The sequence below is a fragment of the Xiphophorus maculatus genome, chromosome 12 (assembly GCF_002775205.1).
Source record: "Xiphophorus maculatus strain JP 163 A chromosome 12, X_maculatus-5.0-male, whole genome shotgun sequence".
Taxonomy (NCBI): domain Eukaryota; kingdom Metazoa; phylum Chordata; class Actinopteri; order Cyprinodontiformes; family Poeciliidae; genus Xiphophorus; species Xiphophorus maculatus.
This window is the reverse complement of record NC_036454.1, coordinates 11,626,853-11,876,255: the sequence shown is the minus strand read 5'-3', so window position 1 is coordinate 11,876,255 and position 249,403 is coordinate 11,626,853. Positions and strand designations below refer to the sequence as shown.

General features: G+C 37.5%; 4 protein-coding genes across 10 annotated transcripts; all 4 read right to left on the bottom strand.

The window, feature by feature from the left end:
* Nucleotides 1–34,782: 34,782 nt before the first annotated feature.
* Nucleotides 34,783–172,191, bottom strand: ccser1 (coiled-coil serine rich protein 1). 2 transcript variants are annotated; one of them, XM_023343815.1, is made up of 12 exons: nucleotides 171,987–172,191; nucleotides 165,191–166,208; nucleotides 163,207–163,624; nucleotides 160,500–160,684; nucleotides 152,364–152,454; nucleotides 147,971–148,076; nucleotides 127,443–127,617; nucleotides 118,646–118,723; nucleotides 103,203–103,280; nucleotides 96,119–96,199; nucleotides 82,898–82,946; nucleotides 35,361–35,567 (listed from the first exon to the last, which is right to left on the bottom strand). In XM_023343815.1, exons 2-12 carry the CDS (start codon nucleotides 166,181–166,183, stop codon nucleotides 35,455–35,457), a joined length of 2,367 nt encoding a protein of 788 aa, XP_023199583.1. In that variant the 5' UTR covers nucleotides 166,184–166,208; nucleotides 171,987–172,191; the 3' UTR covers nucleotides 35,361–35,454. The 2 variants fall into 2 exon arrangements, with proteins under 2 accessions (XP_014324350.1, XP_023199583.1); XM_014468864.2 differs by lacking the exon at nucleotides 82,898–82,946 and having other exon boundaries at nucleotides 34,783–35,567.
* A 2,410-nt stretch (nucleotides 172,192–174,601) lies between these two features.
* Nucleotides 174,602–203,296, bottom strand: trim36 (tripartite motif containing 36). 5 transcript variants are annotated; one of them, XM_023342994.1, is made up of 15 exons: nucleotides 202,616–203,296; nucleotides 197,959–197,985; nucleotides 195,984–196,218; nucleotides 190,558–190,638; nucleotides 188,956–189,302; nucleotides 188,089–188,235; nucleotides 186,894–186,989; nucleotides 186,182–186,319; nucleotides 185,898–186,013; nucleotides 184,026–184,147; nucleotides 181,112–181,229; nucleotides 180,828–181,033; nucleotides 178,298–178,481; nucleotides 178,040–178,153; nucleotides 174,602–177,306 (listed from the first exon to the last, which is right to left on the bottom strand). In XM_023342994.1, exons 1-15 carry the CDS (start codon nucleotides 202,676–202,678, stop codon nucleotides 176,937–176,939), a joined length of 2,364 nt encoding a protein of 787 aa, XP_023198762.1. In that variant the 5' UTR covers nucleotides 202,679–203,296; the 3' UTR covers nucleotides 174,602–176,936. The 5 variants fall into 5 exon arrangements, with proteins under 5 accessions (XP_023198762.1, XP_023198763.1, XP_023198764.1 ...); XM_023342995.1 differs by lacking the exon at nucleotides 197,959–197,985 and having other exon boundaries at nucleotides 202,616–203,293; XM_023342996.1 differs by lacking the exon at nucleotides 190,558–190,638 and having other exon boundaries at nucleotides 202,616–203,110.
* Nucleotides 203,297–208,814: 5,518 nt separating this feature from the next.
* On the bottom strand, nucleotides 208,815–224,963 carry pggt1b (protein geranylgeranyltransferase type I subunit beta). Its single transcript, XM_005794880.3, has 9 exons — nucleotides 224,692–224,963; nucleotides 224,212–224,330; nucleotides 221,753–221,817; nucleotides 221,188–221,339; nucleotides 219,508–219,640; nucleotides 217,751–217,796; nucleotides 215,392–215,576; nucleotides 214,914–215,022; nucleotides 208,815–212,648 (listed from the first exon to the last, which is right to left on the bottom strand). Exons 1-9 carry the CDS (start codon nucleotides 224,817–224,819, stop codon nucleotides 212,482–212,484), a joined length of 1,104 nt encoding a protein of 367 aa, XP_005794937.1. The 5' UTR covers nucleotides 224,820–224,963; the 3' UTR covers nucleotides 208,815–212,481.
* Nucleotides 224,964–225,363: 400 nt separating this feature from the next.
* Nucleotides 225,364–230,305, bottom strand: ccdc112 (coiled-coil domain containing 112). 2 transcript variants are annotated; one of them, XM_005795025.3, is made up of 14 exons: nucleotides 230,241–230,305; nucleotides 229,855–229,973; nucleotides 229,349–229,470; nucleotides 228,502–228,591; nucleotides 228,167–228,242; nucleotides 227,726–227,852; nucleotides 227,510–227,626; nucleotides 227,284–227,421; nucleotides 226,641–226,762; nucleotides 226,424–226,550; nucleotides 226,115–226,282; nucleotides 225,811–225,909; nucleotides 225,604–225,722; nucleotides 225,364–225,525 (listed from the first exon to the last, which is right to left on the bottom strand). In XM_005795025.3, exons 1-14 carry the CDS (start codon nucleotides 230,283–230,285, stop codon nucleotides 225,495–225,497), a joined length of 1,500 nt encoding a protein of 499 aa, XP_005795082.1. In that variant the 5' UTR covers nucleotides 230,286–230,305; the 3' UTR covers nucleotides 225,364–225,494. The 2 variants fall into 2 exon arrangements, with proteins under 2 accessions (XP_005795082.1, XP_023198767.1); XM_023342999.1 differs by lacking the exons at nucleotides 225,364–225,525; nucleotides 225,604–225,722 and having other exon boundaries at nucleotides 225,818–225,909; nucleotides 226,067–226,282.
* Nucleotides 230,306–249,403: the final 19,098 nt, after the last annotated feature.

Here is a 249,403-nt window from a genome sequence, read left to right as displayed (position 1 = left end):
GTATGAAGTTAGAATTTTAATTCAACATTCACAGAAATATGTTGAATGTTCAAAAACAAAATAAAAATCATTCCTTCATCATGGATCTCACTCTTTAGATATATCACCAGCAGCTAGGGCTTGCAATATGCAAAAATGTGTTCACAATGACCAGCACAGACACTCGCACACGCCGAGACACAAAAGCGCTATTCCAGTCACCCACAGACACGCGTCAGATTAGTGGAGCCGCATGCTTAAAAGCCACAAACAGCAGGAACTTAATTGAAGCACACGGGAACCAAAAGGATGTCCTGAGCATATCAAATGGTTTCCCCTTGCCACTAAGATTGTGGCGCACACTTCTGAACCAATGGGTCATCATTATCAAATAGAGGCATGACTCACCCTCTCGCACTCTGCCTCCACAATTCCATCTCTCTCAGCGCCTCCCCCTTTTCCTCCCCATTATCAATGAGACACATGACTGCTCACAGCTGCAATGCATCGAGGGAGCCATAAAACAGGTCAAAATAAATATTCTCCAAATGCATGCATCAGACTCTCAATACTACAGGAAAATAGCCTCTGAAAGACTGGGAGGAAGTAAGGTGAACCTGGACTGAAAACGTGGGATCTACTCCGTGCATTTATGAGGCCAGGCTCGTTACGAATGCAGTAAATGAGTTTGGTTGCACGTTCCCCGTTTGTATCTGGGATTGGATATTTAAAGATGAAGCCAAATTATTGAGATCAGCAGAAAATGCATTCGTGTGCTTTCCTGGTATCCAAGGTGAAAACAAGTTTAGAGTTGGATGGAGGTTGATTTACTTATTTTAGTCATGATTTTTGGTTCTCATTTTTATTTCATGCAAAGTACTTTATTAGCCTGTCCTCTGGTTATTTATACAGCCCCTTGTCATAAGTACTACCCATTTGCCAATCATCACACCTGCCCTGTGCTGTAATTTAGTCCTCAGCATATAAACCCATAATGTTCACTTCTTTTTCCTATATAGCTCTGATAAAATCTGTTTGATTATTATAGAGTAAGTTATGGCAGCAAAATCTCTATTACACCAATCTGATATTATTCAAATTCAAGCCTCAAGACTTTGCAGTTGAGCTTTAAAAACTACAACTATCTGCATTTCGACTTAAACTGGCAGAGGTATATAAAGAGTACAGTTACTATAACAAATCTACTCAATTAAAATTAATACGTTTTTATAAGAGCTTTCAATTCAGCCTAAAGTTAAACACATATCATACTGACCAGCTTCTTGCATGTTTCCACTGGTATTTTAAAGGCTTGTCTTTAAATAGGTGAGCTCCAAGTCTTTGAGGTTGGAAAGTTTCCTTAACACATAAGCACAATTCTGTGCTTCAGTAAAGTAAATCTTCAGTAAAGATTTCATTACTGAAAAATGACAAAGCTGCTGTCACTGGCATATTTCTGTAAACAAAAAAAAATGTATAGTAAGTATTTCTAAGTAATAATACAAGTCAGGTGAGCTGATGAGTATGCATGAGTTTGTAATATCTCACAGTGTTAGGCATCCAACAATGGTACTTATAAAGATGAAACAAATTAAAAGATGCATCAATGCTGCACCCAATTACAAAATCGTGACTTATGATTAAAATATTGTCATTTTTAAAATGTCTCACCAACAATCTCAGCAGTTTTGATTTCTTTTTGCATAAAATAGTTCATAAAGATAAAAAAAATCGTTAAGACTACCGAGTGAAGATCTAGATTTCCAGGTTAAACATCTTATGGTTTTTATTGTTTTATTGCTTGTAGATATCTACAAGCAATAAAACAATAAAAACATACATACCCTTACAAAATATCCTATGAAATTCACATATGATCACATGAGGTTCCCACGTTCCACATGTGATAAAGTATTTTGTTCTTGTGATCCATGGTTTATTCAACCACAAAACGTTCCAAAATCACACTTATACATGTGCTTTCACATGTGATTCACATCTTTCACACATCATTCACATGTAAAAAGTTGTGTGAACCACGTGTGGTTTTCATGTCGTCACATGTGATGATATGTGAAAGTCGCATGTCATCACATGTGACTTTCACATGGGATTTTCATGGGATGTTTTTGTAAGGGGAACTATAAGAACAAAGTTTGAAGGCTCTGTTTTAAGAGAACAAGGATCAGTTCGTCAGATCCGATATCCTTCTCCAGGGTCTTTTGCTTGACTTAACAGACCAAATGCCTCATTTTCTTTGAACTCCTGAGACGCTGATACACTTTGGATAAGAGGCGACTGAGGAGAAATAAAAAATAGCTGAGATGTCTCGATCAGAAAGCAGTCTGTCAACTTCGAATGGTTACAAACTCTTCCTCCAATATCATCACACAAAGCTCTTTCTTCCATCACATGTCTCCCATTTTACAACTGCTACACTGGCTCCCCATCAGCTCCAGGGTCCGATTTAAACTGCTCCTCATCACTTTCGAGGTCATTCGCCACATCGCCCCACCTTACCTGTCGCAGCTCCTCCGCATTCACAAGCCCTCCTGCTCTCTGAGGTCCTCTGCCTCCATTCACCTCTCTGTCTTCTCCATCCTGCTCAGCACCATGGGAGCCAGAGCCTCCTCTTTTCTAGCTCTTAAATCAGGTGCCACCTGATATCTGTACCATTAACTCGCTTCCTCAGTTTAAAAACTTCCTCAAAACACATCCTTTCAAATCTGCATATCCTCCGGATGGAACAGTGTGACCACATGTAGAGGCTGCAGCCCTCAACATGTCTAGGGTTCAATTCCTGGTGTCAGACCATTTGCTGCACGTCTTCCTTTGCTCGCACCTACATCCTTCCTGTCCATTTACCTTTCAATGAAGAGCGCTAGAGCCGAAAAACGTATTACTTAAGCATAACACTACAGTTCAGTGAAAAGGTCGAACCAACCCATTCCTGTTAACCATCACACAGCTCTCTTGTAGGGACTCTTCTCTGCCAAGAGCAAACCTGAATCCTTCAAACACAGAGAGCGTCTTCAGTTCACTCTTCACGAGGACACTGATGACAGGAAGCAGCATGTAGACACACACATGGGAGCAAAATTGAGACCTTGTGAACATTTTCACTTTGGATTATTTTTGAAATTCAACATCAAGACAAGAGGGACAATCGCACACTAAATGACTGCACTGCATTTAGCCAGCAATCAGGCTTCACAACTGCAGTCATGCTTAAAATAAATCCGTTTTAAAGAATAAAGTAAAAAAAAACTCACCACCTTCCCTTGCAAACATTTGACTTCATATAGTCATGAAATATAACGGCATGTGTGGTACATGTTTTATGTAGATCATCGGGGTGTACTCGCATGTGGGGGGGAAACTACTTGCATGATTTATTTTTTTCTTGAACACAAACATTACAAGGACCATAAAATGGAAAGGTGTTCAGTTAGCCACTCTAACGAGCCACAAGCTTTGTCTTGCTCCAAATTTAGCACAGTGGACATTAAATTCAGACAAGTGTGCACCTTTTCATTATCCTTAGATAATTTGTCATCTTATTTAAAATTATTTACCCACAACATTTTGTGCCTATTCTACAAATCCCATTTTTTGATCTCCTGTTGTAAAACAAAATAGAGGCACAAAGAATAAGCAGCAGACGTTTCCATTTTCACTGTAAGAAGGAGAGATGGCAGCTCTTCTGTAGATGAAATACTATAATTGAGATAATTAAATTACAAAGAAGTAAAATACTTTCATGAGCAACAAACCAAGAACTTTATCAATAATTCACTGAGTTTTGTTCAGGAATCATTTGCTTCTGTTACACAGCAACAGCAGAGTTGGATTTTAACATCAGACACTAAATATAGATCATATGTACTCATGAGGAGGTTATGCATCAATGCTAAATATGTTGGAAGTGTACAGCAACCATCTGTAATTGAAAACGTTTTAAGGTTATTCATAGAGCTCAATGATTCACTTGCCCTTTGGATACTTTAAAACTAAAGTTGTAATTTGTCTAAATTTAAAGCAAATCAGCCTGAAACATTGTTTTAAAAAGTGGCAGTTGTCTACACCACATGACGATTTAAACAAAGGTGTATGTGTAACATTACTTTCTGAAAAAGTTATTCATATCATCTAGCTTACCTGTGTTCAACTTACTCCTGATGCTCTCTGTTTCTTCCAGGTTGAAGATGCTGCTGTATTCTCTCCCTCACCAAGCTCTGAAACTATTCACCAGAGCCCTCTGAGTCAGACGTCCTCTGATGTTCGCTTGCTCAACTTCCTCCACAACTGTTCCATTGTCTCCAGTTGTCATGTGCCTGCCTGCTCTTCAGCAGCCTCCGTTCCATGCCGTGTAGGTCTCACCATTTCTTCTTCAAAAGCAAACGAGGGATCTCTTAAGGAACTAAAGTTCTCGCCAAACTCCATCCATTTCCTAAATCACCAACCCTCTTCAATGTCAGCCTCCAATCCTGGAACAATAAGCACAGTTTCCTTCATAAGTGTTTCGTTTATTCATTGTAACATTTTTTCCCTGTTCTTATATCTCCTCTCCTAGGCATCACAACTCCTATTTTATACACAGTTTTTGTAAATGCTCATTAAATATTCATGCAATTCTGCCTGAGACTCAAAACTTACCCAGAAACGTGACAGTTTACGCCAAAACACACTTTGCAACATGTACAGTCTAATAGTGAATTTAAATTCTACGTTTCTAAGTTAATTTAAACATTTACCACATTTGGCAATAGACTAATCTATAAAAAAATATCCACATCAGTGACATTATCAATATAGTTAAAATTGATTAAATTCCACCTAAAACAGCTACGATGATGATTTCTTGCTGAGAACACATCGATATATTTAATGGGAAGGGTTGAGAAATCTGATTACAACTGACCATCAAGTCACATAAATAAAGTAAAAACAGACATTTCAAAGTTATCTTTACTAGCAATGTATTTAAAGGACATGTGACTGCATGGTCACATACAACTGTAGATGGAGATCAAAGTAGAGGCTCCAGAGCCTGCAGGGTTTCTCTTCTTAAGTTGGGACCATATAGATGTGTATGTCGGGGAGTGTATGTTTTGTGCCGGTGCAGGACTCGAGGTCTGGACAGATCAGTTTCATTTTCTCATCTCTCGGTAAGGTTTTAGATCCTGGAGGCCATTTTGTTTTTTTCCCCTTTTTTGACAGTTGTGAAGAGAAGTCACTCAGTATCAAAGGTAGATCATTTTTAAAATGATTGGCTGAAAAAAAAATCTGCCGATCTTTTGGCAGATTTTAAATCAGATCATTGTTAAGCAGCCCAGATTAAGATTTTTTAAGTTCATATTTGGAGATATTTCAAATCCAGAGTTCAAGCCCTTTTCATTTAAAAAAAAAACAAACAGAACAAAAAGACATTGATAAACTATGTGGCTTTCTTGGGTTGACCAATTACTTAAGCAGCCACATTTCAATAATTTCTGGCAAACAATTGAGCATGTTAGCTCAGCAGAGTTGCACTGACTTTGCAGCAAACTAAAAATTATTTTCCAACCCATTAGTCCTAGAACAGATTGCTGGTGCATGCAGGTTTCTATTCAGGCTGCAGTGAATGTGTGTGTATTTTGACAATTGTTTTATTATCCATTCAACTAATGAAGACATTGAATAATTCTCCAACTATCCCCCCAAACAGTGCTGGTAACTTACGTTACTGCGTTTTTCTTCAGAATTTCATATTTTCTCCAAACAGCTGAGAGAATCTTGGAATTAAGAGGACATAAGTTCATCTACCTACTAGCCCCTCACACTGCATCACTTTGTTAATATACACACAATCTGCACAGATCGGAAATTATGAGCAAGTGGAAGCCATATGGTAGGACACCAGCCTGGTATAATTATAATAAACAAGAAACACTATGTGTCTGCATCAAAGTCATATGGTTGGACTGTAAATGTAGGGGGCCCCGTCGATAATCATGCAGCAAATGAGCCTGCTGTTGTTAAGGTGGTCCCCTGACAGCTGCTGCAGCCAAGAACCACATTATGCACACAAACACACTTACAATAAAAACTAAATTTACCTGCTCAATAAATAGTGTACATGCACATCTTCTTAGAGAGGTTAATTGTTGCACAAAACTCAAGCAGTTACAAATTTCTCACATTAGACTGCTCAGCATTTCTCTAAAAATCATTAAAATCTCACCACTTTCTTAAAGTTAGGTCATAAAGGCAAATGCTATTCTTTTTCTACCCTGAATTCCTTCTTTATAAAAGACCTACATCTCCTACCTCAAAAAGAAATTAAAATGTTTAGAGGACATTTAAAATGAATATCAAAGGGCTTCATAACAAAACCACACCACGATCAAACAAAAGTCATCAAAAGACAGTTCAATAACAGGTTTTAACCTGCATAAGGAAAATAGCAACCACTGACTCAAGTTTCTAGGTCTGAGATTTTCTGAATCTGGGGGCCACTGGGCCACATATTCTGCTGCCTTTAGTTTCTAGCCCCGAGTGTTACATGACCAGCCGCCCCTTCAACACAAACAAACTGGAGGATCTCCAGAGAACATATGGAAAGTAATGTTTCTGTGTGTTTGATTATTGCTCCATGTAAAGTAAAGCAAAGTCTTTTAAAGTGAGGTCCAAGTTGATGGGAACACATTGCAACCATGAAATAGGTAAAGTGCTGCATGTGACAAAAACTGATAAAGTTTGATGTAATAGTATTAAAATCAGCAATATGTCTTAAGCATCCAAAAAGCAGAGATAAAACTTACACCAAACATTTGAACAGATTATCTAGCAAATGTGACAAAGAGGGCAAGACTCTCCAGTTCCTCAGGCTGAAATCTGACAGGAAAAACATACAAGGTCCTCAGTTTTTTATATACATTTTTAAGTTGGACAAAGTTTTTAGCTAGCCGATCCTTAAATCAGCCTAAGCACCAATCCAACATGTGTAAGATTGAAACTTCATCATGCTTAAAATACAAGTCGATATCTTCTGCACAGAGTAATGGTTGGAAATGTCCTTCAGTGTCATCAAAATGCCCTTAAATGTCAGCATCACCCAAACCACACATTTCCATCAACTATTATGTCAACATATATTTCTTACAAAACACAAATGTATTGGTCACTTAAAAAGTAGAGAATCTGATCAAATTTTCCTTTGGCCATTCTACACTGGTCATAAATTGTAGACAGTTTACAGAACGACCCAAAGCCTTTCAGCTGGTGTCATAATCAGGATGACGCCTGCTCCTGCTGTTCCCACTCAGACACACTTATTTACAGTTCAATTTCCATTTTTAAAGTCAATTCTAAGATTGTTTACAGTTCACATTTTCAATTCCAACTAAAATATTTATTCTCATTAGCCTGACTCCCTCCTTAGTGAACTATGTAGAGTGGACACATCAGCTAACTATGTGAAATGTCTGCTTTTTTTGATGGAATTGATTTCCTTTTGTTTAGAGTTACCAGTTACCTTGGAGCTGCTGCTTCAGTGCCAAAACAAAAAGAGTCCCAGCTGCCTCAGTTCTCCTTAAATGGCAGACGCTCCTGAGTGGGTCGTACCACTTGATTGTAAGTGGAGGGGACATTTGATGTTTACTATCTGTTTGGTTTTTCTCCTGTTTTAGTTCTGTCCCAATAGTAAAGAAACATAATATGTTTATGTTGACTGTTGTTTTGAGCCCAATTGCAATATTGTTTTAAAAGCTGAAAGCTTTTGGGTTAATCATTTTTCCACAGTTTACACTAAAATCAATGAAGATGAAAACAGAAATACAAATTTTATCCTTACATGAGCAGAAATTGTAATCAGCAATCAGCTTTTGAAGCACAAAAAGTAACCAGACTCAAAGATTTTAACATTCCTATTTTTTAAGTAACTATCCAATGTATGTACTTGAAACACCAACTTATTAGTATTAAGTATAATTAATTATAGTTGAATAACACTGCAGTGATGACATCTGTTAATGTGCTAAACAAGCATCACATATACCCACATTACCTTTTGCATTTTCTTTATTATCAAAACATATTCTAAAAACACAAAACTCACCTTAATAGTGACACATCTGATGAAATTTGGAACTGGTCTGATTTTCTGCCTGTTAAATTTTTCAACAACTGTTTAAAGTTCATGGCAGATGGACCCAAAAGCAGAATAAAACCCGAGCGGAATGAAATCAACTAAATTCCTTTTGTAATACAAACTGAGGCATGAAAACCAGGAAACACATAAATCCAAGGTTAACAAACAGCAAGCCAAAGGATCTGAAACCAAAAGCTACAGTCAAAACACTGTGATCCAGCAACAGTCAAAGGAAAACAGGGAACCTCTACAAAAGCACACTACATCAAAAACATGAAACCAAGATGTGAGCAGTGTGTCAATGCTATGATGGACACCAAAACAGATAGATTGGCTCTACAGAATAAATATTGTTTTAGTGAAAAGCTGAAATGAGCAAGTGAATACAAAGCTGGAAATAACAATTAAAAAAAAACATTCCTGAACAACACAAACTCCACACATCAAGGCCATAACTTTAATTTTGTACCTTATGAATTATTGACAAGACCTCTGCTCCCTCTCTCTTTTTAATTAAGTAAAAATATTTCTTGCAACATGTTATTAGACAGCAAGCTTTTCTACAAACTTGATAACGGGCAGCTCTGTCCTATTTCAGCCCTGATCCGTGATGCAATTTTTATTTTCCTTGTGTAGCCCTGCTCCATGGTGGATTTACCAACTCCGCATTACATCAAACTCTGCAGTGGCTTGTTAACGACCCATTGATTTAAATCTGGTGTGTGAAGCTTTAAAGTGGTGTTGAGGAACACCACTGCCTCAAAGGTAGCAGTTGGCTGTTGTTGATGAACTTTGCAAATATCATCTGTGTTCCCAGAGCAGCTGCTCAAAGACACACAGTTACTTATTTAATAAATTTGTACTTATGAGTTATTGTTTCAGAATGCGCAAGTATGAATAGCTGAGAACAGCTGCATCACACTTTATGCTCTGAGAAACGGAGCTCTGTTGTGCTACTCAAACAATACACACCTAAAGCAGAATAAGCTCATTTTTATTCCCTGAGTTGTGATTGTATGTGATAGATTAATGCAGAGTACTGCATAGTTGTAGAACAGGTCCATAAGAAGTGAATTAGCTGCAGACATCCACAGCTCACATGGAATAACTTGTTGACATTTAAAGCAAATCACCACAAAACTGATGTGTTGAATGACAAGAGGAATCCCACTGACAAAGGAAAGCCATTAGCAGTCCTATTTTCATTTGGCCACTTGCCATTTAGAAAACACAGCAAACATGTGAAAGATAAAGCTCAGGTCAGATGAAAACAGAACTAAAAGCTTGAATGCCCACCTAGATGTAACTCTACATCAACCTGAAAAGCACAGCATGATGTCATGTGATCCTGGTGGCAGTAACATGTTTGGGGGACGTTGTTTCTAAGGAAAACTCTCCCTTATGGACTGCAGTTTGACACCCTTTGTTCAGATCAAAGTACATTCGAGTGCTAGAATTTCCCAGTCAACTCCACACATAAATCAAAATGGTGAATAATTCAACAAAACTTGAAAATTGCTGATAAACTATTTTTGCAAATAAGAAATGGCAGAAATGCCCATCAGGCATAATCAAAAAGACTTCCAGACAACAGTAGAAAATGTGCTATTACAAAGTATTGGCAAGTGGGCTCAACACAAAAGCACACCACACTTTTCAGATTTCCCAGTTCATAATTTGTCAGACCAATAATCTTTTTTTCTGTTGTGCTGGTCATTCACATAAAATTAAAATAAAATACATTAAAGTTTGTGGTTCTTATAAAATGTGAATGTGCTTTAGGGGTAAAAACACTTCTGCAACACTGCAGACAGGGGGAGTAATTTATATGATGGGAAACAGCAGTGAATGCAGCAGAAAGCTGACACAAGAAGAAAAACCAACAGAAACCAAAATAACACTCTAATGAAACAATGGCCAGAGAACAACTCAACAGTATATAAACAGGACATAAAGCAACACAAGAAAGGGCTCAAAATATGAGAAACAAAACTGAGAGTTTGTTTTTAGCAACTTTTTTTACTTTTAAAGGAAACACAGGAAAAAAATAAGCCCTTCTTTTAGCAAACTGATGTGGATTTTGGAAACATGCATCTCTAACTATCTAATATACCTAGCCCTGGAACAAGCTAGAATATGCTCCTGGTTTTTCAAACAACATATAATTCAGTTTCATAATTTAAGTTTGAAAGTCTGCAGACAGCAAAGGTGCACTGACTCATTTCTGAGACTTTACAAAACAGTCATTTATCATAATTTCCCCACTTTCTTTCCTGCTTTCATATTCTGGCTATGATATTTGGCAGATGCAGAATCATCAATGAAAGTGAGTGATCTAAAGCGTGGCTTACCTAAAATAGGTTGATGTCTAACTGCTGGTCTCGCTCAGCTCACCATATCTATCTGCAATTCTGCATGAACATCAGAAAACCAGTTGATGTCGTGTGTTTAGCTTGATTGGTCTCACTTTGTTATAGTAAGTGATAGAATCAATTGGTCTAATCATCAGAATATAATAGATTCACCACACCTTCAGAGTGGAGAATTTCTACACAGACTAATGCTGAAATAATTGAAAATTATTTTGAATTTAACAGGAAACCAGTTTGTTAGTTTTTTTTATTGGACAAGACTCACTCAGAATTTTCTTTTTTAAATATTCTTGGCTGCTTTAAGGAAGGGGAAAGTGTTGGAAATGGCAGGAGGTTCTTAAAGAGACAGAAGCTGATTTCAATGTATGGGATAAGGCTATGGGGCAAAGTCAAATGTCTGAGTTGTTTTTGATAAATACAGCATTTTTCACAACATATGAAGGTAAAGTTTTGTGATTGTGATATAAAATGGAACTATGTGCCCAGAAAATACATAGTTCCTCCTATAAATCTTACTTGATGAGAAATAGCTGAGTAGTTCATGGTTTCTTTTTTTTTGAAGTCGTAAAAAACAATCATATAAAATGTTATTTCCACATTCAAAACCTTCCAGAAATGTTTCAACCTGCCTTTGGACTTAGTCATTTACAGAAACATTTTGAATGATCTGAGGTGCAGCATGGATCATATCAAGGTTATATTACCTGTATTAATACACCTTAGTGCAGACTTTGGATCTGCTGACCACACCATTCTACTAAAGGTACTCAGGCAGATTAAAATTTTTGTATCCTCGGGTTTGTGTTCAACTCTCATTTCACAGATGATAAATCCTTTACCAATTCATAAGACGTTTATGACAGAGATAAATTGTTTGTCCCTCATTTGTCAACCTATACATGCTGCCATTGGGGGTTGTCTTCTTCTGGAAGTATGGCATTAATACTCACACCTATGCTGATGATGCACAGGTGTATACTGCTATATTCCTGATGACCTAATAATACTAGTCAGAGCCCTTTTTAGATGTATTTTAGACATTAAGACATCTCTGAATTTTCATTCGTTCGGCTAAGGCAAAATCAAGATTTATTTATTAGTGCAATACCTTAGAGATGACTTTTTGTTCATCTTCTATAATTTGGATATATTTACAAATAAGTTCTCCTTTATAAAAATGTTCTCAGTTTGGGGATTTCTTGTTTCTTTTTGCGTCTGCCAATTTCAATCTTTTTAAATCACTTTGTGTTTAACCCCTTTTCATGAAAGGGTAGCTAAATCAATCATTTCACCAAGTGAAATGATAAACTTAATGTCCCTCCATTGAAATGTAACCAGGAGTGATTAATCTATTTAATTGGATTGTATGGAAGTGGTTAGGTTTTTATTTTTCATTTATCTTTTTAAATCCGGATATAAACTGAATCTGTTTTTCTGGCAAAGTGGTGTGATATGACAAACTGATTAATCAAATGATTGATTGATTGATTGATGGGGTGGTTGATTAATTGATTGATGTAACTTCTATATTTCAAGCATTAGATGTCAAGGAGACAAATAAGAGATGACAGTTCGCTGAGACACCACAGATTATTCACTATAAATCTTCAGTCTCCTGTTGTGTGTGAAACATTGTAATATGAAGTCTCTGCAGATGGGATTCACACGTTACCAACAATAAAAGGAAGAGCTGTTGGAGTGTTCATTGTCAAATTTATTTCATGCTAACTGAAGGAGCAAATGATCTTTGAATGGTTAAAGATGGTGAGGGCATGAGGAGGAAGAAATAAAAATATACTGCCAGCAGGATTAGGCTCTTCAGTGCACCAGATTCTCTTTATAAGACAAAGAAGTCCCATTATGGTTCATATTTTGGCTCAGTGGAGGTGGAAAAGAGCAGGAAGGTAGAGTGGGTAGGCTGGAAGAGTCATCAGTGGGTAACAGTATCCTCAACATAATACCATACCATCTGCTTCCAGGAAAAGGCCAGGCTAAATTTTACTTGTGTTCTACTCACAGAAATCTGGTTTCGCAGAGCAGAGAGAGTCTCTGAGTGGGCAATAGGAGGGCAGTTGAATACACTCATGTAAACTTTAGTAAATGGTTAGGTCAGCTGCTCATTTTAAACGTAGCACATGTATTACAGATATGTTAGCCAAAATCTACCAGTGAGACGACAGAGGCGAAGCTGAGAGTGAAGCTGCAGATCTGTGCAAACAAGTCGAGTCATTTCAGAATCGCCTCTGTTTTCTAGCACTGGATCAGAGGGGGATTGTAGAAGAACACACTGAGAGGCTGACAGGACCCACAAATGTGATGAGCAACAAAGAGGATGATGCAAACCAACAAAACTTGAAATGAAAGCTGATAAATGGCAGAGAGGCTGCAAAACATGCTTAGCCATGTCAGTTATTTGACTATGCCAAATCTTTTCATTGTTGTTGTCTAAGAGAACTTCTAAGTGACGTATGCACGGCACCAGCATAACATTAGGATCCATTTATGCATTTATGGTTAAGTGAACACTGTCTTCATCATAGGACATATTTGTAAGCAAAAAAAATATCAGGGAGCAATTGAACATTATGTCCTCAAAGATGAGATGGTGGAAACAGGAAAAACAAAAGGATGAAGAGTGAGTTTGACATTGTGGGACTGAGAGAAGACTACGCAACATTATGCTGCTGTTGTTAATATCCCTTTTCTCCTGCCATTCATGCTGATGTTTAGCCTTGTAAAAACCAGTCCCTTATTACACTTTGGTTTGTAGAGGGTCTGAACCCTTGGCTATTGAGAAATGATTCCTTCCTAGAGGGGTAGACTGTGTTGAATTGGTTAAATTTAACCAATCGCTAATGTTTGGCCGTGACATATGTAATGTGCCTGTTCGATGCTTACTAGAAATTGTCTGTGTTGCAAACAGCCATCCTCCACTGCAATGTGTGATGTGCCAAATCAAATGAGATGCATGTTAATGTTAGCTCATTATTTGGAAGTGTGGCCATCACACACTGAACGGTTTTCTTCACTTTCTCTGCTACCATTGGGGAACTAGAGACAGACTACAATTCTAAAACGCAGAAAATTGACGTCAATGTTTACAACTTCTTCTTCCTCTGTTTGTTTGTTGGACCGGTAGAAATTTTACTGCAGAAATCCAGCTTAATGGGAGAAAGCCAGGGCAGAACAATGAAGGGAGATGAGAATCGATGGCAATGGCCAGGCTAGTAAATTTTTATTTGACACGTACAGTTCACAATTGTGGAACCAGAAAAATTTCATTGAGTTGTTCAGGCTGGGAGCATTGTTCACTCAAAGATGGCCAACAACTAATTGGACACTGAGCCACTTTGGAGCAAAACATCTCTATTTTTCAAATAATTCACTAAAGACAGAAATGTTTTTTAATCGAATAAATATAGGCCTATATTCATAAATATATGCTGTTTAGGTATATTTCACTACTGCTACCAACTGTTTCAGAAGGGAACTGCTTGTTCTGGAGCTGTGCTGGTGAGTTAAGTTCCCATGGCAACCAGTCACTTGCCACGGTTAGCTGTAGAGGTGGTCATGCTCCTCCTGGCTTCACCAGACAGTTCAGTTCCATTTTTGTACATAATCACACCTGATTTAGGTTTGAAATTACTTTCATTCATACAAGTAGTTTTTTTGTTTGTTTATTTCTGAAAGGAAATTAATCAAAGGTGAAGACATCCCCATAGTATAATGAGGCCACCGCCTTGCTTCACTGTGGGTGTAGTGCAGTTTTCTTCAAACATGATGCTTGTCATTCACATAAAAAAGTTTGTCAGAACAGAGAATGTTGTTTCTCTTGGCCTGAGTTTCTTCAGGTGCCTTTTGAGAAACACCAGACTGGCTGCCCTGTGCCTTTTATGAAGGATTGCTGCAGAGATGGTTGTCATTCTGGACGGTTATCCTCTTCACAGAGGAACACTGGAGCTCTGACAGCATGACCATCGAATTCTTGGTCACCTCCCTGACTAATGTCCTTCTATCCCGATTGCTCAATTTAGGCAAGGTCCAGGAGAAGTACTGCTGGTTCTAAGCTTCTTCTGTTTATGAATGATGGAGGTCACTGAGCTCATTGGAACCTTCAGAGTATCAGAAAGTTTTTTGCATCATTCCCCAGATCTGTGCCTCAATACAATTGTGTCTTACAGGTCTACAGACAATACATTTGATTCCATCATTTATTTCTATTTTGCTTCCAATGAGCTTTGAAGTCTTGTAAACTTTGAAGTAGTTTGCAGAAATATTTTTCAAGGCTAAGTTTCATCCTCTGAGCTCTTGAAACTATTGATGAAACTAATCTGACTGTCATCTACATGGAAAGACAAAAGGTTTTGATTAATTTGACCAACTCCCTAACATCCATATTACAATTTATATTAACTTATAACAAGAGGCCAGAAGGAAAAGGGTCTCTTAAATTTACAGCAGGACTTGGAGATCTTCTCATGGCAATACAATTAATCATATTTGATGAGAGCAGGGATATTTAATGAAAACCTTGAGGTGAAAATCAGCTGCACAATTAAGAAGTTGGTGAAATCTAACTGGTAAGGTGAAGTAAGCAATCCTTCTACCTCAGGCTGGCTTTAAAGAAGATATGTTATTACCAAAATCAGGTCAGGAGAGACTGAATAACCAGACTCAGTCAGAGACTGATAAGAATCCTGTCACTAAACCTCTAGAGTCAGTAACTAAAACTCTGAAGCACTAGTATACTGCCTACTCCACATGTTTGAAATGTTGCTATCAAAGGAAGGCCAGAGATACTGCGCCCTGCAGTGGACCAGAATTTGTTGATTTTTCACTTTTCTTTTTTAGAGAGACTTTGTTAGCCGTAGATAAGCTGCACCAATTATACTGCAGGGAACTACACACTGTTCAGCAGCTTCAAAGATGTGTGTGTCCCTTCACCCAATGTTACAGTAGGAATGGGAAACTGCATCACATAATGGGAACCAGAAGTTTTAGCAAGCTTCCTAATTAATGACAGTAATATTTGCTTTCCTGAAAGAAAGTAAAATATTCACAATTTTAATTATTATGAGTACAAGCAAAAATGATGAATGTGAAAGTTTAATAGAAACTTTTCTGCTTGTGCTGCAGTTTGTGCTGTTGAATGTTTAAAGACCACGCCTTTCATCTCAGATGTTTGATTTTTTGTAAAAATCAACACGATAAATCAAAGCATTATTTTGTAACATGTCCTCCTACTTCTATGAATGAAGAACTATAAGGTTTACATGCACTTATCGTTCTCGTGGATGTTATGTAAAGTTGGAATGTTATTTCAACTCTTCCTTTTTAGGATGGAATAATTAAGTAATATGTAACATCAGTATATTTTGAAAATAAGAACTGGGTGTTTAAGTTTGAAAATATAGATGAACTTCTTTAAACCAGAAATGTTTTTAAAAATGGTTCTAATTATATGTTAGTGTTCAAAACACATCCACACAAATATTTGATCATGTATCCCTTAGCAAGTTCAAATAAATGACACTGCTTTTTTTTACAGTGACAGGTTTTGTCGTATCTCTGACTAGTTGGCTGACCACTTTTTATGACATTTTTAGTGGAGCTTGAGGAAGAGCTATTCCAGAAGCTGCTAATGTTAGCAATTTATTTGATTTATCCATTCAAAAACTACATTTAATGACCATGTCGGTGATTGTTGTCCTGTTTGAACAACTGATATTTAAATCTCCAGGCTTCTTTCTTGGTCACCACAAATGTAATGTAGTCTTTGGTTTATTGTGCAAAGGGTCACTGCTTTCCAATGTATGGGTCAAGACATGAGACTTGGTGGTAATTAGGGTTTTCCTGAAAAACAAAAATCATTAATCTTTCATTTAATGGTGTTGTCAGCCATTTAAAACTTGGACGTCACAATGTTAGAAAAATTAGTTTTAGGAACCATTGAAGATAGAATACAGAGACATATACTCACAAATGTTTGTTTCAAGTATTTTTTTTTTTTGATCCAATAGGGAATGGGATGTGTTCACAAATTCTGTCAGATCACCTCGCTCTCTGATCACAAAAGAAATGACCTCACTGTGTCTTTGCGGCGGTGAATGTGGGAACTCTGCAAACCTGCAAAAAGTACCTGACGTAACGGCTCTCTGCTATTCAACACAGGAAAAAAATGTTTTCTGCAATGTTGATGTGTCAGAACAAAGTCACAGCTAGCAAAAGTCATCAAAAGTTCGCAGTAAGCTTTCCACAGGCAGAAGTTTTTAGACTGTCTGGAAACTGAAAGGTTAAATGAAGGCAAACAATATAAGAGTAAATGATAAACCAAAAGCAATGTAATTATTAAATACAAGATGATTCTTAATATAATGAGTAAAAAATTAATGTATGAGTAAATAAGTAAAACAAAATTGTAAAATCCTGCAACAAGTACATTTAACCAGTAACAAATACAAGCTGTGGGTGCAAAAACGCTGACAAGTAGGAGTGTGTGTGTGGGGCGGGGGTAACCAGGTCAACTGTACCGGGACCAATATGGACTTCAGATTTATTGTGGAAAAATGGTAGCCATATTTATAATTATTTTCTTCCAATTTTTTTCTTTGAAGTGAGGTTTAGAAGATCCCCATAATGAACACAAAAATAATTTAACCAACTTTCCTGGCGCTTGGTTTGAAGGAGCGTCGGGCGCTTTAATAAGTCTCACCTACAGCCAAGCAAGGCAACATTCAGGTCTTGATGCTCAATTCTTTTTCTTTGCTGAAATCTTTTTTTTTTTCAGGTGGTCATTCATACTGCTGATTGAATGCTACCAAACTGTAGCTCTTAGGGCTAATATCCCGCCGTAGTGCTTAATTTTAACATTTTTAATTTTTACAAATTATTTGATCATAATTTAATTTCATGGTCACATGCTGCAGCACATCTTGTGTTTGTTTTATCTCTAAGCCATACAAATCAAAGTCACTCACCAGGTTAAAAAACTGGTAAAGAAATTGTGATTGGTCAGCAACTGATTTACTGTGCAGGTTAACCAATCAGATGTCAGAGTTTAATTAGTGAGATATAAATGCAGCTGAAAATATTACATGATGTACTTTAACACAAGGAAGCAAAATAGCTATTAAAAAATTCTTTAAAAAATTCCTAAAGACCAATAAGTGCATGTGCATGTACAGTATATATTGTATTGTATTTTCTATCTAAGATCATCTTATATCCTGGGCCTGGACAAAGCTTTCAGCTGAGCTGGGTTGAATGGATGGATGAATTTTTAGTCTGCGTGTGTTTTGACCCTTTGTGGGTTCCAGTTTAAGCTCTTGATCTGTAAAAGATAAATATTGCAAATACTTAAAGGCCCAACATTAACATGACATCCCTGCAGCTGATGAGCGTACATAAATGTAGACATTTTTAAAATGGTCATTTTGTTGTGATGGCTAAGGCAAAGAAACATGCTTTATAACTAAACACCAACAGTTGCAAAAAAAAATTGGTGGTCAGAGGAAAAGAAGGAATCTAAAATACCAATAATCTGAACTGTTTGAAATGAGGAGATCTAAATTTAACAATAAATTTATGTTTTTTAATTGCTTTTGTTAATTGCTTACATTTTCCTAAGCGAGAAGGAATATTGTAAATATAATTGTTATTTTTACTGCACTTATACAAATAATGAATGGGTTAATGAATTAAATGCTTGACTAAAAGTTACACTTTGTGATATCTGAGGCTAAGTACAGAAGAACTTTATCTTAGAGCGTGCATGTTATTTGCCTCTGGGTTACAGTAACCTCTGTTCAACCTTGTTGAGCTCATGTAGACCAATAAATCACATTAAAAGTGCTAGCAGTGGAGGAGAGTAACATTGATAATTTCCTTACAATGCAATTTTCTTCAGGGGCACAAATGATGGCAGCGATACACTCAAAGACCAAGCATTAAATGCAGCTTAAGGAACATAAAAGCCCAAAGTGTTAAGCTGGCTTCCAGTCACAAAATAAAAGATGTGTCCCTACAAATGCATGGAGGAATAGTGGTATCGCTGTTTCTGTAGTGTTGGCCTGGGGGGGTTGTTACTTGGGTTGGCTCTATAGTTGCTGCTTGGTTGGCCTGGATGTTGGTGGTTCCGGGTTTGGGAGTGGGTGCTGCCTCTTTCACGGTGTGTGCTGTGACTTTTCTGTGGTGCTCTTCGGTTTGCTGCGCTGGCGTTCTTCCCTTCGGTGGTCTGGTGTGGCATGTCCGCCTGGGTGGTGCTGGCAGTTTCAGATTTGTTCATGGTGCACGTGCATGCGTTGGCTGGGTGCTTGCACTTTGGTTGGCCCACTTTTTTTGGTCTGGTGAGACTTGCTGGCCGACTCAATGTTGGTATGGGGTGTGTTTTGTTGTTTAAAATAAAGAAATAAATAAAAGATGGGTGAGTTCACCCTGTTTTATTTTTAATATGTATGTCTTAATGTGTAATAGGTTGCATTCTAGAATCATGATGTTTATATGCTTGATTTTTTTTTCCTTTAAAAGATTAAACATGTCATTAGAATCTCATGTTTGTTGGCATTGTATTGTCACTGATGCCCTACACAAGGAGAGTAAGCCCCCGGAGGTCATTGCTATAGAGGCTGGTTGTTCCATTAATATGCTATATCCAAGCACATAAATGGAAAATTAAGTGAAATGAAAACCTGTGGTAAGTTGCACAAGCCAAAGGAATTACTCCAACTCTGAGAGGATTTCATGACATAGCTCATTCAAAAACCTGGGGAGATTCAATAGGCATTAGATGCAGCAAGTATCTGTCCTTCAAGAGCCACCACACACAGACATGTTAAGGACATGGTCTATAAACATTGCACCTCTTATTTAAACCACTTCTGAATCAACGACAATGCCACAAGTGTCCATCATGGACCAAGAAGAAAAAGTACTGCACTGTTGTTCAATGATTCAAAGTCTTCTGCTCAGATGAAAGTAAAGTTTACATTTTGTTTGGAAGTCACAGTTTCTCTGCTGGAGGAAGAGTGGAGAGAAACAGAACCCATGTTGCTTCCAGTTTGAAGTGTTCATAGTCAGTGATAATTTGGAGATCAATGCTGGTGTCAGTCCAATGTCTACTGCCAAGTACAAGAACACTGTAAAGTATTTCATCACATACCATTTAGCAGTCCAACATTTCTGCATTTTTTTTCTATTGGTCTTATGTGCTAATCTAATTTTGGGAGAAACTATATTTTGGGTTTTTATTCACTGTAAGCCCTTAACATAACAGATGTAAATGCCTGAAATACACCACTCTGTGTGAAATGAATATTGTATACGTTTCTATTTTTTTAACTGAAATGGCCAAAATATGCAGTACAGTCTTTAAAAATAACACTGGTTTAGCCCCTCTGGTGTCTGTGTTTATTTTACCCACTCCAATTTACTGGCAAATGCCAAGAATCTACAAAAATGCCTGATTTTACAGTAAGTGGGCATTTGTGAGTGAGTCTGAATGTGTGCAAGCAAGAGAGTGAGAGATCTGTAACTTCAGGCCAAAGAGAAGGAAGGCTGTGTACCAGAAGGGACCGGCTGCAAGCTGTGCTGGGTGCTGGTGCATCTGCCTTTGCTGCAAAGTGAGCAATCCAATAGCCTTTTGGCCATCCAATGCAATAATAAAGTTTGCCTTGGACAGTTAGAAGAGACAACAAGAGTGATTTACTCAGACAGGCAAAGAGAGACAATGACAGTGAGAAATGTAGGGAGGAAAGGCAGAGGAGTGAGCAAGTGACAGATGGCAAATGGATCCAGTACATCCTCACCGATACTGGCCTGCTTGGAAATTAAAGCTTAAGGGGAGAGAGTGAAATAACTTGTAAATGTCACAAAATGTGTACTGTACAGAGTTTAAACACTGAACATGAGATGAGAGTCGGAGTATTAAACTAATATTGAACATTTTAGGGTAAGCAATTCTGCTTTCTCATCCCTCTACTTAAAGAAGTTTTATTAGGAGGGAAATATAACAACCAGATATCTTTATAATCCATATACAGAGAGAGATAGTGGAGAGTATTTTTGAAAACAGACAACGCTTGATTCATTTTTTTCCTTATAAGGAAAAACAGATGTTAATGAGTTTTATATGTTTTTGGTTTTAGGCATGTTGCCAGAATGAAATTTTGTAACCGAGTCATCGCTGGCATATTAATTAAACACCCACGCATTTTCATCTATGACTGATCAAGATGGTTGAGAAAACGGTGCAACACGACACGAACAGTCAGCCAACCTGAGGGGTCCAGCCAAAACATTCCAATAAACACACACTTTAAACGGTTGCCAATTATATCAACAAGCAAACATTGAGAAAATGACAGTTAAAATAAATACATTTTTCATCTCACCTACGTAACACCTCAATGAGAGACAGCACAAAGTGAAGAAAACCTAAATCTGACACGAAAATCTGTGAAAAAGGTAAAGATTAGGATAATGGGAAGGAATCCCTCAATGTCGAAGACAAATTATTAAAACTGCCAATGGAGAAAGGCAAACAAATGAAAATATAAGAATGGTTTGTTTGTTTTAATGCCAATAAAACTTTTCTTGATTATTATTTTTGTCTAAAATAATAACTTGTACGTTCTTGTTTTTTGAAAAATATCAGTGTCATTTCCAATCAGAAACAAACTTTTTGTTGACCAATTTATCTAGCATGGTAATTAATCATTTTGTGCTTAACTGCAGATATGTGATGTATCAGGCAGGATAAGGAGCAAATATGTTGCTTACAGATGTTTTTAAACAAAACTGATGTAAATGAGGAGATCAGCTGGAGGCAGCATTAAATGCCAAGTGCAACATAAATATGAGAAAGATCTCACAAGAAATTTAATACATTAGGGGATATACAGTGAGTCACCACCTATTCGAGATTCAGTATTTGCAGATTTACCTACTCACATATTTGTGCTGTGGAACATATCTCCAAATTATAAAATTTTCTGCTGAAAATGCAGCTTTGAAAGCTGAAATACCAAGGTGCAATGCTACTTCACATGCTATTGACTATACTGGCAAAGTACTTTCCTTGGCATTGATTGGCTGTGCCCCCAACAGTTTAAATAAGGTTGGCTGTAGATATTTGCTTCTGCGGTAGAGCTAAGATGGTTTTCAGTGTGTATGCATTTTAAGGTGTTTCAACTTTTAAAATAGGCACTTATACTGCTGTACTGGTTGACTGATGGAGATTAGCTATGAAGGGAGCAGAAGGCTAAGAGACAGAAACAAAAACATAATGAAACAGCTAAACAAATGAACATTATGAAGGAACACACAAACCATAAACAGTAGTCTCATGACAGACAACACACCATCAAACAATACAAAAATGAGTCAAAAAACAAAACCAACACAAAAATCAGCCCCTGAGACAACACATTATAAATACATTAGAATTTTTTTTTTTTGAAAGACAACTGCCATCTGGTTAAGTATGTTGTGTACTTGAGAGAAATATTACCATCAGCAACTTATGCATTCAGATTACAGGTCAGTCTGTGTCATTTGCATTCAGTCGGCAGTCTCTGATTAAGTCCCTCCAGAATGCTTGCTGCGTTTGTCCAGCTCATCTTGGTGTGTGTTTTATTTCCTCTGTGTTTTTATGCAAAGATAGATAAAGAAACACTGAAACATCTTTGACTCATCTTTATATTCACTAACCATTAAAGCATTTAGCGGCATCTTTTAATATGTTATGTCAAGAAAATCCGAGCTCATCCCACTTCCCCATGCTGGAGATTTTAGTTTAACAGTAATAATAAATAAAGTTATCTTTAAAATGAATCACTCAAGTGACATCAAGGCCCAACAGTAGACTTAAGTGTCAATAAAGTTAGTTTAACAGTAATAATAAATAAAGTTATCTTTAAAATGAATCACTCAAGTGATATCTAGGCCCAACAGTAGACTTAAGTGTCAATAAAATAAATCTGGTTGTGTGTGTTGTTTTTGTCTCATGCAAACTTTGCTTTAATTTTACTTTTTTCTATCTAATCATAAGAAATCATAGTCAGTCAGAGAGAGTCATTAAACAGGAAAAGCAGGTTTCCTGGAAAAAGAGGAAGTAAGTTCCAGCCTGCAGATTTATAAAAATAGCTGAGACTATTCTTTATTTCAAAGGTAAAGTTTTAAAGAATGAAATCTAAACATTTTTGAGTAATTTGATAAGATTCAAAGTAAAATACTTATATTAATATTGGTTTACTTGTAATAATACTTACAGTTACATTTGTGGGAACACTTACAAGAAAAACAAGTAACTGTAACTTTGGCATCAAATAATTAGAATCATGGATTATTCTTGGTTTCTTTTCAGAAAAACATCTGTAATAACTCACATTAAGATTATAATAAGTATAATTAATAAGTTATGGTTATAAAATCATAAATGAATGATAAATCAGAGAAGCTAAAGAAAATAAATGTGATATAAATGTGATTTTGACATTGAACTTGAAATGGTGTAAAAGGTGTAACTGCAATTAAACATCACTGATATGTTGGAGGTAGAGAGTAGGTGAAAGGTGAAAGGCAAGGAACTAACAGGAGAGCAGAGATGATCAACGCCTTATTTAGAGAGTAGGTGAAAGGTTGTGCAGGCAATGGACATAGGAGGTTGAGCAACCCTGAGACATTAGCACAGACATCAGGAAATGTCTGTAAGACAGTGATGGATATGAGATCATCTGTCTAAGCAGTCAGAAACCCTATAAAAGGTGAGTGCAAAAGAGGAACCGTTCGTTGGATCCTCCGGGCAGCTTCGAGCCAAGATCGAGATGGACAAAGAACTCTGCAGCTGAAGAAGAGCCGGGGCCACGGAGCCGAAGACTGTCCGGCCATGGGGACCAACCCGTCAGCCCCACAACCTGTGGCTTCAAATCGCACTTCTCTCATCGGCTGGGTTCAGACCCCAAAGACAAAGATGAAGACAAAGGCAAAGACAAAGAAGAAGAACTGGTGCCTTCCTTCCTGCCAGCACCAAGTCCTGTGTGACCTCACCATCCATGCGGAGAGGAGGCTCATCAGACCTACAGAGATCCCTGCCTTCATCGATCGGCGTCTTCCTCCTGCTGCAACACCTTCTTCATCATCAGACCTGCGGAGATCCTGGCCTTCATCGATCGGCGTCTTCCTCCTGCTGCAACATCTTCATCATCATCAAGCCAGGTCTGGGGTTCGAAACACCAAACTCCGTCCGTCTCTCTCAAAGGTTCCTTTTTTTTTTTAGTTCTCAGTATCAGCAGTAGGGAAAGACAGACTAGATGATTGATTTTACTTATTTGATTATTTCTGCTACTGAATTAAGCTGTACTGACCCTTGCAAAAATGCCTTACTAATAAAATATTTAGCATAAAGAAAATCTAAAAGATGTTGTGGACATTCAGTTAATGAGTCACCTTAAAGTTCTTTGATGGTTGTAAAATAGCTGTGATGTTTGATTCTGGAGAGGAAAAAGTTTAAAATGTTTTTAAGTTGCTGGTAGCCCAAATTTAAAACGTCATCCTTGGGACTCGCCCGAGTCACTAAAACCTACCTGGTTCAATAACAAATGCAAGTTGTAAAATAAGAGAACGAGCGACCGTTAACAGGTGTGCTCTGTGAAACTAGTTGGCTGTAGGCTGCTCAGTCTGGCTAATTCACAGAGGGAAGAAGGGTGAGACACCTGGATGTAGGCCGTTAAAAATCAGGTGAATCGTTTCTCGAAACCAGCTTAAACAGAGTTTACTTCAGTTCTGGACAGGGTAAATCCCGGCAGATTTAGGAAACTCAATTAACCCGTTAGATGGAGAGCTGGTAGCACATCTCCCCTCTCAGAAGAGGAAGTACGAGAGTGAGAGAGTAGAGACAGAAAGGAGGGGGGGGGGTGTTGCGCAACAACAAGTGGCGCCCAACGTGGGGCACGACTAACGAAGTAGGAGGGCCCTATGCCAAGTCAGTGAAAACAGATGTGAGACTCTGAATAGCTCACTTGGGTTACTAACTCTTAGGGAAAAGAGTTAGTGGTGACTGATAAGGCCATCAGTCACAACCCTCGCAGTAACTGTATAGCGTACAGGTGAGGGAAAGCTTCTACTGAGGATAGAATGACCGGATCCAGACAGTGAAGCTAGTAGCCAACATAGTCTAGACCCATCCCTGCTCAAGAGCGCAAAGAGAGGCTTTGGGGGATAGACAACTCGAACCGACAGAGAGACGGAGTGATGGATGATCACTTCGAGGAGGAAAATCTGGGGAAGAAACCGGAGGAAGCCGGCCATCCAGATCGTTTGGAAAAGGAGGAGACCTCAACAGAACTGCATCAACTTTCTGCACAGCTACCCAGGGCACCCAGGACAGCGGATGGAAGGTTTGTTCATCAAGAGCACAGTCCCATGGGGTTCAGTCTGCATGGATGTAGCAGAGCCAATGGGGACAACAGGAAAGAGAGGTGAGAAGTACCTCTTGTGCTGATGGACACAGTGACAACTGCTAGAAGAGCAGGTCTTCCCCTGCAGAGGAACTCCGTTCACGTCACAGAAAGCAGGGAGGCGAAGACACTTCTCCTTTTTGCTCAGAGAAGAAAAAGGGAAGTTGCAGCTCGAAGTGTCACTGAAAGCAGGGCAGAGAGTTTGGATTAAAGCTCAAGATCGGCCTGCAACTACGGTGATCAAGCTGAGATTCAACGCCCGAGTTTTTGTAAAGCAAGTACTGAACTTCAACACAGTACTACTGATGAAGAAAGGGGTCCATGAGGAAGCAGTGCTCAAGCCAGTTCTTAGCTACAGCGAACCAGAACATTACGAGAAGATGGCCAGAGAATCAAGCACCATGCCATCCTACAGTAGACTGGCCACTATTACAGGAAGGTTGCCGTTCAAAGAACAACTTCAAGGCTTTGGACTGGGAGGGCCGTGAAGAAATTGGACTATGCTAAAGAAGAACTCCTGTCACCACCTGATGGATTAAAATGGAAAAGGATCATGATTACGGATAAAGCGTCATGATGCTTATGCTTTTTGCTTTGCTCTGCTGAACAGCCAGAATTTTTTTTTTGTTTGAGGCCTTCTGTCTCAGCCCATCTTCCCTAAAGAACCATCCCACATCCTGAAGAACTGACAGTTCATCCAGCGAAGGTTCTTGTAGAAGAATCAGAGCGATCCAAGTTTTCTTCGACATTCATCACCTCATGGGGGAAATCAAAACTCCAAGGAGGGGGTGTCAAGAGAAGTGGAGTTTTGATGACTACACTGAGCCCTCTGTGACAACTGAGGATGAAGAATCTGCATCTTCACATCCCAGACGAACATCTTCTCTTTCCAGGGGATGAGGACGGCGAACTGCAGGAGGGTGATGGACTCCCAGCATGTGAAAGGTCTGACCTCGTGGAGGGGGTGTCAAGAAAATCCGAGCTCATCCCACTTCCCCATGCTGGAGATTTTAGTTTAACAGTAATAATAAATAAAGTTATCTTTAAAATGAATCACTCAAGTGACATCAAGGCCCAACAGTAGACTTAAGTGTCAATAAAGTTAGTTTAACAGTAATAATAAATAAAGTTATCTTTAAAATGAATCACTCAAGTGATATCTAGGCCCAACAGTAGACTTAAGTGTCAATAAAATAAATCTGGTTGTGTGTGTTGTTTTTGTCTCATGCAAACTTTGCTTTAATTTTACTTTTTTCTATCTAATCATAAGAAATCATAGTCAGTCAGAGAGAGTCATTAAACAGGAAAAGCAGGTTTCCTGGAAAAAGAGGAAGTAAGTTCCAGCCTGCAGATTTATAAAAATAGCTGAGACTATTCTTTATTTCAAAGGTAAAGTTTTAAAGAATGAAATCTAAACATTTTTGAGTAATTTGATAAGATTCAAAGTAAAATACTTATATTAATATTGGTTTACTTGTAATAATACTTACAGTTACATTTGTGGGAACACTTACAAGAAAAACAAGTAACTGTAACTTTGGCATCAAATAATTAGAATCATGGATTATTCTTGGTTTCTTTTCAGAAAAACATCTGTAATAACTCACATTAAGATTATAATAAGTATAATTAATAAGTTATGGTTATAAAATCATAAATGAATGATAAATCAGAGAAGCTAAAGAAAATAAATGTGATATAAATGTGATTTTGACATTGAACTTGAAATGGTGTAAAAGGTGTAACTGCAATTAAACATCACTGATATGTTGGAGGTAGAGAGTAGGTGAAAGGTGAAAGGCAAGGAACTAACAGGAGAGCAGAGATGATCAACGCCTTATTTAGAGAGTAGGTGAAAGGTTGTGCAGGCAATGGACATAGGAGGTTGAGCAACCCTGAGACATTAGCACAGACATCAGGAAATGTCTGTAAGACAGTGATGGATATGAGATCATCTGTCTAAGCAGTCAGAAACCCTATAAAAGGTGAGTGCAAAAGAGGAACCGTTCGTTGGATCCTCCGGGCAGCTTCGAGCCAAGATCGAGATGGACAAAGAACTCTGCAGCTGAAGAAGAGCCGGGGCCACGGAGCCGAAGACTGTCCGGCCATGGGGACCAACCCGTCAGCCCCACAACCTGTGGCTTCAAATCGCACTTCTCTCATCGGCTGGGTTCAGACCCCAAAGACAAAGATGAAGACAAAGGCAAAGACAAAGAAGAAGAACTGGTGCCTTCCTTCCTGCCAGCACCAAGTCCTGTGTGACCTCACCATCCATGCGGAGAGGAGGCTCATCAGACCTACAGAGATCCCTGCCTTCATCGATCGGCGTCTTCCTCCTGCTGCAACACCTTCTTCATCATCAGACCTGCGGAGATCCTGGCCTTCATCGATCGGCGTCTTCCTCCTGCTGCAACATCTTCATCATCATCAAGCCAGGTCTGGGGTTCGAAACACCAAACTCCGTCCGTCTCTCTCAAAGGTTCCTTTTTTTTTTAGTTCTCAGTATCAGCAGTAGGGAAAGACAGACTAGATGATTGATTTTACTTATTTGATTATTTCTGCTACTGAATTAAGCTGTACTGACCCTTGCAAAAATGCCTTACTAATAAAATATTTAGCATAAAGAAAATCTAAAAGATGTTGTGGACATTCAGTTAATGAGTCACCTTAAAGTTCTTTGATGGTTGTAAAATAGCTGTGATGTTTGATTCTGGAGAGGAAAAAGTTTAAAATGTTTTTAAGTTGCTGGTAGCCCAAATTTAAAACGTCATCCTTGGGACTCGCCCGAGTCACTAAAACCTACCTGGTTCAATAACAAATGCAAGTTGTAAAATAAGAGAACGAGCGACCGTTAACAGGTGTGCTCTGTGAAACTAGTTGGCTGTAGGCTGCTCAGTCTGGCTAATTCACAGAGGGAAGAAGGGTGAGACACCTGGATGTAGGCCGTTAAAAATCAGGTGAATCGTTTCTCGAAACCAGCTTAAACAGAGTTTACTTCAGTTCTGGACAGGGTAAATCCCGGCAGATTTAGGAAACTCAATTAACCCGTTAGATGGAGAGCTGGTAGCACATCTCCCCTCTCAGAAGAGGAAGTACGAGAGTGAGAGAGTAGAGACAGAAAGGAGGGGGGGGGTGTTGCGCAACAACAGTTAGTCACGAAGAATTATCCTTTTTTCCAGAAAAACAATCTGTCCTTAGATTCATATGTTTTCATTGTGTTATCTAATGATTCATTTTCTGCCAGCAAATAAACCGGTGAGTTACTTTTAATAGAATTACAAACAGCATGATACCAGAAATGCAAATCTTCCATCAGGCAAAGGATTTACGATCAGCTAAACAAACATTTATCCTGACTAGGTGATCTATTTGTGTTTTTAAAGCTCTGTTAATCAGAGGTGTGTTTGCTGATGTGCTGACCTCCTGTCATATCAATTACAGCAACTTAGAAGCAGACCTGCTGTATTCTAATCCTGTGTGCGCGCTACTCAGCCAGTCAGAACATCACCAACACTAATTGAGTGAGTCCAGAAATGAGAAGCATGCACAGGTCCTCCCTGAGGGGTAAACAGAGTCTACATCCCACACACAAGCAAACACACACACATGCGCACCCACAAACTCATGCTAATGTAATTGATTTTCTAAATACTTCCATACTTTACGGTCACTGCCAAATGGAAATATATTTAAATAGTTTAGAAGATTATTTTAAATGTGGTAGAAATAACTTATGTGTGCACCCACTGTGATATGAAATCTTTCTTTAAGTCCTCTCATATCTTACAGCTAAAAAAAAAAGCTCCTCTAAGACGGCCTGTTAGAGCGATGGCCATTGAGATTTCCTTTTCATTGATTTGAGTCTTTCTTCATTCTCTCCTTTAGAGATTTGTACAGTAAAGTCTACGCTGCCTGATACATTCAAGCAGGTCCCTTACATTTGCTATTTTATTGAAGTGCGCCTTTTAATAGGAATGTACTGTGCAAACCTATTGTTTCAGGACATCTAAGCCATTCTGCACATACAGCTGATATTGCAGTAAAAAGTAGATACAAAAAGTAACTTTTTGGGGGGGCTTTTATTTATTTTATTTGTATTAAATATTACCAATAAGGACACAGTGAACAAAAAATGTTTTGACAAAACACTTGTCATGTGTACAAACGCCTGTGATATAAAGTGAGTTGGACAAAAAAAACTGAGCTGAATACATACAAAGCAAAGTATCTTTGCCACAGATGAATCCATTAAACAATTTCTTATTGAAGAAGTACAGTTTAAAAACTGTTTCAAATGACCACATAATGTTAGAATCAACTTCATCCACATGGATGTATTGCTGTTCGTCAAAGGTATCGACAGTCTAACTAGTCAGAGGCTCACAGTATGAATCTATTCATTTATTTCGACAGTGGGGAAAAGAAGTATTGAACACAAAGTTTTCTTCAGTAGAAACATTTCTAGCAAAGCTGTGAAATGAAATTACACACTGGATGTTGGTAGCAACCCAAGAAAATCAAAATGCATAAGTTCATACATCACGTTATATGTGATAAAGAGGAATGACAGAGATATTAGATGAACAGGTGAAGAACAGAATGTGCAAACAGGGAGAGAGAACAGAAAAACACTGAGATATGACAGTATTTACTGTACAATGTAATGTGGCTCCCTATAAGTGCAATTTAATATCAGATTGTTTGGTTCAAAATGTTGGTCTATAAAAGGTTTGAACAAACTAGGTAAAAGCAAAGAGCCCTTCCAAATTGTTTGCAAACATATTGATGGCATTTGTTAGAGACAGATTCCAAAACGTTTGGATTTTTCAATGAGCACCATTATTATTCCAGAACAGCAAAATGAAATATTATTTCATCATAAACCAGATCGTCCTTCCAAGATTTCTGACATTGAAGCCAAAAATAACCATTGACATTCAGTAAGACCTGGAACTTTTAGATGCAGTTTGCTTATAGAAAGAATAGGTAACACACTCTACACAATGACCTGAAAAGCTATGACTGTTTGAATTGAACAAGCCAGTCAAACACTGGGAGGTTTGAGTCTGCTTAGGTGAGTTCTCTTTGAATGTTTGGCAGAGAAATGGTATGCCACAGCATTATAGAACTAAATCTCACTAAAAGTGGAGCTTGGATGCAGGGACATGATGGTGTAGGGAAATTTCTTTTTACCTTGTGGTAGAGACAAACTTTATATAACAAAATGGAACAGGTAATGGAAAAACATACAAGGAATTTTTTTTAAGAATATAAAGACAACATAAGGGCAGATTCCTTGATCAAGACCATGATCCCACAAACAAAGCCTTCATTGGTTTGAAATAAAAAAGATAAAGCTGAAATTTTTTTCATCTGACTGGCCCAGTCAATCATCTGGTACCAATTGAAAATCTGGGAAAAGTAAAGAGTACTTACAATTCTGCAAAGATGAGTGTGCCAAAATTTCTTCTCTAAAAGACTCATGGCAAGTTATTGCAAACGCTTGGCTGCAGTTGTTGCAGGTTTAGGGAGCAATCCACATGGATTTAGATTGCTCCTAATCACATTTTCACAAAGGGCTATTAAGGTCTGATTTTTAAAAAATTCCTTAATAATAAATATCTTCATTTAAAAGCAAAGTATTTTGTGGTTACTTGTGTTGTATTTGACTAATAAATTGGTTTGATTTTCCTTTTAACACCACTGTAGAAGAAGTCCCAAGAAACTTCAAGATTTGATTGCAGTTGAGTAAATCACAGTAAGCGATACATGGGTCGACTTTGTGAGTCGCTACAGACATATGGTGTGTTTCCACATCAACACTCATATCAGAAATATATTTAAGGATTAAACCTTTTAGCATGTTTAATACTAATTTCCCCAACTGTCCTTAAAAAAAAGCAGCTTTAATAGATACCTACCTGTATTTTAGACGGAATACAGCAGCAAAGTTATCTATTTAAAATAAAACTTAAGCAAAGATAATGTAAACAACAACAACAAAAACAACATGGAGTTTCTTTGTTTTCTGTTTAATCACTAAGGCCTGAAACACTTTGGTTATCGGTCAGACCTTTGACTGCATTTGAAACTTAAAATGTGAAAAATATATTTCCTTTCATGTTTTAATTTCCCTAATCCCAACTAACAGACACAGACTAAAGAATCATAATATATTCTTTTAAACACAAAACAAATCAAAGTAATGTCAACATATCAATAATTTATGCGCAAATATACATTTCAAGCTAATTATTACAGGAATTAAAAAAAATAATTACAGTGAAAACTAAAAGTTTATAACAGCATAAAACATTTACATGATTACCATCATTTTCTTTTTAATCTTTACTATAGTCATGCCTGCTACCTTACCTGTAAGTCCCATCCCACTTTCAGAAAACTGTTCCTATGGCAATTCATTTAAATAAGGCAAAAGCATAAACAAAAAAACAACAAAATAATCTCCCGAGACACGTAGTGTTTTAAATGTACAACATCTTGATAAAAAATAAATAATGTACTGAGGTCCAAAAAGTTTGTCCACTCCCAGCAGTAAGAGCTCACCATCAGTTCATGATTTCAATTTAGAAACAAATAAAAAAATATGACTTTGTAAAAGACCTCAAGGCCAGATTTGAACTCGAATGTCAGACGTGGCCTCTTTCTCTTGTGAAACAACCAGCTGCCTCCCTCTGCGCTGTGTTCTTCGGTGGCGCTGAAACGAGTACAGCCAATTCAAACGAAGAGCAAAAATAAAACCTGTGTGGGCAGTTAAATACTCTTACAATATTTCACATGGTGTCAACAGCTTTATAACATGCAGCAGTGAGGGATGTAAAAAAAGCATTACTAAAGAGGTCAGCCAGTGACACAGAAGGATTGCCTGCAAACTAATGAAGCATCTAACGTTTGGCTCATGTTTTACTTGCGTTTGTCGTTATTTCACTCTCAGTTAGAAAAACTGTGTTAAAATCAACACAGCTGTGTGTACCAGCACCCAGATAATGCTGCATTATACAACAATATAAGGTTTGTATCAGTGGACTTAGCAGGGGAGAGAGGAGAGAAAAAGAGATGAGGATAGAAGAAGATCCAACAGAAAGAGGGGTGATGAAAGGAAGGAGACTGTTGGCAAAATGCTGGAGTCCAGAGGTAACACAATACACATTAAAAAATGGCAGGAGAGAGGAACTGGAGGGAACAACGGCATTTCAATCAAAAGATGCCAGAGAGTTGTTTTAGCGAAACAGACCACAAGCAGAACTGCGGCCTCCACCACTAGGATCAGAGCCGCTGGGCTTCAGGCGTTTCTTCGCTACTACCAGGACCTTTTCCCTCGTGATGTGTGCATTACAGCACACACACAACATTTACACAGGTTCCCCCAAGCCAGGTGCTATTTAGAGACAGACAAGGTCAACAACCGCTCCAACATCTCACCAGTCTGTAGATGCCAGCGGCGGTGAACTACTCGCTCGCACCAAGAACAAGTGCAAATTCCCACCTCCTGCTTGACTTTGTAGGATCCATTTACCTCAAAGCCAAGGGGGAAAGACCAGTTCCAGGATTTGGTCAGTTCACAGAAAACATACAACAGTTGTAGTAAACCAAGGAGATTGTTATATAGTTCAGTTAACAAAAAAATAAGTCGTTCTGAAACACACCTTGTCCCAAAAGATGAGTCAGCAAATGTTGGCAGTAATGTTCATGTCGCTTAAATGACCTTATAGACAAAAGAAACGTAGATGGTAGTCTTGTTACAATGAGATATCATCATTAAACTGAAACAGGAAGAACTCAAGAGAACTGGGTAAAGGCTTTGTAAAGTCTTTGAGTAAATATACAACTTTTTTACGCTTAGTTCCTTCTTTATACAGAACCCAATTAAGTGACTCCCTTACGCAAGTAGTTATAAAAAAACATTTCTCTTTCAGCTATAAGGGGATAGTTTGGATTTATGAAGTGATATTCTGTGAAGTTATCAGTGATAGTTCCCTCAGCTGTTGTGGAAAGATGTCATATCACAGCAAGTTTGTAGAAAAGAAAACAACTTCCCAAATAGGTGAATAACTGACATTTACTCAGAGGCACTCCTTGTTTTTGCTGAGTTTTAACTATTTAAAATGCTCACACTGAAATTGTTTTTATCAGTGAAATACAATGCAGAACACTCGGGATCAGAATCTAAATTATTCACATTTTGTGCTGATCTTTACAAGGCTCTAAGTTCAAAAAGAAGAGCAAAAGAGTAAAAAAAGTCAGAGTAAACTAATTATTAGAAACAGGCTGTTCGTCAGTTGATCAAAATTTAAAAAGGCTGCCATTAAATATTCACAATATGGCCATAGATCTGGGTTTTAGCTCAATTTATGTCAGGAATTCACATTGTCACGACCTGCTGATGGCAAAGGCGGGGGCACTTTGTCTTTGAACTTGGCAGGAATGCTGAGTTGTGAGGTTTCTCTTAAATTAAAAGCTGATCCTCTACCCAAATGAGGGCATTTAAGGGCTCTGCATGGTTAAGCCAAACTGTTCTCACCGTCGCAGCTGTGTGATAAAAACAGCATCATTTTGTTCTCGGCCTCATGTCGTCTGTAGGAGGTATCCTTCTACTGCATTGTTTACTTTTCTACAAACTAACTGTGATATGGTGTCTCTGTACAGCAAGTTAAGAAAATAACTTTAAGAGAAAAAAAATCCAAGCTATCCCTTTAATGTGATTATCCAGTACAATTCAGTTTGCTGTCATTCAACGAATCGCCCATAGACATCAGCTGCCAATAACCTGCGCAGGTTTTTATTACAAGCACTGAAGAATTTCTGTGAAAAATCTGTCAGACAAAACAATTTGTTTTATTCAAACTGGAGTATAACAATAGCTTATATAGGTTGTGGTTTGTTTAAGTTTAAAATGTAATTTTATTCCAGCTTCATTATTTTTGTGAGACCCATTATTCCGTCCAGTATAATGTATGTTACAGCTTAACCTTGTATTCCTGCAATTAAAAAATGTTGAGCAAAGAACAAAAGTCATTGTATGGAAAGAAAAATTCTTCTCTCAAAAAAAGACTATACAAACAGGTTAATTAATGTCATGGAAGTTTTGACTGGATTGATTCCCTTTTAAAAACACTGACATGAAAGTTCATACTGAGACTTTATGTTGTAATGAGAATTAAGTTGCTGCCATATTAAACGCTCGGCTGTATTTTTTCTTCTTTTAAAATTTTTTAAAAAGCATGCTGTATTACAAGGACTGAAGTCTCTTAACCTGGACCACTGAGGAATGAGGATTTAATTCAATGTGGGATTTGGCAGGTTGAGAAAAACATGGTCACGAGCAAAAATCACAGTCGGCTCCAAAAGTTCTTCAGCAGCAAATGGCTTCACTGTTACAGGCAGTCAAATAAAGAACTGAGCTTTAACAATGCAGACACCTCGTCTTTTCATTCAGTTTTACCGCCGTGCTGGTGCAGATGGCCAAGCAGAGATATCACAGGCGATGTCTTTGTGTCAAAGTGTGAGTTTTAGTGTGGGTGACTGTATTTGTGTGGAGTTTGTGTGTCTGTGGGCGTAAGCTCATCTGAACTGTCAGCATGACACAACGTGGGAGCGCTGATAGACGGGTGAGTGCCTTTTTTCAATCTCACTGCCTGATGTATGTGTGTGTGCCCATGTGTAAAATCAAGCAAATTTCTAAACAAGTGACTCAAGGGCTGGTCTGGATTGCAAAGTGATTGTAAGCGCAATGGGAGGGGGAATTTTTATTTATTTATTTTTTTAAGGGTGAGTTTGGCGCGACTATAACAGAAGCAGCAGCAATGTTTTCTCCTAATTATTAACCCTTATGATAACTTAAGCTGATGATATGGCTGCTTATGGCTGGTTGTTTTTTTTTTGGCATCCTCAACTGTCTCTCTGTGTGAGGGCTTGCAGTTCGGCCGTGTGCAGGGAATGCTGGAGGAAGACGTTTTTCCGGCTATAGCTATGCAGAGACAGAGGGCCGCGAGGTGGTTGTCCTAAACGGCCGGTGAACGCGGAGGAGGAGGAAGAGGAGGAAGCTGACGAAGGTGTGGGAGGTGTTGGCGAGGCCCGGTCTGATGACGAGATGTTTTGTGTGGAGCTCCCTCTGCTTGCGAGGCTGTGGAGACTCGAAGAAGCGCTGGCCCCGACTGCACGAGGGATTAGGCTTGGCGGATGGTGATCCCCGCCTCCTCTCTTCACCCCGCCGGACTGACTTGCTCCACTTCCTCCTCCTCCTGGTGTTAAGGACTCAGAGGAGGAGGACACCCCCTCAGGCTGCTTGGAGCAAGGAGGTGAAGCTGTGGTGGAACATGGGGGCTGATATGTACTGGTCTGGGCTGGTGTGGTGGGTGAGGTCTGGACGGAGGACGGGTCAGAGGAGCCAGAAGCCAGATTACCAGCAGTGTTCCCAGCTCCCTGCTGGTGGCGCTCCTCCCTGGCAGCATGGCGCTCTGCAGCAGCAGTGGGCCGACAGTGGTAAGGGTGGTGTTGGTTATAGTGGTCCCCTCCTTGTGCCGCTGACGCTCCCCGCACCAGCCTTCGCTCCCTTGGAGCCAAGCTGATGTTGCTGTTGCCGAGTCCTGACCACCGGCCTGGAAAGCTGATCTGAGGGAGAAACACAGAAAAACAGACAGATATCAGAGAGACTTCACTGAGAACAACTCACTCTGCTCTTTTTGGCAGCGAGTGTGTGACACAACCTGCCATTTTTCAAATGTTAGTCACCGAACATGTCTGTCTCAGGAGAGTAGGGATTATTTGAGAACAAAACACAGTCAGACAGAAAAAAATGAAGAGACAGGCAACACGAGCAAGTTCTGTCCTGTGTTCACGATAGGTTGTTAATTGGATGACATTTGGAGAATCATCTCTTTGGACCTCTGTTTTCTCATCTAATTGTCTCTAAACCAACCATTGCTCTGTAACGAGTAAACATACACCTTCAAAGAGAAGCAGAACAAGGCAGTACATTTATGGAGATATGTTATTAAGGTACGCTTAAATCCTAACTCACAAGGCAATGGGCTCTCACTGTTTATCACACACATACACGCACACACACAGAGACACAATAGGGAAGATGGCACATAAAGCTAGATGGCAGAAAAAGGAGCCACCTGTTCTCTTTCACACTCCACTGCACCCCCTTATGCAACATATCTCATCACTGCCCCTCTTCTCTGTAGCTCTCAATCTCACACACTTGCAGCTGAAATCACGCCGGGACCAACTGTGCAGTGTTCAGCAAAGAAACAAAATCTCATCTGACACTGAACCTCGAGGGAAAGTGAGCGGATTTGACATTTTCTAACACAATGGTTCTCTGTTTGTGTGTGTGTGTCTTTTCCCTCTGTGCTCCGTGCATATGCATAAGCATGTGTCTGTGTAATGTATATAGGCTCCTGGTGTGCATGGGGCAGCATGATGCCTATGTGCTTTCATTGTGCTTCCACGTACCACAGCTTACAAATTAATGTAAAAAGAAAAATCATGTTGAACCTGTCAGCAGAAATGTGATTAGCCAGCACAGAGCTAACCGAAAGCATGAAGTGCTTAGACTGCCAGCTGCACATGTGCTATTATTAACCTGCAAACAGAGGAGAGCTGCTTGGAAACCAGTGACCACAACAATCATAAAGTAATCATACTTTCATTTTAGGCAGAAGAAAATGTTACTTCTTCTATTTAACAGGCCAAATTATCTAAAGAAGTTCCATTTCTAGTGTTATGCTGATGCTTTGGTTCCATATTTTCCAAAATTTGGTAAAAGTACCACTAATACTGGTAGAGATTTTGATATAAATTACATTTTGCGGTAAAAGTGTTGGATCTACAAAATGACATGTTCGGGTGACCAGCCAAAGACCATTAGAAATGCAAGCTAATAGTTTCTCTAAGTTCACCACCAAACTTATCTTTACCAAATCTGATTGCATAACACTGTGTGTAGTTTTTGTTTGTTTTGTTTTCTGTTTACTGGGAAGCTGTGTTTCATTTTAAGTTCAGGTTAAAGAAACCTTCTGACCTTTTCCATTTTTCCTAAGTTAAAAATAAGATCTAAACAGAAAATAATATAACTAGGTTAGTATGTTCAGAGGGAGTGATGTGGCTCTTCATTCTGGCTTTGGAAGAGGAGACCAAATCTTGCTAAGAAGTTGCTGAGGGGATCATGAGAGCTTGATTTTCCATCCACATGTATAGACAACTCTTACAATTATGTCCCCCAAGGTATTTTGTGGGGTGTGTGCTGTGGGAGTATAGTGTGCCAGAGATGCATTTAAAAACTACACAGTCTTTGTGAAACAAACACAAGAACTGGTTTGTTGTTGTTGGCACAAAGTCTAGCTTATTTCCAGTAGGACAGGAGTCTAAATCAAATGAATGGTTAATGACCAGGTCTCTGCAAAACTTTGTAACATACCAAGGAGGTAATTCAGCTATTTCAGTCAGATGTTTTGGAGCAGAAATCAATCCAAAAGTTGCAGGACAGTGGGACTCGAGGACTGGAGTTGCAGACCCCGGCACTAGGTGCTGCACTTTGCACCAATTCTATAGGAAATGTTCACAGATGGGACTCCACTGTTTGGTCACAGAGAGGAAAGACTCCATGACTAAAAGAATAGTATTCTAAGTGTACAAGTGATTTAATTCATCTTCTTCTGCAGATTGGATGGATTAATATACCTAAAAAATGTTTTTATGTATGGAATATATGTATATATACATCCATCCATCCATTCATTTTCCTACACCCTTATCCCATTGGGGTTGGGAGGGGTGCTGGTGCCCATCTCCAGCTATCAACACGTGAGAGACAGGGTACACCTTGACTGACAGGCTGTCAGTCCATTGCAGGGCAATGTATGTATATATATATTTATTACTTAAATATATATATATACATACATTGCCCTGCAATGGACTGACTTTCGTCTGTCTATATTAAGACAGACGAAATATTAGAAAATACTTAACGCAACAAAGATAACGTAACGTTAATTACAGAAATGTAGATAGTAGGCAAATTTTCTCTCAACACCAGACTAGAAATCTTGGTCTGTTGTACGATTTCTATCTTCCAACATATGAAAGGATTCTGCATAGGTTAAGCTCTTATTCAAGCTGCTGTATGAAGAACAAGATCAGGTAAACACATTCAAGGATGGTCTTCAAGATGAAAGAAATGGGAACAAGGACAACCTCTTTCAGAACCACTTTGTTCATGATATGGATCCTCAGTTTGTGGGGTTTAACAAAGTAAACTGTGAAGCGATTGTCTGATTGTGTTTTTCATAACACCTTTAATGCTTGGATTAAAATGAGAAGAAAAAGAGAAAAGAACTGCATATTTCCGTCTAAAAACACCTAGTGTTATTGGAATAAATACTCTTTACTGTAGGTTGTTTTAAAAAGGAGTTCAAAAAGGGCTCTCCTTGGTAAGTCCTTTGAACCTGTTCTGCATGTCCGTCACATACATTATACCACACCTTCAGGATAAAGGAATGCTAATTGACGTACTCATTAGCTTCAAATAAATAAAAACGTGAACTGAAGCTTAGAAATCTGCACTCCAGCAGCTGAGCTGCAATACGCTTTCATGCAACACTCTGCCAAAACATCAAACAGTGTCGTTGTCCATACAGCTTACTTAAAGAGCTTGGGGAATGCATCCCTACTTTCTAATGGACTCTAATGGGTGGATAAACACTACAACACATCTCACACATTCCTCGATCTAATGAAGGGGAGTGAGAATTAACACACCAGACAAATTTTCAACATGGGGCGTTGTGAAGAAAACATGGGGGAATTGTTACAGCGTTGAATATCTGCTGTGCACAATGTATGCGGGGCGGCTTAATTAGGGCTAAATCACTAATCTTATGAAAAAAAAAGTAGTTGTTTTTCCACCCATAGACATCTGAGAAAACAACAGAAGGTAAGGCTCAAATAGTGAGATACAAGTTGGCAGGCGCCTTGGAAGTAAACAATTACCAGAGACTGCATTAAGTGCTGATTGAGGAAACATATGTTGTGTATCAAAGAGAGATTTCTAGTCCATCTGAAAATGACACCATGAATCATCTTCGATGGATCAAATAAAACCTCGGTGATTAAATTTGAGTGCATGTGGGTGTAATGTACACAGGTACAACAAGTTAAGGTTGAACAAAACGACAAATACAAAAAGCACAGACAACCAAGGAAGACAAGATAAAAAATACAGGAGGTGAAAAAGGTGAGAATTGATGAGAAAGCGATTAAACACAGAGATAAAGAAAAATGACTTTAAAACTGGAGCGAACAGCAAACTGTGGAGAAAAAAAGAGAACAAGACTGATTTACAAACTCAGGTGTCCTTTCTCAAGTACACGCTCTGCGGCAACCAGGCTGCCAGTGTGTGTTTGTGTGCAAACACTCTGGAGAGTACCTCGGTCTTACACATGGTCCTAGGAATACACACACACCCACACACACAAACACACCCTGACACAATTACACCATCATACACACACCCAGACCAAGGTAAATCAGATGGGGCTCCTCTAGAGTTCGTTTTTATAGTCATGAAGAATAAAGCAATGGGGCCATGGACAAGTTGGCATTAGCAGATCCTTAAAGATGTCACTTGTATAATAATTGCCATAATTTGTCTTAGATAAGAGACAAATTAATGATCTGTGTTTACATTGAGCTGCAACTCCTAGAAATCTCAGCTCAACATAACTTGAAAAAATAAAGCAACTAAAAGCTGAGTCAAGTCTAGTTAAACCCCTCTACAAAACAAATGAAGCTTAATAAGTAAATCTATCCCACTGAGTTTAGAGAAGTTACACTTTTTCAGTATTAATTATTTATCTTCTTTGATGCCACACACATTATAAGATCTAAAAACTAATGTGGATCTTTGGAAGAGGGAAACACCAAAAAGCTGCTTTGTGAAAGTAGTCACATCGCTTGAACTTTTTTACATTTTGTTGCATTACAACCACAAACATGGATGTATTTTGGGGGGAATAGAACAATGCAAAGTTGCGTAAAACTTCGAACAAGAATTAAAAAACCAGGATTTTTAGAAAGAAAAAAACAGCTGGAAAGTGTGGCATGCATTTCTATCAAGTCCTCTTGAGGGAGTCACTACTTTAGATCCCACAAGATTTTTACTCCGTGCGCGGTCTGGTTGGGCCACACTGACCCTGCGTGTGATTTTACAAGGTTTTTGTAAAAGCTTCCGAAATTGATGGTCTGACAGGACAACCCCTCCGCTTCCAGGCCCTCCGACCTTGACATTTTTGACACTCCTGTTGAGCGTCGCACTAAGATCACAGGAGGGTTAAAAAACAATTTTTTGCTGCTAGTCAGAGCTTTCTTTTGGTCTTAATTCTTGACCAGCTATGTACTTATAGAAACTTTAATTTCTGCCCATTAATTCTCAGAAAAAGTGTCTGCACAGCATGAAGCTGCCACCACTTTGCTGGCTTGAAAACTAGAGGGCATTTCTACACTGTTGGACAGTGCAGAAATGATATTTTATTGCATTGGATGGAACAGTGTTATTTGTGATGGTAAAAGCTTGGGATATTTTTCCATAACTAGCTAGAGAAGGCGTATGAATGATTTTGCAAGGTACTATACTGCTAAATTCTCATTTGGCAATAATTAAATATATTATTTACTGAAGCATAAAAAAGTTTAAATTGTTCTTTCTTACTCCACAAACCCTCATATTAGAAAAGTATCTCACTAATCCCTGTGTGAATATTCAGCATTTATGGGAAAAATTAACTATGTAGCCTCTGAATGATCACCGTGGTCCTCAAAGGACATAAACAAATAAATAAACACACAACTTGGGGTAAATTGATAAAAATTATCAAACTTTTATCAAATATTCTACTCCACCACTTCCTGCTGCATAAAACCTTACAGCAAATTTACAATGTAGGTGAAAAAATAAATGAAGTGATACATAAAGCTGAGAAACAAGATTTCAGTTCCAATCGAATACAAGAATGCTTTAACTAGCATTTTCCACGATTTATTCTGAGTTGAAAAATTGACTTTTCACAGACATGCTGTGCTCCGAAGAGTCTCTGAGGGCAGTTAACAGGATAAATCATCCAAATACAATCAAACAAAAGGTGAAACTAAGCCTGGGTTTGCCGTCTCAAGGCACTGGAATGCCTTCACTTTGAACTTGCTGGTCTTTATCGATACATGAACTGCTTAGGAAGTGAATCTCTGCTTTACAGCCTGTAGCAGAATCCTTGCCTCACTTCACTCATTTAATTTTGACTTTGTTATATTTTTTAACCATTGTTAGCATGTAATACTCTGAGTTAGTAAATAAGTAGAATGACTGTACACAACATTTTTACATTTTTATGTTTCCGATACTCACAGATCAGTTTTTTTAAATAATGGAAGAACTAGACTTTAAATACAGAGCAGCAAATCATTTAAAAAAAAAAACAAAAAAACATTCTTTTCTCCTTTTACCAGTTCGCTTGAGAATAAAAGACAATGACTTGAGTTAAAATATTTTTGGCAGAAGCTTTTAAAAATATGTTTTTAACAGAATCTGCAAGTGCACACGTCAGATCATCTAGCAGAAGCAGATATGATACAATTCTGAGAGTTGTCAGGGATACAAATACATCCCAAAGCTATAATCCAGAATAGACTAGCTAAACATCAGGCTGGCTGCACTGGAAGTAAGGATGTAATATGTGCTCTTTGAAATTCCTGCCCTCTTTCCCTACAGTCAGCAATGCAGCAGGTTGTGTTTCTTTTGTTTGTTTTTTTTCCTCCTGCATCTGAATTATCACCTGCTTTCAGCAGACTAAATATTTAACCTACTTGCTTGTCAAGAACAGCTTTAGTCTTCCAGAATCTGACACTTTCTGGCCCACCTTTGAATGACATTAATAAACATAAATATGGCAGGATTATCCTCTAAATCCAGGAATAAAAGGCTTCTGTTAAATGTGGCCAACTGCCTCAGAGAAAAGAGGTGCCATTAGTTTGGAAGTAAACACAAAGTAATATATAATCATTCATTTGCATTTTTTATTCAACACTAAAATCTCCTTAAACTTTTGCATCAACATTAACACCATCTTTCAACAAACAGTGAATATTTTAACATAATTGTTTGTCACAATCACCTCTAGTCATTTTTCTCCTCTCCTTTTTTTTTTCAATAGACATATGAGCAGATTTTCCACAAAATGCATCCAAAATGTCCCAATTACGTTCGGCCAAACTTTGTGCTATTTCCATGCCAATGTAAACACAGTCCAATAAAACCATAGAATACCATCTTTATTTCACTTTATAGTGAACATGAACTCCTGTTTTTATTCAGCAGTGCATAAGTTAACCATGATAGCTACACTGACTCTCATATAGAAAAGCCAGAGCACATGTTACTGTAAACTAAAGATTAAAAACAGAAGGCAGGGGAAGCGCGGAGATAGGTGAAGCAATGGATAGGCCCCTCACCAACATTTGCTGATGACAGTTTGGGTGGGGCTGAGTCCAAAATAATGAAGAAAGATTGAAAACATGAGAGGAACAGTCAATCCAGCCCACACAGCAGCAAACTGTCACTCAGAAGGCTGGATGTCATTTCCTGTACATTGTTGACAGATGAGCTGGTATGCCAAACATGTTATACTTCGAACTGCACAATCTAGTACATCATAATAACCATGTGCTTCTATTTGGTGCACTCAAATGCCATATACATTTTTCATTTGTGTCATAACATTTCTTTTTGCTATGGAACAAAATCCTCCGCCAGGAGCTTGGTGACAGCACAACTAATTTTGTATATTTATTATGCAAATGATTGCAGAATGTCTACAAGAAAATTTTGAGGAGCCAACAACAATTAGTGCAACTTAATTTTACAAACTCGACATGATATTAACACTAAGAAGGAGTGAAAATACATTAAAAATATTAGATAAGTTAAGTCTCAGATTTGTATTTATATCCAATTTCATGAACTTTCTGTTAACAGTAACTATATCCAACTTGGTGTTCCATCCAGTTTATAAAGTATTACATGTTGCCTGGCAACTACAGTAGATCATATTTTTCACTGATAAAATGCATGAGTAACATCAGAATCTCTGCTAGCATCAGAGCCATCCAAATACAGCTTTGTGTAAAAGCTTCAAATGTGATCGTAGCCAACATTTAGGTTTGTTGAATAAGGGTCTGACGAGCAGCTCTTAGTCACTTCTTATGATTGGAGGAGTTGAGTAGTGCGCTGCCCCAGGGTTTTAAACTTCCACCCACAATGAAAAACGCAGACTGGCCAGTATCAAAGTCTGTGCCATGCTGTGGTCACGAGGCCCAATGAGGTTTCTTGAGCAGCTCTGTTGGGCAGGGATGTTGAGAGTTTGGCAAAGCTCATCAACCACCATCTCCAAAAAGCCTTGTGACTCATTGTGTAAGAGCCTAATCGTTGGGAAAAAAAACGCCCTTGTCAACCAGAGGCTAAAGAAATAACATTCAAAATCTTAAGCAGGTGGGGTAGAAAAGGTAAAATATGTGAACAGGTGACAGATCAGAAATGAACAGAAAGAAGGAAGTAAGGATAGGAGGTAAGGAACACAAAAAAGGACATAAGTAGATGGAGAAAATGATAGGAAGAGGAATATGAGATCAAGACAAAAGCAAATAACATAATAAGGAGAGAAGAGCAGGTCAAAGAATAAAGGTGAGGGGATGACATGGAGGTAAAACAACAAAGAAGAAGCGGATAGCTCGACAGATGATGGGAACTGCAGAGCGAAGTGAGAGTAAAAGGTGACAGCGGAGAACCAAAGTTACACAAGATGAAAGAAAGAGATAATTAGAAAGCTGGAGACCGGGATGAAGAGAAAAAAGTAGGGAGACAGAAAATGTGAACGTTAGCATCAGTATAAGCCATGACAGCTACAAGGTGGACAGAGAAGAATCTGACATCAATTTCTGTCCACAAGGAATCCAACACAGAAAAAGAAGCTACAGTCCAGACATTATTCAAACCTTTGGCTGATTTAGGGTTAAAGTACATTTTAATTTTAACAACACGTTTCTTCTGACTGGACATAATAACATTTTGGAGCGGCCCAGCAAGTGTACTGACTCGAATCTGATTGAGAATTTGTGGAAGGAGCCAAATGATGGCAAATGAGTGATGGCAAAGAGGCCTTCTAACTTTAAGGACATGGAGCTCATCATCAGGATAAATTATCAAATTAACAGCTCAAACATTCAAAAATCTAGTCAGCAAATGTAAAGAAGAGTTTGACTGCTATAATGACAGCTATTTGGTTAATGAATATAAAGTTGTTTTAACTGGACTGCATCCATTTTAGCTCCATATCTACTGAAACAAACCCCTTTTCTGTGTACTTCAGTCACTCAGTTTCTGGATTGATTGTTGCCCCTGGCTGCCCTTTATGTTTCAACATGGCACTTACTGTAGTTGTTTAATAATCACAAAGCTGTGATCTAGCCGCACCTTGTTTTTAAAGCCTAATCCATTCCTGTCATTGATGGTCAATGTAAATCTCCACAATACTGTACTGCATCATTTAATTATATTTTTCTATAAGTTCGGATTGAACTATTGATAAATAATATTCGCTTACATAAAACTAGAGAGCCATGTTCTTGAGTTGTGCAGTGTAAAAAAATATTATTTTCAGCAGATAAGAAAAGCCACACAGTGTGCTGGACTCTTTCCATTTCCATGGTTTGACATTTCTTTGATCTACTTGAGACCTGGCAGGACGCCTGAGGTTATTTCACCTTAATAAGGGTAAAACTGTAGGAGCTGTTTTCTACCAGCCCCACCTAAGGCAACAAGCCTGTAACTGTGGTATTGTTCTTCTTTAAAACCCAAAGCTTCACAAAGAATCTTAAATTTCTTAAATTCTTTGGTAGTAACTACCAATTATTTGACTATGCTTCCTAAGAAGGTCTCTAAATTCTTCAACTTTGACAACTGGATGCCGCTCATTCTATTCCCCTGGTATGGTCATAGACGTGCTTTGAATTGGCACCTTGTCAAACAACAGAGAGGGGAAAAAATGTAAACATGCTATTTTATTCAGAGAGTAGAGTGTCACTCTGCAAACCATCCTATTAAATAAGTGAGTGTCTTCCAGCTAAGTATGTTCAGTATATCTGCAATAGACTTATAGCAAAAATAATTTGAATGTCTCCAAAACTCTGCAAACATTTTATAAAGTGGTTGCAATGCTGAGTACATTGCATAATGTTAGAATACTGGCTCTGCAACATATATTTCAATTTATATTCCTAATCACATCAATCAATGGCTTTAGGTTGGACGTATTTAGGAGACGGGTTCACTACGTAGAGGTCTGAACAGTTAGCTGTATGACATTGAGGATTTTGTTTCTGCTTACTCTTAGGTATAACTTAATAATAAAGTTTCTTTAAAAATCAGTGTCATTGTATACAACATTTTGCATCTGATGAATGCATACAAAAATATGAGATCAAAGACAGCAATAAAGTATAAAGGCTTGACAGTTTGACAAGATAGATTCATGGACTGACAGCAGGGAAAACAATGAAGAATGAAGTTATGACAGTGCGGTACAGGCTGTCAGGCTGATACATCATGTGGGAAAACTCAGAAACTGTAGATTCTCTGATGCTTATGTGTGAGCGCAAACCTTTTTTACATGGATGTGTACATTCACCACCAGTCTGTTGAGTTATGTGCTACATGCAGTGTGTGCAACATGACTCTAGGAAGAGTCAAAACTGAAATCAGTTTCAAATTACAACTAGGAAAAAAACAACAACAAAAGCACCAGTCACAGTGATACCAGGAATATTTAAAACATATTGGGTCTTGACTGGTACAAATTAATCTGTCATAAAATCTAAAACTGTCAGCGAACAAGTTTTAAAAGCTTTAATACAAAATATGGCTGTACCTGTACTGTTCCTGGTTTTATAGTGTTTTTAAACAATTACAAACAAGCTGCTAACCTCCAGGTTTTTGGAAAGAAAAAGCTGAACACACCAAAATTCTCACCCAATGCTACATCAGGTACATCCACATAAACTCAACAGCAATTGTATTAGCCTTGCTATTTATGGATTGGACCACCTTTTCCCATTAAAACTACCATTATTGTTCCTGGCATAGATTCAGTAGGATGTCAGAAATCTTCCTCGGACATTTTGGTCCATAATTACATGACAGAATCACTCAGGCGCAGTACATGTAGACTCTTCCAGATAGAGATGTGGAGTTGATGGAGGGCAGTGGAGTACAGTCATCACATCATTGTGTTAAAAAACACAGTACATTGTGGTTGTAAAGGAATGAACATGGTCAGCAATAATACTGAGGTAGACCGTGGTGTTTAAACAATGCTCAGCTGGTACTTGCAGAAGTAGCCTGAACCCTTGATATATGCCAGGATTGATCTACTGTATGTCCCCATGCTGTTTTTACAAAGTTCTGACCCTGAAAGTTGGAGATAAAATTGAGGTTTATCAATCCAGGAAAAGTTTATCCAGTCTGTCATTGTCCAGTTTTGGTGAATCTGTGTGAATCGTAGCCTCAGTTTCCTGTTCTCGGTTGACAGGGTGGTCTCTGGTCTGGAGTTCTGCATCTGATTCAAGACTTAAGATGCTGTAGGTTCAGAAACGGTAACCCAGATAGTTTGGTTGAAATTAATGGTTATATGACCCACTATTGTCAATCTATAATCTCAAAAGAGTCTGCCCATTCTTCACCAATACCAAAACCATATTTTTGCCTACACAATCATGCATGTGAGACAATTTCTCTTTGCTGGTTCTGTCAACCCAAGAAATGCTGTTGTATGAAAACCCCAGTAGATAAACACTGTCTGACACCAACAACCACACTATGTTCCACGCCTTTTAAAGGAAAGGTAGGTAGTAAAGCTGGTCTGGAAGTTGTGAACCCAATTTATGCAAACCATGATTGGTAATGGGAATAAGGTGGATAAGGGAGGGTGAAAAACCTTAGTGATTTAAGTGTCTTCATCCTAAACTTTTGTGGGAATGAAAATAAGCTATCTGCCATCCGAAATGCCAAGGCCACAAAGTCAGTATGTGGGCAGGAAATACAAGCAGGCTGGGAAATGTTGAAGCTTCAGTGACATGTTGGTGAGCGTATTAACTCTGAGCCACGATTTCCACATAACCATGTTTACATGCTGTCCAGTGCTAAAATAATGCAGGGTCTTACTGTCAAGTAACACTAAAAGCAAATAAAAGTTGTAAAAATTAAATAAAATGCACTTTTGAAAACATGTACATTTCACACATGATTTTTGCAAAGCATTGATGTCAATGCTCTAAATAGGTGTCTACAGCAAGTGGACAACATCTTGTCAGTAATTTGGTTACTTACATTCCTGAATCAAAGTGTTTCCAAATAGTCTGAAACCAAACAGTTCAGTTATGCTGCATTAGCTCAATATCTATATACTCATGTAAAAATGTACTTATGTTCATACAAAATATACTGCTATGCATTGACTTTAAATATCAATTATTACTTTTTCACATGCAAGCCTGATAAATATAGATACACTTTCACCTACGCAAACACACGCAATCACACACCCCTACTTTCCTGTCAGTTGGTGCAGCTGATGAGCTGCTTTCCCATTTCTCATCTTGTTCTGTGTGACAGCCCAGGTGGGCTGACACACTACAGGAGATGTGAAAGGTGGGAGTAAGGGAGAAGAAGAGATTGAAAAACGATGCATGAAGAAAACACAGAGGAAGAGTGGAGCTTTCCAGGAAGAAAAAAAGCACTGGGTAAATTTTTCCATCAGATGTCTGCTCGGCCCGATGGTAGTGCTGCAGCTGCCACCTGTGTCGTCACATTAAAAACAACTGAGTGCTCCGCTGCACCCACAATCCACTCACTAGGACAGAAAGAGAAGGCAGAGTAGACAGAGATGTTTCTAACGATAGATTTCCTCCACATATTTAACACTATGGGACACCAGCCGTTGTGAAAATATTTCTTATCGCAGGGGACATTACTTTTTTTCTTTTTAGTCACTTTGGCAAAAATATGTTGCTTTATGTGCATTATTTTGTTTTACAATATTTCAAAGTAACACAAGTAAGACAACTTTAAGTTTTCAGAACTAGAAAATTAACATTAACATACTGAATAAAGAAAGCTTGTTTTCACTGCAGAACTGCACTTTGGTGCTTACTGGACCTTGCTGGAAAGAACAGGATGCTCTTCTTAGGTAAAACTGTCTGACATTATGTTCTTCATTATGTATCTGCAAGTGTGTGATTACAAGGGACATACTACTTTGAAGAAGATTAGCTGATCTGATCAGCAATGGCAGTTACCAACTCTGAATGCAACTCCAATTAATTTGTCCTAATTCGACCCATTTCACATCTACGCCCCCACTGTTCCTCTGCTGCATCAGCACCTCAGGTCATAAAATTACCAAGTACCTGTTTGTCACAGCTAAGTGCGTCTGTCCTCTGAGCTGACAGTGTGGGCTTGTGCAAAACAGCATGGGTGTTCATTTACAAAAATAAACAACCCTCATTTGGTCAGTTAACTCCAGGCAAGTGACTATTTTTACAGACAATTAACATAAGGGACAATGTCAAAAGTTTACAAAGAGGCCACTTCTTTGGTCCAGGTACACATGGCTTGTAGTCATATCTCCAAAGATCCGTATATAAAGTGATACTCTGTAAAGACAGTGTGCCCCTTAAATAACATATTCAATCGAGTGAAACCTCTCTCAAAACATAACATTCAGAGAGCCTGCATGTTGGTATTCTGAACTAACATCTCAACTTATTCCTCATTTCAAATGTCTAAATAGAGCGTTTCTGTTACATTATCTTATTTTATGGTGTACATAAATGAATTTGTGCTCTACTCACCAGGTATATTGGAGCACCTTACAGTTAAATAAGCATGCATAATGAAAATAGATCCTCACATTTGATTGTTACAAAAAAATTTAACCAGAAAAAAAAAGGAATGCAAAGAATAGAAGACTCTGTCCGCACAATTTTAAGCATGACTTGTGATTATAGGATCTCCACTAGCATAAGTTGAGCACAGATGGTCTTGCAAAGCTTCTGGAAAAAATTCAGAAAGCCTTTTTTTTTTCCTCAAATGAGGCACGTTTTCCAAATGGGGTTGGACAAAGAAAATGAGTTTGCAAAAGTTATTTTGCTCTAATTATGTTTTAATTATCTATTTTTGTGCAGAATAATTGGCTCTTTCCCCACATAAAAGCCACAGAGATCATTAGCCTACATTCAACATTGATGTTGACATTGATTGTTCATTGTCCCATTTTAAGCTCATCAACTGATAAATAAAAAGGCTACATCTAAGTAACTAGTTGGAGTGGCCAAAGACCACACCCACTGGGATGAAAAGCTTCATTCAAACCTACATAAATCCAAACAAAACAAGAGGAGCTATTTCAAAATACGTTAAATGTTTAAGAAATTATTATTTATCCAAAATAACCAGCTTTTTTTATTGGTGTCATAATTAGCCACAATATCACATCAAGACAAGATTCAAGTTTGTAAGGAGGCCAACAGCTCCTTTTATAGAGTGTGTTACAAACACCTGTACACTGAGTCAAGCAGGTTTTTTAATGGTTTAAAACTCCAGAAAATACAGTAAATAAATACATGATGACGTAGACTCACTGATAATCACCAGTGTTTTTGCATAAAAAGATTGGACTACAGTGATTAAATGTGTTTGGTGGGTAAATTTAAGAACAAACAAAAACATTATTTTATCTTTAAACCTGAAATAACTCCCTAAAATATACGAGGGAGTCTAGAACAAAGTATATATACGATTTAATATCTTTAGCAGTTTATATGAGCAGAAAAAAATCTGTATCTATATATCACTAGGAATGCATTGAGACAGTGCTGGAAATTCATTACATCATACTTTCCCTGCAAACTAGATCTAATGTATTCCTTTCCTGATCTCTATTAAAACGTAGCAGTGGAAGGATTCGAGAATAATTAATAATAAAAAAAGTGGTGATTAAATTTTCTCCTCCTGGACTCTTTGCTATTGTTCATCAATAACAAAACTGCTTTCTCTTGAATCTTCTGAGCAAGTGTTATTTGTGCGCTAACATGATAAAGCATTATTAAAGATAAACTGCAAATCAAGAGAGGGAAAGAAGGACTAGTTTGAGGCCAGATCTGAATCTGGTTTAAGAAATCTTTATTTGTTGTTAGAAAATAAATCTCCTGTTTGCAAAAAGAGCCTGTTGAGCTGCAGTAACAAAGATAGCCATAAGCACATTGGTGAGAAAATTTACTTTCAATGTCAAACAGTGACGGCTATTTTAGAGCCTTTATCTTTTATCTGATTATTTACTCTTGCGGTGTAAATGTCTTATTAACTCAAGCTTATTCTGCAAGTTCTTAGAAACTCACAGCACTGCACTGAATTATACAGAATCATATGTCATCTTTGAATTAAATCACGTTCTCTTAAACTAAGTTTTGATAAATTGCATGGAATGACACTGGAAATGAGGTATGTTGTTCATTGTATGGCAAGTGAATTTGGACAGAGTTTTTGGGTTAATGTCATTCAATGCTTGTTAAATCTTGCTTATTTATGTTTTGCTTTGTTTCTCTGCTTCCTGCACTTAGATTTGTCTGCCTTCATGTTTTATTTTTAAAAACTGTTTCCCTTGCTCCCTTCTGATTTCTGCCTTTCTCCATGCCAAGCCATTGTCACAGATTGCTCCTGATCTATTCACTAAAAGTCATTTTCTTTCTCTGTACATATTCAGCATGGTTTCCTTTATTCTATGTAGTCAAGTAGATTCAAGTTGTACTTTGTTATGTCTGTTAAGTTTTTAGTATAACCTTGCACAGTCAAACACCCAGAGGGGGTACTCACAGAGCTTATGTGTCTGATTATGTTGTAAATTGGGAGAATATTTGTAAAAAAATAAATGCTCCATATAATTTATTAAGGGATGTAGTACAGTAGTAGAAAACAAACATACCAAACTGTCAGGACATGCATGCTATTTAATCGCTGGACTGTAAATTCAGTCAGTGGAGTTCATTCATAGAGCATTAATCTCAGAATACCTAAGCTGTTTCAGGGTTAATAAAGAAGAACAGCATACCTTGATTGAAAGAGTGATCAGTCAGAGATTTGTGACCAATTTTAGATACCGGTATATGGTTCTGGAAAAAGTTTGACCTGCTGATGCATATTTTAACAGATTAGGATTTTAACTGATTAGGATTTCTTAAAGAGAAATCCTAATCAGTTAAAATCCTTAATTAGGACTAATTAAACAAATTAGATAATTTGTTTACGTAAATTATCTAAGCAAATTTAGATAATTTGTTTCTTGTCTTGCTGCTATGATTGGTAATAAGTTATATATTTTAAGAAGCAGAGTCAGTGGCACACCAAGAGTGTGAGAACATAGATGCTATTAAACAGGGACTTCCTTATTTTTAATAAAGCCAAAAAATTTGGAATTTAGATTTAGCACTGTATATTATACTGCTTAAAAGCCCATCTAGGGACAAGTGCTGCGAATTAGCTGTTGCTATTGAACTATGAAGCAAACATGGGACTTTTGTTTTGCTCAGTTTGTCTGTCGAAGTGTGACTGTCCCTATCAAATAAACTTAATAATAATAATAATAATAATAATAATAATAATATACAATGTGGTTCACATTACTAACAGTAATAATCAATCCATGGGAATATTCCCTTAAGAAAGCAGACCATTGTTTCTTAAAAGGTTGTCAACATTTTCAAATACATTTGATGTATTTGACAGCAAAAAAAAGCTTAAAACAGCAATTTCACAAAAATGTGTTGTTTTCTGTTGTCTATTGAAGTTGACACCAGGCCATTTGTACCTTTACCAGTTTGACAAAACATTCCCAAGATAAGTACAAAACATCACCCTCGCTTTCCTACTCAAAAAACTCAGATACAAAATGACAAAAACTGCAAAATAACCAAACAGTAAAAAGAAAAAGTCTAGCTTCCTGTTACAGCGATTTAAAACCCTTAACTGTCCTGTACTTAACCCTTAACTGACAGCAGTGTCCTCCTGGACCCAAGCATTTTGAGGTTGACAGTTAAAGGGATAAAAAAAAAAACATAACTTTGTTACATCTTAATTTTTATAAGAACAACGTACACAACCAAACGAACCAAGAATATATTGTAAATATACGATTTAAAAATCTTGAATGAGAATGAAGAAGCTTTGCAGAATTTTTCTCTTTCTAACACAGATAATCATCTTAATCAACACAGTGACACAGACAAAAGGATCATGATGCAAAGGCTTGTCCATGTCTGTTTGACTAAAAAGATTGTGCAAGCAGAAAACTCCCTTTTGGACATGCCACAGCCCAAAGTATGTGCAACCGTGCAAGTGCAGAGAATTATCTCACTCAGAGGGGGGAAGACATGAGAATCCATGTCAATTTCAGATTTCATGTCGCCACTGAATATTCATTAGCAATGTTTGTCAGTTTAATATTCTATCTATTACTATTTGGTGTGAGTCTCCCTAGTTGGCCTCAAGGCCATCCGGAATGTGCAGATTGCAAAAGAATAGCTTATCAATATTCATATATGCTTTCATTAATGTTGCAGCAAATTGTATCAGATCAAACTCACAGCATGTGGGTGCGTCCACACTGGGGCATCTCACAGACCGAAAGAGAGAAAGAGGTTGAAGAGAGAGGGAGATTTATCAGAGGGGGGTGAAGATGGTGGGGAACAAAGAGAGGGACAGGACTGCTACAGATGGTCAAATGTCTCCAAAAGATAAGACCAGACTTTGAAAAAGAAGGGGAAAAAATCAAACAGATGAGGGGAGACAGAGGAGAAATAAGTGGGAGGTCAAGAGAAGAAAGGGAAGAAGAGGATAAAAGAGTTAGTGATACTAAGTAGGAAGGAGGCGGCCCGGGAACAGAAGAGTTAAGTTCTAAAGGTATCTGGCCTACTTTGTTCTGACTAATGAAGCCAAAGTGTCCCGAATCTGTCCTGAATCACCAGAGGCTCGTTAGACCACCCTGTTCTGAGACTGTCTGTGTTTCCCCTGGAATGTTTGTAAGCATGTGATGGGTGTTTGAGGGAGGGTTACACTTGATGTGAGCCTGATTTAATATGCTTCTCTCTCCACTGTACCCTGAAGCTGCATGTGTGTGTGAGCTCAATGCCCTGCATGTGTTCTTGCCTCCACTTGTCACCTTGCTTCATAAAGCAACATTCTGACAGAATGCTGCATACAAACATGTCCACTGCATGGCCACATGTAAGCGCACTTCCAAGAGCGTTTTAAATTTATATACAGTATTTAGTGACTTTGCAAGATTAATACATCAATTGTATGATCTCCATGGATTTCTATGAAAGATGACATGCTGACACAAAAAGATAAAAAACAAAAAAAACCTGACATTTTTACTTAACCACCGCCAGGACAACCAGTTTGTAAGTTAACTCTACCCTTATAACTTCCATGTAACTTTTCCTCCATTATTGAAATAACTATCCCCATGACATGTTACAAGATATGTATGCTCATGCTGCCTAATCTCTATCCTCCTGCCACTCCATGCATGATTAACTGTGTTCAAATGGGACGACTACATTAATAAGAGCCATGTAATTGGCTTCTGTGTGTGGAGAAGGAACAAAGTATTGCATCTTATGTTTGAAAATGGGTGCCAGGCAGAGTTTAGGGAAATAAACTACTGATAAACACTCACCGGCCACTTTATTAGGCGAACATGTCTAAGTGTTAGTTACCACAAGTAAACAATCAGCCAATCACATGGCAACAACTCAATTCATTGGTCAGAGTATTTCAAAAACTGCTGATCTACTGGGATTTTTATGCACTGCCAACTCTTGGGTTACAGAGAACATAATATCCAGAGAGAGGCAGAAGTATAGATTAATATTTAATTTTTTTGGTTGACCTGAGAGGTCAGAGGAGAATAGCCAGACAGGTTTGGAATGATACAAATACAACAGTAGCTCAAATGACCACTTGTTACAACCACGTTGAGAGGAATACCCTCTCTGAACCTACACCTACATGAAACTTGAGGCAGAAGGGCAAAATAGCAGGACACCAAACTGAGTGTTAATCTCATCAACTAAGGATTGAAAACTGAAGCTGCGTTTCACAGCATGGATCTGTCCTGACTTTTATGAACAGTTCAGGCTGCTGCTGGTGGTGAAATAGTGTGGAAGAAATTTACATGGCAGATTTTTTGGCACGTGGTACCCATTAAAGTTTAAACATTGCAGCATTTCTGAGTGTTGTTGATGACCGTGTTCATCATTTTATGATCACAGAAAAAGTCTCAACAGAAACATAATCGACACATCAAGGGCCAGCTATGATTTGCGCCTATTGAGGCAAATAATAAAAATGTGTGAGGTGACACACTGGTGGGTAAACAACAGAAATCAAGTGTTATGTATTACAATTAAAACCTAAAATTTAAGGTGCAATAATACTATGGAAATTACAATTTAACTGAATGAAAACCAAGAAAGATATAATGGTAATCATTACTGAAATCTGTGTGAATATAGTAGAAATGATGTACTTAAAAATTATCATACAATACACTTTATATATTCACAAAACCCACCCAATACTAAAGACCCTCAATAAGTACAAAGTGTGATTGTCGATGGAGAATTAGAAGCAGGGTAATTCTAACAGACTCCTCCCAAACAAATATACCTTCCTCTGGCTCTAATTGCCTCCAATCTTAAACATCTTACCCAATCATGAACCTCACATAAAAGGTGCTCATGTACATCTCTGGAACATCTTTATACATATCATTGTATGTGCACAAATCTGTCAATTTCCTTCTCTTTCCTTCAGTACGTCAGCAGTTTAAATGAAGTAAACACATCACTGTGTTGCTGGCTTCTCATTTCTCAGAGTGAAAATTGACCTTTTTCATAATTCCCAAATCTAATCTTTTTCAAATTATTGAATGCAACTCTGGGGGATGCTTGGATGATAGACTGCAACAAGCAAATAACAGCGTGAATATGTTTCGTGATTTCGATGACTCTATAGAGTATTGTAAAATCTGTTGTGTTAATAGACCAGACAATGCTTTTATATGAAAAAATAGGAAGTTTAAAAGATGCAAATCTGAGACAAGTTACACAAAGCTTTTTTTATTATTTCCAGCAGACATAGAAAGATATTTATTTGATAAATATTCAGAGTTATGAATAAAATACAGCCAAATGTCTATACATTTTAAGCAGCAGAAAAATAGAAAGCATTAACCATGCTTTTAAACTGCAGGTAGAGTTGTATAGATCTGAAATAGGCTTGTCCTTCAAGAGGAAATAGTCTTTCATCTTTTTCCTGCTGAAGCTAAAAAGCATTTCTGTTTACAATTTGTTCCTAAAAATATATTCATCCTCTAGGGATTTTTTCCCCTTTTCTATTGTTTACAAAACTGAATTACTGCAGATATAATTATAAGCTATTATCTAGAGCATTTAAAAAATATCAAAACAAGCTTCACCAAATGGATTTATAAAAAAAAGGGGAAAAAACGATGTTAAAGGTGAGACAATTAACTGCTGGTTTCTATAGATTTCACAGAGGCACAATTCAGTGCTACTACAGAGATATGGTTTTAAAGGATGAGCAAGAAGCTGTGAATCTCCTCATGTAATTTGCTTTTTGATGAATTCGTTTCACTTGACTCTGTAATTTTGAGATTAATCTGTTCACATTTAGGCTATCTGTAAATTAAGGCAAAATAGATCTATGCTGAAACATAAATGTTCCAAAGGAAATTACATTAAAAAACAAATCTGAGCACTAAAACAAAGAAGATTGGTTAAAAAGAAAACAAAACTAATACTACAAGAATTTATGCGAGAATGTACTATTGTGTACTATAAATTACATAGAAGTTGCGTGGAATTTTGTGTGTAAACACATAGACTTTTATTATTATTAACATAATATACTTCTTTTTAGTCTAGCTAGTAAAGATGGGCCACAACATAGGATGACTGGATATAGAAAACCAAAGGACAGAGATAGGACATGTGTTTACCTGAAATAATAAGAATACCAAAGAAACAATACACAGCTTTTTTTTTTTTTTTTTTTTTAGCAAAAGCAGAAATCTGAAAGACCAAACATTGGGACTGAATTGCAACAGCATGGATGGAAGATAAACTGAACCACAAAGCTAGGCATACAAGAAATGAGAGTCTGAATAATTGAAAAGACCAGGATAATTGCTCTTAGAAGCAGTTATTAGGTGAGAGGATAAGAGTGAGTAATGAATTTAACTGAGAAGATAAAAACTGTGATTAAAAATCTAGTAAACGAATAACTAAAGTATAAAAAGTAAAAAAATTAAAAGTCCAACTAAACAAAGCCCAACATAAGCAGAATAATTTTACAAAACCTTTAGAAAACCCAGTGAGCATAATATAATCTGCTATAGTTAATTAATACAAAATATTATAAATTAATTAGTGCTTGCTGGTGATATTTGTAACTGTTGCAATAAAGCCTGAAGTGTTTATGCCCCATAAACCACAGGTCCACCTCTCTAAACTGAACATAATTACTATCTGCAGGTCCTTCTGTTGTAATGGTTATGTTAAATCTTAATAAAATATTAAATATGTTCCTGCTACAGTCCACACCACATTATTTTGTTAGTTGATATAGTTATTTCATAGTACCTGGAATATTTAGCAGTTCCAGAGGTTTTGTTGTAACTTTGCATCTAAAGAGAATTGTGAGGTCCAAAATGTATTTTAGACATTCTGTAACAAATTTTCTTAGACTCTAATGTTACAAGCAAAAAAACAAAAAAAAAAACACAACAAAAAACAGCAATAACTTTTGATGGAATCAATATTGAAATCGATTTAACTATTTGTTTGTTTGTTTGACAAGAAGATTCGGATCCTGCAGTTCAGTGTGCTCACTGGTTCTTCTGGCATCTTTAGCTCCATTTTGATGTGCAATTCAGCCAGTAGGAGATTTGTTCACGAGGAGAGGCTGTCCAAAACCACAAAAGCTCAGAATGAGGCCCCTAACTTCTAAACAAGCCAAATTGTAGATCCGGCAGATTTAAGATGGTAAGATTTGCAAACTAAATACTATCGCTCTGAAGGAATTTTAAACTTCTTACAAAGAACTGAAATGGAAGGGACTGAAGCACAGACATGGACTCATTACATAATAAGAATGTGTAATTGCTTACCTTTACATTCCAAACTTAATGAGAGCTTTACATCAAGGCTGTCTATAATGATTATTTATTCTTACATTTTAAAGATTTTTTTTTCCTGGTAATAATAAGTATGCCAATTTCACTTTTGAGGGTTGATTAAGTGTGATATTATTCTAATTAATTCAGCTTAATAAAACATTAAAAGCATGTGTCAGAGGACATCAACATTAAAAATTACTGCCATTTTTTATCCTTTTAGTTAATATGGTCTTTCTAAAATGAATTATAATCTCCCTGGAATACAGATTAAAAGATTGAAGCTACTTTATTTTTGGGTATTTCTTCTTAAGCTATCACTGTAGAAAAGAAATGAGTAAATCTTGGTACTCAATCATCTCATCAAATGACTAACACTTAAGCACAGAAATGGCTAACACTTCAGCACAATCACACTTCTGTCCTGAGCCTTTACAGCATTAAGTTCACATGAAAAGCACATCAATGGACAAATGAAAAACAAAGAAACTATGAGAGCCATTTTCATGTCATAACAAAATCATAAATATGATCAAAACTGAATCACACATGACATATGTCACTGCATCCTGCAGCACCTAACATTGTCTGCATTGTTCTGAGCCTTGTGAAAAGAAACACTCTGTACCAGTAACGTAGTAGCGAGGTTCATAGCTGACTTAATCAAAATCAGATTTATAAATATAGACCCCCTGCATGTTATTGTTTACATAAGGAAATTTTGCGGACAACGCAGGAGGGCAAAAGAACATTCTTCTACATGTGATGCTAAGCAGCGCTGCCGCCGTAGAATAATTCTGTTAACTGAATCAAACTTGGACATGTAGATATTATTAATTTCATTCTATGCTCCACAGCAAAGGGAAAAACCACGTCTTTCTCGCTCTCTGTATCAGCGCAGCTACGCGCAGACTCGTTGCCATAGCAACTGACAACAACGCCACAAAAAAAACCACTCAAATATTTCCCACACAAAGAGCAGAACATTCAATCTGTTGTAGTAGTATGGTTTTAGGCTTAATGTTTATTTTGTGATTATTAATAAGTGATTGCTGTGCTAAGAGAAGAAAACTATAAATATATCGCTGCACTTTACTGTATGGCTAGCTCCATGGCTAGCTCGCTGTTACTGTCTCTTACTCTGCAGTTGTCGAGTCACAATGTCTGGGATCACGAGCGCCCCCTGCTATCAGGCAAGAGAACTGCCTGCCTCACCTCGAGTCTGTTCTCTGCCATTTCTGATCGCTCCTCAGCACACGAAACACGTTATACACACAGTTGGTGACAAAAAAACTGTACATTACATACATAAGCTAAATTATGTATAGAATGGCAGTCAGTGCAGTTAGGAAAAGGTTGCGCAATCCAAGGTGAGGCTCAGCTCGCTGCTGCCTCACGAGCTGCGCTTCCGAGCATTTGAATGGGAAAATGCAAAAATTTTGCGATTTTGAAGAAAAAATGATCAAAATTGGTTAAACTAAATAAAAAAACAAATACTTTGCAGTTCAAAACACAGGGTGAAAATAGCAATATAAATTACTTTATCATATTTGTCCATTATGACAGGTAAGGCTATGCCTCACTTGCCACCCCTGACCGCACGTCACTGCTCTGTACCTGCAGGACGAAGTGCTTTTGAGGGCCTGTGGGTTAAATCCCCTGGAGAATTTCACAAGACGTGTATGCTTAACACTACAGGGATTCCTCTTTTCTTTCCATTGGTACCATGGCAACTATGAGATTTTCTGTGTCTGTTCCAATTCTCCACCTCCTTCTAAAGGCGTCCTAATTTCTCTTCCTTCCTGACAACCTCTATCCTAAACTACCTCTGCCGCTGTTGTATTCGATTTTAGCGCCTGCATCCTCATGGGATAATTTTTTGTAAGAGTTGGTAAATGTGCTTGAGGGTTGTGAACCTTTAATAATCTTCTGTGCTTTTGAGCTTCCTAAAAACCTGGAGTCAGGAAAAATCCCATGCAATGCTATGCAATACCAACCCACTGCAGTGATTTGTAATGAACAAATCACTGAGTAAGATCCCATAAGTCAGATTTGAATAATTTCAGAAAATATTCTAACAAGAAATTTATTTCTATGTAGTTGGACCTATTTGTACATGTACTACTTACTGCAGTTCACTTTCTACCATGCCAGCCACATTATTACCTATGTCTTCCATAAAGGCCAGATTTGTACGTTCATAACAAAATTTTGAGTAAATCTCACCTTGTTTTGTTCAGGAGGATGACCATTTGAAGAAGTTTACAGGTCATTCAAACTTTTGCAAGGCACTGAAAGTTGTTTACTAAAATATTTATAAATGTAATACCATCAACAGTACTGTTATATTATTTTTGCAGCAGCATATTTCAATATAAGGTAATGATAAACATCAGTATGACATACTCAAGTTGATCCTTTCTGAATTAATTTATCTAAACTTCTTATATATGCATTATATTGGCATTAAATTAGCCTGTTCTTCAAATGTCTTTATAGAAGGTTGTTTTATTTTATTTAAAAGCATCTTTTTCTTAAAGAGTGTGTTTTTTTCAACTCAACAAATGAGTTATCCCAGTCCAAGTTGTACCCCACCAATTGTGCAGTGTGAAATACATTTCTTCACCACCCCTATCCTTATTATCGTCACGTTATAAACTATGGCTGTTCTCAGGTCTAGTTATATAGTTTGCAATACATTATTAAGAAGGTCCAAATTTATAAGAAATTTGGCAAATTTTTCACATTGGTGTTAATGATTTGTTGTTGAAAAAAAAGAAAAATGCTAGTTCCACGAAAAGAGCAAGAACGGCAGGAGGAAGTGCTGTTTACACCTATTATTGTGTCAGAGACAACAGCTCTACCGTTATTCAGTGCTCAGTCACTCACACATGACATGCACACACAAACGCCTTCGCAAACTTTTCTGTCCTGCTGTTTCAGCTGCAGTCTAGAGTCCTGTGTTAGATTAGTATTGCATTTAGGCATCAACTCCACTTTCGGCAGGCATTTTCTAAGGACAGCTTTGGGGAGAAGTTTGCAAAATGTAACAAAAATCACATAAGTGTTTTTTTACTCCTTACAAAACAGCTTTCAAAATTATGTTCCCGTGATCAAATGTATTTTTATTTTAGGTGTCTGGCACTCCCCGGTGATCTTTGTGAATGGCAGATGCACAACAATGTTATTTTTTTAGCATCCTGTCAAAAAAATCAGCGTTCAATGATGTGATTTAAACTCAGAAACATTGATGTAAGCTAATGTGAGAAGTAACCCAGAGTTCATGAGTAATCTTGTAAGTATTCTCCACTTTGCTCTAGGACTGATCTTTGCTGTTTGAATTAGGGAGGTCACAAAGATTTTAAGCTTGTTTACAACCTCTCTAACTCTGGGTTTGTGGAGTTCAAACACTTCAGAGAAGATTTTGCCATTTTCATAGCATGATTAACCTCAATAAGTTCTTTATCACAAAAAATACCTCAACTATGTGTTGTAAAGTTCAGACTTTGAAAGGACTGATCATAAAATAATTTAGATAGGATGTAAATGAGATTTCTTGGTTTTGTAATTTCAATAAATTAACAAAAAATTCTAAAATTGTTCCACAATGTCATCATGGGTTATTTAAACAGGTTTAGACAAAGGAAAGAGAAGTGAAGCACTGCAAATACTTTCTGGATGTACTGTAGATTCTTGCTCTCAGAATGATTGAAATCAAATTTAAGAAACACATGACAACTACTAGACTTCAAGTTGTGTTTGCAGAGTAATGCAAATAAGCTTCACATGACTTCTTAAACTGGAGCAACAGCCTGTTTGAAGCTCCGTACTATTTCAGTGGGAAAGAAGGCAAATTACAGAAATGACAGACAATTAAGTGGATGTCAGAGTTCTGAGAATTACATTAAAAACCTACAGTTGGATCAATGAATGAGGGAAACAATGGGGCACAAAAGAACAAGATGTTTTAGATGTTTCTTTATATATACATTCAGATTCCCCTGCCAAGTATTAAATGTTTTGAACATTTTCAGAGTAAAACACTTGTTCTTGCACTCTATTTCACTATTCTTTCTATTCCCCTGTTTTTCTCCCCCATGTGTGTCACAGTCTTTCACTCACATGTCATGTTCTTTCATGTTCTTTGGTTCTAAGACATTTAATCCCGTGTGAAGTGAGGCTGAAGGGCGAGTGGTTGAGTGTGTGGGTGGGTATGAGGCCAACTGAGTCACAATAGATGACGGGCTGGTGGAGTTTTACTGGGTATAAACTTGGCTCGAGGGTTTAAAAAATAAATTTAGCAAGGGTATGCTTATTTGATAGATTTTTCTTTTTTCTCTTGGCAAATGACTAACAAGCATGGGTGTCTGATTGTGAATCTGGTTTTGAGATGTAGTTAAAACCCATGTTCACTGCAGTTCTGTCTTGAACTAAGAATTTTAGTTATCATACTTCTGCTTCACAATACATCGACATAATTCAATGTTGCCTAATTACTTCAACATTTAAACTTTAAGTTGTGGATGGTGGGTCACAACATTTAATGTGCTATGCTTTATTTGCAAGTTATGTCAAGAAACATCATTTAACAACTCTCAACCAGAAAACAAGATATTTGTAAAATGCATGAAGGCTACAGGGTTGCATGTGTGGTGTGAAAATTCAGGGTTTTTTTTAAAAAAAAAAAAACAATAACCTGGTTTCACAAGTATCCAAACCTTTAAACTGATACTTTGTTTCAGCAGGTTTTCAACCAGTTTATGTATTCTGTGTATATTTGGAACAAATACATCTGTATGACTCATCTCTACTTAGCAATATTTGCCCACTCTACCTTGCAAATGCTCTCCTAATCTATGAGATTTTTAGGGCCAATGCGCCCTTCGGGTCATTACCTTGATTTTCTGCTGGGTTTAGTTCTGCACAATAAGTAGGCCATTCAGTAATGTTTGTCTGTTAAAGCCATTATTCTGTTGATTTAGAATCTGTGGTCATGGAAAAACAATCCCTCTTTATCTTCTACTGTTCTGTAGACGTGCAAGGGTTCTGGGACAAAAGCCACTGATATTTGGGATTTTTCGTCCATCGTGACTAATACCTCACTTTCATCTGGAAATAAAATCAGCCTAGATCTTTGTGCTACCGGCACCATGTTTCGTTGCAAGTATTGTAATTTTTTGGTGGAGCTTAATGTTGTTTTGGAGCCAAAAAATACCTTTTGGAAGTGCGGCCCAAAAGTTCAAAGTATCCTTTCGTCAGACCATAACTCATCTTAGCCTATAAGATTTTTTAGAGAGTTAAGCATTTTTGTAGAAAATCTGTTTGTTTTTGTTTTTTTTTACTTTACGCTATTACATAGTGTAGAACTGCCGAAAAAAGAAGCGATTGGTATTGGATGAAGAACACAACCAGAATTGACCATTTCTCCAGCTCTTTTGGTGCTGCTTTTGACCACTTGATAGCTTGCCTGATCAGTTTCTGTCTTGTCTTATGGCCAGTGGTTCCCAAAGTGTGGGGCGCACCCCCTGGAGGGGGGGGGGGGGGTTAGTGCCTTTTGCAGGTGGGTGGGGGTTGCGGGAAGCGGTATGGATGAATGAAAAAAAAACAACAAAAAAAACAGTTACACAAAAGTGTTTCACTGTAAACGTGGTTTGTAGTGTGTTTTGTTGCAACATGAAGTGTGAAATAAACTTCAGTGGAGTTTGAAAACAAAATATGTGTATAGGTTTATGTCTGGTTGAACAATGTGTGTGCCGATGTGTTGATTTTTTTTTTCTTTTTTGGGGAGCGGGGGATTTTATTGTAATCCATAGGGGGGCCCAGAAAATCTTTGGGAACCACTGTCTTATGGAGAAATGTCTTGTTGTTGTGTCCTATATTTTTACTTTGAAAATATTGTCTTCCTATGATGTCATACAACACAAAATGCTTTCCAAATTTCTCCTAACTGATATTTGTGTTTTCTTTTTGGATGTCAGTAAGATAAAAGCTAATATATAAATAGTTAAAAATCTATTTTGATTGTGTCAATTGTTCGTATGGCAGTGAACATTACAAAAGATAGAGAAAGACAGATTAAAGGTATCTAACACCCATGCTGTCTTGGCTTCAATACATCCCTCAACATCTGCTAAACTGATCTCCTCAAAATTGTAAATGTCTTCCTATGACTCCCCCCCACTAACTCATTCATCATTCTCCTTAGCCCTACCCCAATTGATACTCTACCTGCCTCTCTCGCACTTTCATCCATCCGTCACACTTGCTGACCTGCCCAGGTCATTACCCACTGTGATGATGGTTTTGTTACACTAATTAGCCTAATTATAATTGTCAGTTATAACCTGGTCCTCTGCTGGGACCTTGTGATCCTACTGTGACTCTATCTGACCTTGGCCATTTAACGTGTGCATGTGGGTAGTAACTTTGTGACCATATCTGACCTCAAAGTAGTACATAATGTTCCTATTTCCTATTTTAGTTTAATTGTTTTCTACTTGTGTTTACTTCATTTTGATTGTCCTCCAACTACTCCACTTTGTAATCCAACACATTTCTTTTTTCTGCAAGGTTTTTTTGTAATTGCCATCATGACCTCAAATTAAACATGTGGTTAAAGTAGCTTTTGGTGCACTTATCCCCATTTGTTCTGCTCTTTAGTTCTTTCAAACTGCATATGTACTCAAATCTAATGTGTTGTGTTTTGTAAGCTGTAAATGTCCCATTTAGTTGCATTTTATGTCACCCTATAAAGTACTAGAAGAAGCCATCAACTCCTGCATGAGGTAACTGTAGCTTAAAGGGGTGCTTACAATTACAGAATGGCTATCTTTCTTTAATTCAGAAGGTAAAGTCCAGTTCTTGTGGCTCATATTTGCTTATGAATAAGAGCAAAGCTCTTTGCAATTATGTGCATCTAACTGTGCTTATTAACTGTATAGCTTAACAAGCAAAATAAAATGGGTTGCATTTCTCAGGAAAGAGTTGTTTTTTTATCCATATGGCCAAAAAAGATGATGCATACAAGTGTGGTTTGCCACTTTCCGTTAATGAGTGTGGAAAGAAAAGAGGTGATCAGGGAAACATCATAAGGCAAGGTGATCTGCTCTAGCACAAAATCCTATTAAAGATCATTTTAATTTTATTTAATCTGATCATATTTAGTCTAACAGCTATGTGTGTATGAACCTGAAGAAACTATAAATCTCTAAAGTTAAACTTCACAAATTGTATACACCAACAAGGCATTAGTTGTTACTGAAGTATAGCAAGATTTTAAAAAGTCAAGACTTTCCAAAAAATGTTCTTACCTAACCTACAGTAAGGTAAGAACAACTCCTGTTCTTACCTTCCAGAACAATTCTTACTTTCCAGAAGCCATTGTTCCAAATGTCTTCTGGAAAAAGCTGTAATCTTTGGAGGATTTTCCTCCAAAGGTTGGAGTTACTGGGGTTTTTTGAGGCAGTCTGTGACATAGAACAACACAGAGCTGACCCCCACCATCTAATGCTGCTCACTGTCAGTCAGCTGGTTGAAAGAAGGATCATACCCATTACTCCGGCCTACAAGGAGTAGGAATCAGTCTCAAAAACAGTCATGGCATGAAAACTAATGGAGCACCACCCATGACTCTTATTATAGTAACACTCTGTTAAATCTGCATATGGCAAAATATGACTGACAAATCTGCTAAGCATCTTCAAGCTGGCTTCCTTTTGGAGTGCCCAGAAAATTTTCTGAACTTTTTTTCTTTTAAACGCTGTTAATGGAATTATCTTCAGACTACCCCAAAGCTTAATATTTTAGCTTCTCGCTTAAAGCTCTTACAAAATACTACTGTAACTTAAGGGTAAAACTGCTAGACCTTTTACATGTATGATTTCCAGTGTGTGTTTTGTTGTTATGTGTGTTGATGTTAATTTAAATTTTTAGCTCATGCTTTTTCTCAACTTGTAATGGTGTCATGCCTTGGCCATCTGTCCTTTGAAAAAGAGATGGCAATCTCAAGGGACTTCCCAGTTAAATATAAAAACAAGCTGACTGCGGCCTTGATTGCTAGCTGACAGCCAAATGAAATCACAAGTTATTATGAGCTTGGTATACTTCCAGCACTCCATAACAAGCAAAATGATTTCCGCTGTAATATAGTATGACAAAACTTTACAATTCTTTGAGAAAATTATTTATTTTGATTCCATTTTGGTGATTTGTGATTCAATGTATCGTCTATTGTGTACTATATTTTCAAATGAAAAACTGCTTCGCTCTTGATTTTATTTCATTTTTATGTACAGTAATAATTTCTTCTGTTTGGCATACTGACAAAATGCTGATGAAGCTACTGGGTGAATAACTTCATTCCAAAATGAAACTGCTGAACTTGTGTGGTGTTTTGTGGGAAAGAAAGAAAACATTTTCAAAAAAGACCTCTATATATGCAGAATCATATCTCTTCTACTGGAGGCACAATGTGATGCCCCAGGTGATGTAAAGTCTGGCTTGTAAAATCTTAGGCTGATTGTCAGTTTTAGACATTGACATCAAGCTATATTAAGATATTAGCAACTCCAAAAATTTTATGCCACAGCAATAAATGCTGCTGGTCAGCTGTCTGAAAGAGGAGTGCTACACTTTTCCCTCTCTTAAAAACTTGACAAACTCAGTTTAGAAACTGAGTTTCTAAACTGAGTTTAGAAAGGCCTGTCTAGCACCATCAAAGGTAGGCCTTTATGGTGCTAGAGATAAATAACTATATGCATCACTCTAATTAGTGTAGCACTACTTTAAAACATTAAGCGAGCTATGAGCGGTTTGTCTTTTAATTGCAAACTCTACTCAATCTTATAGCAAGTCAAATATAGCTGCTGACATCAGCTAGGAAGTTTCTGTACTTGCAGAGTGCTACTCTATAAAATCACAACAGCAAAACTGTGTTATGCTTTGCACAATAAGCCTGTCTACTTAAAAAAACCAAACATTTAACAAATTTGATTCTATAGGTTTGCTTAAGTAAAATAAATTCTAATAATATATTAGTGCCACACTTAGAATTATTGCTATAGCTACATCCAATAGCTTTTTTATTACTACTATGACAAAGCATTTACTTCACTTTAAATATGAGTAACTACATTATATTGTTAGCTACCATTTTATTATAAATAATGTGAATCCTGCAGATTCTCGCTGCTTCAAACATGCAGCACTGAAGGACAGTGTCAGAAATATTTCAGTTGTATAGCACAAGACCAAACAACAGCCTGCTACTTTGTCTTCAAATTCTGTTAGATGCAGTGCCCCTTGAATCTGCTACATATGAACAAACAAGCTCTCTTAAATATGCTATCCTTGGCCTTGTACGTTGCTTATTTCTTCAAGAGTAGTCAGAAAATCGCATACTGAAACAGGGATTGCTTAATGATGGTGTTCAAACCCAGAGTTTAAAATTTATATGCTCCAATTCTCGTTATTGTCCTTTGTGTTGATCGTTTCTGCCACCATAATCATGATAAATGTAATGATTTACCATTTAATCCTGCCTTAGAGCCACATGTTTGGGATGAAATTGACATGTGTGACATTTTTTTTGTATCATGATTTATGTGATATTGTTAGTGAAGGTACAATGCATGTATGGGTGTAAAAAGCAGGACCCAATTCTACACTGCACGAGTCTTAATGAGAGCATTCCTGCCTAAAGGTCTGACATCTCCTTGCATGTCTATTTCATTTTGCCTTTTATGTCTACTTGGTCTGCCTCTAAACCCCCTGCAGCCATCAAGCATCTCTCCATGTCTGACCCTCGCTCATTTTTGTACTCTGCATGTGCTCCCTTTTAATGCTTTTTCATCCCTTCCTCTCCCAGGCATCTTTCTGCTTTAATGAAACAGATGTCCCTTCATTAATAAAGACCTGCTCCACCAGGGTAATGAAGAATGGAGCCAAGAAAAAGGGAAGGAAAATCTTGCATAGATGATATGTAATGTCTTTTATGCTAGAAGCCAGAACGCATGTTCTTCCACTTGATTATGTACACCTACTGTTTGATAATGTAAGTAGGAAATCAACCTATCACATGGCAGCAACTCAAACCATTTAGGTTTAAGTTGCTGTCATGCAAGTCAAACTATTTAAGTTTCAGTCAAACCATCATAAAAGCACAATGAATATAACATGTTGAAGTTCAAACAAAGCATCAGGAAGGGGGGAAAAATGTGATTTAAGTAACTTTGAATGTGACATCGTTGTTGGTCCCATTTGGGCTTTTCTGAGTATTTTAGAAACAGCTGATCTTCTGAGATTTTCATATATAACACTACCTTATATTTATTGAGAGTATTTCAAAAAGGATGCACATGATAAAAATACCTGATCAATGTCTGCTCATTTAATGGAATCTTCTTCAAGCACAATGCTTCAAACCTTTAAGCAGATGGGATTACAGTAGCAGAAGGTCACGGAAAAGAAAACTATGGCTACATTTCACAAAGCTCATCAAAATTGGACAATTGCAAACTGGTAAACTGTTACCTGGTCAAGAGTCTGGATTTCAGACTGCAGGGTCAGAAGGTGGCATTAATGATATGGCATTCTGCCTTGTACCTATATTTCAAGCTGGTGCTTATGGTGTTATTTTATGGGTGGTACTTTTCTGGCAGACTTTTGGAGCCGTAGTACCAACTGAGCATTGCTGAAATTGTTCCTCACCAAAATAACAATGTAACAGTAACAAGATGAGTTCACTGGACTCCTAAAATCTCCATAAATACCAGATCTTGATCCAATAAAGCACCTTTGCAATATGGTGAAAAAGGAGATTCTCATCCTGGATGTCCAGCTGATAAATCTTTTAAAAACAATGCAATTGTGTCAATACAGACAAAAATCTCTGGAGAATGATTTAGACTTATAGTCTGATCTTTTCCTTGAAGAATAAGGGCAATTCTGAGGACAAAAGTTGGTCTGATTCAGTATTAACAAGACGTATTTAATAAAGTGGCTGGCAAAATGTATATTAACCCATTGCTGAGCACTGCGGATCTAAAATATCTACAAAGTTGACAAGGCTGCCAAACAACGAGCCACAGAAACACAGAGAGAGTTCCTCATAGACAATAAGATGCACTGTAGCTAAAGGAAATGCTTGGTTAGTTTCAAGGAGAGTTTAAGTAGCTTCCTGCTGTGTTTCAGGATAATCTCACATGCTTTCCTCATGAGAGCCCCCACATGCTGAGACATACCAGCTGTTCCGCAACTCTCACACCAGCACAGGCTCTCTGCAAATATGGTCACCGTCTTCACACAGGCAAACACAGAGATGGTTGATAACACATGGATGCACAGATGCATCAGCATGATGGCACAAATTCACACTTTCGATATTAAGCTTAAGGCGCTGTGAGCTGTCTGCTGCTACAACGGATCAATCACATTTTAATTCGCAAACCAGTGCAGTACATGAAGTATCTTAAGGCGGAAAGGCCAGAGCAGATCAATCAAACAGTGAACTAAGAAGGGCCGGGTGAAAATGTGAGTCGAAGAAAAACAAAGACTTAAAGAGCAACTCTCTAGTGATATTTTGAGCCATCGGTTGTTATCTCAGTGAGCCTCTATAATTCTGCAGGACAGAATCAGAAAATTTGACAGCTTTGCAGCTTCCTAAAAAATGACTGTTGTTTTGTTTGTTTCAACACATTATTCTTTTTTTCATGCTTGTCATATTGAGTCAACACATCTGTTTTGTAATCATCAGCGATGGAAAAAACATGTCACATCACCAGAAAAGGGCAGATAAAATGCTAACTTCCCTCTAGAGACAAAACTGAGCAACTTGGCCTTCTTCTGAGCACTGAGATATTTCTCAGCTTTTTTTCATGCCGTTCCAAACCCATTACTCTAAATCCTCCATGCTCACTCTTGATTTGATCATTTGCCCAGCCTTGTCCTAGCCGTTCATTTTTTAAATCAAAATCAGACACACTCAGACAATTTTGTCTAATTTAGGCTAATCGAATGAGAACACGGTTATGTGTCTCAGCTGATAGTCAAACGCTGCTAAGCTCTGATAATAGACAATGAACACTAAGATGAATACTGAGCAAGGCCTTTTTTTGACATTAATGCTTTCTTTAAAAAGGTCATGGAATCATAAATATGAGATGACATCTAAATCAAAACAAAGCTACAGCTATTGTTCTTGGTTTAAGTTATTCCACAAGTAACCTTACTAATCGCCTAAACCAACATACTGTTCTAGATGTGAAAAACTGGAGTAATTTAAGACTCAGCTCTAAGCTCGGATGAACAGATCAGCACTGTTAAAATAGTTGCTACAAACTATGAATTGCAAACTTAACTGCTTTTTCATGTCGAAAGATCTAAAAATAGTCATTGATGCCTTTCATTACATCAGAATTATTGCTGCTTTTCTTTAGTAATAAAACATGCAGGGCAGCGTGTCTCAAGGACCAGGGTTAGAAAACACTGGCTGAGAGAATACAGGCCCTTAAGATTTCTATCAGATTTCCAGCATTACCAGAGCTAGTTTATTTCAATTAACATCACTTAAACTCATTCAATTTGAGTCAGTTTACAAGACAAAAAGACTTTTAATCCAATCCATTCAAAATGTGTTCATAATGTCAATTGGTGGAAAAAAATGTTTTCAATCTCAAAGTCCAGTTGGTCATTTCAAGTCACTGACTTTGGAGGAATCCATCCTCCTTATTGAGGAGATTGGATTGCATTGAGTTATCCATCCTCCTCAATAAGGAATAACTCAACTGCATTCAGTTATTAAACTGCTGAGTCCAGGATTTATATGCTTAAATTGATAAAACAGTGACTTTACAGTACTTCCTAGAGCTCTTTTAATTGGTTCTTACATCTCTCTGTTTCTTCAGACTTCATTTAAAACACGAATGAAGGGTGCCCAAGACCAGTCCTCAAGAGCTATGGTCTGACAACTTTTACATTAAACCCTATTCCAATCAGAAACAAATAGTTTAAGTTCCTCTTCAGGCTCCAGAGTCCTGGTAACGAGCAGTTCATGTGATTCAGATTCAGAAGTAACTTTATATGTTCATGCTGCTTTTTACCTATTGCTGTATTTATTTTGTATTCTTTTGCATATGACGTATGTTCCTTTTAGTGGTAATTTACCTAACCCATTTATTGCTTTCTCTACTTTTGTATCACAAAAAAACGACACTGACTTTAGTAGAAACAAAATATTATTTTCTTATTCTTGATGAATTAATAGCTTCATAAACATTTCTGCACACAGTGTTAGGTGCAGTTCAAACAGTTTAAACTTAGTGAGAAATTTGACTTGTGACAAGTCCCGAAGCCCAACTGTGCCAACAACAAGGTAATGCAATCACAGCTATGGAAATCACCTGCTATCAATCAAAACAGCCAACCTGAGGTTTCACGCAGCATGAATTATTTCCAGACAGGTAGTTAAGGCATGCAAATGACTGCTGAGGCAAATTAATTTGTTTTTATAAATCTCAAGAGAATCATGCCACATACAACAAATGATGAATGCTGATTTGAAAAGAGCAATGAATAATAAACGGCACCAATTTTAAGGACACCATAATATGATTATCAAAATATCAATCACATGTTATATTATGAGAACTAGACAATGAAGCTTGTAGTGACAAATGTCCCTGTGGATCTTTTACGGCAGCAGAAACAGACTTCTTAAATTTGCATTTATCATTATCAAGCACGGAAAATGTGATGAGGAAATATCATTAGGAGTCATAAAGTTAAATCTTTTATTCTGGAACAGTTAGAAATCTACCCAGATCAGTCAATCAATACTGAAAATGGGGTCTCAGCCATTTGAAGCAGTTGTGTTGCCACAGTCAATCAAGAGTCCCCTTTTTCTGCATTCTCACACATGCTGTCAGAACGTACAGATGGGTTTTGATTTTCGTCTTTAGGAGTGAAAGGAAGAGAGCCGAGGAGATTTAGAAGGGATAAGAAAGCCACTTGAAAGCTCTGAGACTGACACAGAAATAGAATGTTCTGGATTACACCCATGGGGTCAAATTTACCATAACGAAGCTAAATCAAATGTTCAGCTGTCTTGATTAGAGAGAGAAACAGGTTGAGCGGTATATGGCTAGAAAAATGATGGATAGATGGCAGATGGCACACACAAAGCTGGGCCAGTTGTGAGGTTATTTCTTTCCAGAGGGCACATCAGCCATTACATACTCTATGGCCTGCCACAATGGATCAGTCAGTGATGATCAAAATAAAAAAAGAGCAAGATGATCACACCAAATTCCCGACCTCTTTTTTTTTTTTTTTTTTTGCTGTGTCTTATAAAAGACATTATTTGAAAATGAAACTGAACTGAAAATAACTTTAGAAAGAAAATAGTTAGGCCCAGGTTTGTGTTGTGACACATCTCAAGACATGCATACCTGTTGCATTCCTCCGTCACACCATGCTGCTTACTGCTTTCCGGACAAATGAAGGTAGATGAATGGAAAAACAAAAAAAAGACACAAAAGAGATGGTGTAATATGAGCATGGTTAACACACATATGGACACAGTCCAAATGAGGAGATGAAAACATGGGAGGTGTACTAAAGGGAAAATCGGGATGCTTGAGTATGGTATATGTAAATATGTTTGCATAGGTTAATGTGAAGGGTCAGACCAGCTGAATGTATTTCTAAATTAATTGTGTTTGCTTCTGTCCTCTAAGCATCAACAATATAAAAAGATGTAAACTACAACTGAAACAGTATTGACATCAGAGTAAATTGAATCATTTAAATACAAAGCACATCTTTTTTTCAGAAAAACCTTGTTTTATAATCCACGAAGAAATCAGAATAGCACCTGGATTTATAAAGGAAAGAAGATGATTACTGAAATCACATTTTAGCAATCAGAATTAGTGGTACAGCTAGCATTAATGTATTAAAATGCCATCTTTGTTTGCAATTAGAAGTAAATGTAAAAAGGCATAAATGAGCAGAAATTGCAATTCGCTGTTACAAATAATATGACAGTAACAAGGGAGAGAGGTTGTGAAGGAAGGAGGAGTTTGAAAAAAAATATCAAAGTGGTGTTGCATGAACAGTAACACATGCATGTCCACAGCAGTCAAACTCTGAGGCTCTAATTATGTTAAGCCGTTACTTAAACATATGAATATTTGGTCACAAATATGGTGCTTGACACTGAAAGCCGGAGTAACTGGCAAAAGCAGTTGGCATAGAGAAGATAATGAAGAAAACAAAGAAAGATTGAATAAATGCCAAACAGGTGTGGGATTAAAATGGGACAGAGGGCAAGGCAGTGTTTACAAGAGGAGAAGGAGTAAACGAGGTCTTTCTGTACAAATTTGTGTAGTTTTACACCAGTACAGGACATATACTAGTACAAGCTAGTCTACATGATCTCTGCAAGCTTCACAACAAATTTTTCATTCATTGGTGTGGCATACGTCTAATGTAATTCAAGGACTTTTGAAACTTTTCTGTATTTTTAATGCACTTCATCGTTTTACTCGCTACTATTGTCAGAGGTTTAAATCCACCACCTTGTCCTTCCACATTTGAAACTGAGTCCCTTTGTTCTGATCTGTCTAACCTCTATATTTTCTTTATAGGGGTCTGTTTTTACCTTTTGGTCACATGATATAATATACTGCCTTAACCAGTTTGAAAAACAGTTGACAGAAAGCTAAGAGACTTAGAGACTATGTGATCAACAGTTGTTGCAACAGTGCACATTTTAATTTCCACAATTTTGTTATTTTTTAAACCTTATTTATCTTCATCACTCTTTTGCCTCACTTCTTTCCACCTTAAACACATTCCATTCTTTCTTACAGTTTTCTTAAATCTACATCCTTCCATCAGGATGATGTATCCTTCCAGCCTACCCTCCGATCCTTCTGCTCCGCCTCCCGTCTACTCTGGTGTACCCTCTGTCATTGTTCAGATAATTATTTATTAACGTGTTTATGTCATAGACGTCCCATTCTGTCTGTCGCTGCCATCTGTGCCCAGTTAGGTGCCTGGCTCCCTGTGTCGCGGTGCCCTGCCTGTGGGGGGAAAATAGCCATTCATGGGGGCACAGATCGGAGATTCTGACACACGCAGGGATGCAGAAAGGCACACACATGAACATTTTGCTGACAGCCCCAATGGTCCACCTGCACTGCCCCTCAGGACAGGTGGGGTTAGAAAGGATGAGAAGCACACAGCAGTGGCCACCACAGTCCCTTCTGTCCTGTCCTGTCCTGTTTGCTTTGTTCTCTTCTGTCAGCACTATGTAAGACAGAAAATGGTCGCACCTTAACAAAGTTATTTAAAGGACAGAGAAAGACAGATTAGAGAACTAATTGCAGATGCCTGGAGGATGTTTTTGATCAATCTAAGAGCCTATTTAAAGGGCAAACATCCTATTTTAGAGCCATAAAACCTATAAATATTTGAAGCATGAACCATAACACAATCATCAGCCTTTCTTTCGTTTTTCAAACTGGAAGTAATTCTAAAAGCTCCGTTGAGAACAATGAAAATCCTTTTTAGCCACTCTTGCAAACGGGAACTGAATAACATATATGATTTATTACATGTCATCTGGATCCTCATTGATCCTCATGTTGATGGATTATTGTTTTACATTGAACACTTTGTGTTTTCATTATAAAAGACAAAATATTTTTTTAAAGTGAATATGCATAATAGATGTTGCCACTTGTTAAAGCAAAGTATCCAAGGATGGGGTTTGTATCCATACTTCCGTAAAGTAAGTAAACAGTATCCTCTGTTACAAATACCCCCTGGCACAAGACTAAGACACATGCACTGTGTAGTGTTAACCTCAATGTAAAGAACATATATACCCCAAAGTTCATCCTCTGGCCATAACAGATGTTTAAAGGGGCAGATCAACAGCTGGATCAACCAGAGAACTTATCAGTGGTAATGAAAACTTTCCCCAGTAAGCAAATGTGCTGTTTAACATGTTTTAACCGAGTACAAACGTTGCTATATTTTACAGTAACTGACTTGCTATAATTGAACGTTAATAAAAATATGCAACTCAAACATGTTTAGTTCATTGTGTTAACACACAACATCCTCAACACCAAATGTAAAATTAGCACAGCAATGTAAAAGCCAAAAATATAAGATCCCAAGTCAACATTTTACATATGATTTGTTTCCATCACCTCCGCTACAGAATCAAATTCAAAAAGTGTCATTAGCTGTCAATGCTACTACCTCATGGATAAACATTTGACTAGACCAGAACCTTCATTTGTCCTTACAAGACAGATAATTAATCAACAATTCATCACACAAGAATATAGGAGGTTTGGATTTCAGCTGCATGCTCTGCTACTTAATCAGGTGTGTGTGTTTTTTCCCTTTCTATCATGAGCTGCAAGCCCAAACACATCTGAAATGGAAGTAATGTGAAAATGATTAAACACACTCCTGTCAACTTTATTAAAAATATCTGTTCAATTGCTCGTTAACACAAACAGTGAACCAACCAATCACTTGGTGGCAAACCAATGTATTTAGACATTTGAACACAATCTTGCAGAAGTTCACGCATACTATCAGAATAGCAAAGGCAGAGTATTTAAGTAACTCTGCCTTCAACAACAATGGTATTGTTGTTGGTACTATGAGGGCTGTTCGGAAATGTTTGATCTATTGGAAATTTAATGCACCACCACAGAGGATGGTTCAAGCAAGAGAAAAGTATATATGAATGAAAATGCTTATCTGATGTCGGAGGAGAATGGGCAGACTCCTTTGAAATCACAGTAAGGTAACAGCAGCAGTAGCAATAAATACTATTGCTTGTTGCATCAAAAGCACTTGGAGCCAAAAATCACATCTCGTGCTACTTCTGTTAGCCCAGAACAAGAAACTGAGGCTAAAATTCTTATAGGCCCAAGAAAATTGGACAATAACAATTTAAAGACAATTTGCCTAATCTGATGAGTCTCATCTTCAGCTGACATTCAGACTACAAACTCAGAATTAAATCATGGTTCCATCCTGTCTTGAATAAAAGTTTCAGGGTGTTAGTGGTGTTATAATGGTTTGTATGCAGGGTATTTTCTGGGTGCACTCTTGGTTTGTTAATACCAACTGAGCGTTATTCATTAAATATCACCTTACCCGAGTATTGTTGTTAACCATGTCCATCCCCTTATGACCACATTGTACCCACCTTATGTAACCCAGGGCAAAAACTGCCCTTAATCCCGCCTTTGCTGCTCCATTGGTTAGAGTGACAGTCAGTCACACAGTGCATTCAGCCAATCACTGCATCTGGAGTGGTTAATCAGGCCTGCTCCAGCTTTTGCAGTCAGGTGTGAGGGGGAGAGCTGGAGACAAAGGAGCTACAGGTCTGTGCTTCCAAACAATTAGTTAATCTCTTTGTTTATTATGCACTTTTAAAACTCACAATATAAAATCATGTAGCTCTGAATACCCAGTGAGCTTGGAGCCATGAAGTTGTCATGCACTGAACTATATATGGAATTGGTGAGTAGTGAACACAATGTTGTTTTGTTTAGCATGTTGATAGTCAATGCTAATTGTTTGATTATCAATTATCACATGATCTAACTTCTTGAATTCAATATATGTGTTTAAGATTATGAGATAAATGCTGATATCTCTATTTTGTCTGAAAGATTAGATTGTGGATACAATTGCATTTATTTCTGTATATAATAACTGAAACAAGTCTAGTTAACTAGCAGGCTGGTAATTTACTGGTCCTGTTTATTTCAATACAGGCCAGGTGACCCTTTTTAGGGTTAAAGGATGGCAAGCTTCTGACAACCGGCTGGGGGCAGGAGAACCTGAAATTCACTCCATACTGGTCTGGTAGGAGGCTGATGGTCTGTAGCATTTCCCCCTCCATCTCACCATACAGACACACAATCCATTATTCATCTCTTCTCCACTGGAAACAAATTGTGCTTGGACATTTTCACCTCAAATAACTGGACAATCAAACCATGGACTATTTAAATGTATGTCAGTCAGGCATTGCGCTGACCGGTGGGGACATTTAGGACTTTTGTGCACATTTATATGGAAGATCTACTGCAAGGCTGTGTGTGCGTGTATGTATATATATATATATTAATGTTTTGGGGGGTTCTATGTATGTTTTGTGTCTCGTGGTGTTCATTTTAATTTTCCCTTCAATAAAATACACGGTATTGAAAGCAGTTATTTTTTTGTATTGTTTTTATTGATTACTGACAACAGCTCCAGTAGATGAATTTAGTCTTCTGATATTATATGCCATCTAGTCCCTTAGTACATTAAGTAGTGCTACACTTAGGATGGTGACTCTCGCATAATAATGTACCATGGTACAAAGCTCAAATCATCTCTAACTGGTTTGGTTTGACACCAGTTTCACTTCAGTATACTCCAGTGGGTTCCACAGTCACCATATCTCAATGCAACAGAATATCTTAAGGATGTGGTATCCTTATGCATGTGCAACCTAAAAGTATGCAGTGTACAGTACTGGCATATCAATGTTTACCAAAATTCATGACAAACCAACCCCAGCTGAATCTATGCTATGAAAACTTATCTCAATTCTGAAGGCAAAATGGATGAGAATCTTATAAAGTAGCCAGCGAGTAGATGCCCTTTAAGTAATGTATCATACTTGTACTGTAGAATAAGAGATCCACAGCTTTTACAGAAGCTTCTATAAAATCCTAATTTGAGCTTGAAGCAGTCTAGTAAACAATCATATGTAAAAAGATATTTTATTGAACATAACATATGGTACAGCGATGTACAACAGTCTAATGCATCCTGAGCTCAATACTGAAAGATTTAGGGATTTGCCTGAGGGCCACATAACAGCATGTTGTGATATGACGGAGAAAGGAGAGGAAAAGGAAAAAGCAAGAAATAAATGAGGTGAGAAGGGAAGGAAGGAGACATAAAGATAGAAGGACTCGGAGAAAAGCCACTGGGAGTGTGAGGGGATTGTGATGATGCATTCTGGAACTCAATAAGTAAACAGAACAAATATTCTCCATCTCTTCACCTCCTTGTTGTATTGTCTCACCAGCCATTCCAAGTCCCATGTTATCCATTCCCTCAACATGATCTCTGCTGACTTGTTCTCTCATTGGCAAACCATATTTCATCTCCTCACTTCCCCACAGCAGTTTTCATTCAATTTTTTTTCTGTCCAATTTTCTTTACATTCCCCCTTTCATGTTGCTAGTCTTGTTCACATTGTAGTTGTCTCTTTGTGTACTTATGGGTTGATGTAACATTCTGTACAAGTAGAAGATGGGGAGGTAGGGTGCCAGAGGAGGTGCTCACTGTGGCCTCTATCAAGGAGTCGAGAGGAGTGTGGGTACTTCCTTAGGGAGTGTTCCTCATTAGTGTGAATGGTACACAAGAGAGGATGTACAAACTGTGTGTATATGTGTCTGTTTGAGTACCTCTGTCTATAATTAGGAGTCACAGTGAGTGGTGTGCTGGATCACAGTTAGATAAGTGCTCTGGCAGCTAGCCAGGGTTGGAGAACACACAAACATATAAACACCCCCACAGAGGCAGCTCTCATGTCTGTGTTCTGGTATGACATAGAATCGAGGTTGTTAAAGATGATGCGGCTTCTCTCCCCTCTGAAGTCCCACCTGCAGATTGGAGGGACCAACTGAATGTATCCAGTGTTGCCTTGAAAACATAGAGCTCTAGCTGGAAACCACATTCACGGATGCACACACCTACACACCTGTACTTTCTCATCTGCCTGACTACTGGGCAGACAACAACAGGATCACGATAGGTATCTAAAATAGTGATATAAACATGTGATTCAGCCACATATGCATGGATGCTCACAAATGGAGGCATGTCTGGGAATAATTCCTGCCCTTTTTCAACTCAGAGTTATGAAACAAACATAGCACACGCACACACCACATTTCTTAAAAATGCAACCCCAACCTGAGAGAAGAAATCTTTCATCTCAGCTTGACTAGCACTGGACAGGCTTGAAAACCTCCACATATGCATAAAAGCACAGAGAAACACAACCACATGGAGAGAGACTGTTTCTCTATCAGTTCTTCCACCTGCTTTCCCTCCCCACTAAGTAAGTATCAGTGGACCACCTGTACCCCACACATGTATATTAACCTAACTACTTGCTCTGCTAGCTGCAGATGTATGCTTCGCAAGGCACTTAATCACAGAGAGTCAGGGCATTTACAATTCAAATGAATTCTTATTGGCCTTGGCATGCCTGGAGAGTCCAGGGCCAGCCCTATATGGTGCACAGCAATGCACTTCATCCTCATGTCCCTGCATGAAACTTCTGAACACTGACATGGGATCTAATATTTAAAAGTCATGGGCTTTAGATTTTACCACTAAATGTGTTGAGGCTATTGGTTTAGATTATGAAAAGTATAATTTTGTGAAACTCAAAGGGTCATTGGTGTTGTGAATGAGTGGAACCCTTTAGAGATGTGTTTCAGAAAACTTTGCCCCTAAGCATAGGCCTCTATAATACAAGTTGTTTCATTATTCAAAAAGGAAAAAAGCACTTCTTTTTTTTTTCTCTCCGAAGAGTTTTTGCGGCGCTAGTGGCTCGTATTTTTTGTACAGTAGGCAGACAGGAAGGAGGGCGAGGAGAGGGGGGAAGACATGAGGCAAAGGTCGTCGGGACCGGGAGTCGAACCCGCGATGTCCGCATCGAGGACTAAGGCCTCCAAACGTGGGGCGTGCTAACCCCCTCCGCCACCACAGCACGCCCCGGAAAAAAGCACATTTTTGATGGAATATCATCACTTCCCACCTTAGAAAACATCATTGAGGTGAAAGATGGATAAAGATAACTCACCCTAACCAAAGTTTTGCAATGTAGACAATGATGTTTTTGCCCATTCCTGTTTGCAAAATAGCTAAAGCTCAATCAATTTGATTCAAATCCAGACTACTTTATTCTTCCCAATTCATCTGTAGCCTACCATCCACTAACCAAGATCCATGAGTAAGATTGAGTAAGTCTGGATGGAGTAAGTCTATAAACAGCATTTTTCAAATCTTGCCACAGATTTTCAGTTGGACAGCTCTGGCTGTAGGCTTATGGTCAGCGGTCGCAATGTGACAACGCAAAATGTGGACCAACTTCAAACATCCATTTATCTAACTTGAAAATTTCTGTTTAAAGACACTTTTTCTTTTAGCTAAAAAATGTGGATGCTGCAAATGAATTACATTTTGAACAATAAGATATGGCACCATCATCTTTATGCAAGTGAGTGATTGTAAAATTAAGGACATAACTTTTGGCACATAATATATTCAGAAATGGAGGTTTTCTGTTGGTGCCATCATCTAGTTCAAATTAAACGTAATATTAATCAAGAAGTATCCCTCGCCTCAACACTTAGCCAGAGAGACTAACACTTGTTTTCATCTTCTCAAATGAAAAAGTTGAGCTTATTAATGTTGCTTTCCATGCAACTGGTCCAGAAGCAACTAATAATTTAACAGCTTTACTGTCAGGCCTCACAGAGTTTAATGAGGAAGAAAAATCGGGGGCATACATGCATACACTCACAAAGATGATGACATTTTTCTTGCTTGAATGTTTAAATAAAAAAGTAACTTAACTGCACCCACACACAGACAAACAAGAATGCATTCATCATAGGCATCAAAGTGCATAGGTGCCCTTGCGTAAATGGAGCAAACAAATGACACGCTAATGGCTTTTACTGCCTTTTATGCTTTAACCTTCAACATGGGGGTTCAGGATCTCAAAGCCCCATGTACACATCCACGCATACGTACACACACACAATACGAAAACAGCCACTTTTATATTTTATCTTTAAAATGGATGTGACCTTTAAGTGGAGACTTGTGATCTGTGTGCATGTTTTGTGGTAAGACCTGCGCCTACAACTTCCAGTGAAATTATATTCTGGGAATGTGGCTGAGTGGAGGGAGGAGGGAGCGTCAAGCTGGTCTGGATAAAGTCACAAGTAATAGAGGTCAACCAAAGGCCAGAGCATTTAGGGATTATAGCTCAAAGTGCGAAGAGGAACAGGGTAAAGTTTACACACGAACAGGAGGGGATATTGCATTCATACACTGGTGCTCTAAAGCCTACAGCATGCTTGATTACAACTCAGTACGGTGCAGGAAGGTAGGTGAGGAACAGATATTAATAAAAGCACTCTCTGTTCAGCTTGTCTCCCTTGGTGCATTTTTTAGTTTAGGAAATTTCTAACCTCCCTTTTTGACAACATATTTTCAATATAATATTTTCTGTGAATTAAAATGACATTTATGCGTGTTACTTTCACATGTTCACAATCAACTACACTTACTGGCCACTTTATTATGGTACACCTTTTCATTTACTACTTTGCACAGCGAGTAAATCAGCCATTAACAAGACAAGAGCTCTATGAATTTGGGAATCTTGCTGAAGTTGAACATGAAGTTTCATTGGTACTAAACAGGTTAGTTTGAGCATTTCACAATTGTTGATAAGCTAGAATTTTAAAATGAAAACCTCACAGGTTTATGGAGAATGATCCAAAGAAGGAAAGTGAGCAATAGGGGTTTGGATGAAAACGGGTTATCAATAGTGAGACTAGTTGAAGATAATACAAGGTACAAGTACCTCAAATACCCACTTGTTGAAACCAATGTAATTGTAACACTTGTTACGTTACTTTGAAGAATGTAGGCTAAAGGAACATGAAACAATACCTCTCAGCTAACGACTGAACCTGAGGGTACAGTTTGTACCGATTCAGTAAAATTTGACAGAAGCAGTTGAGAAAAAAGTTGCCTCGTTTAATGTGTGTCATTTTTAGTTGCAATTTTTAATTGTGAGGGGCGGAATTTGTTGTAAACAGCAGGGATCCATCCTGACTTCTGCGAGTAGTTCAAGCTGGTGGTGGTGTAAAAGTGTGTGAGATTGTCTTTTTAGGGAACACTTTGTGCTCGTTACTGCTGTGCCAGTCTGAGTTTTATTGCCAATTATGGCTTTACCCTTACAGCCATCGACTACCCATCTTTTAAGCACTGTACACCAATCACCAGCTCCCAATCAAATGGAGATTTACATCATGGATGTGCAGCCAACAAAACTGTAGCACCTGTACAATGCCTTCATGTCAATATGGACCTAGATTTCAGAGATCTGACTCCTTGTTGAAACTATGTCTTCCTGGGGCGTGCCGTGGTGGCGTAGGGGTTAGCGCGACCCACATTTGGAGGCCTCAAGTCCTCGACGCGGCTGTCGCGGGTTCGACTCCCGGACCCGGCGACATTTACCGCATGTCTTCCCCCCTCTCCCTCCCCCTTTCCTGTCAGCCTACTTCATGAAAAGGGACACTAGAGCCCACAAAAAGACCCCCTGGAGGGGTTACAAAAAAAAAAAAAAAAAAAAAAAAAAAAAAAAAAGAAACTATGTCTTCCAGAACAAAGCCTGTTCTGAAGAAAAAAACTCAGTTTTTACCAAGGTGTATCTAACAAAGTGGCCATTTTGTTTGCATTTCCAGATAGTTTGTTATCCAGCTGTTAATATAACCGATTAATATTTTAATGCATTTTACAGCACAAAAACAACCCTAAAAATACAACATGCAAGTCATTAACCAAATGTGTGTTTTACTTTTAACAATGAGCTAAAATCTTGATTTGGGTTTTGAGCACTTCAGCATCATGTAAGATTAGATGCGAGATTAGACCCAATGTTTGGTGCTAAAAACCATGTATTTAGTGGTAATCAGTGGCTTATAAGAACAAAATGTTGTGAAATAGTGATTTGCTCTGAGCCACTGTCTCACTTAAGATTTTCTTTTCTTCTTGTATACTGTACCTTCTGATATAATCCACAGAAAATATTACATTGGCTTTTGGACTGAATTGCAACAGACAGAGCTGTTCTATAACATTATAAGAAAATAGGTGAACTTATAGAGCCATTAGTGGATCCACCTCCCTTTGGGTAGGATTAACTCAGTACGGCACATGAGGCAGCATTCTTGTAGACATTACAGGACAAGGCAGTGCAGGTGGCAAAACACTAAAGGTCTCCATACTATGACTTGATTTATGCAAAAGATTGGCTTATTTTGTAACCCACCAAGGTTTTACCTCACATAACCAACCTTCATCTAAATCTTAGCATCAGTAATTTTCTGAATTTTTCATTAGTAATTATTTGTGAGAGTAATCCACTTTAATGAACAATTAAATACTAAACTCAAGTGCGTAAATCCAAATTATGACTGTGCCTAAAGGTTTTTACAAACTTCCATCTATTGTAATTATGGAAAACAAATGACATAAGCAGAGTAATAGCTGATTTGTGAAGTAAAACAAGTGCAGATCCAAGTCTAATCAACCTTGATTAGACCTGCAGGTTATAATCAAGCCTTAGTACCAAGACCCCCTGTATTCCAATCTGTTACATCAAGGGAGACCACTACAAGACAGTCACGTCCAGTCAGGTGATATCAGAGCAGAGACACTCACTCAGCTGTCTCCTTGATGATAAAGTGGCGCTCCCATGCGCCTTGATGCCCTGAAAACAAAAGACATGATGACACATAGAGTAACCAGTAGAAAAAATGCATTTAGAGTGAAAACTGAGGCAATGGGGAAAAAGGAAAAAATGTAGATTTCTAAAGCATAACGATTTACCCTCAAACAGCACCTCTGACTTTTTCTAGTATAATATAAACTAGAATCAAGGAAATGAATAATCAGCGAAAAACCTCCATATTTAGGAAAGTACCAAAATGACAGAAAACACTGTTTTCTGTCAAAGGCAACTGACTAAGCCCTGATTCACTCAACCATTCAATCACTAGCAGCTATACTAAACATGGAGTTTCTCTTTATACAAAAATGGCACTGAACATATTTCTTTTTATTAATTTCTACCAGCTTATGAGCTGTGTAAGGCTTTTTCTTCTGCCACTGACACATGATTTGATAAGGAGACAGAAAAAAATCCAGCTAGTGGCTGACACCTTAGCTAAAGGTTTATAAATACTACTGGTGTGTTCTTCATATTCCCACACAAGGTTGTTCTTCATGTACCCACACACAGAGGTGCTCGCCAAAAACAAGGACTCTTATACAATTTCATTGACAATAATATTCATGGCAATGGGACAAGGACGCAATCTTTGACCACCTAATAAAATGTGTGGGTCCAATGCCTGTTAAAACATATTTGTATGATGTTTTCTTCTGCGCCCACCTACTTTTCTGCTCAGAACTTTGAATACACAACAGTTCATTTTAAATAGCGGAACTGAGAGCACAAATTTCATTATGGATTTCTTTTCCCAATATCATAGATAATAATGATATAAATACAAGCTTAAATAGCTATAGAGATATAATAATTTTTAAAAGTGCATTGGGAAAAGATACTTGTTTTACTAGTCATCAATATGATCCAGGTATCGTTCTGACCATCTTATATGACCACTTTTCTTATCAAAACTGGCAGGGGTCATATAAATGAGTTGGTTTCCTAGCTTGGACCAAGCTTATAAGAATAGTCAAAACAATTTTAACAGTGTTGACATCAAGATCACCTCCAGAAACAACATTTCATCCCAAACCAGTTTTGATGTGCATTTGTGACACTGCTGTTGGGACACTCACTTACTGAATGGTCATGTTTCAACCATCTATCTGTTGAGTTGCAAAGTTAAGAAATTTGGAGGTTTTTCTCTGTATCTATTATTCTATCCACTTTGTCCAATGCACCTGCATCATAGGTAGCAAATGCTTGACTGGTTTAGCATTTTTAGGTTTGAAAGTCTTACCTTGATTCCTCCAAATAGTAATTTTGTCATTGGCTTGATCTTTGTCATTTGACAAGTCCATTTAATTTTGAACAAAACCATTTGGTTTTCTAGTATCTTTAAAGCTTGAGTCTTGTTTGTCTCAGGGTGAGTTCTGAATGTAATAACCTATTTCCCCTTCTCTGGTTGAAACCTGGACTCAGTTGCGTGTTTCTAGAAAGGAGTGCCTGCACACATTAAAAACAGTTTTTTTGGAAAGTGCATGGATAACGCTTAAATGCCAAGTCTTTGGTTGGAAGCTTTTCGAATTAGTTTCAACAAACTAGCATTTATGTCAAGAAGAGGACATTGATGGATGCAAAAACATGTGCTTTCTTTGTGACTTTCCACCAATTTGTGATATTTACATACAAAATTAAAGCCTGTGTGTATTAATTTGACATTTGTGGATTAGAGAAAACTCTAAATAAATTTGATATACCAACTGAACTTCACTGAAATAGAAGGTTGCATTTATCATAAAAAAAACCTTAGAAGTCTCAAATTATTGACAATGATCCCAATGATGACAGTATGTAAACCTCTGACTGAAACTGTATGGTCTTAAAATGATTATTGTCCTTGATGACTATGTTTGTCTTTTCAGATTAGTTTAAATGTATAACACTAATGTGAAAACATGATTCACAAAATGAGAGAAATAAGATCTTCCTGTTTTGGGGGACCAGGAAAGGATAATATTATGTAAATTTGCATTTACATAAACATTAGTTATTATGCTACAGCAAAAGAAATATATTTATAGAAGTTGAGTAGGTTTTCAGTATTTTGCTGATTGCATATTAATAGAGCATAATAATAGGTCCTTGAGCTATAATCTGAGAATCTGCTAAGGAGATGCAGGTGGGCCACATTAATGTGAGGATGCTTTGTAGTGCTAAAACCAATGTTATGTAATCCTGTGTGAACAATACGTTTGACTGCAAATCAGGCCTTAATTGCTCTAGTAACGTGTTAGTCTTGTTATAACAGATGTTAAATACTAGGTTTGTTCATTTTAGTTCCCTGCATTATTGCAATAAGACAGTATTTTCAGCTATTATTTTTATAGCTAGACACTAACCATTACTGTCCCTTTTCCCTTCAGATGGTGTTTATTTTTTATTCACCTGCCTTAGTTTGTAATATTTAAAAACAAATACCAAGATAAGCCCACATGGTTAACAAAAGTCAGTGAGAAATAGTAAGACAAGATGAGCAACGACCAGAATGGCAAAGGTGGGGTGAAAGATGAACAGTAATAAAACAGCTGAGAGGAAGGTACCATGAGCACAGAGGCACACAGGTGAAGGGCTGACTTTGACAATCACAATGTAGAGTGGAGTGATATGAAGAAATAGTTATAAAAAGTGCAAAGACATGATGGAAAAAAGGTAAGAGTGAGCAAGATAGGAGGAAAACATGTTAGGGAAGAAGAAGAAGAAGATGGAGTCTTAAAGCAATAAAAACTGGCAGTGCTAAGAAAAGATGAAAATGAGATAGGAAAAAAAGGTGGTATGGGACACATCAAGAAAGAAGGAAAGGGAATATGTAGAAAGTAAAACAGATCATTGCCAGGGAACAAATATTGTACCAAGAAAACCAAGAAGCAGAAGAAGTTAATACCAATAAAGACAAAAATAAATGTATTCAATGAAGGGTAAAAGTGAAAAGACAAAAAGTTGTAAGAGAAGAAAAACGTAAAATGTTCCATCTAGGGCAGGAAACTGCCTCTCTCCAGTTCCTGCTTCTCTCAGCCTTCCTTTTAATTCTATCCAGGCAGCACTATTACTCAGTAAGGACCAGGCTGTACAAAATGATCTAGTTTACAGGAATAGGAATGGAAGACCTACATAGTCATACTCATCACCGGACCCGTCCATCCCTCTCCTGAAAGTGGAACAGATGTGGAAAGCACTGGTGACGCAGAATCATATCTCATTGTACATATTGATTCCGGGTTGTGAGCCCCAGGGAGACGCATGAAGCGTTCATTAAGAGCGGGTGGGGGTAGCTGAACATGATCTGTGTCAACACTTTACACAGGAGTAATGAGTAGACATAAGTAAATGCGTGCAAGACCAAAGGCTTCTTTTCCCCCCAGACGTAATGGATCGATAATAATGGACAAAACATCCCCGGAACAAAGGCAAAGAAAAATAACCTATGGATGTACTTTTTTCCTGAGGGCACAGTTACTGTAATTTTTACAAAGATGAAAGGAGACATGTGGTTGTGCTATATATAACCCCAGCTGACTGCAGCCATATATGTGTTTAAAGGAGTTTATGGAGATTAAAGGGGTTAATATTAACATTAAAAGATTTTTCTAAATAATTATTACCTGTGTTATCAAGAATATAATGACACCAGGCAACTAGGTGCAGCAAGGTTTCTACTGTGCAATGTTTAAAGTAGCACATTATTACAGCAGTGAGTTCCCTACTCCTTTAATTCCTTTTCAGTAGAAATAAAACAACTTCTATTTAAACCAACCGAAATAAGTGATCTGATGGCACCAGTGGAAAATATTAAAGAAGGTGAATAATAGCCAAGGTTTTATTTGCTGGTATCAAGAGGTAGTCATTCTTTAAACAGCATGCAAGAATAGATGCTGTAGTGACTGGAGCATAGAGTATCCTAGCAGTGCCCCTCCCCCACTTGTTGCTGTGCACTCCCTGTTGGCTGGCTGAAAGATAGCTATTAAACTTCCCCATGGTTTATAAGTAAAATATCTCAGGCCTTTAGACACACAATCTGTCATGAAAACTGGGTGAGTGCCATCTGTCTGTATGATGTTTCAAAACGGCAGTGAGGAAGCCAGGAGCATTTTGTCTGTAAAGCTTCTGACTGGAGGCTAGCAATCTCTGCAGATAGCCTGACTGATTAAATATCAGATAGGGCAGATAGAGGTTTTACTAGAGGTCATAAGACCAATAGTTCCACATGAGGTAAAATTCTGCCCAATTACCTGGTTCACTTAAAAGTAGTAACAGATTTCTTAGTAGATTAGTCAATATTTTTGTCTAAGTCTAAATACTGAAATCAAAGCAACAGTACCTGCATGTTATTGAGGCCACTTTCTACAATGCTGAATTCATTGTTTTTTCTCAAGCAAAAAGATATAAATAAATAGTTGATATGTTCCTTTTGGGGGAGTTAGATGGAACACATTTTTGTTACCATGAGACTCAAGGTTGTCATACAGAAAGAACTTCCTGCAGACCTATGCTTAGTCATTAGAGAAAAAAATGCTGCAATTTTTTTTCCTTTGGAAACTTCACAATTGTATGATCTGTTCAACTGGATGATCCTGAAAATATCTCCATTGAAGGTTGTTTATAGTCTGGCAGCTTTTGTGGAAGATGGTAACAGAGACAATCTCTTAGTAATGCAGCCAAAAAGCAAACTTACTCCAGTCAAGCTGCTCTCTGGAGCAGTTCACTCAAGAGATGAATATCATATGATAGAAAAAAGCAGAAATGCTTACTGGAAAAGAGTAAAGTTTAAGAAGTGTTTAATCGTCTGTGAATTTGGTTTTTTTCCCCAACTGAAGTCTGATGCAAAACTCCCCTGCCTTTCTCTATTTATTTGCCTTCACAGACATCTTCAAAGTTTTTTTTTTCCCCACACAAAAATAAGAAAGAGAGGAAACTTGGCCCTTGGTTAGAAATTTCAATCGCAACCTCACGCTTCAGGGTCATAGGAATACATTTCTAAACGTGAGCTGTGAATGCCAGAAACCATGGAAACTGATAAATCTGTTATTTTGAACAAGAAAAACAGGGTAAGCTTGCATAAATAACTCTGTTAATGCTTCATTTACAGTGTATTTTAAGTTATTTTTCTAATAAACATTCTACATGTAAAGATGATTACTCAGAATGGACAAGTTGCCACATATGATCTGGTAATTACTAATGATAAGTTATTACACAGATAAAACCAAGGGCCCGCCATTTTTATCTGTACACTAGATGATACATGACGTATAAAGGATGTTTTTTTGCATAAATATTCCCTTTATATCTGCATCAACTTCTAAAAACAGTGAGAAACAAAGAGGGATAAATCTGCATGATAAACCCAAATGTTCCTCTATTCAGTTCTCTATCACAGCCCACAAGAAGACAATAAGCGAGTATCCCTCCGCTCCCTTCATTCTTTTCATGGGGAGAAAAGGGATGACAAAAGAGGAGGATACAAAGCAAGGAAAAGAGACAGAAGTGGAAGGCCACAAAGAAAAGTTGCTCAAATCTACTGAGTATAGAAACCAACAGAGGAAGACAGTGAGAGAGAGAGAGTGGAAAAATGGAACAAGACTGAGCTCACCACCAAGCGCTTTTGATTCCCCCCTAAAACGATGCTTTTAAGAATGCCCATGAAATTAGCTTGCTGAAAGAACGCAATCTCAATCGATTCAATCCCCCCAAAAAGAAAAACTAAAAATTCAAACAACCACCATACCTCCAACTCGAATGAGGGTCTAAGGGACATAAAAAAAAGCTTCTTTCTTTTCTCTCTAAATCCTCTCCTTTTATACTTTTTCTCAGTTTTTCGTTCACCTCACCATTGTAAAGTCCAATCTCAGAAAGACAGACCTTAAAGGTTAAAAAAATAGTATCTGTTAAAACTCTCACTAGTCTATTTGATGTGGAGTTGGTCTTTCTTGATTAGTTTTTTTGTCTAGGTGCAACATTTTGACACATGGAAAGTTTAACCTCTTTCACAAAGCACCTCATGCCTGGACTCAGACAAATTCTGTCTTGTCACTTCTGAAGGGAAAAAGAAAGCTGGTTACATACAAACCATCCAACAATAAGAGGCATAAAGATGTGTTCATTTTTCTATAAAGTGACTGCTCTGTTAATAAATGCTTCACTTTGTGACCTTCACAAAGATTACAATGTATTGTGTAACTGAACAGACGTCCGTTGGTAAGAATTTTTTACGTTGCACAGCAGGTATTTTATCTATGCAATTTTAAAACCCCTTCTTCAGAATAAAAACTAAATCAAATATTATTACCCCTGAATGTCCTCATAGTTGAGCCGGCAATTTAACCATCTGTTTAACAGCTGGCAGACTGAAGTGACGTCAAACACCTGGGGACCTGAAGGTCCCATAGTTAGAATAAATTTTTATCTCCCTCATCTCTGCAAAGGTACCCTGCTACACTTTTAGACAAGTTCAAGTTATTTTTGTTTAGCATATTACACTTATGAACATTAGCCCTTTTACTCTTCACTTATTCATTCTAATCTACCCATTTTCTCGCCACATGGTTTAGACAATGGATGGAAAAGCACCTTCTGTAACACCACCGCCACCAAAGGCTCATACGGTGAGGGCAGTGGCCACTGCATAACGCTCTCCTCAAGATCTACAACTTCATTGGCAGCCAAAATCTTTGTTCACCATAAGTTGATTTTCACCAGAGAACAGCTCTGAGGCCAAATGGTCCCTTGTCCAACATTTATGCTCTCTGGCCTATGCAAGACGATGGCACCAGTGTCTGGGTGAGTTTCACCTCTCTTAAGTATGCCATAAGGTGAATGGCATATTTCATCTGGTTCCGCAGGACACTGTTCTCAATGAATCACTTATCAGTGGGTGATTTAGCCAAAGGACGTACATTTCTGTCTTCTGTCACTCTTCCAGTCTCTCTGTATCTTTCTTGCAACCTGCAGATGACACTCTAAGCTCACTGGCCACTTCCGTCTCAGAGCAACCCGTCTGAAGCCTTGCCATGGCAAGGTACTATTAGATGTTGTCTTGCTCTCATGATTCCAAAATGTGAGGATAATGAGAAGGGCTGTTTAAATACCAATTTTGATTGAAGCAGGAAATCTACAGGTTGATTCGTGGATCAATCACCACGATTTGCTTGCAGATTCGTGGATCAATTTGCTGTTAAGCTCCTTGTGAGAGAACAGGAAGTTGTGCAAAAAGTACTTAAAACTTGAACAATGGGACATGTGCATTCAAAATTTGAGAAAAGGTCATATTAAGTTCACCTGTATAAGTCATAGTGCATTTTAGGTTCATCCTGAAATTTTCACCTGAAAGCTGAATGTCCCTAGGTTTTCCTGAGTAGTGCATTAATGTTTAAAATGTTGGGACATACATTGTCATTAGAATTTAGAGCATGAACAACCACCCCATCCCTCTTTTTGTTTTGCTATACATATTTTTACATATTCTCTACTGCATTTCTTGCAATGGTTTTTAGTTTACTGTGTATATATAAAACAATAAAAAACTGAAATAATATCAGTAAAGAAATGCATATTAACTATGACCCCTATGAAGTATAGAAACTGTAAAAAAAATTCTATATATACATAAAAACAGATATTGTAATGTTTTGATGTAGATTTTATGGGGCCACTGTGTGTAGAGTGATTGTCTTGTAACCAGAAGGATCTAGGTTCGATTTCAGCTTCCTCCTGTCACATGTCGATGTGCCCCTTTACAAGGTACTTAACCCCAATTTGCCTACCGATGTAGTACATTTATACACCAATATGTATTGTTGTATAAATGTATGTGCGAATAGGTGAATGTGACTCTAGTAAAGCGCTTTGAGTGGTCAAAATGATTGGAAAAGTGCTATATACGTTCAGTCCATTTTACTATTTTTTATTTCTTTGGATAAACAGTTCATGCAAAATTAATTTCAAAGGATAATCAATTTTTTCAGAATTATAACATTCACTCCACATATTTGTACTACATTTTGCGACCTGCCTTTTAATGACTGAAACATCTGGCCTGTGTTCTGTTAACGTCCTGAAAATTGAAAATATAACCTGGGCACATTCAATAGCAAAAGTTACATTTCAGTGGAACAGAGTTGGTGCAAATGACCATCCTCAGGACACAATGTTCAAAGAAAACAAGGGAGAGAAGAAAACTTTTGCAGACTAGGTTGTTCACTTTTGGGAATTGTCAAACTGAAGCCAGAAGAAGAGAGAATAAGAACAATGTGAGAAAAAGTGAGAGGACGTTCTAGAAAAGAAGGAGAACAAATAGGAGGGAGAAAGAGTGAGGGAGCTGCTCGACCCTGAGAAGTGGTAGAAGCAGTAGAAATAGCTGCCCCACTTGTAGACACACTTTTCTGGTTGCTCACTGACTGTCCTTGATGCACTGGGGTAGCTAACCTATATAGCCCTGCTACATGCTGCAAAGTCTCCCATAAAGTCTTGAGCCTAGTCGAAAAAGCATTGGCCTTTATCTCCTTCATACACACATGTATGCACACATGGGGAGGGGTGGGAGGCTAAAATCAGGCCACACATGCTGGAAGCTACTGCTGAGTTAAGTCACCTGTGCTGTTAGCATAGCTTGCTAGCGGGCAGGCAGCTGCTCCTCTAATTAAGAGCTCATCTTCCAGAGGGGCCTACATATGGAGGTCTCTATAGCTCCATGATTGTCTTATGATAGGGAGCAAAGCCATTTAAAACCAAGGACATAGCATTGTAAAGGTAGTTTTACAAAACCAACAAGAAATAACTACTTTGTCCAATTTTCAAATTCAAAACTCATTGATGACCATCTTCAATAAATACAGACAAGACCAGATGTTTTAATACGTTATATAAATACATAAGAGAAAAACTATTTGCATTTTTTAAATCCTGAATAATGAGAGAAATAATGTCAAAATGGCTTTCAGAAATTATCATTCTCCATGAACAGATACTATGCTGGATTTAAATAATGTTCTCAGACAATGATGTCATGGCATGCAAGCTTCTCATAGGTCAATTCACAAAATTTAAGTTCAGTGGAGGCACATCTGTGGATTTAACATGAACATAAGAACTTACATTTTGTGAATAAAAAAAAATTAGGAAGAGAATTGCAGACATACACAAGTTTATTCATATTTGGATATAATTTTCAGATGTTTGAGAGTGCCCAGTTCTTTATTCAAATACTTTGGGAATTTCCAGCTTTGTCAAGAAGGAGAAGGTTTTAGGGCACCATAAACGAACATGTTTTGGTGGAAAATATGCAAATCAACCACAGAACAAACTAAATAACCTGACAAAGATGCTGGCTAAAGCTGGAAAGAGAGTGCCATTATCCAGAGCTTATACCAGCATGAGCTAAAAGGCTACTCAGAGTGAATGAAGCAAATACTCCAAAAACAACATGAGGTGCCAGATGATGGGCTGATGGAATTGAAATTCAAGTGTTTAACCATAATGTTGTTACATTTGGAGAAAAAAGGGGCAAGATGGCAAGAATGAAAACATTACTCCAACTTCGAAGAATGGTGGTGGCAGATTCATGTGGTGTGGGTGCTTTACTGTAGGAGGGACTGGTATGTGTCACAAGACAACTGGTATCATGGGCAAAGAACACTGCTGAAATGTTGAAGCAACATCTCAAGACATCTGCCAAGAAGTGTGAAGTCATGTAATCAAGTTCTGACAGGAGACAAATTCCAGAAAAAAATATAAAAAAGAAAACACGAAAGAAACCTTAAACATTTCATCCAACATAGCATATGCAAACTTCTGAAACATTTTTCAGGGTTTATGGAACAAAAACTGCATGTGACTTACTGACTGCATGAATGAAGTATACCTGGTATGCTAATATTACTGTTTTCTACCTGCAGAGCAGATGAAACACTTAGCCACACTTATTGCATTCAAATCATTACTCAGCAATTAATCAAACCACTTCACCACAGAGAGGGGATACAGCTGATTGTATCTTTTTAGCTTAATTTCTTTTAAATGCATTGAATTGGTGGAATAGAAATAGAGCATATTTTTCACTTTGTGACACTCCTGGTGAGGCAAATCAAGTTAATTGTCAGAAAATAGCTTTAATTACATTTATTTAAATTAATTAGAATGTAAAAAAGAAGGAAAGAAAATATAAGATTTAAGAGCATTAAACAACTTCACAAACTGTAACCTTTCAACAGCTAACTTTTTTCCCTGGGCTTTCAGTCCAAAGGAAAACTAAATATATGGACAGGCAATATGTGATGACGTAGGTAAACCTGATTTATCATGTGTTAATGGCTCATATATTGATGAGGCCAGAAAACAAAACAATGAACAAATTGTACTGTCTGTGTAATAAATGTAAATATTTTACATTTAAGTTCCTTTGACAAAACAGCCTTTTATCAACTTTGCTGTTCACACCAGGACTAATGGCTGCTTCAGAACAACAAATACAAACAGCAACAAACAGAATGATACACAAACAAATGTTCAGATGTTGGAGCTTTCACAAGACTCCCACACTTATGCTTTCTTCAGCCTTAAGTACCAACGAGCACACAATAGTCTGTGGTCCTATTCAGGCTACCTAAGAAATGCATTAGTCAGTCCTCGCACTTGGAGTACAATGCAGTCATGCAATTCGTACACTGTGGTGTATCCTAATGCAAAAAAAGAAGAAAAACTAAACTAAAATGCAGAAAGGAAGAGATGTACAAAAACAAACAACTGGTATAATGACTGATGACAAGTGTGGCAAAATTACAGGATTCAGAGCTGTAGCTGAATTCGGATGTAGCAATAAAGTGGCTTTCTCCCAAGCCACGGTAAGAAGTTGTCTTGTTTGCACCTGCTTTGGCGACTTATTGTGAATCACAGAGGGGGAGTGTCACTAGCAATCATGTGCTGCATGGCAATTATGGAGTCAAGATTCACTCTGTGCCTGGTTGTGCATAGCTCACCTGTAGACTTAGTCAACATTTTGTTGCTACTAGAACTGAGGGATTTTACTTTCCACCAACACAGAAATGCAAGGTTTTTCTAATCTTTTTTTATGTTAAGACTATCCATTTAATCTACCGTAGGTATTTTTTTTTCAAACTAATATCACATACATTTATTTGCTACACATTCAACATGCGGCAGAAAACATTTCCCTTTCCATCTCTGGATGTTGAGTATGTTTTATCTGTAGGCTATAATGTTATTTGTGCAGCTAACATCCCCACAAGCCAGCTCCTTTGTGAAATATTTCTATCAGATCTTGTCCTGTCACCACCAGCATGTAAAATAAACACATAAACAGAACATATTAAACTGATCTTTCAGACTTCAACATTCAAAACAGGCCTCATTATTATTGCATGGATTCCACGCCTGGATTTGAGCCTCAGCGTCAAAAGGAGATGCACTGACAAAACCTTAGATTTAAATGTTTTAGCTGATCCATTTGACTGTCATAGTATCATAAAATGTGTGTTTCTTTTTTTTTTTTACATACAGGGCCTTGGAACATTAAAAGCTGTGTTTTGTAACGTTTTTCTTTTAAAGATTCGAGTAAGAGTTTATGTACTCTTACTAATTAAAATCTGAAACGTCTGGTGTATGTCTCTTTTTAGCTCCTCTGAATCAAGATTTTCTACTATTGGTACAGCTGCAAGTTTTTGGGGATTTGCCTGGCAGTCAGGCTGAAAGGCCGACAGGACACCCTCATTGCTTCTCCTGTTGTCCAATCGTACCATCTGCCACGCTCCTCCTGAGCGTCACACTAAGACCATTGCGCTAAATCTGGGCAAAAAAATAAATAAAATCATAAAAGCGCACGCAGGATCAGTGGATGTGTACAGGGTAAAAAATTTGCATGGTCAACTGACCCCATCTCTTAAGATCACGGTAAGGTTATAGCTTCGTAACTTTATACCTCACCCATCTGCTGTATTCTTTGGCTTCATGATGCTATTTGTTAACAAATCTCTAGAAAAACCTCTGAGACCTTCAAAGAACAGCTGGATTTATACTGAGGATAAATTACACACAGGTGGACTCCAATTATTAAATGGAAAACTTCTGAAAGTATTTAGTTGCACAAGAGTTTACAGGGAACTGAATAACAATTTATGGCACACTTTTCAGTTAAGATATTTGTGAAAACTCTTAGAATTGTTCCAGCAAAATGAATTAAGTTTTACAGTTTTAACAAACTGACAAACTGTGCATACATGGTTTTTAAATATTCTTCACATAAACTATATTTAAGGTTCCTACATGTTCAAATGTAGAACTTTTACACCGTTGGTCTTCACACAAACAAAATAAAGAAACATACAAGGTAATAATAGAGTGTATATAAGAAAAGCCACTCTCGAAATGATTTTTCTTTTTCTTCCTATATTTTGGTCATACTAATCTATTTCTGTCTCATCCAAATAATGCTTTTCATTTTGCTCTCAACGCTGCATGATTTTATTCAAACACCGCCTTTGTGTGCTTTTGCATCTGTGTGGATAAGTCAGCGTGTTGTGTGGGTATTGTGCACCCACTCGCTCACACAATGGCAAAGGCAAAGCTTTTTCCGTTTCACAATCTTTCTTGCCAACTTTATACACACCAGGATTAAAGGTATAAAAGAACCTTTGGAGCAGGAAAGATGAAGAAAAGGTGTTTTAAAAGGAAGAAAAGGGAGAAGAGGAGATAGACCCCAAAAACTCTGCTCTGGTTTCCGTTACAGGCAGCCATTTTTAGACAGTCATCCATTAAGTCTCCTGCGCTCCCATACTGTCAGCCTTTAGAGAAGCCAAAGAGGCCATGTCAGCTGAGGGCATTGAGCAGGCAGGCAGGAAGCAGCACTCTTTCTGAGCACTGCGGGACTTTGAAGGCAGAATGGGAGGAGCAGGTAGTGGACTATAATACAGAGCAAAACATGTTGGGAGAGAGAAAATGGAGATGGAGCAAAACTTGGACCACAACAGAAAAAATTAAGAGAAGTTGATATGAGCTAGGCCATAGCATAACAAAAAGGAAATCTGTATTAAAACTGTGCTTTGTTTAGTGGCTAGGCAAGTGTCAGAAAATGAAGTGTGTAATGCCGTGTTTGTGTTTCAGCCTGACAGGGCCACTCAGTGTGCTGTCTGTGAGCATCTTACCTCTGCCCCTGTGTGTTCTGTCTGCGTTGTGTGATCAGTCATTTGGCAGTCTTTCATCTTCAGGGCTGCTCTGGCACTCTCCTGCATACAAAGCAAACACACATGCATCAGTCATGTCCACAACCCACCCACAAACATCAAATACAAACAAATGAGAGGTGCTGCTCCCCCTGCAGACCTGTTGACTGCCTCTGCTTACTGTACAGTGCACTGAAAAAAGTATTGCCCCCTTCACCGATTTCTACTGTTTTTGCATTTTGTCATAAGTCTTAACATTTTAGATCAATACCAAACAATTACTATAATACTAAATATAACTTGAGTAAATACAGAAAGTAATATTTAATGCTGTAGTTGTTGAAGGAAAAACCTAATCATTCTGGTCCTATGTAAAAAAAAAAATAATTTCCTCTAAAACGTGATAACTGGTTTGCCAGCAAAGGGTTTGAAATAAATGGCAATCAGTCTTCTACATCACTGTGTAGGTCTTTGGCCCACTCTTGTTGGAATAATTACTTTAATTCAGGCACATTAGAGGGTTTTCAAGCATGAATGGCCTATTTAATGTCATGCAACAGCATTTCAGAGGTTTTTTTGAGCCTCTATGGGTATGACCTGTTGGTGTACTGTGGATCATTGTGCTGCTGCATAGCCTACGTGTGCTTGCGCTTAGGGTCACAAATTGAGGGCCATACACTCTCTTTCAGAATTTTCTGATAAAGAGCAGTGTTCATGTTTTATATAATAATTATAATATATCCAAATCCTGAAGTAAAGTACCCTCAGAGGTCCAGACCATAGCACTACCACCAAAAACTCTCTGCAGGTGCGATCACGTTTTTGTGAAATGCTGGATTACTTTTATACCAGATGACACAGGACTGAGGAGAAAAAAATTCTCCTCCCTTCCTTTCTCCTCAATCCACATATTTTAACAACTACAGCAAAATAGTTTTTGTAAAATGTGATCATTCAGTTGTGTTCTTTTTAGTTAGCAGTGTTTTTCCACCATATTGTTGAATTATGAATATGGATGTTAACTGAGGAAGGTTAGGCCAGCAGAGCTTTAAGTTGTTGCTCTGGGTTCCTTTGTCACATCCTCGTGGAGCCATCAATGGACTTTTTTATTATTTTGGTCAACTGGCTACTCCTTAGAATCTGTTCTTGAAATTCTTTAGGTTGGAAAATGATGTGTTGGTTATAAATATCATTTAGCTGTATTGTAAGAAAGCTTATGTTTAAGTGATTGAAACTAGTTGTAATAAGTTTCTATTACAACTAGTTTGTTGTAATATAAACTTACTAGTTTCTATTGCTAGAAACTAGTATTAGAAACTGATTTTTCCCAAAAATCAAGCCCAAAATCTGGGTGTAGTGATGAACTCAAGGACAAATAAAGACAATGTCGGCCTTCTATCACCTTAAGAACATTTCTAAGCTCAAAGGACTAGCAAGATCTTGAGAATCTGTTTATCTGTAGTTTTATTAAAGATTAGTTTGATTACTGCAACGACATCTTCACAAGTCTTCCAAAATAGTCAGACAGCCGCAGGTGAACCAGAACGCTGCTGATCGAGATCTGACTAAAACTAAGAAAACCTAGCACATCGCCACCGCTCTAAAGTCCTTACACTGGGTTCTTGTGGCTCAGAGAATAAAGAAAATACTTTTGCTAGTTTTGCATCACAAAACATCACACATCTGTTGTTGTATCAACCTCCAAACGTGGAAAATCAGAGTTCAGTTTTTATGTTCTTCTATTACGGAACAATATTCCAGAAAAACTGCAAAAATGCTGAAATACTGAATTCTTGCATTTGTGTCGATACTGAATCAAGGTTAAACATCCATTTGCTTAGAGTTGTTATATATATATATATATAACTGGAATGGCATAAATTCTAGTCTGCATTACAACTTTTCATTTTTTTCCTTTACTATGCCACTGCAATGTAATGTTTTATGTTACCATCATGTAAAGCACTTTGAATTCCCTTTTTGCTGAAATGTGTTACACGATAAACTTGCTTTGCCTTGATGATGTGGAACGTTTAAGTGTGAAAAAAAAAATCATAAGAAATCTGCAAGCGGGCAAATACTTTTTAATAGCAATGCATCACAGCATGTATCCATGCTTTGCAAATTGTCATAAGGAACATGAGAAGCAACCCAAAACATCAAGCATTTTGTCTGGAAATCATAAATGTCATAAAAAGGGGCAAAATTGCAGAGGCATAAGGCGGCACTACTTAAGTGGGGAGGAATTAATAAAAATGGAAAGGTAAAGCTGGCCAACATGAAAAAAAAGTCCTTCAAGGAGATAATTAATGGGTTTTATCTGGCAGATTTATAGATGGTTGTAGTCAGAGAAGCACTGGCACTTTTCGACAAAATACAGCAATTTTATCTGGACCCAAGAACCAGCCAAGTCCTCTCTTACCTCTACGTGATTATTTTTAAAACGAAGGTTGCAAGCCCTAAGAGGAACCCTGCACCATTTCCACTGGGAGCACTTTACGACGTTGTCACTAATCATTCTGACATTTTCTCCCTGTGCCGCTCATGGGTTGGAGAACAGAACGGGTTGAAAGTTGCAGTGAATATGACATATGGAGAAATTGATTAACCTCGATAAAAATTAATCAACCAAATTAAAACAAGGTTTATCGTAGGGGGAATAAAAGAAAAGCATTTATATTCCAGCTCTGAACCTGCATTTATAGTCCTCTTCAAATTCAGCACAAATCCAGTTAAAAACAGCAGCTTCCATTAATCGTGTCTGACTACATGAAAAGCAAAATGGGCTTTCTTAAGCTTAATGGTGCATTCAAAGTACCAACAGAAAACTTATGAAAAGTGAATCTGAGTTTTTCTATGAGATAATAAATAGGGTTTCACTGGCAGATTTGCAGAATAAGAAAACTGTCTTTTGCCTGCCCTTTACATCTGAGGCTACACTTTAACTTTGCTTGGAAATACATTTTTATCTAAAGCAGAACCACTACACTATCCAACCAGAGTTCAAGCACATAATGCAAACACAACAGTGAAGTTTCATAAATCTGAAGAAGAAATGGTTATCACATACAGATAAAAACAAGGTTAAGATCTGATTACAGTACAGAAACAACCCAGAAAGTGATGATGCACTTACAAATACAGAATATGCAAAGATTTTAAGATATTTATAATTCCTTCATATTTTAAGGACCCAGAATTTCTAGGAAAATTGCAAGATTATGCTTTCATTTATTAAGAGTTTCAAACAGATACGAGCTTGAATTACTACATTCTGACAGCTATCGACACAAATGCACAGATTCTCAAGGGATTTTAGCATACATAAGTGACCACATGCCCTTCACTTTTGCAAGCAAATGGGAAAAAAACACAAATATAAAAACAGGAGAAAACTTTTGAGGAATTTTTGCAATCATATAGTGAAAAGGTGTCCCCAGATGGCCACATAAAGCCAATTTCGAAAACAGCAACAAAATTTCCTTTCACTCACACTCATGACATCCGAAATACTCTCTGGAGGAAGGCTGAGTATTTCATTGTACCGCACATTAGCTGTAGGGGACTCAGACTAAACCCATTTGGGGAATATACATGTACTTGTAAGCTAAAAACATTTTTTCCAGATGGTTTAACTCTAATTTGTTCAGGATTAATTTGCCGTTACAGACGGAGAGGGGGTACGAGAGGCAGGGGGGCCATGTGTTAGGATAAATGAGCAGACATAATCTGATGGAAAATTGAATTCATTTTCATTAAAAGGTGGTTTTAAAATAGCTACACAAGTCTAAAGGCAATGTATTTGTAAATTTGAACAGCAGAATGTATAATTTTATTGTAAAGTCTTTTGTAGCTCTAGTGGCCTTTCATGACAGAAATTTGACATGAAATGGGGATGAGTATTGAAAAAACATGAAGCAATGGCCTGCAGGTCAAGAACCCAGGACTTCTGAGTCAAGAACTATACCCTCCGTATAAGGGGCGCCTGCTCTAACACTCCAGCGCACGACACCGCTAATTATATTGCTCTAGAGAGAAATTATATGAGTAAAATAAATGTCATAGTGATTGCTAATTTGCTTGATTTTAGTATTAGGTCCACATCAGTTGCACCAAACAAAATTAAAATGGAAAACAGATTAAAACAGAGGCTGCTGACGGGGAAATAAACCGGGGTGATAGAGGAAGATGAAAGAGTAAAAAAAAAAAAAATGGATGCAAGTGCCAAAAAGTGATCAAACAAACAGATGTTGTATGAGACTCAAGTCAGTGGGTTGTACTGGCATCGCTCACTGCTTTAACACTGACACATTATTCTGCAAAGGCCTGGCATAATGTCTGCATTCCATTACTTTGACGGAGCAGGTGACAAATTACAGACATGCGGATGACAAATGATGATAGATTTTGCTGTATTGAGCATTTCAGTAGCTGTTCCAAGAATCAAGGTACCAAAAGCACTAGAAAAATACAGTAATACAATATATTTTTCACTAAATGTGTTATGTTATATGAGTATTGAAAGATAGAACAAGACAGAATTAAGGGATTGCTTTCCATCTTTGGCTCTTTATCTTCTTTTGGGAGAAATTTTAGTCTGAGCACAATAATTCTGCTGTTCAACTGTGCACGCATGAGAGAACAGCTTATATATACAAAGACAGAGAAGGTATTTTTTTTGTCAGCTGATACTTATGTTATGAAAATTCTACAGCACCATTGTTGCATTTCTTTTCCCTCATCTTTAATGGTGGATTTTTCCCCCCTAGCCACTGTCCTCTATGGCAAGGATAAACATGTTGCTTTGAAAGATAAACGTCTTAGTTCGCTGAACTTTTCTATTGAGTTTTACGTCAGAATCTATTTTTACACACTTCGAAATTTGAAATGGTTAGCATCTGCTACAAAGAAAAACACAATTGCACAGAAAAATGTCAGGGCACAAAATCACTTCAATTCTCCCAGAACTGTGCAACAAGTCTGGTTATCATCTTTCAACCATCAATGAATCTGCTTTAACTTCACCAAACCCTGTCAGGTAAAAATGTTTGGCATGAATTACAAAACAGAACTTTGGTAAGTTAATTTATTAATTACTTAATTAATAATTACTTTCTATATTTACACTTTCTTATAGACAGATCAGTGTTGGCACAATAACAACTGAATGGTGAGGGGAACAACACTAACTCTTGATCACAGTAGATTTCCTCAAAGTTGTTTGAAGAAAGATCATTGGTCAACTTAATAATGTTAAGCCTCGGACAGTTTTTACATTTGAGGCTTTGGGTAATCTCATACGCAGGAACCTCGAACCAATTGTCAATGTCAGTTTTAATAAAGTTGATCGAAGTATTTTACAAGATAAAACTGCCATTAAGATAAAATAGTAAAAAAAAAAGGTAAAAAAAACAATGTAAAGTTGTGCCGTGGTACGTTATCTTGTGGTAGATTAGGCATCTGTTGGATCTGCTGGAGTAACATGAGGACCCCACCTCACAATTAGCAGAACTTCCAGGCTGATCATTTCTGTCTACCAGATATCACAGTCAATTTTCAGGGGATCTGGTGGAATCCATGCCTTGACTGGTCAGGGCTACTTTGGCAGCAAAAGCAGGACCACCAGACTCTTTGTCCATATTTTTGTACCAAATAAGTCTTATTTTCAGCGCCTTAAAGACTTAAAATGTGTTGCTTTACATCTTCAACAGTATTTCTGGAAGTTTCAGTAAACTAAATTAAAGATTTCTGAATACCTTATTTAAGAACATTATGACAACATTTCCAACAATTCCAGAAAAAAACTTAAATTTAGGTAAGCTAGCTTATTAAATTTGTTGACAACTTATATTTAATTTACAGTACTTAATAACATTTGCAAGTTGGATTAAACATTGTCTACTTATGTTTATTGACTCTGGTATATAAGCCCCTTTCTTCTATACCAAGGTTTGCTAATTTCAATGCCAGTAAGCTCCATTACAGTGATTGATGAGTGGTTTTAGCCAACAACTGAAATGTCTGAATTCAAACCAAACTTTATAAATCTTACACTCTCATGAGAAATGAGCTGGAAGTGGAACATAAACAAGAAACCTTTGATTTTAATTTGTCTAAACAAACAATAATAAGAAAGTTTTACAATCAGAGGTTTTTAATAAGTAATTGGCAAGTCTAAATATCTGATAATAGATTCCTCCTAAAGGGAATGTTTGCCAGTCTGCATCATGTCCATTGCATTTTTCTAACTGTTTAACAAAAACTAAAAAACAAGTCTGAAACTTTTCAGCAGAAGCTATAACAAGGAGAACAAATGAATGCTGCCAGAACATTCAACAAAAAAATTGATATTGAAACGGAATGGAAGAAGCAATAAGTAACATTAATCTGACCCAGATAATTAGACATACAAGACACATAGCTTTAGTTATTACTTTTTTTCAAATTCAGAAGTTTACATGCACGATAGTTCCCACACCTTTGAACAATATGACAACACCTAACTGATGTAATTTTGAAATTTCATCAGTCAAATGTAAGAGGTTAAATCTAGCAATTTGTGTTAAAAAATACTCAATTTGTTTCTTAAAATTGAGTAAGGAACTCAAAGCTGGACCACAAAGACTCATTTGTGGCCAAGCTTTGTGGCCACATCACACCCAAAATGTGTGATGTTGCTCACATGACTTAAAAGACAATTCTATCAAATACTAAGGAAATCTATGTCAATATCTGAATGTCAAGAAATGAAAAACAAAATGTTTCCTTTGATTATGAAATACAACAAGTTGTATTTAGCAAATAGAAATTATTTTTGGGAATCTTAACTGATCCCCAACAATAATTTGTCTTTGTATGCAGTATTTATAAATAATGATTTCAATTGTAACTGAATGAATCGAGTACAAAAAAATCTACACAAATTTAAGACTTTCAAAGCCTCAAAATTGAGATGATTAAATATGAGACTTATGACTTTTAAGACCCCACAGATTCCTGTCTTACCAGGACAAAGGCCTGATTTTACAGTCAAGCTAATTATGTTTATCCTGTAAGTCAATCTTACCAGTTCACTCTGGAGTCGGAGAATCAGCTCATCTTTTTCTCTCAGCTGCTGCAGCAGGGTTTCCTCTCTGTTCAGATCCTGAGCACAAGAAAAGACACTATTTTAGACATAAACCCAAAGGTAGCTGAGATTTATTCCTGGGTGCCATACTCAAACATAACAATGGCAGAAAGAGCTGGTTTTATGTTTGTCATGTGTTTTATTTGTATTTATGAGTTTATTTGAAGGTAGTATTGCTTGCTTGTGTGCATGTAATAAAGTTGTCATTTTGTGCCTGTTTTGGAATAGCGATCTCCTCTTGTTGCAGCTCAGTGATTAGATTTATGTGTATAAGGGGCACCATCACAAGCACACAGTGATTTAATATGACCTTCAGTTGTCATGGGACATTACTATTAGAAAATAGACACAACAAAGACAGGAGGCATACAATATAGAATAATAATTATATATATATATATATATATATATATATATATATATATATATATATATATATATATATATATATATATATATGTTTTTTGGGGGGGGGTTGTCCAATGTTTTGTAACTATCACCAATTCAAGTTTTGATGATGGCAAATAGGAGAACAAGGCTCCCATGAAGGTCAAAAGTAAGAAGTTAGACCAAGCAATTTTTGTTAAAAATACTCAATTTGTTTCTTAAAATTGAAAGGCATTTTAAACTGTCGGCAAAGAATAACAAAGTGAGCAAGAAAGAGACAAGCGAGAAGTAATGAGTGAAAAGATGGACAGAACAAATTGACAGGCAGTCATTACCTCGTCAAGGGCAGCGTTAGAAAAGAAGGGAAGAGGGGCAAGATAACAGGAGGAAAATGAAGAGGGAAACTTCGAAAAAAAGTAGAGGTGGGGGTAGTGATGGAGCGAAGGAGAGGACAGAGAGGGCCTGAGGCTGGCTATGATGATCTGAAACTATGGGGAGCTGTCTTGCTAAAGGACACACGGAGAGTCAGAGAGACCGCGGGGAAGCATATATCTACTTCCCCATCCGTTTAAATGACCTTGCTAATGCAAAACCAGATACCTACCCTGGAACATTTCCTTAAGGTACATCAAAATTCAGTGAAGAAAAAAAATTTAACCTGTGCATGATTACAGAGGCCCTCAGAAATCATGTGGTAGAAAAAAAAAATCCCAATCAAAATGGGATTAGGGATAGGATACCAACACTTTTGGTATCCTAGAACTCATATTTCTTTTTCCCAAGCAAAATGATGTGGTGGGGTACTCATTTAGAAAAAGTATACTTCTTAATTCCTAATTGTTCTACTTCAATGTTTTTTCTTTTCTTTTCCACTCAAAACTTTGTCTTCTTTGTGTTTTTCTCTAATGTTAACTAACTGCAATGAAAAATACTAGCAATAGTGTTTTTTTGGGTTCAATAAAATTGATTAAGATTGCTGCACTGAAGGTCATAGGAGAGGACTGATGCTCCAGCGTATGGCTTGCCTACAGCCTGCTCTCTCTGGTGTTTCTTTGAGCCTGCGTTCCAATGCACCAAGGCTTTTCTATTGTTTAATTTATATAGTTTGTGTTTCACTTCCTTTGTGCTGTTGTTTACAGCACTAATCAGTAATCATCATATCAAACACATAAAAATCAGGAATCGTCACATCAAGTACAGAAAAACTCATCAAAAAAAACCTATGAAATAGCTGGCCAGACCCCAGAAAAAGCCAAAATGAGTGCTGGACTGGAATAAGCTAATTGATGCATTTCTCAGAATAACATAATGACCAAAGAGAGGGCTGCAGGCACAACTTTCTTAATGAATGCTGCAATTCTGATCATTTATAGTAACAAACTGGTAAGAAATTCAGAAGTCCAAACATCTGAAAGTGGTTAGACAATTTTGTTGTTGTTCCACTTACCATCTTTGTGAAACTTAGATTCTCTTTTTGGTACTATACAGACCTTTGGAGACTGATGGCCCCAGACCACTAATGACTTTCTTTTCTCACAGAGGAGTAGGCAACACTAAAAAATGTTTGACTCTCAAGACGTTTTCAGAAGTTGTTCTCCTGCCTTATAACTTTGCCAATAAGTACTTTCAACACAAACCTGATAGCAACAAATGTGGTAGAAACTGTGAATGAATTTAGATGGCAATACACACAAAATCTGCAATAAATAAGGAGAAAAGTTAGAATGATTTTGTTTCCTGACTTTCCCATTTTATATGCCCAACTAGTGATGAGGTCTGTGTTTACCTCAAAAGCTAACAAACTAAAAGCTCTGCTAAGTGCCTCTGCAGTGATAAAACCAATAGCATACGTTTTCCAAGAGCAAATAGGAAAACAATTAACAAAAACAAAACCCACTGGTGTTGAATCAGAACGGCCCCCCGCTTCCCTGCCTTTACACAGAAGATAGCGTTATTTATAGATAATAGAAATATTTCTTTTTCTCCACTGCTTGCTTAGACAGAGGCAGCACCAAAATGACTAGCATGAGGTTTAGATTGGACAGGAAAAGCAGCTGCATGCTGCGACAATTACCACATTAGTCAGCCTCTAAAATTAATCTCACCCAAATAGGAATGGAGGCTAAACTAAATGAGCTGTCTGGTTAAATCCACACATCAACCATCCTCCTGCACCTTGTGTTAGTGCAACAAACTTTTTGTGGAACTGTCAGAAAAATTATCCATAACCTAACCTTGTAGTCATTTGGCTCGAGTGCTGATACTGTACCAAGCAGCAGGCTTCAAAAATCATTTCATGCAGGAATCCGATCAACAAACTCAACAGTAAAAATGACAAAGTTTACTCCAGTGTCGAAAGAAGCACCACGCGGAGAATTAAATCTCCCATCAGGTGGCATTCTAACCAATTTTTCAAGGCTGAATTGAATATAGAAGGCTGTGGAAGAAAAGTGGGGCATGTGAATTTATTTCTAATGTGATTGGAATGGCCTCTGAAGGGATAAATCAGATCAGAATCACTGAAGTGCGTCCACTTCGGTGAAAAGATGTGCTTTCGTATAGAAGTTGAGACCTCTTAATAATTGCAATCAGTACCCAGTTGAAAGGCTACAGAGATGAATTGCATTGCACCATTTTAGCAGAAATCGTTCATTTTCCTAACTTTTATGAGAACCATACCGTTAGAAATGCAATGGTTCTTTCTTATTACTCTACTTCTTATTGCAAATCATATTGGGAAGAAAGATAGGCAACAAATCATTCTCAATCATGGCTCTTCTATCAATATCTTCATGACAGACATTCAGCATCTATCACAGAAACTCTTATGACAAGTTCTTGTGAAATAGCAAAGCTAGAGTTTACATCTCACCACATTTACAGTTGCCCTTGCACCATATTTGGCCATTACTGTCTCCCATCATTGCTTTCTTTGAAACATTAGGCCAATTTGTTGAGGTGTCTGAGAAGCAATTATTGTTTAAAAAATAGTTTAGAAATAGATCCATAGAAAAGAGTAATAAAGTCGAGCCTAAGACAACAAGCCTCATGTCATGTTTTACAGTGATGCTATTATTATTACTAGTAGTAGTATTAGTATTTGTGCCAAGATTTCTTGGTCACATTAGAAAAAAACTACAAGAAAGACAGAAAACTAAATCAACTATAGCTGAACTGCAATCAGAAGACTCATTGTGCATATTATCTCAAAATTCATGAAACGACAATCAGTTTTGCAATAAAAATGGAACTAATTCTGAAACTCATCTCATTTATCTCTTAGAACTGCATAGACGATTTCTCTTGAGAGCATTTAATCATAATTTTATTTATTGGCTAATTTAAACCAAATCCAGTTTATATTGCATCTCATCAACTGTGGTTATCTATTGCATGAGTGGTGAGCTAAAATATTATGAAATGAAAACTTCCAGATACAGATGCCAGAATGCTAAGTAAGGCTCAAAGATTTGATCTCTTTATCTATGCCCTTGCCTTGTTGCACTGACTCCAAGAACATACTGCCCTACTGACTTTAAGACTAAACTTTTTATTAATGAAATGACACACTAATAACCAATACAAATACCATCTGGATAACTAAATACAGAAATCTACTCAAAAATGTAATTAAAATCTTAAAGTATGCTGTCTGTTGTCTTTAATTTTTCATCTTAGCGGCTTTCTGTGTCAAAACCAAGAGCACAATTTTGAGACAAACACACATTCACAGCTTTTACCTTGAGTTTGTTTCCATCAAATCTTGTAATATAAATATCCCAAAAGGACAGTTTTTTCAACACATTAACACTTTATTAGATAAAACTGTCAAGTTGTTTGTTACCATTAACAGCATATTACAAATAACATAGTTACAACTTGACATAACGCAACATTATACATCCATAATGCTGTGTATCAACAGTAATGTAATGTTGTAGGGTAAATTAGTCTCTGGGCCCCTTGGCAACAACCGAGCAATTTATAAACACTCCTACCTGAGTGTTATTGCTGACCATGTTCATTCTTTTATGACCATAGTGTATCCATCTTATCAGGAGGATAATGCACTGTCAAAGTTCAAATCCCAAATAGTTTTTTTTAAACATGAAAATGAGGTCACAAAGATAAGTTATCTTCCAGATCTCTTGATCAGACATTGTGCTAGACTTTTTCAATGTCTGTCATTTTGTTTGTAAATAATAACATATATAATTGCATTTAATTTGTATGCGGTTGAATTAATATTCAGGAATAGAGAATCCACATCGTCCCATCACACATCAAAAAGATGAATACTTGTAGCTTTCTACTCCACAGTGACAAAAAAACACTGACTGTGGCTCCAGTGACTACATAAAAACAATGAAATTAAAAGGTGGCACATAAATTATGTGCACCTGCTTGTGCTTAACCAAATGTATCTTTGATGTTGATCTGGAGGCTGAATCCACACTCTGTTGTCACACTAGAGATTGGAATTACAAGTGCAACTTCAGTGAAAGTTTTGAAATCAGGGAACGTTTATCCAAGTGATCAGAAGTCTGAAAGAATGTCTGAATGAGGGGGTTCGTAACAGTGGTTCAGCAACACCAAATGCAAGTCTTCATGATAATAAAATGAACATGAGAATTTGTTTGGTTGATTTAATTAAAGGTTGAGCTGTAGTAAATTTCTGACATCTGGGGAGATGGCCTAGGCAGCTTCAGCAGGAATGTGACCGCCCACTTTTGAGGCGACACTCTGCTCAGTGAAAACACAACCTGGGCTTGAGTACAATAGGTCCATGCAAGCCTGCAGTGCAAAAATGCCTTTGAGATGCATAAATTGTTAATATATTGTAATATATGTAGGCAAAAAACACATTATATATGACCGCATGTGAATGTAGCTGTACAAGTACAGTTAAATATTTTATGTTGGATAAAAACATAAATGTGTTCTGATTCATGATGGACTTTTCTGAAACTGTAAAGTTAATCTGGTCAAGCCTTTATAGCTATTACATTTTTCAGTTGGTACATTATCAAGTGAAGATACACAGTTTTGCTGAAATGTTTTGATACGGCTTCTAATAAGAAGGAAACTTTTTTCTGCTCCCTTGTGTAGAAATCACATCAGTCTAACTCTTCTTTCTGCAATTAGCCCAAGGCTGAGAAGGTTTTATATGATGTTGGAGCAATGAATAATTTAGCATGTAAAAAGGCCTTTTTAAATTTCACAATTACAGGTTTGAAGATCTAAACCAAGGAGATATGTCAGAGGAAAAATCATATAGGGGAGTAGAAATTTTATGGGATATATAGAGCTTCAAGTCCTGATGACAAGTTTGATCAAATCTCTAAATTGCTTCTGATATTATCACTGCTAAAGTTGTGGCATCATATGGGAAGTTTGTGTGACTTACAAGGCTAGAAAAATTTAAGGTCAGACAAAGGGAAGATCTTTACCATTTTTAACCACTGGCATATTTAAAAGTTTCACTGCCATGTTGTGCACATAAGTGATCTAACCCTCAGTGTGTGCCAGGAAAAGGAGATGCTGTTCATTTCACTCCTTCGACAGGAGAGAAGACAATAAAGGAGGAAGAGATAAAATCTGAACTTGTGGGAATAAAGTGGGAGTACAAACAGGCAAAGAGATGAATTGAACTGATGTGAAGACAGATGGAACAGCTACAGACTATGCATGCATTTGAACACACACTAGCATGAGCACCCCCACATGTGTAGTTACAATCAAGTTTCTAGGGTAGCATACACACTACGGGAGCAGTAGGAGAGCTCTCTCACACTCTAGGGGAACGTTAGTACACACTTTGTTGTGGATGCTCCATCTGCTGAATGCTCAGAGACTTGTTGTTAAAGATGTTGAAGGTGCTTAAGGTTAAAAAAGCATGAATAAACTTGACTTAAACTGATGCTAAGAGTGGACGACATAAATGCAGCACAAGGGTTAAATAAGAGGAAAGGAACATGGATTACTGATGAATTTTGCAAAGTAAATTTACTGAGCTTTACTTGTTAAACTACATGGGTCCAAACCTATGTTGTTTACTCTGTGATGTTCTGCTTTGCTGCTTGTGTAGAGCAAACATAGGCAAAATATTGTGCAGAAATACTGTAACAGAAAAATTTCAAAATTTAATCTAAATGTACTCTCACTGACAAAGAAGCCAATAATTTTTGGGTGTTTAACAGTGTTGCTTACTCTAAAAATATATCGTTCTAAAGTGGGAGTTTAAAACCACAGAAATGTTGAGTAATATGAGATATCTGCACCAACACATAAATAAAACTGCTAAAGGAAAAATAAACTACTGCTTCAATCAGCTCACGTAAACTGACTGTGCAGATCAGGAGAAAGAAAGCTGAAAATATTTGATCATATGTTAAAAAACTTGGAACTAAAAAACATTTTAACTAAGTAAAAGAAAGCATGGGTTTTTCTTTAAAACAGTTAGCCCCCATGAATTTTAAACGGCAGCATTGTCGATAGAAAAACCTCTATCGGTGATGTACCTGAATAAGAAAATGTGTTCAGCGGTTTTGATAAATCTGTTTATGTTATCCTGAAAACATATAATCCTTTCACCTTCTTATATTTTTCACTGCACTGGGCACAACCCCATAATAACATTAAAACTAGATTATATATTCTGAAGTTATAATTCTGTCACATTTGATAGAGCGGCGACTATTTCATTGTAAAGAAAATATCCATCTCTGATGCAGCACGGGTTATAAATGCAAATGTCAATTCAAGTCAAAAGTTGCTATTCAAGACATTTTGAAAGTAACAGACTGTTGCTTGCAATAGACCTCTAACAGTAAGTCAGAGATGATTTCTCTTTTCTTTCTTCTAAAATACAGTAAGTAACTTTAACTGGGACAAAATCTGGATAAAAACAAGAAAAAAGAAACAGTGTCATATGCGTTGGGTTTAAATTAAACTAGGGCACACTGTGACACAGCAGCCTCTCAGGTGGCTACCGTAGATTATTTTTACACTCAGAATCGTCTTCTGGAGTGCCAGGACAAACTTTCTTTCTCTCACTCCTTTAATCCATCATTTTTCTGCAACCTTTCTACTGTGATCTTCTCGACTTTCTTTTATTAAAAAGTCCTTAATTTTCGCCAATCTACATTTACCGTACACAAATCTGGAATCCTTTTATAAACTATAGCTCACACATCTTCACCAGACACCTTCTTCCTTATGCAATTTCTCTTCAGTTTTTCCACATTGTCAAGTAGTGTGTTTTTTCTTGGCACTGTGACTTTTTCCCCAAAATTCAGCCTTTTCTCATGCGATATGTCTTTATATTTGTGTTATTTTCTGTGCCTTCAGCTCTGTCAAAGGTTACCTCTTCCTCCCACCGTGTTACTCATGCTCCTTTCTGTATATGTACATACACACCTCTGTATCCTGCTCAATCTAAAACCCTTCAGCTGCTGTTGCTCACTTCCTGCTCTTTAAACTGAGTTCTTCTCTGGATCATGGCTAAACTCATTATGTGTAATATATTGAGGGCTTTGCCAGAATGAACACTTGCATATATAAGCTATGGTTGTGACGTATATGTACACAAATGATCATAAACTAAGAAAGGTTAGAGTGGCATACTGTTTGTTTCAGTTTTTACTCTCATGCAGCCTCAATCTCAGGGCAGGTTTAGTTCCATTTGTTGTTGAAAGAGTGTCTCTGCCAGACTCCGCAGGAGCAGAAAGGAGAGACAACATGAAGAGAGCAAGACCTTGCTTTCACAGGGCAGCGTTGGCAACTGTGACCATCAGCGGGATGGAAAATGTTGCAAAAATGCTGCTAATACAGCAACAGCGAAGTTAATTGAAGAATTGCTGTCACTGCTGTGCATAAAACACAACGGTTAAAACAAGAACTGAACATGTTAATGGTTTTCTCACTTCAAATATATTTCTAATGGGAACAAGTGAATTAAAATTAACACCAAATTAAAAAAACCTTTCTTAATAAGAATCTAAACAATAAACTAGTGTTGGTTTTCAAGCAATAACAGTTCCAAACACACAGATAAGGAAGCTGTAAACTGATTTTAGAGGAAGAAAGTCAAACAGTTAGAAAATGTCCACTACCCTGACTTATATCCAATTATAAATCTACAAAAATAACTGGAGAACAGAGTGCATAAACAGGACTGCCAGAATTTGCAATTGCAAATCCCACCATGTGCCTATTTCTCTGTATGTCAGACATAATGATGTTGTAATCAATGAAATAAATTTTTCCACAAAGTCTCTAACTCTTTCCTGTAAAGTGTTCCATGCATTTCATTTATATTCATGTAAAATTAATTGTAAGGACTGCCAGTAATTGAAAATTGGTGGCTTTGTCTAAAACAATTATTTTTAAACTTTCCCCCCCACAGAATAAATTTACTAAATTTTAAAAGTTGGTTTTGTCTAAATTATGCAGTGTAAGTTTAGGCTGTTTATGTCAAGCTTTTTGCGCATCTTTACATAGGTTGCAAATAGTTATGTGAAAATTCTGTGTGATGGCAAAACATTTTAAAGCCAAATTCATCACCAACTGCTCTAATATCTAAAAACTGGGCACTCATGGTGCAGAGAGTTACAACCACAAATGAGGATAAAATGCATATAAAAACAAGCATTAGCTTCTTAATCCATCATTATTGCTGAATAATGAAGAAAAATCTGTTGTCAAGAAGATGTAAGCTTAAGTAGGGCAGGCTAATTTGGTAATAGTACATAGAATAGAGGTAAATTTAGGTATTTAGTATGAAAAGTAGTGGGATAAATATGCCACAGTGGCTGCATTAAGACTGAAAGCAGTTGAGGGGATTTGTGAGAGCGGTCTAAACGGTGTTAAAAATTGCTCATTTTGTGGGGGGATCAATGACAGACATTGTTATGTAACAATGTCTGTCATTGATCCCTCATCAAATAAAAAAAGCTAAATGATTCATTTTCCATTCAAAGAAACCTCTACAAAATAGAAAGCCTGTGTAAAGGTTTCATCAGGACATGTTTAACCAAAGAAAAAATGTAAGTACGCTATCTTTCCAATGTTAACATGGTACAGCTCAAACTAGCAGGAGAAAATGGTTTTATTCAATAGAGCTAAAAACCCTAAATAAGGACAGGAGAAACTGTACGAATTGCATAAAAAATGACTGATGAAGTGATTGCTTGCCTGGAAAAAACCTCATACAGTACAGTACATGTGGAGACCTTCATTCGCTATGCAGGAAAATGCAGGGTAACACTGGGCTCTGATATACAATCAAGACAGACTTTGTATGACAATACAATCAAAAAACGAATCAACGACATGCCAGATGGCTTCGGAGCAACGCGGCGCTGATATCAGAGGCACCATATGCTGATAACTCAGACATTACAACAGAGCACTGAATAATGTTTTTCATGAGTGTCCAGACATCAGGAACTTTAAACTGGATTCAAGACAAATTTAAAATATATATACATAAATCCTCAAAAGATAAACTAACCCTCTCTTTCCTCTTGGATACCTACTTTATATTCCCTCTTCATGCTGGTTTACAAAAAGAGCTGGAACAGTTTTTGATTTCCTATTCAAGAGTACTTTGTTACTGGCTCCTCATAGTAAAATGGCACATAAAAAAATAATCAGAACACCATATGTTTTAATCACTTTGACTTTGAAAACAGACATTAAATACATTCATTAGAAAGATCAACTGCTTGTTCAAATAAGATCACCACCTGGATTTAACAAAGCAAATCAATAAGAGCCTCCCATTGGATAATTACAGCATGGATGGTTGCTTTTCATCTGGCAACAAATAATTTATCCCCAACTCATGTAGTATGTAGAATCTCATTAAATAACCACGTTTAAAGACATTCTTGGTTTATGTAAATTTGGTCAAATTATTGACATGCATCAGGGACATAAAAAAAAATCAACAGAAATTATATAAAAGGACTAAAATTGGGTTGAATCTGGCAAAGCAATTTTAGAAACTGGAAGAATAGTCAGTGATGATCACCTGTGCTAAAAAATTGTGTTGGGAAATAAAATTGTCATAATCAGCAATCACTTAAACGTTAGGTTAAAATTAAACCTCCAAAAACAACAGCAGAACAAACAAATATATTCAATAGATAAATTAAGACACAGAATTCATGTAAAACTAAAGGGATGGGAGTAAACAACTATGAAGCTGGATTAAAACCACAGAGTAGTGAGGCTAATCTGGAAAAAAAGGTTTGAGTTTGATAGGAAGACTCTGGAGCAATGGAAGGTCGTGTGGTCTGATGAGTCCAGAATTACCCTCTTCTAGAGTGATGGGTGCGTCAGGGTAAGACGAGAGCTATATGTAGAGATGCACCCATCATGTTTAGTGTCTGCTGTACAAGTAAGAGGTCAGCAGACCTTAATATGCTAAATGATCAGGTTGTCCTGTCAGCTCCTTATTTCTTTCCTGATAACACAAAAATATTCTAAGATTCCGATACCATCGTTCATTGTGCTCAAACTGAGAGAGAGTGGTTCAAGAAACATGAAATGTCATCTTCACACATAGATTGGCCACAGATTGAAGTCCGTGGAGAATATTTGGGATGAGATTTTTCCCAAGATCTCCACAAGTTCTCAGCAAAAACTGGATCCAGTATGCTACTGTAGATGCTTATTGGAACAATGCCACGGCTAAATGTGTGCTGTAATCAAAGCTAAAGGCAATTCAAAAAAATATTACAGTATATGACCTTTTTTCTTTTTACCTGTCCTGTCCACCAGTGTAGCATTCAGAATTCAGTGTGTGTCCTTTTCTTTTTGAAGTGCCAGGTTTTGTCATTCACATTCTCCCTTTGTGTCTGTTTTAGTTTCATCCACCCATTCATCCATGATCTAAACCTGCTTATCCTTCCGTCTTGTCATGTTAAAACCAGAAATTTCAAGATTTTTTAGAGATTCTCTGTGATAGACCAACAACATACTGTAGCTCATCATTGTGTAGTGAAAGACAAGTGATGCATGAATTTTTTTATAAATAATACCAAAGAAATGCAGCATTCATATGTATTTATTCCCTTCAACTCTGATGCCTGTTGGTATCCATTCAACCAACCATTCACACACACTCCACTCCAATTTAGAGAGAGCGATTAACCCGTCAGGCATATTTTTCAAACTCTGGGAGGAAGTTGGATTCCCCGAGGGAATCCATGCGTTTTGAATAAAAACCCGAGGTTGGGATTTGAACCGAGGACCTTATTGCTGCCAAATGTGTCACCTTTCCACACTAATCAAAACATTTTTTTGAGCTGGTAAAAGTAAAACACTTCACAATAAAATTATTTTTGCTCTCAACCTAATGATCTTGGACACCATGGCAACAAGTTTCGACATCACTGATTTATGGTGGTGCGGCCTTTTAATGATTAATGATTTTAAGAGAGGGTTGGACAGTTTAGTAAAACCATTATCCCCGATCCTACTTTTCATTCTGTCCACCTATTACAAATATTCACAGAAGGTTTAAACCATAGAGGCCGTCTTCAAGCTGTGCCCCAGCCTACATTTTTAATTTTTCCTTATCATCTAGCTGCCACTGATACTTCATGTAGGTCAGTAAGGAGGCCAGTAATGCATACTCTCTGTTTCTCTCATTGACACAGACACATACTCTAATGCAGTGTGATAATGTAAAATTCAGTATAGAGCTTTCAGTTAAAACACACATCAGGATACGGATATGGACCATGCAGACTTTGAGCAGAAGCACACTGGTAAGAAAGCCACAATCTTCTCCTTACTAGCGGTGTGTGCACTTTCTGGCTGTAAAATATGAGATTGTGTACAAAGTGTTACAAAAAAACATGATCACAGGCAGCATCACAGACTTGGGACTTGACTCTCCCATGTGACACCCCAACAAGAAGTCTGCAGAGATCTAACTAGGGTATATGTCAGAGAAAAGCTTGCCAAAAGCCCTCTCTGAGTAGATTTAAACCCTGCTAACACACTCACACACACGCCGGCAGTTCAGCAGCTACCCACACATATGCCCCCTGCAGAGATTAATAAATCTTATTCAGATCATACGGCTCTGATGAACTTGGTTGACAAAGGGGGTCTGCAGCCTGTCGAGGCAAGTGAGGCACTTTGCCCCTCTCTCATTCAGCTCACCCCTACTCCACTCGCTTTTCATCTTTGTCTTTTTGTCTGTTTGCTATGCTCTTCTTCATTTCGCTCTCGCTGCTGTCCTGCATGCCATACCCCACCAATCTCTTTCTTCCTATTTGATCTCTTCATAATTCAGCAGGAGCTGATGTGGAAAAAAGCCTATTAATTGCAATGATAAGGCTAAAATTGAAGACGACGCACAGATCAAAGGAGGGTTCAGTTTTATATTTTTTGATCACAGACAGACTGCTGTGCTCTTTTCTGGGCTCTTTTAACTAAATAAGCTGGACCAGAGTATTTTAGGGATCAGTGCATGTGTGGTTTGATCTGTGGTTTAAAAAAAAAGTAGAACTGAGCTTGTGCCTTGTTTGAATAAAAATCCATTCATGTATCAATTTTCTCTACCTGCTTCGACTTTGTAAGGGTCACATGGAGCAAGAGCCTCTCCTAAAAGAGAAGCAGAATACACTCTGGACAGGTCATCACTGCAAGGAGACACATGTGACGCACAACACTGAAAACTAATTCAATGAGAAAAAGCAAACAAAATTGAGCTGATATGGATACAAAACCACTAATTTATTGTACATGCTCTTATCTAAGTGTTTTTATTTGCTACAATTGTGTGTTGTGATCGGGAGACATGGTAATAATTTTCATAGCTGTTAGTGACATAACTCTGTATTGTGTCTCACCATCTCTTTCTTACAGGCCAACTCTGAGACTTTAGTTCCCTCTTTTATAACTTCTATGATAGGTTAAAGTTTATTTTAAATACATTCACATAATTTGTAAATTGATTACTGAAAAGTTCTGCTTTCCTAAAATAAAGAATAAAAAATACATTTATTTGAAATTCAGCAGCAATAAATGCTGACAAGAGACAGAACGTGAGTCCACATCACACACTTTTGGCCATAAAGACTGCGTAGTCTGTATCAATTATCTGACCATTTAGGAAATTACTGTATGTTTTTCTGATTAGCATTAAATGCTTTTAAGTAATAAAACTCTTAATGGTCTTAATCTACTCTTTTTATTAGATATGCGCTGATCCTACGAAGCTACTGTAGAAACCTAAAGTGAAAATTAAAACAATTATTTTCTACTATGGCCCTCACCTGTTGAACAGCCTCCCTGAGGACCTGAGGGCAGCTGAGAGTTTATGCTTTAAAGCAAACATTTGTTCAGTCTGGCTCATTATCTTCTTATTATCTTATCTCACCTATTATCTGTATTTTTCTCTATTTATATTGTATAATTTGATTTATCCCATCTACTGTATTGGCAAGAACTTTCATATCCTAAAGATATTGTTTGTTAAAAGTTGTGTTTTAAACACAAATACCTTGACCACTGCATGTTAACATTTTTGGTTTTCTGGTTTTATTCATTTTAGGGTTTTTCAGAAATGACTTTTATATTAGCAACATTTACAATCTAAAGATCCATTTTTGTGATGGTTCCTGCAAAATAAGTAATAATGAGCCCCAAAACTACATGACTCTTTGTAAAGAAAAAAACTGAAATGTATAAATGCTTAACATTTAAACACTGTTATTATGGTTAAAGAGCCATAATTTTATTTTCATTCTTGGGTTTTTGAACAAAGCAAAACATCACACTTTTACAAAAATAGACAGAATATATTTTCTCATATAGAGTATTTCATATGTTTATAAGGAAAATATTACTGCATAGTTCCAGCATCCTTTGGTTAAGGAAGTTCTTTGCAAATACTGCATGAAAATACCCAGAAAAACTGCTAAAATAAGCCTTTTCATTTCATTTCTATCTAAAACACTGCTCAGTTTTACATAGATTTTGGCCAAAGCGTGTAAGAGCCAGTGTAGAGGGCCAAAAGAGCCACATGTGGCTCCAGAGCCGCAGGTTGCAGACCCCTGCCGTGCATGGACAGCTGTGTGCTCTTTGAGGGGAAGACCTGCAGCTGAGCACAGACATGCACAGTGAGCTACAGCCAGTCCCCAACCCGGTCATACAAAACTCACTGTAAAGGGTCAGAAAGTGTCTGTATTGAAAACCAGATTTGTTTGATCATTGAAGTAGAGTTAGCAGCTTACAATACAGTTTTACAAGTCATACATATGTCATTATTAAGAAAATGGAATTGCAAAATATGGACACATGGCAGGGCGGCATGTGTAGCACTACCAATTGTTATGGATGACCGATCCATGATCAGCATCTTTTCCAAAATATTTTGCGGAACCTGTGATGAGAATAAGAGACTAAATAAAATTTCAATTTTATCTTTTTGACTATCAATCTTTAATTCCACACAGCCCCAAATAGCTATTGCTCTAAAACTAAAAGTGCTATTCCTGTGTTGTTCTCTCTCCTGTACACAGTAAGCCACCGTCTAAGTCATTGAGCGCTGCAGCTCATAAATGAGGCTTGAGGGTAAATTATGTGTTATCAAAGGAGCTGTTATAGACAAAAACAATAGATTAAGTCAATCAGCAGAGCTGTAAAGCACTGACTTGATGTGTCTCATTGTACTTTAAGTGTGACCAGTGGAGTCCAGGGTTTATAAATAACACTTTATTAGCCTGTGCTATATGCAGCATCCACGCAGTCTGAATCTATGCGTGTCGTCTCCTGTTTGTGTGAAGTTTGATATTAATCATCGACTCATCTGCCTAAAGGAATGAGCCACTGGCTCCGCATGCTTCAAACAGCACCACCAGAATCTATTACTTATATTCTCACGGCATGGCTGTTTACCATCACAATTAATAAAAATATGACATACACAGGCATAATGCAGAAACAGGATAAAATGGCCTACTTGTGATTACCTTTAATGGAAGAGACTTCTCACTGCAAGGACTGATGGGTAGGGACTGAAGGCTGCTGGCTGGACTCGTCTCTGTGCTCTGCAAAAGCATTCACAAAAACATCAGAAAGGCATCAAAATTATCACGTGAAGAAATCTTCCTAAAATTGAGTCTCAATTTATGCTTTATTGTGTGAAGAAAGTGGAGCTCTCTGAGTTATTTAGCACTGTTTGAACTTTGTTTTGTTGTTAAACCATATAGTAGAAATTCTTTATCTGAAGCATGAATCTCTATGCTATAACTGTTTCCCCAAATATCTGACAGACAATTTTACATGCGTTCTACTGATCTCAGCTGGAGTCACTATTGATTCAACAAAACGTCAAGGTGGGCAACATGGCTTTTTTTCTTTCTGTTATTTCACCGGGTTTCTTTCATATCCTGGTTTTTAACGTCAAGTGTGATCAGATGCAATTTGGCAACAAACAACAACACAAGCAAAAACTAGGCAGAAAGCAAAGTCAAACACACACATACATACACACACACGTCCCATACAGGCAATGGATGGACATGCAGACTGAAGGACACATGCATTCACTGAGTAACTTATGTGTAACCATTACTTTTGAAGGATTAATTGAAGCATGCAGGACTTGATCTAAGAGGATTTAGATCTCTGAGCTAGGGAACGTTTTGATGAACTGCCTACACAAGCTTCTTTCATGCATGCAAAGTTCAACAGACTGATTGTTAGGTACACATCCGTTTCAAGGTTGCTAAGGTGTTAGTCACGTAAAAATAGTTTTTCAAAAAACCATTTTTGTCCTTTCTACACAGTTTCTTATGAAACACACATCATGCCTAAAAATGTCATCATCCAAACAGAAAAGCAACCCAAAATCTTTATAAATCATAAATATGAGAGGCCTGTGTGTGGTCATTTAATGCATTCAGTGGGATGAAACAAAAATAAAGCAGGAGGCGTGGAGCAAGAGACAGGCAGAAATGGCATCCATGAGAGACTTTTAACAAATTTATGAATGTTTTATTTTAGCCACATTTTGACCCTTCTCAGATTAATACTGTATGTCGTTTGGTGGGAGATTACATTGGAAAAACATACTTTTTCAGCCAAATCCCAGATAATATAGTGCTTTGACCTACTTAAAATAAGTTGGGAGAAACATTGGAGTCCAAATCTTTGCAGGGTAAAAACTTGATGTTTTATTGGTTTGGCTGACCTTTTAAAGACACACACCTCCCTATCAGAATTATAGGTGTGCTATGGCGCCAGGCCATCAATGTGTCATCTGTGATCAATGCTTTTCCCTACATAGAGAGACAGCCGTGAACTCACTGACAACTACACCCACAGACACAGCATCCCTCCTTCCTTCCTTCCTTCTCCAACACAAACACATCCTCTGTAAGGTCACCTCTGTCCCACAGCCCTTAACACACAACTGTCCCTACAATTAGATGTGGCTCAGTAAAAAGCCTCTCAGATTTAAGAATTGGCTGCTGGGGAGCCATGAATTTAATGACTTGCACTACACTGAAACTGAATGTCTACAGATGATGAATGGCTTCAGAAAGAAAAGCAGGTTTTGTAGTTAGATGCACACCTTTAATCACACACTCACGTCTCCTAAATCAAGAAGTGAAAGCCTTTAAATAAGAGAAGGGACATTCATTTTCACTCCCTCTAATTGACTTTAGGGTTTTTATAGGACAACAGCGCCATTTTCAAAATATCAGGGTTATCATAGTTCCTGGGTCAACATGGTAGAAAGACTAGACTGGAAATACTGTGCTTATTAGTGAGCCTTTCTCTAGCATGATGCTGGTTTTCATTTCTTTTTGCACCGTGCCGCACACAATTTAGCTCTAGGATTCCACAGAAACTTTAACACATTGTGTACACAACTCATATATGTCAAAACTTCTTATTTTCTGGGCTCACATTCCAAAATTGCCAGTATTTATTATTATTTTTATTTATTTATTTTATCAATCTTAAAGAATAACAGTTACAGTATAAATTTACAACAAATATTTCAACAGTGGACAAGATTTAACACTGGAACCAGCAAAAATGAGATACTGCAGAGGGTGGATAGATGGTTGGATGGATAAAAATCCTTTTTTTTCATCAATCCTTATCTAAATCAACCGTGGAATTTATAAAATTATGACAATAAGGTTATATAACGCAAATAAATCTGAACGAGAATAAAATTGAAATTATATGAGAATAAAGTCATGGTATTACAAGAATAAAGTTATATTATGACTTTATTCTCATAATACTGTTTTATTCTTGTGATACTACAACTTTATTCTCATACTATTTCAGCTTTATACTCTTGCAGTTTCATTCTCATAATATTTTGACTTTATTCACAGAATTTTATTTTAATTTTTCAATTTTCCTACCATGGTCCTTATACTCCGTCAAAATAAATCTATAAACTAGACTCCCAAGATTGTCCAGGAATTTTCAGAAAGCACTGGAACCCGAATACAACAAACTTGTTCCTACAATTACAGAAAAAGTCAAGCAATTCTGTAGGGGTTAGAGTCAAACAACAGACTTGGAACAGGTATGTAGGGATTCAGAGCATTGTCCGGAAGAGCTGTGACTATGTACTGTAACAAATGGTACATCACACTTTAGTTAGAAACCATGGCTGACGTTGACAAATGGGGATCATTGTGTGAGGCTGCTTTTACGCACACACGAGACAGCAGCAGTTTAGAAATGTTCCCTCTGTGCAGCCAAGAGGATAAACTGCTGAAAGAGAAATAATTTAGAAGCAGACGGAGAATGGCTGGCCAAATGTGCAAAGTAAACACTAGGAATACCAAGAGGTTCAGCGATATCAGGCCTGTAGTCATTTTTGTGACATCATTAATTGTACTGATTGTGTCTGCTAATACTTTGCAAGATCTCAGATCTTGACAGTTTTTTTTATTTTTAATAATTTCTTTCAAAATTCCCATATTTATTTTAGAATTTAATGTTGCCATGTTTCTAGTACAAATTGATGAGTTATTAACAAGCTCTGGCATAACACTGAGCTGATTAGCTGTATGTGTTAGCATGCTAACACTAGCAACAGCAAGCTCTGTCAAACTATGTGGATGACATACAGTACAGACCAAATGTTTGGACACACCTTTTAATTCAATGAGTTTCCTTTATTTTCATGACTATTGACATTGTAGATTCACACTGAAGGCATCAAAACTATGAATAACACATGTGGAAATATGCACTAAACAAAAAAGCGTAAAACAACTGAAAATACCTCTTATATTCTAGTTTCTTCAAAGTAGCAACCTTTTGCTGTGATTACTGCTTTGCACACACTCTGCATTTTCTTGATGAGCTTCAAGAGGTAGTCACCTGAAATGGTTTTCACTTCATAGGTGTGCCCTGTCAGGTTAATAAGTGGGATTTCTTGCCTTATAAATAGTCATGAAAATAAAGAAAACCCATTGAATTAGAAGGTGTGTCCAAACTTTTGGTCTGTACTGTAGTTTACAATTAATATCATGATACAGTTTGGTTTTATAGTGATACACAACATATGTTGCAGTATTTAAAATCTGCTCTTTCTTACATTGATAATGCTGCTGTTTTTAATGAACCTGTCACCCAGACTATGACCCTCCTTCCAGCAACAGAACAAAAGCAACTAAGTCTGCAGCTGTTCTCCTTCAAAATCCAACAATGGAAGCAATATTATATAACAGTTCAAACTCCAAAACAAAGCTGCAGTTTGGCAGCATAGTCTTAGAAAATGATAGGCTGGCAAACATAGCTGCAAAAATTAACTAATTCTCTAAAAACAAATAGAAATAGATAAACAGATTCAATTGACCAAAAATATTCTGTCAAACACATGAAATAAATGAAAACAATTGATACAGTCCAATGGTGCATGTAGGAGCGAAGAACTAAAACATCAGACAATTTTCAGTGTTCAATCACTGGAAGAGCAGTCTTTTAAACACAAGCCATGCTTCATCAAGAAACCGCTGCAAATAATAAAATAACAGGATCTGACACAATATTATAGCACAGATACAATCTGAGCACCAACATTTCATAAAACTATTCAGGAAGGAGCAATTAGGACTGCAGCCTACTAGCACAAGTCAAATTGTCACAGAAAATAGTACTTTGTAGGTTTAAAATAAAATACTGTACAATGTGACAAATAATGTAAAAATCATTCTTCTTTTGTCAGATTTTCAGCCAATTTTAACTTTCAAAGAAACCAATCAGTCTTAATGAAGGCCAGCTGAAATTTCTAATCCAGGATAAAGCTATGTTTGCTTACCATCTCTTCCTTGTCATCAATCTTTGATCAAGGCCTGCGTTTCTGTGCATACAATACAGATCTGAAATGCTTGTAACTCTTTTTGGTCTGTTCATAGTTCCAACAGTATCCTCATGTTCCCTTTCCTCACCTGGTGAACAACTTGTTGCTCTGGAATATCCCACGGGTTAGATCTCATCCATGGAACAAAGAATGATACATAAAATATGTCCAGCGACATATGTACTAAGACATATGGCCAAGTCTTAGTACAACATCTTTTCACTACTGTTCTAAAAGATTTCAATTTCTAATGGACAAAACATACCGCAATATACACTAACCCTAAGTGACTGACTCATTTTAAAGCCTAGCACATATTAAAATACTAGATGTTTCCAACACACCGTATTTATGCCGGACAAGCTGAAACACCTACACAATGCAGGTGTGGTGCACCAGGTGTGCAGAGAAAGACGAAAGCAGCACTGACAAAAACAACCATACTGTAGAAATACAGCAAGAATACCAAACCAAAACACACACATTAAAACCCAAAGACCATGACAGCAACATAATTTGCAAGTTAATGATGCAACAAAGAAACCAAAGAGGGCAAAGTGTCTCCTCTTTCATATTCATGTTCTGCTGCTGTGCACCCCTTCTCTCTTCTGCAACTTCATCATCCCTTTAGTTTATGTCACTCTATAAATTACTATTTTGTGTTTCTCTTGCTCCGTCTCTGTGGCCCTTGGAGAGAAAACAGAGCTATGAACAGCAAACAGATCAGGAGAAAGTCGTACATATGCCTCAGTGGGCTGATGTTAGCTGCTCGCTTTGATCTTTAGAAGCTTATAGAGGTATTGAAGTGTTTTCTTTTTTTTGTATGTTTGTTTTTTTGTTGTTTTTTTAAAGGTTCTTGCCAGGTTCTGGACCAAGTTGCTCCTTCATTTAATTCTGTACCATGTCACACCCAGTTAAGGCTTAAACAGCCAACTGAATTGTACCAATTTACAAACATTTTTAGACAGAGAAACTTATTATTTCTTGTGTTTTTTAATCTACCGGTAACCTTTTTTAATTAGGTAAGTTAATAAGATCAGAATTACAGATTCTTATTTATCATGTCAACCAGGAAGTTACACTTGAAACCAAAACTTTACATGCACCGAAAAAAAAGACACACAGCTCACTGTCTGAAATTAAATGAGTCCAAATGTCTCTTGTTTTAGGTCAGCTAGAATTACCAAAGTTACTGTATTTCTATTTGCTAAATGCTGCAATAATAAAAGAAAAAGGATGCTTTATTTATCTTGATAACCAAGTATTTTTACTGAATTATGGCGTTACTATGTTCAGAAACTGCATTGCTCAAATCTTCCTTTAGTATAAATTACATTTATTTTTCTGAAAATGTATAAAACCTAACAATTACATTGCAGGTATAATCACTATCTGGGTCAACTAACTTTAATGAAATATACCAGATTTTGATCCCTTCTGCAGACCAAAATACCTATAAGCAAGCTTGCATTATGGGTGGCATATAACCCCATCTCAGCGGAGAAGATATGAGTAGATTATAGCTTATAACTTTAAATCATTGGCTGTCAAAGCGTCCTGTATGACAGGACATGTGTCATGTACAAAATAGCAAGAGGCAAACGTCTCACTTTGATTCACCAAAATAGTCAGGAATAAAGATACCACAAAGTGCAAATGTACAAAGTGGGGAAAGTAGCAAGACAGCCAGAACCTGTCTTACCACTCTTAAACATGCCTTTTTGTGATTTAGTTAAAGGACAAAAAGACATTAGATCACAAAACAACATATTCAACAAAAACATATGTGTATGTTGAAAACATTTAACCATAATCTGCTTTCCCCAAGACTTCTGCAAGTGTTTTTAAAACCTTTGCAGTGACGGAGTGTCCCCTCTCTGTATTTGTGATGTGACGTGTGGGACAGACCTGAGCCAAGTAAAACATGCAATGTTGTGTTATTATTAAAATCTAGTGATATGTATGAAATGTGAAATAAATAAATTATCTGCATAAGCTGCATAATTGATTCTGTTTTTGTGGAAAAACAGCTACACCATAAAAGAAAAATAACAATAAGAATAATATGGTTCCCTCAGTTATGTTTTCTTTTATTACAAAGGAGTATCAGTCTGTAGTGTGATTGTGACTTAAACTGATTCAACTATGATGCGACCTATTACCTATTACTTGTTTGATTTCAAATTACTACTAATAAACCCACAGCCATAAATATTGTCAATTCATTGATGCCTCTGTCATTTCACATAAAAACTCAGATTTCCCTCTGGCATGGTTTGGTCAAAAATGCAAAACTTAAACCATATTTATCACTTATGAAACTGCATAACTGATGGTGGTGCATAACTACAATTAAAATCCTCAAAAATCAAATACTTTTAAAAAAGATAATTATGTTCCTGACAAAAAAAGACAGTAAACCATACTTTTTTTTCTTCAACCATTTAAAGACTCACAAGACTGAATGAGTATTCAGTTAACACAAACCTATGGTCTGCATACCTAAACCTTGCAAAACTACGCTATTGCAACGTGTTAATGCTTTACTAAGTGACCATTAACATCAATCAAATCTATAGTAATGTGAAGGTAATTTTATTGAATTTCAAAGATTCATAATCAGATGGTTTCATTGCCTGAGGTAAAGCTAAAGCTTGAAAAAGACATTTAAGGAGCAAAATTATAGTCGATAGCTGAATGATTTAAGCATGCATTGCCTGCATGCTTGAGAACACAGAAACAATATCATGGCAGCCACTTAAAGACATATCGTAGGTTCATCCTCTGAAACGCAAGGAAGAAAATGATAAGGAATCCACTTTTATGAGATTTAATAAAGCTGATTAATCAAGACATAAACAATTGAGAGAGTAGTACTTTTGAAATAAATTTATGCCAGTGAAAAAATTATGTGACGCTTTTAGAACCTAATCAGTCCAAGGTAAAGCACTTAACTTTTTCACATTTTCTCATATCGCAACAATAGTCTTCAATGTGTTTTATTGGTGGTTTTATGTAAAACACAAAAACAAAGCAGCAAAAATTTCCAAAGTGGACAAAACATACAGAAATAAATATGGAGAAATTCAAGGACTTCTAAAGATTTTGGCTGTTTTTGCCATACTCCATGTTCAAGACTATTGAACTTTTATCAACAGACAATGGTAACCTAAGTAAGACACAGTTTTTAAATGGCTTAATTTCTTAAACTATTTAAGAAATGGCTGTCTAGTCCAACCTTCCCCACTATGAAAAGGGGAACCCCTATGTTAAGTCATGAATTTTCAGGATCTTTTTTTTTGGTTAACACTTTCATTATTCAGTTGCTTGACCCATAAGATCAAGCAATCACTTCAAATAAGTTGTCTGAGAACATGAGGCAGGAAGAAAAATCTGAAAAAGCAACACATCATGCCTTGACCTGAAGACATTCTGAAATAAAGTTATCCATATATCCACCTAGTAATGGGTACATTCAAATCTCTAAGGCTTTCCAATTGCAGCAAACTCAAATCAGAGTTGATCTCCGCAAATTGAGAAAGCATAGAACAGAGAAGGACGTCAACAGCTCATCTATGGGTCACAAAGAACCCAAAAAACATTCAAAGTACTGCAAGAATCACTTGCTTTGGTTAAGATCTGTGGTCAGAATTTAACAAAAGGAAAGAGGCTGGGGGAAAAAATGCATCTATGGGAAAATTCATGGAAACAACTAACCTTAAAGAAAACAAAGACTCATTTCATATATGATATAGAAAGAAAAACATTCTGGTCATGCCAAAGACTTTTGTGGACATATTCTGTGAACCGACAAGGCAAAATTGGGTCAACATGTATCATGTCAAACATGGAGGTGATGGTGTGATGATTTGGGCCTGTTTGGTTGCTTCAGAACCTGGACAACTTGCCGCAGGTCATGGAACTATGAATACCACTGCCTAACAGAAAGATCTGAGGAACAATGTCTGGCCATTACGTCTATGTCTGAATGACTAAAAGAAAAAACAAAATAAGACTACTCAGTCTGAAATTAAATACAGATGGGACAGTGTGGAACAACCAGAAAAGGCGCTTCATTTTCAAAGGTCCTCTACTGTGACTGAACTTACTAAATTATACAAAGATTTGTCCAACATTCCTCCACAGCAGCTTTAGAGACTTATGTTTTGTTAGCACAAATGCTTGATGCCAATCAAGGCCATCAGTTATTAGAATTAGGGGACAATTACTTTGTTCACAGAGGGCCAGGTCGGTTTGTAAAGCTTTGTTTCCCATCAATAAAACAGGTTGTCTCTTCAAAACTCCATTTCACATGAAGGTTCTGTGACGAGTGGATAATTACTTTTTGGCAGCAGTGTAAATCCACATAAATCCACATCAAATGTGACCATATGCTTGTTGCTGTGTGAAAATACATCACCCACCTCCTGTAATGTCCTTCTCAGTCTTAAAAGCAGGGTTTTGACCGCTGTGCATTCCTGCTGCATCAGTCTGAGCGGAAGGCTCTCCAGCCCCGGTGGTAGAGGGTCGTCATCCTTCCCTAAACCAGGCCCCACGCTACATTCAGTGGGCAGCAGACTGGTTGGTCGACTGAGTTCCCTGGAGAAGAGGCAAAGAGAAGTAAAAAAAAAAGAAGTAATAATAGCATAAACCAGCGTGAAAACAGGATCATTGACCTGGCTTCAGCTCTCCCTGCTGCTGTCCTTGTTGCCATTGGTGAGCACTGACAGTGTAGATGATACGTTCTACAGTAATGTGGCGATACCAGCTGTTTTCTGGTATCCAAGTAATTCCAAAACCCCTGTGTGATATCGTGCGTGATCAGTGAAAAAGACACAGACATCGTCCAATTGTGTGACGGCATGTGTGGGCGTGTGTAAGGGTGTGTGTGTGTTCAAGGAGCTCTCTCAGTAGAAGTACACAAGAAACTTTAAATACAAGGTGTACAGATAGTCCAAAGATATCTCTAAAAAATGTACGTTTATAAAACCTGATAACTAATTAGCTTCCAAAAACTCTCTACAAAGCAATAACATTTTAAAGCTTAGACAATTTCATTCACATTATCTCAAAAGACTCAACTTAACTACTGCTTTAATTAACAATACCATTTGAAAACTACTGTGTTAAAATTAATTGGGTTTCTTGAGCTGATTTTTGGAAGGTTGCGGGCCACCACAGTAGAGAAGTTGTTAACCCTCTTGCTTGGAGCAAGAAGTTATTAGATTTGAATTTCAGCTTTGGATTTTTCTTCACAAAGTTTTCACTGTGCATGTGGATTTTAGGGATACACCTATTGCAGTTTTCTGGCCGATCACTGATTACTGATCTATTAAAAATTTTGACCTGCCAACTCCGATTTTGACAGATACCAAATTTTTTTGTCTAAAATGTTACTAAATGTAGCAAAACAGTTGATGAGTTGCCAACCTCGTGATGACTTTTGTTAACTGCAAACCTATAGACCTGATCTGGTGGGCCGGTCTACTACTCAAACCTCTCTCACAGCAGAGCAGAAAAAGATAACAGTTGATTTAAATACCCTTGCCGAAGTAGATAAAATCGGTGGTTAAGATCGGCTTCTCGTGTAAAAATCGGCTGATCCCAAAATTAGGGAAATCGGCACCGATAAATCGGTGCATCCCTAGAGGTTTTGGTGATCAAATTGTGTATCGTACTTTGACAAATAAGTAGAAAGATGACGAGAGTGTTATTTTCCTATGAATCATCAAAATATACCACTGAAACAAAAGACAGATACGCAGAGGTGTAATGGGCATTTAGTCAGCTGCTTTATCAAAAAGGATTGAACTTAAATTTTTTAAAACATTCAATTGGAGATATAAGAAAAGCATACTGACTATGTACATTTCATGATGCTTTTTTTCTCCCACATGCACATCATTCCTGACATCAAGAAACTGGTTAAATAACAAAACAATTTAATATGCTGAAGTGACCTTAATTTATGCATTAACAACTCCCAGCCAAATTGTGATACTTTGACATCAGCATACATATCTTCACTTTTTTATGACATTTTGAAAAGGTGAGCTGTGAAATACCACCTTCTTGTCTGAAAAAGCACACAGACACCCTCTGAGTTCATACTCTGCATAACAAGAGAGGGTGGAGAGGGAGTGATTGCAGTAAAAGAGGCAGTCAGTAGCACGTGGAGCTCTTTATCATCAGGCGAGCATGTTCGCTTTGACTGATGGCCATTTAGAGGAGGGTGAGAGGAGATGAGAGACCTTCTGTCTCATTCTTCCAGAAAAATGACCAAGTAAACAGCGGCAGAGAGTGTTAAGTCAGACAATAAATTCTGCTGGAAACTCAATTTTTAGACCAAAAGAAGACAATATCACAAAAATATCAATAACCCAAAATAATTCAGAACTGCATATTCTGAAAAGATGTAACTGCTTCGACTTACTTTTGTCTTTACCAGACCTCCAAGTCATAACATCTCCTTTTTCTTTAAATCTGCAACTCCTCCCGAAGCAAGCCCCACCCAACCCTTCTCCTCAGTCCTTGTCTACCAACTCTTTAGCTTCCCCTTAGCCCATTCGTTCTTCGCCCCCTCTCGTTGTGACAACCACTCCACTGAGTTGATGCAGTATCAAAGCTTCAGGTAGCCCTCTGGGGATTCTGCTGAGCCGCTCAGACAAATGTCGAGGAAACAGGCAGCCTTTTGAGGACAGGTGAACGGTGTCTGTCAAGAGGCTGTGGGTGTTTTTGTCCCCACTCTAAAACGGTAATGTTTGTAGTGTTTTGATCCTGTTTGACATCTCTGGATAAGGTGAACTATCGGCATGCTTTTTCTCAGTTGCCCCACATGCTAGTCAAGAGGGATGAGTTGAGCAAAAATAAATGACAAAAGATCAGTCAGTTATTCTTCTCTCTGAGCGCTGCAGAGTGAAGCGCCAAAACAAAGGTTTTGGGGTTTTTTTCCCCTTTCTGTCAAAAGATTTTATATTTTGTTTTACTGCATGCGTATGTTTCTCAGCGGGTAACACATTTACCCTTTGCCTGATTTTTTCAAGGTTTTGAAGTTTGATTTAGTTTTCTGTAGATGGCACTTTAAATTCTCATGGTAAAAGAAAACCAGCTATTTCATGACACTGTTTGTTAGCCATCTTAGTGTTGTAAATTATTTACATGGGGGAGACTGTAAAAAAAAAAAAGACAAGAAAAAACTCATTACATTTTTTCTTAATTCTTATTAATTACTGCCCAGAAATGAATAATAATTTTATTGCAGCACAGTAAAATACTTAAATTAGACAACAGCTCCTGAAATGTCACTTTTTTCTAATTGTACCTCACATATCAGGTTTTACTCACACAATAATTGTTTAAACATTTATGTGTTACATTGTACGTAACATAGCAAGGATGGTTTGTTGTTATTCTACAACTGAATAGTTCCATCCATCCATCCATTTTCTTTACACCCTGTCCCTTAGAAGGGTCGGGAGACAACTGAGTAGTTAAAATATATTAATCTCTACATATGTTAATCTCTTTTAAAACTTCAAAATTTGTAAAGCTCAAAGGTTTTTTTTTGAAGGTTTTGAATGCAAATCTGAAGCTGTTCTTTTTGCTGGGTCTGAAAACAGATTTTATTTAGGGGTGTCAAGTTAGAGGATGTTGAGTACAAATGAGCAACACAGTTCAGATTTCAGTGAGTAAAAGGTTTTAAAAACCACACATCATCAATAAAAGTGTCTCAGAATTAATGTAACTACTTCTGTCTTCTCTCACATTCCTACAAATTTTACATTTCAAAATCCCATAATCCAATTATGAATACCATAAGTTTTAGACTCATATTTTCAGACTTGTTAGTTCTTTTCACCCTTATTTTGTGACTGTATTTGAAGAGAAGACGGACAGACGGATTTTGATCTGTACAACTTCATTAAGAGAACGGCAAAACTTTAAAACCAGTGGTTAATCTATAATGACAGCAGTAGCTTTGGTAAAGGAGAACATGCTGTTTGTGCGCTGTATGAGCACACTTGCATAACAGCTGCTGTGTGGGGAAAAACAAACTGGTGAAATATGGTGACTCATCTTCATGTTGGGGATAAAAACTTGCACATCACGGATATCTCAAAGACTTGGTTCTTGCTTGAAATTCCCTCCAGGAGTCTTAAGCTACTCAATGTTATGTTCTGTGAATCTGTGGGTGCATGTGCATCCATGCATGTGATTTTTGTGGTCTGTAGTTACAGGGAAGACAAGTTATTTTCCAGCTAAGCATGAGTTTCATCTGTGGGTAATTACCCCACACATACAAGCACGTACACACTCACACAAAGGGAAGTGCAGCAAACAGTAGAAGACAAGTCTGTTCAGTGATGATAGATGCTATACAGGCAGGGAGGCCGTTCCTCCACTCAGGGTCATCTGTCTTTTCACTGTCATGAGCTGGTAGCCAGACACTCTCACTCTATTTCACGTTTTCTATAACTCTCTCTCTCTGTCTTTCTCTCTTACACACACACAAATACACACACAGCACATCTGCAAAGCATGTGATTGCTGGGAATAGGACTCGGTGAGAGTAAGCAATTAAGAGATTATAGAAAGTCCTAATTTGAATTGATAGATGCGTATGTTCTATTACACCAGCTAGTGGTAGAATCTGGTACTACTTGAGCATGTCCAAGTGCAGTTGAAGTAGTGTTTTTGTTGAACAGTTTTTTTAAAAGTATTATTCAGAGAAAGAAGAAAGAAAAGTAAAGAAATGTTTTCTTTTTCTAGTGCACCAATTTTCTCTAAAAGTGTGCACCACGCTCTTTAATCTTTCATTCTTCTTGAGGACATGTATTTTCCTCTCTCTTCTCTTCATTTCTTTTTTTTGTACTCTTTTATATATACATGGTTTTTCTGCCCATTCTCTAACTTCCACTGTCCTCTCCATCCATCTGACTCAGTCCTCTCAGCAGCCATTTTTCAACTGCTGTGTTAGAAGTGATCCATTTCACCCAACCTGAAAAAGCCAATTATCTGCCTTTTTATGACTTTCAATATTTTACCAGTGTTTTATTACAAGGCTGTTGGCTCTTGGTGCTGACACCCGAACACACACACTGGCAATAAACAACACATGCACAGCGAGAAACACACGTACCTATATGCATATTTCCAAGTCTCGGTTTACATAATATTCCGTTGATGAATAATGACTGCATGTCAAATAAACCGCGGGGGATTCAGGTGTGTTATCTTTAGCAGCAGTAAGAAACACTGGACTGCAACTTCGTCAGTCATCAATAAAAAAAGGACACTGTCTCATGGATGATAATTGCAAGGGACACTTAAACACTGAGGCACATTTAGAAAAGCACTCGGTCTCCCCTGCCAAATTTTTCATCATTAAACATTACTGACAACGGCGAACACGTTTATGGGCGGAATCCAATTTGTGTGTATGGCTGTGCTCATGTGTGAAATGCAGACATCTATGCCTGCGCAAGAGAAGTACAACCGTATAGCACGGCTATAAGAGAATGATCACCCTCATTTGTCACTCCTTCTTTCCACCTGACAGAAACGGCGCAGTCATCTGCATTCAGCACCTGAGGCTACGGATGTTTAATGCTGCCATTAAACTCATCTCCGACATAAAGTGCATCTGTGACTAAAGAGTGAGCACAAGCCGAGCTCCAGGCAGTGAATCTAATGTTGAATTCAACTCTCCAGACAGAGAGAGGAAGAAAATTTTAAACTAATGTTATATGGCAGGGTTAAATTTCTGATTAACCCTAATGTCCTCTTTGCTTTCCTATGCATTCTACACACTGAATCAATGCAACTTTTAAACGAGGTCCATGCAGGCTTCCTGTGTGTTTACTTTCCTCTGGCAAAGCCTATCATCGTCAGACTGTCAACGTGTCTAGCCACCACTCTAGCCTTGAAAGAGGAAGAAAAGAAGTTGCCGAACATCACTCCAATACAGAATTGTCCCCATTTGACAGTTGAATTGTGCATCCCTGAGTTTCTCTGAATGTAGCATTATCCTGCTAAGACATTCAGAACTCAAGCCAATCAGAGACCTTGTTCTGTGAGTGCAGAGCAGGTAAGAAACTCCCGAGATACATCCCCCTCCCCACCCTCTTATGGGACATGTACTAACAAGAACTGCTTTTCAAATTCCTTGAAAATATTCTTGATGGACTTCATGGAAGAAGTCCATGAATAACTTCATCCTACAATGAGGTCACTTAAATCTTCCAACATGTCCTCAACGTGAATGTTCCCATGACAAATGTTTACAACTTACTTGTTATGTGAATATTTCTGAGATGCTTCTGCAAACCTAGATTAGATTGTTTAGTAAATTGAAAGCCAAATTATTTGTTTAGTATCGTTTATTTTTTAAATAGCATCTATTTAACATATTAATGAAATTAAAATCCTCATTTGGATCTAATACCATCAACTTTGATGTGTTTTTATGAAAAAACGATTTCATTCCGAAAGATTTTATTAGTAGATTAACTGAAGGCAATATAATGCAATAAAAATGTATTAGTTCATATATATGGACATTTACTTTATATGCATTTTAAAATGTAAGTATTAGTCAAGTGCAAACAACGATTGATGTTTTAGACAAAAACTATGTACAAAATATTTTGCAATTATTCAGTTTCATAATTTTTTTTATTTCATTAGTTAATAAGCAATCAAAACTTTGCTGTAAATGACAGAAAATCCTCTTAAGTTCTGATATAAAATTACAGGGCTCATTTGTTAAGACTATTTTCATCATCTATTGGAGTTTCTTTCTGAGGGGGATTTGTGGATTTTGACATCCTTATTGGTAACAAAGCAATACAAATACAGAGGCTATATGTACTATAAAATACATGATGATACAACCAGTGGTATCATCATAGCAACTATATACGTATATATATATATACACAAATACATATATATATATATATATATATATATATATATATATATATATATATATCACCTTGGATATTTGAGTGATAACCACTATTATTTTCCCTTCAAGATTAAAGTATTCACAGTACTTTTTTCCACATTTTGTTGCGTTTCAGCCTCAATCCACATTAAATTAAATAATCAGTTTCCTACAAAATTTAACACAAAAACAAATTTATTAGAAACAGGAAACCAAGAATTTTAAGGAAAATGTTAATTTAGTACAAATAAGGCTGTAACATAACAAACTAACTAAGTATTTTTGAATTTAAATGAATTGATTACTTGGCCCGTGGTTGAAAATCCTATTGCAGGAAAGTTCAGCTGTGATACCATTTATTTTTCTCCATAAAATGTGGCAACCCAATGAAGAAACCAGAGGGAGTTAACAGAAGAGGCTTGTGCTAGTTAATATTACAACTTGTTGTTGCTTGGAGAGAACAATCTTACTGACATCCCATGTGTCACATAACATATTCCTGTTTCAGAGAATGCTGCCAAGATATATTTTTATAAATATTTTTCTCGTGTGGAAGCCTTAAAGAAATATTCTAAAAAAGAGACGTATTATTGCTTATAGCTCAAAAAGCTGGCTGTGTGTTTGTCTGCTATCCATACTTTCTGCCTCAGACATTCTGAGACATGTTACTCTCTTGAGTTTACACTGTTATGCATGCACTAAAGGATCCTCGCCTCTGTTATGTTTTAAAGATACAGTGCCCTTTTGTAATTCTTTATTAGAACTGAATCAATTGGATGCATCTGTCACTCATGGCCAGAATGCCATGAGTGACAGATGCACCAAACACAAAGCTGATTTATTTTAATTTTTTTTGTTATTCATCTTAATCAGTAAATTGTGCGTCCAAAGGAGAAAATTATTTGGATGATGCATCTTGTTGATCTTACTTACTACTTAGGGCCATGATAATATCCCATTGTTTGTTCTCAACCACTGACAATAAAGAATCTGAATTTTAATGACAGTATAATTATATCTCAACTATGTTTGTTTAAATAAAGTGCTGCCTCATTATACTTCCGATGACCCTACAGCCATTAAAGCTATTATGTTAAAAAAACTATTTCATCACATACTATATATTAATTTTCCACATTATAAGATGCTAAATGTGTAATGAGCTTTTAATTTGAGCTTGTATGTACCAAAGCCTGCAGATGGTTCCATAGTGCTGTCACTGTGAAAAACAAAAATAAAAGCATATGCACTTCAGCTTTTCATCTCCATTCTTCCTGTCACAGCAAGGCTGCCTTAGTTCCTGACAGGGACTAAAGATATTGCTTAAGATGAATCATAATTCTGATCTGTTGTTAGTTTCTTGTTGCATTGTTGTCACCACCTGCACAGAACAACAGGACTAGCGAACAAAGGTTTTCCAACTGAATCAGGGCAAAGTTATGATTTAAATTAGATTTAGCTTGCATATGTGTCTCTATTGTTACCAACATGCCCTTCAAGAAGAAAAATTATGAAATGTCTGTGCTTGAGTTATTACATTTAGCAATTCCAAATACAAGTTCTCCCTACATTATGATGGTAAACTCTAGATCTGCACTCATTTTGATTTTGAGTCTGTGTAATTGTAAGAAACTTGTTCACAATAGGCTGCACATTCTAATAAAAAGCTATAAACTACATATCATACAAGAAAGAATCACCATTCTTAGAATATGTTCATTCAACTGTTTTATTTTGAAGGCAAAAAAAATTTATAATATCACAAAGCTATGTCAGCTATTAATAATATTTTATATCACAGCTCTGCATTATGGTTTTGTAAGTTGTAAGTGGGTATTGGGAATGCGCAAAATAAAGAATAAATAACAAAAAAGAGCAGGAGGAAAAAGAAGAGTTAATCATTTGAATATAAAATTATTAACTCACTGAGAAACAGGATTAACATATGGGAAAATCATAAAGCCCTATTAATTCCTAAACTGAAGAAAACCAGGTCACAATGGGGAAAAATGGGAGGATGAACAATAAAAACAGGCTTAGATATAATGACATCACATTTTCTGGGATAAAACTGAGCAAAAGCACTTCAAAGCATTTCCTTGGGAATCAGGCTTCCACTCTCTGACATGACCAGTAAACAGACTGGATCTCAATAGGACTAACAATTTATGTTGAAACAGAAATATATTGTTGTTGGCATGGCATCAGCTTGCAGACCTGATCAGTCAAGTGCCAAACAAGACAGCTGGAATCTGATGGATGAAAGATATTGTTTCCTATTACCAAAGTCCATGGCTCAATGAATATAAGCTGTCAGAGGAACCCGAGGAGGCACACTCCCTTCCAAGGCCATTTTACCTTCTTGGTAAATAATAAATATGCAATTAAATAAAACAAGAAGACACTAGTATATTGACATACAATTTAAACCAAGACTTTTTTGCTTATCATATATCTTTAATTGTAAATTCAGAATATTCAGAATATATTCTGAGCTATCACTCTTACATGCTTGTTAAAGACATCTTTAACTGGGTGTGCTTTGGTGGCGCAGGGGTTATGCACAACCCACATTTGGAGGTCTTAGTCCTCAATGCAGCCGTCACAGGTTCGATTCCCAGCATGTCTTCCCTTTCTCTTATTACCCACTTTCTTGTCAATTAACTATCAAATAAAGGCCACTAGAGTCAAAAAAAACCTTTCTTTTTTTTAAAGATATATTTAACTGATGAGTACTGGAAACCACTAATACCATAATATATACTTAAAATTATTCATACCCCTAGCCAAGTCGGATTTAATTTTATCATTGTTTATCTATCTCATTTGTTTTTGATAATAAATGAGATAGACATCTACTAAAAGATAGAAAGATAGACATATTTGTTTTTATTTTCATTGTAAGAAAAAATACTATGTTACAGATTAAATCCAAATCTGCCAGGGCAATAATATAATAATACCAATAATTTAAAAGCATAACTGTTGATAAAGCTTCAACTACAACAGCCAAGAATGTTTCAACTTTAAATATAAATATTTTATACTTTCTAAAACCTAAAAACACAGCTTTATAGAAAATACTACCAAGGGGCATTAGAATTGCAATCCATAAGTGTTTTGATAAAAGATATTTTATTTAGACTTTTTGAAATTTTGACAGTCTGTGGGAAAAATTGAGGGGTATTATCCCTCCCTTAAATACGGCAAAAAATGCAATGGCACAACAAATAAGCCTTTTAAGAGCAGGTTATTTAAAAGGACATATAATACATATTTGAAGCCCCGTATTTTTTATTGCACAATATTGCATGATTCACAGTTCAAAACAAATCCTTATTTATCTCATGCTGCCTGTTATGTGGCCCCTCAGCTCTGCTGTCGCCTGTAATATTAGCTCTGGGCTCTTTAAGCCCATAAAAGCCCATTTTCTTCTGACTGGCAGGCTTTGTAGAGGCCTGCCGAGGGGCAGCACCCAGTGCTTGTGAGCCGAGCATCATCCTCTCTGTCATCGTAGAGCTTCTAAAATCCAACTCTAAACCTACTAAGTAACATAATTTCTTGTTCTCGACTCAAAATGGCAGCTTCACTAATCTGTATGTACACATTCATTCTCTGGATCTTGGAATGTAACAGCATAGCAACATTTCTGTTAGAACATCTCAACCACTGTGTGACAAAATAGAGGATTAAGTTATCTGCACTCACATTTTATGTTTTTAGATAGACTGTTGTTTGGAGTGGAAAAACACTCAGCAGTGTGAGAAACGTGAAATAATTCTCAATATATGCCAAAAGTAACCAAGATTCTATCAATGTTAGTAACCCACACAGAAGACGTCTCAGCTGCTCTATTCTGTATTAAGACGATATTTTCACTAATCTAAAACTAATCAAGTTTTAGATTAGATTTCAATTATTTTCCCCATCTACCATTTAAACAATGACCAACTTCAGACTTATAAGCATTAAAATACAAAATATTATAAATATCAAAAACATAAGAAACAATTAATATAGTTTCTGTGAAGTGCATGTCGGTACAAGTAAGACTAATGATAGTAAATTATCAGAAATTTGTATAACTGCAATATTTTCTTTAATTTCTTTTCACATGTCATTTACAGAGTTTAATAAGGTTAAGAAATAAATATTTGATAACATCTATAAATACATAATCTGTATTTGAAGCTAAATGAATAAATCATTCATAATATATTAGTGTCTCTTGACAGACCATGTCTTGTTCAATCTGAATATAAAATTATGTAAATGTGGCAGTTAAGGCAAACATACCAAAAAGTATAGTTTATTCTTTATGTTCTATGCAGTTCTTAACTCTGGTTGATCTATTTAAGTCCTTCCGTGGCAGAGAGTCAAGTTTTTATGGTTGTTGTGTTTAAGGAGTCACAGCGGCACTCTGCAAAACTGAGAAATATTCACTGTGACAAGTCTTTAAATAGTTTGCACAGAAACCGTATTCAGCTGTTTGGGGGATTTTTTTTAGAGTCAGTATGGGCATCTAATTCAAACTTTATCACTATTTTTGTTTTAAAGGGAAACCTAACGTTTCCGTATATCAGTTATAATTATTCTAGTTAATAAAATACACATATTGATCTTGTCAACAACATCTACTTTCTTATAATTACATCTTTTTCATAATAGCTAAACCTTTGACAAAGACCCTGGACTATTATGGAGAAGAGGTAGCATTTTTCAGATCCTTTTTGGCACCACTGAGGTAGATTAACAAAGTAGATCCCTAATTTCTATGTGTGCCAGATTAGAACAACACGTATCCACTTTGAGCAAAGAGAAGAAAAAGTTGAAAATTATTTGTAACCCAGAGTTAAATAGTTAATATGCTTGCAATGGGGCAGGTGATAGGACAGAAACAGCGAGTCTTAAAAGAAACATGCATGGCAGCAGATGTAAACATGGCAGAGCTTTCATTAGACTGAATAGTTCAAACTTTTACTCCATAGCATCTTGAGAACCAAATGCTGAGCTGCAACAAAGGATTTCTAGACATGTGCTGTGAGATTATGAAAACAAGTTTCCCAAGGTAAAATATGCCAAGGTCAAGAAAACAAACAAAATAACCAACACATATTGATTAAATTATAATGTAAAGTCCCCATAGCTCTGATTAATACTCAGTGAAAGCCAGAGTTATGTCACCTCTTGTTGGATAAAGAAATTCTGCATCATTATAAAATAGCGAAGTGAACACAGAGGGAGGGAAATCTACTCTTTGTTCCAAGACTTTCCCTTTAAACTGCATGTGTCTTTTTGTCGGCAAATCATGCAGCAGTGTTTTTTATCTGTCCCCTGTACTACTCGAGGACTCAGTGGGATTTTTCCTTTATCTATTTTTAAGTCCCAGCTTCCACATGTGCAAAGTTATGTGATTGAGAATAGAGGGATGCATATGGATTATTTGTGTTGATCTGACTGTTAAATCAGGTAGGATTGTACAATGCCACAGATGGTATATTCTATACTAAACATTAACATTAAAACCAATTTGCTCATTAGTTTATGAGTACATAAGACAGTTCTATAATCTCATTACAGATAATGAGATCTTACAGGCACGCTGAAAGTATTATACAAAGGACTGGGCAAGGGCCAGATATAGATAAAGACTGGGATGGGCAATATAGATTGTGTGCTATTTATTGCAATGACAAGGACAAGAAAATCTATTTTAAAAACATCTTTATCCTATTATGACAGAAATCTATTACTACTTACAGTAACAGGTTTACCAAAAACAAATTCAAATCTAAATAATCCCCTATAACTGCACTCTATTCGTCACATTTTGAAACGCAATCACTGCATTTACTGACAATGTCATGTAATCTGCTGTGAAAAATGTCTGATTTATCACATTTTGGAAAGCGGACTTCCAGTTCACAAGCCAAACTCTATTGCCAACCCTAGAATCAAGATATCACTCAAACAGGTCCCATCTGACAACCTGAAGTAAGCTGAGAGATCTTATAAAACAAACATAGAACGCCCTGTTCAAAAACATTTCAACAACAGAAGAAAATCAGAGTAGCTGACATCAGTATGTTTGGAAATGGCACAAAGTTATTTCTCATTGTATCAAGATTTCAGCAAACTTCACCGAGAGCCTTTTTTCTATAGAGAGAAAATAAATACAATGCAATTTCTTCTCAATTTTGAGATTTCTAATTCAATATTTTCATTTCACATTTATGTATCATAATAAACACAAATGTTACATTATGTAATAAAATGAATCAAATCAGTTAGTACATTTTTATTTTGAATATCTGTTTAAATACTCTGATTCCATCAAAATGTGGTATTTTTACTCAACGGTATCTCATGATGGCCGATGTTTACAATGGCTCGTCTGAAACCAAACTTAAGAGAAGGAAATGTGCTGAAATTATACTTTCTCTCCACTTGCTGTTGCTTCTCAGCAGTGTGCTAAAATCCAGCTGATGGTGTTACAGTATAAGAGGCTTGATATTTTTATTTTGCATAGTCATGCTGCTGGCACCTAATGCATGCGCTACATCTAATGTACCTGTTAATTCAGTTTCAGTGGCTTCTCTTTCTTTGCATTTAAATAAACTTGCTCTTGAAACAGCACAAGAGTTGGCATGCTCCTAACAGGCTCTCATATGTTGCATCTGTACATCAGTCCTGAAGCAGAAAGTGCAGAATCGAGAGCCGACACCTTACTAAGTGGCTGCCGCACGCTGGCAGACGGGGACACCTCTGGGTCTTTGCATGTCCTCGCCTTGGACTACCTGTCCTCTACATGATAATCAACAGTGGTAAATTCAGAAAAGAAGAAGGGATAGAAGAATGGACAGGGAGTGCTCAACAGGCAGACTGCTGCTACCATAGCAACTGGCAAGCTATATCCCGACTGTCAAAATTTAATTTCCTCTGCGTCATTTTTATAGGGAAGACAGGGGAAGAGTCGGTGTCTTAACGCAACACACAATGCAACACAGGCATTAAAGATACATCACCGAAATATTCACTGGTCTGATGTGCCCCCCTTCAGGTGCTGGGAAACAGTTATTGTTGTCAGGAGGAGCCGTTGCCATTTCAGATACAAGCATCCACAAAAGACAAAGGAAAGCTTTATTTAGCAAAAGCAAATAAAACAAAATCCTCCTTATTAATCTGTCATGTAACTGATGCCATCTGCATTGTTTCAAGACGTGGCTCATTCGTATTTCATTAAGCTGGCTGTTTTCACTATCTGAATATTTGTACAAGATAAGTTTGTAAGATAAATCAAAACCAAATCTGTCGAATAACTGAGTTATTCTCCTCTTTAGTCAGCCAGTCGCTTCTTACCGAATGTACTGTTAGGTTTTGAATTAATACATATAAATAACAGTGAAAGCATCTAGAGCTACAGCAATCAATCGTTTCTTTTGTGAATAAAAATTTTCATAGCGTACCAATTCTCCAGTGATCTACACTGTGTGCTGTAGAGACATTTCCTCTGACATTATAATATTGGCCTGTTGAATAGTATGTACACTGCAGCATATGCACTCAGTACTTGACTGGATTTACTTTAATCAAGTCAACGACAAATTGAAATTTTGATCACACTTTTTTCCTTCCTGCAAACTTTCCTTCAATATTGACACACAACACTCTGAATAGTTGTCGTCTTTAGTAATGCCCTTTTGTGGCAAACCCTCCTTGTGTAGGATGTCAATAATTGTCCGCTGGTTAAGTGTCAAATCAGTACAGTCATCACCTGATTGTGTTGTGAAATTCTGCTACATTTACGAGCATTTTTTCAACCTGTATAATATCCTACTTTTCTGAGAAACTTAATTTTGTGTTTTCATTAGTAGTAAGCCACAATTGTTAAAAACCACTCTGCATGAAGTGAATAAATACAAGTCTCACTTTTTTTTTTACGAAATTAACAAAATAAATTAACTTTTTGCTGTTATGAATTATTGAGATGCACCTTTACAATCCCAGATCACCCAGTTTAACTAAAATCTTCTCCCGCTTTTTGCATTCCTGTTCATCTGAGCAAAGACGCAATTTAGATTCAACATGTAGAGATTTAATGCCACGGTTTTACAGAAGTAATACTTGTATCTCAAGACAGAAAACGAAATACCTGACAACAAAATCATCCAACCATCAACCATTAAACAGATGTATGCATGCAAGACTGTGCATTTTCATTTGTGAGCTTACAGCAGATGTTCAGTGCAGTCTGTCTGTCGGTCTCCTGCAGCTGATACTCTCTCTGGACAAGCTGACTGACTGACAGGTGTGTTTGTGGACTCGCTTCTATTGTGTTGTGGGGACAGGAATCTGTTTACTCAAACACAATGTGCAGATCGGCTTCTTTTTTTAGCACAACGCCCCTGAAGTCCCAATGATACAAGTCATTGGTTTTAAACAAGAAGTTTTATTTTCGGGATGGATTATGTAAGGAAGAGTTTTAGGTGAACTCTCAGGAAAATTATATTAAATCTGTGCACCGTCCGCTGAAGAGCTAGGAAAAACACTTTATATGTGTGAGCGTGTTTGTGTTTTCTTGAGTACAAGAGGAAGGGAGCTTGCTCTGCCTGCAGCAAATCAATGTCCCCTCGAGGGAATGTGGAACCTGAGACAAAGAGCAAAAGAGACTTGGAGGAAAAGGAAGACAGTGAAATAGATAAAGGGAGCCCTGGGCAAACACATTTCGCCTTTCTCCCCTCTTCCAGCTTTGGCTTCTAGACACTGCCTTAGTAAAATTCCAAACAAAATTTGTGTGAAAATGTTTTGTTAGCGGAAATCAGTTAAGATGCTTAACTAAAATGGTGGGAAATTAACACCTGCCAGCAGCGGTGCCTTAGCCAGTAAGAAAAGCTAATTTTCACCCATTTTCTCATGCGCATTTAACAGCAGCTGTCACAGAGGTAATGAAGGCTTGTCAAATCTGTCCGAGAACTTTAATGACTCTTCGTCACCTCTGCAACAAATTTTCTAAATCTTATGTCCACGGAATTATGCTTATTAGTATTTACTGCCACTGTTTTCTGTTTGGAATCAATTTGCAACATTTTCATAGCTCGTTTAAATATTTTCCTACACCTGCAGTAAGACATTAATTTTGTTGTTAAATGGATTTATCAGGGTTTACTGTTGTTTGACCGCTATGCTTGGAACGGTTACTGGAGATAATCCTATCTTTAATGCAAAAATGCTTGAGCGCTACCTGAGCCTGAGATTAAAATGGCACTGAGAAAACAAAGACTTCTAACGACTTAGATTTGCACCAGACTTGTCCTAATGTCACACTCTTATTAACCAAGACTTGACTTAAACTCATGCTCTAAAGACATGAGACTGGACTTGAGCTGTGCAGATTAAACACATGTTTTCAATTCTACTTAGAGTTTCACTCTAAAGACTCAAGCATTGACCTGACAGACTCAAGCTCTAAAGACTCAAGACTTGACATAAATTTCCTCTCTAAAGACTAACATCCTAATTCAGATTCACGTTTCCAAGGTTCAAGATTTGGCTACTACTTGTCTGGGCAAGAAAGGATGCTGAACTAAAATGATGGGAATGTACATCTCCCACCCACATTGTTAAAGTTGTTCAGAAGCAACTTTAACAATAATTTTAACAAGTAGAATGAACATAGTGAGGGGCCGCTATTTCTAGTAATAATAAGGACAATTATTTGATGTTTTCTTTTAATCTACATATTAAAAGCAATTTATTTTTGATTCCTTCAGAAAGTCCACAATACTGATCTATTTCTACAAGTTTTTGGAAAATACAAATTCCTATTGACATTGTAATGGTTTAAATATTTTTACTGTTTCAAGAACAAATAATGATAAAATGTTGCATGATCTGAAGTCAATAAACTAGAATTTATTTTTGCACTCAGTAGGGTTGGGCTTTGAACAGGATATTCGTGAACACATCTGACAGGAACAGAATAAAACTTAAATTTGTGGTGGCCTTCACTGCTGAAGGTTGGTGAGAAAGGAAACATCTTTGTTTCACTAAACTGTTTCTCAAAATTCTTAAGCCCAGCAAGAAAACCGATTGTTGTGTTTCAAAAGATGTTGGTCAAATAAATGTTTTCTTCCATTTTAAAAGGTTTATCTGGCACTAGTGGGATTCATTTGCAGAGCTAGACAGAAAATGGGCATAGAGAGAATGAGGAAGACATGCAGCAAAGATCCCAGAGTCAGGAATCAAACCTGGAACAGCTACATTGAGGACTAAAAGTTTCCATATATGGGGCAGTCGCTCTACCTTTAAGCCAGAAGCTGTACCAAATATGTCCTTTGTTGCTTTTTTTCACACACAGCATGACCTTGGTTTTATTTGAAAGGTGTAAAAAGGCTGTTAATTTACATAACAGCAGCTACACATAATAGTTTTATTTTATTTCTTTTATTTAACCAGGTAGAACCCCATTGAGATGCAGATCTAATTTTTAGGAGAGACCTGGGCAGAAATCCACAACACACAATAACCTGGTTATTGTTATTGATTTCTGGCTACAATGTAATGTATCCATAAAAGATTATCTTTTTTTTTTGTTATAGTACGTAATTGTATTCTTGCTGATAACTGATAAGCTCTATTTCTAAGAGTTCTATACTGCATATAGTTACTGTATATATTACAGCCAAAATATTCATTATCAATATTGTGATAAAAAAAAATTTAAGTCCATATCAGCCAACCCTAGTATGCATAAGTCAATCAAGCTGAAAAAAAAATGTTTTTTTGCTGACAGACGTTTTAGCCTGAATCTCTTATGAAAGCAGAAATAAAGTATGTGCGGGCACAAATGCATCTCTGGAGCTGCTTTTAAAGACGAGTGAGGCATCAGTATAAATAAAGCAACAAATGAAGTACTTGACAAATAGCTTAGGTGGGTTGAAAACATTACCTGGATGATTCACTGACACTGTCTAGACAGGGAGAAACTCTGTTCACTAAAATTTTCAACAAGTGCAAACAAAAATCAGAAAGCAGAGGCCTTGGTCTGCCCTGAGTCTCTCTGTTCGGTATAAATCTTTCAAAATGTACTTCAATCCACTCACAAGTTGACCAGTCTCTCTGAAAAACAAAGAGTCTTTGACAGTTTGTTCTGGAGTAAGCATGTTTCAACAGGAACTGTATATTTACTCAATGGGTGCCACCAGCAGGAACAAAATAAATTCAACTAGCGAGCAGAGAGAGGAACAATGAAAGGTAAAGTAATAATCAGTGCAGGCTTGTCAGATAGACCACCAGACACCACTGGTGATACAACCTTTTATTACCCACTGGCTCCATAAAACCAAATAAGCCTCATCCACAGAGCAGCTCCATCTGTGTGTGTGTGTGTGTTGTGTGTGTGTGCGTGTACGCTTGGAGAAAAGCAACTGTGTGATGCAAGATGCATCCAGACTTGAAGCTCTGAGAGAAGCCAAGTGGCCAAATCAAATCACATACTTAAGAAACAGTCTCTGACAGTGGCACTCATATGTACAAACACAAAGCCTAAATGTTCTCTTTAGGACTCTACCCTTGTTTTCTCTTTAAGCAGGAAAAGAAATGGAAGAGAACGGAGATGGCCTGCATATTTATTCTGGAGAAATTTATTTATTTATTCAGCCTTCACCTTTTCTGTTTCATCTCAAAGGAGGTGAAAAAGCATTAAGCACGTCACACATTTATGCAAAATAGCAAAGAAGAAGAGTTCATGGAATAAGCAATGCCCTTCCATTTTTATGTTATCTTAAATAAATTAAAAAGTAATAAATTAAATTGCTTGCCAGCTCTACTGAAATGAAGCTGTATTTTTCAGAGTGTAATTGCCCACTAGGTGGTACATGTATAAAATAGGAGTGCTTCATACAGCATGCTCCAGCTGGATGCTGAGCATTGTCAGCCAACACCAGACCATGGCCTGTCTTTTTGTGTCTGTGGCTATTGTTCTGTTATGCCCTGAACATAATACTATTCAGTAACAGATGGCATGATCAGGGCTATTATAATCCAGGAGGTTTACTCTGCAATTATTTGTTATGCACATATTGTGAAGCAACATCGTAATTCTGTTTCTGATTATTTCACTATTTAACCTTTTTGAATCGTGTTAGCAAAGGCCCCACTTGATGCCAAGCTGATTGATTGTCTCCTCCATTTTGTCCCTTCTCTTGGTACATTTTGCTTTGGAGACAAATGCGCGGAGCAATCCAGAGTCGCTGTTGCTCTGCAGCTAAATCCTGTACATTCAGTCGATTGATGGTAATAAAAAATGCACTCGGACAAATAACAGAAGCGCTTTCAAATATACAAATGGTGCCTGTAAATCACAGCAAAATAACAAGAAAAAGAGTGGAAAAGAGTGATGGAAAAGAACATTTAGTTTATCACTTCAGATTTTACCACTGACGCAGTCATTAAGACTGAGAAAAAAATGATCCTAAATCACAACATTTGATTCGAACATCTGGTTCCTTTTACATTCTGTTAGTGTGTATGTTTGTGAGCTGGAGGGGATGGGTATTTGCACAACTTTTCACATTTTATACAATTTGCATAAAAACAGCCAAACTGCCCTCAGAATTCACCTAATTGGGGAACTCGGTGTGTCTGTGGGTAATTTAATCTCTGTCTATGAAGGTCTCAGAGGTTTGCTGGAGAATATTAGAGAACAAACAGAGTAAAAAAGAAGACCAAAAAACATCCTGGCAGGTCGGAAATTAAGTTGTGGAGAAGCTTAAAGCAGAGATAGGTTTTGAAATAATATCCCAAGCTTTGAACATCTCTCAGAGAACTGTTCAATCCATCTTCTGAAAATAAGTATGGCAAACCTACACAGACATGGCTGGCCACCTAGCCAAGAGAATTCCCCTTTGCAGTTTTCAACAAGCCACATAGGAAACACCGCCAACATGTGGAGAGGGTGCTCCAGACAGATAAGACCAAAAGGCTACCTTTTTGGCCTGTATGTATAACGCAATGTGTAGTGGAACACTAAAACCCTGAACACACCATGAAACACAGTGGCGCTAGTGGGGATGCTTTTCTTCAGAAAGACTTCAGGGAAGCCTGCCACAGCTGATGGGAAGATGGTTGGAGCTTCCAGGTCCACCAGGAAGAAAACTGTGAAATATGGCTGCATGATATTAGAAAATCTTAAAAAAATTAGGGAAATATTGCAATGACAACATCCGTTGTAATATATGCCTACTCCTTGTCTCTTTTTCATCTGTGCTTTCATAACTCAGTGACCTTTAGCATTTTGGGCAATGTTTGAGTCCAGTGTGAGCATCTGCTGCCTACAGACTCTGTCCAACTGGCTAAATATTACATTAGCATCAAATTGCAAGCTCACAACACTTGGAATATAATAGCCAACAATTATTGCTCTTCAAACAGCCCTTTGAAACATGAATATTGCACACACCGATATTGCGATTAAGATATATTTGAAATGTACTGTTCAGCCCTTTATTGTTAGATGAAGCAAAACTGTATGCTGATCATATTAATATAGAGAGAGAAGGAAACAGCTGAATAAACACCTAAACTTGCAGTAAAGAGGCAGTTTTCTTCCTATTTCACAAGCATGCATTCACAGTTGTGATTGTGATGGGATAATAGGTGAAAATATTAAAAGGGTAAACATACTTTAAGAAATAAGGCACTACACTCTGAATTTTTTGTGAGTAAAATAATAAAAAAACATTCCTAGAATTACTTATAATATCAAAGGCCTACTCATTTTTTATTTTCTGCTCAGTTCAAGTTGTTGTTTATTAAAAACACATCAAAGACACTTTTTTTTGCAACTACTGCGCTTGCCGTCTCAAAATGCAAGACATCTCTGCTCAAATTATCTGTACTTGCAAAACTTTCAAAGTCTAACACATGGTACTTTTGTATTTTTTGCTACTTTGTAAGAAATATGCAAAGCAGCCGGATGTATTTATTCCCAAAATACAAATTTACCTCTGAACGTTTTCTTTCCCTGCCAAGCGATCTCCGGGTGGATCCAAGGAAGAAGGAAGCAGGTTGAGGCAGGATGTTAGGGACTGGCTCGAGTCTTCTCTGGACACTATCAACATAAACATACACAATCATTACATTTTTCAGCTTAACCCTCCTGTTATGTTAGGTACAGCAATAATGTTCCTGGGTCAATTTGACCCGTCGAGTGTTTAATCATGCAATAGTGTCAGAAACCAAAAAATTCCTCCAAAACATTTTTGTATCTGATTATTAACTCCAATACTAACCATTTCAGTCAATATTTGTGCAATAATGGGCTTTTTTTTATTTTTCACAAATAAAGGATTAATGACAACTCATTTTTTTTATGTCCACTGAAAAAACCTAGACACAAAAAAACAATAATTTCCTTGAAATTGATCTTTTGTAAAAAAAAAAAAAAACATTTATATTACTTTTTTTTTTTCAATGGGTGATTTAATAATTGAACTTGAGACATGTATACAGTTCTGGGTCAAATTGACCCGCTGATTAAAATCAAGACAAATGAGTCATGCAGAGAGTAATTATGTTTCCCCCCACTTCTGCTGAGTGTCCACTCAGAGTGGGTGGAGTTTGCCCACGGGAAAGGAAAAGGTTCCCGTCAAAAGTTGTATAAACACCTTGTTTCTCGCAGTTTCCTAGTGAAGTAAAGAGAATAGTGAGAAAATGGGCTTGTGGGGGTGCACGTGTGCATGTATGGGTGTGGTGTGCTGTGGTGGTGTGTATGTGTGTGTGGGGGGGGGGGGGGGGGGGGGGGGGGGTGAAATATGGTTCATAGCTTCAATGAAACATATAGAATTGGACATTTTTTTAATCTTTTTTACCCTTCAACTTGACTGCCAGGTCAAATTGACCCAAACAATATCTATGTATCTGCTGTTGACCTCTCGGAAGACCTCTCAGGTCTTCCGGTTCTGGTCTGCTCTGCATCCCCAGAACCAGTACCAAACGAGGAGAAGCAGCTTTCAGCATCTATGCACCACAAATTTGGAACAAACTTCCAGAAAATTGTAAAACAGCTGAATCACTGACTTCTTTTAAATCTCGACTAAAAACCCACCTGTTTAGAATTGTATTTGGAATGTAATCAATTACAAATTTATTGATGGAACTTGACTTAATGCTGTGTTTTGATTGTTGATTCTATCTTGCATTGTGTTTCTGTGTTTGTAATGATGTAAAGCACTTTGCTGCTGAAATGTGCTGTACAAATAAAATTTGATTGATTGATTTGATTGATATGTAAAAAGTAGATGCTGGGGAGTTGCAAATGTGTTAAATTAATACGTTTTCAATTTCTATGCAGAGCACACCTATTAAGTGAAATAAAAAAAGTTTCATGCAAAAAAAATACTTCCCACTACTTAAAAAAAATGTTTAAACTTTTAAACGGGTAAATTTGACCGGCAACATAACAGGAGGATTAAGTTATATTTATTAGTGAAGCAAACAAAAAACTGTAAAATGTTTGAGTAAGCAAGATTCACAGAATTCTAATGACATGCAGTGTTTAACAGATCCATTGGTCTATTGTTCAGATGGGTGCGAGGAAGAAAAGAGTAAAATAGAGTAAAAGCACAAGAGTTTGCATTTCTCCCAGTCTTTGCAGAGGTCCATCTGTCCGTCCATGGCTGCTGAACTCAGTTGGCCATAAATTGCAGTGAAACAGCTTTCTTTTTAATAAAGGCCCTCAACAGGCCACATGAGAGAGGTAAAAATGTGAAGCACCAATAAGAGTGTGTAGGTGTGTGTGTGTGTGGCCCTGTGGGACACGTGTGTGTTTATATTAGTGTTTGAGATGGTGTAGACCACTGTCTGAAAGTGGTGTGCTTTTCAATGTGTGTCTTTAAATGACTCACTTTGATTATGTAGAAGAACCCTACCCTTTTATAGCAAGCACAAAATCTTAGTCCCTTGATTTTATGAGAACAATTCATCAAACCTTTAATTTCATGCTACAGTCTGCAAACCATTAGGTCTAATGACTAAGCATCCACGCTTGTGCGCTAGTATGTATTAATGATGGTGCCTCCTTTAGCTCCGCATCAGCCAGTGCCTGTAGAGACGCCTTCATTATTTGTGTGTGTGTGCTTATTTGGTGTGAGTGTACTGGGGGTTCAGCCCAAACCCAGCCTGCCTCTGAAAACACTCAGGGAAGCATCACAATCTGGTTTAATAGAGCTGAGGTTTCCATTTAAATCTTAATTTTAACCAAGTTTTGTAAACATTCGAAGATTTTGGAACTCTGCCTTGTGTGCATTTGGGTCGATGACATCACAAGACGCACACAGTCACTTGATCAGCAGGCATTCAGTGACATTACAGCAAATTAGCTTTTGCGAAATTGTGACATGCGCTCACCTGCCACTTCATAAGGTACAGCTGTCCAATTGTTTACGAACACCAGTTGTGAATCAGGCTATCAGACAAATGATTTAATAATCTAGAGGTGGTGAAAACTATGGCGGATGGATCCTGACATAGGAAAAGCATAGGAATAAATAAATGGCTTGACAAAGCAATTCATGTATATTTCATCCAAAATATAATAATTTTTCCAGCTTATTTGATTATATAGTGCAACATAAATTCATATATTTTTAGAATTTTCAAAACTAATAATTTAACATTTTTACTACCACTTTGAATTTTCTGTTGAATTTACAATCTTTTTATTCATTCATCAGTTTCCTTTTATATTTCATTATTTATTTTTGTTCAAATTTTTTTCATACCATGTATTTATTTATTTATTATTTTTTTTACTGATATTTTATTTATTTCATTTCATTTTATTGCAAATAAAAGACAAAGAAAAAAGGCAAGAAAATGCAATGAAGAAATATAAGACAAAATAAATCGATGCATGAATTAAGAAAAAAGTGACAGTAGATAAAATAATAAATAAACAATATAAACAAAAATAAATAAGTAATGAAAAAATAAAGTGATAAAACTGTAAGACTGGAAATATGTGTTTAGATTTTCTTGGTCCTTTTTGGGACGCTGAGCACTAATTGAACATCATACAAACACCACAGACATCTTAATGCTACTCATATCTATACTTTTATGACCACAGTGAATCCATCTTCTGACAGCTACTTCCAGCACGAAAATGTCCAAAAGCCTCAATCAACTGAAACGGGTAATACTGGGCTCCATAGTCACCAGGGATGAGTCCAAAAGAGCAAGATGTGGCAGAACAAGAGTTTTGCATCATAGATGTGCAACAGACAGCCTGCAGAAATGGGGACTATATCAGCCAACATCTTTGAGGAATGTTTTCAACACAGACATCTTCAAACAAAGAATTTTATTTAAAAAGAACAAACAAACATGGATATAAAGAAGAAAAACATCCAAAAAAATACATAAATATACTAGAAAGTGTTCAGATCAGTAGTTTTATGCCTTGTGTTTTGTCACCAGGACTTCGAGTGCTTGTATGTTTGTCTTTAAGAGGATAGATTTACAACCAAAACCCAGAACACATAGAAAAAATAACATGATATGTTGTTTGATAGGAGTGAAACTATGTCATAAAGAGAGTTTGACTGATTTTACAGAATCAATCATGGCTCATAGTTTTAATTTGATGCATCAACCATCAGTTGTGCAGCTTCTCAGTAACTTTAAAAACAAACGAGGGAGAGTGACCCCAAGCCTAATTTTAGTCCATGGAGAGAATGAAAAATGTTTTCATGAAGCAAACATTTGCAGGTGATAATCAGTTATATAATCAGTTATGGCAGTATTTACAACAGCTTGCTAAATGGCCCATTTACTGTAATGTTTCTGTAATTAACACTAATGCTTTCAAAAAGGGAATCATTTTACTTCACCACATCTGATGAATGAGATATTTATTTAAGTTACTCCACACATTATGATCTGGTGCGGTCATAGCAACTCACTGCACTCATTCAATATAATAACATTTTTATATGAAGTTTTAGTTTGGCAGTCCTTGCCACACTGAGGTACGGCAGGATAAATAACTCTCCTCTGACTGAAATGCCAAAACAACAAAGGAGAAAAATTGCTGCAAATGAGCTGGCTGGATCAAAGTTGTTGGTGCATGTTGGTTGGAATAAAAATACTGGCGTCATGTTTTAAAGTGATGGAATAGATACAGTCTAATAAAAAGATAGTGAGGGAGAAAACACAAGTGCAAACAGGAGGTGAATCAAGGCAGATGGACTAAGAAAATCTGGGTAGATAAAACATGAGAAAATATAAATAAAAGCAAGAGAATGAAAATTGATCTTGGCGACTGAATTCTGTTGTGGGAGTTTTGTTGCTTTTCACAGAATGTGTAGCTGCATGAAGGTAGCAGGGAAGACGTTACCATGTCGATGTCGCTGATCATCCGAGAGGTCCAGGTCTAACATGAGGTCATCTTCATCCAGTTCTGAGGAGCCCAGGTTGTTCAGCACATCCTGTTGAGCAAAAGGAAAATCACAAACATCATTTTATTTTCTTGAACTAAATAATTAAACCAGTTCTTCTGCATTTCCAATAGGATATACTTTTTATCATTCCAGCATGATCTGCAACGTGCATAGTTTTTTTTTTTTGGTTGGCAAAAAATAAAACTAATTTTTACAATATTGCACGACATCAAACTATCAAACAATGCAGCTCATTTTATTATGATATTAGATTTTTCCCTCCTCGCCTTCACCCACTGAGATGTTTATTCCTTCTTCATTGCTTAGGAGCCTCATAAACATATTGTGAGTCCTATTATCTTGGTATGATAACTGTTTTGTTTGAGAAAGCAATGAATATGACAAATGAGCCTGTAGTTTTGTGTAACATCTGTCAGCTTTCTATTTGCTCGATGAGCAAAAACTAGCTGCTGAGCAAACTAGATAAACTCTGCTAATCTGCAGTTTTTAATTCCCATGACAACGAGATACAGCATCGCGCTCATGTAACTTCCAAAGATGGACTCCGAGTTTAGGTTTTATGATGCTTGCAAGCTCTAAAAATGTGCTCTTCTGAAAGAAATTATGAATATGTTAAAACATTGTTGATGACTAAATTAAAATTCTTATCCCTGTAATGCTATTTTCTTTAACAGATTTGAAATAAATCAGGATCATTTTAAAAAGATAACTGAAAAAGACATGTTTCTATAGCCTTTCCTGAGTTACAAACTAATACCCAGCCTATGCCTCTTCAAAAAGATCTAAGTGTGATTTTCTTGAATCTTCAGAAATTCTAAATGATCAGCAGCCTCGGGACTGTTGAGGGAAAGGCTGCATTTTAATATTGCCTCCATCCTAGTATGCCAAAGTCAAATTCAAAATTTGTAGTGCTACATTGCTTGATGACACACATTTTATATTTTTAATAAAGAAATTTAATAATCTTAGCATTATAATAACGTAGAAAGATATTGTTAATTTGGTTAGATTCATTCCAAAGATCAATCCTGCCCCCTAATGGTCATGTAAAGGACATTTGCCCCTCCAAAAAAGTTAAGAAATCGATGATCCAAAATATATCTAAATAACATCTGAAACCAAATTAAGTACTTCATAATTCCAGTTAATTTAGAAGTTCCTAAACCAAATTAATAACTGACTTAATGATTAATAAGAAAAATAAGATGCAGTTTCATCTTTTCTATGGATTAATTACCCTCATTGGACTTTGACCTTCATTAAATTTCCCTTGGGCAATAATAAAACACAGTAAAATCATGCATAATTTATTAAAGATTCATATCAATATTTTGACAATTAAAAACATTTCATTGCTTTTCCTGTTGTGCAATAACCCACACATATAAACATATCTGTACTTGGATCGGAAAAATCGATTCACACATCAGTCGAATATAAATATAAACAGCATGCAGCCCACTCTCTACACTGATCTCCCACCTCTTGAAAGCAGCATCCAGAGACTGTCGTGATCATTCAGCCATACCTCAGCAGAATTATTATCAGAAGCAATATAAACTCAGTACAGGCCATGTATGATGAACATATAATATCACACTGCTGCTTTTCCCAATTGGAGAATCATTACAGAAAATAGGAGAGGAAAAAAAAAGTAAGAGACTTCATTTCAGATTTTACAGCAAAAAGCTAAAACGGTATTGGAAAAGAAATGAAGAGCCTGTTTAATACTACAGCACACAGATTGCATTTGAAGCTAAATTGCCCTTTTTAATGCACCTCTCTCTCCAGAGAAATATGATCCTACAAGCCAGCAATGTCACGTTTTTACCTCACATTTGTGATTTGATTGAGTATAATCCTTGAGTTAATAGAGATAATATTAGATTCAGGTCTCATTAAAAGATGGTTCCTTCTCCTAACTGCCAAGCAAAATGACACCCAAAACAGAGATCAGAGGAAGAATTCGTTTCTCTCGCTCCATTAAAAGACACTGGGTTCCATTCGCACTCGGTCTAAATCAAAGAAAATTACATGTTTTCAGCACTTTGGGTGGCAGAAGCGTTGAGATGAAGTGAGAGCGATTTAGCTTTTCAGGCAGGTATTACAGCCTCCAGCAACAAAAAAAAATGTACCAACTAACAAATGGCTTCAACCTGCCTGAGAAGGCACTTCCCAGCCACTTGTGTTTACAATGTGCCTGAGGGCACGGAGGATTGAACGTCCAGTCAAATTGGAAATTCATTTGTTGAATAAAACCCACATGACAGAGAAGTTCCCTCATGCAATCTCGCAGTTTATCATCTGACATTTGTCATTTTCCAACAACGGCAGAACAATGTATCAATATGGAGTAATTACTCATTGCAAAATCAAGGCCAACATGCAACTAATACAAGACATTGCTGGTTAAATAGTTGGTTTGCTCTGTTGAGAACAAACCTTAATCTTAAAGGATTAGTGTCCTAAGTGCTGAGTTAGCTATTACAAGTGGCTGAAAGACAGAAGGCTAAAGCAAAGTAAATATATATCTGAATTCTTTCACAAATGATAATTTTATACGCATTCTCCCTTCACAGGAAAAAGTGGAAACAGCATACGGCAGACTGAGACTGTTTCATGTTGCATTAGTCATAGCAACAAAAGGTATAATGTATAATATTTGCTGCAGTTGATTTATCCTTGGACTTCTTGAGATTTTAATGAGCATGTTTGCTCTTTAGCTTTTACTTTACTATACATAACATATAAAAGCTGATAGGGGCATTAAAGTTTGGTGTTTTTATCCACAGAGGATGTAATTAACCAAATAACACAGCACTGAAAAAAGTGAAAAAAAGGAGAGAAAAATGACAGATTGGACATTGAGAAAAGTTAATAGAAAATGTACTGCAATGAGTTATGACTGTGTTTTCTATTTGCTGTTTATTCATATACCATGAATTTAAATACTAAGAACAATATTGCTTGACTTTTTCCAGACAGCCAGGATGAGACGTTTAAAGGTACTAAGTATGGATGAAAAATATGATGATATTTAATCATAAACGATTAGCTCTTACAGTAGGATCACTTCCTTCCTGTGAAATGTCTGAGATAAATTATCTTAGCTTGAAAGTAAAGTACTAAACCATCCAGAATTTGTGCAAAAAAAAGAACTCAATGAACGTATATAAAAGTTAAAACAATGCAAACAAAGATTAAACATGGTAATAAAGAAAATTAAAAGCCAAATTTTATGCACATAAAAGCTTTCTTCTGCTAGAAGTGATAGCTGAAACCCATTTCCCAGAAAAAAAACTCCCCAACCAGTAGTTTTGGTGAACACATTTCCCTCATCTTTTGAAGACTTATAACTAAACCAATAAAGACACTTTTCCTTTCATCTAATAAAGTTTGACCAAACAGAAAGGTCCCAAACACGTACACTTCGAATTCACAGATTCAGCTCATTTTCTTACTAATCTTTGAGGATTTTCTGCTTCCAATGCCTCCTAAAGCTGTTCATTGCCAGATTAAACATTTTGCAGAGAAGCTGTATAAACAGATTTTGACGTCATGGTCTCATTGGCTTTTCATCCACAGTACCAGTACAATTATATTATCTACTACTTCAGAAAGTGACTTTAATTTATACTTATAATTATTATGAATCTCTTCTTTGATTTAAAGATCACATCTGTTGACAAAGTCCTAACACAGAGAAATTGTCATATTCTGTTCGGTGATGTTCTATGGACTTCTTTTGTTTTCCTCCTTTTTCTTCTTATAAAATGGCTTTTTGCAGCAGGAGAGCACTTTACCTGTGTGTTGTTGTTGTATTCCCAACAAAAAAATAAAATAAAATACAGTTTTTGAGTTTGGCCAAACAGCTTGAGACTGAAGAGTACTCCAACTCTTGAGCATTAAATGTCAATTGTACTAGACAAGTTGGTAAGATCGCACTGGATGAAAATCTGCTCAAAAATGTTTTTGTCATTCTTGTGTGCAACACGTTTTCATGTAGAAAACTTGTGCTAAAATTTAGGTGTTTTGTTACTGAATATTACAAGATTTTGCAAGTTACAACCCTTTAACATTTTTTGACAATTATAAATATCTCTAATAAAAACATGTGTTTTATTAGAGCTATTAGGGCAAAGTATTAGGGACAGACATTAGCTACAATGTTGTTTTTCTACCATCTGGCAGTAGCTATTATAATCTGTTCCAACAATAAAGTATCCTTGTCTTTTGTATGATTAATTCAAGAGTCACTTATAATAATTTCCCTCTATGCACTCTAAACAAACTGGAGAGCATGGAAATAAAAGAAATGTTAAATTGGGACAATGTCTAGCAAACAGGGTATTATGCTACTGTTTAAATGCACATTAAAAAAAACAGGAAGAGAGAAAAGAAATGTTGTTGGGCTGTTTTGTCATATTCTGTGTGTCATTCGAGCTACCAACAAAAGTGTTTGTTCTGGCTGTCTCCGAGATAGGAGAATATTTCATGTAATACTTCCTTTGTGAGCAAGTGCTGAGTGTAATCACCACCAGACTGTCAAAGTATTATCTCCACTGTCACTGATAGACTTATGAGAACCCATGGCTGAAAATGCTGGGAACATTCACAACTTTTGAAACGATAAAAAAAAAAAAAAAAATCAATAGCAGGCAGAAGGAGATCAATGGCACTGCTTCTCATCACAGAAATAAATAAATTGGGCATTTATCATTGCAGTCCAAATCTTGATTCCTTTCTTGGTTTACTCTAGAGCCACATAGTAGCAGGAAAATAAGTTATGTCCATGCTATTGGGTAAAAATTGCAATGACAATATTGATTAAGATGAACCATTTCTTTGCCTTGGCATGACATCCCATCCTCTCCATGAACTTAAGCGTCTCCACCAGCAGAAATATAGCAGAGGTACAGGCTTTAAAGGCTGCCAAAGTCCTCACAAGTGGCCAAATACATTATAGAAATGCAGAGAGTTGATATATAACACTTATTATATATCTGTTCAATATCCTACCACATGCAAACAGTTCTTTGCAAAGGCAGTGTTACACAGGCCGATATTGAGGTCACTGTTGATATTGGATACATTGGGCAGCTCTAGTTCTCACAAATATTAAAGCACAAATACCAAATCTAGCAAAAAAAATGATTTCACCGTAGTAGGGAATATGGATTGTGGATGGCACCAGTTATTTTAAACTTCTAAATTGTTGCTTTGAATGTAGAAAAGTACAAACTTAGGAAAATATCTTTTTTTATAGCTAAAGTATTTATGATTCATTGTTCAATTCAACTCCTGTCTGCCTTACATGAACGACATGCTCTCTTGTCTTTCCCATTCTGAAAACAACTGTAGAGTACTAATTAATGTTTCCATATAATGAGGCTTATGAACAAGCTGGTATTAAAATTTTAAAATAAACATTAGATTTTATACTTTCCTCAGTGACTCACTGTGACATTTTGGTACTGCAGTAAAAAGAGGGGTTTATTCTGAGGCTATTTACATCTTAACCAAAGGAGCTAATAAGTGTGGAGGGTGTTGTATTCATAACATGTTACTGCTTGCATACCATCATTGTATAACACTAGAAAAACACTCGGCCAAGGTTAAGATAAAGGTGTCTAAATCCCGAGGTTTTCATTAGCTACAAGCACATAAAACTGACCAATAAAATTTTACGAAGCAAAGGGCGATAGGATATAGTTTAATATACACTGCCGGGATTCTACCTTTCCTCCATTACTCAGGCCCAGAAGGGCACTTCATAGGCAGGGAGGAGGTGAAAAAGAGATTATACAATATTTAGCAAAGTGGAAGTGGAGAGGCAGCAGTCTATAATATACACTGTAATGTGCAGCGTACATCCCTGCTCTGTGTAATCTCCCAGAGGAAGCTTTTAGTCTCCGGTAGAATAAATGGGATTGATTTAAACTGGTTTGCCTCCTATGGAGCTTTCCTGTGCATGTTGTGGGAAAAGCAGCCCAGTCACAGCTAAAACCTATTGGCAAAAACAAAAATGGATGTTGCTAAATCTTGCACCAACAAAGACTGCTGCAATGTGAGCAGGCAGACAAAGTAAACACCAGGCTTAAACCTGTTAGATGACTGAAGAAGTTTTTCTAAGTGCTTCACACATTCGCACTCAATTTAAACTTTTAACGTTTCCCTTAAATAGGATGAAGAACAGCCTTTTGCTTATTTTTTCAACATTTCTGATCGCTGTCTAAACATCATTTCAGTTAATTAACATTGCATTAATAGAAGAGCATGGTCCTTATGGATTTTACTTAAATGTCAACCACTTCCTCTTTGTCCTTTAAAACGTTTTGTTTTTGTGTGATGGAGAGGCAAAAAGGGAAGACGAGTGTACTCTAAATTCAAGGAACCCCTTTCATATTTTCATGGTCAGGGCCACAAGCACCAACTCAAATCAGCAAGCGTATTATAGGGGGTATTATAGTATTTTACCAGAGCATTCTAGCAGCTGGCTATAATTACAATAAAATTGCCACCACTCATTCTAAACTGTTTAGGACTGCTGCTCATTGTGTGGCTGCGAGAACAAATTTGGAAGCACATGCAAATTTCTGTTATGAAAAATCCTTAAGAGATGTACAGTATATTTGGATAAAAGCAGATGGTGTCTCAGCTGAAGCTGCAGAATAATTGTTTGGAGATTAAATACCTGTGAGTTCATTTGTATATCTTCCCTCTTTTCAAATGTACTAAGAATTTTAGAAACAATGGGTAAAAGGAATAAAAGAGTAACACTCGGTCAAATTTGGTATTATGTATTGTACACATTTCCTAAAACATACACTAAAAATAACACATTGCTACCAAACACAAAAATAACACAGTAAAATGCCATCAGTCCAATAACGAGTCTAAAGAATTGTAGCAAGTTTGATTGGATCACTATGTGGCATTAGGAGATGTATTTTAACACCACATGAAACCACAAACTCAAAGCCACTTATGTGTGAAGGAAAATATAGTCTGTACCTATTTTTTTCTTAGCACCATACATTGCTGTAAGGTCATTTCAATGCATAAGTGACCTCATTATCACTAAAGTGTCCATCTGCCTATTGATTGTGACACAACACCTTGAGAGGTAAATCGAAGAGCAGGCCAAAGTGGCTGAGCAGACTTTAAAACCATCATTTTAGAGTACATTTACCATCATGAGTATTGACACCAGAAAAAAGTCAGACCAGCACAAACAATATTTAATTTAAAATTTAAAAGGTTGTGATTCTTGGTTTGTTAACCAGCAAATTTGTCGTGCGAATGCAATGAGCTTTGTGAATTAACCTGTTGCACATATTTATCAAATTTTCTGTTTCAGATGAAAAATTTTGAGTTTTGATCATAAAAAGTTTAAACCCTTGATATAATTACATTCAGTCCATCATCAAATTTCTGCAAGTTTCATATCTATCATTTATGTTCAGCCAGTAGGTCACGTTGAGCTCACATCAAAACAACCAAGAACCAGGTTTACAAGCTGCACATGGGAGAGTAAAATGCAACAATTAAACTTTTGGCAGTTTCCACTTTGAGAGGTAATGACAAACTAAGTTAAACATGCCAACTTATCCACATCTTGTTGATGTATAAGAACGGATGCTGAAAATTCACTGAAAAGCAGATAAATATTAACATTTATCGATCCAAAACTGTATTCATAAATTTTTTTAGCTATATTATGTAAGGAGTATTTTTTCCAACTGCAAGACACTTATTTGATTTTATGAACATTAAGGTACTTTGTACAGAAATATGTACAAGCCAATTTTTTATTAGACGCAAGAAATGTTTATTGTAATACATTTTACTTATTTCACCAGCAAACGTTTTCATTAATCCATTTGCATTATTAGAATGTAATATTTGGTTTAAGCTGTTTTGCATTAACAATAAAAAACAAACAAACTAGGAAATAGTGCTATAATATATTAATAACTGAGCATGACCTACAATTTAAGGGCAGTGAAATAGTTTGTCAGTGTTTGTATTCACGGTGCAACCTAAACAGAGAAAAACAGCTTCAGGCTTACCAAACTTCCAAGTTTAGACGAGGAGGAGTTGTTTCTGTGCTTGAGCAGACCATTTCCCTCCATGCCTGGAGCATCTCTGTAGTTTCCATGGACACGAGGCCCACCGGCCCCCTCAGATGAGGAGCGCAGTCGCCTTTCCATCCGCATCACCTCGTGGTAAGGGCTGGCACTGCTGCACACAGAAGCTACACAAAGGATGGATGGAGAACAACAGCAAACAAAAATCACAGTTAAACAAAAGAGAGATTTGTAGAAATTAGATGACACTGTTGAGATGCAATATTATTTTTATTAATTTCTAATGTGAAAAGATCCATCCCTCCAGAGAATGAACCTCCTTTCATAAAACTAAATGACAAAGTCACTTTTACTTACTCAGCTTTTTAAACAAAGTTAAATCCTTCCTTCATGAAGCCGTTCGGCTATATTGGTTTTGCTCAGACTGTTTCTAATGTTTTGCAATAATCAAATTTATCCAGACTCCCCACAGCTAGATTGTTTTGTAACAATAAAACTGAAGAATGAACATCCAGATTTCAGGGGGAATATTCCTCAGAAAAACCAGAGGAAGGTGCCTATAATTGCTCTACAGTGATTTATCGAAAATTAGAAGCGAAACAGAGAAACAATACCATATCCTTTTATGGTAACAACCTGTTACAGAGCAACAGGTTATTAAAAAAAACAGGACTTCATGCCAACTATTTTCTCTGTGCTTTCTCACTCCACCCACCTGCACACATACTGCGCTTTTCCAGAGTGTAATAAAAGGGCTCATTTTTAAACAACTCCTTTGTTGTAAACTCACTCAATAAAATAGGATGAGATCCGTAGCAGAAAGAAGTCCTGAACATTTTACCATAGTTTCAGACTCTTATAACCATGAACATTTACAGCACATGGGGGAGCAACAACAAAAAGCCTGCAACACTGAATCAATACAACAAATTTCTGTAGTTAAGGGATCCAACAGTAGATAATAATAGATAATGTTCTGCCATTTGGGCAACTTTGTAATCCACAGCATCATTAATTGTGCAGTTTCAGCACTCAGAACAGCAGTTTCTAATATTGCAAAAATAAAACTGCAAGTATAAACAGTTAAACCCAAAATTATTCATAACCCTGGCAGATTTACATTTTAAATTGTTTTCATCAACAAAATGAGACAGGCATCGGGTATGAGTTTGCAAAAGAATAATGTACTTATTTTTGTTTTATTTGAATAAATTATTGGACTGTGACGTCAATATTTTTTATCGACACAAATTTTAAAAAAAATGTATTTTGTTTTTGTTAAACATTTGGTAAAAAAAGGGCCTAATAAACAGGAGTACTTTAAGCTAAAAATGGGGCTCTGCAAGGTTTATTGAAAACAGAAGCACAAGCACACAACGAGACGACACCAAGGGGCTAAGAATGAGCAGACACAAAGGACAAACTCCCTCTAAGGGTTTTTAAAGCTGCAAAATTCCCTCTGTGAAGTCTGGCATGTTCTCTGTCTACTACATTGTCTGCTGAAAAAATGTTTACAGAAATATTTAGACACAAATCTGGGATCATGCTCGACTGAATAAAGCATTTTCTGCCTGTGTGGATGTGCAGGCTTAATGCAGTCAAAGATATCCTTTTCTTTTTGCCTGCTTCTAAAGCCTTTTACAGGACAGATAACGTTAGCATCTCAATGAATTAAGAGAAAATCCTTACTTATACAATAAATGCATTTTGAATGTTAACATGCAAATGTCTCCCTTATTGCATTTTAAATAACAAGTTTCAAAGAAACTAATTCTTTTTCCTCTGGAGTTCCATTCACAGCTAAAACAAGGAATATTTTTTCTAATTTAATAACATAACTGGCATTCATAAAATTCTTTTAATGTTTGGTTTTTAAAAGCAGAAAAGAACAAAAAATAAGGTTTTAAAAAATTGTAAATTAAAATTCAGATTTTCAGAGAATAGTTTAAAAACTTGTTGATAGATTTAAAAAAGCACACATCACAAAATTTGACCAGGATATTTTGCAGCCAAAAGCAAAGACTTAAATATGCAAGTGTGAGGATTTTTATAACTGCAAAACCAGTGAGTTTAAAATGAATAAATCTGTAGAGCTTTGCAACTGCAACAATAAGCTAAAGATAAGATTTTTTTTTTATCTCTCATCCAGTAAGAGCAAATAGTAGCCAAGCCTGAGGCAGAAACAGAAAATGTCAAACCTGTTTTGCAGCTGCAAAGTTTTTTTTAACAATCATCTTATTCAAAACTTTAAAATATAGTAGGCTTCTAAATTATTGTTCCATGTTAATGTTAATGATTTATTCTTCAACACAACTTTAAATCTCCATTGTTTAATCTGCAATACTTACAAACCTGTAAAAACGTAATGACCTCTCTCAGGGTTTACCTGATCGTTTTTATTATTTAGAATAATTAAAACTGAAGAAGAATGAAGGAGAACATTGCTTCACCTGAACTGCCAATTAAATGTTTTCCATCAGACAAAGCTCTGCAGTTGCCTGGAAATGAGTCAATAACCCTGATCACAAAGGAATCTCAGACAGGTCTGAGATTCAGTGGAATGGATTCCCAGACATGAGTCTAGTCTGTGTCGCTTTTCTAAGCCAAGTGATTATTCTGGCAGTGCTACTGCGCGTCAGTGACTCTGCATGTAAATCTGTGATTCCCTCTGTTGTTCTGAGTTTTGTACCTGCATGTGGTTTCCTCAAATGAGAGGACCTGGGTTCGTGGCAGCCACAGAAGCTTCCTCTTTCTTGAAGAGAGAGTGTGTGTCTCGCCCTCCTATCCGTTTTCTCGGGGTTTGAGTGACAGCCCTCGCTGCGCGCCCCACACACCTCGCTCTCACTTGTGGTCTCGGTGTGGTAGCCTGCCTTTCTCTCCTGCACCAACTTCTTCCTCTCCCCTACTGAACCGTCTTTTATTGCCTCCTGTCTTTCCTCTTCCCTCTCTTTCCTCTCTTCCAGTGATTGTTCCCACAGAGGTGGGCAGGGTACAGCCGTCTCTGGCTCGGACAGGGAGACAGCCGTTTCATAGTCTGTGTTGTTGGCTGTGCTGGTGTCAGGGAGTAAGGGTTTCTCAGCGCTGGACTGGGCTGGGGTGAAGAAAACCTGAGGAGAGGATATTTTATTGAATATGTGTAAAAAATATGCTTCACAGAGAGAGATGTTCCTGCTGCAGCAAGTATTAAGTAAGTGAGTATTAGAGAATGTCCACAGGTAAAGTTACTTCATATTCAAATAGTGAAAAGAAAAATAGCACTTTAGTTCGCAAAACTTCTGCTTCGTAAATATTTGCTGTTTTTGAGAGTTAAGAGGGGAATTGACACAACAGTACCTTACAGAAGAATAAAAAATTATAACTTTTCACGAAACCAAAAACTTCTGGTCCAGAATTTTGATTTACAGTAAGTTTAGTAATTAATGAATCGATTATTCTGACGATAAATATATAAAACAAACTTTGGTTTTCTGAAGAGCTGCAACTTACTTTAGTAATTAATGAATCGATTATTCTGACGATTAGCCAAATAAAAATAAAAAAATTGAACATTCTGCAGATTTTCCATTTAACTACTCAAGCCTTTTTTATATACTAGAAATGCATCAGAAGATGTAAATAAACAAATAATTGAATTCCTTTTCAAAATAGAAAATAAACATGTATTGCCCCAAATGCAATAATATACAATCCCTTTAGAGTATGTTTGCTTATTTATAAAAAAAATTAAATTCCAGACCTGAATCTCCAATCAAGAAACTGTAGCAAGAAGGCTTCCATGTTTAGACATTATATAGTGTCACTAATTTTAATATTATTTCCAATGAGGAATGGTCAAAAATGTCAGCAGTTGCTGGATAGTCAAAGCCAATAGAGACAAACATCAAAAGAGTTTCAGGTGTGATTGCAGCAATGTTGCAACAACACTGTTCTACTAATTATTTTTATTTATTTATGTTTTTATTGGTAAAAGAAAATATGTGGTTTTCCTTCAACTTTACATTATCCCCTACATTGTGTTGCTCTATATTTTTAAAAAATGCTTTCAAGTTTGTGGTTCTAATGTGTAAAATGTAAATTTAAAGAGGCATGAATACTTTTGAAAGAAGAGAGTTTGTGAGTATCTCCAGAGAGAGATACTGAATCCAGTATTTTCTTCTCAAAGGCCAGAAAGCGAACTTAAGAGCGCACAAGAGTGCGAACCTACTCAGTAAATGAATTTTCTTTTTGAAGATTATGACGGGGAATAACACATATTGTATCTGAGAGCCTCTTCAGTTTTTTTCCCTCCAAGCCTGAGACCTTTCAACAAAAGGGTGATTCATACAATTTTTTTTTGCCAGATTTCAAACTTCAAAGCATAATCACAGACATTAAAATTCTGAACATAAGCAGGAAAAACTCAGTCTTTGGTTTTCATCATGCACACTTAACAGAGAGAGCCATAACCCCCCACAGTGTTGTTCTAGGATTCCAAATACACATTTATGATTGTGGCAGTTCTGTTTTTACAATGTTTCTACATCTGTTTGTCTACAAATGGATTCAGCCTCTAAACGTTACATGTTTGTAGATCAGTACCAATAAGCTAGGCTTAATCAATGATTGTGTGAAATTTACTGAATCACTGAACAAGGGAAATCCGACTCAGATTAACGCTTGTTGAGTAAAAGTACCTGAGAGGTGGAGACTGCCACGCTGAGGTTCTCAGGTGCAGCTGGGGGATCAGGTGGAGCAGCATCAGCAGGCGACTCAGACACACAGACAGGCCCTGAGTTCAAACCGGATCCTGGACTGGGAGCCGGGAGTGCGTCCACCTCCGACACAGAGTCTTCTGTTATGGGAATGAACTCTGAGGGAGTGATGGCGGTTGTTCGATCTTCTGAAATCATGGGGGACTGAAGCGAGCTCTCAGCCCCTCCTCCCATTAGTTCTCCAGGACATGACCCAGGTGTGAGGCCCTCTGGCCCAGGTGTGACAGTGGCAGAGCTAGGAGGTTCCAGGTTGACTTCTGGAGGCCTGTGGTGGTCGGACGTGCGAGAGAAACGGTGATGGGCTGAGAATGATTTAGGCAGTAGCTGCTTCTTCTGCCTCGAAGAGCGTTTGTTGTTATTACTGGCCCCACTGAAGTCGTCGAGGAACCCCGAGTCGTCACCTTCATTGGCTTCGGAGCTGCTGATGCAGTTGATGAACACATTTCGATTGGTTGCCGACGAGGATGAGGAGGCCTTATCAAAGTCCTCAGTCTGCGAACGTGGGATTTTCTTTTGCTTGTGGCTCCCAAACCCAAATGAGTGGCGCGACTTGGAACGCCTGCCACCCTCGCCGAATCCTGCGGACGCCGACGAAGTTACCGTCTGCTGGTTGTTTCCGTTTGCATCAGTGGTCTGCGTCAGGGGGGGCGTGAGGTTCAGGTTGATGGGCTGAACGCGTGGATCGCTGTTCCTCTTAGCCGTGAAACTGAGAGACGGCGCGCGAAACAGGCTCCGGCGTTTGCCGGTGCTGCCCGAGCTGGAGTTGGTGCTGGAGGGCGAGGAGGTGTGAACGCCGTTTCCCACTCCCCCCGAGGACGGGGAGGAGGGGAGGGACTCCTGCCGCTTGCTGGCGCTGCGGCGGAAGATTGGCAGGCGTGAAACAAGTGTGGAACGGCGTGAGCCCGATTCACCCATGGAGAAGCTGAGGCAGTGAGGGACTCTGGAGAAACACACATACATCGCAAAAAATTAACAAGAAGGGAGACATCTGCAAAAGAATGACACTTTAACAGACAATAATTTTCTGCAGAAGATACTGAGAAAATCAAAATGGCAAAGTAAGGGGAGGAATATTTTTATTAGTTTGCCTTGCTCCCACACGTCTTTTAAACTCTGCCCACAAATTTTCTTTTGATAGCCAATCCAGAACATCCACTTGGTTGTTTTTAAGCCTCAGCAACCAATTTATCAGCAGTTTTGGTACCGACAATTTCTATTTGCAGCTTTAACCTCAACGCTGATGTCTTGTGATGATATTTTAAGTATTAAAACATAACAATGTTATCTTTTTGAGTGTATTCATTAACTGGAATTACTTTTATGTTGCCTTTGAAGTAATGGTTTCTTCCTCTGAGTGCCTTTTCAGCCCATATCAGTACAGCACTCAAAGCGAGGTTCTTTTAGCAGCTTCAAAGCTATGTTTTTGTTCAACGTTGATTAGCACGTTTTTCATATCTGGGACCTGGGACCTGTCTCTTCACTATCCAATTTGATGGATGGACATTTCCATGCGGTTTCTACTTTGACCTAATTGTTTGAACAGATTAAGTTGCCACCTTCACTGGAAACTGCACCTAAGATTAGCCAGAATTGTACAAGTCCACAAATATCTTAAACATGTTTCTTTGAAAGAGTTGGAAACGGTTTCTACAACATCTTTACCTGCTAAATCTAAGTCTGTTAAACTGCCAGAATAGAAAGAAGATTTTTTTAAACTTAATTGTCCAATGTTTTTATTCAATAACTTAATTACAATCTGTCATAAAATGTGTAACAGAGTTTTTATATCAACAATAAAGTCAAAGAAAATTATCCATGTAGAAACATAAACCTTCAGCCCCACAGTGATAAAAACTCTAATCCACCTCATTATTTGCATATGAGGTGGGAGGAATTGACTTTCTGTTAAGGATTCATCATCCAGCTCCAGTCAGAAGTTACAGACACTCATAAAGTTGGGCTTTTAAATTATGAACAGAAATGTTCTGTAGTTTTGATGGGTGGACAGATGTTACATAAAGCATGTTGTTGAGGTTAAACTTTCTGAGACAGATTAGAGTTTACGTAGGCATATATTCAGCACTGAATTTAGAATATAGTTTCAATTATCTTCAAAACAAAAATGTTTTGATTCTGGAGAAGGCCCTTCTTCTCACAGTTGCTCCCTGGCTATGCAAAAAAAATTCAAAATAGTAAAACATTTATGTTTTATGGCGGCATATGAACTTCTGACAGGAAGTGTATTTCTGTGAATACTAATTGACACGTAAACGAAGCAGAGACACCATTAATCCATGAGAGACTTCTATCTTTGGACAGAATACCTGGTCAACCTGCACAGTCTCAGTTTAGCAAACCAAAGCTGTTCCCACGGCTTGCTAATCATCGGCATGGTACTGTATGAAAATAAAAAGAGCAAATTCTGATACAGATCCTTTCTGCAGGTACAGTAAGAGGACTATAACTCAGCTGCGGTTTAGAACTGAGCAAAGAAGTAGAAAAATCAATTATCTCTCACCTCTGTCCCAGAAAGCGGAACTAAACATTATTCATTAAACCTGCTTGTACAAACTGTGACTACAGCCAGCAGATCTTATTGTTTGCACATTTTAAACACAGATGGTGTCAAACTTCAGTATAGCCAATTAATTCCAGTGTTTTCAAATGTTTTCTTACACAAAGGAGGATTACTTGCACTGCAATCCCGCCAACACTGATGAAGCTACCTTCTAACGTCCGAGCTACTGAAGCGTTTTGTTTTTGGTCTCTGTGTAATAAGATTACATTAACACCCTGCAGTGAAGTGGCTAATTAGAGTCTCACCTTCTGGACAGTAAATTCAATCAAGTTCTAAACGTGATGCTGATTGATTTTTCTAAAATGTTTATACAATGCAGCGGATACATGGCTCCATAATTATAGCAAACAGCTATGGCACAACATTCACCAACAAACTAAGGTTTTTTTTTTTTTTTGACTAACTTAAAAAAAATTTGAAAGAAGTAGAGCAGCAAACAGCTGTCCATATAACTCACTACATCACCAGCATTGAGGGGAGTTAATTATAATTGCTTCATGTGTTAGTTGATGTAATGGATGCACACATATAAATAGCTAAAGCACATGGATCAGTTCTATAGCAAGAGAAAGTAGAGACGACACAACAGGCCCTCCCCATGCACACATCCTCAGCCAGCTGTCTTCCCAGATCGGCTGGGATCGCCTCCAATACAGTAAAGAGGGAGGCCTGCCACAACCATTTGACCTGGTGACTGACCTTTGACCCTAGCTCATTAAGACAGGCTTACAATCCTTTAGACGGTTATACCAGAGTTGAAATATATCCAGAATACATCTGTCATGTAGCTTATTGAAGACGGAGGAAAAAGGACACTAACTTGAAGATTATTCAGATTATGCTATTAATGGCGAATCATACTGGGTGACCAGTAAAGTGGTATGAAGGAATATTTACTCACAGGCAAGTACTGTTTTGTAATGATTTAATTATAACTAAACTAATCCAAGCCTGTGTAAAAAGTCTTTACTTAATAGTGATAGTCCACAGTTTTCGCTTCAGGTTTTATTAGCCACACCCTGGCTCGATTACGGTTTGACTGAAATAAAGCCTGTCTGAAAACATTAAGGAGGATATAAGATCTCAAAAAAGAACTCATCATCCCCCGGTCTAAAGAAACTCTTCAAGATGAGAGACAAAGTCGCTGATACTTTGAAAAGATTGCTGGGTTGCTTCATGGCCTGGACATGCAGTAGTTGATGGTATCATACATTCTACTCTCTTTCAGAAAATCCTGAGGAAAAAAGTGGCCATTCATAAGTTTGTGACCTTGAGGTTAGGTTAGGTTAGGTTACGTTAAACTTTATTAATCCCATAGGGAAATTAAGGTTATCTGTTGCTCACACATTAATTCACATCCACACAACATTAAAATCGTACATCTGGAGACATCCATAAAAGATACAAGAATATAATAAATAAATACATTACCACTAAAAGAAGTCTAGTAAAAGTGCTTAAATATGTTAAAATACTAGTTACCCCGTCTCCCTCCTTCCCCACAAATAGCAGCATTGTAAAGCCTAATGGCCCGTGGGACAAAGGAGTTTTTTATCCTCTCGGTTGAACAACCCAGTGAGAGGAACCTGTCACTGAAGGAGCTCCTCTGGTTGGAGAAAACAGTGTACAGAGGATGGCTGGTGTTCTCCAAAATTAGACTGAGTTTAGACAGTGTCCTCTGTTCCACCACCGTCTCCACAGACTCCAGGCTCACACCGACCACGGAGCCAGCTCTGCAGATGTCAAGTGCACTTGCTCTATGCTGCTTTATATAGATCCAAAAAAACATCAGCCAGTCCAACTCTGATGGTTTAAAAATGAGATGCTGAGGCACGACCTTAAGAAGAAGCAGTTTATGCTCAACATGCCCCAACTCCAAACAACCCACACTGTCAGGGGAGTAGAAAAGTTAAGTGATTACAAAATAAGTCAATATTTCAGCTTAAATATTGATGTGTAAACTGCTCAACATGAAGTGTGCCCAGGTCAAATTCAAATAAGAGTTGAATGAAACCTTGGTTTGCACAGACTAGTTTGCAAACTTCCTCCCTGCTTAGCCAAAGCACAAAAGGTACGATTATTTGAGTTAGAGAAGCAAAGCTCCGTTCCAGTTCCTCTTTCCTTTTTCCAGTTATTGATAGTTCTGCTGTACTGGACAGTAAACACACAAGTTCATCTGCTGATCACTTATATAATTTCCTCCTTCAACACAGAAGAAGAAATTAAATAGAAAAACAGTAAATTATTCTGAAAATAATAATAGTTTTTTGCAGAATTTATAATACTTATAAGCAGGTTTATAAATTGCAGGGGGTTTTTTTATTCCACATTGCCACACCCAAAATCAGCACGTCACTGGTACTAAACAAATAAGGCGGATTCAGATGGGACAATTTGAGTGTTGCTGTCCTGTTTGTGTTTTCTAATCGCAACACTTTAACAGTCATTAACAGTCTCATATATAAGCTGTACTTGCTGTCTCATCCAATATTCTTGCTTCATTTGAGTTTCAAATGAAGCAAGAGATTCATTTGCTTTACTCAGTTTGAAAGGATACTTAGATGTGCGTGTGTCTGTGTCTGTGTGTGTGCTGGGTGTAAATAACTGGGTGTTTCCAATAAAACAAGTTCTTAATGGGTAACAGAAACCACATACTGTAGTTCACACACTCTACGGTCTTCTCTTACATCACACTGCTCTTCTCACAATTCACTAAATGATGGAAATAGAATAATTTATGTAAGACTCTACGTTACATAATATGTCCACATAGTGTGATTTTGACAGAAAAATATATACAGATAATTTGCTAATGAATCCCAAGAAGTAAAAATTTACCAATCAGGCTTTTTTTTTTTTAAAATATTTTTGTTTTATTAGACGCCTGATCTGCCTATTACAATTCTGGCTGATTTGGCTTTTCAAAGGAAGGCAATTCCAGCCTTTGAGGTCATTATCCTGCAGATTTTAGATGTGTGCATGTTGAAAATTAGCTGATTTACCTCCGGAGGTCACCATGTTCTGAGTAGAACCTGGAAATCATGAATTAATTTTAATTATCAAAGAGATGTCTAAAAGATCCAGGACACTGGCCGCCGAGGACCAGAATCATTCAATCCTGTACGGATTGTATTGAGCACAAACTCATTTACGTCCAAGTACTTTAACTTAGCAAATGTAAACTTTTATCATAAAACATGTGTTGCGGATCCAAAGAGCATCTAAAAATAAACATTTATTGACTGAAAAAGTGGGAGTTTTCAGGTGTGATTTCTTTACTGAAAAGGGGAGAAATGCTGATTGTTTTTGGTAGGGAAACAAACTCTAAATGTTTTTCAGTAAGTTTCTGTTACATATATTTTTTTTTAAAAAAAGGCAAAGTTCATACTGGAAGAATCTGTTTTTATACCAGTCTAGTGTGTAAATCTGATAGGAGCAGTCGTTGCATCATTATATCAACCATGTACCAAATAGGTTGACAAATAAACATAATGATAATAACTTTGCCAAAACAGGTTATGAAATTGAACTGGCAAACATGTTTCATCCTAACCTCTTTATTGAACCACAAGACGTATCACAAGCATTCTCACAATAAATACTGTCATCTTTAAAAGTCTGACTATTTTTATGCCGTATAAGTTCTCCTGTAACAGTAGCTGCGAAACCTTGGTGTATATTAACAGCTTGTTAATCTTAGTGATGGGCCTTAACATGTTTACAGTGCAATTCATTCAAGATATCCGATTGTTTAATATTCTAACCAGAAACCAACCTTAGCTAGCAAGCACATTAAACAGTCTACATGGATGAGCTGCAGAGATTTAAGAGCAGCTAACCAGCAGCAGCAGCAGCAGCAGCAGCAGCAGCAGCAGCCCTGCGGGACGCCACAACTGTCAAACCAACAACGTCAACAAGGCTTTGAAGCCTGCCGACCCTAAATCCCACACCAGCTAGCTGCCTCAATGCGCTCATACTCTAGCGCTCATGTGTGCCCCTTACGTTGCATCGAAATTAAATGATATTAATAGTATAATAAGTGTCCGGAAACACAGCAGCAGCCCCGGCGGCTCAGGCGGTCATTCAAGCTAGCAGCAGGTAGTGGACAAACACAAGCGGCCGTCATCGTCCGTACGTTACCTTCAGCGCCTTGTTAGAGTCTTTACCGAGGCCCGTCAGTGGAGAACCGGGGGGAGATATGTGTCCGCTTTGTGTTTAAAATGAAATAGTACTGGCATGAAGGTGTCAGGGGTCTTACAGCGGCATTGGAATTGCACTAAAGGGTGCACCTTGTGAGGCGGTGACGCCGAAATTACACCTCAGTGACGGAGAGTCGGTTTCCTCCTTCCGCGTTGCAGTCACTGACAGCGAGCCTGTGCGGTGTGACGTCCATTACTCCTCCTTCCTCTCCTCCTCCTCCTCCTCCTGCTGCTGCTGCTGCTGCTTCTCCCTGAATTTTCTTCTTCTTGATACTTATTGGCGGTTCCCTGAAGTTTCAGCAGGCGATAGATTCATTAAAATCAACATTAAAGATGCCTACAGATGAATAAGGTTGTTTTTGCCTTAGAAACTGCTGTATCTGATATGCTTGTGTGATATGTTTTGATTTTTGAAATTTGACATTTACACATTGCATAGCCTAATATAAAAGAAATATTTGCAACTTATTTTTTAGGAGTTAACTTCATAAAACAATTCAATTCAATGTTGCTGCTTGTAGATTACTTTAAAAGAAAAAAAGAAAAACATCTATCAAGTCACAGTACTGCAGAATATGTATTTGTTCAAAAGGACTGTTTGTTCTCTTGAGTGATTTCAGCACACAAACAACATCTTTACTAAGTAGATATTTAAAGACTTTATATCTGAAACAACACACACAAATGAGATGAATTAACCCATTGATATGAAAAAGCTTGAGATAATTTTATTACCAGTCAGAATTTGATAAAGTCAAAATGAGCTACAGATAGCTGAGAACTTGCTTCTCATACATGGCATCAGATTCCATGGTGGTTTATCCATTTATCCTAACTAGATGAAAAGCAAAAGCATAACTGTATTTGAAATAGTTTGACACAAAGGTTTAGTGAGCATCACTTACGCCATGTTTAACACAAATCAGACTTAACTATTTAAAATGAATACTTATATAATTAAATTTTTTTTAAATTGCATGGACAAAAGAAGACAATATACTTGATTTGATAGTTTACGACGGCACTTTTTGCAATAGCTACTTCTAAAAACCGATGTACTACACGAGATGTTTGCATTTGTCAACAGCCCATTCCTCTTTAGCCAACATGTCTGAGTTTTGTGAGGTGGTGTCTCCTTTCAGCTCTGCATTTTTCATTGAGGTGACACTGAAGGCTTCTATATTTAATAGAATTAGGATCTGTACTTGTTCAAGAGAAAACCAGTATCATGTTTTGTCCTCAGTTATTCTACAAAAATAACTCCAGTTTTGTCCCCACTACTACCCCAAAAATGTGGGGACTTGTTAACATGCATTCTGGCAATCCTGTAACTAATTTAGTGTGCGAGCTTCTATGGAGCACAATATAGTTCAAAATGCAACGAATGGTGCAATCGGAGAGTGATGTACCTTTACCCATTCATCTGATCATCTTTAAAACGCGTTTTCTCTTTCACCCACATTCTGGGAGGTTGGTTACAGACTAGAGAAGACTTCATATTAATATTCATGAACGTCTCTGGAACATTAAGCTGATTGAAGATGACACTCTAGCCTTCACCTTTAACGTTGACACCCGTAATCTTCAGAGCTCCCCAGACAGCGCTCACTTTTGCATGCTCCGGTCCATGCCAATTGGTATGTTGGAGCAAACTACCCAGCACCATATTAGCTCCCTTTCAGCAGGAACAATGTACTTGAATGTACATGTGACCATTTAGGTTAAAGCAGTTTGGAACATGTCTGTAGTGCTAACATTTCCAGGCTCTTTGGGAAATTTCAGCAAATTAAAATTTCTTTTGACAAATATGCTACAATAATACAGACTATCACATAGTGAAGGTGTGTTTTAGAGAGCTGCTTCTCATAACTTTTCAGAAGAAATTAATTGTTTCATTGAGCCACAAAAGTATCAAAAATTGTTTGTTGGGCAGATAAAAACAAATGTTAAAATCAAATTGTTTTGCCAAAAGTACTGAGACTTAAATTTATTAAATTCATGTGTTCAAATCACTTCTGTGACCAGAGGTGGATAATATAAAGCACCTATCAACGCTCTTTAGAGAATTGGTTTCCATGGCTGAGCAGCTGCCTCCAAGCCTTAAATCACATGAAGAGTTGCATATGGAGGTGTAACATAGATTGCTACTGGACTTTAGACCTGTGGGAGACTATGAGCCAGAACATCTCATCCAACCTCACATGCACTGCTGAGACAATAGTCTGTGTAGAGGCAAAAATCTCAAGCCTTTGGACAACATTGCGCATCAGAATAAATCAAAACACTTCCAACTTTTTATGAACATAAAAATTGAGTTGATATGCTTCAGATAAGCCTCAAATGGAAAATATATGTTGTTACTCGCAGGTGTAATACAAAACAGCATTTGTATGCTCGGAGTGTTCTGCAGAGAGTCATGTTGAAAATCTAAAGGTTGAAAATGACTGAGGTTTTCAACACAATTTGTATGTGCTAAAAGATATTTCACTCACCCCTTCGGCTCTGTAATTAAATGTTAAATAGCACCACAGCCACACAAAAAAATTGGCAGGCAAATTTGATTTAAAATGTTTTATTCACTTTACCCCCTACACAGAAAAAGAAAAAACATCCTTTCCATAATTATGTTTACTTAGTATATATGCACACAGAAATTCACCACCACATCCAATCTCAGAAAACACAATTAGAAGCATTTAAAATATTCTTCTTTAAGAAGCCCATTTACAACAACACCCTACAAACAGTGCAAATTGTGACTAAAGGCTCAGGCATCCACTCTTCAGTCTCACAGCCTCTCTGATGCTATTGCACACACAACACTAGTAAACACCTCTGCAGAGCAGATGTGCTACATATCACTAAAGTGCAACATTGTATTTAAACATGGAGCCAATCTGTGCAATCATTGCGAATCAAATCTATGACAAATGCAATATACAGGATGCATTATTATTTAAAGTCTAACGCGTTGTTAAGCATTATGACATATGTGCTGCAGCTCTTAACTAATCTTGCATATAGAAGAACATTCAGCCATTTGTTCTGTGATCAATACATTCTGTGTATGACTAAAACTGAACTCTTTCAACCAATTATTAAATGCATAGATTTTGGAGATTGTGTACATTTTGATATGATTTTAGGTCTGAGAGGACTGGAGTGAAAACAGATGCAAAACACGTGGGACAAAATACGCACACTGTCACTAATTGAATATTCCTCTTTGAAATTGGAGACATCAGTTACTGATAAAAAAAATAAAATAAAATAACATTTTACACCAAAAATTAAGTCTAAAGAACACTGAACAGGAAGAGAAGTAGTTTGTTCCATTGGGAAAAAAAAATCCCTCGACAAAAGGCAGCTGAACAGGTCAACATCTCCGTACAGTAACACCCAAACATTTACTTTATTCCACTGAAAACAAATGCCAGATTAGTATGTACACATTTAAAAAAAATAAAAATGTCAGCTTAATGTCTTACCTAAACAAAATTATTAGAAACTTAAGAAAAAAGGAGCTATAAATCAACTCAAGAAGTTTCTTTCGGGAAAGGGACAGCAGTTAAGGTTTTCTAGGGCAGAGTGACAGAGGTAGGTAGCTTCAGACCCAAATCTGGGCTAAAAACCTGAGAAAACACACACAAACCGGTTACCCTAACCCTCCAGAAATCTCAATATATACGCACAGATGTACAAACCAACCCATGTACAGGCACATAAAAAAAATAAATAAAAAAAAGTTAATCAATTGAAGTGTGGTGTCCAAACAAACTTTTTAGTCCATCTAGTGTGTCCCTAAAATTCAACAGCAACTACTCCATGACAGCCAAACTTGAACAGTAAAGAGGTTAACATGCTACACCTAATGCCTGTGCACCAAAATCAAGGTACCATTTTGTGATAGCACTTCTTGGATGAACCTGAATAAATGCTTCCTTAAAACTGTTAAAAAGGCTGTGAGGTGACAAAGCTGAGTGTTGCACTTGAATAAGCACCAGAGCCAAAGATTTCAGGCTGTTCGTGGTATCGCAGTTATAAAGTACAGCAGATTTTAGTAACTGGACAACACTAAAATTAAAGTTAGTGTTCTGGGCTAATAAAAAAGTGACAGTCACATAATTAAATACAAGAACAAGTTATGTGTGAATGCAAGACAAACATACGTTTACTGCTGTGCTCACAATTATCGATAATGAAAAAGAAAAACTAAGCAGTGATGATAGCAAGAGATTATGTGCATCAATTTACTCGTGCAAAACAGCAAACATTGAAACTAATAGTGTTTTCAGTGATAAACTAGAGTGAACTGGTAGATATAACAATTGTGTAATTCTGTGATTCATTTTTATTTAAAAAAAAAAAGGAGGGGAGAAAAAAAAGGCACAAAGGTGCTAGCTTCAAAACTAGCAGCAACCTTCCCTCATATCCTCTAGCATCTAAACCTTTGCTGCTACCAACACACAGAACCACCAACCATTTAAAAACAAGAAATGATCCAGAATAATAAAGCAGTGTCCCAGTGTAAGTTGTTTCCGGTTAAAATATTTAAAGTGACTACATATTCTGTAGCCAGTTCAGTAATAGCTGATCTCAGCTGGTAAAAGCAGGTCAATTACAATTCACAGATACAGAGACTTTGGTTTACAAAGATGACCTTTCATATCAATCTTTGAAGACCTCTGCATGTGGACACGCTGGACCAGTTATCTCATTCACAGAGTGGGGGAGAGGGAAGCCCTGCTGATAACTGGCCCATCGCTAAAAAAAATGGTTGAATTTTACACTCGCAGGACAACGTACCTCCTAGGTTTTCACAGAAAAATACCCCCCAAAAAAGGTAATTTATTAAAGTCTTAATGCATCAACATCTTCCCTCCATTCGTTCTCAGAAGGTCAGTTTTTTAGCAGTAATGAACTCCTCCAGCTGGACCTTTCCACTGCCCATGAGACCAAAGGCTGGAAACATCGTTCCGGAACAGTCGACCTGCCTCTCGAAAAGGCACCTCATGGTGTCGGCGTCGTAAAAATACACCCGATGTGCATCATAGTCCAAGCATATGCCCAGGCGTTGTGGCATGGGAAGCACGCGGTTGCCTGAGTCGCCGGATGACGCATTTGCATTGGAAACGGAGGAGGAAGAAGAGGCCTTGGGGATAAAGACTTTACCCATGCCCAGGGTGATAAGTGTGAAGGGCTGGGAGAGCTCGTAGCATGCATCCTCACTGCCACTGTCATGTCCGCTGTCATGGTCATACCTGGAGAAAGGGAAAAAAGACTTAGGATGATCCTCTCTTTCATTTAAGTTAAGTACGTATGTCCCAAGTCAGCTTTTTAAAAACAGAGGACCATTTATTTAAAGTAAAGCTGAAAGAAATGGCTGCTAAGACTAGTCAGTGTTTTGCTAAAGAATATGCCATGGACAGAAAGGATCACACTGTGCACTGAACACAGAGTGCATCTTAACTTTTGACCCAACAGCTCCTTACTCAACCTAGGATTGCCTTGGCGTTGCATTTCATTAAGTTGGACTGAAATATCTGAGCTTGTGACACAAAGTTATTGTAATGTATATTATAAAAATTAATTGGGAAATGAAAACATTTAAGGTGACACCAATTGCAGCTGAATATTTTTACACCTAATTTAGAGGCCAACTTGATGTCTTTTACAGTTCTCCTTCCTGACAGTAAATTGTCAAAAAAAAATTCTTCACACATGATTTTCATTTTTTTTTAAAGCCAGTTATTCTAGAAATTCACTGAATGTTTAATCTCCTTATGCAATTACCACAAATTTTAATTGTCAAAATAAGGTTTTTCTTTGGTTTAACGTGAGTGGATCCGATGTGAAAGGTAGGCTTTGTCTGCGAGTAAGCTCTTTATGAGTTCACACCAGTTCTCTTGCATAAATAGGATTATGTTAGCAGATTTAGTCGTTTAGTAGAACTCCTTGTGTTGGTTACCTAGATCTTGCGTGTTTAGCACATACCTTGGACTGCTAGTGTCTCTTGGGTTGTGGAACCATTCAGCCAGCTTGGTATCAGAAGCCACACCGACTTTAATCGTGTAGGAGTAAGGCTCCACCTTAAAGGCCCAGTAGTGTCTGGAGAAGACAACGCTTTAATCACTTTCTCCCCCCACAATTTTGTGAACAGACACAATAGCAGTTACACAACTCCCCTAATCCTTAATGAAGATGCTGATGTTGCAAATGAAGCATTTTGTTTTATGCAAATTTTTTTTGTACCTCCCCTGGGAGATGCCCGTGTCCCCAATGATGTAGTCCAGACCGATGTAGCTGCCGGTTTGCACACGTTCTGCTGAAAGGAGGAAAGCCATACCCGCCACGCTCTCCACAGCATCCCGTCGATTGTTCAAAATTAGGCGCTCAGTACTGAATCCACACTTGTCACTGAACAGGAAGTTAAAAACTGCACATGGAAAGAAAGAGAGGAGATGTTTAGCAGGGGTAGTGGGAGGAGGAGTCAGGAATAAAAGTCGCATAAGTCAAAATATCAATTGTTAATTTTAGAAGAAACCTTGAGGATTTAAATAGTTGGACTTTTTAAAGGCAAGTGGTAGACACCAACACAAGAGGGCGCTATGACACCATTTTAAGATATTTAAAAGGTTTATGCACTAACAGAATCGCCATCTCTTATCTCTTGCTCCATTTACATACATCATCTGGTTACAATTAAATTAAGTCTATAAATAGCTTTTGGGCTGAAGGCCATGATTACAGTAATCCAGGACACATGGGCCGACATGTTCACTCAGCCATTCCACCGCAACCTGAAGTCTTCTTTAGGCAAAACCAAACCATTTACATTTATCTGGGAAGTCCTTATACCAACTAGGGCATGAAAACAACAATAGATGAATCTAGCTGAGGGATAAGCAGCTCTGCCACAGTACTGAGGTTAGCTTAAATAGCAGGACAGCTGCAAGTCAACAACTAAGCAGTAAATGCTTGAAGGAAAATATAAAACTTTTACTTATCCCCATTAAAATATGAAATAAATCTGGGTCAGTAGCAGTCTAGTGAAGATGCTCTTTCTTAATATATTGAGATAGGGAAAGAGCCAGTAAGATATGTTGCACCAAAAAACAAATCCTGATACAATTTACATACCTCCTTTTCAAACAGGCATATCTGATTTCACACTTGAAGAAAAACCTATTAGATCATTTTTAAAAAGGCGACTGCAAGTCATTAAAATATGGTGAAATAGAAATTTGAACTATTCAAAAGACTAAACAATCAAAGTTATGTTATGCACTTAAATGATGCTGTGATTAGAAAAAGTTTAATATTTTAATTACTGCAAAAATATGTTGTCTGAAAAGGTCCACAATAAATCTACACATTTTAATACAGATCTGAACTCCAACACACCCAAGCCAAAACAGAAGGACTATAGTGGAGGTAACTTATTGGAAGGGTTCCAATCTGTTCAGTTTATATTCAAGTCCAGACAGAGAATCTCAGTAGATTTTGGATAAATTTCCTTCCAAGTACAAACGATGCCAAGAAAAATGTGCCAGCAGTTTGCTTTTCCAAGCTGTCAAGACTATACACTGTTGCCCTCCCACACAAACATGACCTACACTGCTTTTAGCTACATCAAAATTATTAGAAAATCACCATGGTAACCAACTTCATTAAAAGATAGAGACAACAAACAGCCTTTCTGCTTCATTACCTCCCGCTATGGGCACTCCAACACAATTAAATATTTAGAAACAAAACTAATTTGCCATCTGATAATCTTTTTAGGAGAAAATAAATTACCACAATGCTCCTAGTTGCTACCAGAATCTACAGTGAGAAGGAGCTTAGCTGCTTCTGCTTGGGCCAAAATGAGGCCAACAAAGGGGGATTGTGGCTCCAGTAGTCTGTTTGCCCTTTAATGCATTTGACACCAACAACAATCTATTGAAGTGGCTGAGCTTGGGGGATTTTAGTAAAAGATTTTTCTATTCAGTTTACATTTTTACATCTCTGTAATAGTTTATTTTTTAGAAATACTGTACAGGTGCTTCTCACATTAAAACATGAACATAAATTCAAATTGTGCAAGCAGCAGGAAAGGTGCAGTTTGAAAAAGAAATGAATTTATTTCTCTAATTCCAAGAATGAAATTGACTAATTACCGATACTACATGCGTTTATTTTTACATGCTTACACAAATCTCTTCTAAGACAAATGGAATTATTAAATCAAGAAAATGTTTTAACACAAATGTTGTAGCCAACACAATGATGGTCAGGACTGCCGACATGACAGTTGTCCAGCACTTCTTAAGCTGCTACTCAGAGTGATGTAACCAAATATTAGTGGAGAGTTGAGTAGAAGGAAAAGTGTGGTAGTAAAAGATGCACAAGCAAAAAGAATAACTCCCTAGCTTGTTCAACACCTCAGCAGGGCCAGAAGTTGAGCACCTACAGGCTGAGTTGATGAAGAGATTTATGCAAAAGCAGGCACAGCCAGGTAGTGATTGGGTAAACTATACACTACATGGACATACTTGCCAGTAGCCCTGCAAGTAGAGATCATTTTATTCGGTCTCAAGTTGTTAATATTTGATATCCAACTTTGTCGAGAGAATGCTTACACATACAGTTCAACTATATTAAGTGAAAAATTGTAAAAAAAAATAATAATAATAATAATAATAAAAATAATTTTAAATATAGATGCTCCAAGATGAAACCATTTCAAAAACATAACTTCCATGCAGGAAAAAAAAGAAGAAGAAAAAAAACAACTTGCCAGGTGCAGGTGGAGTGTGGAAGGAGACCTCTGGGCTGTACGGGCTGAACATGGAGTTCCTGCAGCTTCGAACTCTAAAGGAGTACTGACTGTCAGGTTCCAGGTCGTGCACCAGAGCACTGGACCCATACACCCTGTCCGTAGCCCTCCAGACGCCATTGTCCTCTCCATTCCCTGGAGACGGAGAGCGGCTTTGTCCCCCAAGTCTGAAAGACAAGATGATGGAAATAAGATTTCTTCACATTATAATGCGTGGAGTGACTGATGGTTACAGTTCAACGTACTTGCGATACTCTAGAACATGGTGATCTGTTGGGAGATGGTCCTCAGAGAGCCTCCAATAGATTGAGGCCTCATTGTAAACTCTGCTGTGGGACCAGTCAATCAGAGGGGGGTCTGGGACTGGTCGAGAGGGGAGGAGAAAGAATTAATTAAATCTATACATGAAATGGTAAATGTCAAATAAATAAATAAGTAAGACCATGATGTGTACATATATTCTTGAAATTTGTCTCAGACAAAGCAGAGATGAAATAGTTGTCCTGCAATGTGAAGTGTTGCCCTTCATTATTAATTTTGACGAGAATGAAACTGTGCTAATTTAATCAACAGGGTCCATATCGGGTTTAATCGTCACTTCCCACTCAGCAGAAAGATAAGAGGACTTTGCTTAATGGAGCTTAAAAGGTTTTTACAGAATCACTGCCTGGAAGTAGAAGCACCCCGTGCACCGACAGTTTTCTTCTCCTCCTCACTCCCAGTTGACCTTTCCTCCACACATTTCAAATGTTTCTCCATTTACAGGAAGTAGAGCTTACCTAAGAAACAGCAACCACCTCACAGTAGCTTTAAAAACATTTACAGCTCTTTAATTTCTTTATGGTTTCTCTACAGTGCTGTGAGAAAGTATTCCCCCATAAAAGCAGTCGTTTAGCTTTTCAATCATCATACTGCAAAGTTAGAGATCAAAAACTTTAGGAAAAACTCTCAGCACATTACACTTCACATCACTAACCTAAAAGGTCACCAACTTTCTAAAAGTTGACAGAGCAACGTTCTCACTCATTCAATATTTCAGTTTTTGATCAACATCTTTTCAAATCCTTGGTGGCTGCTTTTTAAAAAGCCCTACCAATGCAGATTTACTCAACTAATCTGTCTGGAAAACATTTTACAGCCTGCTCTCCTTTGCAAAATGGAACTATGTGTTTTCAAATAGAGAGTTAAATAATTAACTTTTGTACAATACAATAAAAGTACCTTTGCCAATCCACTATTTATATCTTTATGTGCTTTGATTTCACATTTTGTCTCCAACATCACTGAAAGCTGCATAAGATGGGGATCTCATTTTGGATTTATTTATTTAACAACTTGGTATAATTCTGAAAACCAAACACCAGGCTAGAGGGATTGTCTTTTTTGCAGATGAGTAATCAGGCAACAAGGTTGTGACAAATCTAAAATTGAATACAGATTTTACAGAATTAGACTTGTTTTGAGGATGTTGGTGAAACTATCTTGACCAAACATTTTGTGAGAACTGGAAAAGAAGCACAAATGAGAATCAAGTTCAAGTCTTTCACAGGCTCTTATGAGCAGATTAATCATTTTCCGTCATAAAACACAGAACCAGAATACATGGAAACAATATCTGTGAAGAGAAAAAAATTTAAAAATCAGTAAAAATCACTGATTGAAATCATTGTTATTGTATAAACCCAACAAAAACCTGCAGACACAAAAACACCTAGCATGGCGCACTCTTCCACATATGCAGCAGTCCTGTGTTTGCTGATGCTTCATCCACCAAGACCTGAACTCATTTACTGCAGTACAAGAAAGCTTCCACAGCATCTTTTCCCTCTGAACACGAGAGAGTGAGTCACTGCAGCAAAGGCCTGCAGGCTGAATAGATTAGAGTAACGTCGATACAGCTGCCACCCAACTGCTCCATTAAATCTGTTAAACTTTTCCCTTAAAGACTGTTAGGGCTGATTCATGAAAACAAAAAAAGAAAAGATTAAGGCAGCTACCTGGTGAAAAAAAAAAAAAAAAGCACTGCCGATTTAGATTTACTCCATCTCTAATAATTAAAGACTAAAAGCACTAAGCTGAGAAAGAAGGAGAAGCGATTAGAAATCTTGGTTTGATGCACATCAATGTTGACATAAACCGTTTCTACATACATTCAAGACTTGAATTTCAAGTCTTCAGACACAGCTGCCACTGAACTAGATATAAAATATTGGCTTTGGACAAACGCTGCCAAATATTAGTATTAGGCACAACAATGCCACATCAATCTCATGGACAACTTTTTTTTTTTTGTCCAAATTAAGTAATTAAAATAAATTTAAAAAGGTGAATATTTATTACCATGTTCATGCTTCACACATTTCCAGACTCAAATTGTCTAGTTTTTAAGGCCATTTAAGCTTATTTTTACATTAAGAAAAATGAAAAACAGAAAAAAAAAATCTCCCACACACTTAACAAAATAATTAATTTCAATCTTTTCTGGACTTTTCTAGAGGGTTTTGGAAATTTATTGCTGATGTACAATTGACATAAGAGTCAGCGGTGGGTCATTTTAACCTCAGCTGCCTCCTAAACCAGTATAATAATATTTCAAATGTACACATCTGAACAAATAATATGGCTTTCCGTTTATATAATATACAATTATTGCATCTTGAATATGTCAATGGTCTCCATTCTATATGTGCATGTAAAGAGGATATTTATCATTAATGTTCTTTCTTCACAGCCAGCACAGAGCATGGTAGATTGTATTGCCATCATTGTAGCTGTTGCTCAACTTGCTTACCCTAAACAACCTCTGACCTCTTTGCCCAGCTCTATTCAGAGCTGAGCATGTGACATGTAGGCGATTATAAACCACTTGTTCCCTCCATCATGTTTTCAACAGCACCATTAAACCAAAGGGCTGAGTATGGGGAATATGTCCACATGCTCAAATTAACACAAAAAAAGACTACATTATATTTTGATTTTTTTTGGAGTTGCTATTTCAGTGGAAGAATGAGCTGCAAGTTCATTGACAAAAAACATATCTATATATACATACTTATCAATTCTAAGCATATTTTTAATTTAAGTTGGATGACAGAAACATTACACAAGCAGACAAAGACTAAAGATTCAAGCAGAGAAAATGCAACAAAGTGGCTATACCTCCACCGAAGCACATCTCTTTCAGCAAAGTTTCCTCTTTGGACGTGTCCAGCACAAACTCATCAAAGCAAGGGTCAGCTGAAGGGTGGAAGGTCTTCAGTGATTCAGTGGCTTTTTGAATCCTGAAGAACAAGCAAGCAAGAAATCAAGAGAAACCCCACAAATATTAAAATGAATCAACACAGACATTTACTGAAGAGACCATCTTGCATGAGGTATGATCATTCACATTTTCTGGCCTGGGGTCGTCTAAGACCAACTATAAACTAAATGAAAGCTTTAACAAGAAAACTAAACTCGCCACTGTAATTCCCCTGAGTGAAAACTTTCCCAGATTAACCAAAGCTGCTAAAGCAGATTAATTAGGCAGATTAGTACAGAAGATACGGCAACACTCAGTGCTGATGGGACACTGCAGCAAAAAGCTTTTCTTAAGTGTCCTTCTGTGACTGTGTGTCCAACACATCGCAGTCACATACGTAACCACTGTAATAGGCTGAACACTAAAATAAACCCACCCAACCCAGCTAAGAACAGCAACAAGAGAACAAGAAAAGACAGCCAACAAAAAAATAAATAAAATAGTCAGACTTTCCTCCATTTTACATGATCACAATGGTCCCATCACTCCATCAATTTTTATCTATATCTGGCACGGGTATAAAAGTTTATCCTTCTGGCTGCAATTATGATTGGCCAGCAGAGTCTGAATGCATGGTGCTTTAAGCGCAGCCCTTGGGATTGCAAATGTTGGCAGCATTGTAGCCATGATCATAATTGTGATTTGATGCATTGCGACATTCTAGTTAAAAGCATTTTTATTGCATTGGATCTGCACAAGTTTTGCCCCTGGACTTAGAGGCCATAACAGATTTCAAAATGTTCATCCACATGACTAAATCTTGACCAAAAGAAAACCAAAGATGTGTTCAGTTGTAATGTGTTTCCATATGTGAGAAAGTAAATGGAGTGTATGAATAAGTGAATTAGTATTATATTGTTAAGAGTATAAATGGAGTTGTGCCTCTACGTGAGGAGAAGTAATTAATGTGAGCGTATGCGAGTTTCTGAGGATGATGAGGTCAAGAGGAAATGAGAGGATGTGTGATGGTAGGTAGTAAAGTGTCTTTATACTGTTTTAAGAATTTATGCAAGCCTATTTTATAGAAAAGGTGAGTTAACCATTTACTCTCGTTGCCACACATTAGTTGCAGAGTTTGATCTGTTACCTTGTTTGTCTGTGACGTCACCATTAAGTAAGTGAATAAAATATAAATTATTTAACACACCTGTCTTTTGTAGATTTCTGCGTAATTACCAACATTGTAGCAAAGTTTTTTTTATTTTAGGTTAGATACATACTTCTCCACTTGCTTAGTTGGTTATATTATAAATTCTATAATAGACCTGCACAAAATATTGAACGGGCAAATTAACGCGAGCTATATTGAATCGGCCTGTCTGGATGCAACATTTAACAGGAGCCAAATGCTACGCACATAAATTCTGCATGCCAATTTAAAATCACCAAGTTTAATAGATCATATTCCATCCCACAGTTTATATGCATGTTTAAGGGGCTGAGAGGTTAAAGCTCACAAAATTGAATATAGGACTATTTTTAAAACATAATAAAAGTTAAGTCAATCAATCTCATCACATGAAAAAAAAAATATTTAAAAGTTACTTTGTTTTAGTAGATGTAGTTGACATTGTTCCCTGGGTTTAGGCATTACACTGTAACATTAAGCTCTGTTTAAACAACTGCAATATTACTTTCACTTTGCAGAAGATCCTTCGTGCAATTGACAAACCAGAGTATTGATCATTTTTCTGAATTGATCCAATTGGCAATAATATTCTGCTGTTTACCTGACATGTAGCTGCTTTGCAGTCTGGACAAAGCAGGACTGATCCGTTTCTTTCAGCACCTCCTGGGCGTAGCCAACCAGGCCGCTGTTCTCCAACATACCCTGGTACTCCTCCACCTGCAAACGTTTTAAAGAAGCAAGGCATGAAAAAAAAAAAAAAAGCATACTCTAAAAACACAAATAAAATCCTGCAGCTTCTAAACGTATTAAAACTCCTCAATTGGTTTCATGCAATCTATCATTAATTGGCCAAATGTATATTGAGGTTGGTGTGATGTTTTGTACCTGGCCTTTCAGTTGATCTATGCGTCTGTTACGGGACTGTTCAATGGATCTCAGCATCTCTGATTTTCTTTCTTGAAGAGTCTCAAACAGACGTTCAAAATGTTCGTTGGCTTGACGCTCTGCAAGCTGTCCATTTTCCTTCAGAAAAAGACAATTACAACAAATTCAAACCCCCAAAATAAAAAAAATACATTCAAAAACTGTAAAAGATAAAGGAGAGATTGTTTGTTTACCAACCCCTTTTGGTAAACAAATATTCTGAAGACTGCAGCATTGAAGTCTCCAACACAGAACAGCTTTGATTCATTTTGAAACTCAAGAGCATCCCAAAATGCTCTTGTTGTGCTCAAATATATATAGAGTACGTGTACTAAAGTCCTACTTCAACAGAAAAAGTAAATCATTTTAAATAAAAGGTAGTCTAAAGAAACTAAGTTCAGAGCTTTGAATTTCTCTTTACACCTCAGTTTCATCTTCATTCAAAGATTATCCAACCATTTTCAACTGGTAGGTTGAATCAATATTTATGAATTTTAAAAAATCCCTTTTTTTGGAAATACTACCTTTTATGTTATATTATTCTTTAATTGCATAAAAAGACAAGACATGTTAGAAAAGATTTTCAGAATGTCAAGTACAATAAAAAAAACCCTGAGCAGAGCAGAGAATGAAGGAGTTGCAGCAGCAGGAGTCAGCGTTCTCTCTCCCTTACCTCAGTCTGACTGATGAGCCGGTCAAGCTCAGTAATCTGAGTCCTGACCTGGTCTTCTTTACTGATGAGATAATGGATACTCTTTGCTAGTTTCTCCTAGGGAGACAAAAGATCAGCAGCATTTAAAGAATATTTCATTTCAAACAACTTATAGAACAACATACATTTAAGTATATCTTTACTAATGCTTTAAACATGGAACCATTTTAAAATCTCATTTGTGTAATTCTGTTTGTGCCAACACTCATCTGTGCGGTCTTGGGTCAGATCAATATTTACCTCCCATCCCACAATTCGCAGCAGCAGCTGTAAGTAGTTCCTGAGTGTGCCATAATGCATTAGTGTTCAAAGCAGCAGAAACCCAAAACAACTGACAGAGGTTTCCAGAGCCAGTCGGATCATTTGATACACAATCTATTCTGAAGTTACAATGTGTGCAGAATGATGAAGAACAAATGGTCTCATTAAATATGTAAGAATGCATTGTTTGCAGCCACACAGACAAGCACACAGGGTTGCAGTGAACGTGTTTTGAATAGCACCAGAGATCTAAACATCCATTTCATATTTTTAAACCAAGATTATTCTGTTTAAGGTTTAATTTTCAGAAGATTTTTCTAACCACAGCAAACAAAGTCTCAAATCTAAATTCTGGATTCTTAGGGGGGGTCCATACATTTTGAAAGATATAAAAGGGATAAGAATGAACTAAGCTGGGGGCATAAATGTGATGTTTCTCCACTTGGGTTCAGTTTCCACAGAGGAATCGTTAACAGTCTGGTGCACACAGAAGGTACAGGTCAAGCATTAATATTACAACAGGAGAAAGAGATCCAGCGACCTGTTGATTCATGGTACGGGACGATAAAATACAAGATCCAAATGAGATTTTCTATACGACACTTGATCAAACTCAAATTACCGTAAATATACTTGTGCAAGTTTTGTAATTTTTGACTATATGCATTGAATGCATTCCCCTGTAACAAACAATGTCCAACCTATAGGATTTTACTGTAAAAATATCAATAGTCCAAAGTGTTTTTCAGAACATGACCACATCGCCACTGACTCACTCAGACTAATCTTTGTTATCTGGAGAAAGTTTTTTGTAGCACTCCCAAATACAATGCAGAAAAACAATTTAAGTTTATTCCAACTTATCTTTTTTTCCAGGAAAGCAAATTGTCTGTACCTTGAGGATCTTGTAAGCACTGCTCATCGAAGTGACTTTGTGGTTGGCGTGGGACCCTCCCAGTTTACACAAATGACACACTGGGCGTCTGCAGACTTCACAGTACATGTTCACCTTCTCCATCTCATGCTCTGGACACATGAGCACCTGAGAAATTCAACATATCACACTATTATTGCCTGAGGAAGTCGTCCGGGGCACAAGTGCTGCTCACAGCTGCATACTATAGAGTTACATCATCCATTTAAACAAGGAGTTAAAATTAGACCTGAAGAATGTATGAAACAGTCAGCTGGAGAGCAAATAACTGCATGCAAGGTTAAAGCAACACAGATCACAAATGAGCTGAAAGGAAACAGGAAGAGGATCTGAACTTTAAGTAGTAGGAAGTTCTGAATAATAATAAAAAAGTCCTAAAATATACAGAGATAAAACTGCATTTTTAAATGCCAAGATCCCCCATAGAGATGAAGCATTTTTAAGTTGAGCAGCTTGATTAAATTGAGCTTCTCTAAAAGTCTATGAATCTTTTTAGGTTTCATCCTCACACAGTACCCTTTGCATTTCATCTGAAGCAGTAAAATTTTCAAATTGCTGCACCAAGTGGCGAGGCTAACAGTTAGCAATAAGCGCCAGTATTCAATGCATTTATCGCTTTAAAAAGATGCTCAACACTAGTTTATTTTAATTTAAATGTTAAAAACAGCTCTTAACCCTTAAAAAGTGTTAGAGAAAAGAAAGCTTTAACACCACAAGTTTTGTCCAAAACTGATCTAAGACCTGGCAGTCAAAATCTAAAAAATTGTTCAGAAAAAATTATGTGCAGCCTCCAGAGAATCACATCTCACAAGCAGTGATGCCGTTTACCTTTGGCCTAAAATTCGTGGTAGGACCAACATACTCATGCTGGGCTTTGGGGGTGCCCCATGGATGGTGTAATTTGAAGCACTCGTTGCAGTAGCTAGCTTTGCAGTCCATGCAGCTCTTAGTTGCCTCCTGGTGGGTTGGAGGTTTACAGACGTTACACATGATTGCAATGGCCGCGCGGGCAGCCTGCCTGTAACGCTCGACGATGCTCTCCAGGGTGAAGTTACGGAACAACATGCTGATGCCGCGCTCTCCCAGGTCGATGTCATGCTGGCAGCCAGGGCACGGGATGGCGGTGACCCGGGGAGTCACAGACCCTCGGCGCCAGCCCGGGGATGAGATCGAACCTGAAGGAAAGCAAAGAGCCATGCATTAGGTAAAGTTCATGTGCCATTTGGATTCCTACCCTCAGGCCATTATGGTTCCAGTCTTGTTAGAGGCTCTATTTGGACATGCAAGTATCAACGTAATGAATTACAAGAAGGGAATAGTTTCCATGAGAGTCAAATGGGGGTCTTTGTTGAATCTGAGACCTCATCTGTGCCAGATTCTGGGTCGTTACATCATTGGGGGTGACATAAAAGCTATGATCTTAAGGCCAAAACGCCATTGTGAGCAGCCTTCACAAATAGGGCCTCTGTATGTTTCCCTTTGTGCTTTATTTCCACAATGACAACTGCTCAGAAACATGGGTACATGGAGCAAAACACCAGCACAAGCAATGCAGGGAGCAGAGGTCATCCAGAGGAAAAAGTACAGAAGGGGAAACCATCTGGGAAGAATGGAGCATTAGTGAGGATTCATCAGATGATACTGCAACCTACCAGCTAATTAATTAGAAATATATCCAAGTCATCCAACACCTACAATGCAAGTGATGCTAATTTTAAGTGCAATCAATGATTTGGATGAGTTTTCCCATCTATCCATCCATTTTCTAACACTCTTATCCCTTAGAGGGGTCGGGAGGGCTGCTGGTGCCCATCTCCAGCTAACGTTCTGGGCGAGAGGCGGGGTACACACTGGACAGGTCGCCAGTCTGTCGCAGGGCAACACAGAGGCAGACAGCCATGCACACACACACTCACACCTAGGGAGAATTTAGAGAGACCAATTAACCTAACAGTCATGTTTTTGGACTGTGGGAGGAAGCCGGAGTACCCGGAGAGAACCCACATATGCACAGGGAGAACATGCAAACTCCGTGCAGAAAGACCCTGAGCAGGGAACCCAGAACCTTTTTGCTGCAAGATAACAGTGCTACCAACTGCGCCACTGTGCAGCCCTCCAATTGAGAAAAAAAAAAAATCTTAACATAACCATGAAACCAAGTAGTAAAATGCTATAGATATAAATGTCAAGCAAATGAACAGATATCAAAGGTCCAGTTCAATACAACACTAAAAATCTCTTGAACCAGCAGCAGAGCTGTCAAGAGATTTGCACAATACCCATCTTGTTACTGATGCTGCAGCAGCATCAGTATCAAGGCAGCAGCACAAACTGTTCACAAGATCACATCACAGAGACGAGCAGTATGACCACACTGAAAGCCAGCAAACTTAAGTCAGTAAACACACAGAAATCAAAATATTGCTTCACGTTTTTGGGGGACAGGGGAAGAGAGGAGTGCTGGATTTATCTCAGTTTGCAAGCCAGTATTTCCACTTCGTTTCCTGGGACCTGGAAATTAAATCAAACACTCCTCAGGTAAGCCAAACACACAAGGAGGCCACTTCAAACAGAACTTCTGCAGGAACAGAATAGAGCTGAAGGACAGTAAAAAGCTGTGACAGAGCAGCAGCAAACTGATTTGTGTAGCCATGTACATGCTAGGTGAGATGGTGACTGTGTGGGGATGACTTATTAGAAGGTGGTAAACTCTGAATACGGGCAAAATATGAAACGAAACCTTCCTTCTGATAACTGCACATTATGGCAATAGATGTCATTGGATGATGAAAGCCTTATTTAGAGCAACTAATAAACCCCACGGACATTTCTATTCCGGAAAGGTGATCAATAAATGGTCTTTAGACAGCATGACGACTCAGGACAAAAAATATCCATATATGAATTATTTTCTAGAGCTGAAGAAAGACCTTAAAAGAAGTCGTTGCAGGTCTGAAAAGACAATTTGTCCCAGGAGATTTTTTCTCCCCAGTCAAGAAAACGAACGTTCATTGAATTGTTTCTTATTCAATAATAATCACTTATTATCTAAATGAAAAAAAAAAACTTTCCCAATCCCTGGAGGTCTATAGCTTTTGTCTTTGGTAAACTTCAATGTTGTAATATGAAATGCCACCAATTTTCTTTAAAGCGACCCATTTTTCCACAAATGCTTGTAGAGGCAGTCTGCTTGCCTCGGTCCCGATTTTATATACCTGTGTGAATGGAAGTGATTGGAAATTCTGATGTCATTGATATGGATGGCTGAGTCAACACTTGGCAATGCATGGCATCGGACTCTGACCAAGTAATTTTGTGAAAAGTTGGTTTTTATTTTCAAATCCAAAATCAGCTTGGTTACCCATTTTCAATTTTCTTTTTCCTTGAAAACTTATTTATGCTCTGAGGCATCTTGTTTAATCAGCCAAGATGGGTTAAGTGGTAAATATATTTCTTTAATAGCTTTTTACTCCTGAATCTAACAAAATCTGAGCATCAACAAAGTAGATATTGATATCCGTTTTCTTAATCAGTTTGATCCATCCAAAAACACAAATGTACAAAATAATTAGCAGTAGACTAAACATTTTTTTTGTTTTGTTTTTTTACTAGCTGTATGATTGTCAGGTTTGGGATTACAGAGAAAGAGCTTGAGGGCAAACATTTCTGTCCATAAAGTACTTGAGACTCAGAAAGCTTAAACATACTTTCAACTTTACATGCCGTTATCTTTTTACATTGAGAACGACATTAATCCTTCTCACTTAAACGGTTGTACTCGCCAGCAAGATTTATGAAGTCGAGCCAATGAACACACATTCCAGTTTTAGATCAACTCCCAGGAAACTTCCCCACCAATTTTGGTCCTTTGTGCTCTTTTTGGCAGAGGGCCCCTGTCTGCTTTAAAACATTTTAAATACCTTTGTCAGCATGAAACAGCCCTCTTATCAAGCTGGCCTCTTTATGGATAAATGTTCCTTTATATTTTCATCTGACAGAGTGGAGTTTGTATGGTTGTGTTAAGAGGTAAAGCTGGAAATGTAGAGGTAGAGGTTCAACCAAACTAGGGTCTTAGAGGGGTTCTATGGCAACACTGTACTCACTACTATAGCTACTGAAAACACGGATCCCGCGTCTACCTCGACTTCCAAACGACCTTCGCCCTGCGGCTGCAAGCAATGAACAGAGAGGTGAGATGAGACCAACAAGAAAAATAAAATGACACATGATGTGAAAGTGACGAGTGAATCCAGCTGGTAAAAGCATTACAGTGGATAAGCAAACTTAAACTAAGGAAAAGGCAAGAAAACAAAACAGGTGGTGAATAAAAAGTATATTTAACCAATTGCTTAATTCTAATTGGTTATCTTTATGCTTAAGGGCTTAAAATGAAAATGGCACCACAAACATGTTTTATGTTAAGAATCAGGTCAGAAGAGTCTGACACTGATAAAAATACATAAATAACTGGTGCACTATCAACTAAAGCTGTCTACTAAGATAACAAAACTTGTACTTTATACAACTTGTAAGACTAATTTAACCTACAACCCAATTTTAAAAAAATATAACCAAAACAACTGATTTTGATATTTTGTCATAACTAACCCACCTTAAATCAATGTGAACCAATATTATCAGAGAGGCTAATATTTAGACAGTACAATATATTCTACTAAAGCACTACAAGGCTTATTGCATCCCCCCCCCTCAGTAGTCTAGTTCTAGTCACAACCAGGGGCAGAGATTCCTTGGAACTAATTTAATTTCTGTCACAAAATCCTTTGTGTAGCTCTGTCATGAAGCTGCTTTTAAATGCCAGTCTCTGGAGCCAAATGACCAGTTAACATGCAGAGCATCGTGTTGATTTACAAAAGTTGGTTTCGGGAGTCATTAAATAAATGTTCAGGGATAGAAACTGAAAGACACTCCTAATGTGAAAGTATCTGTCTGCAGGGACGGTGACAAATAATCTTGTCTTGCTGTTCCTACATTACAATTCTCTACAGAATAAATCCAAGTATCAAAACATCTTGGAAGAAACATTTTCAGTAGCATAAAGGGGCTCAGTTCCTGTGAAAGAAAAACAAAAAAACAGAATCTATGTAGCTTTTTCTTGTCCTTTAAGCAGAAAGACAAAGGTAAACCCTCACATCATCGTTGTTTAGCAAACCTTATATTAGGCCTTTAAACTTTGGTCTTTGAAACTGAAAGTCCTTCAAAACAGAGACGTTAGATATTACCCAACAAACAAAATGCCTAACCATTAACTTTTTAATCCAATCATCTACAGCTGATTAAGCCATTGTTATTTCACATCTGAAACTTATCAGGTATGGAGATAAATTCATCACACTCTCCATCACAAAAGAGTCAATAATAAATGCTAGTTTCTTTTTTTGATTTGTTCACTCAAGACTTTGTTCACTCAAGACTCTCAATTTTGGGCAATTCTATTTTTTGTATAAAACATCTACAAGACATTTAAACCAAGTTATCTGAACTGGTGCATTTTATCATCAAAATTAAATAATAGTCAAAAAGAAAAGGTTTTTGTGACCACTATCTTCTTTCTCAGTACATCTTGTCCGAGCTGCCTACTGACAAATATAGGCTTAAGTCTTTTTCCCTCCGTTCATCTAATCCCTCATTCATTCCTCACAGGCAGGTCGCATCACTATGGCTACACGTTATCTGATCTCTGAAGAGTGGGGGCAGAACAACAACAAGTTTCCCCACTTGTGAGTTTGAGCCAGTAGTGTGCTTAAAGTTTAGCAAAAAAACACCCCAAACCCACAAAACCTGAGCCTCTTAATCTGCAGATTAGATGCGTTTAAGACGTGAGCAAACTCACCACTAATCACAGAGGGAATTCCACAAGCTCCATAAATAACCCAAGTTAAGAAAAAAGTGACAAATATTAAATGCAAAGTTAGTTTCTGCACCAGCAAATTGTGTCATTTGTTTACTAAAAGGAGGATTTGATCATTTCCTGCATCAACAGATGCAATCCTGTCTGTGAAGAATGAGCTCTTTCAGGCTGCTGAAGCAGGCTCTGAATGAGAGTTTGAAAGCATACAGAGGTTTTTCAGCCAGGGCTGAATAACTTACTGAAAGCTGTTCCCCTCACTGTACTCCAGGGATTTCTGCTCCTCTGGTTCAAGTTCCTCATGGTACATTATGGCAACGTGGCATCTCGGGTTCATGACTACAGCAGGTCAAATCTGAAGTAGTCAACAGGGGCATTTTTTGAAAGTAAGGCCCAACAGATTCAATCTGAATTTTTAGTTTGGTTTCTTATCTGTTAAGTCTGATAAGACTATTAGTCACAGATTCAAAAGGTGGCTACTTTAACTTTTAGCATTTGAATATGGTGCTTTCACTGATCAAAAAGAATTCACATTCTTGAGTTTCTGACCGGCTCGTCAGGTCAGAGACGATCAAACCAAAAAAAAAAAAATTTGTTGAATCTACTTAAGAGGTCATTTCTGTGTAAATTTCTAGAAACAAGGAACAAGTTACACAATGAAAAATTATCCAAAGAATTATTTCTACTTTCATTTGAAGCAAAAAAAAAAACAAACTATACAGTTAAGTGGTAAAATTGTTAATACTCCTGAAAGATTTAAGTTTTCATCAGACGTGGCTCTCTTAAAAAGAAGATTATAGCTTTAATTATATTTTTAAAAATCACAAGTTAAAAATGTATACCCTTCATTAACATAAAAATATTTCTTGCAGCTACACCAGCCTAATCCTACTTTTAATTGCTTTGTTCCAGTTTTATTTGGATGATTTATATGAATTTGGATGTGAATTTCCCTCTGCGATTAATAAAGTACATTCATTCATTCATCTCAAAAGGTCTCATTCCCATCATCCTAATCTCTAACTCTGGATAATCAAGATATCTGAGCATGCAGCATCTCATCCTCACTGCAACCTACCCTGAATTTTAAGTTTTAAAAAAAAATGAGCAAACATACATTTCATACAACTGTTGAAGGATTGGAAGGTGACAGAAAATTGCAGCTACTCTTTTATTCCCAAAATAAAAAATAAATGACTAGAAGGCATTAATTTCCCCACAGGTGCATTAAAAGCAGCTAACAGAGACAATAAGGAGGCAGACAGATCTTGTCTCTGCACTTTAACCCTGCAGCCCATCAAATTCCTTTCTCTGTTCCATTGTGCCTTTAAAGAATGAGATTAGAAGAGGTGCTGACTGAAATTAACAGTTTTCTAAAGTTTGTTCCAGTTTATGTGGGACAACAGCAGGAGGGAGGGCTGTGTCTGCACCACATTTAAACACACAAATACACAATACTTGTCCTACTTCCTGCTGCTCAAACTAAGCCTTTTCACTCATTTGCATCAGCTAAAAATTTGCTTATCGGTTCACAAAATACTCACACTGCCTGTTTTTCCTCATTAGTAAATACATCCTGGAAGATCATGTACATTTCTATAAAGCAAATATGATTTTGAACTACATGTGATTTGAAAGCAGAGTTAAAAGCTGAAGTTAAAAGGAAATTGCAAGAGGAACAGAATAACAGGAAGTTAACACTACTGTGGAAAAAGTAATTTTGACTTCAGTGGAAGCCATTAAACATGACCCAACACCCATCTTTTCCCAAGGCCTGGTTATTAATTTCCATCAGCTCAAATAACTGCTAATCAGGTCGAAGCACCGTTTTCCCGACAGCAGCTCCCATTAATAACTAAACACGCTGGATCCCAACACTAATCACCTCAACTGTAAATCCCATTCCTGCAATACAAAGAAAAAAAAAACTTTCATTCCAGCCACAGGAGAATTTAATCAATTTGCTTTCCTTACCGCCCAAACTCACCTGATCTGACAAGCCTGTCCAGCCTCTCCATGGAGGGGGAAGGCACCCTGGACCGCGGGCTGCCCGGCACCGAGCTCTCAGAGCCAGCATCGAATGAATCCTCATAGTTCAGCATCAACAGCTCTTTGACGCACTTGTGGCAGACGCTGTGCTGGCAGGGCAGGATGAGCGGGTGGGTGAAGAGCTCCTTGCAGATGGGGCAGATCAGCTCCCGCTCGATGTTCTTGATCGGGACCTGGCACCAGAGGACTCCATTACCAACAGTGTCTCCTCCATAAAAAACATGCTTAAAACTTTAGGTTTACTCCCACTGGGAATGTTATCTTGAACACAAGTCACCAACATACAGAAGCTTGAAATGTATTTGGTTAGAAAATAAAGAAAGCCAAACCAAGTTGGGGAAACAAACATGAAAGAATGTGTTTGATGGTTGGTAAACACCAAGATGTAGACATTTTGGCTAAAGTGTGGCAGAAAACCAGCACAGATGTGAAACATGGTGGTTGTAGCGTTGCATTCTGGGGATTACTATTCATACATGGTGAGATTTGAGGGGCATTGATAAAACCCTAGAGGCTGAAAAAGGCTTCAAACTGGGGCAGAGGTTCACCCTCCAGCAAGGCAACACCCATTAGCACATGTCCAGAATGCTCACAGGCCTCTGCAGAGGTAAAAAGATGCCGAGGAGGCGTTTGATTCTAGAAAGGAGGCACGTAAAAGTTGCAGGACAGTAGAGCTGAAGGACTGGACTTGGGCATCCATGGTCCAGTCAAAGTCCAAAGTCAAAAACAATTGGGTATTTGTGGAAAGACTTGAAAATTGAAAATCTGATCTTCACCTATTTCACAAATATTTCAGTATCTTGAGGTCCAACTCTGGCAGAGACATAAAACTAAAAACTTGCTATTGTAAATGCAACAAAAGGGGATTCTGCAAGTATGGGGGCAATTGAATACATCTCAAACTTAGTTTTCATTAATACATCATATGAAATCCTAAACACACGCTTGCATGTGGGGTTTCAAAGCAAAAAGCTCATCATTTAAGGGTAATGAATGCAATCAAAAGCACAGAACAAAAGAAAGTTGAATGGAAGAAACTTTATAGAGTCCAAGAACCAATGAAACAATAAGGTCAAGATACGTTCTGCAAATTTTAGGGGTATTCAGCAGCATTAGTGACCTCGATTTCTCACAAAGAAAGCCCCAATGAAGCCACCATAACAGCCATTTACCATGTTCTTCCCACGTTTGTGATAGCATTACAACAGTAATCACCATGTTCATTTGGAACCAATAAAAGTTAAAGTTTGAAAATATTTTGGTTGTATTTTCATCAATAAATTAAGCTCTGCTAATAGTTTAATTTAATTTTTTAACTATTACAAAATGAATGCAACAATATGTCATAAGAAAATGGTTTCCAAGAGACCGTTGCTAAGACAATTATATTTTTTTTGTCCCCCAACATTGTCAGGTAGCCTACCCCCATAAAAAACATTTATTCAAAGTTTCATGCTTGTATCGCCTTTCGAGAAATTCTATCCATATTTTACACCAATCATCCAGATTACATAACACGGGATTAACCCTGGCTAAATATAGAGAAACACAAATACCCCCTTCAGTATCTCACGTTTTAACATAAAATGAGGACAAGAAAGTCATTTTAAAAGCTGGACACAAACTTCTAGCGTCCAACAACCAGCCGCTGATTGTTAATTTAGCTCAGATGGTGCGACTAAACCAAGCTGCCACATATCCAGCGTGTTAAAGTAACAATGCCCAGAAGGATAAAGGAAGTTTAATGACAGAGAGACACACAAAGCTGCCCACAAGCGGAAGAAAAGCCCAAGAAAGACGAAACAAAGGCTAGAATCAGCAATGAATGGACAACTCTGTCTGTCTGTATCTGCAGCAGGCAGAAGAGCCACAGGCTGATTTAACAATGAGTGAAACAAACATGATCTTCTTACCGAAAACGCACCACTGCTTCGCCGCATCTCCGCAGTCATGATGAGGCAAAAAAAAAAATAATAATATTTTGATTTTCGTTTCTATTTTGTTTCTCTTTCTGTCTGAGGTTAAAGTTTAAAAACGCCTTGTTCGATCAATTAGTCCAGGACAAACCGCAGCAAACTTTCCCGACTGGAGGAGGGGAAGATGCCAAGCAGGCACGGCAGCGTGAATATAAAGAGTGACGGTGCGCTACGCCACGCCACGCTACGCTACGCCGGCTGTCCGGGGGTGAATCAGCAGCTACTCCGCCGCAGCAGCGAGTGCAGCCCGGGGGGAGGATATGAGAGGCAGGCAGGCAGGAGGGGGATGGATCTGGGAACTGAGACTGCTGCTGCTGCCGCCGCTGCTTTTATTGACTTCAGGAAAAACATTATTAAACGCCCTCTTTGTTGCTTTGACGAATTTCTGCAATACAAGTTTCCACTCAGTGACACTCCCTTTTTTAAATTCAGAGAGTTACATCAATTTTCCTGACATTTTTCCACGCAGAAATTCTTCACACCGTTTGTAGCCCTCATCTATTAAACTGAACTGGAAAAAAGAACGAGCAGATCTAAAACTTAATCAGCATGGATACTGTTTTTTTGTTATTATGTAACACAGAATAAATCTCCATTGTTATGCTGATAAAACTCATCTATATTTATCCATAACATTGAAACTATGGCCCACTATATTCCTGTTCTGACTTTGGTCAATTGACCCTTGGCAAATTTACTCATATTGTGTGTCTTACACATGACCATTTTGTCCATTCATACTTGGATTTTGTAACTATAAGCAAATAATTTTGCACCCATTTGCAATTTTGGTATCTTTTGGTAAAAAAAAAAAAAGAAAAAGAAATGTACATGTTGCAGAAACCATTTGTTAACTCCTACCCAACAGGCGATGTTGGGAAGGGCGTTTTGTGCCTGTTTTGATTTCTATATTTTATTCGAGGACTAGACAATTTAGTTATGATTCTAATAACTATTATCTACTGGCAGAGGGAAACTGTGACTGGCAACCTCCTGATTTAAACTGTAGGGCTTTGAATGCCTCAGCAAATAGGTCTAAATTGGGTGAAACAGTAGAACTCAGCAGTCTTTTTTTATTATTATTTTTGTGAAATTTAACCAATCAGCATCAAGTTTCCCATTCAACTTTTTTAAAAATAGGTTTTTTGGGCTTTTGTAAGACAAATAGTTAAAAGGTAAAAAATGCACATGATGTTATTTCAAAAAGACTTGTCTGTTTCCTGTTACTTGTCCCGTTTAGGCAGCATGTTCTGCCTTTGTATGAACTCATGTTATATGAATCATGCTCTGTGAAGGTCCCTGGCCACCTAATCCTTCAGGTTGTGTAAAATAATTTAAATATGTTAGTACAGCATCGAATTACTTTCCAGTATGAAGTTGCAAAACAGGGAATATGTAAATGACTCCATTCTCATAAACTGAGTTAACCCTGCTGTATAAGAAGAACTTAACCGTCTCAGTCATAAAATGATTGAGATAGTCTCCAAAAAACTGCATCTTTTCTAAAAAGTTAAAGATTTCGAAAGCATTATTTTTATTAAAACATTCTAATCTTACAAAGGTTCTTTCTGATAAACAAGAACATTTAGCCAAAATTAAAAAACAAGACAAATTTTATTTCAATTTCAGTACAGAAAGGAATATTTTTTAAGAGAAAATTAGCCCAAAGAATAATTTTTAACAGATGTATTTTTGCTGCTTTACAGTTTCTACACAGTAATGATAAAAGATAATAATAAAAATTGGCTTTTGGTTATGCAGATTCAGTTAATTTAAATAAAAAAGAAAAGCACTGAAACGATAGAAGAAAATCCTAAATTTATCATGCATTCTGCATAGAGCAAAGTATGTTTTATTGAATATATATTTATTTATAGAATAAAGGTTACATACATAGCACAAGAGGAAAAGTAGAAGTATCATCAAGTGTCACTTAGCTAGATTGAAAAGAAATTGTTCGCCAAGTTGGGATTCCATTGATCAGATACAAACTAGTATATTAGCATTTAACAAAACAGTCTGATCAAATTTTCTCAATATTTGTTGTGGGTCAGAGAATTACACCGATTACACTGAAATGATTTCAGATCACGTAAATAATTGATTAACTAACTGCTCTATGTAGATCTCACTATGCTGCTTTTACATTAAGCATTTTCAAAGTAGCACAGTTCAGGTTAGAAAACCTAAAAAATGTTGAGTCTTTTTTAGTAAAATGATTAATTATGAAGTCACAAAGGGCAATGAAAGTATCTATAGCATTAGTGGAATTACCTTCTTTGTCCTTAGCAAGCAGAAATGTGTTAGTAGGTCAGTGGTTCTTTAATACTGTAGACAGTATCGCTTTTCTCTCCATCACAAAAGAGGTTTTGTATTGAGATCTGCCAGCTGGCTGAGTAAAGTCCCCCTGCTCTACCTTTACCTGTGCTCCAGTTTTGTCTCACGGTGGGACATCCTGATTACGCCGATTACTCCAAGCTCCTTCAAAACTGTTGAAATAATCAGGCCAATGGTCGCTAGGTTTACTGAGTAGATATGTCTGACATTAAGAGAATAAAAATCAGTCTCTCAAATGTTGCAAAAAAAAAAAAAAAACTATGGACAATCCAGAGCAAAAACTACAACCAAAGGGAGAAATGTTTTTTGAGGCAAAGATCAATGTTAGATCTGGATTAGGAGAGTTACATCAAGGAAAGATTTTCAAAGGAAAAGGCAATAACTTGTAAATGTATAAAGCATATAGAAGTAGAAGCTCAAATAATATCATATTATTGTCAAGGAAAAATACCTAAAATTGTTCTATTTCATTTGGGTTCATCCTTACAGATTAGCTATTTTACTTCAGAAAAGGGAAACGTTTCTAAAACTGCTGCAGCAAGGAGTGGCATTAGTTTTTGGGGGAAGGGTGTGGGGGGGAACCAAGTCTCCATGGCGACCATTAGATGATATTTGTATCCCATCTGGTTGTTCAGGAAGCATGCCAGAAAATGCCTTTTTCTGCTCTACCATCACAAATGTAAATGTGTGAGAGGAGTGTGTGGTTTGGTCACATTGAGCTGCACCAGAATCCATTTTTCACATTTTGTCCCTTTGTCTCAGTCCTCATGTTTCTGCAGAGTCTGGTAAAGGGAATTCTTCTCTGATGCCTTGTGTGAAGTTTTTTGATATATTATCTAAATTGCAGTTAGTCATTTTTAAAAAGTATGAAAAATAGCAAAGGTTAATTATATTCCGCTAAAATTATTTATGCCAACAAACCCTACAATGTGTAGTTTAACATGTGTCAGTATTTTGGATTTAAATGATGCCACTTTTCAAGCAAATGTAGAGAAAACGCTGTTGTGTTTTTCTCCTTAAAATGCATAGCTACAATAAGAAACACCTAATGTACTAAATATATACAATTTTAAGAATAATATGTGTAGTAAAACAAATCCACAAAAGCTGCACACATTATAATAACAGTAGCATAGATCAATATATTTAATGTATATTTGAAGACGATTATTCGTGGTGATTTTAATGAGGGCATTTGAGAAAATGTAATGTTTATTGCTTGTTGCATAAATGGTTACTGTATTATGTTTTTATTGTGTAAAGATCTTTGAACTTCCTTGTTACTGAAATGTGCTTTACAAATAAACTTGACTTGATTTGACTATAGTATTATTGTTAGTGGCTTATGCACAATACATCAAAAAACAGACTATAGACAAAGGTTTCAAACTGTGTGCGTCTAGGACTGGTGTGCATGCTCCAACATATTTAATCAAATGCCTGAATGACCTCCACATTGTGCAACCGAGTTCTGTGAATAGCTTAAGTGTTTCAATCAGCTCTGTTTAAGCAGAAACATGTCTAATAAACTGTATGCAAAGTTGCTTAGATGAAAAATATGGGCTTTTTCCAAACGTTTTCAGAGAGATTATGCAAAATGCAATAAAATATGACGAATTCGTCTGTGATTCAGTTCCATACAGTCTGCTCGTTTTTCCTGTCACGGCTCTATGCACGCGTGAATAAACCTCAGAGCTGACTAGAAACACACATTGGCACACATTCTGTCAGTCCGAGGTGGGCAAAGACAGCAGCTCGCTCTGTGTGGACACCAGCAAACACCTCTGTCTGAAATATATCTGCTCCCACATACTGGCAGAACTCATTGACCTGTCAGACTGCAAACCCACCCAACAGAGATGCAGATCAAAGCCAAAATGCTTCCATTGGATCAAATTAATGCAGTCTATAAGTCTATATAAACTGGTTATAAATGGTTATAAATTCAGAGTAAAATAATTAATTTTGCACATTTAAAGAGAACAGAAAGGCAGATGCATATAATGTGTATTATAGGAAATAACAGGAGCTAAGCCTATCCACTTTAAGCAAATAGAATAGGCTAATTATAGCTCATATCAGAATAGAATAGAATAGAATAGAATAGAATAGAATAGAATAGAATAGAATAGAATAGAATAGAATGGGTGTGAGTGAGCATGGCTTCCCGCCTCTGACAGCCTGCAGGCCGGCCCCCGGCGCTGACAGGCAGACCGCTGCTGTCAGAAGAGCCATAAATCATCGGGATGAGGCTCACCTCTCCGCGCTCGATCCGCTCCACGATGCTGGCGAACTCCGTCATGTCCTCGGAGTCTGACATGGCTACAGATGGGGACGGATCCAGCGCAAGCTCGCAGCTACAGACCGCTCAATAAAGCGCAGCGATAATGGAGGGGGAGAAATGGGCTGCAGAGTCTTAGAGGAGGAGGATCGACAGGCTGCACAGGGGAAGGTGAGATGGCATCATGTGGCAGGAGCGGCTCCTCTCATCACCATCCTCTCTCCTCCCTCCTTCCTCTCTCTGTGTGCAAGCTCATGTTTTGTCAGGAGAGTCTACAGGACATGCGCCGGCTGCTGCTTGGTGATAGCTGGCTTCTTTTCTGAGGAGAAAACCCCCACCCTCCCGCGCTCGTCTCTGCTGTACCATCTCCTCCTCCTTCATCATCCTCTTCATCCCTCGGCGGCGATGTCTCGACCCACAGAGCTCTTTGTACCCGCCCCTTCCAACATCGACCATCACCGACTCTGGTTTCATCCACCTGTCGCTATAAATAATCCCATTCTTGGAGAGATCAGAATGTGGGAAAGAGGTTCAGAGGAAGAATCCTAAATCTGTTGGTGACATCACGTTAAGTGTTTAGACATGGCTGGCGGTGTCTTCGTGCCTAAATGACTCAAATATGAGCACCTCTGTGTATTTTTATATTTAGAAAATTACATATACACAGGACCAGGTGAAGCACCCAGAAATGAGTAGCTACTTCAACATATTTTTACTCGAGTATAAGTAAAAAAGTATTCTGCAAAAACCCCGGCTACATAAGTACTGAGGAACTGTTTGATTAATATTGAATCATAGCATCTGATGCCATCAGTCAAAATGTAAGGTTTGTGCAAATTCTGGTATTTTTAAAGCTAAAATTGAAAAAAATATCAAAACCCTATGGAATCGGTAATAAATATGTTAGAACAAGGTAAAGTATTTCTAGTGACAATAAATAGTGCTCTTCTTGATCTACACATGGTACATCGTGTTCACCAGATAGAAAATTACATTAAAACAATAAAGCTTTTGTACAAAAAAAGCTTCACTTTATCATAAACTGTATTGTTGTGCCTGTCGCTGCTGCGTTTTTGGTTAAAACAGGATTGTTCTTCTTTCAGTAAAGTTACTAGCAGTGGTTTACAGTAGGCAGAAAACGAACTCAAGTCAGAGCAGCGAAGCAGTGTATGCTTACAAACACAAGTTGGTGAAAAACAGGGTCAGCATGAGGCTACATGTAGAATCTAAATTTGCTGGAGAAAAATGAAAAGCTTAGAACAGGTCAGTGTAACGGAGTGTTATGACAGCTGAGAGGGATCATGACCCGAGGGAGACTGAAGCAGCAAACCAGAGCGAGATACTGTACATATGAAGGCTAAGAAAGAGCAAAGAGACCAGTTCTTAATCAAACTCTCAACGCTCAAATCATAGCAGCTTGATTTTAGTTTGTTTGATCAATTTCAAAACTCATTTCTGTGAGTGTGTTTTGTGCCATGGGACACCGAAGTGTGTTAAATGTTCAGCCATCTGACTCAAGTTACCTTTAGATGACAGGAAATTCGTCAGGATGCTTGAAAACAACTTAGAAACTGCAGAGACTCGATCTGATCATAAACTGTAAGATGCTAAAACAACAGTGAGCCTAACATTAGCAAGGCCTGAGAAGGAACCAGCCAAAGACAATGGTTTCATGCTGCTTTCATGCAGGACTGAAACTTGGAGACGCTCGTATGGACAAATCTGACGGTACAAATATTGAGTTATTTACAGGTGAGATGACAAGAAAAATGTTTGGAAGAGTCTATGTGAAGCTTTTTAACCTGAGAACAGTTTCCCAACTATCAATCCTGGTGCTGGTGGCGTCATGCTGAGGGTCTGCTTAGCTGCCAGTTGTATTGATGCTTCCTAGAAAGTGAAGAATAATGAAGAAGGACCACCTCTATTTTCTTCGACTTCACCTGAAATCAAAAACTAAATGGTTGAAAGCTGGAGACAGTTTTGTGTTCCCACAGAACAAACATCAAAAACACACACCAAGACTGGCTACCAGCCGTTATGAGAAGAGCGGTCACATGTCCAGACAATCAGCAAACTGTTGACCCCCGGATTTGGTAGGGGGTGCATCTCGATGCAGCTCAGCCAATCAGCTTAACGTTGGCCAGAGCACAGAATGTGGGGCGACAGCGAGAAGCCAGGATTAGTTTTGTGTTTTCCATTTTTCTGGCAATGCCACTTGTTCCGCATCAGCAGATGGCCTCATGGCTTCACGCAGACAAATTCCCTCCACCCCGGTGAGCATGGCGAGGGGGGACGCCAGAGACCGCCCTGATAAAAAGCAGCAGGAGTATGACTACATACATAACTCAAAAACTGCAATCATTGCTAAATGGCATCACAACTGAAAACCTGCAAGGCTGAACTACAGTATGTGATTAGTTATCTCTAATCACTTTAAGACAAACAAAAAAGAAAAACTTTAGTTATTTTATTTTCTCTAGAAGCAGTCTCTTTTCTTAGAGTAAATCTTGGTTTGGTCAACAACTCCTCATTGGGTGTGAAAGGGGCCAAGTCATTATTCAGCCATTTATCTTCGAGGCCTCTGCTGGGAAACCAAGCTGTGAGCTACTGGCCGTATGTAATTGTGCGTTGTTCAGCAAAAGGAACAAGGATTTATTGAACTCTGAATATCCTCCTATTAAAAATGTAGGAGGAAAATCATTCATGTTCGGTGTATGGAGTTTCAGATATCCTCCATTCCGGTTCCACAGGAAAAAAAGACGAATTTGGACTTTAGGAACCGTTTCTAGGAACAAGGACGGTTTACCGGGGTCATTCTTTTACTGCTTCTTTTACAGCGTCCACCGGGGCAAAACAGATTGCCAGGGTACGACTTTACCCTCCTCCACACCAAAAAACAAAGGCCTGGTGAGAAGGTTTGCACTGTTTACATTTTACTCTAGGAGAGTTTTTTTCTCAGCATTTTGTTTCAGTCCTCTAAGTTTAAACTATACATTTAATGGCTTGTGAATAACAAATTCATGCTGTTGGCTGTCTGTGGAGAAGAAATGGCTATCTCATCTGTTTAATGTCATATTTAGGGTTTAAAACAATTTTGTTGGAACATATTAGAGTGTTAAGTTCCATAATAAAACGTTAGTCTAAAGTCAGGAAAGTCCAAAGAAAACAGGAATTGTGCTCTCTTGGGACAAGTTGCACAGACTTAATTTATTAAGTTTTTAAGATATCAGTTAGAGTTAGATGTTTTTTCTTAATGTGAAAGGATTTTAATCCGGTTATAGAATATAAACAAGAAAATCAAAAGTTAATATTTTTGGTTGCAGCACATATGGCTGCAATCCCAATGTGAGCTACTGTCTCCTCTGCTGATAGTTATGCAGTCTAGATGAAAAAGATCCATAAAAACACATAATGATAAGGTCAATTTTCGCTCCTTTCTATGTTCATGTTCATGTGTTAGTTGATCAGAGCACCATATACAACAGGAATGTGACCGACCTGCAGCTTCACAAGACTGCACTAAAGAAATAAATGGCTTGTTATCCGATATGTTGTTTATTCATCCAGAAAATGATGTCCAAATCAGAGGTGAGCTCCATGCTAAAAAGAAAAAGAAAAAGAAAAGTCATTACTCATGTTTAAATGTGTGTAACACATTATTCACGTTACAAATTTTATGGCAGTTCATGATGTGCTTTAACATACTGGAGGCGACACTTAACTGCCCCATAAAAAGCTACATAAACCAGTGAGCTCTCTGCCCGACTGAATAATTAATATTTTGCATTGATTGGCATATCTTCCAGCACAAAATGATTAAGGTAAATGGCTAACTAAGATAATTATTACATACACACTCACATAAGGTAGATTAAAGCTGTAATTGGATAATATTTAAGTCATTCTGCAGCAGATTGTGGTTTCTAGATTGGGTCTCAGTGCCGCTTTTGTCTCACGTTACTGTGTCAGCGACAACATTGGAGTCAGAGTCTGTTCAGTTCGGCTCCCAGGTGGGATGAGGCTCAGCATGTGAGATCCAGCAAAGTCTCCCCCCACCCCTTCACAGATTTTAATTAGGTCTTACTCACTGACCTAGCAAAGAAGAAAGACCACAACACTCCACATGGCAGGAAAATGAGAGGCAAATGAAGCAGATCGGGGAAAAATGCAAACCAGTTTTCATCTCGAAGGTTTAAAAATAGAAAAATAGTCGAGTCACCGGGCTTCATACAGCCTTTTTAAAACCTAGAGAAGTCGAGGTTTGTTCTGTTTACTCTTTGGAGTATCATCAGATTAAGATGCTAAGCTCTTGATTTATACAGGATATTTAATCATACTTTTTTTCAGAAGTTGTACTTATGAAATATCAATTCTTTATAAAATGCATTGGCTGTGTGTGGAGACAGATCTGTGTGCTTGCTGTTGAAAAATGGATACATTTCTACTTTGTTTTGCTGTTTATCCAATTTCAAAATTAACACTGACTATTCAAAAAGGTGACGTGATGATTGCCATTTCATATACTTTAAATATTTTATGCCCATTTCCTAACTTAAAAAATTATTTTACTTTTTTTTTTTCCAAGTTTTCTTTAATTGCCTGATTACAAGAAAAACACATTCACAGCATGTGACCAACATTTCACTGGGCAGCATTTGCCTTATCAAAATCCACTGAGAAGTTAGAGTAGAAAAGCAAAGGAGACATTTGAAGAGGAAAACTTCTTCATTCATTCAGTTAGAAGCTCAAATTAACAGGGTTTTTTTTGTGTGTGTTCTGCTGGAAAAGTTAAAAATGTTCCTCCCATGTGGATCCCCAAATTTCTGCAGCATTTCTTTTATCTGTTTGACTTCTGGGCATTTTATTTGAGTAACTACAGGGAAAATCCTCGCTTTTTTGAGTTGGTATATGTTAGGATAAACATATACCAAACATTTACAAAATAAATTTAGAAAATGAGGATCAGCAAGATCATCAGGGCTGCTTCTTTTCTCTCTTCGTTGCATACCTTGAATAGGAGCACTATGTATCTGGACTGGCCTGGTATGTGAAGAGCTCCTGAACTTTTGTTACAGCAAACAAAAAGGTAGCTTCAGTTGCACATCTTTGTCCTTTGAATGGTTACACCCTACAAGAGGAATCAAGACAAATACAGTGCTTTGCAAAAGTATTCACACCCGTTGAGCTCCTCCTAACTCACAGGATGGGAGTTGGGAGAAGCGGCCATGATCACCATGGCAACTCTGGAGGTGGGAGAATCTGTTGACAAGACTAGTGTTAATTTTATCAGCCAAAATTTTAGTAACAGTTTTCATCAACCAGTAAAAATGAAGCAAAAATGAAATAGAAGCTCTTAACATATGAGTATGTAAAGATCATGGTATTTTTTAGAAACTGAACAGTATTTTTCACCTTTTTGTCATTTGGAAAGATGAGTTGTGAAACGTTGAACATCATAATTATGGTTTTTGAAACTGTAAAAAAAAAAAAGAAGCTAATCTAAGAAAATCATTTAAAAAAATCTTTTAAATGTTAACTCTGTATTGCAAAATGGGTCTTTAGTTCCATTCCTGAGTAAATATTTCAGATATGTGTAAAGAAATTATTTTCTTAAAGATAAGGCAGCTCCATTAGGAATCCTCTATGACTTGCCAACTATATTTAGTTTGATCTATATTTGGGTGACTAAAAAGTAGATTGAATGCATTGATTTAAACAAAACACAAAATGGTTACAAGTGACTATTGTAGCTAAAACTCAACTATTACATCAAATGCTACTACATTAAAATCTGAGGCCAGAAAACAAACATGGGAAAAGATAACTACGGTAATAATTTTTGATCTCCACACATTTGGTCTTTATGGGAGAGTGACAGGAAAAAAGTAATTGTTAAAAAAAAAAAAAGCCTGACGCATCAAATGGTCTGTTTGCCAGAAACCATGCAGAGGAAGGTGCTGCGGTTAGATTAAGCTACACCTTGAACACCACCCCCATAGTGAAACACAGCAGTGGCAGCATCATGGAGCGGGGATTATTTTGAAATCAATTTATACCTTTCCATCCATTTTGGTCCATCACTAAATATTCTGATAAAACTCTGAGGTTTGTGGTCGCATCATGAGGTTTTTACGTTTCCAAGGCACCATTTGAAAACACAAAACGCACACAAATGTCAAAGTTAGTACACGTTTTATTCACCATAAATACAATTTCCGTGCCAAGCGAGAATCAGCATGAGTCCAAACTCGAAAAGCCGCACTTCAAGAACACGTCACACACCAAGACCTGCAGGTCCAGAAATGTAAAGACTTTCTGGTCACTTCCCCAGCAGAAGTCGCATCTTTATAGACATTTACATTTATCTACACCAACATTTCTAGAAAGCATAGAAAAAATAAACTCCATTATATTTTTTTGTTACATGATTTATCGTTACAATATGTATAGCAGTGCTTGGTAAAACGGCATGTGGTGTTTTGGCTGCATCTCTGGGACAATCCTTTCACAGCTTTTGGAAGCACAAAGCAGTGCTGCCTTTATTTCATGCTGCTGGAACTGAAGGCCCCGTCTCCTGTGTAATATGAGCTAAAATAATCATTTATTAGCACTGGTAAGTGCCACTCGGTGTCAAATGTCAAAATAATTCCCAACATATTTCTGGACAATACCAATCAGAAAGTAGCATACTTATATCTGATCTTCACACATGTAAACAACACATATTGTCCTGTGGAATCTAAACAAATATCCAGGTTACACTTCCCTCTTTGTAGGTTAACTTGATATTCACTGAATATTCACATACTCATTTTTCATAGAAGGATCCAAGCAAAATCTAAATTAGGCAATAAGAGAAGCAAACAAAAGCAAAGCATTCAGAGAGCAGCGACAGAAAACAATGCATTAGGCACAATAAGGAGGCAAGCTGGAGAAAGTGGCTTCACCATGTGACTTCATCTATGTACACAGACAAATACAAGCCAAACTGGATCATTTGGGTAGGAAACCAAGAAGAAAACTGATTACGTACAATGCTCCAGTTAGCTTTATATTCAACTAAAGAGAACAGGCTTATAGCATATAGGTAAAGAAAACACAATATTAGAGTGTGTTAGAATAGAAAAAATCCACACATTTCAGCAACATTTTAAAAAACGTCAAAGCGTTTGGTGGTAATGGTTTCTATGTATTATACATATATAATAAGAACATGGTAACATTAGTTGAGAAAGAGAAATTGTTTCAGATCAGTGCAAAATAAACAATAACGCACATTAGTTAAGAATCCCATTGTTTTCACACCAAAGCCGAGGATTTGGTCTGGATTCAAAGAGCTGAATCCAGCCTCTGACAGCTGACTTTTAATAATAGATGGCTCTCGTTATTTATTCATTCAGCTCTCCTCACATCTTCTCCCCTTTTTTTCCCTGATAGCAGACCCAGCGTCCGAATGACTTGTAAATGCAGTCACAGGCGCGTCTGCACACAGAGAAGAGCTGCAGGTAAACAGGCAGCAGACGGGCAGCTGTGCTTCTGACACGCTTTCAAAGCATCTCATCACGTGTCAACGAGGGGAGCAGGTGTTACCTCACACTGTGGCCTCATTAAAAAAAAAAAAATAAATAAATAAATAAAAGGCGTTGCTTCAAGCAGCGATGTGTGGAAGCTGGAAATGGTTTTTTTGTTTGTTTTTTTTTGCTGCGAGACAGACGACTGATGTAAAGGCAAAAGGTGGAAAGACTCTCTTTGCCAGGTCATGAACGCCATTTTGGACCTCAGCTCAAACACCTGCATAGAAGTCTGAATGAACTGAACGTAAAGCCAGAAGTCCTTCTTACAGTCGGTTTTGTTGGCGATCAACAGCTAAGGAGGGATCATGAAGGACAAAAGCCGTTTTTGCTTCCTGACATAAGGAGGTACAGTCCTGGCCATTGTTCTTTATTTCATCCTGCATCCTTTCTGGAGTTACGAATAAACAGTTCAAAGAACCGTTTCCTCTGGTTATGATGCCATTGTCTAATCTCCCCGCTGATTTCCAGCTGGATGCGACCTCACAGGGGAGGAGGAAGCAGGTGAATGAGTTCGGTTCAGAGGTCATGAGGAGCCTCCCTAACACACTGCTGCTTATAAGAAGAGATTTGGTTTTAATTAGAGGGGAGATTTACAGCGTTTGACAAAATTATTCATACTCTTAATTCTTTTTTTTTTTTTTTTTTTTTTTTACAATTTCTGCATTACAACCAAACTTTAATGGGAGTGGAAGGAAAATTACACGGTTTTCAAAATTATTTAAAAAAAAATCTGAATGATGACATCCTAAATAAATTATACTGCTACCAATCACCTTCAAAAGCAAATAAATTAAAAAATAATAAATAAACTTAAAAAAATCACTGACAGGAGAGAATAAACCGTGGAAGCAACCAAGAGGCCCAGGTTAACTCTGGAGGAGCTGCATGTACCCACTGCTCAGGTGAGAAAATCTGCTGACATTAAAAGTACGAGCTTTTCCTCCTCACATGTGTGATCCTCACAGAAGGAGCCATGTTTGGAGTTTGACACAAAGCAAACGTGGGAGAAAAGGCTCTGGTCGGATGAGACCAAAACTTTTAGGCTCACAAGCAAAAGGCGACATGTGAAGGAAATCCAACCCTAAGCCCCAACACAGCTTTCCCAACTTTAAACATGGTGGTGGGAAGCTTCATTTTCACTAGGAATGATAAAACTAGTCAGGGATGATGACAGCCTCTTATTGGCAGCAAAACTCTTTAGATTCGGGGAGAGGAGGAGGAAAACAACCCCAAGCACACAGCTAGAGGTGCAATTAAATGTGTTAGAACACAGCGTTTTGATCTGTTAAAATGGCCCAGTCAAAGTCCAGAACTGTATCCAGTGGAGAATCCAATGTTTGTAGGTGCTCTTCATCAAATATAAAAGGAGATTAACCCATTTTCCAAAGAGGAACTAAACAAACAGAACACAAAGAAATGCTCCGCACTTTAGATTTCTAAAGACGTTGTACAATTTTCCTTCCATTGCATAATTACGAGCCACGCAGGGGTGTGGTCTGTCAGATAAAATCCCCATAAAAAGGCTTCAAGTGAAATCAATTCCATAATCTTCTTAAAATTCGTAACTAATCAGCAACTGAGGTACATTTAGCCCCAGTTCAAATGTCACCCGAGCAGTTCCATTTTTATTTCAATCTCTTGAGCTTTGAAAATTAAAGCCTGCAGTGGTGAAACTGGAAAACATTGCAGCGAGAAGCTTAAGGGAGTAAACCTGTAGGGATGGTATCAGATTTCAAACTGAGGAGCAGAAGTCATGACCCATTAAGACCTGGTGCATCATGAGAGGTCAAAAACATTCAGCAGCTACATGCAGACGAAAGCGCCAGGCAGGTTAGCAAAGCAGAGAAAAGGAAGTAAAGCAATATATCTTTGAAGAAAAGTGTCATAATTTTAAAAAAAGGCCATAAAATAAAGATGGAGGCATCTGACGTTTGTTCAAGTCTCCAGTGAATTACACTTTCTGGCACATTATTATATGGTATTTTCACAAATCGCACCGCATAACTTTATTAACAACTACTTGTTTTTTTGTTTTCTTTCTTTTTTTTTTAAAGGCAGCAAAGAGGTGTGGCGTATATTGCTCAACAAATAAGTTGCTTTAGATGGACTTTAAATGAGGTTCTCAAGTGTTTAAATCCTCGCAATTCCAAACAATTCAAACTTCTTGAGCAGCCAAATATCTGAGACGCGGCAGAAATCCAGCCGCCTTCAACCGGTGACCGACAGACGGCGTGTGCTCCAGAGTTAGCGCAGTAAATCGTCCTGCTTTCACTGCTGTCCGACGCAGCTGCCGGCGTTGTCCCTCCACGTCTGCTGCAGCTGCTGGAGGTGCTGAAAGGCTCTCTGGGTGATGTTAAGAGCTGGGTGGACCTTCTTTAGGTCAGGCTCTCCAATCAGAGACAGGCCACACAGACCCAAGTAGGCGTGAAGAGGGTCTGGAGAGACGAAACCACGGACAAAAGGGAGAAACCAGGTCAGAGCTGATAACAGGAGTCCCAGCCGAAGCATCTGAATGTGACAGAGCTAGTACTTGGAATGGATGTTTACTGATTCAATCTATAAACTCATTGGACCCATCAGCTGTCCCAAGGTTTCTAAGTTTGTCATAATGAACTTTTAAGGACATGTGAATAATGCACGCTGCTTTGCCCATAGGAGCATCTCTCTCCCTCGGGAGGAGGATAAAAGCTCCACAAACCAGTAAGTGGAGCAGTAATTGAATTATAATGAAATGACAGATGATTGGACAGAGACATTAGAATCAATCACAGAACCATTAGCTTCACCCATCAGGACTCAGACTCAAAGTTATACCAATGAGAATGTATTTTCAAAAGGCCTTAATATTACAGCGACTTTCAATCCATGTTTAACATTGGGATGCTTTTTAGAGATACAGTGAGCCAGCCACATCCTGCAATAAACGACTGACACAGGAGGAGCAAGTAATGTGAAACAATCAAGTGGCTGCAGAGTGCTTGGATAGAATGAAGGGCGGCTTGTGCCACCCTCCACTTCACACCTACTTGCAAACTCGCAGCCTAAAACTTGAGGTTAACATCCTCAGCGGTCACAGACTTAACAGTAAAGGGGCAATTTCAACACGGATGTGATGAAGTCCAGGCTTGTAAGTGGCTTTCATTAATCTGACTTTTTTTTTTTTTTAAGTCAGTCTAGTATATAAATAGCATCGGCAGCCAAATAGGCTTTTAGCCAAATGTTGGTGTTGTTTTAACAAACCAATTACTTAAGGCTAAATTGAAATCATCATTATCAACAATCATATAAACACTAAGTTTTAAAAAATATTGTGGCTATTAATGAGTAAAAGGATGTTTAGTCTGTATTTATGCTCCTCTCCTCTGTGGCATCTTTGCAGCCAGCCATACAAGAGCAAAGCAAAACATTTATCTGCCATCTTACCTCTGACTTGTTGTAATTTTCCTTAAGACATAGCGACATATCAGACAGGTACTATCTTGTTCAAAAATCTACTTTGTTGTTAAAACTCTCCAGCTTCTACACTTGTCTTTTATTGTTTTTTTTTATCTTAGTACATTGCAAATAATACATCGTCTCTAATCTACCAATCCTTACGAGACCTTGTCACAGTTTCTTGTCAGTAACTTAAAAACAAAAACATTCAATGAGGAAAATAAGTTTTGGAACGGCAAAACAAACAAAAGTATCTCTTGATAAATTAATTTAGCTTTTGTGTAATGGAATGAGGAGTAAATGCTAGACATTCAAATATTACATGAACTTTCTTTGTTCCACACTCCTTGTCTTCAAGACGTTACAGAAACTTTGGATGTGAGGCGAATCAAGAAACAAGAGAAGAAGTCTGGCTGCCTTCTGTGACGTCTTGAATCGTGAATCTACACCAGTCTCTCCAATTGCAATTTAAGAGCTTTAAATAAAACCTTGTTCTATCTTTGGCTTTCTAGTCTCTTATTCTACATTTTAACATAGAATAAAGAATCTTCTGGCAACAAAATACACAGAAAAAGCAAATCTAGAATCATTTTGATGCAGGCCTGCAGCCATTGTCCCACATCCAAGTAACCAACCCTGTTGCCCCGAACCAGTTCCCACTGTAATGGAAACATTAGTTCACTATTGTTTCCTTCTTCCATAAAACTCTTTTATTCATTTACATTCACAAGCCTAAGTCCTGTCTGTCCCTCCTGAACACTGTCCTCCTGTCTGTCTGTGGTAACACGAGGAGCTCCGTCTGCCGTTTCCTCAGGCTACCTATAAATAATCGCCTCATCAATTACCCAGCGTGAGGGCAGGCAAGAACACGACTACTGAAGTTTAGGGTTACAGGAGATTCTTTTCCCATTGATCTGAAGTAAAACTGGCCACCACAGCTCCACCCTGTTTCACTGCACCTGTGGAAGATGAGGCGCAAACTGTTCTGCTCAAAGAAAGGAAAATAAATGAACTGAAACTGCTTAGATCCACAATGTTTTTGTCCCTAATGTGAGATCTTTGAAGCTACAGGAGAATGAATAGGAAGAGCGACACAGTCATTAAACATGCCATTCAGCGCCTGCTTTGCTCCTGTGGTTGTTATTGCACTATAAAAACACCAGGAATTTCTGTTTTATGGATGCAACAACCACAAAAAAAAAACAAAGAAAACTACAGCATGGCGTTTCTACTGTAGGCGGTAGAAGTAAAGTGGCATCATTTACCTGGATGGCTGTCAGGCCACTTGGCGAAGCCGCCGACCAAACGATCCTGCGTGGACAGAATGAAGCTCCTGTTTTTCTCAAAGTGTGTGAACTGGAACACATCCAGGAGCTGGAGAAAAACACAAAAACCATCAAATGAGAAAATATTTTAAGAACTACACATGTACCAATCAGGATTTTCTTGACTGATACCAATTTCCAGAGTCTTTTATATTTTTCTCAGACGTCTTTCATAGACATAGTTTTGAATCCATCAGTAAATTAAAAGGTTATCTCCAAAACGACCTCAAACATTAATGGATTTATAGACTGGTGATAGCAGAAGCTTTTAGTTTCAACAAATCTCCAAAGCAACCTTAAACTTTGGAGTTTAAGGTTGCTTCAACCTCAAACTTGTTTCTGCAAATTTAGAGTGTGAGACACAGCAGGCATTGATTTATCATGTGACGAAGAAGGAAGACATTTCGGTGTTTGCTACCTCCAGTGTAGCTCCCACCCAGAAGGAGTAGCACGTATCCACAGGTTTGTTGGGACGTCCGTGGAAGCCGCTCTGCTGCCTCATGATGCACCAGCGCCGGATCCTGTTCAGCTCGCGCGGACTCAGAGCCTCGTCCAGCCGGCCCATCAGGCACAGCGAGGCTATGGCACAGTACGTCCAACCACCTGGCACATGGGTCACCGAGTTATCACATAAAGCTGCAGTCTGGGGCGTACATCTGCTCACTATGGGCATTAGTATCTCAGTCTTTAATAATTACAGTAATTATACAAATGCAACTTTAAGGCGTTCTAAAAACAAGAGTTGGGAGCAGCAAACTCAAATTTAGGGGATTAGTTTCTTTCATCTAAATGAAGTCAAAATTCTACACAAAACCCCTACTACATATAATCACTATTTTTTCCACTTGTCATCAACAGGCTTCTGGTATAATTCAGGCTGGAAATTTTGATCAATCCTCAAGGCAAAACTCATTTAAATCAGTTGTTTCCTGGAACACAACCGGCTTTGAATCATTCTCTATTAATTTCCATAAAAGCTTGGGATGTTGCTTTCGGGATGGAAACTCCTTAGGTAGTTAATATTTGCATTTCTTATCTCTTCAAAGGCCAATTTAGATGCGTGTGTGGGATTTATTGTGCTGTTGATGCACCCAGTGTCAAAGTTTGTTGTTTATTGTCACAACCTGATGCTGCCATCACTGGTACAGGGTTAGTAGGTTTTAATGCCCCACTTTCAATTGTCAAACATACTTCTTGTTATTGTGGTGTAATAGCTCAATGATTAGCTAATCAGGCTATAAAGCTCTGACTCCAAGGGGAAGTAAAACTTGCTTTACTTGAAAACGACATTCTGGCAGTTTTGAGTTCATGGAAACTTGAGCGTTGTGTTGTTCCTGGGTTGGTCCCAAACCTACCAAACCAATTCATCCGATGAATAGTTTGGACTTTTTTCCAGGATGTACCCAAGTCGATGCCACATTTCAGTAACTTTGCTCTTGGAAATCAGCAGTTTTTTAACAAGCAACTCCTGGTAACCTTTTCCAACTTGTGCAAATCTACAGATTGCGTTGAAAGTGCAGCTTTACACATTTAAATCTCTAATGATTTCTCAGACTTTTCTGATTAATAGTCGGTCAAATAGTGACGTGTCAAACAAATCATTTTTACTTCAACACAACATAAGTGTTCCTACTTCTTCTGCTTTTGCTACATTATGCATTCTTGTTCACAATGAGTGTAAGTAAACTTTTTTTTTTAAATTTTAATTTAATGCTGAGGTCCTAACCTCACCCTTACATGAAAGCTACAACAACATACTCAATAAGAATGTAGAAAGATGTGGAGGCATGTCTTTGCAATAAACTGAACATCCACTTGAAGGATTGTTTCTACTCGAAGCTTAAAGTGAGGGGTGAACACCTGGTGGCTTCAGATAATTTGTTTTTCTAAAATCCGCTTCCTTTAGGCAGGAAGAAACATCATCCATGGATACCAGTGTTGGGATCGGTGAAGTTGGATAAAACAACAAAAAAAGTCCTAAATATACACTAAGGACTGAAATCGGATACATAAATCCAGTCTCATGCCCAGACCCATGAGGTTCTATAATTTCATGTTTCACCTACACAACTGCACAGACATAACATCCCAAAAAATGTGCTTGTGCACATTCAAAGCAACGCTGGGAGGTCCTGGCACTGAACAAGCACACACACCTCAAGGGTAGACCGGTAATGGGCCTCGACTAAGCATCTCCACTGATTTGTAATCAGCCCTTTGGAGAGTTGGTAGGCTCAGCACAGTCTCACCGAAGCCTTTAATCACAGAACTTGAATTCAAAGCGAGAAGAAAATCACTTAGATCCAATAAAATCTGCCCCTTGGAGCAGTTGCAATTTAAAAAAAAAAAGTGTTTTAAGAGCACATCAGAGCTGGCAGGAATTTCATCTTCTCTGTACAACCAAGGTCATGCAGATACGTTGCTAAGTACTGCTTTTGTTGTGTCGCGTGAAAGCTTTCGTAAAAGAAAAACAAGGTCTAATTGGAGTGGGGGACGAATGATTGAAAACAATGTGCGGTATCTATAGCAACGGATCTGTAGAGTTAATCCTTTATAAGCAGTTTTTTCATGCCTTTCACAAGTATAATCCCCAACATATTGGTTATGTGTTCTGAATAATTTGTAGTAAAAAATACCCAATGAAATAAAACAAAATGTATTTAAATTGCCAAATTTATCAGAATTTATTTGTTTTTGCAACAGTGTGTGTCCTTTCTTCTACTTATTCAAACTTATTAGGACTTTACAGTTATAACATGTAACATATTTGCACTCACCATGAGACTCTCTCCCAGCTCCTTGGCCAAATGCATTGTCATACGACTATGGAGAAAATAAATGTAGAAATTATATTTTAATCAATAATAATTGATGTGCACACAAATCAGAGATTCTGAAGAGGAAGAACAGCATGGCATACATGTTAGACTCCCCACCAGAACAAAATAATATTTTAAAAAATTACTACAAATAGAAATGTGAGGTATTGTTTTTAAAGATGCACAGGTCAGATGCAGATTTTTGGTTTCTTCGAACTCCAACATGCTGACTGCAATTTTGATCGACTCTGATTAGGATAATTTTAACCATATTACTTTCCTAGATAAATATAGTAATTTTGTACTTGATTCAAAAACCTTGAACTTTATCTGACTAATGAATTATCTGACTTTGAAAGTGGATCAAATATTGCTGACTGTTGATTGAACTTCTATTACAATCAGCCTAAATTTTGATCTATTTAATTAGCAGGAAGAACATTCAGATGCTGCAGTATTTGATCCTCAGTTCAAAGAAGGAAAAAATGGTAACTTTCTTTCTAGCCAGCCGATTGTTGCATCTCTAACTAAAATGAGAAATGTAATCACAGAGAGCTGAGGAGTTCAACACTTGAGTGTGTAATACATAACATCACACTGTTTTTTTTTCCATTTTATACTTTACTTCTCAAAAAATAAAAATCCCCAAACAAAACAAAGGGATAGATATGGTTGGCAAAGATTCCCACACATTGCACTTGTCACAAGATGCATCACATACAGCCACTTCCTCATCCTCACATTGATTTTTCTTTGAAAATTATTAGACAATGCCATCTCTGAGAAACCGATGACCCATTTTTAGATTTATCTCTAGAAATTTTTATTTCACACAATCTACTTGCAATCTAGGACGCCTTTCTCTATCTTTTATTAAATTAGGAATGTTACTGCATTGACAATACATGACTGTTATCTGCTTAAACCAGCTTTTTTGTTAAAACAGGACACAATAACAAAAGAAACACAAAACAGTCTGCGGGAGTTTATTTTGTACAGTTTCAGACAAAACATACAAACTAAGCTGGAGGTGATAGTCAACTGGGAAGGACAAATAATTCCCAGCCTGTTCCTGCTCTGATCAGACTAAAGCAAAAATGGCTACTGAATGCATTCATCTCTACATGTAAGGCAGTTTCTGTTTTACCAAAATAAGCTTTAAGGTCACAATTTAAATGAGTTTTCTAAACCAAACTAAACTTATTTCCCGACTTTCGGTGTGTATCTATTCATGTCGGAAGGACATGAATAGATACGAACAAGCATGATACAAACACACCCATGAAACGACAAAGACTCTGACATGTTAAACTCGATACACGATGAAGTTTCCCAGGTTACGTGTGCAGCTCAGGAGAAAGAGAAAACACTGCGCTTTGATGTGTCTAACGCCCAGAAATGCAAACAAAGCAGGTAAAGTTGGTCAAATTACAGGTTTTATTCTTTTTAACTGATGCAGAAAAAAGCCTTCGCTGCAGTCTTAAGAATATAATACATGACTATCTTCTCTAATTATTATAAATGAACTGTCTGTAAATGAACTGACACCTCATAACAGTACGTGGGCTGTGTTTATTTTAATTTCACTTCTTATGTTGAAGAAAAGAATGGCTATTGTCCACTGTGGGAGCATTCACATCAGAATCATCTTGTTAGTTTTATCCACTGAAGGAGGATCAGAAGCTTCACACTTTATTTAACCTGTCAACACTCACCAAACTTCCCCGGATGTAATCGATGGCTTTCTGGATGTCCATGCCTGACCAGTCATCCAGCATGTAACAGATACTAGCTGCACAGTAGATAAACCGGATGTCATTCTCACTTCCTTCTGGCACGGCATAGAAACTGAAAGCCAGACAAACAAAAAAAAAGCAGAATTACATTAAAAAAAAAAACTGTCTGTGTTCTGGTTTTATGCTTTCAGATTTATGTTCTGACTGTTTTAAAACTACTTTAGTTGGTGTAAAATGTCCCTTGGCACTCTACTGCATTTTGGACCAATAATTCAGGTGTGAAACTAACAAAAATACAAACATATGAAATAATTAGCCACAAGTGTCCAACTACAATGTATTGCTTAAATCTATTAAACAAAATGAAACCCAACACACATAGCTCTAATTTAGAGATCGTGTGTTTTTTAACCTCCCAAGTATTATGAGACGGTCTTATTCCCAGTGAGTGGAATAACGGTGTGGTATTTAAGACAGCACCATGTTAATAAGCAATTAATTATGAAAAAAAGAAAAAGAAAAGAAAAAGTAGAGAAGGAGAGAAAGGGCAAGGATACAATAGGCTGTTTCTGGGGTAACTATCTGGGACTACCTCAGGGACCCTGGAACAATTTGATTACCATAATAGAGGTTATAAACAAAACCTCTGGACTGGAAAATCACTGCCAGGCATTTTGGGACAGACCTGCAGTAAGGAATGATGATGGGATCGATCCCAGAATGCCATCTCAACAACGGCCGCGCTCTGCCAGGACTGGACATTTGGGATCATTACAGCGACATTAAGAGCAATGTTTTTATTTAACGTTAATGAAGTTTTAATTTAAATGCCACAATGCAATGCTGTTAATTGCTTCTCTCTTCATTACAATGTTGAACCGCAGGGTATAAATGATCATTTGCTTTTATTCGTCTCACAGGACTTCTTTTGCTTTGTTTTGTTTTTCGAGCAAAGTTTTTATGGCAGAGCAGTGTATTAGGCCACTAAGTTACACAAAAAGGCGTGCTTGAACTTGAACAACATCATGAAGTGAGGTGTAAACATTCAGGTCAGGACAGAGGAAAAGAAATGGTTAATTTTCTTTATCCTACACCAGGGGTGTCAAACTCCAGTCCTCAAGGGCCGGTGTCCTGCAACTTTTAGATGTGCCTCTGCTGCACAAAATCTGAATAGAATAATTATGTCATTAGCAAGGCTCTGGAGAACTTATCAACACAAGAAGGAGGTAATTAAGCCATTTTGTTTCAGTGTTTTGTACCTGTGGCACATCTAAAAACTGCAGGACAGCGGCCCCCAAGTCCGGCCCTTGAGGACTGGAGTTTGACACTTGTGGTCTACACACATCCTTACTTGCTATGTTGGCACATTTTACCACCAGCTGATCTTCAACATAATCAGTGAGTTTCTGGGAAGAAGATCTCAGCAAAGATTTAGGAGAAAAGTCATGAACATCTGCACGCTAAAGCATGCAGAACTATAGGAGACTGTGTCTCAAATTCACATATTTAGTTGCTTTTGAACTACAGAACATCCAAATGCAAGCTATAGTCAGACCGTGTTAAATCTGTGTTCAAACGGCTTCGGGTGCTTTTGAGTCAGAGTGAAAATGCCACATTAAATAAGGATTTAGGTGCAAAGTGAGCAAAGTGTGCGCCAACCTGCCGTCCTCAAGCTGCAGCACTTTGAGGCCAGCCAGAACGGCTTCTTTGTTCACCCGACTCAGGTCGTCTCCAAGGATTAACAGTGAGCACAGGCCAGTGTAGGTCATGGCAACATGGCCGCTGTCGTACGGATGGAGCACACCTGGACCCTGAGGACAACAACCGAGAGGGAAATCACAGATGGTGATGATGGCTGCAGACACAGACAGAATATTTTGGAGATAATATAAGCGTAGAAGAGTGGACTCTTCTCTGTTCAGTTTAATTTTTGAGAGAAAAAAGCAAATCTTTCTCTCTTTTTTAAATTTCTAATAATACCCATCATGACAGTGGTCACCGTTGCTTTCCAAGGCTGGTATTTACAATTGTTGAATGCTTTGTCCAACATTTTCTACTGAGCAACAAACACAGCATCTGCTACACTGTGGTATGGCATTTGCATCATTGTACTGAAGCAAAAAATTAACTGATACTGATCATAGAAAAAAGTGGATTTACTGAAAGATTTTTAAAAAATACTAAAAGCCACAATACTCAAACTGAAAAACAATTCTGGTAGTACCTTCGTGCTGTAAGGAATCCCAATATGTGCTGATCCACGAAACCCTCCACGGTTCAGGTTGGATTCTGTAATGGGTCAGACAGAAATGATAGAAATATTCAGCGCAAGATACAGGGAAAAAAACAAACAACTAAATCAGTTTTCTGATTTATGTTTTAAAGCCCTTCTGTTCATCTTATGACCTGCAGAAAACGTCCTCATCAATACAATACGGAAAGAGGAGAGCTCTGCTGCCACCTGCTGGTCACATCAAAATGACAAACTGCACAATATAACAGAAGCTTTAATATTTTCTATGCAATGACTGAACAACGAATGGACCAATATATTCACGTATCACACACCAGCCCTACAACAGCTCATCCTGCTACCCGACTTTATGCAAGACTAGGTAAAAATATGGCATCCAACCTCTGTACTGAAGTAAAAGTAAATATTTTATCTTCCACCAACATATGCAGAAACCCTGATGTTGATTCCCTGCATGTATACAAAGATGAATTCAGTCAAACACCTGCATTTTACTGGAGACTAACATCCCACGTAAGCAAAATGCTTTCTGTAAGTCTTAATAGTTTGCTAAATAGGGGATTATCATACTAATGAACCATTAGTAAATCACATTTGTCTCTCAACTTGTTTGTTTCCCTCAATTCTAATGAGAAGAAGCCTGCCAGCCTCGAAACATATGGCTGCAGCAGAAATCCATCAAGCACGACTATCCCTCCGTCATCTCCATTGATGTCTTCAATAATTAATGAAATGCGCATCTCAACAGATGGTATGGAGTGGCTTGTTGGAGGCAAAAATATATAAATAAACAACATATCAGTCCCAAAACAAGTCATTAAAAGCCTGAGAGTCAAACTTTTCTTTGATGAACAGCTGTAAGGATGCACTGGGTTATCTACAGACAACTGAAGGCCAATAGCTGCCTTGAAATCTGCAGAGTGGGAAAAGAAACAAATGACAGACTTTAAAGTTTGATGAGTTTAAGGATGCAAAGACGACTGCCTCAGTGTGAAAGTGTGAAACAAACTAACTTACAATAACTTAAAGTAGAATCAGCATTTGAAAAAAAATTATAATTATCCCTATTTTCACATCAAACACATCAAAACACAGGCTGATATTTAATGCACTTTTTTTTCCTTTATCAAGAATCAGATAAAAGTTGGAGAGGAATTCCTTAATTTTCTAATTCCTTCAAAAGCCTACTACCTTGATCAAATAATCAGCAGAAATTCTTTTTCTCCTTTTATTTTTTTTATATAAAGAAAGAAAACCTTAACTGATTCAAATTAAAATCCACCAGCCAGATCACAAAGAAAATGTGAAATCAGTATTTGGCCGATGTGGTGACAGGTGTTGATGGGAAGACATGCCACTCCCCAGAGGCATTCTCCAACTCACAGTGAAGAAACCCAACAGGTTCTTTAGTCAGAAGGAAACTACAGGCTGAGTCTAGATCCAGCTAGTTCTCAATGTGCCATTTTTCTGGACACGCCCAGAAAAACCTCCAAATAGGTCACAAAAAAGTATAGAGGGCCAAAATCACATAATTTGAATCCTATCAATGTGGAGGAGCAGAGGCTGCAGTCCAAACTGAGATGAGGGAGCTAAGCAGCCCTATGTCAGAAATTACTTTCTTGGCCTCTCATTCAATGACAACACTTTGATATTTAATCATTCTTTTATACTCGGTGATCAAAAACTGCACCTGGAAATATTTAGGATGAAGCTCATTTACACAGCATGCTTCCAGGATCCTGTTCTTCCAGTCAAGGTCAACATCTCACCACTAACAGTGAGGGCCAGCAAGAAAAGTCAAGAGATTTTACTTTTTGTGCAGCTCCTGCATTACCGCAGAAGAGGCCCTAATCAGACTACCCACCTCTCTCCTGCCATCACTGATTAATTAAATACAATACAGATTTTTCCCAAAACACATTTGAATCTATCCAAATGATTATTTTTGAGGAAACGCAACAAATTTGTAGGCGTCTGAGCAATTCCAGCCTCCTTTACGCTGAAAAGCATTTTCAGCAAAGCATGTAATAGCATTATCAATGATGTTACTAAGCTATGACAAAAAATAATAATACACTCTATACATTTACAGTGTTTCTCCCAGTGCATTATAAGCCTGGCGGGCCACCAGGCTTTACTTATGCCCCACCAGGCTAAGCTTTCCTTACTTAAGTCTTTTTAAAATATTTACTTTTTTTAAGACTTTATAGTTGGTGTTCAAGTATTAATCTTCCAATAGCACATAATTACCAAGTGATATTTTCAAATTTAAAACATTTTTTAACTCAGAAACACGACGAGCCGCTGGATGAATGACTGCCCAGCAAGTTTTCTGGCGGAAATGTATTTCTCATAAACCTACTGAAAATGTTATGAAAATAACATAAAATATTTTAATAAAATAACATAAAAATAGATGTAACACTTACTATCCTGAGTGGGTAGAACTTGTTGTGAGTAAATCCACTCAATCATCACTTTACTATCCACCACCTCCAGGGCATCCAACACATCCAGACCAGACAGGGCAAAGAATAAAATGGATAACCTGAAATGAAAGCAGTAGATCTTACAATGTACTCATTGATAGAGTGCCATATAATGTGTGAACATGTTTTATAGCTTAACCTTAATTTTAAAAAACAATATAGATGAAAACCAAGCTGAAACTGAGGGTTAACTGAATGATAAGACTTTAAACTAGACATAGTTGGAAACAGGCTCATTACATCAGGCCATAAAAGCTGCTACAGTATCACACCCAGAAAACCTGAATGGTTAAATAAAGGCTAAGATGAATTTTATTTAATTAACTGAGGGCTAATGAATCACATCTAGCTCCTCTGCTGTTCAGTTCCCCCAACAAACCACAGTAACCAGAACTCCCATGAGCCCTCTGGCGAACTCACCGGGTTGTTTCCAGCGACGCGTACCGCTCAGGCAACACCTGCAAGGTCCTCTGGAAGAATCGGACATGTCGGTCTCTCAAAAAGTCTATCTGCTCAAATTCTTCAAACTGGTTCTCTTCTTCCGCCATCTTTGTTTCCGCACCTATGGGGAATCTTTTCCGGTGCGTTTGCTTTTCAAAATAAAAACCTCTAGTAGAGGTTCACGTTATGGGGACTGTATTTGTGATATTGACTGCTATAACTACCGATAATTCAGTTAGTGTTGGTAGGTTAACGAAATTGGGGTTTGTTTGTTTTTTTGCTTGGACTTTAATCTTTAATCTATTTCAGTGTAGTTTTCATCAACCCAGTGATTATTTGTTAGTGGGAGAGAAGGGAAAATTAAAGAGCTTTTTTGTCTGCCTCATCACAACGCCTTTCTTTTTTTTTATCTGGGTTAATCTGTTGTGTGACCAAGCTTCACCTCCCATAGAGATGGCTTCTCGTTCAACTACAACACTTTGATATTTACGTAATTATTCTTTTTTTTTACTCTGTGATAAAACTCTGCTCTTTTTTTTACTCTGTGATAAAACTCTGCTCCTGTTGTGATTGTTTTATTTCTGATTTTTGCTGACATGGTTGTTTAATGTAACTATGCTGTCTTCAGTTCACACAGACAGTCTTTTTAAGAGAGAAAAACAATATTTTATTTGGAAATACTTTACCATTATAACAAAAGTGTCAAAACAACAAAAAAAGATTTAAGTCCAATAGAGGCTCTGGAAACTGTGGAAAATTGCAGTACTCGGCTCATAGTGACATCACAGCCCTTGTCTCCAAGAGGGGATGGCTCTGGAATAAAAATAGTAAAATATGTAATTACCTAAATGTTACTTATCAGAACTTCAAGTCAAGAATACATGTCCAGACCTGTGAAACATCTGTAGCATGGGTCCTTGACCTGAAGGTTCACTGTGTTTCATCCTTTCCTCCCATCCTTTAGTGGGGCGATTCAGCCTGGAGGGGTCTCTGTTCACATGACCATCCATCTGAAGAAGAAAACCGAATAATTTCTCTGAGACTAATGACTGAAATCTTTGAAATCTAGATTGAAATATTTCAGGCTGGTCACTGCACCTTTTCCTTTAGCTTAGCTATGATTCTTCTCTGTCTTTCCTCTTCCTCCTTTTCCCTCAGTTGCCTCTCATGAAGCTTTGCCTCCACCTTGTGAAGATCCTGCAAAGGTGCAATCAAACTATGTATTTTGCAAAGTAAAGGTGTTATCATACCGTCTTCTCGCTGAGCTAAAAAAGGAACCTGCGGTTTATTGTCCGAACGCTTTTTATTACTAGTAATTTAATGAGAAACTCTGAATTTGAGAGTACAAACTTACACCTTATCTTTTGTTTTCATGTACTTCTAAGACTTTAGAACTTGGTACCCTTTCACTGAAGCTTTTGATGACTTTTGTTGCCTCTCTTCGCTTCTCCTCCCATTCCCTCTGTTCCTTCTCTCTTTTTCTCTTCTCCTGCTTCTCCTCTTTCCCACGCTTCAATCGCAGATACTCCTCAAGAGCCATCTTTAATTCCAGCTGGCGGCGGCGCTCCTCCTGATCAACAGAGATCATTTTGTTAAAAATAGGCATCTGCTGAAGGCCACAGCAAAGCAACCTCATATTATGTGATTTTGATTATGAAAAGCAGTGCTATAGTTAGAAAAAAAAATTCTATGGTGAAAACAAGCAAAGCACCTTTGCTTGTTTTCTCTTGGTAATCTCCTCAGCCAGTTTCTGTTCTCCTTCTTCTTCCTCTTTTCGTTTTTTCTTTTTCTTCCATTCCTCCAGGCACCGTGCTACCTCCATTCTCTCCTCCTCGGTCCTGAAACATAAATGACTTAACTTAACTCAGTTTGTGTGAGGCAAATTTGAAAAGTTTCTGATCTAAATTTATTCAGTTACTGATACTCACTGCTGTTGCTCAGCCAAGTTCTTGACCTTCCTCTCTTTGCTTTGTGCCTCCTCCATTTCCTCTTGAGTTTGGATCCTCATCTGACGTTCTTTATCTTTACTGGTTTTCCAGCGTTGAATAGCCTGAATGGGATGGAAGAAAACTTAAAACTGGGCAAAATACATGTAATGCAAAGACTTATGCATGACACATACCACACCCTGAAAAAAGAAGTTGTTGAAATTAATTCAACAACCTAACTGTGTAGTGCTTAACTGTGACATGCGTGGAGGAGCATACAATACTTTTGATTCTTTTTTAGAAATAAAACTTTGAAAAGTGTGGTGTACATTTGTGTATTAAGCTTCTTTCACTGTGAAACCCCTAAATAAAATCCAGTGCAAACAACTGCATTCACAAGTCACCAAATGAGCAGACATGGTTCATCTGTATGCATTTCATCCTTATGAACCCAAAGAACACAGCAAACAGCTCAGGGGGGCTGAAGACAAAGTTTTCATTTGTGTGAAAAAGAAATTGTGAAAGGGTTCCATCTTTTGCAAGGCATTGTGCATGACAGACCTGGAAAATAAACAGGATTTTTTTTTTTTCTGCTTTTACTTCCTCTAAACTCGTAACATCATGCTTCGCCACATTTCTCCACCTCTCTCTTTTTGTCCTGCAGGTAAAGCAGCTCCTGATGCCAGTCGTTATGTTGCTGGATCTCCTCCTGTGTTTTACTCGGCAGGTAGAGTTTGGCCTCTTTCCTGTATGATGACCGCCCACCGTGCTTCATCCAGACCTGTCATTGTTAGAACAAAAAAGCTGCTCCACTAAAATTGTCAAAAATAATAAATAAGTAATTAACAAAACAACTTTGTATTCCTTACTCTTAAGAACGCTTGGTGATCAAATTGGTCCCAGCCTCCATGAGGCCCTCCAGTCTTCTGCAAGAAATCCTCCAAAGCTTTGACCTCGGCAGGGAGATTTTTGTTGAAGGGGTTGGCCTTAAAGAAAACAGAAGAAAAAATAGCCTGTCATCCTTTTTCCTTATTTAAGTGAGTGTCAAACAACAAAGAAGAAACATAACGGTGTAAGTTGAAAACCTTCAGAGTAGAAGCTGCAGGTAATTTAGGGTTTGACTTGACAAGAAGACTCCAGTTTTTAAACTTCCTCTCATAAGCAACAACTTCCTGCTTGCACGTCAGCTCCTCCTTTGAATATTCCTCAAAGCTGAGAGTAAGTAAGAAACATAAGGTTTGATTCCTTATAATAATTTCATTTCACTACAGATAATCTTAGTCTATAGATTATGCTTTTTTTATTTCTATTTTCTCTACTTCCCAACATTTTTTGATGCACTTAAACTTGTTTCTCATAAGATGCACACTTTTCGTACCGAGTGAATGTTGTGGCTTTCATACTAATTTACCAAAGATTGTAAAGGATGCAGTTACATAACATCATCCATAAAAGGTAATATGTCTTTTTCCCCCATGTTCCAGGCTAAAGTGATGTAAAGATGAATGTTTAGCAAATCTTTTTACCGTAAACACTGCTCCTCCTTTAGAGCATTTATCGACACTTCCACATCTAACATTATTTCTTTAAGTCTTTCAATCACTGGAAATACAAACAAAATTGCAGAAACAATATCAACAAACTGTCCCAAAAAGACTCTAATTTTCACATCACTGACACTGCATATTTTATTCTGAGGTTCAATTATTTAACTTGCAATATTATTTCACATATCAACTCAGAAAGTAGCTCAAATATTGATATTAATGATAACAAAGAATTAATGTCTATAAGTTTTTCTAGGTAATGGACAACAACAAGTGAGTTGCAGGTTCTTTAACATCGAGAACAAAAATCTTACATTCAGGAGATGGCTTGACATCAGTTAGGTGTTTCTGAAATTTCTTCACACCATTATTGATCTTCACTAGCTGCTTCTGAAGGATCATCTCTGAAGAAAAGCCATAATATTATATTTCAGTTAAAACTGTACAACAACATATTAAAACAGTCTGTTTTTTTTACCGGGTTTCTGCAAGTTTCAGGCACATTGACGATACTTTACGAACGTCAACATTTAAATTCATGGTCTACACAAATTGCAGCTTCAGATTCAGAACTATTACTGATGAATGGTTTTACCAATCTACTTCAAACCCCTTGCACACATAATCTTTACCATGATGAAGTAGCTGATCGAGGATACAGTATGGATTTTAAACCTTGAACACAAAATGACATATGATGTGATTTAAAAAATAAGAACATGCAAGACTTTGAATTTCTGTAATTGTCAAAAAGGTCTGTGTTAGAAAAAAACAACAAATTTCAGGCAATATTTGACCAATGGTTAAAGCTTGACTGAAACAGCTTGGTTAAAACTCAGACATCAGATGAACTAAGACGTTCAAATCTAACGTTGTGGTTAGATATGAAGAGAGCTGTGAATCAATGAAAGCTCATAAAAGAAGGAATGAAGGTTCAAGGTTGTTCAGAAAGCAGTCATGTTCTGTTAGTGCTGCTTGAATTAGAAGTATTTCTAATCATGAGCCCACATTTATCATTACACATATCATTTTTTATTATTTCCCAAAGTGTTAAATCTATTTCTTTACAAGAGCAATCCATTCTTTTTCACATTGACTGCACACCCTAGTGTGAAACAGATGCCTAATGTCAAAAAAGAAAATCAGCTATAAATTGCTTACTTTGAGAAAACCTTTCTTTCTGCAGTATTTTTTCATATTCCTCAAGTTCGTCAATGACATCCGTCCAGGCATTCTTTCTGCACAGAACAGTCAGGGCTCTCTCTTTCTCCAATTTTTCAATCCTGTCAGGCAAAAGGCAAATAACTGATTTTAAAGTCAGTGGTTACATTTATAGGGCAGGGATAGAGATGTTCCTTGTTTCAACTCCTTGTTAAATGTGTTTCTAAATCACAGGGTATGAATCTACATCCCTTTAAGAACCCAGGCTCCCAAATTACAGACGGCAGACTAGATTATGGATCTATCTGAAGTCGTATGTATCCACCCATCAAATATTGAGTCCAGTTAAGTCAGTATAATTTATATAGAAAATAGTTAACTAAATAGTTTTGGGTGGATGAAATAAACAGTTTTTGAGTGGGTTTTTTTTATATATATCTGTTAAGCTTTATGTAATTTGATTTATCCTTCATTGTGTTACAAAAGTGAAAGCAAATTTCACTCACAGCCTCCTGTTCTTCTCTGCCTCCCGCAGAAAGCGACCGACTTCCTCCCTGTTCAACCTTTTCTGCTTTCTTACCGTGCAAGACGCGGTGGTAGGTGGGACACAAGACTCTTCCTCATCCTAAATTCATTTTAAAACAACACAAACAAATGAGCGTACGAGTGTTACAGTGAACGTAATAAATTTTACTATCCTAAACGTCATGCAGTTTGCCCAAAACACTTAACTTAAATAATGACGAAATGCATTTTTTCACAAACTACAGCACCTATCGTGATATTCATATTTTTCCTTACGTTAGCACTCAGTGACAGTTCAGCTAATGTCTACTAACCAACCGTGTCTGTGTTTTAAAGAAAATAAGAAATGTAGCTCTTTAAAATGTACCGTGAACAGTTCGTCGTCGAATAGAGCGGTTGCTAAGGCGGCCATGTTTGATTGAGAAAGTAAACAAAGCAAACTTTATTGAAAAAAAAAACCCTGTTGTCAGGAAGCGCACTCCTGTTGTTTCCGGTTTTAACCAGCAGAGGACGCTGTATGCCGTCAATATCATTCTCTTGCTCTGAATATTTGAGTATAACAGAAATGGTCAACATTGTATTGTCGACAGTGTTGACACAAGAATCACTCTTCACTTTCATTTGCGAAATTTTATAGGCGTTTCTTGCATATAACGTAAACCAACTGCTCTCAGAATGATAAAAAAAATGTGGTTTGACTCAGCCCAGGTTCATTTCATAGTTTTCAGCCACTCTGGTGGATTTACTGGTATGTTTGGACTATGTTCAAGTTATAGGGTCCAGTTCTGCTTCAACTTTAATTTTTCAACAGATGGGTCTCACATTTTCCTCAAGAAGATTCATTGTGTGCAGTTGTCAGGTGTTACTGCAGCCAAACTCCACCAAAACATGACACCTCCACCTCTACACCTTTTTGTTGATATGAGGTTCTTTCCCTTTAATGCTGCGTTACTGTAGATTTATGTCAAACATCTCTTCTGCTTTGGTGTCCATATAATTCAGTTTTAGACCTATCTGAAATAACAAACATTGTTTCAAAAGTCCTTGTTTTTGTCCATGTTGTTTCTGACAAACTTCACTCTGAGCATGTTTTTCTGAAGGACAAATCTATCTTCCTAGTGAGAGTTGTATGGAGAGGTTATGTAGTCTTTTTCAGATGTTTCAGACATTTCATTTCAACTACAGCATAGCCTCCTGCAGGCCCCACAATGTAATTTTTGAGGGTTTTTGCAGAATTATTTTAGCATCTCACTGTTTACTTTCAGGGTGAACCCATTTGGATGACCAGAGCTGGGTGTTTTGACCATTGCTTTGAATTTTCTCCAATTGTAGACAATGAGGTGGGAAATTTTAAACTACGATGAGACCCTTAGACTCTTTGGATCTTACTACAAGAGTCAAGGGCACAATAAACTAAATCTCTGGAGGATGGACAGGGTAAACGTTTGTAAAATGCTCAGAAAGTGTGTGATTCTAAACATTTTAGTGGCTTTATTTATTCCTCACCAGAATCAGCATGCTTAGTACATTTTACAGAAGCATTTTAAACAATATTTTCTTTCTTTGTTTCTTTTATTTTACCAGATTTTAAAATGATTTTAAAAATATAAACATAATCAAAATATGTTGAAAACACAAGCTTCCAGAGAGTGCCATTCTACTGATTATTTTTCTATTGACCTAAAAAACTAATTTTATAATTTTGTTCCCTTGTGGAGATGACTTGCATAAAAATCTTTTTGACAAATGACCTGACAAATTGCTTTATGTGATTTAATGGAAAGCTTAAATCAGCTCTCCAACATGCCGTGGTTCTGCTGTAATTGTTATGTTTTATGGAAATGAAAAAATGGGTGAAACAGTTTGATCAGCTAGCAAGAGTATTGGTTTATTTGTTGCAAATTGAATAAGAAAGAATCACTGCATTCAGAAAGCCTTTGTCAGTTTTTAATTATGCATAACTATGCTTCTAAAAATAGCAATGGTTACATTTTAATCCTAGTCTTGCATTGGTCTGTTTTATCATTTCGACTTTTCTTGCAGTCACTCTGAACTGAAACCAAGAAGTCTTGAAATCAACAAATGAGATAGGTCTTTTATCTGATTTGCTCAATGAAATGGGTTCCTATTGTCTGTAACTAAACATGTTTCCTGCAGTTTGACTGGGTTCTCTTTGGAAAAAAAATGTATCACTCTCTATCTCTAACTCAGAAGCTTCAGAGTGCATCTTGACACAGCTCCATGGTTAGAGCCGCCTACACACCTCAGTCTCTTCAATAACAGCTTATGCATTCTGCAGAGTCCTTGACTTTTTCTGTAACAGCTTTTTCATAATGGCCAACAGCTATAATTATTATGAGAGCTGGCAAAGTGACAGTCAGAGAGAAAATAGAAGTGTGTGGAGGGACTGCTGTATAAATAGCAACCTGTATCCATTATTGAGTGCAGATATTGGGGATGGTCTCTCCCATGGGTGCAGAGGCAGAGTTGTCGTCACCACATAAATAGTAACTGCTCTCCTTAATGAAGAGTGTTACAATTTCCTATCTCATCCTCATCCAAGAGACTCGCTTAATTTGATGAAAGACACAATCTGATGGACTTTCTGCTGGTCGCTATAACAAACAAGGCAAACAGGAGGTAACAAAGTAGGGAAAACCCGAATCAGACGAGTATGTGTGCCAAAATGGCAATGTATTAAAGCAACTGTAAATGGAAATATAATTATTTCTCCTGAGCAGGAATGTTGTTTTTGGACTTCTGGTGCAGTGGCAAAAGTCCAGTTATTCCAGAACCTCACAGCTCACCTGTCAGTTTATTTAGTTAAACTGACATAAAATGGACAGGTGGCTGCATGGTTTTTGTTACATACAAGCTGTGCAAAAGTCTTCACATCCCTAAATCTTTTGCTATTATGTTAAAGCTACACATTTCAGTATATTTTAGTATATTTTAGAGGATTGTGCAATGTGCACTTTTAATATAATAATAATATAATAATAATTGCATTTGTAAATTACTTCTTGGATGCAATATGATGTAATTCTTCAGGTGCCATGCAACAAATCTTTGTGCACCAATAAGATACTTGGTCATTTGGAAGGACTTCATTATACTTCATGCCAACAGCTGCTACAGTTAGTCTTCAAAGTCTTTAAAGATCAAAAAGCTCCAGAAGAGCAGTTGGTGTGATGGTGGAAAAGACAGTGAGTAGTGAAGATAATGTTAGTTAATATTAATAAATATTGTCATTGCAATATTCAACGAAAAAAAAACAACAACACATAAATGATGAAACAAGTTACAGAGCACAAAGGGAAAACACGCAGGAGCCAGGGCATGGGCTTTTCAGAAAAATGCAAGAATTCAGCAGTGAGTGAATGAGATCAAGGTGATGTGATTGTGTCCTGGAGACCAGGTGAGTACGTTCAACAGAGTGCAATGGGAGGAGAATCTATGCAGGGGACTGAAGGCAGACTTATTATCGATGAAAACATTGAAGAAATCTATATACAAATTAACAGGGAAAGGTTAAGAATAATGAACACAGAAAAATACACCCAGGAGAACCGCAGGGAAAATAACTAATACAAAGAGAGGTAAATCTAAAAAGACCTAACCAAACTCAAATGAGTACCAAAACACAAATACCCAAAGAGCGTGACAAAGACAGTCATTTTAAGACTGGATGAGGTGGAGAGGTCAATACCTCTGGTGGAAGAATCTGTGGTACATTCCACACAACTGCCTTGAACAGATGAGTAACCAGAAAAAAGCAGAAATTGGGAACAAAGAGGCTAGTTAGATTTAATGGGACCAAAAGATCTGGGACTTGGGTAGAGATTCACCTTCCTGCAGGAGTACAACCCTAAACATGCGTCTGTAATTTTAAAAATAAAGCAGCATTTCGTATCATGAAAAAACGTCCACTCACAAAAACAAAAATATCCCTAATACTAAGGGATAATAAAGGATACTTCTATTCTATTCCATTCTACTCCTATGATTAAGATGTTTCTATAGCAAACAGTGAAATACTTTTAGTTGAACAAGTTCCAACTTTTTGATACTCTCTTTCAGTGTGTCTTTCACATCAGGACTCCGCCTGAACCTTCTGATAAAATAAAGAAACTCATCTCACAACTTGTCTCAAACCTAATTTTTCAGTTTTGAAGCGTTGCACATATGCGACAACCTGAACAACCTCTATGCCCTGAAAAGGCTGAAATAGAAGGTGACAGCAGCTAAATGTGAAGAAAGAAAAATAGCGAGATTATATGGAAGACGTGACCTTTGATCTCCTCTCAGCAGCTAATGGATTGGTTGGAAATGTTATGAGACACGATCCCTGTAAACTGAGAGGTTGATGATTTTCCGTGAAGGGATGTCAGAAGCAGATGCTGGTACATGGTTATTTATGCCACCATGTTTGTGTGCAAGCATGTGAGTTTTTATGCTCTAAAACCAACAGCAGTCAGATGTGTTTACATATTTAACTCCTCATCTGTAGCAGCTTCTATCCTATCCCTAAATGGGAGTCGTTTCCACCAACATGTTTGTTTAACATCTACAAATAAGTAGACGTCCTGCACCGACAAACATATTTAGTGAGTGAAAACTCACACACACATGACTAATAATCCTTGAACTGAATACTAACTGTTGCATTTAGCCAAGTTCAAATGTTGAACCTTGAAAACTTTCAGGATGCTAAATGTTGACCATATTTGTCTGCTCTACTTTGTAAAAACTTTCAAAGTCTATCAGATTGTGAAGTTACGTCTAGTCCTCTTCAGGTGATGCTACAGATTTTCTGTCAGCCTTGGTTTGGGACTCTAGCTACAGTATTCAAAAGATTTACTTTTCCAGTCATGAAATCATTGTTTTGTTATTTTTGACGGATGCTTTGACTCAAAGTGATTTTGACAGGCAAAATCCCTCTTCGTCTCCTAACAGAGAGATGCTGAAGGATGTGGGTCAAAACTGACTGATACTTAGAACTGTTTATGATTTCATCCAACTTGAAAAAATAAGTAACTCCATATCATAATGCTAGCACTACATGCTCTACATATGAGTTCTATGTGTGTCAAACGTACAGTTTTGGATTATGACCAAAAGTGTAATTTTCATCCAATCATAATCCATGTTCCCGCAATGTGTTGAAAGATAATTTTCACACTTTCACAAGGTTTTTTGCAGCAAAAATACTTTTTTCTTTCAATGTTACCTTTTAGTACAGACATATGGAGGATCTTAGAGGCTGTTGTCAGATGTAGCACAGAAAGTAGTTGGCACATATTCCTGCAGTGCAGAGTTCCTCTCAGACTATTGAACCAGTTTTCACATTTTCTTTTTATTAACTCTTTGGAAATATACAGTTGTAGTAATGTCACCGTTGCTGCTCTTTGTTACCTGGCTGCAAAGTATAGCTGTAGCTAAAGAAACCAAAAAAACACATCCTCCAGAAAAGCTAGACTTTATTTACACTCAACTGAAGTTCTCTAACTGGAAGCAGGCGTAAATTTAAGAATATCAAATGCAGAAAAATTAATCAAAAGATTCTTAAAAAATGTGTCTGGTTATTGCAGCATCTTACTTTTAAAGTTGAATAATGTAGCATAGGTGGCACAATAAAAGTAGAAAAAACTATCAAAAGATTTTTCATATTATCACAAAGTTGTCGTTTGTGTATTTTTATGTTCTGTAAATAAATTTTATATACCATATCACCGAAAAAAAAATTATAATTATCTGACACATTTACACCTGGTATGCTTTGATACGTGTTTATTAGTTTTTATTTCCTGTTTTCAAATTCTGAAAACATTTCCAGTTAATGCTTGATCATTGTCTTGAACCAATTTCCCATCAAGGTATGACGCTCTCCCTTATCAGAACTGACCTTTGGTCTCTTTGAGAACTGCTGGTCCCTCAGTTGTTGGTGACAATCCTGAACGCTGTCTTGATGAGGCATCAAAAACAAGAGTTCACGCACACATGATCTGAATGATCAGAAAGCTACAAAGTGCAAAGGTGTCTACAAATTGATTAATTAACAATGAAGTGATAATTTGATTAGATATTTGAGCCACTCAAGTGTATCATTACTGTGGAGAAACAGCGTGTGATCTGGACCCTTTCCACCCAGCAAGTTACTTTAATCCCAAGCATGCAAAGTTTAGTTCAGCACAGAAGATTGACTGGGTCAGCTGGTTAAGAACAAATATTTTGCCCGGAGGCTCCTTAACAGGTTAATGAGGCCATGCACACACACATACACACGCCCACACACATGAACACACATACACAGCTCTCTGTGACACCTGCTGTAATCGTATATAGTATTATAGCGCAACATGATCTGACCGCATCCTGCGCAACATGTTGAGCATGTTAGACTAAGGGGGACTGCTAGCCGGTGGGGACTCATGCATTTTAGGCTGTGTGTGTGCACATATCACTGAATGATTTGGACACTGAGAAGCTTGGTTTGGAAAACAGGGAAAGTGATCAGGTTAATTGCTTTTCCTGCCGAGCTTCAATCTCTCTGCGACGAGAACGTATGAGCAAAACTGTTAGAACTGCTTTTAGTTCATTAGAGCGTGGTATTTCATGGACTGATGTATTAATGTGTAGGCTTTCAATAGTGTCTTTGCTCATAATTTCACTGCATGACACCCAGTTTTCCATTTTGCAGACGTACATGTGACCCGGGCACAGCCGAGAATTGTACGATCGCTTACTTACATGTGAGAGGGGGGCATGAAAAGCAGTTTAGACTGGTGTAGAGGTTGCCAGCACAAGATTTGGCTCCCGTTTCAGGGATCAGGCGAGATAACTGAGCAGACAGGACACATCCTTGCATTTATTTCCTTATGAAATACTAGACCGTTCTAAATTTGAGTGACTTAAAGTCCGACTTATCACGGTTTGGTGGATTGGTCGAAAGACTTCTGACTTCATTGATGCTTTCCTCTGACCTTTCACTCAACACCATGACCACACGGTGCCCATGCGTTTCCACATTGCCAGATACCCCCAGCTCAGGATCGCCTGAAAAAGTTGCAAGACTTCAGTCCTCATACTGTCATGATTAGAAATGGTACTATAACACAATATGATCTGTTGCGTTATACATGATCAAATTATACAAATTATACTCTAATTTCTAATCATAACGATAGTTATGATATATATATATATATATATATATATATATATATATATATATATATATATATATATATATATATATATATATATATATATATATATATATATATATATATATATATATATGTATATATGCTGGCAGTATGAACAATGAAACATTGGAGCAACTCTTTTTCTATCTATAAAAGTTGGGAAGCACTGAGCCCAATTTGACTTTTAAAGTGTTATGACAGTCCTACGCCTCTCTTACTGATGGTGACTCAGACAAAATTGAGTAGAAAAACATGCAGTTTGGAAATTTTTTAACTGCAGCAGTGACAGGATCTAATACTTCTGTTTCTGAGAACTGATTACACTCTTTGTCTGCCATAAGGAATTATCCCCCAGCTGTGAACTATAAGCATGAGACAGTCAGAACATATTCAACTTTAGGTCTTACTCACACCAACATATCTTATCATACTGAGCTACAATTATTTGGGCCAAATCATTTGGCCAAAAATATGAATTTGACAAGAGTTTTGAGGGCTGAAAGAGTTCAGAAGGCTCTATGTTTTCTTTTCATTACTGCTATGTTCAAGCCTTCCTTCCAACTCCAAGTCAAAGAGAAGCATTTTCTTCCCTCACAGGTTCACAAACAGAAGGATAGTTAATGTCATTTCTCTTCTTTGAAATCTTTCAGACGTGCTGTGTGCAGTAGAGCTTCTAGATTCACATTAAAATAGTCTTGCATGAAGATAAAAAGGATAAACCCCTCTATTAGTAGTCAAATACATAAAAAACAATTATAAACTTCAGAAAATGTTGAAATGGTCAGATGACATCAATCCTAGCACGAACCTTTCCTTTGTTGGATGTCATTTAGAATGCAGCAAAAAGACCATTAATTCCATTGAAATAAATGCATTTCACTTAATTAAATTTCAAGTCAAAATTCCAACTTCAGGAGACACTTTAGCTGATTTTTCCATCTTGATGATAAAATTTAACTTCCAATAACTTCTAGAACCCACTATTAGTGGTCCTGAATTTCACTCTGCAGAGGGGGAGTAAAACAGAAAGCTGATCACACTTCCAGCCATGTGATGTTTACTCGTCTGATTCACCTTGAACGTTTCCCTGTATGTACCAGTCGCTGCAAGTTATGCTCACAACCAAACAGATTCCCATGAAAAGACGATGACAGGAGTCCTTATCTCACTGGGAATGACGCAATGTGTTTCCCTCAAACAACATGTGCGAACTTTGTTTTTGTTTTGCTACTTTATTTAGATCCAAGGGGCACAGAAACACTCTCAAAATCAAATTTGATATGCTGCACTTTATACTGGCATGAGGACAAAATACAGACCCATCCAATAGATTTGAATATTGTTGAAGTCCATTTATTTCAGGAACACTAAGTGAAACACATTATATAAATGACTTACACACAGATGAATGTTTGAAAGGCTTTATTTTAGTTCATTTTTAAGACAAGAATGATAAATAAACCTCATCTGAACACGTATTCTAATTTACTGAATATCGCGATAGATATACACACACAGGCTGAAGATTTGAACTTTTCTAAAGTTTTATTCAGATTAGCTCGATAATAGTGTGTAGAAAGCTTAAATGAATGTTTGTCCATGGGTTAGCAGCTACATCTAAGTTTTATATCTTCAGGCACAATGCAAAGCATCAGAGGCTTTGCATATAAAATATAAAGTGTTATTATTTGGTCTTTTTAAATAATGTCCTCTAAAATATGTCTTAACTTTTTGCATCGAGTAAAAACTCTCTTGTCTTTACTTCGACCGTGTCCCACAGCTGTAAAACAGAACATGAAATTGAAAATAAGTGGGTCAGCCTCACCATCAGAAAGGTGTGTTTGCTTAAGCAGACAAATAACCTAAAATGATTATTTGCTGTCATGGGATTCACAAAATCTGATTAGCAGCGTCTTCATGTGCAGTTATTCCAAAACCTGCTGACCACATAAAAACCAGCCGTTGAAGAGGCGACTAAATGCTAATAGTTTCATTTTCAAACATGTTCTCAGTAATCCTGCGTCCACTGTCCCACACAGAGAGAGGGTGCAGAGAAACAAAGTCAACCCTTTGCACTGTAACGGGTTGGTTCTTTGCTTTTAGAGCTGGATGGACTTGTTAACTGAGCTGAGGATAATGAGTAGCAACATGGGATGAAAGCCAGCCAGTCTGCGTCCAAAGGTAAGAAAATCTCCCGTCTGACACCTCTGAGCTCAATAATTAACACATATTCACCTGCATTGAAAGGTGGACGACTATTTGATCAGATAAACTATTCTTCACACACAAATAGTGAAAAATCTTTTGCATGTTTTCAGCTCCTTCGTCTTTTACTCTCTGTTTAAGCTTATTTATCAGCCTTTCTCTGTGTGCCGCAAGTCTGACAGGACAAACTCAGACAGCAAAGCAGCGCCATGTGATCATCATCATCCTCGCTGGCTGTTATAGCCAGTCACATTTCAGCAAAATGTTCTGAGCAGCTGCTGAACAATGAGCAGCAGCTGGCCTGCCCTCCTCTCGTCTCTGGGTTTCCTGCGAGTTGATTGGGCTTGAACTGGAGGAAAGTGAATGAAGGTTCATGTAGAGCCTGGGGGCTGTTTCACAAAGCAGCTAAACTTGTGCTGCTGTTGGTGTTTCCCTCTGACTGTGTTTCGCAGGCAGAAAAGGAGACAAGTGTTAAACCGACAGAGATGACCTGCTGAGCTTAGAGGAATTGGTTGTAGACATGCCACTCAGGGCTCAAACTGGACGTATGTGTGTGTGCAGGCGTGTGTGGGTGTGTGTGTGTGTGTGTGTGGGGGGGGGTTGTGTGTGGATTTAATGAGCAGTCTGGGTGCTTTAAAGTCCAAGGCTGCTGGTGCTGCTTCCCCTCTGGGGTCTTTCTGAGGATCAAGTCAAACCAAGGGTCTTTCTTATGAAGAAGGTAATTATTCAAAGGAACTAAACTTATTTTTCCCCTTAAGATACTACATAAAAAACAGATTTAACGGACTCTAAAAAGACTTTTATTCACAGTGAAGTAGTCTGATTACCGCATTCAAAGGTCAAACTGTCGGTGCAAACTGTTCTCAGAGTTAATTGTTAAAGCAGATACTTTTTTGTTGTCCTCCCCTTTGCCACACCTTAACTTCCACCTTAACATGATCAAAGAAACGTGCTGCACATGCGAAGCAGCGCACATCAGAGGTGCCATTCAGTTCAGTTTCAGACTTAATTACCATGAAGGCTTGGAGATAACTTCTCAGACACGCCCTGGTTGAGATGGCAAAAGGCAGAGTGTGAGGAAGAGACTCTGACGTCAGCACGGTGGGGGCTGGTGAGAGGTGAACAGAATGCTATCCACGTTTTGCAAGATCAGACCGATTGAATTCCTCTTCCAGACTTTGGTGTAACCTTTTTTGGGGAACAGTGCATTGCTCTGAACACACCATCAACACTGTGAAACTTGGCAGTGGCAGCATCATGCTGTGGAGCAGAGAGAGCAGCTAGTCTTTGTTCACTTCAAGATGGATAGAGCTAATATGAGGTGTTCCTGTAAAAAAAAAAAAAAAAAACATGTAAATTTTGAATTTTCTGCTTCCAGCAGGATCCCCAATAATGTAATGTATAGTAATGGTTTACATCAAAGAGTGTTCATATGTTAGAATAGTTCTGTCCAAGTCTTAACTTGATAAGTCCTGACATAAGTGGTGCAAAAACAAATATGGTCCATGGGTTTCCTATGTATCATTTTCTTTACCTTACACAGTTATTCGCTACTTTATTTTGACACGTCATAAAATCCCAACGAAACACATTGGTGTTTGTGGTTGTGAGATGACAGGATGTGGAAAAGGTCAACAGCTCTTAATTCTTCTCCCATAGACTATATAAAACAGGGAATGGTCAAAAGTTAAGGTTAAAATTGTATCTACATCACATCAACTATCTGGAAGTCCCTTCTTTGAATAAAGGAAAATGAATCTAGTGAAGATCTGACACAGGTTGCTTGTTGATACTGCTATTCTATTTTACACGATGCTTTGACAACTATTCAACATTTTTATTTTAGTGTGTGTTTTACAGATAAGAAAAATAAAATTGTTGGCAACTGGATTAAAAATAAGAAATAAGAAGTCTGACTGAAACCTGCAGAAAAAATTAATCAAAACCAACATATTGCTCTAAAATCATGACTCTTGCACTGCATTGTTGAAAAAAAGGAGACAATAAGGACAAAGTGATAATATGACATCAGATGTAGAGGTGAAGAGCAGTATCAGTGCGACATGTGATCATGTGACTCCAGGAGGCAGGAGCTTCCAGTTCACTGTCTGGACACTGGATCTGTCCCTGCCTGCACCAGAACAAACACTGTTGTCACTCTTTGTGTCAACTATCAACTTCTGATAGGTGGCAGGACACAGAGAGAGAGTGTGTGTGTGTGTGTGTGTGTGTGTGTGTGTGTGTGTGTGTGTGTGTGTGTGTGTGTGTGTGTGTGTGTGTGTGTGTGTGTGTGTGTGTGTGTATCTCAGTGCATTTTCACACATGCAAGTATTGTGTGCCTACAAGAATAGAAAAGAACAGAAAACAAATAACAAAACCTGTGTATTCACAGCTGAGGTTGTGATAATGGCAGCTCTTTCATCTGCAGCACATGGAGCCCACATACTCAGGTCTGTGATTGATTCGTGGCGCAGCCACACAGAAACACTGGGGAAGGTGCCGTAAGTGGTGATTAGAAAGAGCAGGAGGCACCTTGTGGAAATTATGGATCCTCAATAAGAGCGTAGGCTGCCCTAATGAGTCACCGCGGCTTTGTGGCAGATGGTTTGGCAACAAATGTGGGCATAGCCGAGCATTTAGGCCAATCAAAGAGGAACTGTCGCCATACAAAGCTCCACTTGAAGAATGAAAGTGAATAGATTCAAAATAAAATGGGATAATTTTCTATAATGCAACTGGAAAGAGAATAGAACTAAGTGTTTTGAGATAAAGAAAAGATAAAGACAGAGGATGATCAAACCAAACTCCCACGCCAATGTTTTCAAACTGTGAGAAATAAAAACAATTCTGAAGGGCTTTTATATGCCGTGTCCTGATTTTGAGCTATTATCTAGCCCATAAATAACCAAAAAGCATATGCCCCTTTTATTTTTGATCAAATAATGGGTGAACCAAACAGCCCATTCATGCCCTGAAGCTCTCTGTCATTTGCATTTCATTATCATCTTCACTTAGCTAACTATGCAGTTAGAAAATGTGTGCCAGGAGCTCAGTAGGTGAAGCATTGGGTTTAAAGTGGTTTGCAGGAGTGATAATTACCAAAGTGTGTTGAACAGACATGTTAGAAGTGTGACTCAGTTCAAGTGTTTGTTGGTGTAGCTTTATCCGCTCATCTTAAATGCTTAACTAAGAGAAAACTGGAATTTTTCCTTTTGGATTTTGAAGACATTTTTATTCCTCAGCTCAAAAGTTTCTCCAGCTCTAATCATGTTGGAAACAGTTCCAGCTTCAAGTGGAGTTTGTTGAAGGATCAAACCAATAAGGCCCATTAAGGCCAGATGAGTCACTGAACACGCCTCCATCCTGTGAGCACTTTGGGTGACTTGAGTCACTCGAAGAACGCTTCCTAACACGTCGACTTATTCGACAGTTTTGGTCACATGTGTGGCTCAAGGTGTGACTGGTTGTGTAAACACCTGGGGAAAAGAATCAAAGCTGCACACAAAGTATTAGAAAAATGGAGTTGCCACCTCCTTTGTTTACAAAGTGTTCTATCTTAAATGCAGTCATCTTGGTTTTTGAAGAATCTGTACATTTGTCTGGATGGATTTGGTGATTAATGGCTTCACTATTATTGGATGTTTTTCCCATTTTTTTGTTTTTCTTTTCCTTCCAGTCCAAAATAAATGCAGACATAAATCATTTTTTCATTGAACCTCACATATTTCTTTTTTGTTTTTATTTAACTTTTGCATAACTTTAGCTGCATTCATGCAAATCAAATAAATGTTTGTCCTGTATTGTGTTTTAAGGGGGATTGTTATGTCTTGTGATTTTTTTTTTTGTCTTCAGATTTTTCATAATGCATTTTAAACTCCACTGAAGAATCTGTGTCTCTTTGACATTTTGTTTGGTGACACTGACTCCCATTCAAAAATAATTTTAACACTGCTGCAACTTTTATTGAAATCACTTCAAATGTTTTTGCTCTATTGCTTTTCAGTCGGCGAAGAAATTATGCAAATATGCCAATTTAGATCTATGAGGTCAAAAAGCAAATGTGCAAAGTTGTGCCCAAATCTAAAGTGCATCAATGCAATCGAAAAAAATAATGATGATGATGTCAATAACGGTTTTTATACAATTAAAAGTTAATGAAATTAGTTAATATTTTGTATTTATCATGTTAATAATTGGAATTCATAAGAAAAGACAGATTGTGTTTAAACAACAAGTTCCTGTGTCCAAAGAGGACAGGAGGAGGAATTTATTGTTGTTGCCAATTGTTTTGTTTTTATTATACCTCCCAAAATACTCCAAAACTCATATGGAGAAAAAGTATGTTTAAAAAAAACTGGGGGGAAAACACAGTTAAGCTCTTTGAATAGTTTGCTTATTAATTTAAGCAGTAAGTTCCTATGTCACCCTCAGTGTGGTCATGAGAAAGACGTGTATTTTAAAGGATGTACATTTTAACAATCTGAAAAACTCTTTTATCATAGTAGAATAACAAATCCAAATTTGAATTCAATTAAATAATCAGAAGATTTTTTCAATTAATTTAGATAGAAACGGAAATTCATCATGGAGGCAAGTATAGAGAGCTGATGATGATAAAGTTGTCTGATTAGGTCTAACTGTGTCTACAGATATGCACAGCTAAAGATTGCAAGAAGGCTGGAGTTTAGGACAAACTAATAAAAAAAATAAATCACAAAGCCTCCACACATCATGTTTGCTCTTGCAAGCTAGATTTTTTCATCTGGCAACATTAGGTCGTCAGTTAGGTCATGTTGAATAAGTCTCACCTGGTTTCTATGTCACTGACCAGTATTTATAAGGATTATTGGTTTCTAGTCATGCCTCGTGCAGCAGTCAACCTTCTGACGAAATCTACCAAACACGCTCATATCTCCCTGGTCTTCTAGAAGATTTAAGAATTTAGTTTAAAGTACTTGTTCTCATCTTCAATGCTTGAAATGGCCAGGCAATGGCTGCTGCTTTTGGTCTTCGATCCCAAACCCTGAATCTCCTAAGGCTAAAACTAATAAGACGGCATGGCCTTTCAGACTGTGGCTCCTAAACTGAGGAAGATTTCAGCCCCATAGCTTCAGTTTGCTGATTCTGTGGACGCAATTAAAAACCTGTTGAAAACCATTTTGCTATATTGGGCTTTTATATTGTGGTATTATTGTTTTTCTTTATATTATGTAAGCTTTAATTTAAATTATGTTCCACAGTGTTTTATGACTTTGAGTCTGTGAAAGGTGGATTATAAATACTTACCCACTAGATTCCGTTTTTGCCTTCTTCACCCTCACCACTTGTTCCCTCTAAGATTTCTTGCTTTCCGTTTCCTTCATTTGAAAGTGTGAACTTTCGCTGATTAAATATTCACTTATTACCCAACACTGCCTGCCAACCACCTGTTGCCTCAATGCATTTAGATCCATTTCACTAATCAAATCATGATATACATGGTTGGGATAAACTTTTTCACCATCTGGTTGAAACTGCAGTGTACATATCTCTGTCAAAATACATATAGTATTCATATGAAATTTTAATACATGTTGTTTTATTTTAGCGTTGCTTTGCATTTGTGCTCTAGTACAAAAAGAGAGAAGAACTCTTTCAATTAGAATTAAGTGTGGTCCTTTGGTTACCACGCCTTGACTTTTCCTGTTTTTCATGACTAAATATTTCCGAACATCCACATTTGTTCTTGTCTTGGCGATTTCATTCAGCCTGAAGCAGGGACAGGAGGGATTCATATGTAAGTGGTTGTTTTTGATATGAACCATTTGACTCTCCCCTGCTGCCCTACCATCTACGTTTTGCTCTGTAAGCAAAAGGTTTCCGATAAACCTTCAACATGGAGTGAGTTTATTTGTCTGCTACAGTTTATATGCCAGTTAGTTCTAAAAATGATTCCTCAAGGGCATAATAATATCTTCGAAGACTCATCGCTGCATAGCAATTAGCTCCAGCTGCTGCTGAAGCCTCTGTCAAAAGAGGATATGATTGCATGTGTTGTTCCCGTGTGTGTTGATTGTGTGTGTTTGTTGTTACAGTCACTGCGATGGCAGCTAATTCTCCCTCTATTTTTATGAGTGTTGCTTTGACAGCTGGCTGGAGGTGGAAAGTCCTGCTGCCAGTGTGCAGGGAGAGCAGACACCACTCTCACACATCGCACACACATGATAATCTTTTACTGTCTCGCAAACACACAGTTAGCACAGGCTCCTGCTCCAATCAGTGTGAGTGTGTGTGAGACAGAGATAGACAGATCGAGGAGGAGAGGAGTGTGTCCAGTGCGGACCAGTATCAGATTCAGACCAGTGATCCCTGTGCTAATACCCAGCTTTTCTGTTTTAGCTGCAGGGTGTCTTATGTAATCAGAGATTTTTTTTTTTTTTTCCGGACCACTGTCACTGTCACCACCTTTTTTGTTTTGCTATCAAGTCCAAAGTGATAGGTTGTCAGAGCATCAAAGTAAATAAGAACGCAAAGTGCAGCACTCACGACATATCTGTGCACTTTGTGTCAAAGGGACGGCGATGATAGACGTGCAGCCTTCCAGCTCGAATGTTTAAAAGAGTCAGAGAGAGACGGGCTGGTCAGCGGCTTATCAAACTGATCTGACTCTAAAATATGTTTGGACACACAAGCATGCGAACAGAGAAGCACCCCACTGGCTTCAGTGTTTAAACCTTGAGTATTGGTCAGACTCTTTGACTTTCCAGTGAACTGACAGTGTTTTACACTCAAAAGATAAACATTATACAGTCAACAAAATAAAAAGACTTGATTTCAGTCATAGAAAACAGAATATTTCTCTATATTCATATGCATATACACTGTGTTACACAAGGCTCCTACACACTTTTATTTAAAATTTCTTTTTTACATTAATTGTAAACTGTATGTGAAAAATCTTTAAGTAACTTTAGAGCAGTGTAAAACTGAGACATGCCAACAGATGTAGATACTGGGAAGAGTTTTCTTGCTGGGGACAGTTGGGTTTATTAAAGAACTGAAAGGACTGTGTGAAAGGGTTTATCACACTTCTGCAGAACAGTTGAGTCACTGTCCACACAAAATTCACAAAAAAAGAGAAAAATTAGTTGCACTCACAAGTCCTAAATGCTAAAGCTCCTCATGTGCTTGTTGATTTTCACATAAAATAGAAAGTATGAGAAATATGCAGGGGAAAAAATGACACAATTTAAGAAATAAACATTAAAAAAAATATTACTTTGTGTGATTTTCATACATTTTGTATTATTCTTCTTACATATTGAAAATAAGACCAAAAAAGAGAAGTAATGGTTTATGAAACCCACATGACCTGGAGTCAGAAAGCGTCACAGTTTCTGAGCAAAGAGACTTTTGGTTTTTGTTTGCTTTTCCACTGACAGTCCCAGTCCAACTATTCTAATTTTTTGTTACTGCTACATTTATGGTGGTTTCTAATACCACTATTCTAATTTGCTATCTTAGATTTATATTAATACTAAACTACATTATTTATTCTAATAAATTACTTTTCAATTCAACCTCCATGAAATCTCTCTTCTCAACATCCTCTGTTGTTTGTTGTATTTGCACCTTTTACAAAAAAGTTCCAAACAAAAAACGCAATATAGTTGTCTTAATTTGCAGAAATGACGTATTTCCTCCTCACCTGACAAATGTTAGCTAAGTTGCTCACTACTTCACAAATATGTTCTTTCAAAAGCTTACAGGCCCTCATCAACATCTCAGTTATAGACACTAATTATTATAACGTGAATTTACAAGCTTTGTTTGCTCAGTGCATCAAACTAAAAAATGTTTAAAAGGTTTCTTCAATGTATTCATATGTTCTTAGAGATGCATCTTTATATGATTAATATCTCATGGCGCCATGGCCAAGGAAAATCCAAAACCACTCCACCAATAGAAATATTAAATGTTATGTGTGTGTGTGTGTGTGTGTGTGTGTGTGTGTGTGTGTGTGTGTGTGTGTGTGTGTGTGTGTGTGTGTGTGTGTGTGTGTGTGTGTGTGTGTGTGTGTGTGTGTGTGTGTGTGTGTGTGTGTGTGTGTGTGTGTATGTGTGTCCAGTCCAACAGGCTTCCCTATTGTTGTGCTCAGGGTACCTTCTGTCTGCTGTAAGCTGCTTATTACAGTAGTGATGCAAGGTACAATGTTGTCTAATTAAAGAGCTATTTCTGTTTCCTCTGGAGTCTGGATGTCATATGGTAAGCTCAGTGTCAAAATGTTATGATATTCTTTTCATAAAGCAAAAAATACGAAGTTAAGCATATACTTATTTTTAGGACACAGAAGGAAAGGATCCTCCATGTTGCCATCCATGCAAGATCCAGCTCTGGATATTAGCCATGGAAACAAAGACGTTAGATAAGTCATAAGGTATAAATTTATCCACGACAATCGAGGTTAAAACAGCAGAAAAGAGAAAAGGTCAACTCAAATAATAATAGATTTAGTCGTAGCTTCTCTTCTTTGGTCCTCTACCGTTCAGTAAACTGGCTCACTGACTGACTGAAGCTGACTGAGACACGTGAGGACAGACTGAGACACGGGGAAATCAAAAAGTGTGTCTGGTGTCTGAGGCGCGTTCACCTGCAGGTACAGAGAGACGTCTTATGTAGGACAGCTTTCCAACTGGGCTTTACTCAGACCTAAATATAGACGGGACAGAAGTAGGCTGAGCTGATAGTTCTGCCAAAAGGCCTTAAAAAGGAGCTGTGAATCGAGGTCTTTCACACAGTGAGTAAGAGTCAGTTCTGACATACTTATTTTGTGTTTTGACAACACGAGATGCAGCAGTTGTTTACTCTCGCTCAAATGTTGTGGTTAATTTGAATAAAATCAAACACTTAGAAATGATCTAATTCTTGCTTTTACTGCTGAAACAATTAATAGCAAGGCAGCATTTTGTACAACTGAATGAGTACATTTTAAAAATGTGTCTTTAGCCATCTCTATGGATCATATACTAAAAACTGCTTGAGATGTTTTGCATTTAAATCTTTGGTCACAAATGAAAAAAAATATATTTTTTAACATCAGATCCCAAAATTAAAGTGTTTATTTATAAAAAAGAATCCCAAAACATGGAGTACCTTGCAAATGTATTAAAATCCTTTCAACTACCACAAACTTGAATGTAGTTTAATGAGCTTTTATGTAATGCACAAGAACAGTGTAGTGCAGAATTGTGAAGAGGAATAAAAAAGATGCCTGGTTTTTAAATTCACATTAAAAAGAAATTTGTGTTTAGATCCCACAATCCATTTTGGAGCAAACTAAGTTGCAGATCTTTGGGGTCTCCTAAGCTGTAGTCACCTAGAGACCGAATCTGTTGCTCATTCTTCTAAAACTAGTTCCAGCTCAACCAGATTGCCTGGAGAGTGATCACTTAAATATTTCCACAGATTCTGAACTGGATTTAGTACTGTGCTTTGACTAGGCCATTTTAGCACGCTGACAATTATTTTAGCTCTGGTTGTATTTTTAGAGCTCCTGAACCAGTGCCTTAGTTTTACCTCTTCTGCAGCTTCTATCAGGTTTTCTCCCAGGTTCCCTGTTTACTTCCATCCATCTTCCCATTTGACCAGAACAGTCCCAAAGCCTGATGTTGCAGCTACCATGTTTCATCGTACGAAGGCCCTGTTTGGGGTGTTTTCTGGCACATGTTGGTCAAAGATTCTCATGTGGATCACATCTAGCCAGAGACCCTTCTCTTATACTTGTGACAAACTAAGACTGTTTTTTCTGACTTTCTTCATGTTACTTTTCCATAAATGCCAAGTTTATGGATTGCAATGCTTCTAAAAGGAATGCTTTCCTCTCTCAGTTTGTCTGTTTTTGTGGATTCTGGTGTCTTGGCAGCATAACAATTGGATGATGGATTGACCATAGCTCTATTAGACATTTAAAGCTTGGAGAATTGTTTTATTACCTTAATTATGCTTTAAAAATCTATATAACCTGTTTAGCATGTCGTTTTTCATAATGGTTTCTTTGTTATGCTGTTTGTTCACTAATGTTTCCTGGCAAATTCAGTTAATTTAGATCAAGATTAATGTAAGCAAAGGAGGGATCTAC

Bases quoted from the DNA above. Each gene is read 5' to 3' on its own strand.
- ccser1 (XM_014468864.2), bottom strand. From the start codon at position 166,183: ATGGGTGAATCGGGCTCACGCCGTTCCACACTTGTTTCACGCCTGCCA. The intron at 160,685-163,206 runs GTACAAAACTCA...TCCTTTGTGTAG, and splicing joins TTTGAGGAAACCACATGCAG to CTTCTGTGTGCAGCAGTGCC. The intron at 148,077-152,363 runs GTAACGTCTTCC...TTATGTTGATAG, and splicing joins TGATCAGCGACATCGACATG to TGTCCAGAGAAGACTCGAGC.
- trim36 (XM_023342994.1), bottom strand. From the start codon at position 202,678: ATGTCAGACTCCGAGGACATGACGGAGTTCGCCAGCATCGTGGAGCGG. The intron at 188,236-188,955 runs GTAAACGGCATC...TGAATTTCTCAG, and splicing joins CCACGAATTTTAGGCCAAAG to GTGCTCATGTGTCCAGAGCA. The intron at 186,990-188,088 runs GTACAGACAATT...TTGTCTCCCTAG, and splicing joins GTGCTTACAAGATCCTCAAG to GAGAAACTAGCAAAGAGTAT.
- pggt1b (XM_005794880.3), bottom strand. From the start codon at position 224,819: ATGGCGGAAGAAGAGAACCAGTTTGAAGAATTTGAGCAGATAGACTTT. The intron at 215,577-217,750 runs GTGAGTGCAAAT...CCCATGTGCCAG, and splicing joins AGCTGGGAGAGAGTCTCATG to GTGGTTGGACGTACTGTGCC. The intron at 212,649-214,913 runs GTAAATGATGCC...TCGTCTCTCCAG, and splicing joins GTGGCCTGACAGCCATCCAG to ACCCTCTTCACGCCTACTTG.
- ccdc112 (XM_005795025.3), bottom strand. From the start codon at position 230,285: ATGGCCGCCTTAGCAACCGCTCTATTCGACGACGAACTGTTCACG. The intron at 227,422-227,509 runs GTAAGGAATACA...TAACAATGACAG, and splicing joins ATCACCAAGCGTTCTTAAGA to GTCTGGATGAAGCACGGTGG. The intron at 225,723-225,810 runs GTGCAGTGACCA...TTTCTTCTTCAG, and splicing joins TAGCTAAGCTAAAGGAAAAG to ATGGATGGTCATGTGAACAG.